The 238,469-nt window shown below is 37.8% G+C and overlaps 25 protein-coding genes, 3 long non-coding RNA genes and 1 other non-coding gene across 39 annotated transcripts in view; 16 read left to right on the top strand and 13 right to left on the bottom strand.

The window, feature by feature from the left end:
* The window catches only part of LOC116305484 (cell adhesion molecule DSCAM), a 5,394-nt gene extending 3,920 nt beyond the window's left edge, over window positions 1-1,474 (bottom strand). The window contains exons 1-2 of the mRNA XM_089024368.1: window positions 1,338-1,474; window positions 109-189 (exon numbers count right to left, since the gene is read on the bottom strand). Coding sequence (XP_088880494.1) covers window positions 109-187 — 79 coding nt within the window. The 5' untranslated portion in view covers window positions 188-189; window positions 1,338-1,474. The remainder of the gene's footprint in view (window positions 1-108; window positions 190-1,337) is intronic.
* The window catches only part of LOC116305491 (uncharacterized), a 27,300-nt gene extending 3,857 nt beyond the window's left edge, over window positions 1-23,443 (top strand). The window contains exons 1-4 of one of the 2 annotated variants that reach the window (XM_031715419.2): window positions 18,648-18,826; window positions 20,085-20,158; window positions 20,289-20,789; window positions 21,168-23,443. In XM_031715419.2, coding sequence (XP_031571279.2) covers window positions 18,784-18,826; window positions 20,085-20,158; window positions 20,289-20,789; window positions 21,168-21,242 — 693 coding nt within the window. In that variant the 5' untranslated portion in view covers window positions 18,648-18,783 and the 3' untranslated portion in view covers window positions 21,243-23,443. Of the gene's footprint in view, window positions 1-18,647; window positions 18,827-20,084; window positions 20,159-20,288; window positions 20,790-21,167 lie in introns of those variants that run through there. The other variant, XM_089024369.1, reaches the window with a different exon arrangement.
* LOC116305488 (E3 ubiquitin-protein ligase TRIM45-like) lies at window positions 1,804-4,722 on the bottom strand. Its single transcript, XM_031715416.2, has one exon. It carries the CDS (start codon window positions 4,500-4,502, stop codon window positions 2,175-2,177), a length of 2,328 nt encoding a protein of 775 aa, XP_031571276.2. The 5' UTR covers window positions 4,503-4,722; the 3' UTR covers window positions 1,804-2,174.
* Window positions 6,460-11,194, top strand: LOC116305489 (E3 ubiquitin-protein ligase TRIM45). The gene is made up of 2 exons (XM_031715417.2): window positions 6,460-8,704; window positions 9,409-11,194. Exons 1-2 carry the CDS (start codon window positions 7,002-7,004, stop codon window positions 10,028-10,030), a joined length of 2,325 nt encoding a protein of 774 aa, XP_031571277.2. The 5' UTR covers window positions 6,460-7,001; the 3' UTR covers window positions 10,031-11,194.
* On the bottom strand, window positions 13,522-17,581 carry LOC116305490 (neurexin-3). The gene is made up of 2 exons (XM_031715418.2): window positions 16,767-17,581; window positions 13,522-14,928 (listed from the first exon to the last, which is right to left on the bottom strand). The coding sequence occupies exons 1-2, from the start codon at window positions 17,506-17,508 to the stop codon at window positions 13,721-13,723; spliced, it is 1,950 nt and encodes a 649-aa protein (XP_031571278.2). The 5' UTR covers window positions 17,509-17,581; the 3' UTR covers window positions 13,522-13,720.
* A 994-nt stretch (window positions 23,444-24,437) lies between the features above and the next one.
* Window positions 24,438-29,391, top strand: LOC116305486 (cholesterol uptake protein 1). Its single transcript, XM_031715415.2, has 2 exons — window positions 24,438-24,809; window positions 26,022-29,391. Exons 1-2 carry the CDS (start codon window positions 24,506-24,508, stop codon window positions 28,232-28,234), a joined length of 2,517 nt encoding a protein of 838 aa, XP_031571275.2. The 5' UTR covers window positions 24,438-24,505; the 3' UTR covers window positions 28,235-29,391.
* Window positions 29,245-32,001, bottom strand: LOC116305487 (uncharacterized). Its single transcript, XR_004198174.2, has 5 exons — window positions 31,938-32,001; window positions 31,027-31,144; window positions 30,533-30,610; window positions 29,822-29,882; window positions 29,245-29,350 (listed from the first exon to the last, which is right to left on the bottom strand). It is a non-coding gene; the product is annotated as an uncharacterized LOC116305487 (long non-coding RNA).
* A 1,948-nt stretch (window positions 32,002-33,949) lies between these two features.
* Window positions 33,950-55,977, top strand: LOC116305485 (ribosome quality control complex subunit NEMF). The gene is made up of 33 exons (XM_089024085.1): window positions 33,950-34,125; window positions 34,524-34,592; window positions 34,950-35,052; window positions 35,316-35,441; window positions 35,988-36,093; window positions 36,213-36,405; window positions 37,327-37,403; window positions 38,089-38,178; window positions 38,673-38,746; window positions 39,564-39,643; window positions 39,965-40,040; window positions 40,253-40,393; window positions 40,620-40,667; window positions 41,748-41,908; window positions 42,488-42,563; window positions 42,759-42,820; window positions 43,100-43,163; window positions 43,343-43,431; window positions 43,983-44,086; window positions 44,657-44,835; window positions 45,390-45,596; window positions 46,150-46,328; window positions 46,672-46,783; window positions 47,432-47,472; window positions 47,614-47,701; window positions 48,462-48,500; window positions 48,581-48,658; window positions 49,243-49,494; window positions 50,058-50,120; window positions 51,740-51,846; window positions 52,372-52,415; window positions 52,693-52,772; window positions 55,771-55,977. Exons 1-33 carry the CDS (start codon window positions 34,067-34,069, stop codon window positions 55,846-55,848), a joined length of 3,345 nt encoding a protein of 1,114 aa, XP_088880211.1. The 5' UTR covers window positions 33,950-34,066; the 3' UTR covers window positions 55,849-55,977.
* Window positions 55,978-68,687: 12,710 nt separating this feature from the next.
* On the top strand, window positions 68,688-77,695 carry LOC116305494 (hapless 2). Its single transcript, XM_031715421.2, has 18 exons — window positions 68,688-68,928; window positions 69,446-69,592; window positions 69,944-70,102; window positions 70,423-70,562; window positions 70,850-71,018; window positions 71,708-71,830; window positions 72,125-72,267; window positions 72,730-72,772; window positions 73,017-73,195; window positions 73,287-73,398; window positions 73,588-73,723; window positions 74,123-74,220; window positions 74,496-74,851; window positions 75,179-75,368; window positions 75,868-75,912; window positions 76,135-76,221; window positions 77,239-77,334; window positions 77,512-77,695. Exons 1-18 carry the CDS (start codon window positions 68,722-68,724, stop codon window positions 77,656-77,658), a joined length of 2,577 nt encoding a protein of 858 aa, XP_031571281.2. The 5' UTR covers window positions 68,688-68,721; the 3' UTR covers window positions 77,659-77,695.
* Window positions 77,696-77,978: 283 nt separating this feature from the next.
* On the bottom strand, window positions 77,979-79,738 carry LOC116305493 (calcium-activated potassium channel subunit beta-4-like). Its single transcript, XM_089024331.1, has 3 exons — window positions 79,650-79,738; window positions 79,173-79,548; window positions 77,979-78,730 (listed from the first exon to the last, which is right to left on the bottom strand). Exons 1-3 carry the CDS (start codon window positions 79,658-79,660, stop codon window positions 78,341-78,343), a joined length of 777 nt encoding a protein of 258 aa, XP_088880457.1. The 5' UTR covers window positions 79,661-79,738; the 3' UTR covers window positions 77,979-78,340.
* A 1,243-nt stretch (window positions 79,739-80,981) lies between these two features.
* Window positions 80,982-86,884, top strand: LOC116305479 (monocarboxylate transporter 8). The gene is made up of 6 exons (XM_031715406.2): window positions 80,982-81,115; window positions 81,335-81,409; window positions 83,652-83,797; window positions 84,466-85,064; window positions 85,565-85,934; window positions 86,388-86,884. The coding sequence occupies exons 1-6, from the start codon at window positions 81,099-81,101 to the stop codon at window positions 86,582-86,584; spliced, it is 1,404 nt and encodes a 467-aa protein (XP_031571266.2). The 5' UTR covers window positions 80,982-81,098; the 3' UTR covers window positions 86,585-86,884.
* Window positions 86,885-87,443: 559 nt separating this feature from the next.
* Window positions 87,444-90,777, top strand: LOC116305482 (uncharacterized). Its single transcript, XM_031715410.2, has one exon. The coding sequence runs from the start codon at window positions 88,490-88,492 to the stop codon at window positions 89,441-89,443; it is 954 nt and encodes a 317-aa protein (XP_031571270.2). The 5' UTR covers window positions 87,444-88,489; the 3' UTR covers window positions 89,444-90,777.
* Window positions 89,434-91,956, bottom strand: LOC116305483 (uncharacterized). Its single transcript, XM_031715411.2, has 3 exons — window positions 91,828-91,956; window positions 91,305-91,398; window positions 89,434-90,337 (listed from the first exon to the last, which is right to left on the bottom strand). Exons 1-3 carry the CDS (start codon window positions 91,942-91,944, stop codon window positions 90,141-90,143), a joined length of 408 nt encoding a protein of 135 aa, XP_031571271.2. The 5' UTR covers window positions 91,945-91,956; the 3' UTR covers window positions 89,434-90,140.
* On the top strand, window positions 91,874-94,724 carry LOC116305480 (uncharacterized). Of its 2 annotated transcripts, XM_031715409.2 has the most exons (6): window positions 91,874-92,006; window positions 92,291-92,455; window positions 92,740-92,995; window positions 93,335-93,509; window positions 93,767-93,877; window positions 94,072-94,724. In XM_031715409.2, the coding sequence occupies exons 2-6, from the start codon at window positions 92,332-92,334 to the stop codon at window positions 94,414-94,416; spliced, it is 1,011 nt and encodes a 336-aa protein (XP_031571269.2). In that variant the 5' UTR covers window positions 91,874-92,006; window positions 92,291-92,331; the 3' UTR covers window positions 94,417-94,724. The 2 variants fall into 2 exon arrangements, with proteins under 2 accessions (XP_031571269.2, XP_031571268.2); XM_031715408.2 differs by lacking the exon at window positions 91,874-92,006 and having other exon boundaries at window positions 92,060-92,455.
* Window positions 94,725-97,832: 3,108 nt separating this feature from the next.
* On the top strand, window positions 97,833-102,397 carry LOC116287692 (uncharacterized). 2 transcript variants are annotated; one of them, XR_016121827.1, is made up of 3 exons: window positions 97,833-99,480; window positions 100,952-101,009; window positions 101,757-102,397. It is a non-coding gene; the product is annotated as an uncharacterized LOC116287692 (long non-coding RNA). The 2 variants fall into 2 exon arrangements; XR_004196097.2 differs by lacking the exon at window positions 97,833-99,480 and having other exon boundaries at window positions 100,742-101,009; window positions 101,757-102,188.
* Window positions 100,648-104,007, bottom strand: LOC116287693 (uncharacterized). 3 transcript variants are annotated; one of them, XR_016121825.1, is made up of 4 exons: window positions 103,970-104,007; window positions 102,183-102,210; window positions 101,742-101,904; window positions 100,648-100,748 (listed from the first exon to the last, which is right to left on the bottom strand). It is a non-coding gene; the product is annotated as an uncharacterized LOC116287693 (long non-coding RNA). The 3 variants fall into 3 exon arrangements; XR_016121826.1 differs by having other exon boundaries at window positions 102,183-102,240; window positions 103,970-104,001; XR_016121824.1 differs by lacking the exon at window positions 103,970-104,007 and adding an exon at window positions 103,481-103,564.
* Window positions 104,008-108,156: 4,149 nt separating this feature from the next.
* On the bottom strand, window positions 108,157-130,275 carry LOC116287711 (tRNA (32-2'-O)-methyltransferase regulator THADA). The gene is made up of 44 exons (XM_089024014.1): window positions 130,263-130,275; window positions 129,780-129,874; window positions 128,747-128,877; window positions 127,794-127,957; window positions 127,571-127,603; window positions 127,172-127,220; window positions 126,265-126,458; window positions 125,391-125,479; window positions 124,853-124,952; window positions 124,449-124,537; window positions 123,950-124,032; window positions 123,579-123,644; window positions 123,359-123,476; window positions 122,903-122,972; window positions 122,169-122,359; window positions 121,378-121,461; window positions 121,179-121,247; window positions 121,023-121,098; window positions 120,556-120,722; window positions 119,909-120,064; window positions 119,733-119,831; window positions 119,198-119,324; window positions 118,700-118,860; window positions 117,822-118,144; window positions 117,137-117,273; window positions 116,514-116,698; window positions 116,104-116,213; window positions 115,531-115,663; window positions 115,234-115,294; window positions 114,935-115,122; window positions 114,770-114,861; window positions 114,179-114,268; window positions 113,896-114,024; window positions 113,306-113,425; window positions 113,168-113,213; window positions 112,866-112,981; window positions 112,661-112,743; window positions 111,709-112,283; window positions 111,181-111,264; window positions 111,063-111,106; window positions 110,848-110,929; window positions 110,409-110,571; window positions 109,801-109,929; window positions 108,157-109,264 (listed from the first exon to the last, which is right to left on the bottom strand). The coding sequence occupies exons 1-44, from the start codon at window positions 130,273-130,275 to the stop codon at window positions 108,540-108,542; spliced, it is 6,039 nt and encodes a 2,012-aa protein (XP_088880140.1). The 3' UTR covers window positions 108,157-108,539.
* Window positions 130,276-130,926: 651 nt separating this feature from the next.
* LOC116287709 (transmembrane protein 229b) lies at window positions 130,927-131,463 on the top strand. The gene has a single exon (XM_031694390.2). It carries the CDS (start codon window positions 130,927-130,929, stop codon window positions 131,461-131,463), a length of 537 nt encoding a protein of 178 aa, XP_031550250.1.
* Window positions 131,464-131,806: 343 nt separating this feature from the next.
* On the bottom strand, window positions 131,807-137,104 carry LOC116287708 (uncharacterized). Its single transcript, XM_031694389.2, has 2 exons — window positions 135,696-137,104; window positions 131,807-134,890 (listed from the first exon to the last, which is right to left on the bottom strand). Exons 1-2 carry the CDS (start codon window positions 136,820-136,822, stop codon window positions 133,903-133,905), a joined length of 2,115 nt encoding a protein of 704 aa, XP_031550249.1. The 5' UTR covers window positions 136,823-137,104; the 3' UTR covers window positions 131,807-133,902.
* A 1,474-nt stretch (window positions 137,105-138,578) lies between these two features.
* LOC116287710 (uncharacterized) lies at window positions 138,579-146,154 on the top strand. The gene is made up of 8 exons (XM_031694392.2): window positions 138,579-138,765; window positions 141,561-141,826; window positions 142,560-142,665; window positions 143,340-143,453; window positions 143,803-143,913; window positions 144,360-144,470; window positions 145,032-145,145; window positions 145,859-146,154. The coding sequence occupies exons 1-8, from the start codon at window positions 138,669-138,671 to the stop codon at window positions 145,993-145,995; spliced, it is 1,056 nt and encodes a 351-aa protein (XP_031550252.1). The 5' UTR covers window positions 138,579-138,668; the 3' UTR covers window positions 145,996-146,154.
* Window positions 146,155-152,920: 6,766 nt separating this feature from the next.
* On the top strand, window positions 152,921-172,020 carry LOC116287698 (meprin A subunit beta). Of its 3 annotated transcripts, none has more exons than XM_031694375.2 (13): window positions 152,921-153,146; window positions 161,884-161,983; window positions 163,967-164,064; window positions 164,187-164,243; window positions 164,476-164,628; window positions 165,624-165,738; window positions 166,292-166,476; window positions 166,825-167,043; window positions 167,364-167,534; window positions 168,069-168,248; window positions 168,935-169,078; window positions 169,636-169,892; window positions 170,687-172,020. In XM_031694375.2, the coding sequence occupies exons 3-13, from the start codon at window positions 163,968-163,970 to the stop codon at window positions 170,798-170,800; spliced, it is 1,692 nt and encodes a 563-aa protein (XP_031550235.1). In that variant the 5' UTR covers window positions 152,921-153,146; window positions 161,884-161,983; window position 163,967; the 3' UTR covers window positions 170,801-172,020. The 3 variants fall into 3 exon arrangements, with proteins under 3 accessions (XP_031550235.1, XP_031550237.1, XP_031550236.1); XM_031694377.2 differs by lacking the exon at window positions 152,921-153,146 and adding an exon at window positions 153,794-153,813; XM_031694376.2 differs by lacking the exon at window positions 152,921-153,146 and adding an exon at window positions 158,492-158,826.
* A 44-nt stretch (window positions 172,021-172,064) lies between these two features.
* Window positions 172,065-181,829, bottom strand: LOC116287697 (uncharacterized). The gene is made up of 14 exons (XM_089024015.1): window positions 181,477-181,829; window positions 180,099-180,539; window positions 179,561-179,689; window positions 178,061-178,305; window positions 177,887-177,980; window positions 177,304-177,492; window positions 176,350-176,691; window positions 176,025-176,072; window positions 175,628-175,769; window positions 175,109-175,365; window positions 174,581-174,857; window positions 174,111-174,151; window positions 173,566-173,662; window positions 172,065-172,736 (listed from the first exon to the last, which is right to left on the bottom strand). Exons 2-14 carry the CDS (start codon window positions 180,187-180,189, stop codon window positions 172,526-172,528), a joined length of 2,163 nt encoding a protein of 720 aa, XP_088880141.1. The 5' UTR covers window positions 180,190-180,539; window positions 181,477-181,829; the 3' UTR covers window positions 172,065-172,525.
* A 935-nt stretch (window positions 181,830-182,764) lies between these two features.
* LOC116287699 (tyrosine kinase receptor Cad96Ca) lies at window positions 182,765-189,417 on the bottom strand. Of its 2 annotated transcripts, XM_089040657.1 has the most exons (13): window positions 188,786-189,417; window positions 188,087-188,143; window positions 187,892-187,948; window positions 187,426-187,552; window positions 186,669-186,916; window positions 186,353-186,537; window positions 185,997-186,077; window positions 185,668-185,781; window positions 185,268-185,482; window positions 184,380-184,420; window positions 184,175-184,271; window positions 183,535-183,682; window positions 182,765-182,891 (listed from the first exon to the last, which is right to left on the bottom strand). In XM_089040657.1, the coding sequence occupies exons 1-13, from the start codon at window positions 189,123-189,125 to the stop codon at window positions 182,862-182,864; spliced, it is 1,740 nt and encodes a 579-aa protein (XP_088896783.1). In that variant the 5' UTR covers window positions 189,126-189,417; the 3' UTR covers window positions 182,765-182,861. The 2 variants fall into 2 exon arrangements, with proteins under 2 accessions (XP_088896783.1, XP_088896782.1); XM_089040656.1 differs by lacking the exon at window positions 182,765-182,891 and having other exon boundaries at window positions 182,916-183,682.
* A 606-nt stretch (window positions 189,418-190,023) lies between these two features.
* LOC116287700 (acetyl-coenzyme A synthetase 2-like, mitochondrial) lies at window positions 190,024-197,997 on the top strand. Its single transcript, XM_031694379.2, has 14 exons — window positions 190,024-190,333; window positions 191,528-191,624; window positions 192,078-192,224; window positions 192,810-192,862; window positions 192,969-193,144; window positions 193,383-193,535; window positions 193,897-194,182; window positions 194,422-194,514; window positions 194,666-194,778; window positions 194,995-195,121; window positions 195,320-195,447; window positions 195,763-195,826; window positions 196,024-196,145; window positions 196,708-197,997. The coding sequence occupies exons 1-14, from the start codon at window positions 190,045-190,047 to the stop codon at window positions 196,891-196,893; spliced, it is 2,034 nt and encodes a 677-aa protein (XP_031550239.1). The 5' UTR covers window positions 190,024-190,044; the 3' UTR covers window positions 196,894-197,997.
* Window positions 197,258-208,163, bottom strand: LOC116287701 (spastin). The gene is made up of 17 exons (XM_031694380.2): window positions 207,752-208,163; window positions 207,287-207,382; window positions 206,970-207,053; window positions 205,852-206,135; window positions 204,928-205,073; window positions 204,396-204,424; window positions 204,027-204,091; window positions 203,364-203,438; window positions 203,120-203,191; window positions 202,943-203,018; window positions 202,263-202,354; window positions 201,688-201,767; window positions 201,164-201,206; window positions 200,486-200,565; window positions 200,122-200,192; window positions 199,768-199,808; window positions 197,258-198,832 (listed from the first exon to the last, which is right to left on the bottom strand). Exons 1-17 carry the CDS (start codon window positions 208,050-208,052, stop codon window positions 198,713-198,715), a joined length of 1,755 nt encoding a protein of 584 aa, XP_031550240.1. The 5' UTR covers window positions 208,053-208,163; the 3' UTR covers window positions 197,258-198,712.
* Window positions 208,164-208,256: 93 nt separating this feature from the next.
* Window positions 208,257-220,043, top strand: LOC116287719 (putative ATP-dependent RNA helicase DHX57). 2 transcript variants are annotated; one of them, XM_031694407.2, is made up of 23 exons: window positions 208,258-209,970; window positions 210,298-210,419; window positions 210,618-210,813; window positions 211,280-211,404; window positions 211,538-211,671; window positions 211,811-211,865; window positions 212,233-212,441; window positions 213,271-213,377; window positions 213,475-213,578; window positions 214,017-214,076; window positions 214,192-214,305; window positions 214,496-214,659; window positions 214,797-214,873; window positions 214,946-215,041; window positions 215,403-215,452; window positions 215,871-215,961; window positions 216,610-216,789; window positions 217,457-217,594; window positions 217,701-217,815; window positions 218,100-218,161; window positions 218,520-218,609; window positions 218,871-219,014; window positions 219,525-220,043. In XM_031694407.2, exons 1-23 carry the CDS (start codon window positions 208,768-208,770, stop codon window positions 219,666-219,668), a joined length of 3,780 nt encoding a protein of 1,259 aa, XP_031550267.1. In that variant the 5' UTR covers window positions 208,258-208,767; the 3' UTR covers window positions 219,669-220,043. The 2 variants fall into 2 exon arrangements, with proteins under 2 accessions (XP_031550266.1, XP_031550267.1); XM_031694406.2 differs by lacking the exon at window positions 219,525-220,043 and having other exon boundaries at window positions 208,257-209,970; window positions 218,871-219,511.
* Window positions 220,044-220,055: 12 nt separating this feature from the next.
* LOC116287705 (GTP cyclohydrolase 1) lies at window positions 220,056-223,654 on the bottom strand. The gene is made up of 6 exons (XM_031694388.2): window positions 223,297-223,654; window positions 223,072-223,181; window positions 222,774-222,829; window positions 222,599-222,630; window positions 222,260-222,344; window positions 220,056-221,640 (listed from the first exon to the last, which is right to left on the bottom strand). Exons 1-6 carry the CDS (start codon window positions 223,565-223,567, stop codon window positions 221,514-221,516), a joined length of 681 nt encoding a protein of 226 aa, XP_031550248.1. The 5' UTR covers window positions 223,568-223,654; the 3' UTR covers window positions 220,056-221,513.
* Window positions 223,655-227,535: 3,881 nt separating this feature from the next.
* Window positions 227,536-236,643, top strand: LOC116287704 (uncharacterized). 2 transcript variants are annotated; one of them, XM_031694386.2, is made up of 2 exons: window positions 227,536-227,856; window positions 233,899-236,643. In XM_031694386.2, exon 2 carries the CDS (start codon window positions 233,908-233,910, stop codon window positions 235,351-235,353), a length of 1,446 nt encoding a protein of 481 aa, XP_031550246.2. In that variant the 5' UTR covers window positions 227,536-227,856; window positions 233,899-233,907; the 3' UTR covers window positions 235,354-236,643. The 2 variants fall into 2 exon arrangements, with proteins under 2 accessions (XP_031550246.2, XP_031550247.2); XM_031694387.2 differs by lacking the exon at window positions 227,536-227,856 and adding an exon at window positions 230,666-230,809.
* Window positions 236,504-236,576, top strand: Trnav-uac (transfer RNA valine (anticodon UAC)). The gene has a single exon. It is a non-coding gene; the product is annotated as a tRNA-Val (tRNA).
* Window positions 236,644-238,469: the final 1,826 nt, after the last annotated feature.

Consider the following 238,469-nt stretch of genomic DNA (forward strand, 5'->3'; position numbering starts at 1 on the left):
AAGCACTCGCTCCCAACCAATCAGAATGCGAGGTTTATAACAGTTATTTCATAAAAGCTTGTATCGTATTGCATTGCTTTCAAGCCTAGTTGTTTTTCGTTAACATACCATTTTCGTTGCTTCTTTGGACTAGAAATGACAAAGCGAAAAACAGAACTCCTCCAAGGAAGCTCAGTGTTCTGTTCATATCTGGAGTAAATAACATGGAATCAGTAACTAAGTAGAATAGTTTGAAAGGATCTTCAGCTGTGCATGCTTCAAAAAATGAAATAACAAAGAAGTAATAACACAAACAGATGATGAGCAAACCAGAAAAAAAAAAAAAAAAAAAAAAAAAAAAAAAGGACAAACAAACCGCGTCATACTCAACTAGAACGAAGATCCAAGGTCTCTACGGGCTAATGATTTGAAGGAATTATTTACTGACATCGATAAGAGGTGTTTGTCCAACGAGTATTTAAAAATTCAGTTCATCTTTCGTTTTAAAACGCGTATAAAATATTCGACCTACAATAATTAACTTTAATCAAGATTTTAAGCTGATTTTTGATGAAGTTTAAGTTTGCTTAACGACTTTTTACTTTTATTTTTACTGGAAATTTTATTGATTCTATTGAAGAACGATATTTTTTTAATAAGTTGTTTTAGTTGTTGTACTGAAAGTCCAAATTCTTGATTCATCTATTTCTATTGCCATCAAACTTTAAATGAAAATAATTTAGTACCTTTTTGAAGGGAATGTTTTTAATGTCGGATGAATCTTAAAACTTATCTAGTTTAGGCAATGTTAGCCATAGGAATTCTTATAAGCATTATCAGTTAACTACCAAAATTGGTCTAGACAACGTCAACTGATATACCGATAATAGTTGAATTTAGTGAAATTTCCGGCAACTATGAGCGCAAAAGAACGTCATGAAAATATTATATTGCTCAAGAAAATGAGAAGAATAAGTCATAAAATAAATATTTCAGAAATTTTTGTAGTTCTGAAGTATCTTGGTTCGGAAAGAGCCATTTTTTTAGTTTTTGCGCACATTAAGTTTTGGTAAACTGAGAAAACTTCTTTGAAATGCCTGTCAACGAACATTTAGTGACGACACTAAGAACGGCTGCCGCGAGGGATGACTAAAAAACATTAAGCTATCAAGAAAAAGCTCTTGAGAATCGTTCTATATTCATCTAACCCAACAAGCAGATGGATTTACTAGCATTATGACTTAGAGCGTCTCACTCAAAAATTTGGGTTTAAGAAATATCGACTTTTTGATAAAAATTACAAAAATTTACTAAATTGATTTTTTTAAACATTCTTAGCGTAGAAAGGTTTTACTTACCGAGCTAGACACAAATGAATTGAATTCACTAATTATCTATCCTTCAATACTTTTTTTATGAGTCCCTTCAGTAGTGACTATAACTTCTTCAACGAATAGCTCAATCTATTTTCCGACTTTAATGAAATTATCTGTTAGCTAATTCAGTCAGCGATATTTATTATTTTGATATGGCTCAATAAGGTTGAAGGACTTTATAATGAAGTCTGTTACACACGATACATCCATGCACGAATCAGCTTATTTTGTCTTGCCATATTCATTACAAAAACCTTTATTTTCAAAATAGATCGTTTTAGATTCTCCTGGTCCCAAATACCTGCGTTTCAGAAATTCCTTTGGTGAGAGACTGAAAGATGACGTTTTGGGGCTATATTTATGTTCAATACATTTGACCCCCCTCTTAGGAAATGCCTGACTCCAAGCATGTTCATTTACTCATAGTTATTAACTATGATTCACTACATACCATCTTGATTATTATTTTATTGGTTTTGAAATTATAAAGAGGCTTAATTGGAACAAGTTTTTCAAGTGCCTATCACACTACTGACAATATTCTCACTATTGATTCTACGTGGGGTAAGCTTTTGAATGACCCCCAAAAAATCATAGTTTGAGTGCGGCTTCTTCGGTTCAATCAAAGGCTTTCCAAGTCATATGCTAATGACTGTGACGTATGAGGAGTCATTAGAGTTTTCTATTTAAAAAAAACCTATTTATTTTGCTTTAAATAGTACAGGATAGCGCAATGACTAGTTTCATCAGTTCTATTTAGTACAAACTATATAGTTGCTTTGTTTCACAGATATCGCGTTTGCACTCTAAGAAAAAAATCTATTGCATATTAACGTTTGAGACCCAAGAGTCGCACAAATAGGCCATTTTCCACTTGGGACCCATTGAAAAGATTTGAATTCGGTCATTTCTCCAATCAGTTACTACTATTTCTTCCTTATTGATGACTGCAACAGCCAGAGGATTATTAAACTGCCCAACATTTGTACCCTTGGAGCCGAACGCATTCAGAGCTCTGCCATTTTGGAGGTTAAAGAACTGCAGTCGGTGATTGTCAAAGTCACATACGATAAGACGGTTTTCATTGTCAACAACCAAACCTCGAGGGCTATACAGCTCGCCTTTCTTGTTTCCTGGCTTTCCAATTATACGAAGGAAATTGCCTTTGTCATCGAAAACTTTCAAGACATTATTTCCTGTATCGGCGACGACAAAGATGTTTTGTGATGGCACGAAAATAGCTTCTCTTGGGTGCTTTAGTTTGTCTGTTATTCCTGTACCAAAGTTGAAGAGAAATTTCCCCTCGGCTGAAAAGACTTGCACTCGATGATTCTGCCAATCTGTCACTATTATCCTGCCATCCTTGTCGACATTCACACCAGTCGGCTTATTAAACTGACCATCTCCTGTCCCCGGTATTCCAAACTTCTTGACGAGTTTCCCAGTTTTGCGATTAAAAATCTGGATTCTGTGATTATCCCTGTCTGCCACAATGATACATTTATTTGCCTTGTCAAAAGCAATCCCAGCTGGGTAGTTTAGCTCTCCTTCATCAATCCCATATTTTCCGATATCCAAGAGCTTTTTTCCATCAGAGTCGAAAATGTGAATGCAATTTTTCTGTGTATCTGTTACCGCGATTTCACCCACTTCGCTCACTGCGATCCCGTGCGGTTGGCTGAAGTGTCCCGTGGCTCCCGCATGTGACCCGAACGCCTTCAGCGGCACCAGAACTGGAGGACGAATGTTCACTTCAAAAGGACTTCCTTTAATATCTTTCTCGCCTACTTGCACCTCGACTTTGTATTTGCCAGGCGTGTATGGCAAGTAGCTTATTTCATACATTCCATTTTCGTTATTACTCATTTTTGGTAAAACCTTTGTCCCGTCCGATGCTGTGATTCTGACACCCAGACTGTCAATACTACTATAACATGTTTCGCCTTTCAAATCACATGTAGTGACAATAAACACCGCTTCTTCTCCTACCGCCCCATCTCTCAACCCTTCACCATCTGCCTTAGAGGAAATGACGTCGGTATTACTCGAGGCGATGTGTCCAAGAACACTTGTCTGGATGTGACGTAACACATCATGATTTGGAACGTAGCCAACACAGGCGCTCTCGATGGGTCGCGAGTCAACGGACATTTGAGCCAGTTGCTGCAGCCTATTGTGGACATGCTCTTTTAGTGTCACGACTTCAGCCGTGACATTTCTTTGCAGCATGACTTGGGTAAAATCAATGGAGCTTTTGACTTGAAGCAAACACATATCGAACGTTTTCAATTGTGATTCAAGATTCTCTTTCTTAACGTCCCTGACGCCATCGATATGCGAAAACATTTCTTTTTCATGTTGCCTAAGTAGGTTTACTATCTTTTCCATGCCAAAATGAACTTGTCGTTTTACTTTTTCTATTTCTTTATCGAGGTCGATAAGACGTTGTTCAATGAGCTTTTTGCCCTCCGTGATCTCCTCGCCACGTTTCGTGACACTTTTGATTTCAGCTTCCAGTATCTTGGAAGCTTCCTCAAACTCGTCGTTCAGAAGAGAAATGTTAGTGTGTTTTTCCTTCGCTGTTGAACTACACACCTGACATATACACTTACTGCAATGTCTGCAATAAAACTGTACGGGACAAGCTCCTCGGTTTTTCTGGTGACCACACGTTAACATTTTCCGAAATATTATGGCCTGTACATCTTTCTCGGTCATGTCGTTGGTCTTGATAATAAGGTGTTTTCCGCCAGTTGATATTGTGTGGTCGTTCGTACATTTGGAACAGAAAAAATCGCCACATTCGAAGCAGAACGCGAACGCCTCACAATTCTGTTCACATCTGCTACAATTTTCTTGGCTGTGTTTATAATTTCTCGAATAAAGATCAAGTAATCGTACTATGTAAACATCAGAGGTAAATGTAGAGAAGCCATTGACTCCAATCAGCAGCGGCTTTTCAATCTCTGCTTGACAAACAGGGCAGTCGATGTGAGAAGAATAAGGATTTTTCTTTCCGATTTCGTTCAGGCATCCAAGACAAATATTATGTAAACACGGAGTCAGTTTTGGATCAATGAAGATGTTCTTACATACAGGGCAAGTCAGCTTCGATTCTATCTTCTTCAGTTCTTCGGCAATGCCCATTTTATCTGCCGACCAAACTGAGTCAGTGCTCGTCAGTTCCTGTAACTCCCAATCTGTTGTGAGACTGGAATCATGGGAAGAGGCTTATACGAAAACATATCTTGAAAAATTATAATATGGTCGATCACGCGGAAATAGCTGAACTTTCATTATATATTAATCATGACCTCGAAATATTCAAATACCCCGACACTAACCATTGGTCTAAAAATATACAGACAATCCTACATCCGCATGATTTTCCTTTTAAAAACCAGAAATTTAATATTTTCAATTCATTTTTTTTACGGAAGCAAAGTCCAAGTTGAGAGCGAAACCTATCACTTTCGTGACAACACGAGGACAAAAATGATCAATCAGGCTCCAATATTTATGCATTTTTTGCTATAATTAAGCCCATATTAGCTGGCTAAAGTTCGTTTTATTTATTTTTTATTTTTTGGAGAGGAGAGGCGGCAGGGGCGGGGGTAGAGAGAATCAATGAAACCAATTTTTACTTAATTTTTTAATATTTTGGTCCGAATTGTTATGTCTACGCAGCAGTATGGAAATCTTTTAATCCCTGATGGACAGGGCGGAAAAGCAACAAGCCCGCTGCTTTCACGATTTTTTTATTTAACTGAGTTTAATACTCCAAATTTTTGTCACTGCTGCTCGAAACTTGTGACGAAATTTCGTCGAATTAGAGTAAAGGCTACTTATTAGTATTCACGAAAATGTCAGTTTTTCTGTTGATTAAAATATCACCTCTCCCAAAGTACGCGGCTTTATATCTCAAATGCGCATTCAATAAATTTTGGTCGCATTTGATATTCTGCTATTTGGCTCCAAAAGAACCTGTTTACAAAATATTGAGCTTAAATACGTAAAGCTGTCCTTATGGCGAAAGGCCAAAAACCGTTTTTCTGCCCTGTCTCCCTCATGCGGCACAACAGACAAACGATTTCTGACTTCTGTAGCTCACAACTAGTTTATTGCTATTCTTTTCTCTTTCTTCCTTTTTCTTTCGAAAAAAGACATCCGTTACGAGAAAATTCCTGTCGAAAACCGCAAAGTTTTCGGTACCACTGTAGTACGTACTGTAGTGGAGGTAGTTGTTATCATGGGAGGATTAGGGGGGGGGGGAGACACTGTTCATTTGCACTTTCCACATCTTGTCGTAATTGTTCCTAATGCTTCTAGTTTATTGTCATTCAAACGATGCTGCTCTCGCCCCGTGGTAACAATGTTTTTTTTTTCTTGAGAAAAAATAAATAATTGATGATCAATTTGTTCATACACGCAAAAGCTTGTACCATTAAATAAAAAAGTGCTAAGTAGCATGTTATTGATGCCCTGAACTTGGGTTCTCATACGCTAGAATATCTCGCAATGCCAAAAGATATGGCACCAAAATGGTTCATATTTGCAACTCAGTACTTGACACAGAACAGTGCAAATTACAAATTTAGTAGCCAACGTAAAAAATTCATCATTTAATATCGTTTTTATCTTTTTTAATTTATGCTTTATGACATTATAGCGTCTCAGTGTAGTAGCATGGATTAGGTGGGTGGACAATGTTTGCAACTTGAGTCAATAGTATGTTGTCATATTTGTTTTCCTAAATCTTCTAATGCATTGCAATTCAGAGAATGCTCCTTCCAACTCTGGGTAACAAAGCTCTTATTTTTTTCGAGTAAAATAAATAATTAATGACCACTTTGTTCATAAACACAAAACCTTGTTCCATTAAACATAGTGTCTCGACTTTCATAGCAAAAGGTGCCAAGAAACATGTACTTTCACACACTAGAATATCAGCTCACAAGTTCACAAGATATGGCACCAAGGATAGTTTATATACTTCTCAATACTTGACGAAAGACAGTACAGAATACAATGCTTTTAACTAGCCTTTAAAACAGTGTGTCAAACCAATTAATTATAAATTTATCAGTCCGCGTGTGTTAGTATAGGACGTTTGACCTCGTCTTCAGCTCCCGACACGCGAGACGAATATGTAGTCCCTCTTGTCTGTATCAAACCGCTTTCCTATGCATCGCTTGTGTGAACGACACGCTGGAACAGATATTCAGATTAGTTGGACAGGTTAAAAAAACAGTCCTCAAGAAACAATAGCAAAAAGCCTAACTCTTTTCCATGCGTGACCATAAGTTTCAACCAACTGAACGTGACACTTAATAGTACTTAGCAAAGACAACATGAAAGTACTTATTTATGAACATTATTACTCGACAAACGATGATTGACACGAGAGAAAAGCAACTCCCCTGTTTTATTGAGTTGCAGAATTTTGAATTTGACTGGTCGTTGTTTGTCAGACGAGAGGTAAAGAAATATCACTTTTGACCCAAAACAAGCCACGTGTAGACATCTGTAACAAAAAACCCCTTCAAACCCACCGTATGCAAATACATATTTTGCTTGAATCAAGCTCTCCTCGCCTCGGTGGATAGGAAGTAATATCCCACGGTTCTCAAGCGTTCTTTTGTAGGCATGGACATCCAGAGCATTTTGGACAACTTGGAGGAACTTCTTACTTGTCGTTTGTGTTCAAACATCTACAAACACCCGAGAATTACACCATGTTTACATTCGTTTTGCTGTGAGTGCTTGAATCAGCTCTCCTTCAGCAGGCCTTACCAAGAATCAATCGACTGCCCGATTTGCAAGTTTGAAATTCGTAAACCTGAAGGAGGTCGCTTTGATTCACTACCACCCAGTTTTTTCTTGAATCGTCTACTAGATGTATATGTTGCCAAGAGAAGAAGCTACTCTGAGGCCAGCTGTGGTAATTGTCATAGAAATCTATTGCTCAATTCCTTTTGTTTTTCGTGCGGTAGTTTTATGTGTGAAGAGTGTCTGAATGCTCATCACATTATCACTCGAAACAGTGGCCACAGGACGGTCACTTTAGGCAAATTGAAGATCAAAGATTACGAGGATCTCCTACGAAGGTCTACGTTCTGTGCCCACAAATTCAACGAGAGAGGAATTGTCGAGTACTTCTGCTACGATTGTGATGCTTGTGTGTGCCATGTCTGCAATGTCGCTATTCAGCATAAACATCGCATTGTCGATATTGATGAAGCGGCCAACGAACAGAAAATAAAACTCCGGGAGGCAAACGCTAAATTGAAGACTAAACTCAAATCTCTGGAGCTCGGAATTAACAACATAGAATTCCGGAGTATTGAGGTGCAAGAACAGATTGATTATACAAAGAAGGACATACGAACGAAAATTGGCAACTTGATTGATATTTTAAAGAAACACGAGGAAGACATGATCCAAGAGGTGGAACGCATTTGTAAAGATAAGCAAGAAAACCTGACATTCCAGCTCAAGATGTACGAAACAATGCACAAACAAACAAAAGGATCAATCGACTTTACTGAAGAGCTCTTGGAACGTGATTTGAGTGAGGAGATATTGACAATCAAAAATCACGTGTATGGAAGGGCGGATTTGATGGATTCCGTCGTGGTAGGGACCAATCCGGCTGAGAATGAACGTGTGGGATACGTAGCTAACACCGAGGCTTTTGAGTCCATTCAGAAGGAGTCTCTGGGCCACATCAGCACCAGCCTTACAGAGCCACTTGCCTCCACAGCTGAAGGGAATGGCTTATCAGATGTGTCTGCTGGTGAAGAAGTGTACTTCACAATCATAACCCGAAACGCACAAGGTGAAATCTATTACAGTGAAATTGACCATGTAGTAGTGGAAGTGAAATCTGACATGTGGGGACTGTTGGACACTTCAATCAAGAACTACCGGGATGGGACATATGAGGTCAGTTACATTCCCCGCGTTCCTGGAGTCCACAGAGTCCAGATAGAAGTAAGTGGTCAGCATATCGAAGGAAGTCCTTTTAGGGTTTTTGTTAAGCAACCAGTCCTGACACCCGTCAAGTCATTTGGGTCACATGCACAAGAACAGACAAGTGGAATGCTGTTACAGCCTCATGGTGTTGCTGGTAATATGTTAGGCCAGATAGTTATGTCCGACAGCTTGAAGCACCACATTCAGGTTTATACCTCTGATGGCACCCAAATGCTTGAGTTTGGTCAAGAAGGAAGTAAGGATGGCCAATTCATGCACCCAATGTCTATTGCATTTGACAAGGCTGAGAGAAACATCTTTGCTACTGACAGCGATAACAACAGAATACAAGTGTTTGATATCAAGACAGGAAGGTGTGTCACTGTATTTTGTATTAAAAGATTTGTTCCATTGTAACCTCTGCAGACCCCCCCCAACACATGAAAACCTTGAGATTAAAATCTCTTGAGTTTACAATCTCCCTACTTCTAAAGGAAGTAAAAGTTTTTCCTTTAACTACACAGCATACCATCCTCACCTTAATCCTTTGGTCTTTACATGGAACTGTAAGACAAGATTCAATTACATTTCCAATCTAGATTTTATCAATGTCATATAGTTTTTGGAAATTAAGTCCAATGCAGGTGATGCTATTTCCTCTTTCCATTGATTTAGATCAAGTTCTAATGGTCCAAAATGTATGACAGTGTTGTTCTTAATTGACTTGTTTGGAGTCACCCTAATAAAATGCATTTGTCATTTTCTAGTATGCTGTAATTATAGGCATAACTGATGCTGTTGACATCTGTATGTACAGTTCTTGTCCTTGTCCTTGTCCTTGTCCTTGTCCTTGTCCTTGTCCTTGTCCTTGTCCTTGTCCTTGTCCTTGTCCTTGTCCTTGTCCTTGTCCTTGTCCTTGTCATTGTTTGTCACCAACATTTGACAGACAGAATCCCATTGTGGGATTCATTTTCCATAATAACGGGAAGTGGACAGTCTGAGAAAAAGGCTTTTGACCTTTCCTTCCAAAGATCTTATGAGAAACAGATGACTAAATGGGACATCCTTTTCTTTTCAGATTTTTGAAAAAATTTGGAACAGAAGGAAATGGACCAGGGCAATTCAATGGACCTTGCGGCATCACAATTGATGGCAATGACCGTGTCATAGTAACTGACTGGAACAACCATAGAATCCAAGTGTTCAACCATGATGGCAAATTTCTCTTCAAATTTGGCGACAGGGGAAGTGAAAGGCTTGTCCACCCAAGAGCTGCCATTTATCATGATTTTGAGAGCTGTTTCATTGTTTCAGACACTGGAAACAATGTCCTCAAAGTATTTGACCAGAATGGAAAGTTCTCTCATGTGATTGGTCAACCAGGTATAAGACGTGGTGAACTGTGTGGCCCTCGAGGGCTTGCAATTGACAAGAATAATAATGTAGTAGTGTGTGACTTTGAGAACCATAGGCTACAGTTCTTTAAAACTGATGGAACAGTCTTAAATTCTTTTGGAACAAGCGGTAAAGGTATTGGTCAGTTTGCCTTTCCCCTGAGTATATCAATTGTTGGAGGTTCAAAGGTCATTGTTAGTGACTGGGGCAACAACAGAGTTCAAATTTTTAAATGCCGAGATGAAACAGAATCTCCTTCCAACTACAGTGCATCAAATTTGAGTAGAAGGGAGAGCTATAAATAGATTTTTATCTTAGATGAATTATACTATATGCCTCAATTGAAAGGGCATATTGATTTCAGACCAGATATTGTTCTCTTGAAAATAAGATTCTTTGTTTGAGGTTCTGAGGTTCCATATTCATGAGTCTTCTCTGTGCAACCATTAAACAAAGAAATGTTACTCTAGGGAATGACACATAGTCTGAAATGGGAAAACATTTTGCCAAAGGTAAAAAAGGTCTTAAAAAAGGCATTCCTTTTCAGCTTGGGTGAATGTTTTTGGTATCAGGGATGTATGCTGCTAATGAATCTTGAGAAACTAACAGATAAACTTATCAATTATTAATATTGATCTGAAATGGAAAAACCTTATGCCCAATTTCTAATTTACTTAAGAGTATATTTAAGGATCCTCAAGTATATGACAAGTGTGGAAATTATTTAGGACAGTTACTAGATAGGTTAGTTTAAAAAATTTGTAAGATTGAATGCAGTCTAGAAATGGGTTCCTTTGTTGCAGCAAGGGGTTCCACTTTCAACTGAACATAGTATAATTTCCACACAATCCTCATTGAGAAGTTTTGCATATTTTACATATATGTATATGATATCAGCATCCAATGGAACTTCTCTGCTTAGATGTTTGGTCTAGTTAAAAACTTAACTAGAACACTAACTGATATAATTTGAAATAGTATTAATGGTAGGTAACTGAAGTGCTAGGTAAGGTTTTTCTTGCCTTTTACTTGGGAGACCTTAGAGAAAGTTAAACTTTGACCTTAATGAGATTTGAGCCTTGAAAACGGATAAACATTAATACTGAACCCCGGGGGGGATACTCCCATATTATATGGACTATACGGGGATGATCCGCTGAACAGGGTATGGTTTTTCAAGCTTCTTGTCATAAACAGGGTATGCAATTTCACTCAAATTCCAAGTTCTTCCTGAGTTTCCTGTCATATTCAGGGTTTCTACTTTCATATTGACCAAAACTGGTTATTATGGTCATCAAAAAAACAATACGTGAGCTGATATGATAATTGAAACAGGAACTCAGTGCAATTAATTATATCTTTTGTCATAAACAGGGTCTACAATTTTGAGTTTTTTTTGTCATAAACAGTGTACCCCTTTCAGAATCCCAGCAGAACACCCCTACCCAAATCCTGGCGGAGTACCCCCCCCCCCCCCCCCGGGTACTGCAAGTAGACAACATTATAGTACTGGGCTTATAACTATTGATATATAGCACAAGTAAAGTATAATTTCTTAAAAGTTCATAAATTAGCTAGTATTAAATTTGCAATATTTTAAACTGCTTTGATATTATCATTCAATATACACACGATTCCAAATGATTAATTAATGGCCACATTTTATAAATCTAAATCATATGCATGCATACTAGCTGGAGCTTTTACATTTTTCTTTTGGAAGTGGCATTTATATATTTATTTGTTTTTAGAGTCTGATTTTTCATTATTCAAAGATTAGAAGTATTGTTATCCATATTATTTCAACATCTCTGGAAAATGGGAAGGAAACTTGTGCTAGCTGATAAAAATCTAAATGACACCTTATGAAGACATTTTTAATATTAAAGCTCAAATCAAACAGAATTTGTCATTAACTAGAGATTTATTTTTTTCCCCTGGAACACTTATTGCACTTATCTTAGCTACTGCACCAGTGTTAGCCAAAGTGAAGAGTTTAAGTGGGCTGTGATGTCATCAGTTTTAACAAATAAACAATGTTTAAATAAATTATTGCTATATGATTTTGAATAATGTTGTTTGGTAGTTGAGGAGACGTCACAGCCCAATAACTCTATGCTTGGGCTACCTGTGACTGGCCTCATTTCGCATGGTCTTTTAGAATTATAGATACAGGGACGGCAGAGCAGTTTTTTGATTGGGGGAGGGGGGGGGCTCAATGGTGACATTGTATGGCAAGGTTGGGGGGGGGGGGGGGCTGAGTTTAGTGAAAATGTATTAAAATTTCACAATTTCACAAATTTCCCCCTCTGTGCCATCCCTGAGATACACAACCTCGGAAGAAAGTTTGAGAGATACACAGTGTGTAAACAGTAAATCTGTAAAGAAGTACCAAGACTAAAGAATTTTGCGAAAGCCTTGTTTTCTATTGTTTATAAAATACAATATATAATTTATTGTATGCACTCCTAGTTAAGAAATTATAGAATTTACCTACAACATTGTATGCAGTATTTGTAATAATTATATAGAGTTGGCAGTTGTGTGAATCATTCAATACCACATACTTATGTCGTTTAAAAAATGACCAAGTTTTAAATAGACTTTACATGTAGCTAGTTAAGTTTATGGGATTTTTATAGTGGTTTTTATAGTTTTTTTACTGATTGATATTTATCATATGCATAGCACTAAAAGAAATCACTATGAGAATGTGAGAAACAAGTCAAAGGACTCACCTTCTATTTATCTTGTCCATAGTGATCAATAGCTTATGAATAACTTGTTCACACATCAAGAAAAATCTTTAAAAAAAGACTGGAAACTCTCTCTAGGAAACCTTTCTGGATTTATCGCCTTTGACCCATAATACTTAGCATAACCACGTGCTTATGCGACAATTTTGTCCCGTCACCTCCCCCAATGTTTTATGATCTTAGATGACTAGATCGCATCGAGAGCCGTCGAGAATTATGGCGCTAAAAATCGTGTAACGTTATAATATTATTTACTCTGACGAAGAACAAGCAACTCAACGTGAGTATTCCTATATTTACCAATTCATCCCCAACTTTTATTCCATAACACAGCGATGATTATTTTTCCTTTTCTTCCAAGCTTTCAGTAAAGCTCATTGTCAAAGTGGTTTTCGTGAGTGAAAGTATCACAAGGAGATCAAACAATCAAAATGTTTAAAAATCTCTCGATTCACTTGAAGATTAATTCTTTAATCTTACTAGTTAGTGAACTCCGTTCTACATCTTGCAGTAGTGTTAGGAACGTGAACAATTTGAAAGTCTCCAACTTAAATTTACCCTAGTGAGTAGAATTGCCCTAACTTTATGTAAACGAAACTCTTAGCTTTACTGTCTGTCTTTAGCCATTTTCTGTTTTACTTTTATCAGCTAATTACTTAGCTTTGACGGGTATTCACAAGGGCAGACAAAGCAGCCTTCCTATTTTTTATGACATTTTCCTCGCTCCTACCTAATAATTTTTCCCTGAGCTATTTCTCCCTCCGCAAACAAACGAATCCTTATGAAATATACTGTATTAATTTAATTGGACGATATGAATGTTTTTCTCTCTTTATACCGCCTCTCTCTTTTTCTTTTATTTTTCCGTTGTTTCTTCCTTCTGCCTGCTTCGTTCCTCTTCGCTCTTCGTGTGAGTATGCGAGATGGGGTCATGTGAATTTGTAGATGTATTTATGCATATACAGAATTTTATTACTTTTAAGTAAATTTACTTATAAGTAAACTCTTTGTGTGTGGAGCAACTACATATAGTCACGAAACAGATTTGAGTTTTTTTAATTAATTTGTTTTCATATCTTTATAAAAAGGTAAATATAAGCTAGAATAAACCCCATTATCAAATCTCATGTCCGTTTGGATAATATGATCAAGAAAATCCCCCTCGTAAAACGTCGACAATAACCAGCGCAAAGGCATTTACACTTTTAACGGTTTCAAAATCAATTCAGTTAAGTTCGTCTAGTTTGTGACTAAAACATCTTGGTGGAAGCCATCGTAGTCTTTTCTCTGTTCTTCTTCATCCCGTACTTCGATTTTTATATTATGAGCTCTACGATGCTTTTGTTCACGATGTTTCGAATACCTGTAGGAAATAAAACCACACAGCAGAAACGATAAAATGGAGCCCACGACCAAGCCAATTGCCGTTGGGATATTTCCGAGTCCACCTTCTTTAGTCGCCTCATTAAGTGCCTGTATCTTCGGGGTGCCTGTAGTAGAAGCATTCCCCGTGGGGTGGTCGGGTGAGGCTGTGTTGTCTGCTCCTTTGGTGCAGTTTTTAAATTTTCGACACGGGTCTGATTTAATAACGGCTTTTTCTGTTGGCTTTTTTGTGCGTGGACTGTTAACATCTGCTTGAGTCTTCATGACACATCGAATATCATTAGGTGAGCAAGTCGAAGGTTTTTGCCTCTTTTTCGTAGAGTGAGTTTCTGTGGTTTTCACTCTAGGTGTTGTAGTTTTAGGAGCTTGAGTATCTAGCTGTATAACGACCGTAGCCTTGTCTTTATTGTTGCTTCCGTTCGACACTCTCTTTCTTCCCTGGCGATTTCTTTTTCTACCTCTGAGTCTAGTAGACCTGGTTACTATGGGAACTGTTGTCACGGGAACTGTTGTCAAGGATAAAGTGGCTGGGACTCTACATGACCAAACTTTGGTGCCTACGACAGAAAATCTGGGATCGTTGGTTTTTAGTTTACTGATGAATTCTACTCCACCGAAGACAACTTTTCGTAGGCAGCCCTCGAACCTGTCCTGTTCTACCACTGTTTGAGAACCACCGACAAAGACCTTACTCTGACCTCCGTTCATGTTGAATGTACTGTGAGAAGGAGGACATATGCTTTCTTTCGTAACAACACCATCCAAGATGGCCTTGACGTTTCTCCTGAACCTTCTGACGTCGATCATATGCCAGAGGTCATCATGGAGGTTGTTTCCTATGAATAGTTCGAGTTTTCCAGACCCTAGGTTCCATTCCACGACTATTCTCCCATTGGACAGTTTGATTGTGACGTAGTCTTGGGAGAAGCTGGTTTGGAGAAGCAGGCCGTTCTTTTTGGATGTCTTGAAGTGAACGTTGATGTGGTCTTGACGTGTGGCCTGGGGACGATCAGACATGTCATAAACGAGGTAATCTGCTGTAGACAAGTGCAAACGAAGCATTTCTGCAAGAAAAAAGATGGTAGTTTAGCAAAGACATTCATGAAAATATAGTCCTCACCATTGGTAAAGAAAGAAGTACTAATACTCAAGGGTATGACATACACAGAAGTCATCAAACAGCAGGAACTTGTAGATAAATTGAATCCCCGTAAAAAGCTTTGTGAAACTGACGTTTCGGACGTCGCTAGTACTCTACTAGTTTAATATCACCAATCATCAAATACGTGCATTTTGGTCCAACTTGGTTATAAACATCTTTTTTTCATCATGCCTCATATGGTGTTGTTTGAACCCAAGCTAGACCACAATGCCTCTTGTTTATTAAACTCTAAGACTGAGGGATGACAAATTTGTGATCTGAAATTGCCAAACATTACGCCCCAGTACTAGGGATTGTTTTAAGTATTATAGTCAAAAATGACATCTTGAAATGTAAAGTAATTCTAAAGAAGGCACCGGCGATTCATGTCGACGACGCACAAAGTCCACACAAAGAGAGAAAACTTTAATATTTAGCTCGACACGATAAACAAACAAACGACTCACTTCGCTTGGCCAGCTTCGCGACAATTTTTCAACTTAAACGAATTCTAAAATCGAATCAAAGCTAAGAGAACTATCTTCGTAGAGAACCTTCATGTGGCGATTCTTCTCTGCTTAATAGATTTCGATTTGACGTATTCGCCTTTTCTAGGCACAGAATAAGACTCTCTAGGTGGCACTTATTCCACATTAAGCCGGATGATTAATCCTTTCTCCTGCCAGGCATATCTGAAGGTTCCAGTGACCTCGGATAGAACGTTTGTTCATCCCGTACGTGCCGATGCAACGTGTAAAGTTTTCCCTTCTTTGCAGCGGCTCTTGCGAAATAGTTACTAAGGACTGAAAAACTATAAAATTTTGATAGTTTAAGAAATGCAGTTTGAGGAACTGTATAAAAAAATTTCGTCAAGGGGGTTCAGTAAACTATAAAAGATAAAACGCGGAATTTCACAATAGTTGATAAATTACGAAGGGAAAAAACTCAAACCATTTCTGAGAATATAGCTAGAGAAAACATTTTATCTGCATCAAAGTTGAGAAATCAAACTAAAATAGTTTTAGGAAAAAATTTCTGAATTCCCGCCGACATAATTTTGGCAACTCAAGTGACACGTCATTAAAACTCAAGCTCAAACCTTCGAGTAGAAACTGGCAATCAATTGTTTTTAACCCAAGGATTCGGTAAGATTAGTTCACGAGTTTTAGACGTATTTTCTTCAAATTTCACAGTTTTACTCTAATTTTAACTTGCTCTTTCCAGCTATGGCAAGTATTCTTCTGTCCTGTGTGCGTTTTGGACCTCATTTTCGAAACGGCAATTTTAAACACGATATTTGTCAATGTTGAAGTGGAAAAGTAGAACTGGACGCTCTCAATTTTGTATTCAGAAATTAACAGAAGATAATTTTAGAAACCCCAATTCTCGAGATAATAGAATCCTTTTCACATTTCGCTGAGTGAGTGTTATTTTAGTGGCTGCTGCCGTCTAACAAACTGTTTATTATGTAAGCTTTATATGACGTTACATATCTCTTGCTGAGACAAAACGTTCCGCAAGTCGGGCTGGTATCCAATTGTTTTTACTGGAAAATACACCTGGACGTGCGCAATGCATAATTCTATCTGCGGGGAGCAAAAAGTTACATGTTTGTGACTTTAAGATTTTTTAGCTTTAAAAACAGAATCAAGAACCTGTAAAACAAGCACAAATCAAAGCTAAAAGTGTAATTCGACTACCCCAGATAAACAATACACTTGAGATAATGGATATTTATGTACAAAATCATTCCAAACCAACCTTTCTCGCATCGTTTGCCCTCATGTCCGGTCCCACTGCAATCGCATTTTGCCTTCGAAAACCTATTCACACATTTTCCATTATTCAAGCAGGGGTTTCTAACTCTGCATTCATTCAAACAACCACTCTTCGTGCCTTTGGACTTGATAAGAACCGCTCTTTCAAATACGTTCTCTGTATTTGTCATCATAATCTTCTTAATGCATCCAACAAATCTCTTCTTGAACGCAACTTGCGGGGAAGACAATAACGACAAGCTTAGAGATCTTGGAAGCCCACCGATGTATAAAATGCCAGTAGAGTTTCCGAGGAGTGCTTCGTTAGGTCTTGGAATTGTAGCTGTCCGAGTTAAGTTTTGATCGAGAGTAAGAATAACTCTGTCGTTGTCTAGTCGAATCACTAATTTATGCCACAGCATGTCAGCCAAATCATGACCAATCTGCACACGCACAGAATTCCCCGATACGCCAAACCTCAATAAAACTTTTGCGCTTAACAGCTCGACGCTTAGATAATCCCTGTTGCCGTCATCTTGGTAGAGTAGAATAGAATCACTTACATGTGTTTTGAAGAAGAACGAGATCTTCCCTTCTATACCTTGGGATGAACTTGGGGGAATCCATTTGTTATATTGCGCGAACGATGTTTTCAGGTCGTCGAACGTTGTCGCTCCCCAGACACTCGTCACACACACAGTACACAAGACAGCAGCCCAAAACGAACGCCAGGTAAGATGGTTCATGTTTGGCGAAGTCGCTTGGCTTCTCTGGCTCCCGAGCAGGGAAACTTTCAGAAGTAGAAGAGAGATAATTGGTCAAGGTCACATGAGAAGTTATTTGAGATGAGATCTTGGTTTCCGGTTTAGATCTATCCTGTAAGTGTTAAAAGACAGGAGGAAAACGCCCTGTTGTTTGATGAGAATCAAATCAGTCCTTTGCTATTGTCTAACGCATATATTTCAGGATTTACAAACTAAATATTTGAAAATAAAGACCTAGTCAAAAACTCATTGTATAAATTAATTCAAGCCTCTAGTCGATATTAAAGAACTTTTATCAGTATCTCATACTCGTTATCGGGCCGGTTTTGACCTTTGATGTGATAAGAAGTGTATACTTTCTCTCCAATAGGGGTCCCATACGGGGATTTATAGGTCGGCCAATCAGGCGGCAGCATTAACAATGCACCATGTCAGTTATGTTCAAACATGTTGACTGCAGAAGCTATCGTCAAAGAATAAACAAATAAGAGTTGTTTCCGATGGCGTTTTCTCACCTTGACTTTATATTTCCTTTACCGGCCATGACTAATTTCCTTTGGAATAATATATTGATAATTTTGCGAGACTTGAATAGATTGTCATATTTAACTACCGGTCGGTTTTTTCGAACCGTAAACACTTCGAGTTTTTTCAGGTTTAATATTATTTCTTAAACTAAAACTACTCTACTGTTTCAATCTTCTAAAATGAAGCACTGAAATCAAATACACCGAGTAATCAAAATAAATGTTATTTTCATTTGATTTCATTTTCATCATGATCTACAGCATGTATCCAAAAAAGTGACAAAAAACAAACTCAAAGTGCATTCGAGACATGTCCCACAGGCAGCCCAATCTCTTGTTCTGTGGTGTTGTGGTATTTGAATGTTAACGGTAATATTTCGTAGCATGTAAAAAAAATTTAAGAATAAAAACGACTTTCCCCGATAGCTTGTTGTATCTTTTGATGTTTTGATGATTTTGAAGCCAATTTGGTGCGTTTTTACGGAGTTATCGTTTTGTTCGTCCTACTACCAAGTAGTGCGTCACATCCGGAATTTTCTTCGTAAATATCATAAATATTCCGGATGTGACGCAGCCTACCTACCAATGAGGCCGAGAGGGGTACGGAACGAGATGCGCAGTAGTGATTGCGCAGTAGTTCAATGCGCGGGTGATTCGAATCAAGATGGCGGAATACAATATTTACGACATTTGGGCATCAATTTGAACAACTTTTACGTTATATACTGGAATGCCACGGAAAAAAGTAAATAGGAAAAAACGAAAAGACCATGGTAAGTCAATTTTCCTTAATTCTGGGTCATTTTTCTAACGAAAACATCGGTTAAAATCCGTCTCAAAACTCTTACGTGAGCAACTGCCAACGCCAACACTTGAAAAAAGCCTGGATTTTTTCTTCTTCTTTGCTCTCAGCTTGAAAAGTTTCTAGCTTATTTATATTACTTTATTCTTGCTTTTAAAAAAGTACTTTTACCAAGGAAGATAAAACTACCAGTACAAAATTGATACAAAAGATGAGTTACGCCATTTGAAAATATAAAAGGTTGTCTTTATTTCTAACAACGTCTTTAACTACAGATTTTGAATCTTAAAAATAATAATAATAGAAACAACAACAACAACAAAAAAACAAGTTAAGGTACAAAATAATTTATTCAAACCAACCCTATACTTTATACACTAAGATACAGTTAAAATCAAATATTTCAATTTGATTGGATTTTTTCTTATTTTTTGTTACGTATATTTATTTGTTCAGTTGTATCAGACAAGGATAAAATTGTATTTCATCCTTAGCATTCTATTCATGGTTATTTCTTTAGGCCAAATGTTGCCCTTACTCATAGTTTTATTTTAACATTTATCTATTTGATTATCTGTACAATTCAGGGTGAAGTAATACAAAGTTGTTGTTGTCTTATACCATGAAAAAACCTTTGAGTAGATATAAGTCAGGGCACAGCTAATTAACTCACAGATTGAACCCTGAAACAGCCATTGGGCTGATCAAAGTTAGTTTGCAGCTGACTTTTAGATCAAATTCACCTTTTCGGCAATAGCTGTGACGTCGTAAACACTTTGTTGGATTGTGTTACGGTCACCAAAAAGTTTGGACATCGTTCTCTGATTCCCATACAAATTCACTGAGTTCATAGAGAAAATTTAGATAGACTTCTTTAGTTAGCTCTCTTAACAGCAGTAAGAAAAGCTTCAATCAAGTTAGAAAAATGATATTGTATTTAGAGAACTAACTAAACAAACCAAGTAAAAAGTTCATTAAAAGTCAGTACAATTGCACGGAAATCTCAGAACAATGTCGGAACTTCTTGGTGACCGTAACACAATCCAACACAATTTATACCACTTGACGGCTAGGGCCGAAAAGGTGAATTGGATTGTAGTGTGTGGGGTTTTGTGGAAGGAGGAATACTAGAGAGCAAAGAGAAAAACCCTCAAATCAAGTGAACTAAATCCTAGATCTGTGTCTGAAAATGTTATGAATTTATTGTCTTTTATCACTGTTTCTCACAGATGACACAGAATCAGAGTCTGGGAAACTTTCTGAAACACAGGAAGTAGCAAAAAGACTTTCCAGGACTCGTTTGGTAAGTTGAAAAGGTCTTAACACTTTCAAAATGATGATTGACTACATTTTGAATTTTGGTTTGAGCTCTCCAAATGGTCATTGAGTGAGTGTTATGTTTGTTAGAAACAAGATGTTATATTTTATTTCAGGAAAAGGAAAATGCTTCCCGGCCTCATCATGTCAACTTGAAGAAAACAAAGAAAGGTCCCCTAGATCCCTATGATGCCGACTCTGAAGTTGAATCAGATATTAACATCCAAACAGACACTGACAGATCACCTATGACTCCCATGATCACTGACAACATCCCTGAAACTTTGCCGTCAAATCCACGTTTAACTGCCTTAAATCCTCAACTGTCATTATTCCACCAAGATCACTCTACACCAAGTACCATAACTCCTGGACGTTCAGATGACTCTCTCTATGGGTTTGGGGCTGTTTTGAATTCTCCACTTCCGTTCTCTCCTGTTAGTGCTACCCCTTCTGGCCTTCCTTCTTCTCCCTCAGGTAGTGTTTTTTCTATGACATCATCAATGTCAACTACCATATCACCTGGGAAACGAAAACTTAATTTGAGGGTTTTTGATATGCCCATTGAGAAGCCTTCCAAGAAGGCAAAGAAGAAGAAAACAAAACTGGGCAAAGAGGTGAGTACATCCTTGCTGTATGAACTGTATGATACTATGAATGTGACAAAACTGGTTTCTCATGCCAGTAAAGCATGTCACCGCACGCCTCCAAATGTCAACAACTCCACATACCAACATCAAACATTGAGTCCACATTTCATTTTCTGATTATTGTTGGGAAGAAAATTATCAAAAGTATTCCGACACATGAAGAAGGGAATTCAGACCAAATGTTTAATTTTTGTGAGCGGAGTCATGGCCATGATATGTTTTTCTGGCGTGAAAAGCCAGTTCAGCAACAGCTAGTACTGAATGTTCCTTTTATACGTTGTTACATTCTCTATCCCATTTTTTTTGTTTCATTCACTTGATTTTTGAATTCTTTCTCTTTTCAAGATACCTCAGAATGAAGTAAGTCAAGTCCTTGGTGATTTTGAAGAGGTAGAAATGTTTGACTTGATCATTGAGTAGATGGGTACATTGTATTCATGTATATATACTATATTTTTTGTATAAAGACCTCGTCTTGTAAATATTTTAGCTCTTTGAAAAATAGAAAAAAATGTGGTACAAATGCCTGCGGTGGGAATCAAAGAAAGGGTTGATTCTTTATTGGGAAATGAGAATTCAACTTGATAGCTATAACTCACTGACCAAAAGACAAACAAACAAATCAATAAACAAACAAACAAAATCAAAAAGGAAGCAAAAACAAAAACAAAATTATGTACAAACAGATTTTGTGCAAAAGCTGTTACACCTATTTTCACAATTACGCGACCTGTGTAGTTGGCACTTGAAAGGTATTTCTTGTGTTTTGGCTGCCGTCGATCAACTTCTGACGATTTGTTTTCATTCAAAAAAAGCCCAAAATGACCTTAAAGTTTCAACTGTTTGAATATTACAGAAGGCAAGTTTGCTTCGTTTCAGCATTTACAAAGCAAGGATTTCACAAGAGCAAGCCGTTTTCATATTTGATTGACGGCAGCCAAAACACAGAAAATGAGACAAGTTGTGAGCAGCGCCGGTCACGTAATTTTGAAAATAGGTGTAAACCCTCTACATAGGGAAGTATTGTTATTTTCTGGAATTGGAAATCCCAGCTATAGAAACCTATCCTTACAAGAGGGATGCATGGATACCTTGCTTGCTGATTAATGGGGGTTAGAAATGAGAAACTCTCTGGCTGTGTTATAAAACACTTGAAGAAGTGTCGAGAATCACTCTGCCATGCTCTGTGCTTCTCTTAACACTTCTCTCGTGTTCTGCCAATCCCATGTGCTGTGTGCAAATATATGCTTTATAATTGCACATAGCATATGCATGTGCATACATTTTCTATCTACTAAATACCACTAATAACTCTCCGTACCCTTTCTTAAAAAAGCAAGGGATGTTTTGAAAATCAATTTGTTGCTATATTTTTTTTGTAAATAATGTGCTGATAAGTAGTTGCGTGTCCAATTATATCCCTAAGCCTTATTTTAACCTGTTCATTCCAACTAAGCTTGGTTAGTCAAATCTAATAACAAATCTAATCAAATCAATAACTAGTCAAATCTATAACTAGTAGTCTATCATCAATGCTGCATTCTGATTGGATGAGATACTACTAGGCTATAAGTTATAGCCTTCTAGTAGCAAAAAGTGCCAGCTTCGAAAACCAAAATATTATATTTAATTCGAGAAGCTGGAAACTCCTACGCTCCTCTCGTGTTCTCTCGACATCCCACGTGTTTTGATCAGAGTACAGTATCTAACACAGAAAACTTTTTTTGATCTGTTAAATTCTAAACTGGTTTGCATCTATTGACTCATAGCCCATTTGGGCTCAAGGACTAATTACTAATTGCTAATTAATAATTAGCTAACTAGTTATTAATTGCTAATTAGTTATTAATTGCTACTAAGTTATTAATTGCTAATTATTTTTTAATTGCTAAAGTAATTATTAATTTCTCTTTCCCACATCCTTCCTTGTTTGGCCACCATTTTTAAATGGATTAAAACTACTTCCCCAAGGTAGTTTAGTTAAACAAGGTTTGAACTTGTTTAGTTAAACTTGAGTGCAATGTGATTGGCCACTAATTTAAATAAACAATTTTTAAACCTGTGTAATAAGGCTATGGTTTGAACAGGGCATATGTGCGCTACACTACTAGGTCAGTAAAAAATATTTAAAGAATATATTTTGAGTATTTATAATCATAATTTCGAGATCCAATGTTTTAAAAGACCCATTGCCACTTACCGTGATGCATCACAATTTGTTTACATTTTGAATCGTATCACAATTGAAAAAACAATTCTAACTTTTTGAATAAACTCTTAAAAGAATGTAAAAGAATCATTATTGTGCCTTAGTGCTATGTCGGAAAAGGATTTAATATGAAGTTATTATTCAATATATATGAATCTTTGAATTTCATGGACCACGAAATTCATCTGCGACCGCGGTACATCACGGTAAGTGGCAATGGGTCTTTAAGCTTAGCTTCTTTTAAACGAAAATTATTAAATGACATGTGTCAGTTCATTACGACCTTCATTTTGATAATGCAAAAGTATTTTATGTATTCAAAAATTAATTACCAAAAATTTAGTGTTAGCATGTGCCCCCTTCCTACTCTAGTGTTATGGCTAGATTTATGTTAATAAAAATGTAAATAATATCTGTATGTGCAAAGATTGGTTTATATATAGTCATCATTTTGCTAGGATCTGTGCCAACTTAAGTACTCAGACATTGCCAATCAATCAAATATTAAAAATCAATAGTTATTGGCTGATTTCAAGCATCTAAAGCAAGAGAGATAACCTTTGTTACAAGCTCTAAGTTTAGACTGTGACGTGTGGCTGGTGGTCAAAACTAAAACCAAAATTTAATTTTACTCCACCCAGCAATACTGTACATTTTCCTGTACACTTTTGCAACAATTAAAAAAAAAAACGATAAAAAATAGATTTTCCGTTTAATCATATCCGTTTTGTACACGTAATCACTACCAAATCCTGCAATCTGATTGGTTCAAAGGAGTGCGATTAATTACCAAATCGCATCCTTAGGAGCTCTTAATCACATCCTTTTGAACTCTTAATCGCATCTTTTTGAAAGAACCAATCACAGAACAGAATTCTTATATTCAGCCAATCAGCTGATGATTTGCTGATAAATCGTTTATTTTATACCAGGAAAAACCTGATTGATTTACTTCTTTTACATTAAATTGATTATTCTGAAATCTCTATTACGTCTTTTTCTTGTGTATGATTACAAAAAGGATATGATTAAGTGGTAATTGAACTTCGTGTCGTGCAATTTTGGACCAAAAAAATTGCACTCCACTCAGTTCAATTACCATCATAATTTGCCTTGGCTGCAGTTTGATATCCCTATGGGTATCATTCGCTAAGTCGGCTTATTTCCTGAGCCTAGTTGTACGAGGGTTGGATAGCGCTATCAGACGGATAAATCCTATCCAGTGAATAAATTTATTGGATAACAGCATCGACTTATCCACTGGATAAGAATAGCGCTATCCACTCTTCGTACAACCGAGCCCCGTGCTCCGCATCACCACCTCTCTCGTGACTCTCTCTAATTTTAGCCTGTGACATACGTATGGCTGGTCAAAAATGAAACTAAATTCAAATCGATCGACTGTCGATCACATGGCATTACGCACAGTTCCGCTTATTTCCTAGAAGAACAAACAGTATGAGGAAGCGTTCGTATGAAAGCATATAAATCTTATAGTAAAGGTATCTTGGTTTCTCTTCAATCAAAAATGTTCATTCTTCCAGCGTTAAGAGTCGCTCTCATAGCGATATTTTTTACCGATGCCGTGAAAAGCTTTCCCGAGGTCGAGTATTGTCTACAACAAAGTCCAAGTCTGTCAGGAGAAAACGGATCTTCAAGCATGTCTTTTACAATTGAAGGCAACCTTTCCAAGGAATTTGGCCATTCTATTGCTTGTCAGATCAAGAATGATGCGAATGCATCGTTCTTATACATCAATGGGTACAAAAACTCGACAGGTAATGATAATCAGGGGAAAATTACTAATTAATTTTCCCCTGTGATAACATATTTAGCTAGCATCAATATTACCAAGTTATTACTGGTTTTGTCACGAGGTCCGGTTTTGTTTTCGTTTTTAAACCAGATGCTTTTCTACTCTAATGTTTCAAAACTCAAACTCTAAGGAAAGAATTTCACTCGAGTACGGTGGTGAAGGATTAAGATAAATAATGCGGAGAGACGATGGAATTCTCAAAGCCGGCTATGAAGTTACAAAAAACGGGGAGGTCTTAGGGAACTCTATGATCTTCGCCCCCTCCTCACCCCCTAAATAAGAGAATTATAGTAAAACATATATCTTTTTTACATTCAAAAGCACGTACCATCCAAAAACAAGTACCATGGAGTATAGATTGCGTGACTGCGTGACATGGTTCAAGGGAAGGTCTCGGTTTCGGCTTAAATATGACATACACATTTGTTAACTAAAACGGAAACTCGAAAGCCTCTCTGAAAGCGTAATCTTGGACCGCTTTTCGAAATTAAAAGTAAAATTGCAGTAATGAATGTAACTTCTGTTTGCAATGTGAGAATAGATACCTTTTGTTTACCCCACGTATCCTCGTCCTGAAGGGCTTGAATGCGAGGTCACGCGGGGGAACTCTAAAGGTCAATAGCTGGGGAGGGGAGGGAAGGGGGGGGGGGGGGGGATAAACTGATAGACGGCAAGATAAATGACAAGCATTTGCTAAAATTTATTTACTTTAAGAGAAAATTATTTTCGTATTCAAGCAGTGAGCGCCAAAAACTGTTTTCTTGAAGAAAGGCTCTTGTACATGGCTAAAATCTTGTTATTCTGAAAGTTTAATTTGTTTGGAAGTGGAGGTGACCGATGAAAGTGAAATCAAAGTGTTAACCCAAAGCAAAAATTTTATTCGAAAATGAGGTTTAGGCCTTTAGACCATTTGCTTATTTCTCATATATTTTCTATAAAAAGCCTGACAAAGCAACATTCTAACACAAATGCGACAAAATATCTTGTACAATTGAAAATACCGCTTCAACAGGCATTTTATCATGGTACATCAGTTTCTAACTGTTTAAAAAAAGTTTTGAGTGTTAATCCAAAACGAAAATTGGGATCAAATCTCATAGTACGAAAGTATAGTTTTGGCGCTTTCTGCCATCATTGCTCATTATTGAAAAAAATTTCCTCTTAATCTATAAAGGATCTCTCCAAGTGACAGTATTCAATTCTGAGATGGCACAGACTATAGCACGTTTGGAAGTGACTAGGGACGACAATAGTAGCCACTCCCTCGTCTGCCTGGACACTACTAGCCAACAAGGCAAAGGAAACAAGTATGTGGTGATTTCAGGCACACCAAAGTTGGAATTCAAAGTGAAAATACAGTTCATAACCAATGAATTGGTGATTAATAAGACCGGGGCAAGCTTTCGAGGGCCAAAAATATTTCAGTTTTGGCCAGGAAAGCAAAAGCAAAGCTCAAGAAGGGAGGCACAACTCGACATAACTGTTCAATCAGATACTCTTACCAAAGGAATCTTGACTGTCTCTCATTACTGTAGCCAAACAGAGAAGCTTGGCAAAAATATAATCGACTACTCAAAGCCGTCAATATTTTTAACGTTTTCCAAAAGAGGCAGAATCACGCTCTCCCGAGTTTCATCGCCAAACTTTAATCGCAAAGTTGAAGAACCATATTTTATAAGTGTCTTACCAACCCCGGATACAAACTTTGCCACATACGACAAGCTTGTTAATATCAAGTTAGAATACTCATTCGACTATGATTACTCGCGACCCATTTGTTTCATTATATTCGTCTCGTTTTTCGGAGGCGTATTTATTTCGTTTTGGGCACTGAAATGTTTTAAGGAGCCCTTGGTGTTGGTAAGTTTGAATACTTCTAAGTCTTCTCTCGGTAACGTAAGCACTAGTGGAAACGGAGCGTCAGTGAGTTTTAAGAGCCGCAAGTTTTTTGATTGCTGCGGCGGAGAGTCTGAAGACAACGAACTAAGGCCTCTCCTACACCCCGAGGCAGATATCCCAAGTACGTACAAGCAGCTCTTAAGAGCAATGCTGACGGTTATGAGATACCATTGGGTGGGGAAGGGAAGAAAGACATTTTCCTACATCACTTGCATCGTTGGGTTCGTTCTCATTGTTGGTGCTTTTCAGTTCGTCTACGTGAACTGGTCCTTGATGGTTGACAGTGGCGACAGAGACAAATGCTTCTATAATGATTGGTGCTACCGTGTTGGTGTCAATGACATTCCATTTAACCTAATGATCAGTAATCTATCCTACATGATTCATGGTATTATCCTTGCTTGGTCGATTTGGGTCATGGAGGCTGAACTTTACATCCAGGCACGAAGGAAAGCACTGGTTGAGTACAGGAAGCCTTCCAAAAAACCAGACGAAGGGGAGCAGTTACCTCGACATACCCTGATATGCTCCAACCTTCACGTCCACCTCCCCGAGTTGTCAGTTCCTGAATTCAACTGTGACGAGGAAAAGACCCTTAAGATTTTTACTCGAGCGTACAAGAAGAAATACAGCTTCTCAATCGGTTACGCGTTCGCTTGGGCCTTGATATTCGAAGGTCTGTTTTCTCTGACCTATCATCTCTGCCCTTCGAGACTAACTTTCCAGTTTGATAGTGCGTTCATGTTTGTCATCGCTGGATTGATTGTCGTTTCGTTGTTCAATGGGTTGTCAGTGAAGGAGTGCCAGAAAGAGGTGGGAAACCCAAGGCCAGTTGAAGACACCACGTTCTTTCTTTTCATCATAGTGCCTCTTTACATTCTGAACTATCTTGGCTCATTATATAACAAGTATGGAAATGGAAAGAACTTGCGCATCTCCGTGTACGTGATCTTTTGTGTCGCCATGGTTCTTTGGTATGTCATGACGTTCCTCTGGTCTTGCAACAAGCTTTTCCACAGCTCCATCAAGAATGGTTTCCACACGTTTGAAAGCAAAGTCAAGGTTGTTTTATTCGTCCTTACAGTTGTCACCAATTGTGTCATCCTTCCGTCTTTCCTAAACCGAGATATTTCTAACCTCTTGCTGTTCAGTACTATTGTTGCTGCTTTGGCTAGTAGCATAGGGAAAGTCACAATCAACGCTTACAAGGCAACAACAGGAACAGTGTATAAGATGTCTTTCAGTACTATCGCTCTAAGGATCTTCCAAGGTTCCTATATCATCGGTGCGATCGTCATTATGTCAGCTGCCATTTATTTGTTCCAGGGTATCCCAACCTCACAGAAAACTGACCCTCCTGACGTCTCAAGAAACCTGAACAAAGAATGTTTGTTGCTGCACTTTTATGATGCTCATGATGTGTGGCACATGTTGTCTTCATTTGGATTGCTTATGGGGGCTTTCCTTGTCATGTACATTAGTGAATAATCTCTGAAGATGAGATGATTTTTTACAAATTTAGGACGTTCAATGGCAAACGATCCCATCGTCATATTTTTTTTAAAATTTCGCACGATGAAAGAACATACTAGAAGTAAAATAAGCAAATAAAAAATGGGGGTCCCGACTTCGTTTAGCCGTCAGGACACATGGAAATTCACCCTTTCACCCCACGCGAACAAAGTAAACATGAAAAGCTGTCAAAAATAAGTCATATTTCATTGAAAAAACAAATTGGTCGTCCCCATTTTACACAAAAGACTAAAAATAACCAAATAACTAGTTAGCATTTAAAATTTGTGTTGAAAATTAGAAATATATAATGTTATTGTGCTGTAAGTGTGGACTTGAAACCTTCAAGTTACGTGAAATTCTATTGCAATCGTACAAAATATATGCAATTTCGATTTGATCCCATTGTCAGGTTTTTAAGGCCTAGGGCAAACGTCGAACTCTCCATGCACCGAACTTAATTACATCAAAGAATGCCGCCTCATTATCACCTGATATCCATTGTTTTTTATGAGTTCGGTGCATGGAAAGTTCGACGTTTGCCCTAGGCCTAAGATTCTTTCTCTAAAGTTCAGTATTGCCGAGTACTTTCAAAAAACAAAATAAAAAATGGGGTGGCCGACTTCGTTTTAGAGCTATAACAGATTAAGGACGTTTTTATAATATTTTGCTTACGCCATCACGATGAGCGCTCGCTCACTAAATTCATGCGCAGAAAGGATGCGCGCGAACAATGACCATGAACGTCCATAAAACTAAACTTGTTTTTGTGAAGTTTGCTTTATGATTTCAAGCTGCCTTGCCAATGCATGTCAATCTTATGTTGCTTTGCTTTAAAATTAAGTTACTGAAAAAAAGGACTCTCCCATGGCGAAGGGAATAATTAGGCTTCTTGGGGGTTGTGTGGAGGAGGGAGAGCAGGGAGGAGAGAAGACCGACAAGACTGTAGTCCGGAGACATATGAAAGTGAACTAAAAAGGCGTCAATTTTTATCACTGGGATTTTATTGGAATTAAGACTTTACAGGTTTTGAGATTTAACAATCTTTTTATTTGGCATGGATTTAAACTAATACTTCAAGGTGTAATATCCCTGTTGGAAAAGATAAAGACATTATATGTTAGAGTTTGAAAGATTGTTGTCGCTCTGGTTACCTAACTTTCATCAGTATTTTCAGCCATTATCATCTCCAGCAGCAGCAGGAGATCATCAACACCGGCAACATCAACAATTATTCACCAGCATTATGGATATCATCGTTGCCATTATTTACCATCATCACTATCATTATCCAATATTATCATCACCATCATCATCTAACATTATCATCATCATCATAATCAACAATGTCATCACCATCATCATCCGATGTGTCATCATCACCAACATCATCTAACATCATCATAATCAACAACACTGATCTAACATCATCATCATCATATTCGATCATCATTATCATAATCATCATCAATATCATCAACATAAAAATTATATTACTATCGTCTATCATAATATGTCATCTGCCATCTTTAACCATTTATTGCAATATCTAATATTTTTTACCTGTGGTCTTGAATGGGCCGGCCAAAAGCCTAGCGAACCGAGTCGGCAATGTCTTCCCAGACTACAATTCATAAAAGCACCTTTTATTCTAGTGGCCAGGGGTGGGGTTAAGAGTTAAAATTAAAACAGAATTCAAGCAGTCGAAATTGGGTGGGGGGGGGGGGGGGGGCGACTAAGATGGGAAAAATATATGACACTATAGTATAGAAGAAAAAAGGAAAAAGTGGGGGGCACCGTCTCCGCGGCCCCTGTGATTACTTAAAAGTACTAGGTTTGAGTCAACTTTTTTAAGAGTGTGAAACCTCTCGCTTTGATCAAGTAACCTATCTAGCGTAGCAAGCTAAGCTTTTTAATTCAATCATTTCAGTAAAATGAAAGAAAGTAGAAAAATCTTCTTTAATGAGTGGGAGAGAAAACCACCCGACCACCCTCCTACGTTTGGTATGTCCCCCCCAGATCATCTTTTAATAATACTCTAGTTCCAAATTACAGCTGCGTTCCTTGATTACAGACTCAGTTACTCATGCTTGGCCTCGAATTGGTGTCTAAATATTCACAAATACCAATGGTATAAAATAACACTTTGAAATTCCACGGACCTTCACTGGAACACATGAATATTCCGCACAACATCGAGGGTAACCCTGAGCAACAGAGAACTCTTCTAAACTGAAGTATTATTGTCATCATAGACCCGTCCAATCAACTTACGCGATTTCATTTTGGTCGGACTACCAGCGCTTGTTTTAGCTGCAGTTGTGGGTGCTGGTCTTCGTCTTCTTCTGCGAACTTATTTAAAGTTAGATAATGATAAACAGATAATTAGCTGAAAATTTCAGTGCTTTTTCTTGGCCTTCCTACTCGTACCGTTCGCCTCCCCCTCCCCTGACAGCATTATCAAAAAACTTCCGCCCAGGACTTATACTTCTGAAGAGCGGCATTTTTCGTGTTCTATGGCTTACATTATATTAGTTTTAATTCCGTTATTATCATTATTCTTTTTAATTCAAAGTAAAAAAAAAAACTTCATAACTTCTGGACTAAGTTATGGATTTTAGGTGAAAAAAGATTACATATTCCTATATATATACTTCATCCTTTCCGTTTTTTTTTTGCTTTCATCACAGTCTGCGGTCCTCATGGCCAGGAGAAACGGTGCTGACCATTAGGCTCAAAAGTACAGATTAAAAAAAAAACATACTTACAAAGAAAGCCATCAACAGAAGACTGACTCAGCATCAACAATGACACCAAAAGGAGCACCAAAATAATACTCTTTTTCATGATGGCGACCAGTTTTGATTCTCGTAGTCGATATTAATTCTAGATTATAAGATGAAAAGTGCAGTTTACGAACAAATCACGTGAAATCAGTAATTTCACCGTTTTTGGTCTTCTTATTAAATTCTAGTTAGTTGTCTTCTATACTCTGACCATATGGTTTAACAAGAAACTAGACGCATATCTGCGTGAACTCGGGCTTCATAGCAGAAAATCGAAAGAATTCTTCGCGAACACTGTCATCCTTCTGACGAAACCTTGAAAAATTTCGCCATTGCTCGACCATGTGCTTATGTGGCGCATACTACGCACGCGCATAAAACTTGCGCATGCGCTTTGAACGCAACTGCGATTTGTGACAGAACGCAAATAAAGCTCAATTTATACCTCGGGCATTTCTTTGAAAGCCCGAGTAAAAACGTTTTATACAAAAAGAAAAAAGAAGAAGAAGCCATTTAATTAAATTCCTGTCCGGCATTTGTAGTCATGAAAAATTGAAATCTAACAAGCAGAAGAGAATCGCTTGAACTGAGTTAAGTTCTGTAAAAAATAGAATACTCCAAATCGTTTACAATTTGTTTTAGTTGAGAAATCGTCGCTAATTAAACTCAAGCTCCTCTAGAACTGAGTCGCAATCGGCTTATCGTTTAACATGCAAGTTTAAAATGGCAATTTTTATGTCGTATTGATGTCGAGCCAGCACCAAACAAGGTCTGCTGACACGAAAACGTATTTCAGTAAAACATAATTAAGCCTAAATCTTCCTCAAATAAGCAAGGATTTTTCCTAAAAATGCAAAAAATATTTAGTTTATTTATGTTTAAACAACGCTTACCTGAGATTTTGGGACAGTTACGTAGATGCGTTTGCAAAATATCATTTCAAAATCACACGTTCTTATATACATGAACGAAAACAAACCCTCTGTATGTGGTCAAAAAATCATTACTTAAAGCAATTATTTGTCTTAAAAACAAATTAAATCACCTTTAAAAGGATATAAAAGATTTTTTAAAGTTTAGATGAGTTACCTTGAAATAATTGAAACTAGTAGTATAATTGGAACAATACGGAATTTGATTTAAAGTGAAATTTGGTCAAATTCTTCTCGCTGTATGAGAGCAGCTATCTGAGTTCTCTTGCTGGGAGTTAAATTATTATTAGTTTTTCAAAACAGTACAGATGATAACTAATGGCTTTTGCTATTCTTTTGCTATTCCGAAAAAACAAATGACTCATTTTGAAGTTTTCACTGGAATTCAAAATTATTATTTTTGTTTAGTTTTAAAAAACCATAATTATATATATTCTTTAATTAATTTTGGTCTTAAAATCACCTGTCGAAAAATGTGTAGAAAACAGTTGAACTAGTTTTTGGTAATGGGTCACCTACAAATTTGTCTTGATATGGCAACGATATTTTGAAATATTATATAAGTATTTCCCCATCAAAATTGCCTGAACTAAAATCACGATATTTTGCAAAGGCTTGAAATAGTTTTAGGGATAATTAAGGGATTAGAGTGCATACCATACAGTATATCCGTTAGAAACTTTGTATGAAACCCCACAATTATATTACTTTTAAGGCCATAATATTAACCAAAATAATGCGGAAATATCATTTAACTGTTAACCACTAATTTAAGGTTATTTGTCAGATTAATTCGTACAATTTTGTTAGTTGTTTTAACGGATTTAAGGTATGCATTCTATATATAACAGGTAACTATATATATACATAACTATTAGGAACTATAAATATAACAGGTATTAAGAAAGGAACCGTTTAGGAACTATATAATGGATCCGATGAATGTCCTCAGAAGGGGAAAAGAGTGAACTGAAAAAGCTAAAAATACCAGGTTGTAGTGTCCTATTCTGAATGTTCGAGAACTGGTTGTGTCCATCTGTTTCTGCCCAGCTGCCCGTCACCTGATCAAGCACCGTACACCTGTCCCTAGTTAGTCAAGAAAAACACTCTTGACCCCAGAGCTTTGCATGTGACGTCATTCTTATATGCATCCAGCTGCATGATCTGATCCTATCGGAATCGAGAAAATTTGCAAAACTGAGGTGTCACTTTTAGTGTCTAAATCACTGTGGATTTCCGGTTTTTTTTTTTTTTTTTTGCTCATGAATGACAACATTTCAAATCTTAAGGGACAGAAATAACATATTGAAAACCTGAATAAATTGATTCCATGAGTCGTTAAGCTTTTGCTCCTCTGTTCCTGGTGGTAACTCAACTAGGGACCCGTGAACGACATAAAAAAAAAAAAAAAAAAATCGACAGAGAACTACGGAAACCCTGGAGGGACATTTCAGACTTCAGACTTTAGGATATTTCAGACTTCGGATTTAGGATATTTCAGACTTGTTCGGACTTCGGGTGGACTTCGCCATAGTACAAACTCATTGACAAAAAGGAGGAAGGGGTAATTTCTTTCTAGACTCAGCTTTTTTGCTAAGTAAAAAAAAAATCTATTAAGCTTTGGCTGCCACATCACAGCGTGGGACAACAGCCGGAGAACTCGAGGATAAACCCTCGAAGCACAGGAGAGAACCAACGCAAACAACTCCACTCACATGCAATACCGTAGCCTGCGTAGTTCGGCTCTAGGGGGGAAAGAGAAGAAAAAGGGAGAGCCCTCCCTCCCTACCATTTCAATTACTTACTCCTTCATCACTCATTTTCCTTACGTATAAATCTTTGACTGCAGTAAAATTTGGCTCTAACAAAGAACAGGAAAAATTAAGAGAGTAAAAAAATCGAGATTTTCTTTTTGCGATGGCACAAAAACCGAGCTTGGGCTTCCTTTATTTCATTGCTTGCAAGGGTTTTTGGGTATTATCCAACATGGCGGACGAAGTGACTGGAATTTTCATGTTTTGAGCCGCACTTTTTTCACAATAGCATTTTATCAACCAAAAAATAACTCTCCAAGAGATATTCCCGTGAAAATGAAGTCTCGCTTTAGCACACTTGATCTTTGTGCATCGGTTACTGAGTTAAATCAAAGGTAAAATTAGAAATAATATTTTGCAAATGTAACACGTATCAAAATTCACAAATTGAGTTTTTAATGTTATTTTTAAACTTAGTTATTGTCATATCATTGTCTAAAGTCTAATATGTTTTATATAACGTCGTTTCTGTTATGAAATACGTTTATAAAATTAAAGCAAATACGCAAAATTAATTTCACTATATTGTTCTTTACTCCATTTTACAGTCGCGTTTAGTGACCACGAATAATAGTTCAAAGTCAAGGCTGGAGTTTCCGCGCATAGCAAAACTATACTTTTTATCACAGGCGGCAACTCCAACCTCAGCTTGGAATTATTATTCTTGGTCACTTAACAGAACAGTAAAATGGAATATTAAGCTTATTATTTTTTTCTTTATCTTTCGTTTAAGACTCGTTGGGATGCGTGTCATTAATATCTATGACATCGACAACAAGACTTATCTTATAAAACTACAAAAGTAAGTAAGGTCAAACGTCGAACCTCACATGAGCCAAACCTAATGACATCAAAGAAGGGCACCTTGTTATCCTCATTGTTTCAATTAGGTTCGGCTCATGTGAAGTTCAATGCTTGACCTAATCCCTAGGAACAATTATTATGGGCAAATATGACAAAACAGGCCTGACATTTTCCCATTTCAAGCCACATGTCATTCCCTAGAGTATCATTTCTTTATTTAATGGTTTTACATGTGTTAGCGCATATTTTTACAGCCCATTGCATTAAAAAAAGATCAGATTCATTTCTGTAGCTGTTTTTAAAATGAGTTGAACAATATTTATTATAATTTTGTTTTAAACATGCATTTTTCCAGGCCAGATGAAAAGGCAATGTTGTTAATAGAGTCAGGGAATAGAATGCACACTACAGAATTTGAATGGCCAAAGAATACATTCCCTTCAGGATTTGCAATAAAAGTAAGGATTGTCAAAAAATACAGCATATTTTTTATTAAATCCTAAGAAAAAAAATTGATACCCATCTAATAATATCATACCCATATACTGTAACAAGAGTTGTCTGGGTTGTTTGCTTCCTGTTTCAATTTTTTTGTCTTGAAGTACAGTGTAAGTGTGTAGCAATAAAAAGAATGTTAATTAAATAATTTACTAAAATAATTTACTTAAATGATCAAGTTAAGAATTTTTTTTGAAAAATAATATGTTTTATTTTTTCCTAGTTGAGGAAACACTTGAAGCAAAAACGTCTTGTAGCTTTTACTCAGTTGGGCATTGACAGAATAGTTGACCTGCAGTTTGGTTCTGAAGATTTTGCTCATCATTTGATTGTTGAGTTCTATGACAGAGTATGTGGTACATGATATATATCATGAACTTGTATAACTTTTACATCGATATGTCTTTCTGTATTTCTTAAATTGATGTATAACGTTTTTGGGTATTTCTTATCTGGCCGTACAATGATGATGATAGATGATGATGATGATGATGATGATGATGATGATGATGATGATAATGATGATGATTGATGATGGTGATGATGATAGATGATAATGATAATGATGATGATAATGATGATGATGATGATGATAATGATGATGATTGATGATGATGATGGTGATGATAATGATGATGGCTGGCATGATGTTGATTATAATGTTGATGATGATGATAATGATGACTGATAATGATGATGATAGATGATGATGGTAATGATAATTGATGATGCTGATGAAGATAATTTATGATTTTGATGATGATGATGATAAATGATGGTGATGATGTCATGATTAAATAATGATGATGATGATGGTATGATTATGTGATGATGACGATGATGATGACGATTATGATAGTGACAATGATAATTTTGATATTTCTGATTATCACAGGGTAACATTGTACTAACGGATGGAAGCTACAAAATTCTAAACCTTTTGCGAAGAAGAATTGAAAAGACTAGTGGAGAAAACAAAACAGAAATCAAAGGAACTGATGGTAATATGACTCAAGTTCCCCTTCAACCATTAATTTTGATTTCTAAAGTTTCTATACATAAGTGTCCCAACTATTCTGACGACACTAGAATATTTTTTATACATGTAATCATAATCCAGAAACATCTAAAGAAGAAAGTCAAGACATGCAACAGAAGCAGGATAGCAATAAAGAAAACAAAAGAAGTAAAGGAGCAGAAGGAAAGAAAGGAAAACCTGATGGTGTAGCCAACGATGATGTGCAATTCTCTGTGGGGCAAATTTACCCTTTGGAACTGGCAAAGAAGAGAGAACCATTAGTCTCGTTAGAAAAGTAGGAGTTTATCAAATGCCGCACTTTACATTACTTATAATGCACTCAACAAAATTACTTGATTCTGATTGGACAAGAGGAGTACAATTAAATCCCAAATTGTACTCTGTAGAGTCCCAATTAATATTGCTTAATTTTGTTGAACGTACTATAAACAAAAAAATTGACAATCTATTTGTACAATTTTGGAATTCATAGATACTTGTGGTCTTTGGAAAGTTCTCAAAATTGGACTCACCTAAACAGGCTCTTCCAATTTTGAAAACTTTCAAAACATCACTCCTATGTATAAATTTTGAATCGCACTCAAGATCATGCGATTTCCTATACAAATTCTTTAAAAAAAAATTGCAAAATTAGTGCCCAAAAATGTTGTAAAAATGTAATGACACATAATTTTGAGCTGCCACTACATATTATTTTGACAGCATTGGAAGAAGGTATATCTTGTATTGCACAATGTCTCTTTGCGACTACAGCCAATATGGATATTCTATTCCAACTAGCCACCATTATGAACCTCTATTGTGTAGTTTCAGAAATTATCCATCACCCCCACCCCCACAGAGGAATTTGGAATTTCTGAGAGGTGGGTGGGTGGGTGGGTGGGTGGGTGGGTGGGTGGGTGGGTGGGTGGGTCAGACAACATAGCACAAAATTAGAGTTCGTATGGAAGAAAATTGGAATTTTGGGGGGCAGCAGGGGGGGGGGGGGGGGGTGGGGGTCTTTAATAAACATTCCTCCATGATTTCTGGAATTACTGGATACACATTGGTGGCTCCAAATCACAATCACACTTTAAAATATAAGTATTGCTTACCAGGTCTTTACCAATACTTCCTTCAGTATTTAACTTGACATCATTTCCTCTCTCATGTGGGATGTTTATGATGTTCAATTATAATATATTTTTTTCAACAGGTTAAAAGAGATTCTAACAGAAATCATGACTATTAAAAAAGGAGAACCATTAAAGAAGGCTTTGAATCCTTATTTTAGTAAGTCTATTACACTTTTTTCAATAAAGTTAGTCAACAAAGACCTAGAAAGCTGTGATCGCTGAGAATCATGGGAAATATTTCATATTCAACAAGTAAAGGTTTTGACACAATGTGCAGTAGTTGAGGATGCTCAGAGGAGGTGAACTTGTAACTGGTAGAAGATCCCAAGTCTATCAACAGTTATCAAGCAGTTAAAACATGTAAAATGTATCTACCCATAATCTTTGTCAGTCTCAGCTTTGTAGCTTTTCAGGTGATAAACTTTATTGAAATAAGTGTATACAGGTACATGTATATACAGACCATACTACACACATCTTCATGTAGACAACGTTTTCTTCCACTCTATAATACTGTTGACAAAGTAGAAGGAGCACAAGTCTCCATAGATATACTTAAACTTATATTTAAAGACATCACTTCTCATAAGGGGCTCTTTTGAGAGGTTTGTTCTGTGAGATTTGTTCTGTGATAAATAACATTAATTGGTAAAAATACACAGGTGATTATTAAAAATCTAGCGTTCTGATTGGTCGAGAAACTCACAATAATCACCTCCAGCGATAATCCAAAATGGCGGCCGGCCGCTTTGTTGCTGTTACTGGAAAAAAATACCTATTATCTTCTTTTTCAAAATAATATTAAATATACCTTTCCTGTAACCATTTTTTTGTTATTTCAGTTTATGGGCATGTGCTGCTGGAGCACTGTCTGAATGCAGTTGGTTTTCCTTCTGCTATCAAAGTTGGCAATGAATTTGGCAGTGAACAAGGTAATTCCGTGGACCAGTCATTCCTTTTTCATCATCAATCAATCAGTCATTGTTTGAGCCAAGAGATATTACTGAGCCCTGGGGGGGGGGACTCCGGGAAAAAAGTACCAGGGATACTTGTCGTATCTCTTAGGGGTAAAAATTCGCGATTTAGTATCTTTTAGGGTGTTAAATGCAAATTTTTGAAAATCAGCATTTTCTGGTATCGCTTAGGGTGTTGAATAAGGAGAGAAGCGCGCATCGATATGGCTTATCCTAGGCGCTTTTTATATAAAATTTAATATTATTTGTTGTGGTATCTCTTAGGGGTTAAAAATTATTCAGCCACACCCATTTTTAAAGACTTCCGGTATCTTTTAGGGGTCTTTTTGAAAATTTTCGGAGTCCTTCCCCCCCGGGTACTGAGCATCTCACATATAACAATGTTTATCGATTCTGCAAAGAATACCTTCCCTACATGTAGTTAAATTCAAATATTCTCTCTATTTTTCCAGAACTTTCTAAAGTAATGGGTGCGCTTGCAATGGCAGACTCATTTATTGATCAAGCACAGGCACAAGTTTGTAAGGTAAATATGACTCAATCAATCATGCTTGTTTAATTAGGCTAACAAACCTGTGGCCCTCGTTGCATGATTGAATGTTAAAGTTGATTTTTATGGAGGCATGAGAACCAGAGAATCAAGAGAAAAACCTCTTGAAGCACAGGAGAGAACTAACAAACAACAAGCAATTATACTTACATATGACACTGGGTTACATTGATGAGAGGCAAGCACCTGCTGCTTGAGAATCAAGAGAAAAACCTCTTGAAGCACAGGAGAGAACCAACAAGCAACAAGCAATTCTACTCACATATGACACTGGGTTACATTGACGACAGGCAAGCACCCCCTGCTTCCCATGCTTTGAGTATTATTTTAATCGACAGCTTAACCATGTGCTACCACTGGTATGGTTTCCAAAGTACATAAATTACCACTTTGTTATACACTGATTGAGACAGAGTCAATGACTGAAAAATTGGCAACAGATTACCATCAATCAAATAAATAATTAGTGTAGGGGTCCCTGTTTTCCTGTTTTCGATTTAAATAAGAAAGAAAATTTATAAAGTGTTTTGTTGGTGATGTGGGCCTTATTCACGCGGCAGCCATGTTGGATTGAACAATAGATTCCACCACACGTAGCCTCAAATTCAAGCGCTTGAGAATTAATTTATTCGTGTGAAACAAAGGTTTTTATTCTCATGAGAATGAACATGGCTGCCGTGCGATAAAGGTCCATAGTAAAATGATGCCGTCAAGCAACTGGCCTATTAGTATGTAAATTTAGCTTTATTAGCATAGTAAACTGGAAGTGGGTTTTGAATTTGGATTATTTAAGGGCTATATTATACAGAAGAAAGAGAAAAAACCTAGTACGATGTTAGTTGGCTCTTCAAGTGAAGTGACTGAAATAATTACGTAAGTCTGACAGTCCATCTTTTTTCCACATCATTCCATACATGGGTACATCCTATCCCATTCTCTTCCATTTTATTCCATCCCATACCATCCCATTCTAACTCATCCTATGTAGTCCAATCCAATCCCATTCCATCCCATCCCATTCTAACTCACCCAATGTCATCCAATCCCATTCCATTCCATCCCATCTATCTATTTGTCCTCTCCCATCCCATCTTACTATCCTTCCCATCCATTCATATAATATTAACACCAATACTTATTTCTATCTATTCTTTCAATTATTCACTATTTTATTTTCAATATTTACCATTCTAGTTTTCAAGAGTTCCATCCATTTCTTCTAAGTCAACATGCATCCGGTTCGTACAGCGAGTTCCCTTCATTTGATAAGGTACGTAAACATATCTGCAGTTAAGAAAATGTTAGTACATTATGTCATCATGGTCATGTTGGTAATACTTGAAACTGGTCTTGATCACTTGCCTTCCTTTCCCTATACATGTAAGTGGGTAAATGTTGGTGACATTTGTTACGTTTATTTTTAATTTAAGATTTTAACTGCCTAATAAATGAATGGATAATTTTGTTTGTCAAATGCTGCAGGCTGTAGATGAGTTTTTCTCCAACATTGAAAGCCAGAAGATTGACGTCAAAGCCTTAAACCAAGAGAAAGTAGCTCTGAAGAAAGTAGAAAATGTCAAACTTGACCATGAAAAGAGGCTCAAAGAGTTGAGATCTGTACAGGTTAGGTTTAGATCAAGAAAAAAGTGGGGAGTGGGGAGGGAGGGGGGCTAATATTAATCTCTTCTTTTCTTCATAGTGGAACTCAAACTAAGAGAAAATAAAGTATCATTCTTGTAAAAGAAGGGGAGGCTAAAGCCCCCCAGCCCTCCCCCTGGCTCTGCCATCCATGTGTAGTCCCTTTTATATGACTGCATTGGAGTTTATGTTGAGGTTTTTACTCTTTTAGGATTATGATGTTAAAAAAGCTGAATTAATTGAAGTAAATTTACCACTTGTAAGTACTGTATGATGGAACTGACAGGTGTCTTTTTGCATCCCTTCCTCTATCCATCCACATACCAACTATAAATGACGAATTATTTTCATTTATCTATCTGTTTGTTTGTTGGATGTTGTCATTCGCTCTTGCTTTTCCATACTTAGAATAAATAAATAAATATCTTTATTTAAGTGTCTAGTCATTCTAGCGCTTTCGCACTACTTGGGGACACTTTTCGCTCACCTGCACTACCACTACATTTAATATTCTATGCACACAACGCTCAATTCACAGGTTGATTTTTACGGAGGGAGGAAACCAGAGAACCCGGAGAAAACCCTTGTAGCATAGGAGAGAACAACACATCAAACAAACTCAATTCACATGTGGCGACCGCAGGGATCAAACCAGCAACCCGACCCATTGGACTCACAGCGGTGAAAGACGATGCATTGGCCACAAACACAACCCATAATACTTTGTTTCATTAAAGTGCTACTACGACGAAAATCGCTCAAACTTGGATTCAGCTGAAACTTCTTAAAGATACTCTTTAAAGGTCTAATAATCACTGTATGAAGTGCTTTCTCGATATTCAGTACGAAAGTATGATATTTTTACGATTATTTGTTGGAGTCTGTGACGTCATACACTCAACATCAAACATTGCTACATATATTTCTTTGTATATAAATCCTTAATTTATTTTATTCCTATGAAGCCCAAAGGGTGGCTAATGTGCTTATTTCACATTACTTGTGACTATAATTTATATTTTGGGGTGTTTGGGTATTTCTTTCTCCCTTTACTACTGATATTTTGATCATAAACTACAAAGAAATGTATGGAGCGATGTTCGATGTTGAGTGTATGACGTCACAGACTCCAAAAAATAATCGTAAATATTTAATATTTTCGTCCTGAATATCGAGAAAACACTTCATACAGTGATTATTGGACCTTTAAAGAGTATTCTTAGGAAGTTTCAGCTGAATCCAAGTTTGAGCGATTTTCGTCGTAGTAGCACTTTAACATATTCCAAGTTTCTATTCTATCATCTTTCTCAAATGTATTATTTTTCTCTTTGCTGCACAGGTTGATCAGGCCATACAAATCGTCAACAGTGCTATTGCTAACCAAATTGACTGGACCGAAATCAAGAATATCGTTAAAGAAGCCCAGATGCAGGAAAATCCTGTGGCGTGTGCCATTAAAGAACTCAAGCTGGAGACAAACCACATCACATTGATGTTGAGGTAGGTCAGGCTAGGTCGATTTTCCATTGACACTAAGGTCAAAATAATCGTTATTTCTTTGGGACCAGTTTTACGGAGGGGGAGGGGTGGGGCTAACGGGTACCCACCACCCATGGATGGAAAGGGAAATCTTGGAATTTGGCGTCAAATATCTTAAAGTCTAAGATTGAAAAACGAATGTGCGCAGCTCAACAGGGTCGAACTGAAACCAATGTGAAGAAATAAATAAATAAATGGGATTTAGCAGTGGCATTTCTACAGAGTAGCTATTCATCCACTGTGATTCCAATTGGAATTTAGGAGTTGATTTTTGCAGGGGGAGGAAAGCTGGAGAACCCGGAAAACCCTCGAAGCACAGGAGAGAATTAACAAACAACTCTACTCACATATGACGCCGAGCCTAGTGGGACTCGAACCCGGGTCGCATTGGTGAGAGGCGAGCGCTCTCACCGCTACGCCACCCGTGCTTCTGCCTCAGGCAGCTGCTATATAATCATTGTATGACCTCAGAGCACAGCTCTGACCAGTTTGAATTAATGTTGGTTAGAGATGAATTTTAGACATTTTATCATTGTATAGAAACCCCTTTGATGAGTCAGATTCTGAAGAGGATGATGAAAGGGAAGAAAATGAAAAAAAGAAGGCAAAGAAAAAGGTGATGATTGATTACACACTTCAACCATGAGTAGCACAAGCCCTTGTAGTGACGTTGAAGCCTAACAAAACCTTTATTGAATGTAGATGCTAAAACCGCTTATGGAGTAAGCGCAAACCCTACATCCCCCTCCCCATCCCCCCCCACACACACACACATCTTGATTGTGTTTATTGTCCATCTTTAATCTTCTAGGGAAGTAAGGGCTGGAAAATCGACATAAATTTGGCTCTTTCAGCTTATGCAAATGCTCAAAGGTAGGAAAAAATGCAAAAAATCTACCACTGAATTTTTTTGAATAGACCTCTATACCTTGGGTGTAATATTTTCCCATTTCAGACCACGTGCCATTCTCTTGAGAATAAGATTCTTTGTTTGACTTGTATCCATATTCATGTGTTTTCTCATGCGTCACCATTAAACAAAGAAATGATACTCTAGAGAATGACACGTGGTCTGAAATGGGAGGTCTATTTAGAGTTAAGGAAGACATATTGCTAATAGTTGTCATTGTTGTGTAAAATGTTTTTCTGCAGTTTTTACAAAAAGAAAAAGCAATCGGCTGTGAAGGAGCAGAGGACTATTGATCAATCACAACAGGCAAGGACAGGGAAAATCCTGGGTGGCCCCTGTTGGGAATAAAGGACGCGCTTTGGGGGAGGGGAAGGTGGTGTTTGAGGCTAGTTGGGAGTCATCCCAAATGAAAAGTGAGTAATGCGGAAAAAAGCAAACATAGGAAGAACTAATGCCCGTAAAAAAATGAAAATTGTTCTTTTTAGGCTTTGAAGTCAGCGCACAAAAAAGCTAAACAGACAATAAAAGAAGTAGCAACAACAACAAGTATTCGTAAAGCCAGGAAAACATATTGGTTAGTCTTACTTTATTTTTTTTATATAAGAGCTGTGGAAAAACGACTTCCGGGTCCAAAACGAAAAGCCGAGTTGTATAAAGATTTTTCTTACTTTTTCTTCATGACTGGATTTTTCGTCTTTCTGAAATTGTTTTAGCCAAGACTTCAAAAGATTTTGTAATCATAGTAAGTTGTTTTTGTTAGGTATAAGTCCCTAACTAGTAATCTTTTATACGTACGCCAAAACGACAAATAAATATTCAGTGGAAACTAGTTTTGTTTTAATTCGTCCAAAGTTCTAATTGTTTTAGGCAATGGTCATCTCGTTAAGACAATTCTCGCTTCATTCAGGTGAATTTTACGATCAGTCGGACCCAAAAGTACGTTACAACTTAAGATTACCTATAATAGAAATGGCGTAGAGCTGAAAGAAGTCGCCACTCAACAATGCGTCTCAGAATTATTCTTGTTTCTTTTCTTTAGTTTTCGTAGTCTTACATAATTCCTAATAACTTGCTATAATTCCAATACCCATGCTTAACAGGAAATCTTTCTTGTTCCAAATGAAGGTTTGAAAAGTTCCGATGGTTTATCAGTTCAGAGAACTACTTGGTTATTGGCGGACGAGACCAGCAACAGAATGAATTGATAGTCAAACGACATCTTACACCAGGTAAGGAATACCTTCATGTAGTGTGAGGTGTCTCGCGCTCAATTCCTGGACTCGTCATTACATTTGAGTAATAACATATCGTATTAGATTGCTGGACTCATGTGAGTAGCAAGCTTTTGGGGAAGGGGGGAGGGGGAAGGGGCTTTCTAACTACTTTGCTTCCCAAGCATCACTGTTAAAGAAAAGAACAATACTCAAGAGAACAACACAGGTTATATTTTTTCAGCGTGAAAAAATTCCCAAAAAGCTAATTATAGAATAGCTGTTATAAATCTCGCACTCTGATTGGTTGGGAGCGCGTGTTTTATGAGAGCACACAGCACGCACGTACACTTTGCATTTTATAAAAGAAATAAAAAAACTTGTTTGCTGTGCTGTGTGGAGTTATAAAGCACTTGGGGATTGGCAGAACACTCGAGAAGTGTCCGCTACGCGTCGTGCTTCTCCTAACACTTCTCTCGTGTTCTGCCAATGCTCGCGTGCTTTATAACTGCACACAGCACACAGCACGCGCGCGCGTTTTCTATTTCTTCAATAGCACAACGACTCTGATCTCTCTTCATTGATCAGGTGATATTTACGTCCATGCTGATCTACACGGAGCAAGCAGTGTTATAGTGAAAAACAAGCCCGATAAACAACCCATCCCACCAAAGACACTCCAGGAAGCAGGCGCCATGGCTGTATGTAACAGCGCGGCTTGGGATAGTAAGTTTGTCACGTCTGCATGGTGGGTCTACCATGAGCAGGTATGGTTGGAAGATGGTGATTTTCGGTTGTACATTTTATCAAACTAGTTTCTTTCGTTATCGTCGTGATTTTGATTGTCTGCTGTTGTTTAATAGTTCCCTGCTAGCAGCTTCTCTCTTCTCTTTCTCTCCCTTCTTTCAGGCGGGGAGGAAGGAGACCCTGCCGATGTAGAGTGTTTCCTTTGATACACCGCCGTCCACGATTCAAAACCGGTTTTTAACCGATTACATGTAGTGCGCATGAGCAAATGTAACACACCGTGGCGCCAAACATTGTTTGACGAGAGCGGCTGTCAAAATCATAACAGCGTTGCTAAGTTACGCCACGCATGCGCGTCATAACTTCCTACATCGGCAGAGTCTATTTTTCTCTCTCAACCAAAACAAAAGGAAAATAGGCTCTACTAGCAGGGAAGTTTAAAAGTGTCTGTTTTTATACTTTTTTAGTTGTCACTGTTAATATGGGTCATTTTCCTCCGGTTTCTCCGGTTTTTCCTCTCTCCCTCCCACAAAAATCAACTCAAATCAACTATTCACGTACCTCTCATCCTCAGGTGTCCAAGACAGCACCCACAGGCGAGTACCTGACGACTGGTAGCTTCATGGTTCGAGGCAAGAAGAACTTCCTTCCCCCGACGCATCTCATCATGGGTTTTGGCTTCCTTCTTCGCCTGGATGAATCGTGTATTGAGAATCACTTGAATGAAAGAAGAGTTCGTGGAGTGGAAGAGGACAGTGAATCTATTGCTGATTCGAACGCTGTATGTAAATGAGGGATCATTTTTTGGATTATTATTTTTATTATTATTTTTGCTTTCTCATTTGTTATTCAGTCTCGTTCTTTCTTTTTTTCTCTTCATTATCTCCCTCCTTCCGCCGCTCCTCTCCTTTTTGCTGTGCTGTGCTGTGCTGTGCTGTGCTGTGCTGTGCTGTGCTGTGCTGTGCTGTGCTGTGCTGCGCTGCACTGCGCTGTGCTGTGCTGTGCTATGCTATGCTGTGCAATGCTGTGCTGTGCTATGCTGCGCCGTGCTGTGCTGTGCTGTGCTGTGCAGTGCAGTCCTGTGCTGCTCTGTGCTGTGCTGTGCTGTGCTATGCTGTGCTGTGCTGTGCTATGCTGTGCTGTGCCGTGCTGTGCTGTGCTGTGCTGTGCTGTGCAGTCCTGTGCTGCTCTGTGCTGTGCTGTGCTGTGCTGTGCTGCGCTGCGCTGCACTGTGCTGTGCTGTGCTGTGCTGTGCTGTGATGTGATGTGCTGTGCTAAATACCTCTTTAAATTGCTGTAATGTGGTAATACAGCCTTGATTCTCATATCTGCAGGATACCGAACTAGACGAAGAACTACCTCTGGATGACATAGACAGCGACACCGAATCTACGAACCAAGAAACCGAAGCCCAAAACAAAGTAGAAACATCAGAGAAAGATATCGACGATGAAGAGGAAGGAGAATCGCTTTATCCCGACACCAGTATTGGACTGAAGATTGTTAGTGGAAAGTAAGCATGACTGTTAGTAGAGTAAGCTCAAAACAGTGGTCCAAAGCAGGGACCCGGGCAAAACTCCAGTTTCGAGTTCTCTGTTGCTCAGGGTTAGCCTAGATTTTGTGTAGAATATTCAATTGTTCCAGTGAAGGTCCGTGGAATTGTTGAAGTTGTGCATTCTTAACTTTACTGTTGGTATTTGTGAATATTTAGACACTGATGCGAGTGTTGAAGGCTGAGTAAATGAGTCTGTAAACAAGGAATAGAGCGGTAATTTGGAACTCGAGTTTTTTATCTACGTGGTTGGTACCAATGACGTAGCTGAGTGGAATATTGATCATTGTTTTCTTGTTTGAAGGATTAAGTTGAATCGAGAAAGGAGCACGTCAAGTAGCGTACAGGAAGATGACGAACAAGAGATCTTTCTTGGTGATGACAGAAAACTGAACCTCCGAGAAAACAAAGAAAAGGTAGGACGACAGATGTTGCACCATGCTTTGTGAATGAGACAATCAATTTCTGGTCGGAACCTTACACTGGATTAACACATTCATCTTAAGGCCTCCTATCCTTTTAGCCATTTCGAGGTTGAGGGGGAAAACTGGGTCGAGTTGGCAGTGTAGTGCATTGTGGGACTGTTTGCGGGGACGAAACATTCTCGTTGTCAACAACCGAAAGCAAGGAATATTGCAACCACGTCCTCACGGCGCATGCTCGAACTATCCTAGACAAGCCAAGACAAGGATGGACAACCCTTTGCCTTTGTGAATGGCGAACAAAAACATCTATTTGTCTTTGATAATCCAATCAAAAAGTAGATCTGTTGTTCTTCGTAAAAGCCAATCAAATTGCGAAAATTTGTAGGCTTTCCCAGAGCCTCTGACGGCGAGGAACGGCAACCGAGGAGGATCTGGGAACGAGAATGGGGACGAAACAGACGCCAATATTTCATCCCCAAAACATACCAACAATGCACTACAATGTCGGCTCGACCCATTTTTTCCTCAACCTTAAAATGGCTGATAGAACTGTCAATTGATAGTAGTTATATTACTTATATCGATTTCATCATTTAATGAGTAATAACAAGTAATAATAAAATCGAATGAAAATTTCAGGCGTCTCTTGTTGCACAGCAACGGATGTCCAAGACCAAATCGTAAGTTTGGCCAATCTACTGTTTAATTTATGTTGTGTGGTAACAACTTTATGGAGCTTGCTTGAATTTCAACTTTTCTAAGAGTACAGAATAGTGTGAGTAGAGGAGTTAATTTGTGGGATATCTGCATGTTTCTCGTAGAGAAGAAAAGGGAAAGACAAAGAAAAAGAAACAACAGCAGCAAGAGAGAGTTGAAGACGAACAGGCAAAACAAATAGCACAGTCTCAGGTATGTACAGCCTATCACCATGGCAACTGTCTTTGAGATCACCATGGTCACAATCTGACTACGCTTTATTTTGGTCTTTGCTTGTCTACTTTCATTCTTTCATTTACTTTCATTCACTTTCATTTACTCATGCACTTGTTTAGCAGGCATTGTTTACATCATCATCATGACAATCATCATTAAGAACATCATCATTACCATCATCACCAGTATGAACTTCATTATCAGCAACATCATCATCGTCATCACCACCAACATCATCACCATCATCATGGTCATCATCACCATCATCATCACCATCATCATCACCATCATCATCCCCATCACCACCACCATCACCATCATCATCACCACCATCATGATCATCACAACCACCATCATCATGATCATGATCATCAATATCTTCAACATATCATCAACATCATCAACATATCACCATCATCATAATCATCATTATTACATATCATGACTAACATCATTATCACCATCGTCATCATTACCAACATCATCAACATCGTCATCAATCATCATTATCTAATCATGATATCATCATCACTATCATCATCGTCACCTAACCATGACGTCATCATCATCATTAGTAACATAATTAGTCATCAGCATCATTCAAGATTGCTTTCTTTGATCATTTCTGAAACTAAAACGATTTCAGATCCCATTACTTTAGATCCCATTTGTTCACTAAGTACGATAACTTGAAAGTGTTTCGTTATAGCTATTCCACGTTACATTTTTTTTACAGAAAAAAGAGCAGCCACAACAGCAAAAGAGAGGACAAAAGGTACCCCCTGTTTCCCATGAGAAGTACTGAAGGATTCAAAATTGAGCACAGGACTTATGAACCTATTTTTTATGTTTTAGGCAAAGCTGAATAAAGTAAAAGAAAAGTATGGCGACCAGGATGAGGATGAAAGAAGAATGAGAATGGAAATCTTGGCTGTGAGTATTACTGCAGTTTTCATAAACCCTGTGTATGCGAGCTGCACGCTGAAATTTGTAGTTTTTTCGCTGCCGTCAATCAAACCTAATCAGTCGGTACCTTTTACATTTGTTTTACGATTAAGTTCACGATTTCGGAGGGTGCATATGTGTTCTCGACGTGGTTTTGCATTCGCATTTTTGAATTTCGCATTCATTCTTAGTACGGGGAGAGGGCCAGAGGAATTAAGGGGAGGGCCATTAATGTTTTGACACAGCCAAGGAAGGCTCATCAGTATTTTCATTTTAATCCAAAGTTCTGTCATCGAAGAAGACTGTCAAACGATGGTTAGGGTCACGATAGTTATTGCTAAGAAAGGGAGAGTTGTTGATTTTTCTATGATATATCATGTAGATTCCTCCTGGCCTCCCCCTCCCCCTCCCCCTCCCCCTCCATCCTTCTATAAAAGAAGAATGTTCCTTGCGAGTGTAGCAGACATCCATTTTGGACCTCAAAGTGGTTTGTTTTCGCATTTCACGCCTAAGAACCGGTGTTTTTTTTTAAAATACATATTTTCGTTACTTTTTTCGTTTTGTTTCCATAGTCTGCTGGTGAGAAGAAGGAAACAAAAGCTGATAAAAGACGACAAAAAAAGCAGAACAAAGCAGACAGAAGCTCACGTCCTGCCACCAGCAATAAGAAGAACCCTAGGCAACCAAACATTACTCCGTTACCATGGGAACAAGACCAGCTTCAAACCGAGGGTGTGGAGGGAACTGGGGCGAGTGGGCAAGACGCTGAAACGAGAAAAGTTGAATCAGAAAGATCTGAGGTGAAAGACAACAAACCAATCGAGGTATGAATTACAGATGTAATAAGTATTTTTAAATAGTAATGGTATTTAAAGCCGGCATATTGGTGAAATTTTGTTTTTGTTTTCCCATTTCAGACCACGTGTCATTCCGTAGAGTATCATTTCTTTGTTTAACGGTTGTGTATGAGAAGACACATGAATATGGATGCAACTCAAACTAACAATCTTGTTCTCAAGAGAATGACACGTGATGTTGATATTTGCTTTAGAATTGTTATTCTGATTTATTTAATTAAATTATTAATTATACAGCTTCTCATTAATCCCATATAGGTAACTGTCCAATTATTCTCTTAATTGGGCAGGCCTTGTTGATATGGGATTAATTAGGCAGCTATATAATTAATAGGTAATGGGATTTCATGCTCCCCAATCAAGAAATAATCAGACTCGAAAAATTCCTCTGACTGCCAAATAGGACTCGGCCTACGGCCTCATCCAATTTCGGAAGTCCTCGGAATTTTCCTCGTCCAATTATTTCTTAATTGAACAGCGTGGAGTCCTATTACATATACTAATAAATATTATTTTGTATTTGCTTACAGGGTGCTGTTGGTGTTGATGACGACGAAGATGAGGATGAGGACATGGAATCGAAGGAATCCAAGGTACTTTATAACTCTACTTTGCATTGTGGTCTAGCTTGGGTACAAACAGGTTTTGTTCTCCACGCCTTATATGGTTATTTGCACCCAATGTGTACCACAATGCATCTTGTTCCACACTGCAACTCAGAATAGGTCTTTTCACTAGTCAAGTTATAAGAATTAAGAAAAATCTTCTGAAGCGATCTATTCGTAGTTCAAATTTTCGTTTTTCTATAACACCTGCAATAACGCTTAAATTCAAACTAGGAAAAATTACACTCAGACTTAAATTAACTTCTTTTTGCTAAGGTAATCTATAATAATGACGCTTACAAAAGTAAAATAGTCAAGTCTTAAAAATATTGCCCATAATTGGTTGTTTCGTGCCAAGATGAAGCTTGGTTTTTGATGATTTATGAAGGGATGATCCGAAATGAATGAGTCATTTTTTCAAGTTGTTCAACCTCTAACAATTAATAACACTTAGTTTGGAGAATAATTTGAACCACTTAAAATAGGCTTATTTTGTCTGAGAGCTGAAGTCGTAAAAGTTTGAAAAATTGTGGCATTTGATCATTTTCGAATTTGTACAATTGATCACAGACTCATTTTTCAGGCTTAGGCTCATGTTAATGTCAGACGAATCACAAATACCAACAGTAAAGTAAAGAATGCACAACTTGAATGTTACAAACACTTTGAAATTCCACGGACCTTAACTGGAAGACATCAGTATATTCTAGACAAAATCGAAGCTACTCTAAGCAAACAAAATTTTAGACTTGTTCATTTCAATGTTATGGCATGTCGTACCGTGTACGTGCTGTATGTCAGTACTGTATGTTTCCCACTCATACGATAACCATTCTTATGGGAAGCCATTTCAATGTTATGGCATGTCGTACCGTGTACGTGCTGTAAGTCAGTACTGTATGTTTCCCACTCGTACGATAACCATTCGTATGGGAAGCCATTTCAGTGTTACGGCATGTCGTACCGTGTACGTACTGTATGTCAGTACTGTATGTTTCCCACTCATACGATAACCATTCTTATGGGAAGCCATTTCAGTGTTATGGCATGTCGTACCGTGTACGTGCTGTAAGTCAGTACCGTATGTTTCCCACTCATACGATAACCATTGTTATGGGAAGCCATTTCAATGTTACGGCATGTCGTACCGTGTACGTGCTGTATGTCAGTACTGTATGTTTCCTACTCATACGATAACCATTCTTATGGGAAGCCATTTCAATGCTATGGCATGTCGTACCGTGTACGTGCTGTAAGTCAGTACTGTATGTTTCCCACTCATACGATAACCATTATGGGAAGCCATTTCAATACTATGGCATGTCGTACCGTGTACGTGCTGTATGTCAGTACCGTATGTTTCCCACTCATACGATAACCATTCTTATGGAAAGTCATTTCAGTGTTACGGCATGTCGTACCGTGTACGTGCTGTAAGTCAGTAACGTATGTTCCCCACTCATACGATAACCATTGTTATGGGAAGCCATTTCAGTGTTACGGCATGTCGTACCGTGTACGTGCTGCAAGTCAGTAATGTATTTTTTCCACTCATATGAAAATCCTTCTGAAATCTGTCAAAACTTGCAAAGTATTTCCTTTTTTAGGAGAGTGTATCTTTAGTTGATACCTTGACTGGGTGCCCTTTACAAGACGATACATTGTTGTTCGCTGTACCCGTGTGTGCGCCGTACTCGGCCATGACTAACTACAAGTATGTTAATCATATCTATGTATATATTAGTATATATAGCAATGCACCTTAGATGGCGACAATGTTGTTAATTATGAGAGTTCTGATGAGGATGATAAGAATGAGGAGGAGGAGGAGGATAGTGATGATGATGGTAATGATGATGATTTCGGTCGATGATGATGGATGGATGGATTATGATGGTTATGATGATGTACATGATGCTGATGATGTTGATGATCGATGGTGATGGTGATGATGATGACGATGATGGATGGATGGATGTTGATGGTTATAATGATGATGCACATGATGTTGATGATGTTGATGATGATAGTGATGGTGATGATGGTCAAGATGATGGTGGCCAGAATAATGGTGGTGATGACGAAGATGGTACCAGTGATGATGAGGATGAGTACTGAGGCTAAATTGTGCTTGATGATTGTAATGATAATGATGATGATGCAGACCAATGTAAAAACCCATGTTTATACTCTTCTTCACACTATTTTTAAGCGTTTCGAATTTTGTTCTTTCCTCTAGATTTAAAGTAAAAATGACACCAGGACAAACGAAAAAAGGAAAAGGTAAAACTGAAAAAGAATAAAAATGAGCAAAGAACTTTACGGAGTTCCTTAAACGAGATGCATTCTGGTTATGCTTGGGTACTAACTACATCATATAAGGCATGTTGAACAAGACTCATATCAAACGTCGAACTTCACATGAGCCGAAACCAATGACATCAAAGACGACCGCCTTGATATCCATTATTTCAATTAGGTTCGGCTCATGTAAAGTTCGACGCTTGACCTGAGCCCTACTGTTGTCTTAATAATATGTGAATATTTCTTTTATCCAAAGCGGCCAAGATAGCCTTGAATGCTTTTATCCAATCAAAAGAGGCCAATCAGCGTGAGAAGGACTTGCTCAAGAGCGTCAAGGTAAGGAACAGCAGTCGTATGATATTCACCGTAAGGAAATATGGGGACCAATTTGAATAACTCTTGTTCTGCATTGACTAGCGACTGACTAGCCTCGTGTTCAAGTGGAAATGTTATGTTGTGGTTTGACCCGGGGGGGGAGGGGGGGTACTCCCATATATGGACTATACGGGAATGATCCGCTGAACAGAGTATGGTTTTTCGAGCTTCTTGTTATAAACAGGGTATGCAATTTCACTCAAGTTCGAAGTTCTTCCTGACTTTCCTGTCATATTCAGGGTTTCTACTTTCGTATTGACGGAAACTGGTTACCATGGTCGTAAAAAAACGATACGCGAGATGACATGATAATTGAAACGGGAACTCAGTGCAATTAATTGTATCTTTTGTCATGAACAGGGTCTACAGATTTGTTTTTTTGTTGTTGTCATAAACAGGGTACCCCTTTCAGAATCCCAGCGGAACACCCCTACCCAAATTCTGGCGGAGTACCCCTCCCCCCCCGGGTGGTTTGAATTTCGACTGGGTTCAAAATCTGCCAACCAGTAAGACTGGTCAGGAATGAAGCCTCGAGTACTTTGGTGTGAGGGTTAGGTTTAGTAATGGAGAAGACTGACTGACTAACTTCGCGTTCACGTGGAAACATAAAAGTATTTTCACATGTATGAGAGGCTAGTCAGTCGCTTGTCAGTGTAGAACAATAGTTATTAAAATAGTTGTTCAAATTCGGTGTATACTAGTAATATTTCTTGTCAGAAACGAGTGTGAATGTTGGACACATACTTATCGCAAAGGGAGCCGGTATAGGTTTTTGGTAGACCGTCACAAAGAAAAGAAAGAAGGAAAAGAAAGAAGGAAAAGGAAAAGAAAGGAGGAAAAAGAAAAGAAAAGAGGAAAAAGGAAAGAAAAAAGAAAAAGGAAAAGAAAAAAAGCTAAACTAACATAAAATGTTCTCTGATATGGTGGGAATAGACATCTAATTTTCAAAAAAAAAAAAAAAAGAAAAAAAAAAATCGATTCAACTTTGCCATACCCCCGAGACATCCGCAGAGCTGAGGCGTCGTATGGACTTCGGACCTGACGGCGATTAAATCCTTCTGCCCTTGGGTGTACGAATTACGCAAGAAAATGTTCTAGCCGAAGCATCAGGGGAGAGACCAGCCGGCCCCCAGACCATATCGGCTAATCCCTTGCATCTCTGCCACGCACGGAATCGGTTGAAAAACTTATGTCAAAAAGTCTAGTCTATCTGGTTCTTTGTTTTCACGGCTATTGTTGTGCTAATTTCTTGAAACCGTGGACTAGTGGGAAAATCTTGGACTTTCAAGTCACTGACGGTCAAGCCCGGTTAAGTGGGGTTAGTTATTGGATGGGTGACTTAAACCTTATACCTACTCAAGCTTTTGTCTCCCTCCCTTTTTTTCAGTTTGAAGCTTGATATTAGAATAGATATAGAATCAGGGGAAAGTTAATTTTCCAATGATAGAACTTTGTTATTTTCATCGGTAAATGTCCCTTTCACAGTTCCCGGCGCCATCTTAAAAGGTAGTAGTGCGTTTGCATCGAAGTTTGCATGATAGAGTCCCTTTTTAACACCTTGGACAATTGCTCACATGTTTCAAAGTAAAGTTCGAGAAACGTGAAAATTGCGAAGAAAAAACGTAAAGTTCAGATAAATTGCGCGTTAAAAAAAATTTAGGATGCAAACATATCATTTGAGAATACGCTAAATGTGAATATCATGTCATGAAAGATGAAAGTTCAGATCAACTCGTGTTTAATTCGTTTCGGGGAAAATGCGTTGTCGTATGGTCAGCTGTAGTACCGAAAGTCGTAACTTACAAGTGAAACGTCTGAATCCACCATGATCAGTATCATTTCATATATATTGTAACATGGGCTGGGCATTTTAGGAATTAAATATCGAACGAATGGACGAATGAATGAATAGATAACTGAGTGAATGAGTGAAGGAATAGATTAAATAAACAAATGGATATCTAATGGACAAATTAAAGAATATATAGTTAAGTGAACGAGTGAATGAGAAAATAAATGGGTTGTATGGATGAACGAACGAACGAACGAACGAACGAACGAACGAACGAACGAACGAACGAACGAACGAACGAACGAACGAACGAACGAACGAACGAACGAACGAACGAACGAACGAACGAACGAACGAGCGAGCGAGCGAGCGAGCGAGCGAACGAACGAACGAACGAACGAACGAACGAACGAACAAACAAACAAACAAACAAACAAACAAAACAAAAAATTGAATGAATGACGGATGGAAATCCGTTGACTAAACTAACAAAAATCCTGTGAAAATTATAAACATAACTCCCTCCAAAAGTTCACCATTTCAGGAAAAGCGGCTTTCTATGTGAATACCTAATAATGGTCCGTATTTACCATTCAGTAATTGCGCTTATTCTTTTTTGAAATGCTTAAAAGATCAATGCAGATACCGCGCAGCAGAGCAGATATTTGACTGGGGAAGGGGTAGGAAGGGGATGGACTAGCTTCTCTTACTTACATGGTAGAAAGAGCTGAAATGCTGTCCCAAAGAGTCATTAAATCTTTTTACCTTGGTCATAATGTTTTCCCATTTCAGACCACGTATCATTCTCTTGAGTATATATTTTTTGTTTAACGGTTGCGTACAAGAAGACACGTGAATATGAATAAATCTCAAACAAAGAATCTTATTCTCATGAGAATGACTAAAATGGAAAAAGATTACGCCCAAAGTAAAGAGATTTATATAAGTATAGTTTTGAAATCTTAAAGGATCTTAAACATCTTAGTGTTAATAATAGGATTCCGATTCAATTACCTCGGTGTCTTTTGTACAAAGTAACAGTATCGCAGCTTGTTTAATTGTTTAACGTGGGTGGAATCCAAACATGTTTTATCTAATAATCTTTTTATCCGTCTCAACTGCGTAAAAAGTAACGATTTGATTGATATGCTTTCTTCTGTGTTCTAGGATGTCGACTTGTCGAAATTTATTCCTGGGAGGGTCAAAGTATCGGCGCCAAATCTCTCGAAACTCAAGAAAAAATAGGTAATTAAAGTAAACCTCTTTCGACCTTGGATGTTTGTCGAAATGATAGGTCATGATCATGAGGAAAATTTATTTGAAGCTTTGGATCAAAAAATGATATTTTAAATAAAATCGAATATTGAATCATTACCTAATCATGTTTTTTCAATGTTCTTTTATTTATACATATATTTTTAATTTTCTTTTATTTATACATTTTTATTTGAAAAATGGTTAGGATTTGTTTTAATTTATTTTCTTCATTCCGTTCCTCCTCCTCCCTCCCCCTGCAACCTCCTACCTTCCGTTCTGGGTTTTCTTTCGTTCTTTCTTTCTTCTTTTTCTGCTTTCTGTTTTTTCTTTGGCTGGCTTTTTGGTGGTCCTTCCTGCCGTCCTTGCCTCTTCCTTCCTCTTCCTTCTTCTCCTTTCTTCCTTCTTCCTTCCTTCACTTCCTTCGCTCCTTCGCTTCCTTCCTTCCTTCTTTCTTTCTTCCTTTCTTCTTTTCTTCCTTCCTTCCTTCCTTCCTTCCTTCCTTTCTTTCTTTCTTTCTTCCTTTCTTTCTACAAATGACACGTCATTGTTACATCATTTTCAACGTATCAAAAGTTTTTAAATTAATTATTTTTTAAATAAGACTTTATAAAAAGTTTTCACTTTCAACAATGCATTGCGCGCCTTAAATCCAAATCACGTGATAATTCCAGATATCAAGATCACGTGACGTCTCCAGATATATATATAAAAAAAATCTCTTGTCGACTTTTTCCATCTCATTAATTATTTCCGTTTTGCAGCATTATTATCAGTTCTTCCCATCTTCCTTATCACAAATTCTGAGTGTTTTAAACCCTAATTTTTTTTACATTTGTGTGTATTCCATCTGTTGTTAATGCGATAATTCCCGGCTGATTTGTCAGTAGCTATTTATTTTTTTTACTTTACGTCTGCCTGTCGAGAGTTAATTTCAAAACCTTATCTCTAATTCTAAATGATTTGCACTACATTGGTCCGGATGTACGTCTGAGTTTTTAATGTACAAATCACCGGTTCTCGAAAGCGCGCGAATTAATCCAAAGCCGTTCAAGCTTACTTCAGACTGGAGTAATAAGATATGCCACGAGAAAATAACCATCAAAGAAAAAACCCTTACACACGAAAAAAGCGAGCAAACAACGAAGAAACAGCCCTCTTTATTGCTACGCTTTTTTTGCGATTTTGTCCATAATAAATAATGGTAAAGAATTTACTTGTATAGTTTTTTTCAGGATACCAAGATTTTCCTAGACGAATGTCTCTTTTGAAGGATGAGACAAAAGATTTTATATTTCCGAAAATTGCCACAAAAATCGCAGCAAAAATCGCTGCAAAAATCGCCAGTGTGAACGGGGCTTAAGAGGCCGCGGAGTAGAGTTTGATTTGGGGATGGGGCAAAGGGGAGTCAACATTCCTTAGCTATGCATCAAGCATTAAATGACAAACCTCATACTTCTGACTCCAGACTTCAAAATACTTTCTTCCGAAGGAATCAGACGAACAAGGAAGCGAAAATGGCGGAATTCGAAAACTTTTAAGGCACTGAGAATCAAAAAGAAGATATGTAGAATTTCATCGATTCGTTGGATTACCATGTCAATTTTGACAAATGAATATAAAAAATTTCTTTCCTCACAGGAATTTATCTATTACTCAAGTCAGTTCCCGAGTATTTATTGCTTACTGCGCATGTTCAACGAACAAACGAGCACTTTCGCTAATATCAAGCTAATTTTTCATCCAAGTTAATCCTTAAAAAATCGTTTAATTCCGGTTGTAAGTAATAATTCATTTTCCCTTGTTACTGTTTTTACTATTAAGCACGTCGATATAAGGCCAATGTTTCATTCACCTCCCACAAAACATTCTTGTTCCATAAATCAGAGCTAAATAAACGTCGGAAAACCGTTTTACTGTTTATTGAATATTTCAAGGTTATTGCTTACGTGAAAAGCGTTACAATTTAGTCCAGTGTAAGATGGTGTGTGGGAGGTAAATACCTAGTAAAACATCCGATTTTAGCACCGAAAGCCTTAGTGTCAAAGATAATGGGACCGAAAAATAATTAACCTCAATATAATACTTCTCGTAATCTAGTTGTTATCTGTGTTTAATTGCCCAACTTATTTTCATCCCTTGATAAGAAAGAAGTGTTTTAACATATCACGTCTGTCTAAACTTGGGAATTACTTTTCTATAAATCACTGAAACAGTCGATTTATTCGTAGCGGTTCTGCCAAAGGGCAATGCAACCCGTCAGTCGATCAAAATGGCGGCCGCCTGACGTGTTCAAGAAAGGGTTTATATACTTGAACTTAAAAGGCACCCTAAAAAAAACTACAGCCAATTATTCACTTAAATGAATAACCTTAAAGTATTTAGCATAAGTTGAAGCGCCGTTTTTATTGTATTATTTTTATCTTATTTTTAGAAAATCGAGTTTGCAAAGCTAACAAGGCAATAACTTGTGAGAGAAATCTGTACTAAAAGATTTATTGCGCTAAAAATAGATCATTGCTAAACGTGAATTTTTTTCCACTGTAATTTGCCTACACAAATGTCTAATTGAAAGCTTATGGTAAAAGAATGATCGTTTTATTTTTGTTTCAGTGGTAGTACAATTCCATACAAAATATTTCCTTTTTTATTAGCTTCATCCTACCCTTACTAGATGTAAATTTACTTAGGCTGCGTTCATAATGTATGGCAGAGGGGTGGGGGGGGGGGGTGGAAAAGTTAAAATTGGAAACAGAATAATTCTCAACATCCCCCCCCCCCGTAAAGTCATGCAAAAAAATACGGCCCCCCCTAAGCAAGGCTTGTAGCCGCTTTTCTTCCAAAACTCGTGCATCCCCCCATTTTTCTGATAAAAATTTGCCCATCCCCCTTTTTCCTACCGAAATTTTCCTGATCCCCCTCAATTACATTATGAACGCAGCCTTAGTAACTAAAATTATAATTTTTTTCTCCTGCCTTCGTTGGTGGACGCCATCTTTGCTGTTCAGTTTTAAGGGCGAGGGAATCTAAATTTTGAACAACAATACATTTCGAACCGGGAATCCAAAGCAGCAGGTTACCACCAGGACATAATACACTAAATATAAAGTTGCTTACGTATGAGACTTCAAACCATTCCTTATATCCCCTTATATGTTATTAAAGTTCTCAACGGCCCGGAATCACTTTGCGAGAACATGACACTTGATATGATAAAACTATTTTGACTCTAGTGACCTTGACAAATTAATCGATTTTTTGAATCCCATTTATTACTTTTCCATTTGGGTTTAAACTTGATATTAGTTATTTTTTTACGTGTTTTTTAAGGATAGCCTGAGAAGTACCTTCGACTAAGGTGTTTTGAAAAAAAATTATAATTAAAATTTCTAGACCTAGTATTTACGGATAAAAAAAAATAAATAAACACCTTATTTACGATGTAAACTCGTTTACTTGACTTTCATTTACACTGTTGTACCACAGCCGTGTCAGTTGCGTTAAAATATTTAAATTAGCCATAGAAATTCGTTCATTTGTTTGGCCAAGATTTGATTGGCAAATACTGTACAAACATTGTCTTATTTATAATATTCCAAAGTTTCAAAGAAAAGAAAACAGAAAATAAAAACAAAAAATTAACGCTAATCGAACTTTATCTACTTTCTACAAAGAGAGAAAAACCGCTTTATTTATAAAACATTGTTGGTTATTTTGATTCAAAATGGCGGACATTCTGTTCGGTAAAACTAATTTTGGCGCCAAGAATCGAAAACATCAGACGCGCGTGCCGAACATTTCGCGCCATTTTAATGCAAACTTAAAACTTGGACAACAATGGGCCGTCATATCCGATGCATAAATACTAAATTAAAAATATATGATTTGATTTTTTTGTGTGTGTAAGGTGTATTTACTTCTTGTACACCGGAAAATGTTTTTATTCAAATAACCAACTTGAGATTGTAGGGGATCAAAATATGTTTTTTCATTGTTTCTTTGTTCTACAGACCGCTACATCAACTTATTTTGACAGAATGGATGAATTTAGAAAATGTTCAAAAGATAGCGTCAGTGACAGCGCTATACGATTAAGAGATATTTTAACTATAAAAATTTTTATTAGTGAAAAATGTATAGCTTAAAGTTGGCTAAAAATGAAAATGAAAGTATTTCAAATAACCTCTTATTCACCTTACTTTTCCTGTCGTAAGATGGCTTAAAAAATAAAAAATCTGTTTTATTTTCTGTAATATCCTCAATCAGTGTAACAACAGCGCTTAATAACGATGAAACGTTCCGTCTTTTTGGATTTATTTGGACGGAAGCTTACTTGAAAACAAACAGTTTTGGTCGACGGAAAGTCTCGCTTGACGGCAAGTTCGAAATCAAATATAATATTTTAAATCTCAGATGAATTTATCTTGCGGAAATTGTAAGAATTAGCGGTCGGAGGTGTACTGCAGAGTTGATTCTGGAATAAACAATCTTTGATTTTACAACATTTTAAAGGCTTTTTTGATAATTTTCTGATCAAGATTTAGAGGGAGTTTTCTTCTTAAAACTGCGAGCAGTTTAGCATTGTCAGGGATAATAACAATACTGATAACATTGGCAAAAGGTTTGCAGATAAACATTAAATCCAGTAGACCATTATTAGGTAATTTTTTATACTGGGATTTGTCAGATGCCTGTGGACCATAGCTCGAGAAATGAAAGAGAAACTTGACTAAAAAATATCTTGAAAATTCCAGTAGTGTGATTGGACGGCGTGCTTTGTTTTTGTGACTTCTAATTCGTTAAGAGCGAAAGTCATTTAAAACGTACATTTTAAAGACTTCTCTTGTTTAAATATATTTTAACTTCTTAATTTCATCTCCTTCGAAACGAAAGAGAAAGGAGAAAAAAGAAAAAGAAAGGAAGGGAAAGATAATTAAGGCTAAAAAAAGAAAGAAAGAGGGGAAAAAAAGGAGGGAAGAAAGAAAGGACTATATGGAACCAAAATTCTATCCCACACTCCCCTCCCTCAGAAAAACATACCTCATTTCTCAAACCTTCACAAATGGTTGAATGATTATCATGCTAGCACATCAGAATTTAAGGAAATAAAAGACAATTTCTAAAGATCTATATTGTCTTGTGGTTTTGATATGAATATCCTTTGGTCTTGTAAGGGGATTTCCTTGGGTCATTTTGAAGCACAAGTAGTGTCATTAAGCAGAATAGAATCTTCTGAACCTATAAAACGTTCATGATAAAGAACATATCTGTATGTATGCCTTGATTACTGATAAGGTATGTCCGTTTTATTGTCTTATAAACTATATACCTCTTTTCTCAAGAAGAAGAAAATCCAAAAAAAAAACTCAAAACAAACAAGAAAAGCAACTGAATCTTCAAAACCTACTTAAAACATGATAACAAAACTTCTTTATGTGCATGGTTTTATTTCTCAACCACAAGGGGAAAAAAATTAATTAAATTAAAAATAAATTAAATAAATAAATAAAATTAATTAATTAATTAAATTACTAATCCGGCGAAGAAAAATAAACAGGTCGAATTCGAAGTGAAATTATGTTTCATAAAAACATGCTTCATTTTAGATCAATAAGGAGTACGAAAAAAAGTCAATCTTAAAAACACCCGAAACCCTATTGATAATTATAGTTTCCAAATGGTGATAATGGTGGCGACAAGGATGATCACTTATATATTTTTTAACAAAGAAAAGAAAAAAGGACGGCCGTGAAAAGAATCTGTTATAAGAAAGAAAGAAAGATAGATAAATAGATAGATAGGAATAGGAAGACGTGAAAAATTCAGTGGGAATATATGAAAGGTGTATGGAATAAACATAAGGTGAATGAATGAATGATTTATAAGGGAGCGATGGAGGTGTTGTATGAATACAGAATGAATGAATACAGAATGAATGAATGAATGAATGAATGAATGAATAAATGAATAAATAGATCAAAACTGATAAAAAATAAAAAATTACCCAAGAAAATAAATAAACAAACACAAAAACTTCTTTCCAACAGTGGCTTTCAAAAAAAACACTTTCTTAAATATCATTTAAGAAATCTTTCTTAAATATCAAAAACTAAACAAATAACAACAACACCTTCGTTAAGGCCAACACTGCGAGAAACTGCGAGAGGTTAATGCATGGAAACTCTTACTAATACCACTTTTAATTATTTCTATAACTAGAAAAGTCTTCATTCCTGTTTAACGATCATTTATTGCTGACGTTGGAAATTACTTTCTCGACTTCTTAGTACAAACACACGTTAAGGATCCAAACCTTTTCTATTTTTAACCCACGCTGATTATACAGCCTTAATTTCGTATTGAAGTCCTCATGCTGACAAACAGTCGCGTTCTGAATTTTATCAATAGATCAGCTTCGGTTGTCTTAAAAAGACATTAAAAGTCTTTAATTGAATGTGCCCGCATATGAAAGCCAGCCCACTGCCTTACCGTCTACAAGTTTAGGCCAATTTTTTTATTTTATCTCATGCATTAAAGAGCACGAAAGTGGGCCATTTTTTCCCCTCTTTTTTTTATGCTTGGAAGTCTGAATACGAAACTAAAAGCCCTCACTAGCACTTCATTACTCGAATTTTATTTATAAGCGCTCAGAGAAGTTTGGTGTCAGGTTTTAGTATAAAAAATACAAATTTTGATTTGTCGAAAGGTGTTTTTTTTTTACAGATTTGTTGAAGTAAACAATATCGAGAAATCGACGATTTTTTCGCTTAATTTGAAAATTTTGAAAAGTTGGATCATTTCTCTGGATTTCAGATTTCAGGATTTTGAAAGGAGGGCTTCGGTTACTAAAATAAACAAAATACCGATTAATGGCCGATGTTTTCCTTAATTCTGAAAATTAATATCTTCTTCGTGTGATGTCAGGATTGTAAAAGGAGTTCGTCGGCAGCAATCAACGTCTTTATTACTACCGGCCCTAGACAAGCAATGCTGTCATTCTCTTCGTAGTTTTCGTCTCTTTAAATACTCTTTTTGATAATTATTACCGGAATCACGACATCCTCGGTCACCGAGGTAACACGGATCTGTTATAAAAACCTAAGCTAGCCAAGTGACTTCTCAAATGATTGGTTAGACGAAAGGCGAGTGCATAAAAACTGGGATAAGCCGCTCACACTAAGTCGCCTGTGGGTGAATTTGAAGAGCGAAATTTAACAATTAGGAGAAATACAAGACAGTTCTCAGTGAATTGATGGGTCGTGCGTAGTAATATGCACTATTTAAAAATCGAGTAATTCAGCGCGATAAACTCGTAGATCACTGAGCCGTAGGGCGATGAACAAACAAAGATAGAGCAACATAGGAAGCCCTAAATTTGCTCACTTTTTGGGTGGTTTGACGGTGTATCGCCGAAGGCTGCCAGTTTGCTCTCATTTTAACGAGCAGATTGAGTCATTAACAAGCTAGCTTGCTGTTGTTCACATACAGATTGGATACTACAAAAAACGCTCCAGAGGTGAACGTTTCTGTATATAATTTACTCCATTCACCATGGACAAACTTATAGTTACAACACGTCAACACTACCACTTCCTATAAAGTAGAAGACGTTTTTCAGTCTTTTTTAAAGAGATTTCACTTCAATTTGAAACACAATAGCGCCTGATTTAATGGATGACAGCAATTCTACTTCGGGAAATCGGCGAGTTATCCTCATTGTTGGCGTGTTTTTCGGAGTTCTGTCCTTGGTTGTTATTTTCTTTTTAATTTGTTGCCTGTGTTGGAGAAGAAAACTTAAAGAAGAAATCAGAGATGCTCGATTTGGGGATTTAGGAAGGGAGATATCTGCCGGTGCTACAGTGTCTAGTCGAGCTGATTTTGGATAAGAATTACCTTGAAAATGTATATATTTAAAAAAATTGCCATCTGGGATCAACTTCCATCAACCTTTGACAATATAACATTATTGACAGGAAAACATTGCCGCCATCGAATGGCTTCTTAAGTAAACAACAAAGATGTTAGCCAAGAATTGCATTTCAACTAATCTTGAAGTTTCATTTCACCGAATTAAAATAATTAATGAAATTTCGAAACTAAATAAGTTTAAGCCTTCTACGAACTGATTTATCACTGACTAATGCTCAAGAAGGCAGGCAGGAGGCTTTAAACTGAACTTGTAGAAAAGTTGTTGACAATTATCAGTGGCAACTTCAACTAAAAAAATAAACTAATAGTTACATGGATATATGTGGAAAATCTCAAACAGATATTCGATATTCGACAAAGTATCTAAACATTCTCGATTATGTTTCTTTTTTTTTTTTAAATTCCAAGGGATTAAAAACGTAAGATTGGCAAATGATTTTCGATCTAAGAAAATAGTTATTTACAAGCGCTACAACATACAACTGATAACTGCCGAGGAAGATTGCAAGCGAGGATAAGTTTAAACTTCATTGTTTTGTAAATAGAAAATTAGAAAAAGAGATGAATAAGGATTAGAAAAAATATGATAAGTAACAATGAATCAAGGTGGATTTTTAATGGATTAGATAATCCCGCAAACCGCTAGGGTGAGATCTCAAATATTCAACACTGCAATGCCAGGCGGCGGAAAGCGGAAAAACAAAATAAACACTTTGTCGCCATATTTCGCTTTTTTTCTTCGTTTCTTCTTTCCTTCTATTGACGTAGCTGATGCTTATTCAGTGTAAACCCAAGCTGTAGAACTTAAACCGCATTTGACGACTAATTGGCAAAATTTAATTTGAATGAATGTCGAGTGAAAATAAAGTCAGTTTGGCAAAGATGAGAAATTCTATAAGCTGTTTTCTCTGCCCTCAAGGAGAATTTCCTTAAGCTTCATCAAAACACTGCAAAAGCACTGGTGACGTATACACCGGTGACGTATTAAGAGAAGAAAACAAAAGGATGAATATGGAGTTAAGTAGTATCACTGTAGTGAAATAAATGTACTCTGCTGCAAAGAGAGTTCGATAGAAATACTTCAAATATTCTTCATTATTAATTTGAGTTTCTCTCACTCTCAGTCGTTGCCTAAGAATTATCCTGTTGTCCAATGGCTCACTTCTAGCACTGTCAAAATGTCTAAATATGTTCTATTAATCAAAACAACAAGCCTTCAAAAATTAATCAATACGGCTACTCAATATTAAAAGCATTTTCCTTTCATTTGCTCTTCTTTTATGTTCTTCAAAATTGGTAACCAATATCTAAATTGCTTTTCTACATTAATAGGCTGCATAATATTTTCTCCGAGCGCCTCAAAAGCCTGCCGCTTATCGTGGGACCCTGAAGCAACACATATATATTCCACCGTTGACTCAAATAAGCGTATGATTTTGAGGTTTACTTGGATAATAGCAAGAAAATCTTTGCTTAAAAAAATAAAAGGAAAATTTTGTCGTAATTTTTTTGACGATGGCATTGTCTAGTTCCCTGTGCTCTCACACACGTCAGTTTTCATTTTACATCAGAAAGCGACACAGATTTTAGATTATTACGTGACAGTTATTTTCTGCCATTTCATACATGGCATTCAGTCCGGTACATCGGAGTGTGCAACCCAAGCTATAAAAGAAAAAAGAAAATGAAATTTTTTCTAAATCATTTTGTTGTTTTTTTAGATTTTTGGACAAAAACAGGAATCGTGAAAGAATAAACTACAAATGATCTCCGTTTTCCGTTTAAACAAATAACATATGTTTCTTTCCTACAAACATTTTAGTGGTTGCGCTAAGATTACATTGCTTTTGGCCATTTAATTCCCTTTTTACCTGAAGTCAGGCGGGAAGACTGAACAAAGCGAAAAGAAATCCCATACCTGCTTATCCTATACCAGTTTTTTTGCTTTTTTTTTTTTTTTTTTTTGTTTTTTTTTTTTTTTTTGTTTTTTTTGTTTTTTTTTTGTTTTTTTTGTTTTTGCTTTGTTTTGTTTTGTTTTGTCTAGTGCCTACTCCTTCGGTGTCTTTTGTTGCTGATGGGTCGAACTAGCGAATTGATGAATGCCAAGAAATGTTTAAATAAAGCGAAAAAAGAATATGAGAGTATATATACAGTACATGTACGATTCGTCTTGTTTAGTTTCTTAAATGAAATTCATAGCGATCGTATAAATATTGATCCATGTCCATATGTATTTGCTCGACAATATGGCTGTAAATACAGTATATATAAAAAAGATGCTTGTCAAAATAAGAAAAGCGATATCATCTTGCTGAACTAAAAGAACCTTTGTAAGTAAAGATAGGGTTGTTATAAACTGGAAGAAGTAAAGTGCAATGGATATAAAAAATTGTACTCAAAAATAAAAGTAAATTTAGAATAGCTCTCGAGAATGTAAGAGTGTTTTTCTTTTTTCTTTTACTTTTCCCCCTTTTATTGTATTTAGAAGAACGTCTAATTCATTATAAACAAATGGTAGCTGCTACTCTTATTTTCTTTCTTTCCTTTGATCATAAGCGACACTTATTGTGTGTTTTGAACTTTTTTTCCCAGAAAATCTGGCAAACTTCTCATTGTCGTTTTCGTCTTGGATATAGTTAATGGTGCTAACAGTGCTAACACTCCATTGTTTTGGCGCTTATTCAATTAAACATATGGATGTAATGGTTAAAAAAACGTTTTCAGAAAATCTTGAAAATTCTCTACGTAGTTTTCGTCTTGGATAGTAAATGGTGTTGACTCTCCTTTGTTTTGGCGCGTATGGAACTAACCCTATTTTATAAATAAAATTTGTAAATTTTCCCCCAAGAAAATCTGGAAATTTCTCTACGTAGTTTTCGTCCGTGATAGTTAAAGGTGCTGGCAATTCTTTTGGCTTTTAGTCATCTAACCATATGTTATGCATTGTTTTTTATTTTTATTTTCCAGAAAATCTAGAAAATTCTCTGTGTAGTTTTCGTCTTTGTTAGTACATACATGAGTTTATTTAGACACTATAAAATCATCAGCAAATATATTTTTGCACTTGTTCAACTAATCATATGTTTTGTTATTTACTTTGTTTAGTCAATTTTAGTTTTCGGTATTTATTCATTTATTTATTTGTTTTCCCACTTTCTTTTTTATTTGTCTATTTATTCATCTATTCATTAATTTTTTTATTCATTTATTTATCCATCCATCCCATCCATTTATCCAATTGTTGATCCATCTATGCATGTCTCCATCCATCCATCCATTTTCTATTTCTTTCATTTTCTTATTTCATTCATTCTTCTCCACTTTCTTTTATAACTCTTCTATTTATTTATCCATTCCTTCATTCATTCATCCCATCCATCCATTTATCCTCTTAATTTTTTAATGTAATATGAAACGCTTACCCACGAAAAAGTTAAAAGCCATAACACATCAGTCAGCGATTTCAAGGGTTTTTTTACTCATATATCGATCGACGTGCCTAGGGTGCTATGTGATCTTCAACACTCGATTGCTTATGTTTTACCTCGAGTGGTGGTCTAGAAAAAAAATCTCCTTCTAACTTCCCCTCAAGCCTTAAAATCAAAAGCCAAGAACCATTTTATCAACTCGAAATAACTTGCCGAGAACATTCTATATTCCATCAACTTGAAATCTTTTCCTAACAACGTGCGTCCATTTGAGGTTTTTCCAGATATATCTATAATTACATTAGAAAGTCTATTTCCTACTTCACTATCAACCTCTAAACGAATTAATCAAAACAATCTAATGGTGAAATAATGAGCCTCTTAGCGTCTATCAATTATGTATAACTACTGGTGAGTGAATTAATCTGACTATGGGGTCTGAGATACCAGGTATATGTTATAGTCCATTCCAGACTATGGACCACGGTCTCCTCGTGCTAATGTATCTCATAATGACACCGTAACAGTTTCCTAGGATTAGGACTCTTGTATTATCACACTTGTCCTGTTGCTCCTTGACGTCAATGTGCAGTGATTTGACGGACATTACAAACGCGTTATCTACCAAATGAACAAGTTACCGGAAAACCGAGATCCGCTCCGATTTCTCGCGAATTTCCTCCTCACATATATCTTTGTTGAAGAGGTTGAGAGCTAGGATGTTAATGGACGCGACGTCCAGCCCCCAATTTGCTGTGATTTGGCGCAAACATTCCCATCAGAGAGATCGTATCAGTCTTGTTTCATTAAAGAACGAATATTTTTCATTTCACTTTCTAAAACTCATAAATATTTAATGAGGAGAAAACAAAGCAAATCACTACTGTGACGGTGGTTTGGAAATGTGTTCTTAATTTGCATTAAATTTCGTAAACTTTTTCTTTGATTTTCTCCAAGAAATATTCATGAGTTTGAGAAGTAATTTGAAACACTTGAAAGAGTTCTTTCTTTGATTTCCAAACACCTCAAAGTCAGTTAAAAAAACTCGGCTGCGCCTCGTTTTTTCAACTCACTCTTTGGTGTTTGGAAATCAAAGGAAGAACTCTCTCGCGTGTTTGAAATATTACTTCAAATTTATGTTTTAAAAGTCATTATTATTCTGTTAACTTCATGTACAAATAAAATGGCTTTATAAATGAAAAATAAAAATAAACTGTTAATTTGGATTTGGATTAATTTTTTCACTTTTTTTTCATTGCAATGATAAATTTGAGTAAAAACATAGATCACATTAGTAAACCTAAAGATTTGCGAGCGCGTGCGCCGATATGAGCATGCAGTTTCAATAACCAGCGGATTTTATGCGCGCGAACTTCAAATACAATGACGCGAGAATTTGCAAAAACGTATAAACCAAATTTTGCTCAAAAAAATCTTCAATTTATTTCCTTTTACGCTTCAAAAACTAAAATATTTGTCACATCAAGCTGTTCTTTATTTATCCAAGATGGGTTTTGATGTAAAATTAGACCAATTTGTTTTGCTTTTTGTAGTTTTTGCTTTAAGTTTTAAGAGTGTCTTGTCAGATGTTATAGCAAAAAGTAGTTTACAAATTTGTGAAAATACTGGCGATAGTGAAGATCTTTTTAACGTGGTGGATCAGAAAGCTTGTGAGAAGAAACTCATTGTGACTTTATCTGTCAGAAGTGGCCAGGTAGGTGAATCTTTACATTATTTTATTATTCTTTCTATAAAAATATAAGCTTATTCTAAAATTCTGAGAAAAGTTTAAGCCCACGCTAAAGTGATTCTTTATAAGCTTATTATGAGTGAGCTTTTATCAAGTGATTTCTAAGGTCTTCAAATCTCCTAAAAACTCAAAGGATTAAAGAATTATTAGCATATAGCTGGAGAGAGCATGTTAAAATTAGAAAACCTGTGTGGATTGAAGGAAGTAACTTCAAAACTCGCCAAGTTTTCCTTACAAAATTCACACTTGAAAAATCATCATGATATCTTAGCACGTTTTTGAACTTTTTGAACCGTTTTAATAATTTTAACTTGCTGTGGCCAGCTGTGGTAATAATTTTTCTCTGAAAACAGTGTTTTCCTGATTTAAAATACCTGATAAGTGCTTATTGAACCTCAAATATGCCAACGTCAGCTTATTAGTAATTTGTTATTTTTCTCCTTCCTTCCTTCCTTCCTTCCTTCCTTTCTTCCTTATGTAGAATGGAACAGAGTTCCTCAAGACAGTAACCAACGTCAGCAAGGTTTATGACCAAACTGAGAATGAGATGGCTAGACTGTACAATCCATTTGTCATTACTCTAGCCAAAACTCCCGTGACTCTAACATATCCATACTATTACCTTGGGGTAAGTAATGAAATAATGATAATCGTCAGTGTATTAATCAATCCAGTAGACTATTACTATTTCAGCTGAGCGGTTGCCGCCGGCTACGGTTTCAGTGAGTTAGCCGTGCCATGACCTTGATCATTCCAGTTGTTTCAGGGTTCGATCTGTGATTTAGCCATGCAGTGACCTTGATCATCCCAGAGGTTGTTTCAGGGTTCGATTTGTGAGTTAGCCATGCCCTGACTTAGATCAGCCCAGAGGTTGTTTCAGGGTTCTATCTGTGAGTTAGCCGTGCCTTGACTTAAGATCAGCCCAGAGGTTGTTTCCGGGTTCGTCAAAAGTTGATATTTCTAATACCAATTTGTTTAGACCGTAAACAATAAACCAAAAGAGGAGGTGGTCATTCCTAAAGATAAAGAATGGCACGCTGCGGGATCCTACCACGCCTGCAGTGATGCCTGGGACGATGACGACGCAGCGTGTGGTTTCGCAAAAGACCAACAAGGCAAACCGATCTGGGATAGTCAGGTTCGTATTTTAAATACGAGAAAGTGGAATGTAGATGGTTTAACCCCTACTCCCCTCCCAAAAAAAAAATATATATATATATATATAAAGTTCATAACAACAAGACACTAAAATTGGTATAGCGCCCCCTCCCACTCGGAGGGCGTGGTTGTACCACTCCTCTCCAAACAATATTTCGCAACAACAAGACACTCAATAATATTGTAACAGCGCTTAGGTTCGCCTCCCTTCCCTCGGGGTACGTGGTCAGCCCTTTACTTCCCGTTGCTTAAAGTGCGTTTCAAAATGGTGATTTTATTTTTATTTTGTCATGTTTTTAGGGTTTTTGCTGCCGATGTACCGAGCAGGAGAAATGGAGAGGATCATTTGATGATAAGAACCCTTATTCTCGTAGTGGTATCGATTGTAAACTCTTTGGTACACAAGCGGGTGCTCACTGCATGAAGTATGACGATCTCTGGTAAGCATTGGTACTTCTCCATCCCTACCTTTTTTCCTTGCCACCCTTTTCATCCCCTTTATCTTTTATTCCATGCCTATTTTCTCCTGCCTGTGTTCGACATTCCACTGCTCTACCTTCCTTCCTTCACTCCTTTTTTCCACTTTCTTCCATTCCCCTTCTTCTCTTCTTTTTCACATTCCATTCATAACTCCTATCCCTTCTTTCCTCCTCCTCTACCACCTTCATCCCTTCCTTCCCTCTAGTAATCCTAATGCCGTGTGATATTCCTACGGCTGCCCGTTCAGGTACACCGTGAACGAGATCGGCTTGTGGCAGATGGATTTCAGTATCCACGTGTACGCGTATGACCAAGTCATCAAAAAAGTAGGCAACAAGACCATTACCGAGTGGGTTGACGGTGGGGAGATCGTCATTGGTCCTAGCGTTAGGACTGGTAGAGGAAAATACGGACGGGTAAGAACACTTTATTAAACTATTGCACAAGAATTTACTCTCCATCCAATCAAATGCCCGAAACACAGCACGGACAAGGCGTGGACACGGTCACGCCAAGGTCCCTGCATTGCCAGACCAATTACATTGCGCGAGCAAAAAATCTCCCAATCAAATTAAATTCTAGAAAACATCACGGTCGCGGCAAGCCACGCATACGGCACCGACTTTTTCACAACTGCTCTATCACAAGTAGAAGTAAGCTTGACGTAGGTGCTTGATTGGTGGGAGTTGTGTTGCTTGGTTGAGTACGTAACCATGGCAGCCCTGTCGAGTCGCACTGAGCATTGAGACACTGACAAGTCAGTGGAATCGGCTTATTGCTGGGTTTCGCTACTTGACGTCATTTCTTGTCTAGTGTGGAATGTTCATCAGCTGAATCACAAGTTTTCAAGTAGAATTCTTTCAGGTTGACAGCACATGGTGGTCAGTGTTTGACCACCATTTGGTGCAGATAATGAGATTAAAAGACTTTTATCAGCATTGAAATCCAGCAATAATATACCATTTATATCAATGATTTCGTTTTCAACCTCTTAGATTTATTAAACAAATAATCTTTCAAATCACTTCCTGATAATGAGTCTTTAGCTTTGATCGTGGTCAAAGTGAAGACAGAAACCTTACCTTTTCCATTTTTCCTGCACTAGATATACGCTTCATTCATTGGTGAATTCCAATCCCATAAACAGTTTCCAGTCCTATCGACAAGATATTTGTTGGTACCATATGCAAGTGATAAGATCGACCCCAAAACTCATCCACAGTTTAGGGTAAGTCGACTTTACGTTGTTTTTTTTTTACTTAAAGTTTTGCACTTGCGTCGAAACCGAATGCTAAAGAAGTCCATTTGCTATTTTCTTGTCTTATAGTCATTTTGATTCTCATCAAGTTTCCTTTTGTTATTGTCTTACCAATGTTGAAGTGATATCGGTTAGTAACGATGAATTGTGGAGAAACGGGACCGCCATTTTGAAGTGGTCATCCGAACCACTTGAAAGTCTAACCATTTGTAGATTGGATTAATATAACGCCTTTAATACAAAGGTCTTTTATGACTGTTACAGAAAGGTGCCCATGACTACATGATCATTGACAAGCACGAGGTGAATTACAAATCGTCAGGACCACATCAATGCGATAAAATTGGCGTGACGTACTCTGCCTTCCGTGCGCAGGCGCCGATGGGGTGTAGCCAGAAGCAACAGTCGTAAGGACTTCATGTTATTGGTTATTCATCAACCATCAAATCGATTTATTCTTGGGGTTCAGCCATATGACTCAAAATTCCTTGAGATATAAATAACAATGAAACAGCCACCATGTTGTTTGATTCAACAAGAGAAGCTATTAAGGAATGCTTTGTTATCGTCAACCAAGATGGCGGCTATGATGTAGCATGCAGCCCAAAAATTGACTATTTTTTATTTTCCTTTTATTTTTACTTTCATTCACTTCCATTTTCTTTCCTTCCCTAAATTTTTCCTTTGCTTTCTTTTCCTCCCCCCCCCCCCCCCCCCTTTCCTTAGTTTTTTCTATCATTCCCTCTTCCTCTTCCTCTTCCATTTCCTTCGCTCCCTTTGTATATATACATCTATCCATCTCGCCTATCAGATAATACTTTCATTCCTTCTTATTCTTTTGTTTTACCTTTATCATTAATCGTACATAGGTGTCTCAACAATCAACCAAAGGACTACTTCGAAGAGGACACAGTAAGTATCACGTCCACCAGTACCCTCTCCTTCCTCTAGTATTTAATTCAACCTCTCTCTGAATTTACTCTAATGTAGTTTCTTTCCCCAAGAGAGTCAAAAGACAAAAACTTGGCGGCCATTGTGGTGCCGTTAACAATGGATGCTAATAAGGAATCTTTTGTTAAATGGCACCAACATGGCCGCGATGACGTAACGTGCAATCGAAGAATTGCCCCCCTCCTTGTAATTTCTTATTTAACAGAAGCGTCGAGAAAAGGGTCAAACACCACATTACTTTCCTGAAAAGTTTGGTAAACTTCTAGGAATTCGCAAGATGTCGAACACCAACAACTATGTGCTGACATACGAGGTGGACGAAGTGATGACGAGCATGGTGACGTTACAGATTAGTGCTGATGACATCATACTTATATATAACAGGTAAGAGCATAACTATCTGGGCCAGGAATAAATAATGATAACGATAATTAATAACTAGCCCCTTAAAAAATAATTTGTCTATATATTCAAGGGCAACTGGTAGAATACTCCGAGCTTATGCGCAGGACTTTCAAGCCTTGTCACGTGATGGTAATCTGTATGTTATTGTTCAAAACACCGGGTTGGTTACAGCCGACTTCTATGTAAGTAGAGTTTTGTATTTCTTCTCTTCTCTTCTCTTCTCTTCTCTTCTCTTCTCTTCTCTTCTCTTCTCTTCTCTTCTCTTCTCTTCTCTTCTCTTCTCTTCTCTTCTCTTCTCTTCTCTTCTCTTCTCTTCTCTTCTCTTTCCTCGTTTCAAACCTGATTTGACTTAATTGTGTTACTCATTTCAGGTAGTAGTCAAAGACTGTTCAGTTGGCATTCTGAATCTCCTCGAGAAAGCTGCCTCCATCAACCCACAGCAAACACACACATTCACTTTCAACGTTAAAGCACAGCAGTGGAAAGGAGGAATCAATTATTGCATCAGTAAGCATTTTATATCGACTTATAAGGCATTGTGCAGCTTACTCTCGGCTAAATGGGTTGGGCGACAAATTCGCTGTTGCTGTTTAGCAAGCTCCCGCGTGACCCTAAAACAAGGTGGATACACGTTTAGTGTGAATTAAATAGTTATTCCGAAAAATATAATATTATATATTTTAACTTTATAAAATGTATTTATTAAAATAGAGAGAGAAGCGCGTTCTCCATGATATGATAATTAATTTTTTCTGGAGTGCTCACTTTTTATTAAAACCGACGCACTTAAAGTAATACAGCATTAAGCACGTGACACACTGGGGATGCTCTGCCTTTAGCCAATCGGAATACAGCATCTCTTAACCACATAGTTAGTAATTATCGTGTGTTTGTTTGTTGACATAGCTCAGCTTTTTGACGCACGACGAAAATTAATCGATTCGTCCAACGTAACATTCAAGACGACAGAACCATGTGTTTGTGCAACGAGTTGTGGCTGTAGTGTAAGTACGAATATCATCAACATTATCATAACACTAGACTTCTTATTGCTGTAAAAAAGTACCGAGTCCGAGGGTGCCGCCACCTTATGATACAGAAACCCTGTATTCTGGGCAGTGACACCTCTCTAATAATACGGCCACTTGTCTTCATGAGCGTGTTCTTAAACACTCATACAAACTCTGGTCCGATACTCAGTTTTTTTTTTCTTAACTAGTATTGCGTGATGTTGTTAGCCAATCAAATTTAATTATTCAGTTACCTTCTCTTTTCCTAGTGCTTCAAGGAAGGGTTCAAGTGCGTAGAGCGTGACATCAAAGGCGCCACAAAAGTCAAACCCGAAGACTCTGGTCTCGACCTAGGCTTCTTTCCCAAACTGTGGAACAATATCAAGAACATTTGGAAGACTGTCGTGTCTGTCTTTGACCTGTTCGCAGGCGCACAGACCTTGATAATCCTTATCATTAGCTTGCTGTCTTTGGGTGGTTTGAAGGCCTTCCTGGGTATGAGGAAGATTGCGGTCTCTCGATTTGGGATGGGAGGGGCTATGGGTAGAAGGAAGAAGCGCAACGCCGCTGGACAGATTGTCGTTGTGGAATATAACGAAAATGGAGATGGAATTGACCCACACACGTGAGTAGACTAGTTGAGTACATTGCGCGCGCAAGTTACCTCCCTTAATTCATTCATTCCGATCTATCCACTCATCCATCCATCCATCTGATTCACACGACTCATCTATCCATCCAATACTATCAATATATCCATCCAATTAATACATCTATTAAGTTTCATCCGTCCATTCGTACGTGGGTTAATCAACCCATCCACCGCTCCATTCACCCATCCGCTTCTCTATCCATCCATCCATCCATTTATTCACCTCATCTACCAAGTCATTCATACATTTATTCATTCATTCAATAATTCATTTCATTGCTTTTTTCTTTGATCCGACAGGAAAGAGGTCGTTGAACCCAGAAACAAGAAAAAAGAAATCCTGTTCAACCTATTTTTCTTTTTCATTCTTCCATTTCTATTAATTCGTTATCTTGTCCAATACGTGCGTACGCGCATGCGTAAACCAACTGACGGTAAAGAGGAAGCTAAGCTTGAAGAGGAAGCCAAACTTGAAGAAGACACTGGCGAGGTATTGCTGTGCATATTAGCCTTTCTGGATTTATAGAAATATGCTGCATATTTGGGTTGTTTTGAGGGAAGCTTCATCAGTCAGTTCAACCCCGTTCCCAGAGCCTTTTCTTCTCGCTTCAATTTCAAGATGGCGGCGCCCGAAACGCTTTGAGCGCCGCCATCTTGAAAAAAAGCGAGAAGAGAAGTTCTCCTGGTACGAGCTGCAGTCAGTTGACATTTTACGAATTTTAATAATTCAACAAAACGAAATAACTTTGAAAATTAACAAGACAATTAAGATTTCCTATCTTTTTTCACTATCAGCATGCGAAAAAGACGCCATATAAGTATTTAAGCGTCCCCTAAAGTAGCCGATATTGCAACGCGTTCTTCAACTTCGTTATGGCTAATTGGAGCTCTTTATGGCGTAACCTATTAATAAATTAAATTTTGAAGATTCCAAATGGCTCTGTAGTGGGACAAGCTATTTTCTTTATCTTCTTTTTTATACTTTGAAGGAATCCGAAGATACCCTGCAACCTTCTGAGGATGTCGATGAGGAGGTATATAAAACACACGATTTGCATGATTTAAAAGATGCCAAAACGCATTTATCAGTATATTAATTGTATGAATGTTCGGAGGAATGAATGAACGAATGGACTAAAAATGGATGGTTGGAGGGATGATTGAAGAAAAATTAGTAATCGATCCCTACCTAACGTTTACACAGTCATGTCTCGTTGTACTTACGCGACCCTCACTTGATGATAATTTGATTTCAGGTTTATGACGTCGAGATGTTTACTGCTCCTAGTACAATCGTCTATCACAACTACTCTCTAGACGACTACGTGTCCCAGTTCTTAATCGTAAGTTGTCACTTAATCTAGCCTTTTGGTTGCTTTTTCCCTCTCCACTATATCATAGGTACCTACCTATCTACCTCCCCACACACCCACTATTAACCTATTACCAACCTTTCCACTTGTCTGTCTATGTATTTCCAGCCTACCTACTACCCCACAACCACCCACCCACCCGGCCTACCTACGTACCTACGTACCTACTTCCTACCCACGCCTATCTATTTCCTCATCCATTTTACCTACCCAGTTAACTAAGACCGACAAACCAACCAACCGACCTACTACCTAACCACCTACCCTACCCACCCAGTTACCAATCTACTTACCCAGCTACCAACTACCGACCGACAACCCGACCAGCCTACTACCTATACACCAACCCTACCTACCCAGTTATCTATCTATGCTACCTACCCAGCTACCTACTGACCGATAAACCGACCTACGACCTACGACCTAAACACCTACCCAGTTACCTATCTACCTACTCAGTTACCTACCGACCGACAAACCGACCGACCGACAACCTAACCACACACTCTACCTACAGTTACCTATCTACCTACCCAGTTACCAACCGACCGACAAACCGACCGACCGACCGACAACCTAACCATCCACTCTACCTACACAGTTACCTATCTACCTACTAAGTTACCTACCGTACGACAAACCGACCGACCGACAACCTAACCACGCACTCTACCTACACAATTACTATCTACCTACCCAGTTACCTACCGACCAACAAACCGACCGACCGACAACCTAACCACCCACTCTACCTACACAGTTACCTATCTACCTACTCAGTTACCTACCTACCGACAAACCGACCGACCGACAACCTAACCATCCACTCTACCTACACAGTTACTATCTACCTACACAGTTACCTACCGACCGACAAACCGACCGACCTACTGCCTGCCTACATGTCTGTAGGCAATCCTGTCTTGTTATACTTTATCTTGATATAGCATCAAAGTCACCTTTATCTATGAATCCCTTTTTCCTTAGGAACCTGGTGATCAATTCTGTTTGGCAGGGAGAGTTACAACTCTCCCTGGTCCGTCACGCAGTCAATACAGGTTTGACTTGCTTCAGGCTACGCAGGTAAGACAGATGGCCTATCTTTGAGCTGCATTCATATGAAACTGAATAACTTTCTGTGGTACGTACTTGTTGAAGGGTTCGTACTGTCCCTGAAATTCTGAAAAACCCTGAAATGTTTATTCCCTCTCAGAAGTATATCCCCTGTTAGTATGACATTTACCGTTTTTCCCCTCACAGATTTTTCAAGTCCGCAATGGAAGACGAAGAAGCCTACGTCCCACGCAGTCTTTGGATCCACAATACTTCTCTGAGATTATGACCCTTGACAGCATGAGAGACGTTTTGACCCTGGAGCCAGCATATCCTTGCTTGAATCTTAAATAATTGTCTTTTAATAGAACATATTGATAATGGTTCTTATCTTTCACTGATAATAGGTCGCAGACATTTGCAGTATAAAGCTTATTACAGCGCAAAATAATGACGGCAAAATTTCCTTGTTGTGTCTTCCAAATGGAGCGAGGGATCAAAGGGGTCTATGACATATTTTAATTTTAAAGAGGGAAGGGAGAGAGAGAAGGAGAGGTAGGAAAGAAAGGAAGGAAGGGGAAAAAAAGGAAGGAAGCCAAAGTAAGAAAGATAGGAAATACAAAACTCAGATAATAACAACGAAGGTAGAAAGAAATTTGATGAAAAGAAAGTACAAAAATTTGAGAATATTTATAATAGAAATAAATAAAAATTTCGTCTGTCAAAGAGAAACCTTTTCAATAGAAGACCTGCTTCTATCTTTTCCTATTACAGATATGTAATTCTATTGCATTTATTGGGTAAAATGTAATTCAATTGAAAAAGAGCCACCCGTCCTTCCGCCCGTGATGTCTCCTTCCGTACCACAATTTGACTCAGTTGCATAGCCAAGTCCTCGTAAGGAAGAGCGCGCGCGTTCTGGCGAAAACATTTCCCGCCAAAAGCACAGGAACTCCATCAGTATAATCCCCCTCGTACCCACTCCCTACGCCACTAGCCTAGTCCCTACAAGACTTGAAAATGTAAAACGTTTTGTTTAACTTCTAGCGTCGTCGTTCCTAAGGATCCATACATCTTCATCCAAATATAGACCGGGTTTTTCCAGTGTCTTGTCATCATCAGAGGGCTTATATTCCCTCCCTTCTTTCAGTAGTATCTCTATTTTATCTTTTTCTTCCTCCATTCGGAGTCTTCTCAGGTATCTCAAGATCAGAATACTCGCAGTTATTCCAACACTTGGCCACACAAAGCTGTTAATGATAATCGATTCGTAACAGTGTCTGTTGAGAATGACTTCTTGGGAGTTGTGCGGGCTGTAGTAGCACAGAAAGTGGTGACCGTGGTCGCGTAATTCCTTTTGTTTAGCTTCTATGGCATCTTTGTTATTTTCTTTGCTATCGCAGCAAGAAGGTGGTTGAAAGAAGCACTGACGAAAAAAAATTACAGTTTTAGGATCTTTTATGTAGTGCAAGGATTCAAGACGGAGAATACAATTAAGTTGGAAGCCCATTACTGGACAATTGCATCTGGATAGGACCTTTCATGATCACAAACTCTTTTTACACTTGGTGAAGAAAGTCACTGTGAATACTAGATTTCATTTTGACCAACTTTTACTTTGACACACTACCACTAGCTTCAGTATTCTATGGCGGTATGCAGCTCTCAACTCACATCGACATTTTTACGGTAGGAGAAGATAAATAGATAATATCAATTTGAGCGGGAGATTGAAATCCCTGCATCTCTACCTAATGCGCATGCTCACTCAGTCGTAATAATTGTTGGACGAATTAAGAAACCTCAGAATTTGATAACGTCATACATAACATGTTTTTATTATTGACTTATCAAAAATTTCTTCTTACCTTTTGACGTAAAAGGTACAAATTCTCGTACAGATATGCTACCTTTCTTCCCTGGAAATCTGTACTTCCGTCGCTTCTAGAGACGTGGAGAAAAACCACCACTCTTAAACAAGGATAGCAAGCAGCCATAGTATACGCTCCACAGTTACAACGAACATATTCTCTGATCTCGGTCTTATTTATTGAACAAGTTGCCTGAATGAAATGTAGGCCCTCGATTGCTGGTTGAACTTCAGTTAAACACAGATACAATAGAAGTGCTGAAAACCCAACTGTGGTGAAAACGGCAAAGCGTTTCCATATTGAACGAGAGATGGTCCCGCTACAACACACTCTGTAGAATTGAGCACAGGCACCTTCCCAACAATACGCTATTCTACCAAACATGGACAAAACAAAACAAAAAACTAGATTGCAAAGCTATTATTTACGATCACATGAGCAAGTTATGAGCCAAAACCACTGACTTTCACTTACAAAAGTACCATTACTAAATTCGAGGATCCTTATCGTTCGTCATTGACTCATGAGTGTTTTCTTTGCTTTGGTTAGAATCGTGCTTCCGCTTCCTTCAAATCGGGCAGTCACAAAAGATTGTAACGTCGATATCATTCGCAAAAAAAAAAAAATGACCTGATCTGTCTGAATTATCTCGCTTTAGAAACCTTTTGAAAATTTCTAGGAAAGCCTAAAAATCTAACTGGGTGAAGACATTGATTGTGGCATGAATTAGGCGATTGATCGGCTTGGGAAATATACTAAATAACGAGTCATAAAATGTGACAGAAGTAGAATGAAGGTCAGGTTCGAACTCGTAAACATGGAAGAGCCCTCTTGGCTTCTAAAACCCTCGCCTACTCGTCTCTTCAATCTTTTGTCGAACTATTATTTGTTGCTACCTGGTTAATTAACGGGGAAAACAAAACTCTTGGTACCTAACATAATTTACATCGAAAGACATAATTTTCTTCTAGACAGTGAACACGATTAATTCCTAATCCGAGAAGCTTTCAACGAACAAGCAGCTCAGGTGGCCTGGACAATAATACATCAATTGGAAATTAGACTATTATTTGTATTGAATGGAAGAAATGAAAGTATTGATGGTTCCTGTCTGAGAAGTGTACTTCAATTTTATTTGATTGCTCAAGACAGCTTCATTATACGACCTGCCAGACTAGAGCATTGTCTTTATGGGCTTCCTGTGGTAGATAGCAGAGGAAGCACGTGACTGAAAAAAGTGTGCACACCAAAAAAAGGAGAGAAAATAAAGGCAAAAAAATAAGTGTGGTATTTTTCGATTTTTTAAATTTCTCGCTTACTTATTTTTCGTTTACTGTAAAAAAAAAAAAAAAAAAAAAATCACTCGATAGATTTTAAACATATTTGCATTAAATCACAGGCGACAGTGCAGTACTTTAATAGTTCCCTTTACAGTTCCCTTCCCCATCTTGAAAGGTAGCCGTGCCTTTGCATCGAAGCGAGACGAACGGTGAGCTTGCAATGATAGAGACCTTTTTTTAACACCTTGAACAATTATTCACGTCTCTATCATTGCAAGGTTACCGTTTGTCTCTCTTCGATGAAAACGCACGGCTACCTTTCAAGATGGCGCAGGGAACTGTGAAGGGGACTATTCTAAAATTCGAAACTTATTGATGGTTTTCACGGCGGCCATGTTGGAGGAACTTAACAAAATAATTGTCAATGAATTCTTTTGTTATATCCTCCAACATGGCCGCCGTGTCTTTTGTTATTCAATTCTCTTGGGAATAGCAATAAAGAAAAATCTATACTAACTAATTATGGTGTCTATATCAGAAAACATAATTACCGTATAAGTTTTAACGTCTTGAAAGCGTTTTTGTTTTTCAATTTCAGATTCTGTGCTCAGGATGAGTGTATGTTTTGTGCCTGTCTGTCTCTATGACAGGTTTTTACAGGTAAGAATGAAAAAACAAATCACTCGCTTGATTTCTAAGTAGTTCTAATTCTTGAAGTTGCTTTCGTGTTGTGGATTACCCTGTTGTGTTTGATGTGCTGGAGATTTTATAATACAACTGCAAAGCCATTACTATTTACTTGTTATTAGTTTTCTTTTGTAATGCTAATTTTGAGGTCGCATGTCATGTTTATATTATTCAAAAACAACCACGTTTCAGTAACCAAGAACGGAAAATCAGCGTCAAAAGCTTAGTAAATCCGCTTGGAAAAATGGCTCTAAAATGTAAAAACAGGTAAGATATTTGAGTAAGATATAGACTAATCTTTAGGCAGTTTATATACGGAAGGGAATTAGCGAAAAATAATTCTAATATCTTTTTATAACGTCTCACAAGAAAAATGTACAATCAATCTTTCAATTCGATTCTTGACAAAGAGAATTCGAAATATTAGTTGTGGACTTGAAATTCTTTGATTGGTGTTCAATTTTTATATACTTTGTGCTTCAAGTAGTTTAATTATTATCGTTGTGAACGAGAAAGTCATTTATAGTTCCAGTGTAGTTGTGGGACGACTTCATAAACTCAGAATGTTACGGTGAAACGTGCATGAGTGGGAAAGTAGCTCGACAATTTTTCTTTAAAATTTCTCGCTCAGAACGTTTTGCATGGATAGCACAATCACACTCATAATAACAGGCTACTGTTGACAAAGAAAAGAGACTGATTTTATATTTCACGCCTCGATACGATTCATAAAACTACTAGACTGAGTTACGAGATGCATCACGTCCGTATTCTGTGATTTGAGTACTGTATCGTAAGCAACATAGAAAGCACGAAGGTTTTATCAGATATCAGTAAAACTGATATGAGAATTTGTTAAATTTTTTCTATTATTTTCTTTTTTCTATTCTTGCTTTCTATTTGCGAAGAAATGTATTGTCGTGTGGCAAGTCTTACCACACGACAATTTTTTGGGTGTAATTTATAGTGTTTTCAAAAACATTTTACTCCAAAAATATTAAACATACTACTCTCAAATTTTAAGTAGTTACTAAATAAGACACTCTCTTTCGATTTCTGGAGTCGGTTTGCTTATAGCTTGAAATTTAAATGCTAATGAGGAAAAAACGTAAATAAAGATTGGCCTATAGTAGAGCAAACAAAGGCAAGTTGACATGTCGAGCGACCACTTGTACAGAGGATCGACTTGTAAAGCAATATCACGCTGGGTAATACGTTCTGTGCTTTGCATGCATCTTTATATATGTTTGAAAACTTTACAAGACCACGGTATCCTATTATATTACACCAGTGTTCTAGGGTCGTGTCGATATCAGTGTGATGGAATGGAATAGAACTTTATTTGTGCCCTCTGATTTGCAGATTAATTGGTACAATTTTGAGAATTATAATAAAAAATTGAGAAACCACTTGTAACCTAAAATAGCAAATTGGACATTTGGTACTGTTATTTGATAATTGTTGCAAGAATAAGCTTAGAAATAGGAAAATCCAAAAACAAATGTAATTGGATTGGAGTAAAAAAAAAAAAAAAAAAAAAAAAGAAAGAAAAGAAAAAGAAAAAGAAATCCATAAAGGAAAAGAAAAAGACACCATGGGCGAAGAGTAAAGTGTTAAGTGATCTATTATTAGTTTTTTAAAACCTCAACGTTTAGTTTTTTTTAAAAATTCATCATCGATCTTGTTCCAAGTATTGGAACATCATACATTTATTTCAATTAATCCCAATCCTTAACCAAGGTTACTAATAGCGTATGTATACTTTCGAGAAATACAAGGGATTTTTATCCCCTCTTAGCAAACACCACTCCCCGCCCCTGCCGACGTAAGTAGAAACATTTTATAGAGTATGGTGAATCGTTCTCAATATTCCCATTTCGAGTTCTCTTTGCTCAGTCTTAGCATTGATTGTGTACAAATGACTTCCTTTCTCTCATTACGGTCCATCGTATTGTAAGGAATATACTTGGGTACTCGGGTTTTAGTTAAATAGCCGACTATTATAGAGCGCATGCAGTAAAACCATGAAATAAAGAATAGACTAGTAGCTATTTAGTGACTAGTAGTTACTATCACTCAACCAGAACTTTCATGACACAAAAGACACAAATGGTCTCTTGTGTATTTGTCTTTTGCGTAGTGAATGTTCTGGTTGAGTGACAGCAACTATTAGTCACTAAATAGCTTCTATTTGTCAGTAGAGTGCACGCACTAAAACCGTGTACATTAAATAGTACTAATTAGTACTATTTCATACAGAATCCTTTGTTTTCTATTGTTTAATTATCACTATTTAGTGCTAAAAACTAGTATTTGTTTCACGGATTTAGTGTAAGCACTCTATCAACTTTGTTTTTATTTCATGGTTTTACTGCATGCGCTCTACGCACAACCAAGATTAAGGCTGAGGCAACTGAACTTGAAACTGGAGTATTAGAAAAACCAACTCACCTACTCACCCTCCCCTTAAATTCTCTGTTTCTGATGGAATTATTTATTATTCGTACAGGGAATATCCAATGGACAGTTTTTGGTCATGGGTTACCTGTATGTCGGGTAGTCTGTGTGTCGCCCTTGCTCTTGGCTTTTCGTACAGTTTTGGTGTATTGTTGCCGGTAATGATGAAGTATTTCAAGTCAAGCACCGGAGAAACAGGTAACTAAATTTGAAACTTAGATTTGGCGGTCTTATGGGAATTTCAGTACAAGGAACCCAAGCAGTCGGGATTGAATGGCGGGTAGGCATATCATTATTATGCAGCTTCCATTTGCTCCACTGCCCGTCATGTGCTATCAATGATGCCGAGTATTCTATTGCTTGATATCATGCAGCTGAATGAATCTCATTACCAGGTTACAATGACAGGCAAACACTGCCCATCATGTGCAATCATCCATGCAGAGTATTCTATTGTTTGGTATCAATCACCTGAATGAATCTCATGAATCTCATTACCAGGTTACAATGACCGGCAAACACTGCCCGTCATGTTCTATCAACCATGCAGAGTATTATATTGGCCGGTGTCAATCAGTTGAATGATTGTCATAACCAGCCTACAATGATAGGCAATGACAATGACAGGCAAACCACTGCCCGTCATGTTCTGTCATCCAGAGAGGAAATGGTTCTTTTGTTAGGCATCAATCAGCTGAAGAATGGAGGCCTTCAGTAAATATGAAACCCTTTAGTTTCCCAGAAAACTTACAATTCCACTCAAAATTCCACTCGAGACCGGAACTGACGTCATCAAAACAAGCACTAGACAGTTTATGGGGTTTATTCTCAACATTAATATTGATTTTAGAATTTTCTTATTTCAGCCTTGCTTGCCTCCCTTACCATGTCTTTCGCCTTCCTTTTTGGTCCAATTTCTGGTTATTTCTGTCATCGATTCAGTTGCACAAAAACACTAATTACCGGAGGTTTCCTCTGCGCTGTGTCGCTTCTTTCGTCTTCATTCGTCGATTTGTTTGCTCTTCTTTTCTTCACGTACTGTTTTCTATTCGGCATTGGGTCAAGTTTTATATTCACTGCTGCAATCGTCGCCGTCCCGTTAAACTTTGAAAAGCACAGTGCTTTAGCAACTGGTTTCATTTCCGCTGGTCAAGGAATTGGAATACTTTGCTTCGCTCCATTCCTGCAATTCCTGCTCGATCGCCTCTCGTGGCATACGACATTCCGAATTTCCAGCGGTATTCTTATTATAATATGCGTGTTGGGGATGTTTACTGGGACTAGTACTAGTAACCATGGAAACGCCCCTCAAGTGGTACGGAAGAATAGTGATAGGCGTGGGCAAGGAGTGATTGTTCGTACAACTCCCGTTGATCAACCTTTTTGGAGGAACGTTTTCTTCGTCATAATGACCGTGGGCTCATCGGTGGAGTTTTTTGCACAGTACATCCCAAATGTTCATATTGTAAGTAGAAATCACAGGAAATGTTTATTATTTATTTTGTCATTTTGTTAAGAAAATTTGAAAAAAAGAGGTATCACTTTTCCTCTTGAAATTACAGTTTTGTCTAGGCCAGCAGATGAAAATCAAACCTTAATTTGTTGCTTATAAGCGTTTGACAATAATCATTGAGTTTTATATTTCGCAATAGGCCGGCAAGTACACATGTCATCTTTTTGTCAGTATTTAAGATCAGCTGGAATTAGGAACCCTTGCTATTCATTTTTAAAAACCCTAAAAAAATCTGAATCTTGTTGGGTTCTCGTGAAATAAATTTTGACTTCCATGATGTGGGAATTCAAAATCACAAACCACATAATATCAAGCTGCACACCGGCCCAAAACTCTTCTTAGGCTTAGCGTTTTTCATTTTGCAGTTGGTTGCCATCATTAGAAGCTTTATATACCTAAATCTTTAGTATTCTTACTCTTAATTGTAAGTTTTACAGTAACATTTGATTTAGGTTCGATATTGTGAAGGCATTGGTATTTCAGGACAAGATGCATCTTCGTTATTCATATTTTACGGTATCACATCTTCGTTCGGCCGCATTGCTGCCGGTTTCCTCAGTAAATTTCAACGAGTCAGCCCAAAACTCTTGTGTCAATTGGCAGGATACGGAACAGCTATGACAATACTAGCACTGCCATTTGCGAGAACGTTACTTTTGTTGCAGACATCTTTTTTCTTTTATGGCTTGTTTGATGGGTTTTTCATAACTACGTCGAACTACACGAGACTTAATTGCCTTTCTCCGAAAGAGCGTGCTGTAGCGTTTGGTCTCTCTGTGGGGTGTACTGCTGTCTTTTCTGCTGGAGGCCCACCCCTTGCGGGTAAGTGTCGGTTCTTATACCCTAGCCTAAATATATTTATTGATTCAGTTCTGCCATCTTGATTGGGAATATCATTTATTACCTTCACCACCAACGGTACCACTGAACGCCACTACTCTCATCATTATCATCATCACCATTATCACCATTATCGTCATCATCATTATCATTATCATCACTATAACATCACAACCATCGTCAACATCAACATTACTAATAATCATTATTACTATCGATATCATCATCTTCGTTATCATCTCCATTAGCATAATTAGCATCAAGTCATCATCGCACTCTCACCATTTATCATTATCACCAACTTTATCATTATGCTTGAATTACTATCATCATCACTGTCCTGTTCCTCATCATCACATCAACATCATCACCAACTAGACTAACGTAACGATCATTATTAATTGACAATTTGTTTCTTTTTCTGAATCAAAATAGGTAAGATGGCAGACACTTTTTCGTCTTACAACCCAGCCTTCTTCATGGCAGCCTCCGTCGTGTTTTTAGGTGCTACAATTCCTTTCTTTCAACAATGCGTTCCTTCTTCTTGGGGCAAATCTGAAGAAAGACTTCTGCAGCAAAATTCAAGCGAGGACAACGACACTCTAGTTGTGGAGTACCTTACTGTTTTGTAGAGATTTTTATTGCAAGAGTTTTATAGAGTTTTATACACAATATTTTCTTCAATCTTTGCATACTCCTATTTCAAAAGAAAATACAAAAAATAAAGGTTTTTTTAGCTTTAAGGTAGCCTGCGTCACATCCGGAATTTTCTTCGTAAATACCGGTATTTACGAAGAAAATTCCGGATGTGACGCAGGCTAGTTTTAAGGATGGTGGGTACAGTTGTCAGCGCGCACTTTTACTGCGCACATTACGTAATCCACAGGAACTCCAATGTTTTCAAAAAATAAAAATAGTTTTGGGTGGTTTCATTTTTGATTTTGTGTATTTGTCCAAAATTGTAATTTCACCTACTTTTGCGCAAAAGCAGACAAAAAATTTACTTTCATCTTTGCAACTTCAAATCTTTTTTTTAATATGAAAAATATTTATTAAGGTTATTTTAGACAAGATTTCGATGTACTTAAGCCAAGCACAAGGGATATGCGATTTTTTGAAGTGCTTCAAAATGCGCTCACGTCATCGGGTCTTAATGACAATTATCTTGCTTGGATGCGTGGGGACCCCCAAATTTTTTCACGTTTTTAGATAGCCCCTTAGGTACTCTAAATAACTGACACAGTTTCATTTTGATGAATGGGTCGCGAACTGTACCCACCATCCTTAAGGTATAGTTTTCAAAAATGCAGGAAATCTGAATAAACAGTCCCAGTACTGACTTGCTTTCAAATCCTCAAATCTTTCTTGTGGGTTCCCTGTGTTTTCCGCAATACTTTGAAAAAAACTTCGGAATGATAGCAATGTTATTATCTTGACGCTTCGATGATTCTAATCAATATTCTAAATTAAAATATGAATTTTTGGATCGCTAACAATGAATTGTATTTCGTTTCTTTAAAAATATCATTTTTTCTAGAAATTTCGCGTAATAATGTTGTCTTGTAAGTTAAGACTCTTACGTACTCGGACATTTTAATTATGAACTTAAGAACTCTTGATAACAGGTTAATAAGTTACGTGTTCGTGCATGAAGTCGTCGCATTTATTGTCAGGGAGGAAGCATTGCACTCGAAGCCAACGAATCAAGACAATTTAAGCCAACACATCTTAAAAAAACAAGTTCTTGGATTATTATATACTTCACGTTGGTCAAGGAATTGTCTGTCACAATTGGACCGGATTCTTATATTTGATTTATACTCATAACATTTATCTTACGGACTCGTTTGATTATTTCTCGCCGCTTGGATGAACGTACAAACTACTCGATAAGTTTATATTTAATTCCCTGGCTACGACGGTTCTTTTAATCTATTACTTGGATACGCATTGCAAAGAAGCGAGAAAACACCTCTTCAATATTGGTACGAACTCAACCAAGTAATTTGGAGTTTAATTGCAGTTAATTAAAAAAGACTGGAATTTATATAGAAGGCGACACAGAGCTTCGAGGAGAATCTATTCTGGTAACCGATTTTGTAGGAATTACGTAAACTATTTTCCTGAGCTTGGAGGGATAATAACAACGAAGCCGAGTTAACTTTCAGAATAACAGAAGCTAGAATTCGTCCAAACTCGTTAATACCATAGTTAACTATGTCACGATTGACCTAAAATTCATCGAGGTTAAGAATTCCGTGTATGAAGTGGCAAGAGGTCTAAGATTTCCTGATAATTTTTCAGGATAATTCACTTCGAAAGTTTTAATTTGTTTCCCGGATGACAGATGTCAACGTCTGTGCAAATAGAGGACTGCAAGAACCAAAGTGAATGAGATAGCCAATCTACATAAAGATACAGATAAAAAACACTTAAAACGTACGTGAATATATTCACGTCACCTAATACATCTATATTTCCATTCAATACGTATTGGCAAGAATCCAAAAGGACACACGACATAACATTTACAAGCGATGAAAGTGAAAATGTTTTCGTTAATTCTTCGAGCAGTTTTATCGCTGTTTAATCTCCTGGCTTTCGGATTCTTCATCTGTTTATTATATTTTATCGACGAAGAAAACAAGTATTTTTTCAAATGGTTTTTGGGAAACCAAACTAGTCGGTTGGTTTATGATCGCTACAGGGTATCAATCTTTCCTGCATGGTGGATAAAGTACCTAGTCTATACTCTCTTCGCTTGGCAAGGGCTTTGGATGGTCTTTGCTGTTGCAATACTCTTCAAAAAGAAATTCCCTGACGCCTTAAACTTTCTATTCTACGTACTATTCATCTCTTCCAGCGGTCTGGAAATCGCTTTTATAATCTTTGTCAGCCGGAATATGATACTTCCAGCATGTGTAGCGAGTTTTTCTGCGGTGTCCCTCAAGGTCTTCGCCTTGGTCCTTTCGTACGTAAAGTTTGAATATGAATACGAACATGAGGAGCACAGCCTTGGCGATTTCTGGGGATTTCAGCTTCAAATATTGAATGGACTAGCCGGGTATGTAGTAGTCTTATGGTTCAACAGCTTAATGTGGTTATCAATCGTACTAAACTACAGAAATGGCGTCCCAGAACTAACCACGACCACAGTTTCTCTAACTTTGGCCATCACATCGGCAATAATATGGTTTATTCTTGAAAATCTCGTTTTCCTGTGGATAACTCGGTTTACGTTTAGCATTTATCCCGTCTCGATAGTTACTCTAACAGCCAGCTTACTGGAAAACTGGAACCCTTCGTCCAGAAACTCTATAATCCTGGCTGTTCTTTTGGGGATCGTGTGCCTGTTCTTTGTACTTCATGTCATTCGCGTAACGTTCAGACTAGTACGGGCGAGACGGTCGTACGCTACGCGCAACGCTAAGCGCAAAGCTAAGAACCAAAAATTTCTTAATAGCATTGAATTCATGACCACTAGATTTTAAATGTTTTTATTTTAGCAGTTGAGTTTTACATTTATTTTATTTTGGGCATGATGATTTCACGATTACTCTTTCCCTTGAGAATATTCTTTTATATATTTAGAGTCCAATTTAGCCAGACGTAATCAGGTTTTTTTAAAGCAATAACATGAAAAAATCATTATACTTTGGGCTTTCTCTAATGTTTTATTTCTTCCTTTAAGATTTGTAACCTTGATATTATTTTTGATAAGATTCGACCAAGAGATAGTGGAAATGAAAGCATTACTCTCAAAGATTTTTCTTTACAAAAAGAAAAAATCTCTTGGCCTTTTAATGCACTGATGACGTTGTAGTCATGGAGAAAAATCCTTGCCCATGTTTCCGAAAATACGTAACAATTTTATTAAGATTCTGTAAAGCATAGGAAATATCCAGGGGGGATTCAGTTTTAAATCTAGGGGGAGGGGAGGGGTTAGCTTACCCATTTTATTAATCATGAATAATAGAAAGTTCCTTATTTTGGAACCACAACTTTGAGAATTTAACTACAACATTTTATAAAATTTTATTGTATTCACTCCTATATTGGGGAATATGAATTTTGGACTTCTCTATGAACCAATATTTTTAATAATTTAATTTTTAAAATTTTGATTAAAAACCTTTTGGGTTGTTGATAGAGTACCAAAATTATTGTGCATCATGTTATTAACTTTAGTTAAGAATATTTAGGAGGGCTGTGCCCATCATGGAACATTTCTTCACATGGCACCCACCAGTTGCCTCCCTTCCCTCCCTCTGATGGGGGAGGTCCTGTCCAATCAAACGACTCCTGGCAAGGCTCGCACTCCTTCCACCAGTCTATGGTAACGGGATCTGCTGCAATGGCTGCCATATCAGCTTCAAAGTTATCACCTATGAACATTTATAACAGTGTATTTTAATAGCTACAGTATACAATGACAAATAGCAGATATCAGAGTTACACTATTGTCTTCAAACAATTGTTACATTTGGGTCAGTTTTTATTGTTCATTCATTTTTCATTTTATGGACCCAAATGCCTTGATGCGAAACAATTGTTTCTAATGCAATAGAGTGTACCTTTGATATCTCCTATATGCCTTTTCATAGTTTAAGAATCGATTCCACTGCACATGCGATTTTATCCCGAATTTCTCACCTTCTTTTGTTTAATTAAGAACAAAAGAAGGTTTAGACAAAAGAAGGTAGAAATTCGGGATAAAATCGCATGCACAGTGGAATCGATTCTTAAACTATGAAAAGGCTTATTGATATGATATCATAAATATTCAGATGTTTTTATGCAAAATAAATGTGAAATGTCGACAGTATGTCCTATTGTTTGTGATATTTTATTTCTTAGTGGCATAGTGGTGAGATAGTGGTGTCACAAGAGACCAGGTTAGGGAGGGTTCATAACTTATGGGGTGGGGGGCTATGGGGATTGGAGTGGGGCTATCAAAAATATTTTTCATATTTATGACACTTTAGTGTCTACTGAGAGTCTGCATATAGTTTGAGCAGAAGGGAGTGTCATTGAAGCTATTTATGATATTTGGGTGGATAGCCTCACCTCATAGTTTTCAGTAGGTTACATTGCTATTGCAGAAGAGCATAATCCCCAACAAAATACACAGACAAATAAATGTAATTAGCTACTGTTACTACTCCGACTCTTTTACTCCGACGAAAGACTAGCGTCCAAAATGTCAGTAAGTTTTTTCATCTTTTCACAGTGTAAAATCTACCCTTTTATCATTACTGTTTCATTTGAAACACTGACGCAGCTTACACTAGTTTTTAGCTAGTTATCTCTACTGTTACTACTAATGACTATCATCATTTCGGCCCAACTCACCAATGTATTCAAAATGGGAAAACAAGACTTGAGTATTTTTGTCATGGTATATGGTGTAGTTTCTTATATTGCTCTTGTAAATCCTTTCAAGAACCTGTTCAGGTAGGTATAATGTACTGATCAGTGGATTATCAAATTCAAAGGTTTACAAATCCCCCTCCATGGTGGAGCTATGGATATTTTCTACAAGATAAACTATCCCCAGACCCTCCCTACCCGCCTGGGAATAGCAATCCCCGTCCGTAAGCAAGGCATGGATATTTTTTGAAACTACACAATATACCTTCCTCAGTCCCTCCCCACCCCTTGGAAATTCCATTCCCCCTCCATGGGTGAGGTATGGACATTTTCTGGAACTACACAATATACCCTCCTCAGACCCTCCCAACCAATTGGAAATTCCAATCTCCCAACATGGGGGAGGTATGGATATTTTGTGGTACTACAAAATGGAGCAATGAAAGTAAAAAATGCATCATTTTCCAGCGTTTACAGAAGCCTTTTAGTTCTTCTTTGGACTAACCTTAGGCCAGACTGCAGCATGCAGCTCTTTATACCGTTCATACATTCCTGGCTTCAGTTTTATAACTGATCCGTATCTCTTTGGAGTCTTTTTGTCTTTACAGTCAGCTTCCGCCATTTTTCTACAAGATCTAAGAAGATAGCTTAACACACCGCTGACCGAAGCTTGCTCTACCACAGGTTGACCAACTATTTATTCGTTCCTTTAGTTTTCTATAAATTTGTCACTACAGATTTAAATAAGATAAAATTAGAAATAGGTATTAAACTCACAAGGACTGTTTATTTTGTTATTTTGTATTTTTGCTTAAGTGAAAATTGTTTTGTCCTTTTAAAAACGCAAATATTTTTAAGGAATCTGGGTTCCCTGTGGTACTACGGGCTCATGTATTTCATTCAATCCAAGATGGCGGGGACGATAGCAGACTTGTTGACCTTATTGTCTGTTTTAATCATCGTTTTAGGGTTTCTTTCTTTAGGCCTCTTCGTCTCGAGACTCGGGGTAATGGAAGCAAGGGCATTTGTTGGCCCTGTCGTACGTAGCGCGATGGATGTTCCCGCTAAATTTTTGGTAGAAGTTCGAAACCCTTTCTCTGTGAAGATGATCGAGGATCGTCCTTTCCAAAGAGGTAGATGTGGTGGCACGGGAGAGGGGGAGGTGGCTGGCTTTGGTGTCATCCGGGTTGGGGGGGATGGGTACTCCTGACACCTGGATCATGTAAGGATGCTGAAGGGAAAAAAAGAAAAAAATGGATAAAAATGGAAATAGGAATTTTCTTGTCTTTTTAATAGAAGAAAAAAAGTGGGAAAATTAAAAAGTAATTAGCTAGTAGCTGACAAACCAGTGCCTATGATTCTTTTATTGGAAAATTATTGACAATTTGAAGCCCTGAAATAAACTTTTTTTTTTCAGGAAAATTATCATTTCTTTTCAACAGTACAGTACCTTGCTATGTGACAACATACTGGGGTGTCTCTGTCTTGAGTATTGAAAATGAAGTAGCCAAAGAACAAAGTACTACTCAGAATTCTGACAGGGGTGATGATGATGATGACGATTATGATGATGATGAAAATAACCTTGATGCAGATGAAGAGGAATTCACCCAAATAATTCCATTCGAAAGAATCTTATCAGGATCATATGAAAGCAAAGGTCCAATGGAATAGTATCCTTGTTTATCTTGTTCGAAAATGGAAGCATAGGTTGGTTGATGGTGTCATTTAACTATACCACTACTAGAATGCTTCACATTTTACTTTATTACTTTATTTGCTTATTATTTTCTTTCGTATACAAATTTTAATCCCTCAGGGTGAAGGGTGCCTAGTTTTACAGCAAGCTTGTTAGAGAGGAAACAGAAATCATTGGACAAATATACATGTTTTTTTCCAAAACATTTTCAAAGCATACATGTTGTAGACAATTTAGAAGCAGGTGTTTTTGCAAATTTACTTAACTGCGTTTTTTCTACTTGAAGCTGTTTTTTCCCTTGATATAATATAAGCTATAACCCAGGAAAAGAATACGTAGCAGACGTACAAATACCGTCAGAGTTTGAATCACAGTTAGTGACATCATCCACCCAACGAGGAAACCAAACTTTTCCACTGGTATTCGTTATTGAGAGGTCAAGAAATTTGAGTCATGAGGAAAAGAAGAAAGTGAAATCTTGCGACATTGTAAGTCAAAAGCAAGTGTTAATGTTTCATAGTTTTTGTTTCATCAGGGCTCCAAATGCTGAGAAGGTGATGAAAGCACAAGGCCATAGTAATATTTCAACATTATGTATAATGACTTCTTTAAAAAAGTACACATAAAAGCTTCAAAAGTTTGTTCTTATCAGTATATTGAGTCATGATGTAATGGTAAGGAAAGAGTGTAAAGATTTTTAGATTGATTTTTAATTTTGCTGTTTGTCATCAAATTCTTCTTCCAGGTTGCACTCATAACCACGTTATGCTGCTCCAAATCAAGTCCAGATAATAAAACATTTAGTATTGCTTTACAGTACATACAAACAGCTAATGGAAACATCTTTCCTTTGAAGGTAAGTTACATGTTAAAGCAATATACCATTAAAATAATTTTCAGCTTCGACCTAAGATGAATACAACTCAAAGAATCTTATTCCCAAGAGAATGAAACTTGTTCTAAAATGGGAAAACATTACACCCCTTTACCAAATCTCCAGGGAGAAACAAAATAAATTGACATCTAACTCACTATTTTTTCTTTCATCAGAAACTCTTTGTCTCAGACAGCCAGTCAAGTCAGAGTGATGCAACGTCCTCCAATAACGGAATGGATTCTTCACTAGCATCTGATACATCACTCACCAGCGCTACTTGTGTTATCTGTCATAGCATGGCCGTCAGTAGGGTGTTACTACCCTGTCGACATGCCTGTGTTTGTGGATTATGCTTTAGTAAACTTGAGGCCAAGTGTCCAATGTGTCGTCAATGGATACAATCATATTTTGTTACATTAGAGGAGCCTGAATTGACAAGTACTGAGCTTGCAACTAGCAGAGAGCTCAATCAAATGTCGACAAGAGAGATACTGGGGGGAATATTCAGAGCTAGTTAGCATCTAACTGGAACAATAGTATAATATAATAGTTTTGGAATAAACCATATTCTTTTTAACCATATTGAAAATTATATATTTTTTCAAATGACAACACAAAATTCCATAAGCTGGAATTTCCTTAAGATATTTGTCAGACATTGAGCATCTCTCAAATTATTTATTAATAAATAGTTCTAATATTACATCATTCAATCTCGATTGTTACAAACCTCTGGACTTGCATCCTTTCAAAAGGTGCAGCAAAACCATAGGTAAGCCCATGCTTTTTGCCCCAAATTGGCCAAAAATGACCTATTTTGCATCCTTCATTAATAATGCATATTTTTTCAAAAAGGTGTGAAAATGGTCCAAAGCCATGGGCCATAGTCCATGCTTTTTGCCCCAAAATGGCCAAAAATGACCTATTTTGTCTTTCCGAAAAATAATGCATATGTTTTGAAAAGGTGTGAAAATGGGCCAAAAACGATCAATACCATGGGCTATAGTCCATGCTTTTTGCCCAAAAATGACCAAAAATGACCTATTTTGTCTTTGACATAAATAATGCATATTTTTTGAAAAGGTGTGAAAATGGCCCAAAATCGATTGAAATCATGGGCTATAGTCCATGCTTTTTGCCCTAAATTGGCCAAAAATGACCTATTTTGCATCCTTCATAAATAATGCATATTTTTTCAAAAGGTGGGAAAATGGTCCAAAATCGGTCAAAACCATGTTTTTTGCCCGAAAATGATCAAAAATGACCTATTTTGTCTTCGACATAAATAATGCATGTTTTTTCAAAAGGTGTGAAAATGGTCCAAAATCGGTCAAAATCATGGGCTATAGTCTATGCTTTTTGCCCGAGAATGGCCAAAAATCACCTATTTTGCATCGTTCATTAATAATGCATATTTTTTCAAAAGGTGTGAAAATGGTACAAAATCTATCAAAACCATTTTCATGGGGGCAAAACAAAGATGAAGGAAAATATATATTTTCGTGTATTTGTCTTTATTTTATGGGTAAAGGTTATCAATGTGTGTCAAGCTCCTTTCGTTTGAAAACGCATACTCTTGATCGCTTTTTTTCTTTTTTGAGATGAGTTCAAAACCGGGGGTGGGGGGTTAGAAGTGTTAGGAAAAGCACGTCTTATTTTTGGGCTTCCTGGGGTCATGTCGGGCTTCCTGCGGTCGTGTCGGGCTTCCTGTGTGATTCAAAATGGCGTCGCAAAAGTTTATTTCTTTAGCAAGAAATGAAGTTTAAAGACTACTGGGACGTAAATGGAACGTAAATAAGAGGTAAGAAGTATGTTTAAAATGTTGACAATTACGTAAAGGTACGGTATCATATTGGGTATCATATGTATTTAAAATGATACTGTATTTCATATTTTTGGGTTTCCTTGGTTTGCTCAAAAACACAAAGAAACAAAAACAAATCAAAAACAAACACCAACATTAGAAAAAACCACATTTTTTTGTCCAGGAAGTATTAGTTCTAGGCTCATAGATTATATATATCTTGCTATACTAGATTTATAAACGTGCTTGCCCATAGTATAGCTTATAAACTTATATCTGTTATTTAAGTTATGCACCAGTCATATGACATCCCCCGCACTCCCCCCCCCCCCCCCCCCCCCCCCCCATCCTCCCCTGAGGCATACACGGGGGCATAGCGGGGATTTCACCCCATTTTCACATATATTTGGTTCCCTGCTGGTCGGGGAAAGCGCTTCAATTCACAGCCAGGGACTGACCGGGGACTGCACTTTTCCATTTTGAGGACTAGGATAGAGTGAGCACCTTGTGTGAGTTTACGTAGTCATAATGGATCAGATGAGGATGGTAAGATCTTGGGTCGTCCTTCACGAATTTGCAAGATGTGATCCTATTGGAGGGCGCACATGTGTAGAACAATAGAAAACTATGTCCTTTCCCCAACCGCGCCCCTAAACCTAACCAATCACAGGGGACGTTACAAATTCGTAAAGCCCAACCTAAGATTTTCATCACATTTAATGATTATGTTTTTCTAAGCCATCGATCGGAAAATGGCTTTTCATTCTATTCTATGATAGAGAAAAAGACAGAAAAAGAAAAAGACAAACCAAAAGGGAAGCAAATAAGCTGGTACTACATGGAATAAATATTGAACACTTAAATCTATTTCTTTGTCGGCAAACACATTTCTGCTGCAAAAGATATGGAATATCCAATTGACATAAACTGCTCAAAGATGACGCAGGGACTTCACTTTTATTTTCTTCCCCGTGGGGTGGGGCTTTCATTACCTTTCACTTAGGGAAAAAGTGAAGTCCCCGGGTATGCCTCAGGGGGGGGGGGTTGGTGCGGAGATATCAAATGACTGGTGCATTACATATGTATATTATGAAACATATTCATTTTTTTTCTTATTCATGCATGATTTGTTCTTAATCATGTGAATAAAGAAAACTATTATTATCATTATTATTATATAGTTAGTTACGAACAATTATTTAAAACGAAAACATTTAACAACTTAAATCTAGACAAGGGTTCTCATTAACAACAACAAAAAAAAATTTTTTTTAATCTGTTTTGCCCAGTTCTAAGAAATTAATTGTAAGACTGACCGCAAGTGATTTGTTTTCAAAATCTACTGGAACCCTTCACTAGTTTGAATAACTCTCCTATATCTAATACTATTATCATTTATTATTTGTACATCAGAAAAATGGCTCACACTTGGAGGGACCATTCATTTCTTATCAGGGAGGGGGACCTAGGCCGGTAGAAATCTGGGGGGGGGGGGGGGGGGGGGGGGCATGTAAAAAAATCTGGCTTATAGAGGGGCCATGTACAGAAGAATGAATCAATGTCAAAAGGGGGGGGGGGGGCAGCAGATGCCAACAGCAAAATAGAGGGGGGCTAGATTTTCTTGTATTCTCTACTTTCACATCCCCATAATACTTTGCGTCTTTAGGGGGTAACCAGAGGGTAAAAACCCACTTATTTTGCTGAAGGCTGATCAGACAATGTTGACAATACCTTGTTTTGTATCCAAAAATAAAATATAGAAGTAAAAAACAGAAAAAGATAGAAGCTTGAAGACGTTTAAGGTAAATTTCAAACATTTTTTCGTAACTCTATACCTTTGCTGTAAGACCAAAGCTCTTGATGATCTGTACACGCAAAAATAACTTGGAATAAACTGATAATCAGTATTGTACAGATCAAAGCAGGTATAGTTTAAATTCAATTAAGAAACCTTTCAATTCGGGCAGTTTTTCGATTGGTTACCCCCCAAAGACGCAAGGCGTTATGGGGATGTCAAAGTAGAGAATGGGCTCTTGCTGGAATTCCACTGCCCCACCCCCATCCCTGATAAAAAATGAATGGTCCCTGATACCACCCATGAGGTCCTTAACCCCTGTCTCGATCGGGATCACCACCTTATCGTGGTGAGGCAGTTTGCGTGTCCCAATGACCCCTAGAGCTATGCCGGCGGGAGTCATGTACTCCTGTTAGGGTCACCCATGCCGGACAGGTCGAAGGGTAGGGGCCAGACGAAGAGTGATCCCACAAGGCCCTATCAGTGCTAACCGAAGTTGCCCTACCAAGCTAGGTATCATCGTCAGACAGTGCAAAAAATTACCGATTAACCTGACAGAGTCTAACCTTGTTGCCATTTATCGGTTGGCTGTTCTCTTGCTGAAGGTTGTGTGTAAGTATACTGGGTGATGGCTCTTTGCAGATTTTATGGGAGTGCGCTGATGACATAAATGACAGTCACTGTGAAGGTTAGTGTGAGTAGGAGTATAAATAATCATACCTCACTATTCATGGGTGTGTACAACAGTGATAAGTTTACGGTTTAAGTACAGCAGCAAAAGAAAAAACAAATGGAAAATGTTTAATACCAGGAGTTCAGCATTGGGGGGCATAGCCAGGAATTTAGGGGACCCAAATTTCAAATAATTTCATTAATACTTAATTGCATAAATGACAGACCCAGTCCCTCAGCAGACTCTGAATACATTAATACTTAATCAATAAATGACAGACCCAGTCCCTCAGCAGACTCTGGATACATTAATACTTAATCGATAGATTACAGACCCAGTCCCTCGGCAGACTCTGAATATATTAATACTTAATCAATCAATGACAGACCCAGTCCCTCAGCAGACTGGATACATTAATACTTAATCGATAGATTACAGACCCAGTCCCTTAGCAGACTCTGAATACATTAATACTTAATCGATAGATTACAGACCCAGTCCCTCGGCAGACTCTGAATATATTAATACTTAATTGCATAAATGACAGACCCAGTCCCTCAGCAGACTCTGAATATATTAATACTTAATTGCATAAATGACAGACCCAGTCCCTCAGCAGACTCTGAATATATTAATACTTAATTGCATAAATGACAGACCCAGTCCCTCAGCAGACTCTGAATATATTAATACTTAATCAATAAATTACAGACCCAGTCCCTCAGCAGACTCTGGATACATTAATACTTAATTGCATAAATGACAGACCCAGTCCCTCAGCAGACTCTGAATATATTAATACTTAATTGCATAAATGACAGACCCAGTCCCTCAGCAGACTCTGAATATATTAATACTTAATTGAATACATTATAGACCCAGTCCCTCAGCAGACTCTGAATACATTAATTGAGTACATTATGGATCACGTCACTCCGATATATAAATCACTGTTGTGCAGTAAAACCTATGGGTAGTGGGGTGTGGTTATTTAGTAATTCTCCTACTTGCAATAATCCTCACAGTACAAAGGCTGCCTTGTCACCAAGGTACTCTCATGGGTCTGTAGGGAGTTCAGAGTCTGATATTCTTATCACCAGTGTTCGACATTAGAGGAGTTAGTTGGTATGGTTTCATAAGCTGGCTGTTGTCAGGACAGTAATTTACTGCTGTGGTCCTGGTCAGCTGGGGGTAGCAACAATCTGTGCTGGTGGGACCTCGAGGAGGTATTGGAGCTGGTGAGACCTCGAGGAGGTATTGGTGCTGGCCAGACCTCAAGGAGGTATTGGTGCTGGTGAGACCTCGAGTAGGTATTGATAATGGAGGGACCTCAGGGGGGTATTTGCCAAAAAGGGCATGGAGAGGGTAAAGATGGAATTAATTAAAAAAGATAGGAAACAACAAGTCCAAAGTAAAACTTTATTTTTCAAACACAACATACTTTACAAGAATACTTTTACAAGTCCAGAATATTCAAAATATCCATAAGTACCCAATACAAGTACCCCTACCCCCTACATATATATTATCCCCGCCTCACCCTATTGAGGTATATTTCTACCTCTAAATATTGACGTTTATTCACACCTCACCCTATTGAGGTTTATATTGAGGTTTATCCCCACCTCACCCTATAGAGGTTTATCCCCACCTCACCCTATTGAGGTTTATCCCCACCTCACCCTGTTGAGGTTTATCCACACCTCACCCTATTGAGGTTTATCCACACCTCACACTATAGAGGTTTATCCCCACCTCACCCTATTGAGGTTTATCCCCACCTCACCCTATAGAGGTTTATTCACACCTCACCCTATTGAGGTTTATCCCCACCTCACCCTATTGAGGTTTATCCCCACCTCACCCTATAGAGGTTTATTCACACCTCACCCTATTGAGGTTTATCCCCACCTCACCCTATTGAGGTTTATCCCCACCTCACCCTATTGAGGTTTATCCCCACCTCACCCTATTGAGGTTTATCCACACCTCACCCTATTGAGGTTTATCCCCACCTCACCCTATTGAGGTTTATCCACACCTCACCCTATTGAGGTTCATCCTACCTCACTCCCTATTGAGGTTTATCTCCACCTCGCCCTATTGAGGTTTATCTCCACCTCACCCTATTGAGGTTTATCCACACCTCACCCTATTGAGGTTTATCCTACCTCACCCCCTATTGAGGTTTATCTCCACCTCGCCCTATTGAGGTTTATCCCCACCTCACCCTATTCCTATTGAGGTTTATCCCCACCTCTCCCTATTGAGGTTTATCCCACCTCACCCTATTGAGGTTTATCCCCACCTCACCCTATTGAGGTTTATCCCCACCTCACCCTATTGAGGTATATTCACACCTCACCCTATTGAGGTTTATCCCCACCTCACCCTATTGAGGTATATTCACACCTCACCCTATTGAGGTTTATCCCCACCTCACCCTAATGCTATTGAGGTTTATCCCACCTCACCCTATTGAGGTTGATCCCCACCCCTCTCACCTTCCACCAAAGTCCATCGCTTGTCCTTCCGTTAGACCTCGGTCATAATTTAAAAGTAGAGTGCAACCATATATCTGTGAAATAGTAATAGTTAAATAAAATAAGTAGAGTGACCACTGTCAGTAAATCTGTGAAACTTTAGTAATACTAAATAGCACAATTTCATGCAAATTCCATTGTTTAAAATAATAGATTGTTTTGATGTGACGTCATAGTGTTATAGGGCATTTATAATTCAATCTTTACTTTAAAAAAATTCATTTTGGTCCTTTTTCAGTTCAATACGTAGAGAAATTTTACTTCAAGAAATATCTCTCAGCCAAAGGAAGGCTTTTGTGAGTCGTGTGTTACTGTCATGTTAGCATGATGGAAAATATAACATGAATACCAAAACAGCCCAGACAAATTCATTGAAGTCAAATCACTCTCCTTTTGGTCAATTACAACTGGGTTGAACTTTATTTCTCAAGTGTGTTGTGTTGATGTAGTGTTTTATTGATCACTTGTTTGAAGCATGCTCTCAAAGAATGACTAAGTAACTCTATAGCTGTAGGCTAAGACGCTATCCCATTTTCACAATTTTTTGGACTTGGAAGATCAATTCTATTAGATAATTTGAAACATTAAAGTTATAATCAATGAAATCCTTCAGCAACAATACATCATAAAAAGAATGCAGTGGTTTGAAATCACCATTAATTTATTTCCATTCTTGTTTATATGAGTATTCAAACAAAAACAAAATGAAACGACGCAACAGACAACACAAAGAAACTAAAACAAAAACACAAAGAAACAAACAAAAAATAAATACAAACAAAAATAAAACACAAACAATGAAAAACAAAAACAAAGAATCAAATAAATACAAGGAAAAACAAAGGAAAATAAATACAAGGAAAAACAAATCAACACAAACAAGTAAATATACAAACACAAACAAACAGAAATACCAAAATGACAAGCAATTAAAGACAAACAACAACACAAAGAAAAGAAAAACAAATAATTAAAATCTAACTACAAAAAAGTGGGGAAAGCATAAACCAAAAACTAAAAAAACTAACCTTGTTACATCACAGGTCAAATGCGAAGAACGTGACATCAAGCAACACCACATGGACAAGATCAACACTTTGACCAAGCAGCTACACCCAGCCATTGAAGAAACTAAATTATTTCTCGTGTAAATCAGATCAAACCAGATTCTGAGTCCCAATAGCAATGGTTCTGGGAAACAAAACAATGGATTTTTTTTTTGCATAAGAAAAGACAGCCTACTGTTTTGTCCCCCAAAACAATTCCTCTAGGAAAGCCTTCTAGGGTTTTTTTTTTCAGAGAGAGTGAGCATATTAGAGGCTGACAGCGTAATAAATTTTGCTGATTTTTGGGGAGGGGCCGGTCTGAAAAACATTCCACGGTGAGGGAAAGAGGAGTATGGATAATTTCTGGAACTACACAATCCCACAATTTCATTCCATCATTTTATATTATTAAAGCAGACTTACCCAGAATCGTCACATTGTGCTGCATAAACTAAGAAAAGAAGAAAGGACAATTTAGAACCTGGAAAAGAAAGTTTATTTTATTTTATATAATAGATTTTCATGAACGCATGCTCTGATTAGCTGAAAAGCTATGTTTTATCAGAGTATAGAAACATAGAGATGACGTCAAAACCATGTTTTCTATACAAAATTAAACAGAAATGACCTCACAGGAATTCGGTTTTTCAATTTAAAGCATTTTGACATTTTAAATTTAAAATATTTATTTATTTTTATTAAAAAATATGTCTTTCCTCTAAAAAAGGAAAATACGTCGTTTTGAAGCACATTTGATTGGTACTACATTTCGACAAGTAAAGCTTTCTTTCGTTTGTGCTGCGACTATTACCATGACCTTATTTCGCTAAACTAGAAGCTTTTTGCTTGACCGTGACGGCGTTAGAGAAGTCAAAAAATAATTTTAAACCTTTTTCATAGTCTAAAAAGAATGAACAAATCTATCGTATTGTCACTTTTTTACGCTTAGTTACAGTAATTTTGTTTTACCGTATTTGTTTTCCAATAGTCCAAAACTACGAGTACAAAATACTACTACAAGTGAGCAGAAAGTTTTCACATATAGTTAAGGGTCAACTAAAAAACCAGTTTTCCAAGTATACTGCACTGCTAGCCTTTTTCCAGTTTCAAAGATCAAGGTCTTTTTTAGTCTCTCGGCTCCTTGTGCATTCAAAGTGTTCAAGCTGGTTTTCTGGAGTGTTTGTACAGGTAATGTCCATTAAACGATCTGAACTTTGAAAACGTTTTTCAAACTCTTTAGTATTTGAATTTCTTCTAGCAGTTAAATGCTTGTTTTCTTTGGCTTTTTTGCTAAAATGAACGCCTACACTCGTGATTTCTATAACTTTTTCCTGTCCTACAGCTCCAGTCGTGTTTTATCAGAGAACAGAACATAGCTAAGCTTGATTTGTTAAACAATAAACTCAACAAAATTAATCGATTATGGTTGGACGAGAGGAGTACAATTAAATCGCAAATTGTACTCTGTAGAGTCCCAATTATAAAGTTGCTCAATTTTGTTGACTGTATTAAATTAACAAAAAATCGCACAATGTACATTCGGAATTTATAGATACTTGTGATGTTTTGAAAGCTCTTATATTAAAACTTTTTACATGTATGTGCATGTATGCATAAAGTATAGATTTTATTATAGTGTAATTCATTATTAATAGCAGTAGTATAGTAGAAGTAGTAGTAGAGGGTGTGCTGAAAACCTAATGGCCCTATCTATGGCCTACCTTTGTTTCCCTTAATTTCATCGAAATATCTTTTTCTCAGTATTCATTTCCAGAAGCCCTCTGAATGAATCTTAGCTGACAATAGGCAGCCCGGCAGCTTTTTTTAGGACCACAGGAAGCCCAAAATTCTATTACAACTATGCATATTTTAGTAGCACCCATTCTTGACTGTTTGTGATTTATTTTATTATGTATAAACGTATTTATGGATTTCATGTTAAAAATAGAGTGTTTGGGTTGTGTGGATGATGCATCTCCGTAAAATGTTAAAAGAAGTAATTTGATAGAAAAGTAGTGTTGTATCTGATATTTCTAAACCTCCCCTTTAGCACCAAGCAAACTATCAGATACTCAATTTTTACTTTCAAAATGCACCCATAAACAGTTTGACCTGAGAACCTAACATATGAAAAACATATCACCCTACTTTAATTGCAGTTTAACCCAAAAGAGAAGTGAAAACAATGAAATATAAACATATGAACTCACCTCTTGCTGACTCCCTCCTGCTCCAAAAGTCAAGAAACTAATCTGCTGACTTATCAAAACAACTGGCTCAAATAAATGCACAGGAAGCCCAATATTAGTTACAATAGAAGTTTGTGTTATTGCCGTGCTAACAAGATATTCAGAGGGCACTAGCAATAAATACACCTACTTTGCATCCTTCATAAATAATGCCTTTCTTTCAAAAAGTGTGAAAATGGTCCAAAATCGGTCAAAACCATGTGCTATAGTCCATGCTTGTTGCCCCAAAATGGCCAAAAATGACCTATTTTGCGTCCTTCATAAATAATGCATATTTTTTCAAAAGGTGTGAAAATGGTCCAAAATGGGTCAAAACCATGGGCTATAGGCCATGCTTTTTGACCAAAAATGACCTATTTCGCATCCTTCATAAATAATGCATATGTTTTCAAAAGGTGTGAAAATGGTCCAAAATGGGTCAAAACCATGGGCTATAGCCCATGCTTTTTGACCGAAAATGGCCAAAAATGATCTATTTTGCATCCTTCATAAACAATGCATATTTTTTCAAAAGGTGTGAAAATGGTCCAAAATCGGTCAAAACCATGGGCTATAGCCCATGCTTTTTGCCCTAGAATGGCCAAAAATGACCTACTTTGCATCCTTCATAAATAATGCTTTTTTTTTTCAAAAGGTGTGAAAATGGTCCAAAATCGGTCAAAACCATGGGCTATAGCCCATGCTTTTTGCCCTAAAATGGCCAAAAATGATCTATTTTGCATCCTTCATAAACAATGCATATTTTTTCAAAAGGTGTGAAAATGGTCCAAAATGGGTCAAAACCATGGGCTATAGCCCATGCCTTTTGCCCTAGAATGGCCAAAAATGACCTACTTTGCATCCATTCATAAATAATGCTTTTTTTTTTTACAAAAGGTGTGAAAATGGTCCAAAATCGGTCAAAACCATGGGCTATAGCCCATGCTTTTTGCCCGAAAATGGCCAAAAATCACCTATTTTGCATCGTTCATTAATAATGGATATTTTTTCAAAAGGTGTGAAAATGGTCCAAAATCAGTCAAAACCATGGGAAGGAAGGAAGGAAGGAAGGAAGCTTCTTTATTTTGCCACGGTAAAAACATCAGTCGATTGCCTAAAAATATTTAAAAGTAAAGATTTACGATTAAAAAGCTAGTTACTGTTTTACATGTTTGCCGTGGAGCCCTTAGTTACAACTTTTCTTACTGTACAAACTATCAATTTCCGTTTTAAATTTTCGTACTGACTTGACCTCTTTTATATTTAACGGTAGGTCATTCCACAATTTTGCCCCACTATAGCTGAATGATCGTTTTAGATATTCAGTGTGTGGCTTAGGTATTGACAGTTTATGATCATGATTTCGAAGGTTGTATTTAGTATGGTAGTCGGAGAAAAGGTTTTGTAAGTAAACTGGTGTACGTCCCTGCATCGTCTTAAACATTAGTAGGGCTTTTTGTTTTTTACGACGAACTGCAAGTGTATCCCAGTTTAATTGGTCAAGGAGATGGCTAGATCTTATGTCATAGTTAGATCTTGTGATATAGTTAGATCTTGGGCTATAGTCCATGCTTTTTGCCCAAAAATGGCCAAAAATGACGTATTTTGCATCCTTCATAAATAATGCATATTTTTACAAAAGGTGTGAAAATGGTCCAAAATCGGCCAAAACCATGGGCTATAGCCCATGCTTTTTGCACATAATTGGACAAAAATGACGTATTTTGCATCCTTCATAAATAATGCTTTTTTTTCAAAAGGTGTGAAAATGGTCCAAAATCGGTCAAAACCATGGGCTATAGTCCATGCTTTTTGCCCAAAAATGGCCAAAAATGAATTTATTTTGCATCCTTCATAAATAATGCATATTTTTACAAAAGGTGTGAAAATGGTCCAAAATCAGTCAAAACCATGGGCTATAGTCCATGCTTTTTGCCCAAAAATGACCTATTTTGCATCCTTCATAAATAATGCATATTTTTACAAAAGGTGTGAAAATTGTCCAAGATCAGTCAAAACCATGGGCTATAGTCCATGCTTTTTGCCCAAAAATGACGTATTTTGCATCCTTCATAAATAATGCATATTTTTACAAAAGGTGTGAAAATCGTCCAAGATCAGTCAAAACCATGGGCTATAGCCCATGCTTTTTGCACATAATTGGACAAAAATGACGTATTTTGCATCCTTCATAAATAATGCTTTTTTTTTCAAAAGGTGTGAAAATGGTCCAAAATCGGTCAAAACCATGGGCTATAGCCCATGCTTTTTGACCGAAAATGTCCAAAAATGACCTATTTTGCATCGTTCATAAATAATGCATATTTTTTCAAAAGGTGTGAAAATGGTCCAAAATCGGTCAAAGCCATGGGCTATAGCCCATGCTTTTTGACCGAAAATTACCAAAAATGAACTATTTTGCATCCTTCATAAATAATGGATATTTTTACAAAAGGTGTGAAAATGGTCCAAAATCGGCCAAAACCATGGGCTATAGCCCATGCTTTTTGCCCTAAAATGGCCAAAAATGACCTATTTTGCATCCTTCATAAATAATGCATATTTTTACAAAAGGTGTGAAAATGGTCCAAGATCAGTCAAAACCATGGGCTATAGTCCATGCTTTTTGCCCAAAAATGACGTATTTTGCATCCTTCATAAATAATGCATATTTTTACAAAAGGTGTGAAAATTGTCCAAGATCAGTCAAAACCATGGGCTATAGCCCATGCTTTTTGCACATAATTGGACAAAAATGACGTATTTTGCATCCTTCATAAATAATGCTTTTTTTTTCAAAAGGTGTGAAAATGGTCCAAAATCGGTCAAAACCATGGGCTATAGCCCATGCTTTTTGACCGAAAATGTCCAAAAATGACCTATTTTGCATCGTTCATAAATAATGCATATTTTTTCAAAAGGTGTGAAAATGGTCCAAAATCGGTCAAAGCCATGGGCTATAGCCCATGCTTTTTGACCGAAAATGACCAAAAATGAACTATTTTGCATCCTTCATAAATAATGCATATTTTTACAAAAGGTGTGAAAATGGTCCAAAATCGGCCAAAACCATGGGCTATAGCCCATGCTTTTTGCCCGAAAATGGCCAAAAATGACGTATTTTGCATCCTTCATAAATAATGCATATTTTTTCAAAAGGTGTGAAAATGGTCCAAAATCGGCCAAAACCATGGGCTATAGTTCATGCTTTTTGCACATAATTGGCCAAAAATGACGTATTTTGCGTCCTTCATAAATAATGCATATTTTTTCAAAAGGTGTGAAAATGGTCCAAAATGGGTCAAAACCATGGGCTACAGCCCATGCTTTTTGCCCGAAAATGGCCTATTTTGCATCCATTCATAAATAATGCATATTTTTTCAAAAGGTGTGAAAATGGTCCAAAATCGGTCAAAACCATGGGCTATAGCCCATGCTTTTTGCCCGAAAATGGCCAAAAATGGCCTATTTTGCATCCATTCATAAATAATGCATATTTTTTCAAAAGGTGTGAAAATGGTCCAAAATCGGTCAAAACCATGGGCTATAGTCCATGCTTTTTGCCCAAAAATGGCCAAAAATATGACCTATTTTGCACCCTTCATAAATAATGCATCTTTGTAATTACATCTGCAAATGGTTAGACCTTCAGTCTTCTTGGACAAGAACTTAAAACCATTGGCCCTGTCTCCCAACCCTTCCTAACCTACAGTAAATGGGGGACATAAAAGAACCTGTTGAATTATTCGTGTAAGAGTAGGGGATTGTCTCCCGGTTCAACAGCCTATCCCAATTTGGAGGCATAACACTAATGTACTAGCAAATCACTCATGATTGTAAGTTGCACGGCTGCTAATAGCGCCTCAATATGCAGCCCGTAAAGTCCTCCACTGATCATGATTGTGAAGAGCATTGAGATACTTGAAATGTGCTTTATAAGAAACTTCCATTATTATTATTATCATCATCATCATTATTATCATTATCATCATCATCATCATTTTTATTATTATCATCATCATCATCATTATTATCATCATTATTATTATCATCATCATCATTATTATCATCATCATCATCATCATTATTATTATCATCATTATTATTATCATCATCATCATTATTATTATTATTACTTATCACAGCGGAATGTAAAAAGATACTATGAGAACGGTCAAAATCTTAAAGTTTATTGTACAATTTTTAAAAACAATCTAAAAATATTGTTTGGCTTGGGTATTTACTATCATAAATTAAAATGCTATTGATTTGTGTTGTTAATGAAAATAATTGTTCCTGTCATACACTTATTTCAATAAAGTTAGTCACCAAAAACCGAAAGCTGTGGATCATGGGAAAATGTTTTATACTGATCCAACAAGTAAAGCTTTTGATACAAACTGCAGCAGTTGAGGATGCTCAGAGAAGGTGAACTTGTAACTGGTAGAAGATCTCAAGTCCATCAACAGTTATCAAGCGGTTAAAACATGTAAAATGTATCTACCCATAATCCTTGTCGGCCTCAGCTTTGTAGCTTTTCTGGTGACTAATTTTATTGAAATAAGTGTATATCAATATTAGAAAGAAATGAAAGTTCCCGTAAAGCTTTTCGTAATTTAGGTTGGTCCATTGCATTTTCTAGCTCCTTTTTCATATGTATCCTTGAACAAAGTGTTTCCATAATAGTTTTCAATTTCTCGACTGTTTCTGTAATCTGTCGAGACGGGATATTCGACCTGGTTGGACAAGGACTGCAGGAATTTGGATTGTGAATAACTTCAGATTCTGCAACTCCAATTTTATTTTCTGATAATTGGATTATAGACGAAGCTGTTGCTATAACTTCAGCTGCAGTTAGTCCCAACACACTTAGATAAATCCTTGAAAATGAACCAGAAAAATTTGAACTACTTTCATGAGTTATTTTCTCGAGCACTTCAATGGCTTCCTTATTGACGTCATCTACTATGTCACTTCCGGGTTCAGATATCTCTCTCTGGTGATTCTTTAAGGTTTTGAGTGCAGCCTCAGCGATGATTTCCTTCTCCTGGTAAGAATTCAAAGAATTTTTCTCGAAAAGAAGATCGATTTTTGAAGCATGCTCAGAGGGTGCTTCTGGACATGCTCCAATGGGTGTACCCGCAGTTCTAGAAGCTCGCTTTGCCGTGATCCATTCCAATATCCAGTGTAATGTTGCATCTGACTCTCTGATGTAGAACTCACTCCACACACGGTCCAGAACTACCTCAATGGCAAGTGTAGGCAAACTTGAAGATTCTAAAAAAGGGGAGAAATGCAAATTGTATTTGTAATATATCCCCAAAGAGTACTCATTATCACGTTGCAGTAGTTAACTTCTGGGTGAAATCCGTTGCTGCTGTGATATGAAGTAAGCAGCTAGGAAAAGGAGCAAGAACATTACTGCCACCAGGGAAGGGGTGTGGGGTAAAATTTGTCTTCCAAGAGTCCAAAGTAGAATTAATTTATACTGCTCCGTGCTAATTAACTAGAAGAGTGAAATACTAAAATGGGAAGAGTGACAGGTAGGAGTCGAGTTGAAGCGTTGGCTTCCTTACCAATGCAACGCAGGTTAGATCACCGAACTTGATCTCAGTGAAACTAGTTCTTTCTTGTTCTTCTCTGGGTTTTTCTCTGCCCAAAAGTCAGAAATGAGAACGAGGAAGAAAGAAAAGGAGCACGAGCCCTCCTCTTTGATGGTTTTGCAGTTCGTTGCATAACGGAGTCTATACCTCGGCACTTTCTTATCGCTCCTCTCTCTCACTGACATCCTCAAAATTGTTAGTTAACTTTACCTGGTTTGTTGTGGACATCAAGAGTTGAAGGCTGTACTGACAACACACTAGTCATGCAATCTCTGACAGAACTATCATCATCATGAAGAAGACGAATAACAACACTCCACAGGTCTAGAGGAAAGTACCCTGGAAAATGAACACAACCAATTTGTTATAAAATTCTGGTCATCTTCCACAAATTAATCCAAATTTCAGCCACCCCTCTCTCCTGAAACGATGGGTACCCCCTTTTTCAACACCCCACCGAACTTATTATTTTTCATATGGCTTCCAATGGATAAGGAAAAAGAATTAATTTTCTCTGCTACAGTAGCTGTGGTTTCAAGGGGGTTGTGGGATCAGTCCCTTGACTCGGGCATCACGTGAATAGAGTTTCTTTGACGTGTTTTTTCTCTTCTGTGCTTCGGGAGGTTTTCTTCGGTTTTATTCAGGATTTCCTTCCGCCGCAAAAATCGACATGTGGGCTGAGAGTTGTGTGGAGTAAATTTTAAGAAAGTGGGGAGGGATAAGGACACGAAAGAGTCCTTTCTGAGGTCTAAAATGCGGTCATTGGAAAGCGCTTAGTTGAAATTTCAAATTTCACATATACAGCTAAGAAAACCAACCTAGTTGCCTTGAAGGATCCCACATTAGAGAGCTCAGAGAACCGTTCGATAGTATATCAGCTGTTTTATATCTAACATCAATACTCTGGTGCTCCTCACTTGTGGACTTTAATAACTCGTTTAGTGACAGGACAGCATCTAGGGTCTTAGTTTTAATATCGTCCTGAAAGAAAAATGCAATATCTCAATAAATCTTATTTCCAGAGTCTTGGTTTCAATTCCTGGACTTGGCATCTCATATGAGTAGAGTGTGTTATGTATCACCCTTGCTTCAAGGGTTTTCTTCGGGTTTTCCGTGTTATTCCACAAAACCCAAGATGTTTTATCCCAATTCTATCAGTAAGTTGGCAGTACGTTGACTTTGATAAGCCAGAGGTATCGATAAAATCTTGTTCCTCTTAATCCTTAAATATGTTAGAAAAATGAATTGATAACTCACGTCATTAGCATTGATGAGCTTTTGATACACTTTTTCAGCCATGGACGAGAGGAAATGAAGAAGAGCACACCTCACACTATCCCTGTATCAAAAAAAAGTAAATTTGATGAAGAAAAATACAATTGAAAAAAAAAAAAAAAAAAAAAAAAGTCATAATTGCTCATTTACAAAAATATTTTTGTCTGATTTATCATGATCATTATGCTGGAGCTTACCTCTGACCAGATCTTTGTGCTTGCTGCAAGACGTGCTGCCAACACTGGAAAGAAAATTCAAAATAAATAAAATATTTTTGCGGCGTTCTAGTTTAGGAAGAGTCACAATTAAACTTACCTCGACCAGAGAGACTGTTCTGCTTGTTGAAAAGGTGATTGGAAAACACAGGTAACCCACCACAAGGGACAACACCTCATAGACCTTAGGGGGTGGAGAAAAAGTTGTTAATTGACATGTGTCACATTCTTGGGAATGCTTTAATGCAGGATAACAAAGTGTGGGAAAAAATAATGGATGGATGGATGGATGGACGAAATGGATGGATGGATGGATGGAAGGAATGGATGGATGGAGGAATGGATGGATAGATAGAAGGGATGGATGGATGGATGGAAGGAATGGATGGATGGATGGAAGGAATGGATGGATGGATGGAAGGAAGGAATGGATAGATAGAAGGAATGGATGGATGGATGGATGGAAGGAATGGATGGATGGATGGATGGATGGATGGATGGATGGATGGATGGATGGCAGTTTCTAATGACACAAGGGAAAAACGTCTCTGCATTTTGTAAGTCTGGCTGCAAATTATTCCACGCCAATGCATACGTTTTGTACGCATGCGTTGATGAAAAGTGTTACCTGTCCCAAGCAGTCCAGATGCTGTTCTCTCTCCATCGCCATCTCCAGTACATCAACTGCTATGTCTTCCAAATGACTCTCTGCTAAAACAACTCCCTCCAAAGCCTCCGTCAGACCATCTAGGATCTCCCCATTATCATGGTTACCATGGTAACTGGCTATATCTACATTACGTGACAGTGAGTGATTGCGTGACAGGTAGGTATTCAAGTGTTCTAGCGTGACAAGGCGTACTTCGTAATCTTGTGAATTTAGGAGGCATTTTATCACTTGATGGTGATTTGGTGTTTGAAATGACATTCTTTTAACCATATTTTCTTGTGTACAGTTCATAGTTTCTCGTACGTGTTCTTGATCGGATCCCGAATCTGCCCCACTATTCATACCACACGCGCTGACAGCTTTCAAGCAGATTCGTGCACAAATTTCCTTGACGAGAACTTCGCCGACAGATACGGTCATGCGAGGTCTGGGTCTTACTATTGTAAATTCACGTAGAGCAGTATGGGTAATGTATCTGCGCATGTGCAATACGTTGTCCGTGGTATGTGTACTCAAGTGTTTACATTTTAGGCCTGAAAAAAAACGTACAAGTCCTTAAGATTCATTTTATTTTCACAGTTATTAAAACAGTTATTAAAACAGTTATTAACAGTTATTAACAGCTAAACAGTTATTCTTTCTCACCAGAGATAATTTAAAACCACTTCAGAGTTTTTAACTCCCATCCAAGTCTTGTAATGTCGAGGACAGTTTTGATTTGGTTGCGCAGCCTTGTTTCATTCTCATTTATTATTTCTTTCTTCCATTTTACTACTACTACCAGAATCCCTTGCACGCTTTCTTTTTTTAAGTGAATTATCAGCAATTAATATCTTACTATCTTCGAACAAATTACTGACACTACCCCTCACGCTTCCCTTCACCTCGTAACTAGAATTTTATGACATACCTGTTGTCTGCCAGTCCAGACAAATGAACAGTTTGAAGGTAATGTCCAGGAAAACTGCACAAGTCATGGCACAAGGATTTGAACTAAAAAATAAAGAATGAGTAAGATAATAAGGGATGTTGCTGACATTTATTCTCTACCATTCAAGAACAACTGTACTATGGATGTTTTTTGTGTATAAGGTTATTAATACACCCTTACATACCTGTCCGCGATCCAGCTTAACTTATCAAAAAGCTGTAGCACCTTACTTGTTACCAGACTCTTGATGTTTTCTGACGGAGTTGCCTCGACAAGATGCTCGTGCACAAGATGTTGGATCTGAATTATATGGGAATGAAAATAGAGTTGGTAATGGATATTAAATAAAAGTGAGAAGCAACAAGGCACCATAGAAGTAATATTAGAAGAGAAGAGAAGAGAAGAGAAGAGAAGAGAAGAGAAGAGAAGAGAAGAGAAGAGAAGAGAAGAGAAGAGAAGAGAAGAGAAGAGTTATTTTAATTGTACCTGTAGTAAAGTACCATGCATCTTGTTTTGTTCAACACTGACTAATCTGTAAACAAGTAGTTTATAACAACATGAACTCATAACCTGCATAAAGCTACGCAGACTATAACTTGACAAACATTGTTATCCCATACCTACCTGACAGGGAGTGAGTTCATGAGGTCTTGCAACACTTGTACTAAACACTCTCCAGCAACTAACGGTACGATAGCACGGGCAGCCATGGCACGTGTCTTGAGCACTGAACTACCACCACACCTGAAACAAATAAACAAAAAATACTAATGTGACCAAGTGGATGTTGAACGGCAAGAATGATGAAACTCATTGCAGGTCTTTTCCAAGATAGGTTGCAGGAAAATAAGTGAAACTAAAACTAAAACTTGAACTAAACAAAAACACAACTAAACAGCACAAAATCTGGAGCAGAACTGATTTATTCTTCAAATTACGAATACTGTTGCGTGATCACTTACATCATTCCAAATATGGCTAGTACATACGTAACGCAACAAACTCGAATGAATCTTCAACCAGTATGATTTCAACCAGTTTGTTTTTAATCAGTTTGTTTTCAAACAGTTTTCAACTTCGTTATACTAAGGAAAGCCTTCATTAGGCCATCTGTGGTCTTAGTTAAGCTGTGCACCACATTTTTGGGTTGCCTGTGTCTTTTTGGTCAGGTGACGTGCATATGGCTGAGTGTGGAGGGTGGTTTAAGGAATTACCTTATGACATAAGGAATAAAGGCAGACATGTTAAGGGTGGAGTCAACCCCATCCATGGAAGACGGGTACAACCTTGACAGCAGGACAAGGACTGGATAAAGACTTGGATGAAGGTCGAGAGCCAAAGATCTAAGAAACAGAGGAATATAAAGAGCAATATTATATAATATTTAATTATTAATATTATACCTATAAGTTATTATTTCTAATAACTCCCGAAGGAGTGAAACAACACAGAACATAACTGCCCAGTTGTATACTAAGATCCTGTTTGGATACTCACTTTTCAATGGCTTCTGTTGCTTTCTTCATTTCTTCCAAGAGAAAGGAATGCAATTCAGGAAACCTTGTGAAAAATTCTCGACCAGTCATGCTGAAAAAATCGACAATTTTGAAAACGAGAATGAAAAAACGAATGAATGGAGGAGTCGAATGAATAGATGAATTTGAATCAATGAATGATTAAATGGATGAAGAATGAAAGAAAGAAAGAAAGAAAGAAAGAAAGAAAGAAAGAAAGAAAGAAAGGAAGAAAGAAAGAAAGAAAAAAAGAAAGGAAGGAAGGAAGGAAGATGGAAAAGAATGGATGGATGGATGGATGGATGAATGGATGGGTGGGTGGATGAATGGATGGGTGGGTGGATGGGTGGGTGGGTAGATGGATGGGTGGGTGGATGGATGGGTGGGTGGATGGATGGGTGGGTTGGTCAGGTGGGTGGGTGGGTGGGTTGGTCAGGTGGGTGGGTGGGTGGATGGAAGGGTGGGTAGGTTGGTCAGGTGGGTGGGTGGGTTGGTCAGGTGGGTGGGTGGGTGGATGGATGGGTGGATGGATGGATGGATGGATGGATAGTTGAATGACTAAAACAATTCTCACCAGTTTCTCCTGGAATGCTCATCTTTTGACTTCTTCACACCAAAAATTCTTGTCATCAAAGCGCTAAACAGTAGAGTTGAAGAATTCCGTATCTGTTGAAACAAAAATCCTAACAGCTTTAGTCTGGTTCATTTGAATGCTTTTAAAATTAATCAATTTGCTTACCGCCCAACTGTCAGATAGAAAACCTCTGACCGCTATCATGAGTCCACTGGCAACAAAAGGAAAGACATCTTCACCAAGGCGCGTGTCACGATACAGAGCTCGAAGGATGTTTCTGGCATGGACTTGTGGTATAGTTGAATCTTTTGGTACATTCTTATCAATTGGTTGCTCGGCTATCACAATAAGATCTGCAATAAATAAAAATGACCTCTAGCTTGGGATTCACGATAGGTTACAAGGCCAATTTGATCATCACATGTCCTGACATGTGACACATTGTTACATGTATACTGACATACCTGTCATTAAACGTTTGAAACTTGCTTTGCCTGCAGTCATAGGTTCTGTTGTTACAATTGCCTAAGAGAAAAAAATATGTGGCCTAATTTTAAAAAAATATTATTTTTAAATGAAATGGTACAGGGAAATAGAAAGTTCAAATGATGAGAAGAAGAAAATACCAAAATGGAATCATCAATGGAGTGGGACAATTTTATGGCCAATTAGTTAGACATGAACAAAGATCTAGAGCCATCAAGTTAAGGTTGCCAAATTCTTTTACCCATTATTTTTTGTGGTCGAGACATGTTACTTACCTGGACAAAGAATGGAACCCCGGCACTACGTCTGGTACCACAGAAGATCTCAGATGGTACACTAGCTGTGATGTCTGACATTAGTGAGGACAGCCATTGATGTGGCAACTGACGAAGAGAGGCATCTTCACAGCTAATAGAAAAAAAAAACATTTTTTTAGTGTAGTGTAGTGTATTGTGGTGTGGTGTGGTGTGGGTCTGGTGTGGTGTAGTGTAGTGTATTGTGGTGTGGTGTTTTGTGTGGTGTGGTGTGGGTCTGGTGTGATGTGGTGTGGTGTAGTGAAATGTGGTGTAGAGCGGTAAGATGTGGTGTACTGTAGTGAAGTCTGATGTGGTGTGCTGTGGTGTACTGTGGCATAGTGTATTGCGGTGTGGTGTAATGTAATGTAAAGTGGTGTATTGTGGTGTGGCGTACTGGAGTGTGGTGTAGGGTGGTGTGATGTCGTGTAGTGTAGTGTGGTGTGGTGTGGTGTGGTGTGGTGTGGTGTAACGTAGTGTAACCAGTCAGAATTCATGAAAAATGACAATCAGCTAGTGTCACTGCTAGTATCTAACAGACAAAAATCCACTTACATCCACAAGGTGCTACACAGCTTAACAAAACCAGTGTAAGCTAGTTCAAATGCTCCACGATGTTTTGAGGTGAGGAGAACTGTGGTAAAGAAGTCACCAATCTGATGAACCTGATGGGAAAAACAGTGCAATATTATTTTGCATCATGAATATTGCTCTCCCTTTCCTCTCAAAGGACTATAATAACCTTTCGGCTGATCAAGTCAGGGCATGGCTAACTCACAGATTGAATCGGAAGTTAGGAAAATGGGAGAACCTAGAGAAATACCATAGAATCAAGGGAGAGACCTAACAAATTCCACTCTCATGTAATACCAAGTACACGAATTCAACCTGAGACCCCAGAGGTGAGAGGCAAGCTTACTACCACTACGCCGCCACCCATGATTCTCTAGTTGCACCATATTTACCTGTTTTGGGGTCAATAACCCAGATTCTTCTGCCTTGATCGGAGCATTTTGTACTATGTCACCCAGAATCAAAGCAACTTCTTTCATCGTTCTCCAACAACAGACCAACAACACTTGAGATGAATTGTTAAACACCTCAGAACTAGTTGGGTCATCTTCTGGGACAGATGTCAAATCTGTGTCATCTGATCACATAGTAAGATCGAGGCCACGAATGGAAGACAACACAATCAATGGATAAAGAGGATAACAAAACTTAGTATTACAACTTCTGGGCCCGGTTGTACAAAGGGTAGACAGCGCTATCCAACAGATAAATCTTTTCCAGTGAATAAATTTATTGGATAACAGCATCGACTTATCCACTGGATAAGGATTTATTCGTCTTACAGCTCTATCCACCCTTCGTACAACCACGCAGGCTCTGGGCTTTAATCAGCTGATAAATGATGATGATGATGATAATAGTAATAATAATAATAATAACCTTTATTTACCGTGGTCAATGGGCTAATTAGCTAAAAGCTACTTTACAGCCATGCCACAAAAACAAATAAAAATAAAAGTCTTTGAATCTCATTATCTGCTCCAAAAGGTGGTCAAACACTGATTGTATTACTCACCATCGTATTCTTCATCGATCAAGTGACCTTCTGGAGAACTGCAAGTGACTACTGGTGATACAAGATCTGAGACATGGAAACACTCGTCCAGGAGACTGGATACTAACTGCTGCCAGGATGTATCGCTGGAGAAATGACTAGTAGAAAAAAACAATAGACTACAGTGATGACACTCAAGAGAACAGAGAAAGTGTCTGTAACAAGAAGACTACTTGAATGTTACAGAGTTTTGTCTGCTGATCAAATAAATCGATCTTCATTCAATTTTCTAAAAATCAACTCCTAAATTCCAATTCGATCACGGAATGAGGGCCACAGGTTTGTTAGCCACTGGCTATTAAGTGCTACCCTCGTGAAAAAAGGATGCGTTTTTTTAAGCGCAAATGGAACGCAGGTTAAACCAAAACTCAGCAGTTTAAATACTCTTAAAACTGGGCAAAGATGGAAGGATGGAATCAAGTGCACACTGTTATCATCCTGCAATAGTGCATGACCATGATGGTCCAACTGCGTTAGAGTAGATCTCGTAGGACTGTGAAACGTCATGGCATAGGGCACCGTCACGGTACAGAGTGACAACATCCTTTGAACCAATCACAGCGAATGAGAGTTTTGTTCATCCAATCACATCTCTTGGTCTCTGCACTGTCATGGTCACAGGTTAATATTAGTCCAATTTCCCTACCTTAACTTGATATGCCCAAGTACCTCACGTAAACAGTAAACCAGGCCGTGCATTGGGGCTTGGTAAGAGGCCTGATGAAGACTTGTCTCGGCAACCAAGCTTTGTTTCCTTAAACTTGAGAGAAGGTAACAGATGACTCGACAGGCTTGAGAATCTATGTCTCCAGAATTTCTTAGACTTGTGGAGGATTCTGGGTAGAGCGGCAACAAGCATCTGTCAATCAAAATCTTCAAAGTAATACTGGCAGTGGATGCGTCTACAGCTCTGGGACTGGACACTAGACGACTTATTTTCTGTTGCAATAGCTGAAGGACCTCTGGAGTCTGGAATGAAAATGGGTTTGTAAGTTGATGAGCGGCTGGGAAGGGGTGGGGGGGGGGGGGGTGGAGGGGGTGGGGAAAGGAAGGGAGAAACAAATAAAAATAGAGCTAACAATAGAATAATAGATTATTTTCCTCTTCAAATTGATGAACATGTGCAGATCTGGTGTGGTAAGGTGTGTGGTATGGTGTTGGGTTGTGTGGGGTGGGGTGGGGTACGGTGGGGATGGTGTGATATGGTGTCAGGTTGTGTGGGGTGGGGTGGGGATGGTGTGGTATGGTGTATGGTTGTGTGGGGTTGGGTGGGGATGGTGTGATATGGTGTCAGGTTGTGTTGCGTGGTAAGGTGTGTGTAATGGTGTCAGGTTGTGTGGGGTGGGGTGGGGATGGTGTGATATGGTGTCAGGTTGTGTGGTGTGGGGGTGCAAATGTTGTTGTTACTTTGTGTTTTCACGTCCTTTGTGCTTTGTAATTCGGTTGGCTCCCATACATTTCCACAAACTGTATCTTAAAGTAATGAATAAGAAGAAGAAAGAAGCAACAGGAAAAGACTCATACCTGGAAAGGCAATGACTTTGGGGAACCATTTGTAAGTAATTCATAAGCCAAGGTCTTGTTAACTTCGTAGGTATCGTTAAAACATTCTAATAACACTGCGATGTTATCATCAGTCATCACATCATCAAACACAAACAGCTCAGCTGATATCTTTCCCTTAACTAAGAAATATTCAGTCAACAATGATGATCAAATAAAGCATGTGTATAGCCTCTTACAAAGCACAGCTATGTGCTCCAACTACAAAAAAATTGTTTACGAAATTACAATGCAGTACATTTTCCAAAAATTTAAGCATGTTTTGAAATTAAACGATAAACTAATCTTTTTCCAGTTTTCCATTTCCCAATTTCTTGTTTTGCAATATCCATGATTTCGAGACAGCAAATTCTGTTTTGTGAATCTGCACGTGATATTGAAAACAACCGTGATTTCCTTTTCTATCTATTTCCCAAAAGATACTACGGTTTTATTATGATTGTAGAGCTGTATTTTTACCTGTCTTATCATTGTTGAATATTGTACTCAAGAGCTTAAGGTAATGGAGTGATGTGACGCGACGAGTGAATGATGCTCCTGGGAACAGTGAAGCGAAGAGGATATCAGAGAACCAGTGAAGAAATTCCTGGCATAAAAAATGAGAATATTAGAGCACTAGATCTTAGTAATACTGTACCTCTTTTCTTTTAAATCTCTATTGTTTCAATCAATAACGAATGAATCATTCATTCATTCATTCATTCCTTCATTCATCCATTCATTCATTTATCCATCCATTCATTCATTCATTCATCCATCCATCCATTCATTTATCCATCCATTCATTCATCCATCCATCCATTTATTCATCCATTCATTCATTTATTCATCCATCCATTCATTTATTCATCCATCCATTCATTTATTTATCCATCCATTCATTTATTCATCCATCCATTCATTTATTTATCGATTCACCCACTCACTTCATCTTTAATTCCCTCTAGCATCAATTTATTCATCCATTTATTCGTTCATTCATTTTTAAAAATACCTTATAAGATTCCAAGCGTTGGCTTTCCTCTAGCGATTCTCTTGTTTTCTCTAATTTTTTCACTTCTATACGAATACACTCCTTCATCCTAGTCAATAACTACAAAAACAAGAACGAAATAAAAAATATAATATTTATGCAACAGTCTGTCAAGTGTAGATTTTTTTGTAACTTACCTTCTTCAGATGTGTGACGCACTGCTGTCTAAACGACGGTGATTGGTTGTTCATATTTAGCGGCAGAAATACTTTGAGTAACGCAAGATCTATCAGGCTGATGGGTTCAGTGGTACGTGGCGAGTCACACAACAGACCCAAGGCATCTAAACGTGTCTGGAAAAAAAACCAATTAATTAGAGACCATTCTCGTTCCCAGATCCTTCTCAGTTGTCGTTCCTTCCCGTCAGAGGCTCTGGGAACCCTACAACCGGAAGTAATGAATATTGCGACCGCGTCCTCACGGCACATGCTTGAACTCTTTCCAAGAAAAGCCAGGACAAGCATGGACAAGCCTTTGGCTTTGTGAAATCTACAAATGGCAAACAAAAATATCTATTTGTCCTTGATTATCCAATCAAAAAGTAGATCTATTGTTCTTCTTAAAAGCCAATCAAATTGCGAGAATTTGTAGGGTTTCCCAGAGCCTCTGACGGGGAGGAACGACAACCGAGGAGGATCTGGGAACGAGAATGATTAGAGACAAGCGTCCTTGTTCCCAGGTCCTTATCTGGTTGGAAAGCCTCTCATGCATAAAGCCCAGGGACTAAAGCCCTGGCAACGAGGATAAACCGGAAATACGTCATAATTTTACTGATGAAGTCTACCTGGTTCTCAACATGACATAAAGCCTTCTTTAGCCAATCTACTGGAACTACTCCTCCCCAGACGTCCTCGGCCTGTATGTCTGTTTTATTTGTATTGTTGTTGACTTTGATTATTCCCAGTCTTCGGGCTGTCTTCAGGCAGGTCATCAAGATTTCAACATGTTTGTCTATGAAAATGAAAATGTATAACTAAGTAAGCATTGATGAATGAATGGATGAATGAATGAATGGATGGATGAATGGTTGAATGGGTGGGATGGATGGATGGATTGATGGATGGATGGATGGATTGAGGGAGGGATGGTGATAGGGAAGGATTGATGGATGGATGGATTGAGGGAGGGAGGGATGGTGAGAGGGATGGATGGATGGATGGATGGATGGATGGATGGATGTAGGGATGGTGAGAGGGATGGATGGATGGTAGGAGGGATAGATGAGTCGATAGATGAATGAATAATGAGTACCTTGCTTGCAACTTAGACTACCAACTATAAACTGCAGACTTTCTGGATAACACTTAAACAGCTTCGAGAGGCTGTGCTACAAGCAACAGAAAAAATATCATGAAACTGAGTAATAAACAACTGAATATTGAAGTGAAAAATTTCTAATCCAGTTACCTCCATCAGTACTCCCTCCTCTTGACTCCCCTCAGTGCGCAGTATGTTAACAAGCGGTACAACCCAAGTCTGGTTTAAAAGTAATAAATGAGGATTGGCAGGTAATACTACAGCTACTAGCGTACAGCTGTACCTTAGAGAGAAGAGAGCACATACAAAACCAATACATTTTCAGAAGTGTTTTAATGACACAACGTACCTTTAACCACCCGTCCATATCATCTCCTTGAGATATGATTTCTTGTTTATGAGCCTTAGTAATAACATCCAAGAAATCTATGACCTGCAGGAAAAGTATGATACAAGGTTACGAAATAATCTGGTATAAAAAGGTCTTATAAAATGGTTGAAATCAAAAACAAATGAGTAAATAAATAAATAAATAAATAAATAAATAAATAAATAAAATAAATAAAATAAATAAAAATAAAATAAAATAAAAAATAAATAAATAAATAAATAAATAAATAATAAATAAATAAATAAACAAATAAATAAATAAAATAAATAAAATAAATAAATAAACAAATAAATAAATAAAATAAATAAAATAAAATAATAAATAAATAAATAAATAATAAATAAATAAATAAATAAAATAAAATGGTCAGATGGGAGTATCTAAATTACTTAATAATGAAAAAATTACAGAATTTTCATTTTGTTAATTTGTGTGGTTGTTATATTATAAAAGAGACAAAACAGTTTTATCTAAACACTTGGGGTGCATGGAGAATACTTGAAAACTAAGGTTGTTTCCTATGCTTTTCTAGTATTTCTGAGCATCTTGATGCTTAGATCAGAATATATATCAAAAACCCGAATATTTTTATTCTATTTCTTGATTAATTTTGGCCCTCTTTTAGCATTCATTATAGTGAACAAGCTTTCTTGTATTATCTTCAAACCATTATTCCACTATTCCATGATTTTATTTACTTTAATCAAACCCCCTTTAAATAAAACTATAAGCCAAAACATTTTGCATACATGAGGAGCAATTATCCTGTCTTTTAGCACGTTTATCACTTGGACAGGAATACATGGATACCATCCCAGCATGGTCTTTGCACCAACAGCTGAAGTCAAACAGCACAGTGGTCCGTAAATGCCTCTACTGTGCCAGCCCACTTCAATGAGTTTCCCAGTTAGGTTCTTCAAGAAATCATCAGCTGAAGGCTCTGAAAAAATGATATAGCAAAATTTAATTCCATAACTTGACATTGTAATAAAGGTTAAATTCTGTTACCAATTGATGGTTTTCACAGCCACCAAGTTGGATGAATTTACAGTGCAAATCAAAAACCGTGGGCATCTAAAAGTATTCAAGAATGTTTCTTAACCAATCAGAAGGCTATTGTTACCTATTGTGTCCATGGTTTTTTGATTCTCACTGTAACAAAAGATTCATCATTAGTCTCTTTTGTTATATCCTCCAACATGGCCACCGTGTCTTTTGTTATTTAATTCTCTTGGGAATGATGAAAAACCAGCAATACCAAAAAAGCAATTTCAAAAAAAAGGTTGCTGGAGCTAATGTTGCATGCTGCACATTGAATACTGTACAAAGCTTGAAATCTATTTTGAAACATGTGGAAACAATGTCAGCACAGAAGAAAGTATTGCATTTGCATCGCCCATTTTGGACTTGGTATGCAACATGCACCAAGACTTTTGCCAGTTTTCTGAAATAGCTGTATTATTTTGGATTTAAAGATGATTACCTTTGTCTGATAGAACCATGTGTGTCCTGATGACATGTTCAAATATTGCCTTGGTCTGATGTCTGACAACCTTGAAATGAAATGACAGAAGCAATAAAATAAGATACAATTAAGTGAATGGACGGATAAATAGATGGAATGCATGAATGGAATAAATAAATAAATAAATAAATAAATAAACAAATAAACAAATAAATAAATAAATAAATAGAAAAAGAATGAATTGGAAGAATGCTAAATGAATGAATGAATGAATGGGATGAATGAATGAATGAATGAATAAATAAATGAAAAGAATGAATAAATGAATGAATGGGATGAATGAATGAATGAATAAATAAATAAATAAATGAAAGAATGAATAAATGAATGAATGGCTCAAAGGAATATATAAATGAAATGATGAACAAACATGATGAACGAACAATACCACACTTCAATCATAAAACATCTTACTTCAACAGGATGGTCCCAGTAATCCCACACAAATGACAGTAACTTCTGAGGAATTACTGCTGACCCTGTTAACAGAGATTTCAGAAGATATGGCACGAGATGAAGCTCTGCTGCTCTTCTGAGAAAGAAAAAAGCACTTCAAACGACATGATCATATTTTGATTGCTAACTAGAGTCTAGCAATAGAAAATCTATAGAGGTACATGCAGGACAGACTCACCTTGCTTGCTCTGCCCACAATGTTATAACCTTGAAGGCTGATAGACATGAAAATGAGTCTTTCAAACTGAAAGGAGAGGTGAAAAAAAGTCAAAATGAACTAAAGGATAATGACTGAACCTTTATCCCTCTTCCTTCTTTTTTTCCTTCCTTCAATAATTGTTCCTCCATTTTTTACTTCCTCCCTCCCTATCTCTTTCATCTTCAATTCTTTACCCTTCTTTGCTCTCTCCTTCCCTATCTTCCTTTCTCACTATCTCCCTGTAGGATAAATTTATTACCAGCCTGTCTTTGTTAGTACTTAAACATTCCAGTACAGTTTCTCAGTGTAGCCAAACCTTCAATCAATAGTTTTATGATGACTGTTAGTACCTTTCTAACAACTGGCACAGATCAGGGAAGACCATATCAAACATCAACGTTTGCTTTTCCTGTAAATTAATGTCCTTGGAATCCTGGGAAATTAGAATTAAAATTTGCATTCAAAAACCACATACATGATGACCGATTCCAATTCAGAAGACCAGGGGAGGATCCAGGGAAGGGGCGCAGGGGGTGCGCACCCCTCCCTGGTTCCACTTTGTGCCCCTACTTCGAAGAAAACCATATTCTATTTGAATCTAAGGGGTGTACCCCTCCCTGGGTTAAATTTGTGCGCAGCAAACCTCCCTGAACAAAATCCTGGATCCGCCACTGGGAGAAGTACATCTTTTCAAATGAGAAGGGGTGGTCGTACAGTGCAATGTTTATGTCACTGAATACACATCCATTCATCTGGTCTAAGAATTCCAAATATGCCCGGAAGTGGTGTCTATTGAAAGCAAGCAATTGCCAGTCATAAAGCAAGGGTTTTCTAAAGTTTCTCATGTACCTTATGAGATATTGGACTGAGAAGATCTTCCAGAGGGATCATAGTCAACACGCCATGGCATAAACAAAGCTGATTATAACTGATGGGAACTGCAAAAAATGATTTAAAAAAAACATAAATAAATAAATAAATAAATAATTAATTAATTAAATAAATAAATAAATAAATAAAACAAAAACCATTAGATTCCAAAGTAAATCAGTAACTGCAGTTTGATTGATATTCTGAGAACTCAGATATTCCAACGGCTTGTTGTGAAATTGGTTTTTCACTGCCGCCAGTCAAGAACATAAAGGGTACTGACTGATTATTTTTGATTGACGAAAGCAAAAAACATTTGTTCAATATTACTAACAATATTAATGTAATAATGTAACATTGAAACATCCTACATCAGATTTTACCTTCCCATGTTTTAGCTTGAAATACTTTGGTTATCCAATCTGGAGTAGTTGTTTGCTGTTTGTTCTGTTCAGCGTGGTGGGGAAAAACAGTCTCTAACACCTACCCCAAAAAATTAGAATTGATTTACAATACAGCGTGATCCGCATATCCGACCATATCATTATCATTAACAATTTTCTTATGATTATGTAGTTATGGTTGTGATGGTACCAGGTCTGGACATTTTCATTGGCTGAGCAATGCATGATCTCAGCAGATTTTGTTTCAAAGGATGTCTGCAATGTTGTAATGTGTCATAACCATTATGGTATGTGTATCTGCGCAATAACCATGGACTGTGGGTGCTGTGGCATGCTAGGACCATGTCTGAGCATGACATTGATTAGGTAATAAATCTTGCAGAGCTGTGATTAAAAGTATATCTTCTATTCTGTAATATGGCCTTGCTGTGTGCCATAATGTTTCACAGTCAAACAAAATCTGCTCTATAACAATACAATATTGTTAATTATAATACTATTAAATTTCTGTTCTTACCGCTTCAGCAACTGATCCTCGTCTACTAAACAAATAAACAATTAGACAAAGGGTCATTCCGCTTGCTGTTTGGCAGTCTGGCAAGAATTCTGTAAAAAAACAGAAAGAAAATTTAAAGTGTATACAGTACGTACAAGCACCCTATGCATTATTGGTGGTGTGCATCCCTGCTGCTGTGAATAAGAAAACACAAATCAAAGGTGTTGGTTATAATGTAATACCAAAAACCAAGATCCAATCCTCTTTCAAAGTCAACAAATAGTAACAATTTGTGATGTCACATGCAGCACAAGAATAGCAAGTATCTAAAATGGCATGCTACAGTAAGATATATACATGTAGATATGAAAGGGGAAAAACTTTTATTTCATTTTTCAAACACAAAAGGAAAATGTAATTTATTTTACTACAAAACCTTGGGGAGTGGTTACCCAATTGAGCCTTTTTAAATAGGTTCAATATTGGTACAGTTCTATTTTAGTGCAGGAGCAGGCGTAGCTCAGTTGGTTAGTACACAGCCTTCAGATCTAGAGGTCCATATATAGTTCGATCATCATGAACCTGTTTCTCTCTATTCTGTGTAGCTTTAATTAGCTTTAAATACCCCTAAAAAGGAGCACTGATAGTAAGAAGAGGTAGAGGGCGCACCTTCAAGCGCATTAAACATGTGCCCCTGGCATGGGAGATTTGGGCAACCACTCCCCACATTATCGAAGTAAAATAAATTACCTTTACCTTTTTAGGGCCTTAAGATACTGTACTTGCCTATTTCCCCGCTAACTAAAAGACTGTGACCCTTTCTCCCAAAAATTTAAAACCCATTTGAACAAAACGTTCATTAAATTAATAATTTATATTTTATGATAATGATTACCTTGGTTTAAGACTTGCATAAGTTGTTCCATGATTCCTTTCACATGATCGACCCAAAGATGCAAGTTGCTTCCATTAGACTGGGCTTCTTTTATTATCTTGTTGCTGTTCTTTTGCAGGACAGCAATGACCGTTTTGATTGTTGCTAAACAGTCCATCATTCTTGTGGTCTGGTCAACTGGGTTTTCAGCAACACTAGAAATTCAACATAACAGTTCACAGAAAAATAATACATTATATGTATTGGACCGTAATATTTCATTGGTAATGTTTTTGGCCTGTAAAGAGACTGTTTTGGAAGAAGATAGGAAGGCTAGTAGGTGTTTGCCCCTGATAATTTCACATACTTGTAACTTGTACAAACACACCTAGATTGTAATTCCCTTGGTCCAAGAAAGAATTCCTCCTGAGGGGAGGGGGTCCCTAATGCTCGATGGATCGATGAAAAATAAAGTGACTACGAAAAAATAAGGACTGTTTGTAGTCTTAAGACACGACTGCCCCAGGATGCCAAACAACTTGCAATGGACTATTTTGATGATATGGAGGCCATCTTGTCAGGAGGCAAAACAAAATGAGGATGACAGAAAATATATTAGTGTTTTGTGTGTTTGTCTTTCTCTTATGGGTTAAGGTGATTGATGTGCCGTCTTAATTTATATTTTGTTGTTCTCTTTTGGCGAGCTGTTAATAACAACCAACCTCATTACTGTATTGAAGCTTTTTGCCCTCCCATGCCCAATAATGCATTGTGAGCCAAGATGACTGGCATATCACTGAAGTAGTCCATTCTTGAGCTTGTGCTGGTGAGGTGAAGGTATGCATTTGTTTTTACTGGAGGCCCCCCAAAAAATCAAGTATTATTAAATATTAATAAATATTTTATGTGCACATATAATCATATATACCTTGCCCGAGATACTAGATGCTGAAGGCAAGTGGCCAAGAAATTCAATACTGTAAACCAAAGAAAACCGTCAGTAACACTCTCTTTTAACCCTTAGGGACAGTAAGTGATAAGGGATGTGACTATATGCAGCATAAGGATTATCGATACTAATAATCATTCAGTAGAAATGTCAGAATTGGAGGTTTTATCTCAATCAATCTTTCTTTTCCACTCAACTTTAGCTTTACAGCTGAACTTTTCAAAATGCTGATAGATTTAAGAGAAAAAGAGGGTTGGATAGGCAAGGAAAATTTACGTTGTAGGATTTTTGAGAGAAAGTAGATTTTTTGAAGACTTTGGTGGTATTTTAGAGAATTAAAAGTCTTGACTGAAAGTACAACTTGAAAACCTTACTAACCTGGTTCACCATTCAGTTTGATAATATCATTTCCTAAAGTATATCAAAAAGAAAAAATGTTGCTTACATTATAAAAATTTCATCCTGCAGATTGAACCAAGCTAGTTGCTTGTGCATATTATTATAAATACAATTCCTCTTTTACTCCGACGAAGGACTAGCGTCCGAAACGTCCAAAACATTTTGACATTAGTGTTATATTATAATAGTTATAGCTGCTTACCAAGATTAAAGTTTTCCATGAGGGAAGACACCATATCAATAGCTGGCCTCAAATCTACATCTGCAGTTACTTTATTTTCATAGTCTTGTAGCTTTTTGATCACTGATGAAGATAAGCTTCTTGATGCAGTGTTATAGAATGACTCTGGAAGGCTGTCAAATAAGCTATAATAGATTGTAGCAAAAAGAATGTTAAAAAATCCTGTACAGTGTATATTATAACTTATTTATTGTTATCCTATAATTCTTGGGGTTTATTGATAAATGGTATCAATTGAAAATGAGCAGTTACTTTTTAGTAGACCATTTCCAAATTCCCCCAAGAAACAGTCACCATGAAACTATAGTTCCAACTCAATTTTGGACTTCTATTACAAAAAAATTAATGTTTCAATTAAGCTTCAACCAGAGTTTAAATTTAACGAGCATGATGATTATTTTAAGGTTATTTATTTCTTTTGTATAGAGGTTTTGCACCACCATATGACATCATGCAGCCATGTTAGATGGCAGATTTTACTCCCGGGGGGTACTCTTGCTTGTTTAGAGCAGGGATGTGCCGCTGAGCCCACTGAACCCTGACCCTGTTCCAGAGTAAAATCGCTGAAATTCATACCCCGTTCCAGAGCAAGATCGCTGAAAATCATAACCTGTTCCGGTATTGCGAAAATGGATACCCTGTTCCAGAGAGGAGAGAGCGTTATTTCATATACCCTATTTAAGAGCGAGCATGATTTTATATACCCTTTTCCAGAGTAGAATTGCTGAAAACCATACCCTGTTTGGCAGCACGTACCCATATAACGAATATAGGGGAGTACCCCCCTGGGATTTTACTATTCTGAAATCTAACCATATGCAGCCCAAGCATGTGAAAGTGCAAAACCTCTATTCCCTTTAATCTAACTTCAAAGGAATTATACAGATAAACTACTAATATTTTGATGTTATCACCTTGCCAGTGCTCTTCTTGTTGGGTTTTTGAAGTCAAGGACAACAAATATTTCAGTGAGGACCTCAAGGCAGACATTAGCATCAGGTGTAATATCCTCTTCGAGTGTCACTTCATTAAATGCACTCCCTATCTGTGATAATATGTATGTATACATCAATGCATAAAGCAGGAAAAAAATACCATGCACTATTTCCCCACTGCATATGATTAATTAAGTGATATCCTTGTAAATATTAACTATGTGTATATGAGTATTTATAATTTACATGATCAGCAACCTAGCTAGCAGTAAAAGTCTCCCCCTCCTCTCTCAATTCCCCCATCATCCCCCCTCCCCTTGGTTATCTTGCCATTCCCATAAATTTCCTGGATAAGCTATTAATCATGCACACTTAAAGGAGCAGAGAAAATCAGGCATTTCAAATTTTCTCCGTTCCTATTCATTTGGCATTATTTCCCTTCCTCCTCCCTAATTTATCCAGCTTTTACTTAAACAAAAATTAACTTTGTTTATAGAGGATAACACTTGACAGTATTTCAACTGATAAACTCGTGGTCCTCTGTTAACATCTCTAGTTAATTAGGGATGGGACCACCATTAACATGATCATCCGAGCCAGGTGAAGGTCTAACCATTTGCAGATGTAATTACAAAGGCAGCACCTTCTCTTCAGTTATTTTAAGACCCTGAGTGTTAGTCCGGCCGATGCTTGAACAACGACCTCCCGCACAACAGACCGACGCTCCTCCCAACTGAGCTAGCTGGGTGGCGGTTATAAACAAAAATGTTGGCTTCTTCCTTCTCCCTATATTCTCGTTGTTGTTTCTCCCTTGTCCCTGTCTTTTTTTTGAAACCACTTTTCACTTTTCCCGCGAGAACCCAACTGAGGCAGATTTTTTAATCTGCTTATACAATCGATGTAGCATACACTTAACATATAGATCTTTACCGAGGGACAAAAACACATTTCATAAATTCACTTTTCTCTCCTTTATGATGATTCTTTTCCCCTCTTAGAAAGCATTTCTCACCTTCTTTAATAGTGCTGTCTGTTTTATGCTGTCGATCTCATTCAAACATTTCAAGAGCAGATCAATAAAGGAAATAGAAGATTTATGTTGCAAATCTATGGCAGCAATGGAAAACGTTTATATTAAGATAGAACAAATTAAGTACAATCTGACTACCCCCCTGGGAATTAGATTTGTATATACGTTGAACGTTCTAAAGTGCTAAGCTGAATTTCCTTCCCTTCTCCTCTTTTGCAAAAAATCATTCCTGAAGTTACAAACATTTTATAGCATGATTATACATGTTGGGGGAAAAAACGCACACAGTAAAAGTATCGCAAACGATGGCAAACTACAAAAAAGAACGCAAAAATAAAGATTGCAATTCTTGCCTTTCAACTTTATGACATAGCAATCATCAATATTAATCCTCTGGTGGTAGATTTGCTTTGGTTTCTTCATATTTTATGATAGAAAAAAATTTTTAGAATCAAAACACACTACTTTGGTCCGCCATTTTGAAATTCTCTCACGTGGTAAGCCCGCGATGTCTTGGGACAGTGGTTGTGGTTTAAAAATAACACAGGAAACCCAGACAAATAAAAGTAAATGAATTTAATGAAAAGACAGAAAAAAGTTTTATTCTTTGTCTGCGGCTTAAAAAAACATAAGAGCTTACTTAAAGGAAAGGTAAGCAACAGGAAAATATAAATATATTCAATAACTTTGACACGCAAAATGATCTTGAAATATCACATGGAATTTCATTAATTTAAAATTAATTTGTATTGTGGGATTTGAATTTTCATTCTGTTTTCTTTTTTTCTTTAATTTAATTCAATGTTATTTTATGACACTTTTATTTTTCTGATAAATTTTACATGTAAACAAACTGGTATATTTGCACCATGTGGTACCCGAAGCAGAAAATATTTCAGTGTGAAAAGGCTGCTGGGATTTGTTGATACCACCGCGTACCGGTTTGAGGAAGCCAGGTCATATCATACCGCTTGAGTACCCATTTTCTTGATTTTTTTCTAGTATCCGACAAATTTAGAAGCCCTTCCTTTCATCAATCAGGAATTTAAAGATCTATAAAACATCAAAGAGAGACAAAGACAAGGAATTTGATCTACAAGACGCTTTAGAAACGAGTAACAATTTCGACATGGCGAGCAATGGCGAAGAAAAATCGGCCGAGGATTACCCTCAATCGAAATCCACAAGTGGCTTAAAATTCAACCCAAAATGCCTCCCAATTGCTTTCAAACTTGTTCTTTATGGACTGACAGGGTTATTTGCCGAAGTAATGTTCACAGCGACCTGGTATTTTGTGGATTCAGTTCGATACCGTCATGGATGGAAACTCCATGGTTGTACGTCTGTCTGGTCCTTCCCCATTTATTCTATCTCCTCCTATGTGATCGAGTTAATGTTCCTGGCGTTAAATGGAAAAGTCAACCTCTTCGTCCGAGGTATAATCTACCTTGTTTGGACATATTTCTGGGAGTTTACCACTGGATTGATTCTACGACAGTTCAATGCATGTCCATGGGACTACAGTGGCTACACCTACTACAACATCATGGGGCTTATAACCTTTGATTACGCACCTCTTTGGTACTTTGGCTCACTTCTGTTAGAAATTGTTGTCATCCAAAGCGCTTTACAACTCCAATACCATCCTCATTCAAAGACTGAATGAGAATTTCTCAGATGTAAATATATTTCGTAATTCAAAATTTGGCTTTAAAAATATTTTCAAAGTTGAATATATATTGTTGCATCAATTAATAATTTGGTTTAGTTTTTGCATTGATTGGGTTGAATTTCTCAAGTTTTATTGTATACTCGTATTTAAACATAAGCGTATTTAAAGAAATATTATATATATCGTATAAGGCACGAAAGCTTCCTATATTTCTTTCTTCATAATTTGTATTACAATTAACATTCTACATGCTTTTCAAAACTATCATTGTATTTATAATTTCTTTGCATTTTTGGTGTCGTGGGGAAAATTAATAAATTAAAACAACAAACAAGTGTAAGTTTGAGATTTATGAGGTGAAAAATGTAAAGAAATACCATGATCAAACGAATTAAAATTTAAATAGATTGGAAATGTGCAACCTAATGAATTATTTAAATGCTACTATTTGATAAATAATTATGTATCATTTGGTTTGCCAATAAAAATTATCGCCATATAACTGTTATCGTTTATATCAAAAATAAATATTCTTGGATTTTAGTTAATTTATTTAACTTTTTATTAATTTATATCTGTCCCATGTTGGGTTTTTCTTTGATCATGAAATGTTAAAACTCTGAACTATGCTTGATTTTGACAGAGCAGAAAAACGACAAGGCTGCTACTTTCACATTTTTTTTCTTTATCTCTCATTCATGCTAAAAAACGTTTAGTGTTTCATTCGTGTCTCTTGTGCTTTAAACTTTTCACAAAATTCTGCTAACCTTGAGCAATTCTACTTCGAGGTATTAGGAAAATGTTAGTTTTGTGCTGATTAAAATATCATCTCTCCCAACGTTTAGGGCGTTATATCTCAAATACGCATTCCTTAAATTTCCCCAAATTTTGGTATACATTGTTAATAAGCCCTAAAAGAGCCTGTTTATGAAATATAAAGCTTATTAACGCATAAACGTCGAAAGTAGAACCTGTTTTTCTGCCTTGTCCTTGATTTTACTATCATTTTATGAAAATTTCAATACCATATATATGTATCAAATATGTTACCACGAAACTAAAATAATATCTTATGTGAGAAAGGAACAATTCAACCAACTGCTATCCATATCTAAGCAGTCTGAATAAATGGGACTGGGGTGCACTGTCATCTTTTTCTCTCTCACACAATAAGACCATGAGTCATCCTCTTGAATATTACTTCTTTGTCAGACCAAAACGTTGCAAAATCCTATTCCGTACAAAACACTGATGATTTTAAAAAACTGGAAGGAACTGAAAAGGAGAGGACTAGAATAATTTCTGATTTAGTCCTTCACATGCTTGGGGGGGAATGTCTTAATTCTGGTGTGCAACTGGTTTGCAGACTCAGAATAATAATTATAAACTTTGCATTAATTTTGACCTCTATTTTTAATAAATTGAATTGGAATTAAATCCCATCCCCATTTTGTTTCCCATTTTTAAATTTTGCTCAAGAGAATGAGACATGGTCCAAAATGGGAAAAGAGTAAAAAGATCTTTGCAAAAGTAGTAAAAGCTATTTGTGGACACACTAACGGGGACCACTGACCAATCAAATAACAGCAAACTAGACAAAAATTGAACTGATAGCAGTGTTAGCCAATCAGATTATTACTATCTCACACTCTTATTTACATCAAATGGGTTATCTGATTGACTGGTTGAACTAAATTAAACTATGTAATATTGAACTAAATGTTGCAATATGATTGGTTAATGATACTAGTTTATCGAAGTGATCTTATTGAAGCAAGGGCGGATCCAGGGGGAGGGTCGGGGGGGTCGCGACTCCCCGGTCATTCCTGAGGTCAAATGGGCTTCCTGTGGCAAAAATGCGACTGGGATTCCTTTGCCCACAAAATTTACCCCTGAGATCCCCCCTTCAAAAAATTCTGGATCCGCCCTTGTGAAGCATCCACACAGTAATGTGGGCAACAAAATCAAATAATTTGTCGCGCAACGTTGTGCTGGAATTTGCAGAGCAAATGATGCTTGTATTGCCACATACTAGGCATGAAACAAATTTGCATTGTTTTGTGAAGTACACTTGAACCTGTCTACTTTTTGCAATGACGAAAATTTGTTGCGCATGGAGTGGCAACCAGCATTTGCTATGCAGTTTGCAATGCAATAACTTTGCACTACAATATGCACCACTTTGTTGTCGTATTAATTACCGCACCTTTAATCAAGCGATTTTATTGCCTCTGCCCTATACGGCACAGATAGCCAAACAGTGCATGCAACATATCTAAAGATTATACATATAAATCCAAATAATAGGAGAGCCATTTCTTTGTCATTTCTTATCCTCTCAGGTCAAGACAATCAAATTTTTCATTTTTTTCCTTTTAAAATTTCCACTTTTTCATCATTTCTAAATATTAATAATCTAAAAACAAAAAAATGTCAAACCCATACTGCAAATTGCTTCACAATATTTGAGGCTCTGTTCCTTGCTAAATGATCTAAGTTTGTTTGTACTTGGTCAGCTTCACCACCTTCTCCTTCTTCTTGCTCTTTTTCTTCTTCTTCGTTTTCTTTTTCCTCCTCATCTTCAACTTCTTCACAGAGTTCTTCTTTTGGTATCGCTTTTTTTGTGTACCACTTCGTTTGAGGTCGCTTGAATTTTGGATGTAGGAACTTATAATAGACAACCATCATTAACAAGCCAAGTGTGTAGGATATGAAAATGACTGACAAGCCAGCCAGTTCTAATTTTAATGAAATCTCTCGGTATGCATTTGTAAACCACAGAGAACAAAAAATAATTGCTTCAATGGCAGTCAAGCTATAATAAATGATCGCCCATTTTATTGTTTTTGCTGCATCGAGAACGAAAAAGCAAAATGTGTGAATGTATGCAATGACGACTCGGATAAAGAACTGCATTGGTTTTTGTCCTGGAAAAAACCCGACTTTCTGGGACTTCATTAAAGCAAAAACAATAACAAAGTGCAGGAATAGGACTAGAAAGAACCAAATATGAAATTCCGAGGCGAAAAACACGAGAACCAAGATACGAGAGATAAACATCAAGGACCTCCACAATAGCATAGAAATATATCCATACCACCTCAAGACACCTTTGTGTTTTTTGGAGTTTCTTAAACATGAGATATAGTTAACAGTGGCACGTGAATAAGAGATAAATGAGAAGAATATCGATGCTATGGTCCACAGGTCTTGTATTCGTGAAGTCTGAAGTGTTTCTACAAGATGCCTTCGAATGAGAACATATAACTGAAGAACCAGTTGAGGAGCATCTTCTGTAAATGCAAGAATCATTTGTAACATGGCTACATCAAGGTTCATCGCAATGTATAGCTCATAATGGAGTGTTTCTCGTAGTTTCTTGAATTTGATTTGGTATCCTTTTACTAAGATTTGCCAATACCTAAACAGGAAAGGTCATTCAGCTTCAATTTGATCGCTAATAATTTTTTTGAGTAAGGGAAGAGGAGTGTTAGAGTATGTGGACAAGAAGGAGAAGATCTTCATATTTTTGGGGGATATTCTAATTTGAAATTATTACGAAAAAGTTAGGCCAATGAAAAAGCCACTATCGTCCTTACTACCTAGGGCTCGAAATAGCGGCCTGCCAATGGCCAATAAAATGACATGCAAAATTTACTGGAACTGGAATTTCCTTTTACCATGCTCCTTTAATATGGCATGCTAAAAAAGTTTTCTATTTCAAGCCCTGCTACCCCTCCCCATCTCAAGCTTAATTGACTTTGGATAGGGTAGTCATCATCAGTGTGACAATGTACACCACTAAAATTATCCCACCTCTAAAAACCACCCCTATTTCAGTGTTAAAATATTTACAAATACCAAAATGGTAAAGTAAAGAATGCACAAGCTTAACACTTTGAAATTCCATGGCTCTTCACTGGAACAGATGAATATTAGACACAAAATCAAGACCAACCCTGAGCAACAGATCGAGTATTCAAACTGCATATGTAAATTCTACTCCTCCCCCTTGCCCACACCCTCCCCCTCGCCCACACCCTCCCCCTCGCCCACACCCTCCCCCTCGCCCACACAGTTCTAATTCCCTTTTCCACATTTATATTGTTCACTCATTTTTGGTTGCAGTTTTAAAATGTTGAGTTGGGGTGCAGTGATTTTGAAGCTTAACTTGCCTCTTTCTTTTCTATAATACATATGTATTTTTTACTTAAATTGACATTTACCTTTCTACCAAACCAACTTGACAAATGTGTGTGATTTTCACAGCTTTCCATCCACTTTCTGGAACCCTACCATGACCTTCATCCTCTTTGTAAAAGAAATAAGATACAAGGTTGACAAGGATTGCAGGAAATATTACAAGTATAAGAGTAAAAGTCCCCCACCAGGGGTCCCCTGTGGTGAAATGGTCGCTTGCCACCTTGATGTCTGTTCCAGTGTCAGCAAAGAATGCTCCAAAACCAATGATGGTAAAAATCAAATCCAACCATCCAGCTTTCCCTCGTTTTTCCCAGAGTCGAGTATAAAATTCTCGTTTTTTCCTTTTTTCTTCTTCTTTTCTTCGCGCTAAAGCTCTTCGTGTTAATTCTTGAAATCTTTCTCTTGGTGGAAGGCGTGACAGGTCGGTGTATCCAACGTGACCATTTCTTGCGTTACTAATGTTTGGATCTGAGAGCAGGGAGATTCGAGAGTCGCAAAATTCGGGATTATTTATACCAAAACTTGGTCCTACACCGTTTGAAGGATGTCCAGATGTTTCATTCTTGAGTTCCTCATTAGCCATTTCGATACCAATGTCATCCAATTTTACACCCTCCGACGTCACTTGAGATTGAACTTTAACTAGAATCTGCCTCTCATAACTTGTGCTCGAGCATGGCTTTCTTTGTACTATTTTTTGGTGGACTTCTCTAATGATAGCTTTTGTTTCTTCGCTAACGTAAAATCTACCAGGGCTTATAAAACGACTTGTATGCGAAGAGCTAAGTTCATAGTAAGATGTATCATAACTTTCACTCGAAGAAAACCAGCGATAGATTTTACTGCCATCTACTCTGTCTGCTTTCGTGTCTTTCTCTAGAATTTCACTCTCCTGGACATATCCAAAAGCTCTGAGAACGTTTTTCATCATAAAAGCTTCTTCTTGAGTGATAGTTTCTTTTACAATTGGCGCTTCTCGATCATAAACTTCAGGAATTTCAGTTTCGAGTTCATCAAGTCCATCTTCGGTTCGGATACTAAGAATCGAATGGCGTGAAAGTTGCCGGTTAAACTTCTCTACTGTTTTGATTTCTTTATCTGTTAGTTCTTCCATCGTAAGTTCTTCATCAAGAACAGTTTGGTTCTTCATATTTGCAGAGCTAAAACTGTATTCAATGCACGTACAGTATCGTCAGCCATAGGATTCGATAGGATCGATCGTTTTATCATCCTTCTTTTCTTTCAAAACAGGAAAATCTTGCAATCTTAATAATGGACTTATTAATTTGAACTCTACTCACGATATTCGACGACAGATTTGTCCAAACAGGATTTTTAAACACATGAGCTTTTTTCAAACGGGAAGAATATTAGATCTCGGTTGCCATCTTGACTGCTCAGGTAGGTGCTCATGGGAATCGCGACTCATTGATGTGTGACTTGTCATGACCAAAAATGTATTGTTTTAAAAGCGGTAGTAGTGATATGATATTGGACTTCTTATTGTAGTTAGTTGCAGTAATATTGGCTTCAAAGATGAACTTTCAAGAAAAATTCTTTTCCAAAAGTTTGTGTAAAATTTCACGCCAATTCCACAGGGATCCCATCAAGATATGCAAAATGCATTTTAAAAACAATCTTTTAGGCAGTGCTTCAATGAAATAAACACGAGATATACCAGAGGTGGGCTTAGCAGACTAGCTAGTGGGCTTATTGTTGGGATTTTACGCGAGTATCTCGACATGCCATAAAACAAAATTGAGAGATATATATGAGTCGAATATAAGTATCAGCAGTGTGAAATATTGTATGTTAGTTTGTTTCACTTCCTTCCATTTTGTTCTGTTTGGTTAGTTTTTCTGATCGTTTTTTTCTGCTCTGTTAGGGGCGGATCCAGGGGAGGTGAAGGTGGTGGCTAGACACCCCCGGCCTTTTGCGCTCAAATGTTCTCAGCATTATCCTTAGTAAGCCACACCCCTTTTCCTTGCAAGCCTTTCTACATTTTTTCCAAGGTCAGAGTGAGTTGCCAAACGAGATATGGACAAACAATAGGCATTATTTATAGACTTATTATCAGAATAGACGTCAAACAAACAAAGAACTAAATTAACTTAAAAGACTGATAATTAATAACTCTCTCGATCACTGTTACTCATTCTTTTTTATACGGCAAGGACCGCGTACCATGGCACGCAGATGTACTTTATTTCTTTCCGCTGTCTTTCTTTCTTTCTCTCATTCTTTTTTTCTTTCCTTCCTTCCTTCCTTCGTTCCCTCCTTCCTTCCTTCATTTTCTTTTTTTCTTCTTTCTTTCTTTCCTTCCTTCCTTCCTTCCCTTTCTAATTCGCGAATTGCAAGTTCTATTTCGTCAGTTGCATTGAAAATAACTACGGCTATTCTAAGTTACGTTTCATAATAGAAATAAAAGACTTGCTTGCTGGTGTGTGTGCAGCTATAAAAGCACAGTGGGACAACACTCTCATGCGCTACGCGTCATGCTAAAATAAAAAACATTGCATGTCGACAATAAAAACATATAGCGAGATATCAAAACAACGACGTTATTTTTACTAAAGTCGTTCATTTTTACTGAGGTCGTTCTCTCGGTGGTAAAAACCGTTTGTCACGGTCTGACACACAGGAGTTTTCAAAACTTCAAATTAGCCGGGCTTACACTCTAATTATTTAATCAGAAAAAACTCGAAGTTATTCGAACGAACGATTAATTGAAATAACTAATCTTAATTATTGTTTTCAAAACATTTTATAAATATAATGAAGTCATCAAAATACCTAATAACGGTTATAGAAATTTGTTAAAGGACCCTATAGTCGAATCATAGAATAAGCTAATTTGAACAGATGAACTCCCACAAGATCCTCCCACAATGTATTGTTTTTGAAGCTCGCAGGTTCACTCGAATATTCCTAGTATACTAATTCATTCACCTGCTTGGAATCTGATCACCATTACAGCCTACGCCTTGTAGGGATCAATGTGCATGGATGTCTTGTTGAGAGAGGTCATGATTTCATCAACTCTTTTTTATCTTTTCTTGGCTACTCTACAAGCAAAGACAGCAATTTTTTCAGGTAAATACTCTACCATTAATGGCTTATTTTATCGTAGTCTGATTTTTCTGTATTCGTTGAATAGATTTTTAACTTATGACTGTCGTTTTATGGGAGCCGAAAATCAGTTCAGACTCTCGCACTGACTTTTTTTTAAACGTATCTGCGTACAGCAATTTTTTCAGGTAAATACTCTACCATTAATGGCTTATTTTATCGTACTCTAATTTTTCTATTCGTTGATTAGATTTTAACTTTTGATTGTCGTTTTATGGGAGCCGAAAACGAGTTAAGATACTCGCACCGACAACGCTTTTTTCACTTTTTTAAAAAACGTATGCTGTAAATATAATCATCCCTTGGTGGAAATAATATTCATTTCTTAATCACTCGGTGTGTTTGAAGTCAATGAATGCTTCATAGAGGGTTTGAAACATTACAAAGATCCGAAGTGTATACGGTGTGTATGTCCTCACGGTAAATGAATTCCAGATTTTTCGGTATTTTAATTTCGGTTAAGTAAGTAAGTCTATTTAATAATCAAATTGTAGATGGTAAAAGACGGGTCAAAAACTAAAAAAGCTTGATTTCACACATCATACAAAGTTGAATAATACTGAATGATGTGGAAAAAAGATTCAGTTTAAGTTTATATGACTGACTTAAAATGATATAAATACAACCGCTATGTCAGGCTGACTACAGTCATCCCATTTTTTTTCTTTAACTAATCATTTCATATGCTCATTATGAATGACAACTTTGAAATAATGCTCCAAATTGGCGGACATTGTACTGAATTATTTGCCGTCGAGTGGAAAAGGGGTTGTTTAAGCATGAAGGAAAGAAAGAGCTGAAGGTGACGCCTAAAAATCAAATCATTTCAAAATTTGAGGGAAATTTGACAATTCGATAATTTTAAGCTAAGTATTATTCAAAAATAATAATTACAGTTTCACTGAAAGTGAATTATCGTTGCAAATTAATTAAATTTTTCAAAAATGTATGCCTCTGTGTCAACTATTTACGATAATTACTATACATTATCGGTTAATTTTGACCTTAAAAATAATGGCAAGATACTCCTGATTTATATTTGCATATCCAATTTTTCTTTCTTGATTTTCGCTTCTTTTTTTCGGAAACTCACACGGCTCAAGAACATCATTATTATCATAATGTATCACTTTTTTTTATAACTAAACAGGTTTGGAAAACTATCTACGAACACTGCACAATATTTGGTGAAATAATGCATGTAAACCATCCTTTGTCTTGCTCTGACAATATTTTAGAAAGTTTCATTATATTGTAGGTTTCTAGTTTCTCAATTTTTTTTCTAATGAAAACATGGTTTAACTAAACACGTTTAGGTGTGAATGGGGTATTAGACTTACTTAGGCATTCAAAAAAAGTTAATGAAAAAACCTCTTGTTGGTAAATTTTGATGCCTGTTTTTAGCTAGAGTTGTGATATTTTCATGAGTTTCTTCTTGGTCATCTTCTCTTCTTGGAGACGGTTTTCCTCACTTCATACGCAAAAATTATTAAACTTCAAAAAATAAAATTAACTTCAAATTCAATTGGAATCCGGTGGAAAAAGAGCGACTCTGTGAAACCCCAGTTGATTCCTAATTATTTATTTAGGTTTTCCAAAAAAAGCTGCGAAACTAGCGTATATACCATGGTAGGCCGAGCCAAAAAACCAATTCGACTTTTCCTAGTACAGATTTAACAAACTCTGCAGTTTGTATGGTTTGTTTGTACCGCGATTTTTTTCGCTTTTTTATAAAACGATCGTAATTACGTGATAATTTCTGGAAGCTAGGGGAGTTTTCACACTGTCATGATCAACATAAAGATCAATAATTAATAACGGTTAACCTAACAAGGTCAAGTTTTTGAAAACATGAAAAGCACCCAAAGCGAGGCAGCAAGAATGGCTTGTTTCTGCATAAAATAATTCTCTCCACACAAGTACGATACCAACACCGATTTTAATTTGGAGGTCGCTACCAGTATGTGTGTGTGTGTGTGTGTGTGTGTGTGTGTGTGTGTGTGTGTGTGTGTGTGTCTGTCTGTCTAAAAAACTAATTCTCTACTTTTACATCCCCATAATGCCTTGCGTCTTTGGGGGGTAACCAATCAAAAAACTGTCCCAAATTGAAAGGTTTCTTAATTGAATTTACACTATACCTGCTTTTATCTGTACAATACTGATTATCAGTTTATTCCAAGTTATTTTTGCGTGTACAGATCATCAAGAGTTTTGGTCTTACAGAAAATGTATTGACTTACAAAAAAATGCTTAAAATTTACCTGAGGTCTTCAAGCTTTTATCTTTTTCTGTTTTTTACTTCTTCTTTTTGTTTTCTTGGATACCAAACAAGGTATCGTCAGCATTGTCTGATGAGCCTTCAGCAAAATAAGTGGGTTTTTACTAAATTATTATGGGGATGTGAAAGTAGAGAATTGAGTAGTATTTTTAGATGTTAAGTATTTTCATCTTATTCGTTATATCTATATACATGTTATATTTATCTTATAATACATTTGACCTTTCTTTAATGTATATTGATACGGCTTTCTTGAAAAACAATTTAAGTCGAATGTAACCACCGTACTAAGATAAAGGAGTCACACACTCTGTCTGTCTGTCTGTCTTTCCGTCTGTCTGTCTGATTGTCCGTCTGTCCACGTGTCTGTCTGTCTGTCTGTCGCTCTGTCTATCTATCTGCTTCCTGTTTTCTAGAGGTAGAATCTTTGTTGCCCCTCTGACGTAACCTAACATTATTTATTGTCGTATCTGGATTTTAGTATTGGCCGCAAGTGGATGCAAGGAAATGGATTTCAAAGTGACGATGAAAGACAACACGCTGGCCAATCACGTCTTCAAAACCGTACGAGCCACGAACGATGCGCACTGCGAATCCCAGTGTTTCTTGGATGATCGCTGTATCTCCTACAGCTTTGGCACAAGTGCGAGTGGAGAGAAATACATGTGTGAGCTGAGTGACTCGGATCACTTTATGCATCCTGAAGATCTGGTGAGAAGACCTGGTGTCATCTACAGAAGTGCTCAGGTAAAGATGTGGCGTTGCATAAGCTGCGCATTAGCGGCGGACGCGAGCATCCTTGTTTCCTAAGACACCATCATCATACCTCAGGGCTATAAAGTAAAGCCTGGCGTAGTCTACACAAGTGGTTAGATAAAGAGGTAGCGATGCGCCGTTAATGTATACCCTTTATTTCTAAGATCATCGTCTTTCCCCTGGTGGACCACAGGTATTCTCGGGGTGCTCGTGTCTGGAGAACCATGTCTAGCAGTCGCGCTAAGTTTGATTTCGACATCATCGTGCGTCTGATCCGTTGCGCGTCTAGTCCAAGCAGATTCTCAAATCTTGTCCACATCACTATACTATATTTACTGCAATGTCAAACAGCGTCTGCTTCAGCAGTTCATCATTACTCATTGTGCAAATGTACGCGATATATTTAGGTCTTTATTCATGACAGAATATCGTGATATAGGAGGGTCTTCGTTATCTCACGCAGACGAGCGTTTGTTATTTTAAAGCTCCAGTCTATAGCTCTACCATAGCTTCTGGGTTCTTTGGTTGACCAGCGCGTATTTTTTCCCCAGATAAGACTTTCATGCATAGAAGCTTAAGGATTACAGCTGGGGCTACCAACGTTAAGTGATCGAAATTAAGACTTCTATGCATACCATGGCCTCATTTGCGTTTTAGCGCCACGTATTTAGCTTTAACTGTACTAAGCAAAAAATAAACATACTGACACCTTTTTGCTTTTCAGAACACATGCCCCTGCAGGGGGAGACAGACTTGTCGATATGACTTCATCCAGAAAACTGCAAAGTGCGTTTGTCCCACTGGCTTCACTGGACAAAACTGTGAAACAAGTAAGGAGTGTCTATCATAATAACTTGTGCTGGTCGAGTGCGATTAGAATCTTTTTGAAGTAAAAATATAACAGAGCGCAGGACTGGTTGGCGTAGCGGTAAGAGTGGTCGCCTCTCACCAATGCGAGTGTAGTTGTTGGTTTGTTCTCTTCTATCGGCTTCGAACTCACAGATCAGTAAACCCTGAAACAATCTCTGGGCTGATCAAAGGTTGGAATTTAGCGTGTTAGGTTTTAGGAATGAAAACTGTCAAGAGGGTCAAGAGGTTGCATGCATATCACATGTGATGCTGCCCTATATTCGCTATACGGGTACGTGCCGCCAAACAGGGTATGGTTTTCAGCAATTCTACTCTGGAACAGGGTATGTAAAATCGCGCTCGCTCTGGGACAGGGTATATGACATCTCTCCTCTATGAAACAGGGTATCCATTTCCGCAATACCGGAACAGGGTATGATTTTCAGCGATCTTGCTCTAGAACAGGGTATGAATTTCAGCGATTTTACTCTGGAACAGGGTCAGGGTTAAGAAGGCTCAGCGGCACATGCCTACCCTAAACGGGCAAGAGTACCCCCCCCCCCCCTTCCCGGGCGAGTTAGGAATCAAATTAACCTGAGACCCCTACTTTGCGGCCACCTTTTACACACTAACATGTAGTATTATTACCTTCAAGATATCGATGATTGTTTCGACAACGCTTGTTACAATGGCGGCAGTTGCGTAGATCAAGTCAATGGCTACACATGTCAGTGTGTTCCTGGAAGAACTGGACAGAGATGTGAAATTGGTAAGTGTGTTTTATACACTAATGCAATTTTAACAACAGGGAACCCGAGTGCGCAGCGTGATACAAAGTAACAGTGTTTGATTCTGAGACAGGTTTTCTGTAACTGTAGTCGGTATAACTACCCTGGATTTCAAAGGCTCTGTCGTTTCAGTGCTTTTCAGTCTTAGGATTTAAGCTATTGATTCTCGCGGTTAGTGATAAATGACCTATCTTTCTACGAGATTTTATTAGTTTTAAAAAGCATTTTCTTAGATTTTAGTAATTCTAATTTAGTCAAAACATCGTACGGCGCTTTTGGGCTTCCTAAGAAAAAGCGCTTATAATTCTTATTTTTCACGTCTTTCTTTAGATATCGATGATTGTCAATCCAGTCCGTGTGTTAACGGAACGTGCTCAGACAGACTCAATGACTTTTGGTGTACCTGTGTGCCAGGCTATAGCGGGAAAACGTGCGATATTGGTGAGTACGTATTAGTAGCATGTTAAAGGAGAAAAACTCCTCGAATCAAAGGAGATACCCAACAACGTCTACTCACATGTGATGCATACGCAGCTCGTCCAGGAAAACCTGATATCTCAGAGGTGAAAGTAGCAGATTGTACCACCCAAGACTACCGCTATACACGACTTTCATGATTCAGTTTTTTCTGATAGAGAAAATGAGGCCTTTTTACCAAAAACTACCAATGCTCAGTGAGAACGTAAATTATGCTAATCGAAGTAAAACACTTGAGAAGCTGGAAACCACTCCGCTACGCGTCGTGGTTTCCTTTGCTCCTCTCGTGTTCTTTCAACATCCCGCGTGTTTTGATCAGAGTATCAAACACGGAAAACTGTTTTTGATCTTTTAAGTCTGTACTCCTTTAGCTAAGGTAACTACATCATGTTTTTTTATAATTTACTTAGACATTAACGAGTGCCAGAGTAATCCCTGTCTAAACGGCGGCACCTGTCACGACAAGGTGAATGGTTTTGAGTGCAGCTGCACGAATAAGTTCTATGGGTCAAGATGTGAAAGTAAGTTGATGCTACTGATTAGTAGTGTAGTAGTAAGAAGAGATAGCTAGCTAAATACTAGTGTGAGCTGCGTTGGTGTTTCTAATGAAACAGTAATGGTAAAAGGGTAAATTATACACCGTGAAAAGATGAAAAAACTGACCGAGTTTCGGACACTGGTCGTCGGAGTTAAAGAGTAGTGTAGTAGTAGTGGTCGCAGTCGCAGTCGCAGTCGCAGTCGCAGTCGCAGTCGCAGTCGCAGTCGCAGTCGCAGTCGCAGTCGCAGTCGCAGTCGCAGTCGCAGTCGCAGTCGCAGTCATAGTAGTCGTAGTTCGGTTTTCGCTTGATATTTCAAATTATCAAGACCTTAACTATTTTATCCGCCTTGGTCTACGGCTTCGGCAGATAACACGTCAGCCTTGGTCTTGATAATTTACGAATATCATGCTCAACCTCATCCAATAATAATTGTTTAGAAGATATAGTAATAGTGGTAGTATAGAGAAGCAGTAGCATTAGCAGCAGAAATTTTCATAAATTTTCACTCGCCTTATGTATATCATCACTTGATTTTCTTTTCAGATCTTGATAATTGCGTGGCACATCCATGTCAGAATGGAGGCACCTGCATCAATAAGTCAATATATCGGGGTGGATGTACCTGTCCGGCCAACTACTTTGCATTCAGATGCCACCGTGAGATATTTCATGTTAAAGAATATTTTTGATTTTATGATCAGTTTTACCTAAAACAACAACCGACAAACAAAACGAAACAAAATCGATGCGATTGTGTTTTTATCAGCGAGCAGAGACTTTATCAAACATTGTACCACCACTACACTGATATCACAATATTGAGTAAAATACAAAGAGGATTTAGTTAGAAATAGCTTTTTTGATTTTGATTCTAAAGTCCCATTGAATTGATGCGAATATCTGTTTTAGTATATACCAACAAGGTAATATCAAAAATATCAGTTTATACCTTCAAAACAGTGAAATAAAAACGCATTTTTTTGCTTGAAAAACTATTACGAGTACTTCAAATTTTCATATTTATGTGACAACATTCTTACAATTAGCGCATGTCTCTCTACTGTGATATAATCACGCTGGCAGTTGTAGAGCACGAGAAGCAAGCATAGGCCCAACGTCAACACGAGGCGGAGCTGAGTGTTTTCTCTAGCTTTTTGAGTGCCCTACAGAGTGTTTATATCACAGTACAGAGACATAAGCTGCCGTTTTACATTGCTTTTATAAAATATGTTTGAACGATTTTGCACAAGCATGTCTTCTTCCTCTGCTATAAACACGGTAGCCAGCCAATCAGCACGCGCGTAATCATCTTAAATATTTTATAATTTACATTATAGGACACACAGTTAACTAACACCTTTTTCTTTTAGATTTTGATCCATGCGGAGCAAACCCAGGCGTCTGCAAAGATGGATCAACTTGCCGTAATGCCCTTTTGTCACATGGAGGCTATTATTGCGTGTGTCCTGATAGAAAACGTTATTATTACGATAAATGTTATGACTAATAATTGTTATTACTAGTACGGCGGATAGGGTAGATAAGAGAAACCAGGTTTTCAGACTTTACAAGTCAGACTCGGGACTGGCATATTGACCCAACGTTTAATTTTTGGTACCAATTCTTTTAATATTCTTGATATCGTATGTAATTGCATGAAGTCTAGTAAGGGACTGGTTATAAAGTAAAGTGGGGGGGGGGGGGGGGGGGGTAAAACTGGATGCAAAGGAGCTTTTTTCTTTTGCAGGCGCAGTATGAAACGGGGACCAAAAAATGATGACTGATTCCGCGGTCAATTTTTAGCCTTCCCGCCATGTTCTCATGACAAATATGACGTCATCGTATTCGAAAAATTTCGGATACGAAATGTTCTCCGTCCACACTAATACGGCTAGCCGGCGTTTTCAAATTGTTCCACTCTGGAGACCGTATTCGAAAAAATTCGTTTTCGGTGAAGAATTGTTCCGGATTCGCCCGGACTAGTGTGGACGGTAGGCCTAGCCGAACAAATAAAAATTCGGATTCAAATTTATCCGGCATAGTGTGGACGGGGCCTCACAAAACAAGACGGCATTTGAACTTTTGATCATCTGTCAATCAAAAGTCAAGGGCTGTTTCGTATTTTACTTCACTTATCAAGTTTACGTCATGCACGGCTTTATCGAGAACTAATTATTCGACTTTTGAAAGGTCGCAATTAAACAGGCTAAGGCGTGCATACTGTTCAACGGTTGCTCGCAAGGTTGTACGCAAATAATGCATTTACACGGTATACACACCTCAGTAACTTGAACCGCGTAAAAACAAACCAGAGGAATCCAACAGAAAAATAAAAGCGATAAATAATAAAAACTACCTCTGCAACGTTATGCGCACTGAATAAGTTTCATTACGCCGTGAACACATTTGCAGCATTGCTGGCAATGACGTAATCTTACCAGCCAATGAAATGCGTCTTTTCTCTCATAGTCTTTTAAGTCGGAATTGGAAATTTCATAACGATCCATCGGAAAAAAATACCAGTGCGGCATACCTCAAAAACTCTGATGCTGTCAACGGTTGCGCTGTATGTCTAGTTATAGTTGCAGTAGAATTAAGTACATTTTTACACGTCTCACGATCCTACTCTCACGATTGGTTAATTCGTTTTGTTCGGAAACTATTCGGAGCGGATGTGAGCCTTCGTTTTAAACTCAGCGGTACATAGCACATGCGCCTTAGAGGTATATAGACGATTTGTGACGGCACGAACCACGAGAAAAAGTTTTTCAATGGTATCTGGTATCATAATATTTCTTTAATAATAATCTAATACTTTCATTGCGCATGTTTCATAGGAAGATGCGCATGCGCATATAGGACGAAAATGTCTCTTTAATTTCTTGAACAACAGTATAAAATTCACGCATGCGCATAGGTTCTTCTCTGGTGACTATTTCACTTTATAAACTTTCATTCGATCTAATTTTGATATCGTATTATTTATGCATGCAATAATAGTTTATGGCTAATCTCGATAGCCTTTACTGATTGGATATCTCCAAATGAATATGAAAATATCTTATATATTAGTTAATACTAGACCTCTTTACCTTGGGTGTAGTATTTTCTCATTTCAGAGCACTGCACACGTGTCTCATATGATTATTCTCTCATTTGATATTCTCAGTAATATTTGAATAGTAAAATACTTCTTGATTTGATTGTAGTATTTCTAATATGTTGGTGGATGTGACGTCATTTACAGTGCGGATACTCTAACCATGAACACACTTCGAGGTTTTTTTGACATTTTTTCAACATTTTTCAAACTTTATTTAATGCGTTATCCAATCACGACAATCGTTAGGAGTTCTATTTTTAGCTTTCTCATGGGAACTACTGCAAAACTAAATCACATCAATTATATCGTGTGTTCTGATTGGATGATGCCTAAAAGTTGTTTCATTCCTTTTAAGAAGGAGATCGCTGATTGGATAGTTTTGAAAATGTTGAAAAAATGTCAAAAAAACCTCGAAGTGTTCATGGTTAGAGTGTCCGCACTGTAAGGCTTCATTAAGGATACAAATTGAACCAGATTCGCACAACAGTTTTTTAAAAAGCATCATTATTTTACCCATGGTTTACATGAAGGCTATTGTAAAATTGTTTTCTCATAATGACAAGTGTTTAGTATTGATAAAAAGGTAAATTATACACCGTGAAAAGATGAAAAGACTTACTTAGTACATGTATTGCTAGTTACAACGAATACACTCAAATACCTTCAATGACGTCACAGTCATTATAACACTGAAATAGCCTAATAACTTAAAGTCAAGACTTATTTTACCATTCAACTATTCACTTCATTTATAATAAATAATGAGAATATTAATTCAGGGTATATATATACTTTGTAAGTTTGTTTACCTAATTCATAAATTTTCTTTTATGGAGTTTCACTTCAAAGCTAAGCGAAGTTACACACCATGAGATTCATTGTTGTTTATCAGCCATCTCACATTGTTCTAACAAAAGCCATTGCTTGAGTTAATTAAGAACTAAACTCATTATGTAAGCCACAGACAGTACGCAATAAAAACCAAGCACTCAACGTTCAGTACTAACGTAGCTCTGATGCATTTTCACTAAATGATACCCAAGGTTCAAGAAAAAGTAAGTTTATTTATGTGTGAAATAATGGGGAATTTGCAAGTGTAGCGTGATATTTAATTCAAGACCAAAAAAATATCATTACTTGAAATGAGCAAGTCCAGTTTAGTAAAAGTGGAGCGTTTGAAATAAAATACTCCAACAGAACCCGAGTAAGCGATGACCAAAGATGACAATAAGAATGTTGCCATCCATGACATGTGCGAAGCTTTGGACATTTATAACTTTTATGGCATGCATTTGCCGAGTTTCTTTCAAACCTTTCTCTGACTCTAACTAACTTTGACATGGTCTTTCAAACAAATCATGATATTTTTGTTGGTCTTAGATGAATATTTAAAATGTCACGCTGGATCTCGAATAGAAGCTGGTTAGCTTTCCAAAGGGTTAGCTTTCCATAGTTATAGCAAGCGAACACAGTTCAATTTTTAAAAGTTCTGTAGTAACAAAAACGCTGATAAAAGCTGAGTAAATCTTTAAAGTTTTAAAACGAAGACAACTAGCAAATACGTTTAACTAACAACTTTAATGGAAGACGAAAGAATATATTTTTTTTAGGTTTCTTATCAGCTTTTGCTTTTTTATTTATAAGTTATACAAACTATAACTATAACTATAGAAACTCGAATATGTCTGATGTGATGAGGAGTTCCTATTTCAACTATAATTATCTTAATGACCTATCCATAAGCTATGAACAGCGTCTGATTTTAAGTCAGTAATCATGAATCACGAGCCCTAAAGCTAAAATGTTCAGTCTTAACCGTTTTTTTTTCAAGCCCTGCTTACTTTACTACAACATACTACACGCAAATACCTCCAGTGGCTCTTAACCGCAAAAAAATATTTGAAATGTTGCCATTACAAACTGTTTGGCACTGAGTTGGCTCCGTGTGATAAGAGATAAGGGGTCCTTCAAAGTCGCCATGCGAGAAAAAGTTTATCATGACCTTGACCAAGCAACCACGAAAGTGAAAAGTAGGAAACGGAAATTGTCAGGAAAACTTCAAGCCTTCTTCTAAGGTGTTTACATATAAATTTCCTGATTATTCGAGAGTGTTAGGATAAGATAATCTTGAGGAAATGAAAACCAAAGTTTCTATTGTCGTGGTCTACAAACAATCGAAGCCATGGTCAGAGTTCTCGACATTAATAGCTGCTGGTTCCTTTGCCTCGCGTTAGACAAATATACTTGAAGGAAGATCATATTGTTGTGGCATTTACACATAAGTCGAGGAAGAATTCTCCAAACATGTGGTGTTATTCTTTACTGTGTTGCACAGAATCTTCGTCGCGACAGGTTTTAATAGATATTAATCGAAGTATTCAGTAATTTCCATTGACGGCCGCCAAACTTTGTCGCAAGGTCAGTTAGCCATTTTTCCTTCATTGATCGGAAAAAACGATGACGGACAAAAATGTTTATAGAAATTAAGCTTGAAGTATTTTAATACATTTATTTACTTATTGAAATAAGTATTTCTTCCCTTCCTCTCCTTCTCTCCTCTCTCTTCCTTTTCTATCATCCCTACCTTCTTCCTCCGCCTTTGGCGTTACTCTCGTCAGTTCTTAAAGTACCTATCACCCTTCTGACAATATTCACAGTATTGATTCTACATGGGGTAAGATGTTGAATAACCAGAAAATATTTCAGAGTTCGAGTGCGGCTTCTTGAAGTATAAAGGTTTTTCCATGGCATATGCTAATGCTATGACGTATGAGGAGTAATCCCATTGCTCTTGTAGAAATTATTGCAAATTGGTTTTCACATAGAAGCCGGAGTTTCGAATTACAAGGAACAACAAAAATCCATAAATGCCTCTTCATACGTCACAGCATTAGCATATGACATGGAAAAACCTTTATAACTTCAAGAAGACGCTCTCAAGGCGGTTTGAATTTTTTGGGGGTTATTCAACATCTTACCCCATGTAGAATCAATACTGTGAACATTGCGAGGAATCGTACAGAGAAGAAGTTTTGTTGAACGTCAACTAAGGCGTTTCCATGATATTCCATTGGCACGTGCCATTGAAAATTTTTTTTCAACAATAATATGGAACGAATTAGCCGACTAGTTTTGTTTCCCATGACGATCATCCCGTGTGTGTGTGTGCTGGGAACAACGATGGCGGAACCAGTGACTAACGCAATTGGGGTCCCGATATAAATCTTATGTAAGTTTCATATCTGTTTAATGATAGAAAAGTCTAGAAAGGTATTCTAACTCTATGTCACGTATCTGGAAAGATGCATCATTCGGACGTCGAGAGTCGTTTGGTTCTTGTCTCAACAGGGGTAAAATTTGCTTGAACTGAAGAAGTCATGACTTGGCTGTCAGGAATGAAGCGAGCTACGTGACTTCCTTTATGCAGTTTTTTACCGTCAACATTTTCGTCTCCTTTGCTTTTATTAAAGATAAAAAAAAGATTAAACACTTAGTCTACGTGACATATCGTTTTAAAATGACCGATAAATCTTTCAAAACCCCTTCGAAAGGGGTCATTCCAAATGGACTCAAGATATCCAAATGACCTTGTAGTACGGATTTACAGTTGGTGTGCCCGTTTTGTCGTCATTACCTTTCCTCCAACCTTCCGCGTCGAGAGAACGGATCCACAGGCTCAGGAAACAGATCTAATTAGAGTATTCCTGTGGTAAACTGTTGATATATAAATGGTGTTAATCCCTTGAGTTCAGACTTGAAGTCTCAGGCTGCCTAGGTAGTGTTGTCCTGTGACTTCAAAGACAGTGATATTGGGGTTTTTTTTTTACAAATTTTACAAATTTCTTCTTTAAAAAAATTAAATAGCTTCAATAACAACTCCTAGCGAATGATTCACTGGGAGTTGATATTAAAGCTATTTATGCCGTAAATTCGCTTTTTTTAAAAGATTTTTCTCCCCCGTACTGTAGTTAAAACTGATTTCACGACTACGCGGGAAGAGACCAATGTTCGAAAAAACCGGAAGTATGACATAAATAGCTTTAATATCAACTCCCAGTGGATACATAAAGGTTCGTAAACATTTATCAAGCTCTTAAAGCTAAAATAACCGTAAATTTAAAAATGAAAAATATCATTGTCTTTTCAGCCACAGCCCAGGATAAGGGCAACCTGTCGGCTCAGTATGTAGTGTTCTTCCGTTTTGATGAAGTTGAGCCTTTTCTTAGTAAAAGAAAACGTAGCAAAGTATACAGAAACACTAGGAAACCAATATAAAAATGAAGTTATAACACTAGATATGCCTTGAGATACTTCCAGCAAATGCATCGTAACGCTTTCAGGTCGACCTTCCACCATGAGAGATTGCTTCTTTATACCTTATTTGGTTGGAATCAGTTTCGCGCCGAAATCATGCTACGCTCGGCTGCCAAAATAAGCTATTCTGCCCCACCGGCCTCGAACTGTTTACGCACTCTGGAGCAACTGACCTCGCTTGCATGTTTATTAACACCAGTGTCTCACGGTCTTTTAGATATGTGAATAGAGTTTATAAACCAAACAATAATTTTATCGAACCCGGCTGAAACAACCTCAGGGTTGATCCAAGTCAGAGCACGGCAAATGCATAAATCAAAGTTAGCGTGTTGGGTTTTCTGGAGTTAAGAAAACCAGAGAACCCGGAGTAAGACTCTCAAAGAAGACCCCTACTCTTACTCGCATATGATACGTATCCGGGTCCGTGTGAAACTGAGATCTTATCCAATAAAAGGGCCGGGGTCAATTTTGGTTTACCTTGAAAACTTTCAGTGAACAGTCATCTCAAAGAATAGTAACTACTTCTGTACCATAGAATTTTTGAAAGGAAAAAAAAAGCGCTTAGTGAAAGATGACCTCCCGATAAAATGTGAACGGCTTAGTTTGACGCAGGGCTGATGTTTGGATTCTCTTGTTTCAAAGTTGGCAAAAATTCAGTATTCTTTTGCTAACACTATCAGGAATGTTTTCGTAACATTCCATCGTTGTTGTAAGTTAGTAATAGACATCTATTCGCTAGGAAAAAGAAAGTCTTCGATACTAAGTTTAGTGGCTGTGGAAGTTTCTTTTGAATGGCAGCCGGTGTACCTAGAGATTGTACACTGATTGACAGGTCAATATGTCATTTCTGCGTCAGTCCCTTTTGATTCTCTTTGGCTACTAAGTCTAATGGGCTATCGTAGTGCATACCGGGAATCGCGCTTGCCCTGACTCCAGGATATCAACGAGCTTGTCAATCACACTAATCAACTCAACACTTGCACATCATTTATTTGGCGTGTGGAGAAGTTCCGTTCTACTTCACTCAGTTATATCCAGCCTTCGTTCCGATCTAATCTACAAATTCATTGCTGGTCTGATACGAACCTATTTACTGGCTGCTACCGTGTACGACTACTCTTTGCCAGTCCAAGGCCACAGCTAGAAGACCATCTCTTGTATCTCGCGTCTTTATAGGATATTTCTGCGGTTTTGGACTCCGATCTCTTGGACTCGTGCGCCGGTTACCATCGCTTCACAAGGTAACTCTACTCATTACGTTCAAAAATAACAACACTTCAACAATTCAAAAATACTATTTAGATATTAGCAAGTAATAATTATTATCTTTAAGCTTTCATAGTTTTTCGTAGCAAAAATTGTTACTATTAGAAGTAGGAAATGTTTGGTCATAGTTTATAGCCAATTAGGATGACCATGGTTTGGTTAAGAAGCTAATTGATCGAACAATGCCTTGGTTGACACAACTCCGCCTGAGTTCGCTAGCGAAAAAGTAAGCTGGACGGTTTATATGTGTTAAGAGCAGATTATTATATTTGACAATTAGAATGTCTGAAGGTTTTAAACATCTTCTCTCACATGGATTTGTTGACATTATATTCTTAGTGGTTGTGACGCAAAATGACCTTGACATATACCACAACAATAACATAGTTGAACTGCGATCACAGGGATGCAATTCAAAGCTTTGGATCGAAAATAATAGTACCATGTTGAACACATTTGTCATGTTGTTTGATTGACGGGCTTAATGTTGTCATAATGGCATGTTTTACGTACATCTTGTCTGTCAACGAAAATCACTGAATTGATGGAAAGTTCGCTTCTATTTGAACGATTTGGAGTTCTGTTTTTGTCGAGCGTCGAGCGTCGAGGGTCGAGAGTCTACGTCAACTCAACGATTTGTAGGTATATTTCCAGATTTCCTTTGTCAGCATCAATTCCGAATACTTTCATTTTCAATGTTCCTATCCCTTCTAATGCTATCTTCTAAAAATAGAATAAGCTTAGCACTAATCCGGGGATTTGCTTGCCGTCAAGCTGGACATTTTCTTCGCAGCAAATGTTTGATCCCAGAAATTTCTGAGTTTGCTCTATGTTGTACGAGTCTTCGAAATTTTAAGGCGTGGAAAGAAAACCACAAATGAATAATGTTTTTTGACTATGCGCCAAGAACACGAATTTTCTATTCATTCCAATGACGATTTTCATTTCCGTTTATTTTGCTTCCGGTTTGATCAAAAATACATACGCGGCTGTCAAAGATCAAATCAAAAAAGTGTTATAAAAAAAGATGTACCGAATCTGTCTTTGCAGCTAGTCTTCACGGGTGTTAAACATAGACTACACTTTTCAAATCTAATAAGTTCAATTTTAGACAAGCAATCTAACCTGGGGGGCATTTGCCTAGATCTATGTTTAAAAGCTTTTGTGCGTCTAAAATAAACAAACGAATAGTTTTTTAACGCAGCGACTTGAAGGCCAACAAAAACAAATCCGCCTACAGTGTGAGGGGAGAGGTTAAGGTACCCGCCGATGGGATCAGCGCACGGGTTGTGCTGTTCTAAACTAGGCCAGTGTTAATTCTAGATTACGTTTTACACCCCGTGAAGCTCACCTAACAGTTCATCAAACGTAGACGGAGAGCGATTGCATTGGCGACGCTACGGTTTGCTGCGCCTATAAGATTACGTTTTATAGAAATGGCTTAGGATACTGAAGCTCTGTTTTTCAAGAGCTGAGTCGATTCGTGCAGGTAATATTAGGAAATCGGACTCACCCGACGCAATTTAGTTTGGCGGTCAGCCATCGTGTGTGAGCAGAATCTCTTGTACAGCTTACCCTTCTGGGCATCTAGGGGTTTTCCCTACTGTTTTCCGCCCTCTGCAGAGATCATGAACACTTTTCTTCAAGTACGCAGTAATAGACCTTTTTACGACTACGTGTCATTCTCTTCAGTATCATTTCTTTTTGCATTTTATAACTGTGTTGATTCTTATTGTAATCTTATTCTAAGTTGGAAGACTCGTGGTCTGAGATGGGAAAATATATCAAACACTTTCGTTCAAGTCCACTCTAGACCTCTTTACGACCACGTGTCATTCTCTTGAGTATTATTAATTTTCCTTTTAGAAGAAGAAGCATGATAGATGTGATTCTCACGAAGAATCTTATTCTAAATTGGACGACTCTTGGTCTGAGATGGGAAAATATTATACCCAATCTAAATAGGTATTTTGCTCATCACGCCATTAGGTCATTATATCATTACTCTTGTAAACTGAGGAGCATTAATTTAGGATCAGCTATGCCGAAGATATACCTCCTGTTCGAAACACAAAAATGTGGACTTCATTTTAAAAAGTCGTCGAAAGACTATTTATATTGACACAGGAAATGGTGATTCATTTGCTGTACCGTTGCCAAATGGTTTTTTTTCTTTGACTTTCATTCATTCTTCGATAATGTCAATAGAAGCGGTACGTCGGACAAAAAGGGCGGGAAAAATAACATTAAATGATAGCAATACGGTGAACATACTATTTAGACCCATTTGGAATGTTCACTCCAGCTGCGCCGTTCCAGGGATTGTTTCTAGGTTCCGGTGTGTGCTGGCTGCGAGCCTTCGTTATCAAGAGGTAAGCGGCAATGAGCATGCGCCCTAGACACCATTTAACGGTTTGTGTTGGACAGTAGAAAATGGAAAAAAATCTCATATATCGGGATGCATTGCAAAGGAAACTTGATCGATAAATGCGAGTGTGTTATTTGGTCTTCGAACTCCCGGTATCGCCAACCGGACAAAATCCATGACCAACGAAAAAGCACTGGGGCGAGAAGATCTACTCCTCCCCATCGACATCTGCAAGGATTTAAAGAAATCCAAAGAAAATAATACTTGACAACGTTTTTCCATGGTCATTTTTTGGAGAATCAAAAATTATCCAATTTTCGATGGAATACGGACAGCGGCAGGCATCATTACTGTTGTCAGCGGTTTGCCATTCATTGAGGAAGATTTCACCTTAGAAATATATTTTCACTGCAGGCTCAAGGCATTCATAGCCAATCTCACGAAACTGCCTACCATCTACCATAGAAAAAGGAATATGCCTTAAGGGCGAAGGCGACCATCGGTCAAACACATTAATTCAAACTTTACGTCTGCAATTAACCTACCGAAGAGCTCGCGCACGACGAGACTGGTGCTCTCAGGTACGAGTTTGGCTCAAAACGTCACGCCAAATCCAGACGTACTCCATCAGCATATCCTATGTTAAAAACTTACTACGCAGGTTTCTAAGGGACATCATTCGATGACGGTATATACACCTCAGAGCCGTGGTTCCAATGTACAATATTATGATCACAGAGTACTATAGTTATATGTTGTGTTAATCAGTTTTATTTTCCCCCGATGTTTGCGCTTGCTGTACATCTTTCGGCATCGTCTAAAGAGGTTGACCTCTAGTTTCTGCCGATACTTTTCATACGTGCTGGCATGTGCTCTAAGAACAATGATGCTTAATTGTGCTTTATCTAATAATATTTTGATTTTGTTAGTTATTGTAATCTTCGCTTATGCACCCACAGGTAGCCCAGGCTTGGTTTCTGTGGTGTCATATTATAAGGAAATGTATGGGGATTCTTCAAAACGTTCAATAAAATCATTTAAACGTGAAATAAAGCCTCGAAATTTTACCCGATCATTGAGAAATAACACTTCTTTCGCTCTGCGTGGTTATTTTTTTTGAATTTACTTTTAAAAGAATCGATGACTTAGGTAACGACGTCACGTACGAAGACCTCACTGAATTCCTCGCATCCGGCTTATACTGTCCTCTGACGAGAAAAAATTATGCGAGCCACTAAAACTGATAACTTTGTTTACGTTTATCAATGGCAGCAAATACCCGCGGTATGGAGTGGACTTTAAATGATTTTCCGTCTCTGGAATTTTCTTATAAGAATCTTATAATCTGAAGTAGAGTTCTAAACGTATTGACCTTTGACTCTGTTTACGTACTTCAAGCCAAACAGAACAGTCTTCGACAAAGCTACCTCTCACGTAGCAACTACGAACTCTCTGACGTGGAGAGAAAAAGCTTAGACATATTTGCAGTCTTGCCTTGACCTCTATTTATGGTCAAATAATCAGTATAGCGTTCTTCCATATTACTGTAAGTGATACCCATTGTAAAGATCATTATCCGTGAATAAACCTTTCATCTTTATACAAGATGTCGGAATGACTTGATTCTTCTTCTCACGCAAAAAATTAACCTCGTTAATCACTAAATTAGATGTCAATACTTCAGTTCCAGCTCGAGTTTCCACAACATTGAGCTAGTAACATTCTTTTTGGCTGAGCCATTAAGTTATTTTGAAGGAATTGATAAGCAACTACAGGATTATTTCATTAGTGAAAGAAGGGAGTGGTAGAACTCTTTTTGTAAAGACTAGGAGAAACAAAAAGGATGCATCCTATTCACTCTTATTTATCAATGTTTGGATTAGTTTTGGCGTGATAATTCGTAAATCGTAAGACGCAAGTTTCTCGCTTCGTGAATGACAGCATAATCCAGATTGGTGGTAGCATAACGATTTAATCCATCTTGACCTATGAACTTGGTCATGTTCCAAAAACCCAATTCCGTCCAATTTTGCTAAGTAACTTGTTAGGAAACAAGTAAGCTCTAAAATCAAGAGCATTAGGGATTATGGACATAGCTATTGAAAAACCTAAGATTTGCTATGCTTAAAAAATCCTTTAGAGTCCTAGATCCCTATATTTGATTTCCGGGCATTTTTCCATGTTTTTCTTCGTCTTGACAAGCTGAAAATAGCTAAGATACTTCACAGCAAAGAACTCCTGAATGTAAAGGCAAAACATGGCGAAACTAGAGTCGCTAATACTTGTGTTCAGCGGTGTTGCCAGACAACCGTTTGACGACGAATTCCAACGTGCAACATACTCGCCTTTGCCGTAAGAATGTGGCTGAGTTGCCGTTGCGAGTCCTTGGCCAAAAGCAGAACTCATTCAGTTCTAAGCTTTGGCACTAAAACACTTTAGCACGTGGAACTCTTTGTGAAATAAAGTTTCAGCACGTAACTGATAAAAATATCGTTAGTCAAGAAGTCAATATTTTCTCAAACTGAGAAGCCTAGAAATTGCTCTTTTCATTGTACGAGTCTGAAGTCATCAAACTAACAAACTAATTACTGTTTACCAAATCTCGAATGTTCGAGATTTACCTTATTATTATTATTTTCTTTCTGCACCGTGACCATCGTTTCCTTTGTTAGTTTATAGCTATTTTGAATCATACGTTTATGTCGAGGCAGGAAAAGTGAAAACAAAAATATCAATCCATTTTCGTGGTCAGTTCGATCTGCTTTAAGATTTTCTGCTCAGTTCAGAATTAGCACACAAGTTCAAGGTCAACAATCTCTTGAACGATCAATTCCGCGTTTTATACTTGAGCCACATGAACTTAATGACGTCAGAGGTCAATAAAAACGCACTAACAAAAGAATACGTCACAGAATATAATGTTTTGACTCATTCATTCTTAGTGCTATTCTTGGATTCCTGGCTCGTTTGTTTGTTTATTTGTGGTCTAGAAGCTATCCTTCCTTTTGTTTTCTCTCACGGTGTCATTTTTTAGCAACGAGCAGAATGCCAGGCGAAATAAAAGAGCGGAAAAGCGATTGTCAACCGTACGCCCTCTTGAACCGCAATAAACATGTGTGCCTACTTCCGACAAAATGCGTGAATATTAAGAGAACTATTTTGATCCGTTGTTTACTACGCTATATGGTGACAGTGCTATACCAACGTTCGTGTAAGAAAAGTGGATTCTTATTTTTTTCCTTTCAAAGAAATTTTAATACGATACAGAAAAGTTGGAGTTTACTGAGGTAAGGAAAGATTTCTGCCTAAGTTATGAAATATGCAAAGTTCCTCAAACTTTAAGTAATTTAGTTCAAAATATGTGTAATATAAAGTAGTATTTTATATATCAATCGTATTTTCAGTCGCCAATCCATATATTCTGCTAAATATCAAGTTTTAGGGTCGGGGGTTAAGTATTAAACATTAAGCTCAAACTACTGCAAATGAACTGTTGATGTACGAGCATAAAACTTACAATTCAGTTTATTTCTAAAAATAAAATGAACAAAAGTTTATTTATGTATAAAAATATTTCATTAAAAATATTGATTATAAAATAATTATTTTCTGATGACACAGAAAAGAAGATGCCACACTTGAGATATTTTATCATTGTTTTGAAATAAAACTGTTTTTAGGAATAACTTCACAGAGTTGATTGTTACATTCCTCGTGGTTGCTTGAGCACGGAAGATGACGTTTTTTTAAAGTAAAAATTTGTTAACATTTTAACGTGAAAAAATTCTAGAAAAAAACTATGGCCAAAAGTTAAAAAAATGCCTGTTTTTTTGTGTGATTATTGTTTTAGATGCTAGATGTTTTTATCGACCGTTTGGTGCCCTAATGTATTCGTTAGTATGAAAGCCACCGTATAACGCCATTCAAAAAGTTTCACAAAAAAGCCGAATTGAAACAGAAGTTTTTAAGCGTAGATAAGTAATAAGCGGTTCTTTTATGACACTTGGGAAGAAAACGAAGTCTTGTTTGTATTAGTTACTATTTTTCTGCTTTTCTAAGAAAAATGTCAAAATTTGTGTTCAATTTCGTAGTTCGCAACGAAGCTAATTATGGCAACGGTTCGCATTTTCTAGTGGCAGAAGTGTGCTGTTAACCCCTAATTTTGTTCAAGTTTCTCAGTTTTTTAAGAAACTTGTTAAAAGTTGTTAAAAAAGCTAAAACTTGTTAAAAGCGGACTTTTAAAATAGCGTTATCGTAGACGTATTTCACAAAGAAAAAGACAAAAAATCTGCAGTGTTTTTAAATGAATTATTTCAACTGACTTCTGAACAAAAACGTTCTTCCCGGAGTTTGAGATTACGCTGTACCTGCTGCGCTGAAAGAATATAAAAAAAGACGTTGCCCAACACGCTTCATATTTGACATATTTTTGAGTATTTTATAAACGTATTTTGTGCAACGTCTTTTTTTATATTCTTTCAGCGCAGCAGGTAGAGCCCTAGGGTACGAGAACGATCCCACAGGCATGACTTACACGTTCACTTATCTCCCAGATAGGTTGCCTGTTGCGTCAGTTACCTCCATTGCGCGAGTCGCCCGCGTGCGGCTTCTCGCTATAGTTTTGCATCACAGTTCCTTGCGTGACACTCGGAAAACTAAGCCTTGCATGACACTGGGAGAAATACTAAAATTTTCGTGTTCTCTGTTGCTCATGCTAGCTTCAATTTTGTATAGAATATCGATGTGATCCAGTGTAGGTCCGTGGAATTTCAAAGTGTTTGTATTGTTGAAGTTGTGCATTGTTTACTGGAGGCTTGAATCTCGCGTGACATTCGAAAAATAATTGCATGACAGAACCTTGCGTGATACACAGAAATCATTGTGTTTACATCAAAGCAATCATATTCTATTATCTTTTTCTAAAAAATTGTTATTACTAACCTTTTAAATACTAGACTGATAGATATAGTTTGAGTGTAAGCGAAATCACTAGATGCGCATACTTTACCATTGCAGTTACGTAATACTTCAACCTTGGTCCCAACTATGGTCCCAAGTACGTTGACTTCAGTAAAAATAGCATCAATTAAACATCCGTTCAGAAAACCTAGGGGAAAAACTTCGAATGTGCACACCAATGCATTTGTCGTATCAAGATAATGATTTCCCTCTTAAGTCCTGAGTACACGAAGAAGCGAGCGACCCTGGCCGAGATTCTCGCTGTCATCGATCGTTAACAGTTTACCAACCGGATGCACGGAAAAACTCACAAATCTCTTAGAAAAAGCCTTCCTACGAGTATTAAAAACAATTAGTACAGTTTCGAAAGCTTTAGACAAATATTTAGTATAAGCGGCACAAAGTATATCAAAAAATCAACTTCTTCGGTAGCCTTATCAAGTGGGTTGCAAAACGTGTTAGGCTTTTCCTCCAGCATGGAGTTGTAAATCCGATTAGAAACAGACGAGTAGTTTGGTCGATACAGTATTCACCGTTACGTGAGTTCTAGGTATTTTAATGTACATTTAAGATCATATCCTGTAGAACTGTATTTACATTTTTGTTATTCTTGTGCTCACTTACAGGGGACGACCCAGATGATGTGTCTACATAGATATGTCATTACTGATAATACACTCAGTAAACCCATTGCATTACATTGCGCTTCTTTGGAAAGAAAGTAATCGTTGGGAATGGATTTCTGAATATTTTCCAAATATTGTTTTCATAAAACTGAATTATATTCCTTGAGATGGGATGAGACAGCTTGAATTTTGAAAACTTTTCCGACCTCTTATTTGAAATATTTTTTAAAAACTAAGTAGCCTCTTTCGCTCAAGGTGAACGACTCTAAATTTCGCCTAAAGGAAATGAAAACTATGGTTCCATAAGCCAGCTTTTAAGATATTTCTTATATATGATTGGGCTGCCTGTGGCTACGTTTTGGTTTATGGGTCTTCGTAGGACAAAGCATCAGCATGCAGTACAAGATATTTATACCAAAGCTAAGCTTACTATTTTTAGCTTAAAAGTTTATTTCGATATATGTTTTTGGATTTCGTGCAGTTTTTTTACTCTGTTGATTCACTGTACGGAAGAATGATAAACGCGGATATGGATTAACATTATAGTCCATCCATATCAGTCACAGGCGGTCTAGCGTCTTTTGTTAATGTTATTATCCGATGTATCTTTTCCTTGTCATAAACCGACAAAAGGAAGGGGTTTCCCCACTGTGATGGCTGGAACAATGCTGCTTTAGTTGGTACTCAGTGGGATACCCCGCTAAAGGTAGCTCTTCTCAACATGCAATCTCTTTAACTGCCTTGTCTTTTGCTTCACAGTGTTCAGTCGACTCAATATAACAAGAGCTCTGTTTGAAAGCGAAGTTGGTTTTACTGAGAGGAAAGGCTACTGAGGTAGAAACGAAAACGTGGCTACAAGGTAAGAGTAGTTCTGTTGAAGTCAATAAATTTTAATCCTGTTGGAGTCAATTCACTAGTGCCGAACTTAAAGAAACATTCTGATCAGCTCCGGATCCAAGCGATATATTCCAAAAAACTTTTCCTGTGGGCTTCCTTGTGGTATTCTGAAAGCAGTATGTTTTCAGGCAGAAATTTATATTACGGCATAAGCATCACTATTTATCACTAGTAATATCATATTTGAGAACATTTTGAAATAGCTTTTTTAAGACGATGATCAATCACTACTGATATAACAACATGCTCATGTTGACATGCACCAAAGATCTTGGCTTATTTCGGTCATACCTTTACTTATGAAAATATTACGTAGCACTGCAATAAGCTGATAAACGAAAGCAACCAAGGGTATATCGCTAAAAACAAAATATTTACTATACTTTGATGTAAAAGTGTTACTTCTGAACAAGAAACGCGTCGTCGAATTTTGCACTACTGCGCGCGGCGTTTCCATGAATATTGTTTTGTCAGGCCAAATTCAGTTTATAAATCGCGTTTTTGAGCTGCGACGCTATAGTAGTGAACTGGTTTCCGAAGTAAGATTCTTTCGTGACAGTGTGTAAATACTTTTAAGTCATTTAAGTACGATTATTCGAACCACAAGTTGTCGCAAAGCTTTCTGTGGAGTTTCGTTGGAATACATGCAAGGTGTTTTCTAGCTGTCGGATTTTTTAGGATAGTATTATAAGTTCAGCAGTGAATAACCAGAATAACTAATATGAAACTCGTAAAACTCGACGTGGTTAAGGCAGTTTTTGCGATGCAGTTGCATTTGAACATCTGTTGAACATTCTTGGAACAAAAGAACAATGGAAACAGACCGCACTTTGGAGGAGTCTTATGGTAACCACAGAAGTGGTGACTTTATGGTGAGAAACCTGAGACTAATCCAACTAACTGACAGCTTTGTAGCTTTCGTTCAAAATTCAATAACAGCAACTATCAAAATAATGGCAGCAAGAACGACAGAAACAACGCAGCAGCAACAACAAAGCAGCAGCAACAACAAAGCAGCAGCAACAACAAAGCAGCAGCAGCAACTACAACAGCAGCAGCAACAACAACGACAGCAACAACAGCAGCAACAAAGCAGCAGCAACAACAGCTACAGCAGCAACAAAGCAGTAGCAACAACAGCAACAACAGCAATAGCAGCATCAAAGCAGCAGCAAAGCAGCAGCAACAACAGCAGCAACAACAGCAGCAGCAGCAACAACAGCAGCAACAACAACAGCGGCAACAACAACAGCAACAGCAGGAACAACAGTTGCAATAAAACAAAACAAAACAAAAAAAAAGCACAGCTTGCAAAAGCAAAATTATAGCAATAACAGGAACTTAACTACAACAACGGACAACAGTGAGGAAGAATGAAGAATGCTTATAAAGGGATTTAAAACCATACGTACAAATTTAGTGCAGACCATCACAGCCTACTTTCGAGAGGCAGATCCTCATGATTTTTACGTTTTATCATTTACATTGTTACGTCGACTCGCTCTCATTAACATTAATAATGACAACATACTTATAATTCGATAATTACATGACGTCACAATGTAATTAGACTTCTTGGATCGAAAATCGGCAGAAACATCGTTGCCTGCAGAATCGATATACACGCTTGATTTGAAACAGGTTTTTTTCGTTCGATGCCAAAAAAAGTATCGCATTGTGATGACTATTGCTTGGGTCGAGTTTAGTTCCGAATTCAGGCGTGTCTTCCCCTTGCTTTGCGATTGGTTAAACATGGGAAAGCCATACAAGTGTCAACATTTTTCATTGTAACATTCCTCCTATCTTTCAGAATGGTTTATTAGTTTAGGTCAGTCTTTCTCGACTTCAATACAGAATCCCAAACATTATGATTGGTTGCTCATAATCGGAACGTCATACAAGTGTCATTTCTTATTGGTTTATTGATTGCACCCTTATCTTTCAGGATGGGTCAGTTAAGTGCAGTCCTAATCGGCTTCCTAGTTCTTCTAGTTTTCAACATCGTCAATTTACAAGGCTCCGTGATTCGTAAATCCTTTTATGGTACGTCTCAAACAGCTAAACTTTTCTATATCGTGTTATATAACACGTTGTAAACACACTGTATCCTCCGTTTGCAAACTATCTGTAGTTATGGATTTATCCTTTTGCTTCTGTCTGCACAGATAGCGTGTTGGAAGGCGATGATACGATTATGGATCAAATCAGCAAAGTCAACGAAAGTAAATATCGTCATTATATAGTTAAAAATACTTTACATTTAACTTTAAAATTAGATTTAGAGAGAGAGAGAGAGAGAGAGAGATAGAGAGAGAGAGAGAGAGAGAGAGAGAGAGAGAGAGAGAGGGAGGTTTACGACAAAAAATGAAATCATGAAAGTAAAAAAGTAGGATAGGCATCAGGAATTTAACTGGAACTAGCATTTTACTGATTAACGGATCTGTTTTACTACAGTGACGAATCACGTGGCATATGAAGCTGACATTGTATTAACCGAGCGAGACGAGTCGACTGTACATGAGAGAAGAAAAAGAAGAAACGCTGTTAGAGAGAGAAAGAAGTTATGGCCGAAAAGAGTGGTTCCATATGAAATATCACCAGGAATGGGTAAGATAAAATACGGCAAAGGCAACTGCGACCACGAGAGGAAGGAGGAAGTACGCACTTTTCCACGCGCGCCATAGCCCAAGCCATAGCCGGAGGATTTGTCAAGTGCCGTTTTTGTGTGGTTTTTACATCGTGATGAAGATGGCGCGCAAAGATAAATAAACGTTAACCCGATCTTTCGTCGTGAACGATGCGTTATAAGACAAATATTCAATTCGTGTATACTCTGATTGGCTAATGATTGAAGAAATCGAAAAACTAATAAAATACGTCGACAATAATTTAATGACGTCATAAAAGACAATAATGACGTCAACAAATAGTGTTGATGACGAAAGCAAGCGTGCGCATTTTTTTGTTTGTTTTGTTTCCATTACGAAATGTTGTGAACATTTTCGAAACGTTTCAAAATTTACCTTTCGAGTTGCGTATCTGGAAGCAAGTGTCATCGTCGTCAAGATTCCATTCCATTCCTGCTGCGGAAAAGATAGATTGTTCGTTGATCGACGCTCAAGACTTTCTTTGATTAACTTCTGTAGTCTCTGATTTGCCAGTGCTTCTATAACAGCTGCTGAGTTTGTCGTCTTGTTTTTTATCCTTGAAGAGTGAAATACAGAAGTGGAGCTGCCCTTTGACTTGGGACGCAAAAAAAAGAAAAAAAGAAGAAAAAAAAAAAGAAAATTTAGAAGCACCTTTTCTAGCTTGAGCGTATTGTTCCCCCGATTCAAATCACGTGTCATTTCCTAGAGTATCAATGCTGTGTTTAAAAGTTGCACATTTATGTAGATACAACTTCAACAAATAATCTTTTTCTCAAGAGAATGACACGTAGTCTGAAATAAGAAAACATTAAACCCAAGCAGAGAGGGTCTATAGAGTCTTACATGAAAACACGAAAGAAATCACACTTTTCTTGGTGGAATTTGTAGCATTTCTTTTGTATTTCCATGTTATTCTTTGCATTATTATTCAAGATCATTTCTTTCTTACCATAGAGGCGTATGTAGACAACATCTTGGCGGCCATCAAGGAATTCCAGAAGCATACATGCTTAACTTTCGTGCAGAAGACAAAAGAACGAAACTGGATTAAATTCACTAAAGATCGAGGGTAAGAAAATGAAGGCAAAATACTTTTATCATTCAAGACTTTTGCACTGGTTAATGTACTCAGCATCACTGACATGTTAGCAATTACTGTACCAAACGTTTTCAAAATGTAATTGTCGTTCCCATAAACTGCATATTCATATTTCATGAGATTACCTTATTTAGAATAAACTTAGTTGTCTTTTTGGTGATTTTCCTGCCCTTTAAAGCTTTAAAATGTCGAATATGAAGCGAAACCTAGAGATATCATAGCGAAGAACCACCATCTTAAATTTGGCTTACGGACCTGGCCTTTGACTAAGGAAGCCAAAACGTAAAAAACACAGGGATCCTACGCGAACGAAAATATCGCTAGAGTTCGTTATATCTATCCCTTTATTCGACGGTTTTTCTTCAGGTTCTCACCCTCCTCAAAATCTTACAAGCTAAATTCAAATTCGATCTGTGAATTATCTGCTCAGTGGTCATAATAAGACTCAATATAACTAGGATCAATATCAAGGAGACTATCCATAGAGAGTTTCGCCTATAGTTTTTCTTTGTTGCTTTCGCAGATGTTGGTCGTACATCGGTAGGATCTACTGGCGCAAGGGGGAACAAAACTTATCATTAGGCACGCGTTGTAATACCAAGGGCATCATTATGCACGAGATGATGCACGCAGTGGGCTTCTGGCACGAGCAGAGCAGACCGGACAGGAACCAGTTTGTGGAAATCCTTTGGGAAAATATACAAAAGGGTAAGTTCACATATATAGACCCCTTGCATGTGATTTCAAAGCGGCTCAATTTGGAGGACAAATCAAAAAAATAATATCAATTTCCTGAGAGTTGGAGTTTATGTTCTCCAAATTGAGCTGCGATCCGACTTGCTGCAAGGGATCTATTGTCAAAGAAATTTCAGATTTCAGATCACTAACCCCCCAAAAAACGCTATTCTAACGTTGTACTTTCTTTACTTTACCGTTGGTTGTGAAGATTCTGACGCTGTAATGTGGTTAACCCTGAGTAAACGAGTCTGTAATCAAGAAATACAGCGGTAATGTACGAATTCAAAAACCGTCTATTGACAATTCTTTTTTTCTTAGGAATGGAAAGTCAGTTTAACAAGTACAAGCATAACAAAGTAGATAACCTTGGTTTTACCTACGACTACCAGAGCATCATGCACTACGGGAAGAAGACGTTCTCCAGAAATGGCCTACCCACGATACGATCCCTGGACAATCCCAGCATGCGCCTGGGGAGTAAAGACGGCTTCAGTCCCATGGATATTGAAAAGATGAATGCTCTTTATGAATGCTCACGTGAGTTATAAACGCTGTATTGTATTTGAAATAGACCCATCGGAATGATTTCAAATCTGGAGGTCAAAAAAAGAACTTCGTGCTTTTTAAAGGCGCGATTACACGGAGCAATTTTCATTGCTACTTAATTATCTCGCAATTGTCATCAGACGATGCTTAAATTTTGAATTTTGAAATTTTGATTTTTAAATCTTGACGACGAATATTAAAAAATACGCTTTGCAGACGCGAGAAATATCACTGCATTGGTTGAAATTCCCTCTCTACAAGATAGTATTTTAGGACAAAGAAATCTCAAGGTTCTGTATTTTTCCCCATAGAACAAGAATCAAATGGCTGGAGTGACTGGAGTATCTTCACGCCGTGCAACAACAGATGTATTAAGACAAGGCAACGAGTTTGTTTCTCTTCGGACCTCGAAGACTGTCCGGGTGCTTCGTCTAACAGAGTTAAAACTCAAAGACTGAAGTGTCCTCCGAAGGAATGCTACAGTGAGTAAATGCTGATTCTTGGAATTAATTAGACACACCACGCAATAGCATATCTTTCACACCAACTGTTATTTCCAAAGCTGACATTCTCATCAGAGCGAACGTTCTTATCAGGTCGCGAATAACAGAGCTACAATACTGTATTTTACCATATCCGTAACTATATGTACGCGTTGCAATAACCTGATTAACGGGAAAAAATGGGAAGTCATTTCAGTGTTTATGTCGTAACAAGTGTGCGCGCGGCTGTAAGCCAGGACGCTACGTTTCACGTAGACCGCTCGAACGTTCTGATGAAGTTGTTGATTTATTTGTCTTGTCTATGAACAAAAGAACGAACGAACTATCTAATGAATGCAGGATGGCTAAATGAATGGAGGAAAAAGGAAGGAAGGAGGGAAGGAAGGAAGGAATAAATGTATGATAAAATGAACAAATGAACGAACGAATAGAGGAAACAACGAATGAACAAATGAAAGAACGAACAAATAAATGAACAAATAAACGAAAAAATGAACAATAATTGTTTTCTAGCTCCTGTTGATGGTCAGTGGGGTCGATGGAGCGAGTGGGGAGCATGTGACAAGACCTGCGGTTATGGAGTACAAAAAAGAAAGCGATCGTGCAACGAACCAAAACCAAAACATGGCGGCAAAGAATGCCGTGGTGCTGACACTCAGAAGCGCATGTGCAACATGCGGCCATGCTCTGATGGTAAGAAGACTTTTTTCTTTATGTAAAATACTCTTGTGTTTCAAGAGTATTTAGACTGGTTTACTCAGGGTTAACCTCATTTCAGCGTCAAGGTATTCACAAATACCAATGGTGAAAAGAAGAATGCACAGCTCAACTGTACAAACACGTGAATATTTTACTCAAAGTCAATGCTAACCCTGAGCAATAGAGAACTCGAAACTGGCCATGGAATAATAATCCATGCTCCTACTATGAGTGCTATACGACACGTTAAATCCCAACTCATTCTGTGAGTTAGCCGATTCAGTTGATTCAGGGTGTGATTAACTGTGAGTTACAGCCATGCCCTGACTAAGATCATCCTTCTAGAGGTCGTTTCAAAGCTCAATCTGTGAGTTAGCCATGCCCTGCCTAAATAAGCCTAGAGGTTGTTTCAGGGTTCTATCTGTGAGTTATCCATGCCCTGACTTAGATCAGCCCAGAGGTTATTTCAGGGTTCTATCTGTGAGTTAGCCATGCCCTGACTTTGATCAGCCGAGAAGTTGTTTCAGGGTTCAATCTGTGAGTTAGCCGTGCCCTGACTTTGATCAGCCCAGAGGTTGTTTCAGGGTTCTATCTGTGAGTTAGCCGTGCCCTGACTTTGATCAGCCCAGAAGTTGTTTCAGGGTTCAATAACATTGAAAATGGATATCATTTCTACCCAGGTAATGACAAATGCAACTTTGAAAAGGATTTCTGTCACTGGGAGAACATCTGGAGTACAACGTCAACGTTTCACTGGAGAAGGCAACGTGGACCAACACCGAGCCGAAACACGGGACCGATGGCTGATCACACTACAGGCAAAGGTAATTAAATAACCTAAAGATGTTATGAGTACTACTTTTGGTTTTAAATAGGAAAAGAAAACTTTAGTAAAATCCTGATGAAAACAAATTAGTCCAAAGACAAAGGCACGCAGGAGTAAAAAATGGTATATTTTGCGCTTGCAAAGTTTGCTCGTGCGCGCGCGTTTAGTGTCGGCGTCCTTATTATGACGTAAATAAGCAAAAGGTGTCGTCCAGATAATACACGCAGCACACGCAACGATTTTTCCTCAACTGTAGCACGCAACATGCCAACTAGCTAAGTTTTAACAGCTATTTAAAGTCGTAAGACATGCAGTTTTACAATCGATTGACACGAAGCAATTCGTGTCGTCAGCATGTTCGCGCTGTAGTTGTGAAGAAACATTATAACGTGTAATTCGGCCTTCAGATGAAGGTGCCGTGTCAATAACAAAAACAAAAACAAAAAAGCCATTGTGCCGCTATCCTCAAGCTGCATTGTCACAATCTCTCTATTCTAGAACATCAACGCATTTCTCTGTTGCCCATCCTCATTGTTACCATTAAATCCCTTACAGGCTACTACGTTTATCTTGAAACAAGCTGGCCAGCGAGACTTGGTTACACATCAACCCTGTCTAGTAAATGGCTAGAAGGTTCAGAGGCTCGTTGCCTATCCTTCTGGTATTCGATGCACGGCCAATCAGTAGGGTCTATAAGAGTCTATATTACAGATGATTTAGATGTTAGGAAGCTATTATGGTTGAGGTCTGGTCCACAAGGATGGTCGTGGAGAAAAGCATCTATACAAATCAATTCGCATTCTAGATATAAAGTGAGTAATGAAGCAAGCTTCCTTAGTCGTTTGTTTAACTGTTTGTATGTATATATGTCTGTTTGTTTCTTTATTTGATTGCTCGTTCGCTCGTTCGCTCGTTCGCTCGTTCGCGACACCGATGAAAAACGCACTGCGCATGCGTTGGGAGAAAAAACAAAATGGCGGACAATAACAATTGATCACATCTAAAGGTAGGTTTTATTTTAACCGACAGGGCTATTTTTTAAATAGTCGGTTTGGAATTTTACACATATTTTTGGATTTCTTTACATAGGATCCGACCATGTGATTATCTGCAAATCGTCGGGCCGCGAGTGGCGGCATTTTCAAAGATTATTTTTGCTTTGTATAAACAAAAGTTTTTTTGTATAAATCAGCAGTGTATCACTATCGAAATTATCTTGCTATTGCGAAAAGGACAACCTTAAGTTTTCAGCATTTTTCTTAAGTTTTGCGATTTTGTAAAACAATCAAAACACCGGCATCAAAAACACAAGTTGCCCTTAGTTACGCTATGCCATCTCCGAGCGTGCGCAGTGCGTTTTTCACCAGTGTCCTCGTTCGCTCGTTCGCTCGTTCGCTCGTTCGCTCGTTCGCTCGTTCGCTCGTTCGCTCGTTCGCTCGTTCGCTCGTTCGCTCGCTCGTTCGCTCGTTCGCTCGTTCGCTCGCTCGTTCGCTCGTTGGTTCGTTTGCTCGTTCGCTCGTTCGCTTACCTTAGCACACCTTTCGGTCTCAGCTTGTTTTGAACCCAACAATGATTTAGCAATTGAGTGTATCTATTTTACTTGCAGATAATCTTCGAAGGAGTCCGCGGTAACGGCTACACAGGAGACGTAGCACTAGATGACATTGCATTTGTCAATGAAAATTGTGAGCGACCAGACGCTCTCTACACACACATCTAGCTACTAGAACAACAACTATGACATCATACCTTGTGCGTGTTTTCTCTTTTGCTTTGGATTCCATCCCTTGGTTGAGATTCGATCTTGGTCTTTCAAATGGCCAAACTTCGCCTGCCTTCGGTTAGTGCTCGTCTTTGATCGACAAGTGCTCCGCTGCGATCGACCATTCCTCGTCTGGGATCGATCAGTGCTCGGCTGGGATCGTTCAGTGCTCGCCTGGGATCGTTCAGTGCTCGGCTGGGATCGTCAGTCTTCGACGATAATTTGTCAATAGCGACTTTGATTTTTCAATTGCGAAATAACAGGCGCATGCGCAATCAATCATTTAGCCTTCACGTGATAAGTAATAGTCGAACCACGTGACGTGAAGTAACTGGTCAGCATTGAAGTCAATTACATGTACATAAAAATCAACTCAGTTTAAAAAATCATGCAACTGCATTTTGAATCACTGTTAAAATCTTCGGATTTGCAAAGTATACTGAAATTACAGTTTTATAAGTTTTGGTAACATACCATTCCATTGAGAATGAACATATGAAAGAGCTAAATTACATTTGTTACGTTCTTTTGTCCTTCGCAATACCTCCGGCTTGAGCTCGGCGCATGTTCGGTAGAAGTTCGGCTACTTGAAATTTTTGTTTGTTCTTAGATGGAGGCTAGAAATGCAAATAATTCTAATTTTTGTGCATTTTTGCACTTCGTTTTGAGAATTCCGCTTTTCATTACGTGATAATTCGCACCTAGTTACAGTTTCTTACAAATGTTTAAACCAAAATTAATGCGTACATAGTTGATTAATACTCTGCAAATGCAGTGTGAAAATTTCTAGAAAATTTCTAAAACTTCTCACAGCAACAAAAGTGACGTCATCAACTGATTGTGTTGCCCCTAGCAACGTTAAAATTTACCGTGCGAGTAGGAAGTATACTGTAATTAAACTCTCTTGTTAGTCTGCAGGTTCATTTTCATTACCGCTGTAGCACGTCATTGGCTTTCCAATGGTATGCATTTTTATCCAATCACTGCACGAAACAACGTCATTATACAATATTTTCCCGCTCAAACGAAATTTTGTCGCGCGCCCCAAAGTATTTTTTATCTAGAACAGAAATTATTTTTGTAATCTATCACAGATGATATATTCTAAGTTTTTATGTTATTTTTCTATTCTATTGAGTAATATACAAATATTCCTTTTTCTTTTACTACCAAATTTGAATTCCCTTTATATCGTTATTTCCAAAATATATACATTTATAAATATTTTTCGTAAATATTTATTCGAGTTATGTATAAATTATTTATATATCTAATAAAAACAAGCCTAATATAATAATAGTGTTACCGTTCATTGATGTCTTGGGATTGTGTAGTGCATTTGTCGCCAATGAAATTTGGTGTTACTCGAACGAGCAGGCCTGGGGAGAGTCAGCGGTGTTCATATAATCGCGGGCGTACATTTTCTTTAAAATGACTTTGAATTCCCAACTTTATGGGTTAAGCTCATTTTTTTAAGGACAGACAAAGTTTTCTATTCGTAAAGGACTTTTTTGGTATTTGCCCTTAAACTTTTTATGGCCGCCATGTTAGTTTTCGTGAGTGATCTGACACATGCGCATATATGTATCTAATTCCCTAATTTTGGCCGCCATTACTGAATATAAAAATATAAAACGAAAAACGCTGTCCCAAGCACCTGTGACCTCCTCTATTTCACTCGTCTTATGTAACTTGTATAATGCAAGTGGCAGAGTTTTCATCTTCAGCGCTGTTGTAGGAAGGTACCATGTAATAGTCTTTGTTACTGTCCAGATTACTGAAGTCCAGGTACGGATTGTCTGCTAATAATAGTTCCTCAAATCGTTGCCGAAGTTCTTTGAATGATGGTCGATTGGTTGGGACATCTTGCCAACACTGGATCATAACTTGATAACTGGATAAATAAAGCACAAGTTCACGTGAGTGGGTACGAAGAGCAGTTTAAAAACCATTAATAATTCATGAAGGAAACACGATAGAAATCATGACCGTGAAGGAGGTTTTATATCTGATAGAGATTCGTCTTCATTTGCATAACTTGAACTTGGATTTTCTCTATCAAACATGGTTCATTTCGTAAAGAATTCAGTACACTATGAGAACATATACCATCAGTTTTTTAAGCCGTTCAATAAACTCGCAGATCGTGTTTTATCAGCTAGGTCTATAATGTTTTTAAATCCTGATAAAACACAGTTTTATTAAACGAGTTTATTAAACAGATCTTTTAGTATTTGACTGGGAAACGGTGCCGTACCGTACTGTGTCTTATATTGGACACAACTGCAGCGTGCAACATCACTGCTAATCAATAAGCCTCGAATACTATACACTGCAGTTAGGGTTACGTCAGATCATTCAAAATATTTTAATTATTTTAAACTCTACTAAGTTTTCTTTGACATCGAATCAATTGCAAGTAAATGGCAAATATATGAAAGATTGAAGAAGCAAGAGAGAGAGAGAGAGAGAAAGAGAAAGAGAGAGAGAGAGAGAGAGAGAGAGAGAGAGAGAGAGAGAGAGAGAGAGAGAGAGAGTAAGACAAAAGGGTATAGACTTCTTTTAGCTTGGGCAACATGTTTTGCCCATTTCAGACCTTCATTCACTACAGTATTACATGAATATTGATATACGACTTCAAATAAGTAATCGCATTTTCAAGCGAATGTCCTGAAATGGGAAAAAATTACGCCCAAGGTAAAGAGGTTGATTGCAACACTCACACTTCATCTGAACACATATCAGGTTTTTCCATTCTGTAACCATTGCGCAACTGTTTCGTGAGGTCACGTGTAAACATGGACGGATATGGAGCACCACCTAAACAAACTCAAATAAATGAATAGGATGACAGGGCAGAAAAACGGTTTTTGGCCTTTCGTCATAAGGACAGCTTTACACATTTAAGCTCAATATTTTGTAAACACGCTCTTTTGGAGTCAAATAGCAAAATATCAAATGCGACCAAAATTTATTGAACGTGTATTTGAGATATAAAGCCGTGTACTTTGGGAGATGTGATATTTTGATCAGCAGAAAAACTGACATTTTCGTGAATACTAATAAGTAGATTTACTCTAATTCGACAAAATTTTGTCACAACTTCCGAGCAGCAGTGACACAAATGAAACGCTTAAAAATTTGGAGTATTAAACTCAGTTAAATAAAAAAAATCGTGAAAGTAGCGGGCTTGTCGTTTTTCTGCCCTGTCGAATAGGATATAAAAGTGGCAACTCGTAGTGTTTTGGCCAATGATTAAATTACATACCTAATGTTGATATCTCCCATAACACTACTCCGTAAGCCCAGCTAAGAAGAAAAGAAAAATAGGAATGCTATAAAATTAAATTCTAAGTAATAAAAGTACAAATAAGAGTAGCCATTATTTTGGAAACATAAAAATAAACTTGCGCAAAATAAATACCTGTTATAAATCTCGCGTTCTGATTGGATGGGAGCGCGTGCATTATGAAAGCTTATAGCACGCAAGCGCACTTTCTATTTTGTCATGCGTATCCAAAATAACGCTTACTCTAATTTGTATTTTATGAAAAATAAAATAAAATAAAAAGCTGCTTGCTGTGCTGTGTAGTTATAAAGCACTTGGAGAAAGCGGAACACTCGACTAAACTGTCGAGAACCACTTCTCTCATGTTCTCCCAATCCCCGCGTGCTTCATAACTACACCAATAGCACACGTGGTCGTTTTCCATTTCCAAATTTATATATCTTACTTACACGTCACTCTCAGTGGTAAACACCTGATCATAGATCGCTTCTGGTGACATCCATTTGATGGGTAGTCTCCGCTGTACACGAGCATGATAGGCGCTCTCCTCGTACAGGTCACGTGTTAGTCCAAAGTCAGACACTTTGACTTGTTTGTTGTCAGCCACTAGGACATTACGAGCGGCGAGATCACGATGAACGAATCCTTTGCTGGACAGATATTCCTGGAAAATATGATACAAATTACCGTCTGAAAAAGTCTTCAATCTGAGAATGAGAATGTTGTCTAACAAATACATAGTTTCATTACAGAAAAAATGCCTTTGAAAATGGAAGTACGTTTATCATCATCGTATCACCATCGTAGCGCAATCATATCACGATTCCCGCCATGCAAATTTACGGTAACTCCATCAGAAATAGAGAGAATAATTTACTTGCACAGGACGTTTCTTCGCTGAAGTTTCCCCTCTCAATCCACACTATTGAGATACCATATCTAGAATATTTTGAACCATTTAATACTCGTGAACTCACCATGCAATGTTTTAACAGCTACCATCTTCTTTGGTCTGTTGTTCTTGATTAATTCTGGCGTTCCCATCAGCTTTGCCATGATAATTTGTTCTTCTTTAGGGGGTGGTTCTTGGTAGATGGCCTTGAACACCTTACCAAATGCTCCTTGTCCCAGTTCTTCCATGAATGTGATATATTTTGGATTCACCTCCCAAGGGTCACTTGGCTTGTCTTCTTGATCTTCTGTTTCCGCTTCCATATCTTTAGAAAATACAACTCTAGGAAAACAAGAGACATAAGAATTAATGAACGAGTGACACCTTCATTACACAGGGTAACCCCTTTCAGTTACAAGAAAGATTTAAAAAAAACTTGATTGCTGTACTTTTCGCAGTTGTAAAACACTTGGAGATTGGCTAAACCATCCGCTACGCGTTGTAGCACTCGCACAGGTTTTCTACTTCTTCGTACGAGTGCAGATTGTTAGAGCGGGACTGAGAAGCAATCGAGGGAGGGGGGTATTAATTCTTGTATACTTACACATGCTGTGGGTTTTCTCCATCTTTTGATTTTCTTCTTTTCTTTCTTCTTATGCAGCACACCACGACAAGTACGATGATGAGGACAAGAACAAGGGAACCAACACCAGTAGCTATTTTTGCTGAGAGGGGGAACGCCACCTCTGTAGGGTGGAAAAAAGTAATTGATATATAACATATCACACCACCACCACCGCCACCACAACCACCGCAACAAAACGACAACAGTGGCTGCCCTTGCTGAAAAGAGGACACGCGCTGTTTAGGATGGACAAAAATTAACATCATCAGCACCCACACCATCTCCAAGATCTAATCCTACCCTTGAGTATTGTTTCTTTCTAGCATTTGATTTACTGTGATAATTCATTTACCGTAATCACAAAAAACAAACTTACTCTTTGTGCTTTCAGTCGTGGCTGGAACACTTGCAATTGGAGGGGAAGCTGCGGTTGAACCATCAGAATTATTTAATAGTCGAATTGTATGTTTAGCAGGCAAGCAGGCAAGCAGGCAAGCAGGCAAGCAGGCAAGCAGGCAAGGCAAGCAGGCAAGCAGGCAAGCAGGCAAGCAGGCAAGCAGGCAAGCAGGCAAGCAGGCAAGCAGGCAAGCAGGCAAGCAGGCAAGCAGGCAAGCAGGCAAGCAGGCAAGCAGGCAAGCAGGCAGCAAGCAGGCAAGCAGGCAAGCAGGCAAGCAGGCAAGCTATAAACCAATCATACGTACTTTGATTTCTACACTCGATAGCAACATCTTGAGAATGCCCTTCAACATCGCAATTATGTATACCAAATCCATTATGTCGACAGTCCTCTAGAGGATTTTGGGCTCCTTTATCACAAACAACATTATCAAGCCATATTGGTAAATTTCCGGTTGGCGATTTAAGAGTTGAAACATCAATGTAAGTCGCAATTGGCTTCTTGTACCCTAGAGTTCGACACACGAGTTCAGAATTCACTTGCGTCCATTTGTCTCTGCAAATAGAGCCCCACGTGTCACCCACTTGTATCTCAACCCGACCAGCATTCGGCCTTTCAGGTCCGAGTCCTGCCAATCGAAGTTTAACTGTAAAATCATGATAGATAAGAGAAACTCAGTGACCAAAGTAACGATGCGATGGGAATCAGGAATGGCATTGCGGTAGTGCACTCGCATCTCATGTTTTGAATATCAGGTTCTATTCCTGGACACGGCGTTACATGTGAGCAGAATTATGGTAGGTATCTCCCTTGTTTCAAGGGTTTTTCTATGGTAGATGAGGCTGTAAGCCGTGTGGGATGGACTCGAAAATCGTATGAGAACATGCGTAATAGGTAAATTACGAGCCTTATATGAAACGACTGAAGATGAGGGCCAATGGACCTTTCACAACTTCAAGTTGCGTAAAATGAGCAAGCTCAAATAGAAAGTGTGGACAGCTGTTTCGGCCTGTATTGGGCCTCGTCAGCACGGTGTATCTAGCGAGCTGTAAGAATACCTCGAAAAAGTAGTACATGGTTTTCCTATGGGTTACCGGTTTTCCTCCCTCAAAGCACAGAAGAAACTATCAATTAAGCAGATCTACTCGCTTGTAATGGTGGGTAGGAGAGTTAAACCCACAAAAACAGTGGTGACAGGCTTCGTATTAGTAACGCACACCACCTGTCATTGAAAAAGGATACTTAACAACATCCTTACTTGGGTTATTCAGGCACAATGGTGGTTTGTCATTCCATGTTCCAAAAGGTAAACACCTCAACCTTTCTGGACCAACTAGTTGGAAACCCTCGTTACATTCAAACTTGCAAATTTCGTCTGGGTTTTTAAATGGTGATGCGCAGGTCGAAGAGCCTTGGAACGGTGAAGGTATAGGTGGACACTTGGCTTCTAAACATGAACAAAAAACAACGGTTAGTTGACCGACTGACCGACTGAACCATTAAAGGAAGGAAGGAAGGAAGCAAGGAAGGAAGCAAGGAAGGAAGCAAGGAAGGAAGCAAGGAAGGAAGCAAGGAAGGAAGCAAGGAAGGAAGCAATGAAGCAAGCAAGGAAGGAAGCAAGCAAGCAATGAAGCAAGCAAGCAATGAAGCAAGCAAGCAATGAAGCAAGCAAGCAATGAAGCAAGCAAGCAAGCAAGCAAGCAAGCAAGCAAGCAAGCAAGCAAGCAAGCAAGCAAGCAAGCAAGCAAGCAAGCACACACTGAATGACAACGAAATAAAAAAAGCAACAACAACAACAACAACAAAACAACAACAACAACAACAAAATTAGAATCACTTACCATTTTTTCCACAGTTGGCATCAGACAAGAATTCAATTTCGTCAATGGCTATGTCACCTTTTGGACCTATACCGACAACACCATGTATTGTGATCTGGAATGCAATCAAGACTTATTGAGTAAACGAATTAATAGACAAATAAATGATATAACTTCTACTGCAGTTATAATAACCTTGGTTTGTGCAGCCGGAAAGAGCCTTCCTGTTGCTTTCATCCACCGATTACCCTGAGGTCCGCTCAAAGTGAATATAGGTCTGTTCTCTTGGAACACCATCAAGGTCTCAATATCCCTTCCAAACATGAAGTACTTAAAACTAAAGCATTTTGGCCCTCCGGCTATAGTGTTTAGTCCCTCCAGCTTCAGGACAGCTTTCTTGCCAAGGTTCTTATCCGATGACTCAATAAATAGATAATTTCCTAGAAAACAACGAAAAAATTCCTTATAAGTGATAAATGACTTTCCGGGAAAATAACAAAGCCATAAAGATTCATCGTGTATCATATTTGAGTAGTTGAGGAGTAGTAAACATGCGGTAATTACTTATAGCACGCACACAGTACAATATGCCGTTACGTTGAAATGGCTTTCCATAAGAATGGTTATCGTATATGAGTGGGAAACATACTGTACTGACTTACAGCACGTACACGGTACGACATGCCGTAACATCGTAATGGCTTCCCATAAGAATGGTTATCGCATGAGTGGGAAACATACTGTACTGACTTACAGCATGTACACAGTACGACATGCCGTAACATCGTAATGGCTTCCCATAAGAATGGTTATCGCATGAGTGGGAAACATACTGTACTGACTTACAGCACGTACACGGTACGACATGCCGTAACCTTGAAATGGCTTGCCATAAGAATATGGTTATCGTATATGAGTGGGAAACATGCGGTACTGACTTCAGCACATACACGCTACGACATGCCGTAACATTGAAATGGCTTGCCATAAGAATATGGTTATCGTATATGAGTGGGAAACATGCGGTACTGACTTACAGCACATACGCGGTTCGACATACACCAGTAACACTAAAATGGCTTCCCATTGTCTTCTAGTAATTCACCCAGCCACAAGGCCTAGTTACGGCTACAGTAAGATACGTTACGAGGGCTAGAGTACGAATATACAAATTTGTATTTTTTTCCACTCATCACGAAAACTGCTAGAGTAACTTTCATAATCAATACTTGATATCGCTATTGTATATTATCTTTTAACTTGCGACTCCCAAAGGAGTTAAACCATATTTATATAAGAAAGAATTCCAAGAGGATTCTGGCGATAAATAGTGGTAAATATCGAGACGTAATAAGCCAGATGAACAAAATAAATTTCTTTTGAAAAACAACAACAACAACAACACCAACAAAAAAAAAGAAACAAAAAAAAAACAAAACAACAAAACAACAACAAAAGACAAAAAAAAAAAAGAAAAGAAAAAGAAAAAGAAAAAAAAAAAAAAAAAGAAAAAAAGAAAAAGAAAAAGAAAAAGAAAAAGAAAAAGAAAAAGAAAAAACAACTCGTCATTGCTAATCACCACTGCAAGTACAACAGTGGCGCAGCTCAACAGAGTCGAAAGCTCCGAGTCGAAAAACGGGTTTGTAAACTCCGGGGTATCAGTACGTTATTGTAGCTAGGTGTATATTGGTTTACCTCCATCACTTCCTGCGTTTGGACCAGTGTCTCGATCAGGAGTGGGACCTCCCCGAACTAACCAATCAAAATCGTCCAGCCTTTCCTGTTTCCATGCGCAGAGAGTACCAGAGTTAAAATCACAGTCACCTTGTTGCAAAAGAGCAAGAGTGTTAGTTTTGGTACCTTTCTATTGACTTCCTTTCAATTGCTTTCTTATTTCTTCTGTATTTGCATATTAGTGGGTTACCTGTGTCCATACCTGGCCGAGAAAAACTAAACATCGTCAACAGGGGGCCCAAAATTAACCAACGAAAATACAGAAAGAGAAATGTTTGCGGAAAAGGGGAAAGTTATGGCACATTCAGCCAAAGATGAGCACCAAGTTTACCAAAAAGGGTTTCATATGAGACATATAACGCAATGAGCAGCGGGCACACACTATAATGGCCATTAAATACGGCCATTTTTGATTATTAGAGTAAACAGTCCGATTATCTTAGCTTTTTAAATAAAAGATCACACCACGCAGTTAAAATCGTGTCCCTAGTATACTTACCATTGAGGGAAGCAGGTTCACCGAGTTTCATTGATATCGCAACAAATAGCACGAGTAGAGTTGCTCCTTGGGGGGTTAATCGTGTAGTCATATCAACAGGGCAATCTTGTACCTAAAATTCAAGGTACAGCGATTTTCTTTAATCCGTGAAACAACGATGACTATTAGTCAGCACTAGTTCACCAAAGGGGTTCTATTGGGGAAATGAAAAGAAATTCGATTCTTTGCAACTGTCGGGCGAATTCTCGATTTTTACAGACAGTCGCTCTTAATAAATACGAGCTCACTCAGAGTTAGTTCAGTTGAAGTGTTATGTAGCAGTCGTCATTGTTCATTCAGAAGAGTGGTCGCCAGTTCAGTCCAGTCCAGTCCAGTCCAGTCCAGTCCAGTCCAATCTGGTCAGTTCAAAGTCCAACATCATGCAACATACTTGTAACCAAGCTGAAGTGAATAAATCCGTATCAAGAAGAAAGTTAAGTCTCTGTTCTTGAACAAGATCTGTGTCCGTAGGGAAAGTAACACTCCCCCAAGCATAGCCGGGTTCGGTCTTTAAGATAAACAAGCCTGTTGAGCGTAGAGCGTAGCCAACCCACACATTAACCATTAGACATTTTACGTAATACTGTAATGACGCACACAGGGGAAGAGAAAGTATTCGATGACGACACGATGACACGATAGATAATTGGATGTTGAAGGAATACAAAATAAACTATTCAAAGGCCTTTGGCCTAAAATCATCTATTAATGATCAATAAAGAATAGGATAAAGTTAAAATTACTTAACAAATTAGGAAAAAATTGAGAAATAAAAAAAATCTGATGAATTATTGTGATAAAATAATTTATCATAAATTGTACACATTACATTTGTCTGACTTTTTAAATAGGAAATTGAAAATCTTGTGCAATAGATATTAAATCAGTTGTATTGCTATTCCTTAGTGTTTGGAGATAAGATCTACTGTTACATAATTGTCGTAATTATTTTAGAATAATATTACAAAATGTATTGATTATTGAATCGTAACTACCCACCGTCTTGCATGAGCCGTGAACTATTTCAGTATATGCGTTTTTTTAGTTGGTGTTATTCCTAATGTTAACCGTTAAGTCTTGATAGCTAAAGATCACAGCACTGGCACTAGGTTAAAAAGAAGGATTTTTAACTGAAGTAGAGAGAAAACGAGCGATTTTGAGAATACTTCAAGCCATTAAAATGCATCAGCGTCGCCAAACACTTAGCTAAACTTCGGTGAACATTACGAAAAACAAAACAAAAACAAAAGACAAGCAATGAATAAAGGGGAAAAAATCAAATAAAAATTGTATATTCTTTACTAAGTATTAAAGTATTTAGTATTTATAATTCACTTACCTAAAAATGTTAAAACTTCGCTTGTAGCTTGTCGTCACTGCAATGTTTTATCCAACTCTCGAAGCTGTAAGTCTTTGAAACTAAGTCTGCCAGTGTACCAGTGTTTGTTAGTTATAAAAATCAAACAAAAATGGTGTATTTAAGTCAAAAAAATCAGCTCTATTGTATTTTAAATAAAGGTTTCTTCGTGTTAAAATTGAACCTTGATGAAACTTGGACGAAAGGCGGTTTTATCTATTCTAATTTTTGCCTCTTATAAACAGTGATGTCACAATAAGGACTGTTTACACTGTTCATGAGAACTAACCCATGACGAACATGCATTGATAATTTAAAGCTCAGTGGTTCATACGAATTCTTTCTATGAAAAACTATGAACGTCACTCAATCTTATTGTCTAGGTTATTATGTATAACCTTGACCTTTTTAAAACGGAATAATTTGGTGATATAATGATAAGAAAACGACCAGAATCGCACCGTTTTGTGTTGTAATGGCAATGCATGCAGCTGTTTATCTTCTACGGTTGAAATACGCCGAAAAAAACACCGACTTTTGAAAGTTCATTAGAAGTAAAAACTTATTTTAACACCTCTCTCTTTTTTAAATCTGAATTATAAAAATGAAAGAGACAAAGACAGAGGAACTTTTCTTGGGATGAAGTACATTGTTTTGAAAATCCCATTGGTTGCAGTCAGGATTCAATGATTATGTTACTTTACTTACTTTACTTTGATAGTTTTCAGTCAAAAATCAATACAGTTACAACTAAGGAAAACCTGTAAACAGGAAGATAGTTCCCTTAAAAGACGAGGCTCCCTTAAAAATGTATTGTCTCTGAATTGAGTGTCTGAATTAAGATAAAATTATAAGACGTTTCGGCTAATTTTTAATTCTGTACCTGCTTTTGTTGCTTCGTTTCTTCCTTGCCACTTTTGTTTTTTCTCTTATAAAAAATACGTAAGTATCGCTTTGTATTTGGGAGAATTATATTTAGTCCCTTGAGCAGCTAGACTAGGCTAGACTATGTAGACGAACGAACGCATATTGTATATTTAAGGTTTCACATCCGAGTTGAAATGGTGCGTGATCCAAGTACAACTGATATTCATAAAAAATAGTTTTGAAATAAGAGAAAATATTTTAATTAGAGGCTCAAGTGAACTGATTATTATTTCCCCAGGAAACTTGTCAATGCTCACTAAAATGAAAATGGCCGATGGATATCGAAATATTGCCTCCAATGAAGAGACACTTATAGGAATTAATATTTTCACCCAATCAGCTTTCAAGGTTTTGATATCGATCTCAGTTTAACGAGATTGCTTCCAAGATATTTTGTAGACATTTCAAAAATGTCTTCCGGACTCTGTCGCCCAAGTAGATCATATCCTGTACTTGGTTTTGATAACGATCTAAAACATTCATCGATAATCACATTCGCTAAAGGGTTTATTCTTGTTAATGGGGTTATAAACGTACAACATCATTGCCATGAATAACCACGATAATACCAAACATGCACCTGCGTATGGGCAGTAGAAGCAATAGTAGCATCAGCAATGATATCAATAGCATCAATGAACATGAAATAACAGAATTAACAACGTGACATCGTCGTTGTTGTCGAAAACTATGATACACTGCAACAACAACAACATTAGAGTTGCAAAAGTACAGCAGCAGCAGCAGCAGCAGCAGCAGCAACATTTGAATTGAAACAACTATGGTGGCATCATCGTATTTCCTCAACAAATCATTACACAACGACAAAGCAGATGCAACAGCAGCAGTAGAAGCAAGAACGGTTGCATCATTGCACACTGTAGCAGTTAATTGGATGTAAGAATCTGCTAGGAGCGTGCAGCACACAAGCATTTTTTCGTACTAAACTCCCTTGAATTTTTCGAAAATATACTTAAATACACGCATGCGCAAACATTATATATTTTTATCACGTGACTTGGCCGCTGACCAAGCATAAATGTTTGATTAAACATCTGGAAGCGAAGATGGCGAGCTGTCTTCATCTGAGACCGCGCTGTTAAATGAAGGTACCAGGTAATAGTCTTTGTCGTTGTCCAGATTACTGAAGTCCAGGTATGGATTATCTTCCTGGAGAAGGTCTTCAAATTGTTGACGAAGGTCAGTGAACTTTGGACGCTCACTTGGGTTTTCTTGCCAACATTGTAACATTATTTGGTAACTTTGAACGAAAAAAAAAGGGAAAAAGTCAGAATGGCATGGCGGTAAACTAACGTTTGCCTCTCACTTCCAAAAGGAAAAGAAAAAGAGAAAGAAATAAGCTTCACAGATTTACTTGGCTTCCTTCCTTCCCGGACACATATAAATTAATCTGTTTTTCGTGATTGTCTGTTATGAGGCCGGTTTAGACGGTACGATTTTCGCCTACAACTATCGTATACAACACGCTCGCGCCATACTACAACTCGAGACGTAGCGTGTAAATCAAGCCTACAATTCGCCTACGACAGACGCGAGCATGTTCTATACGATAGTTGTAGGCGAAAATCGTACCGTCTAAACCGGCCTATAGGGGTTTTAATACTATCAAGATGCATGGCCTAAAAATGAGGTTCGCATTTCTCATTTAAGTTGTTCAGGCCCAGACCCCCCAAACCACCCCTAGATCCGCCCTTTACCTCTGCGTTTATAAATAATTAATTATAATACTTACATTTCATCTGAGCACATGTCAGGCTTTTCCATTCTATAGCCACTACGTAATTCTCTAAAGAGATCTTTATTAGACATGGAAGGATATGGTGCTCCTCCTTAGATCAAAATATGTGGTAAAAAATTCAATCCAAGTTTATAATAGTATGGAGAAAAATAACCGTACTGTATACACCAAAAGAACGAAAATGTTAGGGATGACTTACCTAACGTGGATATTTCCCACAACGTTATGCCGTACGACCATCTGAAAATTTAAACCGACTTTAGAAAATTTGCTACCATGGAACTACTATCCAAATGATCGAATCGCCATCGAGGAACAATGAATAAGAAACGTTAAGGAAATAAAGTGTTGAGACCTTTCTTCTGTCGCCTCGATCATCGATAGAAAACCAAAAGGTATCTTGGATTTTTGAGAAATAATTAAATGAGAAATCTCCCTTTTTAACTAATTTGTAGTACTTTATGATTTTTTTTTAAAAATGAGAAAAAAAGAACTGCGCACAGTGCCAAATCGACGAAAACACGATGCATTATTGAACGCAATATCTATTCCTGTGCAGATTGTACTATTGCTGAAGTAGGATCGTTTTCTACTTTAGCAACATTGCGTGTAACGAATCGCGTCATGTGTCATGGCTCGCAACATCAATTGACTGCAACATTGCGCGCAATGATCAGTACCCCGTGTGACTCTCCGTTGCCTATAAAGAACATTTCGCTCTGCAACTTGCAACGCACGTTATGCTGCGCGACAAACTGCACGATTCTGTCACTCATTGTTTTGCTGGCGTTTCATTTTCAGGTTGCAAAAAGCATAAGATTGGAAACAAATGTGAATTTTGGCACTTCGTGTCCTGACAGTTTTGTGGTATTCCGATACGAGGGTTGCACTTGCTTTCAATTCTCTAGCCATGTTTAATTTAGTTTGTAAAGGCTCAAAATAAACCAAACCGAAAGTGTCTCTCAAGAAGAAATTTATCTGATTGCTTATTTTAGATTATCAATGTAAATACGAACGTCATAGGAAAAAACAAGGATATCCCTGAAACCAAAATGTATAGCAAATGTCTTGAACATCACACACTTACACGTCACTCTCCGTTGTAAACACCTGATCATAAAGCGCTTCTGGTGACATCCATTTGATGGGTAGTCTCCGCTGTACACGAGCATGGTAGACGCTTTCCTCGTACAGGTCACGTGTTAATCCAAAGTCAGACACTTTGACTTGTTTGTTGTCAGCCACTAGGACATTACGTGCGGCGAGATCACGATGAACAAATCCTTTGCTGGAAAGATATTCCTGGAAATTCGTATAAGATGGTTGTGATTTAAACTTATATGGAATGGTGTACCAAACATCCATCCGTGCATCCGTGCATCCGTGCATCCGTGCATCCGTGCATCCGTGCATCCGTGCATCCGTGCATCCGTGCATCCGTGCATCCGTGCATCCGTGCATCCATCCATTATTTATATTTATCTCACCATGCCTGCTGCTATCTGGTAGGCAAAGGACAGCAGGTCTTTTGGCAGCAGACCATCGACTTCCTTCTTCACGTCCTCTGTCATTCTTGGAGCGTTTACATAGCGAGACTGCATCTATTGAAAGTAACAATAAATTCCTAAGAAAATACAAAATAACAAGATTATGCGTCCAGAGTTTCTCTCGGGGTCTTCCACTTTTCCACCTTTCCCGAAAAGAAACAAAAAAAAAAAAACAAAAAAAAAAAACGAAAAAAAAAAAATCAACTTTTAAATTTCAATTGAATTCGGTGGAACCGCTGTTAATCCCATTATTTTTTAACTTTTTTTACCTCTGTTTCAGGAGCAGCATTCAGGACAGCTTTCACGTGTAAATACGCAGGCGCAGTTGCTTTGCCCTCAAAACCGCTGACCTGTTAAACAGCAGATGGAAAACATTTTAAATATACCTCTTTACCCTGGGCGTAATGTTTTCCCATTTTAGACCACGTGTCTTTCTCTCGAGAATAAGATTCTTAGTTTGAGCTGTATCCATTTTCATGTGTCTTTTCATGTACAACCGTTAAACGAAAAAATGATACTCTACGGAATGACACGTGGTCTGAAATGGGCCCAAGGTAAAAGAGGCTTATTAATTTCGCCACATTTTGAGGATAGTTGCTTGTGATATATAACTAAAACCACTTACCCTATGTCTGTTAGTTCTCAAGTACTTTAGCAAATCTCCCTTCGGCAAGAACTCCACTACAAGAAAGTTTGGTTCACTCGTGGTACAGCAGAACAGAAAGTTGACGATATTCCGATGAGAACCAAGTTTCTTCATGAGGTTGATTTCTTTCAGGAGCTCTTGCTTTTCACCTGAATCTGCCGTATCTAAGGAAAGAAGAAATAAATGTGGAAAAATACTAGTACTAAAAAAAGCAATTCAGATCTACCCATGTAGCGGAGATTAGACACAGCGGAGTTCATTGTCTCATTACGCAATACAAAAACGACATACGCACCGTGCAACGTCTTGGCCGCGACTATAAGTTCATTCGTTCTTTCCCTAATTGGCTTGAAATATATCGTTTTTAGCTTTGCTTTTACTCTCTCCTCGTCTTCCGGTATCTTTAAGATTGCCTTGTACACTTTACCAAATGCTCCTTTTCCGAGTTCTTCCAGGAATATCACGTGCTTAGAATCCACTTCCCATTCATCTTTCATCTCGATGACTGGCTTTGGTTCGTCATCTTTCATCCTTTTTGGTCTGCTGTGAAATAGACCCCCTTCGCTCGGGCGTAATGTTTTCCCATTCGAGACCATTAAGAATAAAGGCGCGATTACACGGAGCAATTTTCTATGCAACTTGTGTCCTCGCAACAGCGTTGCGACACAAGTTGCATGAGTGTTTACACAATGCAACGGAGACGCAAACAATTGCTGCAGCTTGTCTCGCAATTTGATTTAGATTCTTTGTTCTTAAGTAACTTCAAGGAGAGCTTTTAATAAGATTATCCACCCCCCCCCCCACCCCTTGTAAAATACTGGGTCCATCCCTGAATACTGCTAGCTAAATAAAATAGAATACGCCTCTTCAGCTTCAGCGTGATGTTTTCTCATGCAAGACCCCGTGTCATTCTCTTGAGAACAAGATTCTTTGTTTGAGTTGCATCCATATTCAATGATACTCAAGAAAATGACACGAGGTCTGAAAGGAGAAATTGTTACACCCAAGGTAAAGGTGTTTCTTCACCAGAGTTTCGTGCTATGTGTACTTACTTTCTTCTCATATCTTCTGGATTACGATTCCTTCTTTTATATGGACTTAGAGCAAAAACCACCACGACACAGAAAACAAGAATGAAGATTCCAACACCAAGACCAGCTTTCGCGGCAGCATCGAGCTCTAAGAGAGGTAAATAATTTAAAGATTAACATCTCGAGCCTCGCTCTTTAACTAGTGTCCTACTTCGAACAGATTTGATATGATTTTGAAAAACGGACTTGCTGTGCCGTGCCGTGCCGTGCCGTGCCGTGCCGTGCCGTGCCGGTAACAAGCATTTTGATTAGATAAACAATGATCTTGCGCGTTGTGATTGTTTTAAAGTATGTCTTCAACGCTGCAGGCGTGAGCTGTTTGAATGTTCTGCTCAGGAATTGCTACTGTGTTCGGAAATGCTCAAGGGAGAACCAAACTTTGCATGACTGCGCAACAACATTAAAAGAGCGGGAGACCTGTACTTACTTTTAGATTGGTCTTTGTCTGTGTTGGTTGTGTTGGGTGCGACGGTAGTTGAATTGACTTCAAATGTCGAAAACAAAAACAAACAAACAAAACCAGTAATATTAAGGAAAAAAAAACTTATTTACTCTGGAATAACTAGATCTCTAGCTTTTCTGATAAAAAGAGAAATACGTATAGCAGGAGCCCTGTACTTACTTTTAGATTGATCTTTGCTTGTGTTAGTTTTGTTGGGTCTGACGGTAGTTGAATTGACTTCAAATGTCGAAAACAAAACAAATAAACAAAAAAAGTAACATTAAAAGAAAAAAAAAAAAAAAAAACACAACAAGATCTGTAGCTTTTCTGATAAACAAAGAAATACGTATACTGCTCAATTATTAGAGGGTTATCAGTCGGCTTTAAGAATCTGATACGGCTGTGTATTTTTACGAATCACGGAGTATTTTGGCGAACCTTTAGGCGATCATCATCAGTACCATCATGTATCAGTCATAAAAAAACCATTATCATCATGTATCAACATCATTATTATGTATCTTTATCATCACCATCATGCATGTATTCTTATCCGCATAAGAATCATCCTCATCTATAATTTTCATCTTCATCATGATGTTCATGCATCAATGGAATCATTAGTACTATTATGTATTACCATCAACATATACAATTATCTTCGTCATCATATTCTTGGGGTGTATGTTACATCATAGCCGCCATCTTGGTTGTCGATAACAAAGCATTCCTCATTAGCTTCTCTTGTTAGATCAACCAACGTGGCGGCTGTTTCTTTTCTATCTACACTTCAATGGAATTTGAGTCATGTGGTGCTTTATTCCAAGAATTGTATCAGTATCACCATGCATAATGATCATCATTATAATCACAACTCACCGTTCTCCTGACAACAAGCACCAGCATAACCAGGATAGCAGATGCAATACCCAACCGCGGGTAATCCTCTTGCACCACAAACATGTACGTTACAGCTTTTAGTTTCGCTAAATCTATATTGACAGTATCCCCCACACTTTTCTTTGACTACTCTATATCTTGTACGGTAGGTTATTCCTGCATATCCACAGCTAGTTGAACACTTAGTCCATGGGGACCACAGGCTTACTCGACAGTACCGAAGGATGCAACCGCTACCGCCACCGCTACCCTGAAACCCGGCGCTCCTCGTTGATGTGATAGTGAAGACCATTAGAAACATCACGATGTTGTCTAGCATGGTACACCTTCAATACAAAAATCCTTCTTGCTGATTCTGCTTATTTCCACGGTTTTTTCCCGATACACACCTCATTCTATAAATCTTACCTCTCAGTACTTCCAAACTTAGTCAACCTTTCAATTTTTGGTTATTTCGACTTAGCTCTTGAATCAGCAATTGCTAGCACAGCTGAATTCATGGACTTAGACGTGCATTCGTTGGTAGAAAAGAGAGATGAGTTGGATTGAACTGTCTAAGCCAATTTGATTTTGAAAACTTAATATATTCAAAAACTAGCGGGAGCTCTCATAATGGCTACAAATAATCCAATCAGAGGCTGTAAATAACAAAGGAATGAAATAAGAACCTGATAAAGTGTGAACCCAAAAGAGAATGTAGTATTTGTCTCAAGCTCCCAGTAGACTGCATTTTTAGAACGTGGTCTACACCAATTTGCGCATGCTGTATATATATCAAGAAGTTCAGTGACGAAGCAAAAAATCTTTTGATGCAAAAAAAAAAAAAAAAAAAAAAAAAAAATCCAGGGAAGCCATGGATTTTAAAAGGACTAGTCCATTTAAGATCCACGGGGAAAAAAAATGAAAAAGTTTTCAACAAAATCGATGTTATATTTTTTTAGCGGAAAAGCATAGCAAGCTTCTGGAAAAAAAGCTTGCAAATCCAAATTGTCATATTTGCGCGACTCGCCAACCAGACCGCAATTTTGTTCAAGCATCCTAAATATGTTTTTCAAGTTTTTTTACTCCTCCATTTCGCCCATGATCTGCACGTTAAGAATAATAATGAGTAATTATTATTCCAACATTTCTTTCAAATCGATTCGGCTTCTGCCCCAGCCTACCCCCCTTGGTCTCGTCTTGTCTGTTGTCGTTCCATATACATAGGGTCACGTGCTCATGTGCTGGGTCGTAACACCATGGCGTGTTGTATTCTGTCCCGTAGCTTGATCACTCGTCGTTTGATTCCATCTTTAAGCAGGAATGCTTCTTCGTTTTTCAAAGACGACTACACTCCTCCTAAGCTAAGCTTCGTATCTCCAGAAAACAGTGTTCAGTATGATCATAGTATTACGAATCCGGATACCTTCTGGGGGCAACTTGGCGCTACCCACTTGCATTGGAAGAAGCCATTTGATACAGTCAGCGACTGTAATATGTACGAAGGACAGCATCGCTGGTTTTTGGGAGGGAAAATTAACGTTGCAGGTAAAAAAAATGCAGTTATTTTGACTTCTAGTACATATTTTGAGTCTGTTATTCCTAAGAATTCACACTTGAAAAACGTGTACGTACTTGGTGTATTGTATTACAGGTCACGCACATGTGTAAAGGCAAAGGTGGCTGTGCTTTTTTCGTCATTTAGGGAAGCTATACAGTATTATATACTTCGATTAATACATATTTAAGGTCTTTTCTCTGTATATTAACGCCCTGTTGTTTATATTTATTAATTGATGCCTTTTGAATTCCATTTCGAGTCGATTTCGAAAGGTAAACAAACGAGTGGCGAATGTACAAATTTCATTAATCAGGGAGGGGTAGTTAAGGTGCCTATAACGCCTAACTCAATATTTTCAGTATTGAATCTGCATGAAGTGAAAAGTTAAATGGTAAAATTTTCATATGATTTGAGTGATGCATCTTGAAGATATCAAGGTTTATACATCCAATATGCTAATGATGTGATGTCATTATAGAAATTTGGGTTTATTTGTCATCATTTGTAAATTGAAACACTGATTATTACGAGAAAACAAATTTGCAATAAACTTTCTTTAAACCATGAGTAAGACATTTATGGTTTATACAGGACGTTTTACTGCCCCAGAAAATGGTTGTACATTTAATCATGCCTATAATGACATCACACTCATTAACATATTGGAAATAGTCAAAGACATTTTAAAAAAATCATCTATTGTAACTTGATATCTCTACTACCAGAATCCTCTTCAATTTCTTTTTGTTATTCAAATGTTTTAACTCCTTTGGGAGGTGCAAGATAATGGTGTCAGTTATAATTAGGCAAATATAAGGATTATTATGAAAAGGATTCTGGACAGTGTAGCATTTAACCATGCAGTCTGGAAAGTCTTGCAAATGGCAAGAAAAGAAAAGAGGGGCAAACTTTGACTTCCAACAAATGGTACACACGTCTACTGGAAGAACCAAAACCAATAGAAAACTTAATTTAATTGATTTTCCTGGAACTTTTCCAAATTTTCTTTCTCTTATATATTAGATATCAGAGTAACTGTTTTTTGGGATGCCAGTTGTGAGCATGCATGAATCTCATAAAGCAAGCATGCATTCTGACCCAAACCAATCAGAAAGCAAGATTTATAACTGTTATATTGTAATGGGCTGCAGCTTTATATATTTATGTTTTAATTGTTATAGAGAACTGTGTTGACCAACACATGAGATCCATTCCAAACCAAAGTGCTTTAATCTGGGAAAAAGACGAACCTGGTGATGTAGAACATGTTTCATATATGTGAGTTTATTAATTTTCAATAACAATCTTTTTTATTCAAATTTATATATTTTGTATGTTGTCTCTTAATTTAGCTTTTTATGCTGTGTTGCTGAGACATGAACTTGTGTTGAGAGTTTGATAAAAATCCCCCGAGCTCAAATTTTATCGATATGCGCGTATGCTAAAAAATGTCTGGGCTGCTGATCAAATTCAAGGAATGTCTGAATTCACAAATTGAATTCAGCATATTATGATTTGCATGTGTCAACTACCACTACAACACCCTTGATGCCTCTAGTTCAAAGGCGCTATATCGATATTGGCAATTCCTGATGACTTGAGTATCAATTGTCTGTTGTTTCAGTTCACAATCCTGTAAACTACGCTCTTAGCTAATGATTAGTTCAAAATAAAGCCACTTTATCTATTTTTAAACCAAAAAGAAATTAACTTGTGTTTTGTCCATTCCAGACAACTGTATGAGATGGTCAATCGCCTGGCCAACATGTTGAAGAGTCATGGTGTCAAGAAGGGAGATATTGTTTGTATCTATATGCCCGTTTCCCCTCTTGCTGTTGCCGCAATGCTGGCTTGTGCAAGGATTGGTGCTCCTCATAGGTATATTTTGTAATATTTGTCTGTTATAATGTTTCTATCTTTTATATATTACCCAATGCATTTGTTATGATAATTTATAATGAGACCAAATAACGAAGCTCTTGTGCGGTTTAAAAAGTAAAAAAGTAAAGTACCTATATTTAACGTCGGTAGTTCCTTCAGTTGAAATTCAATTGCTATCAATGGAAGCCAACGGTGCGCACTATACCCCCTCTCACCATCAATGCTCTGTTATAAGAGTATTTAAAGCTGAAGCTACATGGATTAGAGATCGTCGAAACAGACGTGGAAATCCTAAGGATCGAACCATGGACCTCAAGCTCCAAAGTTCGTGCACTAACCAACTGAACTACGCCTCTTGACTTCTATCAATCAAAATTTTCCAATAGCTTTGCTTTAGTTACATCTTAACATTGCAGGGCCATAGCCAGACCCCAATTGTTTACTGAGGCAAACGAACAGCAAAAGGGGCACAGGAACATGTGACCTGAAAAATTTAGCTCATAGTGATTATATGAAACCTCATTCATGCATTCAAGTGTATCCTGAACTTCAAGTGATTTGTCATACAAATCTTTGTTTCAGTGTGGTGTTTGCAGGCTTCAGCGCAGATGCATTATCAAGTAGAATTAATGATGGTGGGTTTTGCCGATCTATGCGGATCAATGGCTTTCTTTCAATCAATAACAATCTTAGTTGGATTTCTAAATACTAAGAAATTTTGTTTAATTATGTCACATGTAGCTCAAGCTTCTACAGTTATAACAGCTGACCAGATCGTACGTGGAGGAAGAATCAGTGAACTAAAAAGAGTCGTAGATGATGCTGTGTCAAAAAGTCCTTGTGTTGAGAGAGTGTTTGTCATGAAACGCACAGGTGGAGATGTACCGATGGGGAAGAAAGACATTCCTCTTGAAGAGGTAAGTCAGCTTAATAACAGCAACAATGATTAATAGCAGCAGCAACAACAGCTAGCAGTAGCAACAGCAGCAGCAACAGCTACTGTAGCAGCAATAGCAGCAGCAGCAGCAGCATCAACAACAGCAGCAGCTGCAGTAGCGACAACAACAACACGAACAAAAGCAATAACACATTTAGCGGTATTTTATAAGTGAAGTGCCACAGCTTGTTTTCAGTATTGTAATGGTTGTTTTCCAGGCCATGGCTGAACATGATGTTGAGTGTGAGGCTGAGTCTATGGACAGTGAAGACCCTTTGTTTCTTCTCTACACGTCGGGTAGTACAGGACAACCCAAGGGAATCCTGCACACACAAGCTGGGTATCTACTATATGCTAAAATGACCATGAAGGTTAGTAATACTCCTCTTTATCTTGGGCATAATTTAACAATTCCAGACCATGTGTCTTTCTCTTGAGAACTATAACATTCTTTGTTTGAGTTGTATCCATATTCATGTTTCTTCTTATGCGCAATTGTTAAACAAAGAAATGTTACTCTAGGGAATGACACATGGTCTGACATGGGTAAACATTAGACCCAAGCTAAATAGGTATATTATAACTCTTTTAAGGTATTTTTGTTGCAAGTCAAAGTCTGGCCTTTGCGGTTTGCAAACGATGCCGAATAGTGTGGTCCATGCGACACCTATTAATGCATGCTCACTCGTTAGTATGTAGTATTTTGTCTATGATTTTCTTTTTACTTTGTAGCATTGCTTTGATTACAAACCCGGGGACATATTCGGCTGCGTAGCAGACATTGGTTGGATCACTGGCCACTCCTATGTCGTCTATGGTCCCTTAGCTAATGGGGCTACTTCTGTACTGTTTGAGAGCACCCCGACATATCCAGACCCGGGACGTTATTGGGACATGGTCCAACGACTAAAAATTAACCAGTTTTATGGATCACCAACAGCTATCAGGCTGTTGTTGAAATCAGGAGATTCTTATGTGACAAAGTATGATAGATCGTCTTTACGAGTGCTGGGAACAGGTATGATATAGATAATAGAGTGCAAACCATATATAATGAAATTGCACCAAAACTAAATAGCACTAAACACATCTATTTCTTTTGTTTTTCGATTGTTTCATTGGGCTATTTTGTACTAATTAGTTAGTACTATTTCATCGATCTATCCCACAATCCAAAAACAGCCAAGTTCAAATAAATTCTTCAGAAACGTTAGAATCAAATATAAACGAGACCTATTTTAATTTTTTTCCCATCAGTTGGTGAGCCGATTAATGACGAGGCTTGGCACTGGTATAATGACGTAGTGGGAGAGAAGAGATGTACCATAGTGGACACATGGTGGCAGACTGGTAAGCTGAATATCACCCTGATCATGACTGGCTTAGGGACCCACCACATTATCCTGACCACGCATACTTTTGTCCACCTTAGATCCGACCATTGCTATCAATACAGTAACTCCCACTTTTGAGTCTTTGATCGACTTTCTTTTTTTAATAGAAACTGGAGGAATTCTCATCTCCCCGCGACCATCTCCCAGTGAACATCCAATAAAACCTGAGTTTCCAATGCGACCCTTCTTTGGAGTTGACCCAGTGTTGGTAGATGAGAAGGTGGGTGTTGGAATTACAATTATATCTTGGAATCTCTTATAGTAGGCTGTAAAATTGTGGCTTATTACATTGAAGTGGCTTTCTGGACACTGAAGTGGCTTTCTGGGCGCTGAAGTGGCTTTCTGGGCACTGAATTGGCTTTCTGGGCATTGAAGTGGCTTCTCTTTCACATTATATCCAATAACTTTTGATTCTTGTTTTTTTTTTTATATCAAGGGAAAGGAAATCAAAGGTAATAATGTAAGCGGTGCCTTGTGCTTCCGTTCATCCACTCCTGGCATGTGCAGAAACATCTATGGTCACCATGACAGATACCTCGATACATACTACCGTCCCTACCCCGGTAAGTCAATTTTAAAATCCTTCTCGGAAAATAGGGTCATTGAACGTTACATTGAAACGGGAGAAGTTTGGAGTAATAGGGCAGGGCGGGGGGGGGGGGGGGGGGGCACCATTGTAGTTGAGTAGCAAGCTCTCACCCCCTATCCCACTCCGTCCCACCGTTCAAGTCTCATGTACTGTGTATTTATATTTTCCAAAGGTTACTACTTCACTGGAGATGGCGCACTTCGCGATAAAGACGGCCACTATAGGATCACGGGAAGGATGGATGACGTCATTAATGTCAGTGGGAAAAGACTGGGAACTGCAGAAGTCGAGGACGCGATGGTAAGACTTGATGTTTGAGAATTTCAATCTCTTGCTGGTTGGTGGTAGTTTGTTTTTCCTTTTCAAAGCACAAGTTCGCTTTTCCCTGAAAAAAAGTTAGTAAGACAGGACTTTGTTCTCCGTCCATACATTGATGTTTAAAGGAAAGGAAAAGTAGCCTTTCTAGATCTCATTTTCTTTTACATTTCCACCTTATTTCTCTACCAATCCCTCACCCTGACCCTTGGAACCCCTAATATCCGAGCGCCAACAAGAACTTTACCATAAAAACTTTGCGTCCCTCGATTAATCTTAGTGGTTTGTGCTATTCATTAGGACAATCACGAAGCAGTTGCCGAGACAGCCGTGGTCGGATTCCCACACCCCATTAAAGGAGAAGGTAACTTGTTACTCTGGTTCCAGAGTCCTTGTCAGTAATTTTGGTTCTCGCGAGGCAGCAACTAGTTACAGCTACGCTCAAAATTACGTTGTACTAAGAGCCTCTGGAACAAGGATATGTTGTATATATTAATACCAAGCCCCCATAATCTTTAGTACAGTTTTTTTAAATATTTATGAAAAAATTTTCCCCCTAAGGTATCTACGCCTACGCGACTTTAAAGGACAACGCTGAAATCGAACCCGAACAATTCCGCAAGGAGCTCAAGTCGTTGGTCAGGGCTAAGATCGGGGCCTTCGCAGTTCCTGAAATCATCCAGGTCAGTAACAGTTTTTTTAAAATACTTGCGTGAAATTAGATAGTTGTCCAATAGCCAGGATACACGGTGTAACTATTGCGCGCATCGTTGCGCAATCACGGAATATTATACCCTCTCTTTACCTCTGGAAGGGTTGCGCACTTGTAACAAGGAAGTAGAATTTGATTCTACTTCAAAAACGTATAAATAACTGAATAAATGAACGAATAAATAAATGAATGAGTGAATGAATAAATAAAAAGACAAATAAATTAAATTAAATTGATAAATATCCTTGTTTTTACGAGGGTAGAAAATATTAACCAGTGACTAACAAACCTGTGGTCCTCATTCAATGTTCGAATTAAAATTTAGATGATTTTTGTGGTGGGAAGAAAATCGGAGAAAACGTTTTCGTGGTGAGTTCAGTGATCAAAGACATGACCACAGCAGTGCATTAACAGTGCGCACGACTCGTGGTTGGGGATAAATATGGAAAAAATACTAAAGTATGATAGTCAAATGGCACAATCATATAAACGTCTTATCGCTCACTTCTGATAAAAGACTGTTTATATTATAGGTAGTTCCAGGTCTCCCGAAGACACGTTCAGGCAAAATCATGCGTCGTATTCTACGTAAGGTGGCTCAGGACAAGCCCGACGAACTGGGAGACGTATCTACCCTGGCCGATCCCTCTGTGGTAGAGGTTATTGTACGACAGCATAGTGAAGTGATGGAACGGGTTAGGAAGAACCAACCAAAGTAGATAGTCTACCCTCCCCTCCCTTGATGTAGTTTTGTCTAACGCCTGATTAATAGCTATTCCCAGGTTTGGGTAAAAACTGGGTCGTGTTGGCATTGAAGTGCAATAGGGGTCTGTTTAGGGAACATATTTACAAGATGGTCCAACCCACAATTAATGCCAACTCGACCTGGAAATGGCTAGTATAGAAACTGTGTGTATGTGTCAGTGTGTGTTGCTAATGGACTATGCTTACCGCATGGAGTTGCGACTAAACTAAAGGCTGGAATATAATACTGAAAAAAAAAACCCTTAAAGAATGTCTTATTGCCCCTGTTAACAACAGCCCACATCAAGTCATGGAAAAGATTCACGAAAGAGATATATATGGCAGCGTCAAATGGGAATTATTTTTTACTCTACTTTTCTCCTAACTTTTTTTATCAGCCTGGGCTATTCCAGGTATCATTTGAAATATCACGGATAGGGTCTTCGTCTACTCGATTTATATGATGATTTCTACAAAACTGAAATACTGAATATCTGTACAGAAAATACATTTATAAATGGGAACGGGGTTGGGACTCGTGGCCAAGCACTGCAATACTTTTTTCAATCCATCTGAATAGTCCCTTTCACAGGTACTTGCGCAATCTCTAAAAATAACCTTACTTGTGCATAGAAACGAGAATGTTGGTGACCTTGCAATGGTAGAGACGTAAATAATTGCCCAAGCTGTTAGAAAAGTCTATATCATTTCAAGGTCACATACACTCATGTAGTCCAAACAATTATTATCATGATCGTTGATGTAGAACTTAAAAGAGCTCCCGCCTGGAGCTCGGAGTTTTTCCCCGAGAATAATTAGCTTGAAGAAACATAATTCAAATCTTTAGAAGTATAGTGTTTAGATTGTACGAACTATCATATAAATACAAACATATAACTAAAACATAACGTGCCAAGCACGAAAATACTTATCATATCACTGACTCAGCGCACTCGGCACCGGCTCAGCGCACTAGAATGATTGATTACGAATTAGCTAATTCTATTTTATGTACTTGTTTATTTTCACACGATCAAAAAAGGAATTGGTATTACTAATAAATAAAAAATCATATTTGATGGGTTTGTATACTATATTTGTATGAGTTTTTTCGACTACACGAATTACAATTCATAACTGCTTTGGGTTTCCTGTGTTGAGATTTGAAACAAGACGCTGATACGTTGAAATTCCGGTAATCGTACTACCAGTAAATTAATGGGAGGGCGTGTGTTACACCGATACGTTACGCTAATCTGCTATCAAGTTACTGGTAATACGATTACCAGAAATTCAACGTATCAGCGTCTAATTTCAAATCTCAACACAGGAAACCCAAAGCACTTTATTGATTGATTTATTCATGTACAAATTCCAAAGCCAGGCTCCCTGTGCTTCAATTAGCATTAGTGGTTTTCTTATGACTGTGAAAAGCTCACGGCACGAACACGGTCGTGGCACGGCAAGGGATACGCCAGACCAATCACACTGCACGAGAATTTTCTTTCCATCCAATCAAATACCCGGAACACGAAAGGAATTTTGTATTTTATATTTTTGTTGTTTTTTTTTAGAAATTTTGTATTGTTTGTCGTGCCCACCTTACCATTCTAGATCAGTAACATACTGTCAGAGATTCTAGTAGAGTGATTTGTACTTGGCTCGTGGAAAAATACTAATTATCTAAATTTGTTTCACGGGACAAGCATAGTCACTCTACTAAAAATGCGCCCAGCTATATGTAATATCTAAGCATATTGCAGGTAGGGAAAGTTCACCTTTTGGTGTAGAGAATCATGCGTTACACCCGTAGGTAGCGTTCCATTGTTCGTAACTTCTAATAGATTCTGGGGACACGCTTACTCGTATAGTACGAAGAGAATGCTGGAAATCTTGGAATGTTATGTTCCTGACCTGAGTAGAAAGAATAGTGAATGGTTAAATGGGATTGGATAAGAGTCAGGTGTACTGTATCTGCCTCTCCTCTTTGGGGTCTTGGGTTTGATTCCTGGACTTGGTATCACATGTGAGTAGAGCTTGTTAGTTCTCTTCCTTAATTGTCCTATTTCATAATGACGTCACATCAAAACAAACTATAGTTTTAACGCTAGGGATCACGGTCGCTGTAGGGGGGATGGAATGACAACAACACATCTTAAATCACAATAAAATTTGGTTTACGAGCTGGTGAAGGCAAGAACAACTAAATATTACGCTAAATATCTCGAAAGAAGAGAATTAAGCTTAAATTTAACCTACATTTCTATCATTTTAGCCGATGTAAACAAACCGTGACGTCATTGTGAAATAGCGCAATTTGAGGGTTCTTTCTTCTGGTTCACCTTGTCCCTCAAAAAACCTAACGAGCTAAATTCCAATTGCCCTATTTCACTACGACGTCACTGCTTGTTTATGTGGGGGATAGAATCGCCAAATCCAATAGAAAATTCGACAAAATTTGCTCCTAGCGAAACAGTTTAATCTAAAATGGTCTGGTTTTCAGATATAATGTGTTAATATGCACTAAAAAATATTCTGAGCGTTTGCTGGCTATTCTACTTCTCTTCGTGGATTCATACGGGTTTTAGAACAATTTTCGGTGCATTTGCGTTGATTTGACCCCGTCCGACGACCATGATCCTTTGGGTTTAAACAATAGATTGTTGAAGATTGTTTTGATGTGGCGTCATAGTGAATTAGGGCAATTCGATCTTTGATTTGGCTGTGCCTTTGATTTGGCTGTGCCTTTATCAGCATGGAAATTGTTGATAAAATTTGAAGGATTTATAAATTGAAGATACAGGGACATCATACTGGATACGTGGATATAATGTTGTTTTGTAACTTACTTCACGTACATCCATAGACGACAGATCGTCTGGCTTTAAACCTATGAAGCAAATATCATCAGGAATATCGACAAAGTAGTGCAACATAGTGAAATAGCTAGATAACAAATATTCAAGGATATAAGCAAGCAGTCGATTTCGAGAGAAAGGGTTAGTTCCAATCGAAAGCGTGCCATATGCAAAGCTTTCTGGCCCCCTACCTCACGCGACACAGCGTGTACAGTACCTCTTGACACGCATGCACTCGCATTGATGACATACCTTACTTTCTGTCTTACTGTCTCATTTCCTCCCCCAACGCCCGCCCCCCTGTTTAGAGTATGGAAAAGCAATTAGGAGAACGACGAATGTTACCTCGAATGGGCTCGAGAGCTGCTTCCTTAGCAAGGGCAGTCAAGTCACTCCCAGAATACCCCTCGGTCATTCTATCAGAAAAAGAAAAATACATTAACGCTAACGTGTTTTTTTCTTATTCTCGGGGTGCAACCACATGACTCAAAATCCCTTGAGATATAAATAACGATGAAACAGCCGCCATGTTGGTTAATCTAACAAGAGAAGCTAATGAGGAATGCTTTGTTATCGTCAACCAACATGGCGGCTATGACGTAACATACACCCCAAGAATAGACCTATGTCTTCGCATTCTAGACCACGTGTCATTCCCTTGAGTATCATTTCTTTGTGTATCTTAAAGTTCAGTACTTGTCTCACTTACGCCGCAAGTCTGTCCAGTTCGTAGGAACTGAGTGGGTTTTGATGCTTAGCGAGAAGTTTTGACAGCAGAATTTTTCTCGTCTGAAAAATAGATGGACACAAAAGAGTTAAAGTATACCAACCAGACGATGTGGCTTGGCTCAGAACTGATACCGCATCCACATTAAAGCTTTTCTGTTTGAATTTCGTTTCGATGCGTTTTGGTCTTGCGCAACCTTAAAACGATTGAAAACGCTGATGACATTTAAAAACGCTCTCCAGAAACGAGACATTTGAAAACGGAGGCTTATCGTAATAGTGTGGACAGGCTAAAACGGAGGCTTTTGAAGCTGACTTCATTCACACCGCCACATTTGTTTATTGAATGAGCGCATGATAAGTTTGCATTATTCCCGATCGTATCATCTGCGTTTTTGAAAACGCCTATGAAAACGCTAGTGTGGACGCGAAGCTTTCGATGCGTTTTCGGTGAGACGAAAGCGGAGCGTTTTGAAAATGTATTAATGTGAACGAGGCCTAAGAAGCTAGAGTCTTCCGCAGAAGCCACTAGCTTCGGTCCAAGATCCTCACGCGCCCTCTCCACTGGGACGGAACTAATGACGGCTGTGGATGAGACTACTATGAAGCTGTATCTTTTGCGCATGCGCGAGTTCAAGACTTTGAAAATCAGTCAATTTACCTCTCGATCAGGAAGAGGAACATACACTCGCTTGACAAGTCGTCTGTAATAAAAGCAAACACAGATGTAAACTACTTCAGAAATAATGCGTGCTTGAAACAAATTTAAAAGATTTTTCGCCAGATACTTGAAGGTAAATCGTAGCTTAGACTAGATTTTGTCGTGTTTGTGAAGAGGTAGGACACACGCCGCCATGGTCACGGTACAGGATTGATGATATCAAGCGAACCAATCAAAGCCTATCAAATTCTTGAGAACGGCACGTCTGTACGGCATGGCACGGTATGGAATAGAGCAGCATGAACACGGGGTGGACACGGTCACGTCAAGGTCACGCGCAATATCTCTGATCATCCAATCAAAAATGCTGGAGCACGGCACGGCACGGCACGGCACGGCACGGCACGGCACGATACCGTGATTTTTTTAACGTATACATTAAGTACTAATCCACTTTATTTACAGATGGAAACCGGGGACATTACAGTTTTTTAATTCATTCATCTTTATTTCAGTACATGTACCTTAAAGCTGCGTCGTCTAGTTCTTGAGGACGATTTGTGGCTCCCATGACTAAAATACGTTCATCTGGATCACCTATCACCTAGCCAAGACGACAGAAATAATTATTGAGAATATGTAAATATTTAAGAATTATTATTTGCTGAATCGTTTTCGAATCGTTTTCACCGTCCACACGTATCCGGAAATTTCTTGATCCGCCCTGATGCACGCTAGTTCCTAGTCCCTTTGACGGATAGTTTTTCTCATTGAGCATGCGCAAAATCGTGTTTACGTCATCGTATTCGAAAATTTGCGGATACGACCGTCCACACGTATCCGTATTCGGAGCGTATTCGAAAATTTCCACTCTGGAGACCGTTTTCGAAAATTTCCGGATACGGATACAAAAATTTCCGGACACGTGTGGACGCAACCCGTATCCGCAAAATAAAATTTGCGGATACGTGTGGACGGGGCCTTAGTCTTCGACGCAGTCGCTATTAGTGTCGTCACGCACAACTTCCCTATTACTTAGAGGAGAAAGCGTTGCGTGACGACACTAATAGAAGCTACGTAGGCCTTGTACAAAACTCACCCCATCAAAGGAAACAAGCAATTCAGTTTTAAGTCTTCTACTGTGTTCTTGTTCCCCTTCTCTTCGTTCAGTCAAAAGTGAGTCGATTTCATCTGGTGATCAAAGTTAAATTTCCATAAGTTTTATATTTTCGGTAAACCCATGAATGGAATTTAGAAGTTGATTTTTGCGTAGGGAGGAAAACCAGAGAACCTGGAGAAAAACCCTATGAAAGAAATAGAAAAAGCGAGCGCGTTTACACTAACACTTTTCTCGTGTTCTGCCAATCTCCAAGAGCTTTGTAACTGCACACAGTACAGCTAGCAAGTTTTTTTATTGAAGAAATAGAAAACGCGCGCGCGTGCTGTGTGCAGTCACAAAGCACGCAAGGTTGGCAAAACACGAGAGAAGTGTTAGGAGAAGCACGACGCGTAGTGGTTCAGTAATAAAGCACTTAGGAATTAGCGCCGAAAGCACTCACGAAGTGTGCTTCTTTTGTTCTAACGTCACTAAGCACAGAAAAAGCTGTTTTATTTGTTAAATAATATACAACTTACAATAACCGTTTTTAAAAAATGTGAATTAAGAAAAAGTACGCGCGCATGCTGTGACATTAAAAAAGAATAAAAGCAGGAACAAAAAATGGGAAAACCTTTACAATATTTATATTCCTTTGATTATAGTTTAATTATCATTCATACCAATAAATATAATGCTTGGTTGTAATTCTCTTGCGACAGCAAATAAAGCTCGCACTAGTTTCTCTCCTTCACCAACCTACGATACAACGAATGTGTCATTTCACCATTCATTTGTTTTCTTATGTAAATTACTAATTTAAGGATAAGATAAAAAATAATGTTATTTATTGAGCATACCCATTTAGATGTAAGAGTTGCAGCACTGATGTTAAAAAATGTGGCTTGTGCTTCACTTGCAACAGCTTTTGCCTATGGATAAAGTTACCCAATATAAAAAATATATAAACCAGTTTTCTCCTTCAGACACTCTGATCTAAACATGCAGGATGCTGACTAGAGAAAACAGTGGACGAAATCAGGATGCAAAGCTTCTCAAGTGCTCTCTCAGAATGTTCACTAGACTGTGTCATGGATTACCTACCAGCATTGTCTTTCCATTTCCTGGGGGACCAAAAAGTAAGAGACCCCTTGCTGGAGCCCTCAAACCAGTAAAAAGCTGAAGAATAGATAATTAATATAATCAGAATAATAATAATAGACAATGGACAATAATTTATTAATTAATAAACATCATTGAGGAGCTGACACTCGGTAAAACATGAATATGAAACATTATACATTCAATCTACAATCACAGCATTGCATTGCTTTGCATCTAAGCAAAATTTATAAGGATTGAACATTCCTTGATTCAAGGGTTCTTTTGTCCCTTTGCAAGACCCAACACTCTAAGCTCCAAATCAATCTGTGAGTTTAAAAAAAAATTGTCCTTTTTTTCATGAGGGTAGCACTTAATAGCCAGTGGCTAACAAACCTGTGGCCCTCATTCCGTGATTGAATTGGAATTTAGGAGTTGATTTTTGCGGAGGGAGGAAAACCGGAGAACCCGGAAAACCCTCGAAGCACAGGAGAGAACCAACAAACAACTCTACTCATATACAACACCAAATCCGGCGCGACTCGAACTCAGGTTGCAGTGATGAGATGCGAGCGCTCTCTGTCACCTGTGTTAGAGGTGTTCTGATATTGGTTTCATAAAAATCTTTAATTCTGCACCACTAATCATTTGATAGGAGTATCTTACCTCTGGTCTGAGAGATGGCAAGATGACAATTTCTCTTAGAGCTTTCTTAGCAACATCAACACCAGCTGAAAGTAAAAGTAACAACCTCATATCTCATGGTTTCCTAAAATGTCCATTAAACTTGCCATGGCTCAATTAAAATAATGGCTGGACATCGGGTAATGTCCGGCCAGAATTGGAACTTGTCTGGTCAAAGTTTTGCCTTGTCAGTCATTTTCAGTGACGTTAAGCCAGAAATAAGGTACAGGTACAGGTACAGGTATGACAGAGCTAAAACTTATTTTAAGCCAGGCTGCCAACATGTCATAGTTATGAAAGAGGTTCATTTACAAGCTGTGTTAATTGATAATGTACTGTAAGTCTACGTACCAATATCATCAAAGCGTACTGTAGGACCACTAAAAATGATCAAAGATAGTCATAATGAACAAGATTTTCTTCATTAATATTTCAGTTAATAGATAATAGTTAATAGTAAAGAATAATGGTGGTGGTAAGATGTCGGCGAAAAAGTACATGTACAGCATACCAACAGACACCCTACTGACAACTTCCTGGTAATGTTTCCACATCCTACCATTATTAACGCTAACCAACACAGTGTGTTGGTCCTTGTGGTGTAGTGGTTAACACATGGGACTAGAATACTGAAGACTTGGGTTCGATTCCAGCCAAGGGTGTTTGATATTTTTCTCTTATTCTCTCCATTATTAACACTGTCTACCACAAAAGATCAATTAATTGCAGATCTCAAAAGTGGAGTCAGTAGGGTTCGCCAAGGAAAACACTCCAACACCCTACTGGCATGTACCTTTTTGACGTCCAACCACACCCTACTAACACCAGCTACTAAACAAGATCAATCAATTATATGTTATTAATGGTTATTATGACTGTGTACCTTTCAAGAATTTCATCCATAATAATGTTGGCTAGTTTTGACTCAATTCCTTTCAAATATGATATCTTTTTCTTCTGTTCAGTGATTCTACTTTGCTTGGTGTGATCAGCAGCACTTCTTGCTCTTGCTCTTGGTGCACGATATGGCTGCACAATTAAATAAATATTCCAACATGAAAACAATAAACAACGTTAAAGCATCTGAGTATCAATTAATATTAATATTTATCTTGGGCATATTATACATGTAATGCCCATCGATTTCAGACCATGTGTCATTTATGTGCACAGAACTTTCTGTAAAAGGCGGTTACTGGCAGTTTATTGCCGGATACTTCACCTTAAACTGCAGGCTATTTTGACAAAAAATTAATTTACTGCCAAATAAAGACTAATATACAAATAATATACAAACACCAGTGGATTCAGCCCCCAACTTTTTAGGACTAACGGCCTACTACAAATATTTTTGAAAGCTTTTTGAACGCATGCAATTCATTAAACTCATGCACATAAATATGGATAAATACAAACAAATAATCTTATTCTCATGAGAATGACACATTGGTCTGAAATGTTGAAACTTTACACCCACCTAGGTCTAGTACTGTACAGTATATTTAAAAAACTCATTAATAATTCATGAAGGAAACACAATAGAAATCATGACCATGAAGGAGGTTTTATATCTGATATAGATTCGTCTTCATTTGCATAAACTTTAACTTGGATTTTCTTTATCAAACTTGGTTTATTTCGTAAAGAATTCGGTACAGTATGAGAACATACATCAGGAGTTTTTTAAGCCATTTAATAAACTCGCAGATCGTGTTTTATTGGGTCTAAAACCACTCGGCTACGCCTCGTGTTTTATACCCGATAAAACACTCCTGCTCGTTTATTAAACAGTACTATATATCCTCACCTGGGAGTTGTACTTTCTTTGTGCTGCTGGCCCACCTGCAGTAGTTCTAATTCTTGCATTTGAAGTTGAAGATAACTCAGAACTGTTAGAAGAAGATGATGTTATTGAAGTCCCCGAAGATGAGCTTCTTGCATTGGAATTATCATTGTTACTGTTAGGATTCACTGCCTTGTTTCTTCTTGTTTTCTTAATAACTGTGGTTTTCACACTGGAAGGTGCAGTTTGTGGTCTTCTAGTTGATGGGCTTGGGTCATCCATCATGTCTGCCGAGAGCAAGTGTGCCACTAGACAAAGAAAAAAATACAGTACTTTAAGAAAAACCATTCATTAAGTTAAAATCAACCATTGAACCCTGAAATAACCTTTGGGCTGATCAAAGTCAGAAAACCACGGCTAATTAACTCACAGAATCAGGGTGGCATACAGTAGCTGGGGTTTTGTCTTAGTTTGAGTTCTAGCCTCTTCCCCCACAATTTTATTTCATCTCCCCCACCCCACCCCCAACTAAAATGTGCTCTGCCACCCCTGATAATAAATTATAAAATAATTGGGATGCTAAGCGCGCTATGATTGGTCGAAAACCATGTTTGATGAGAGTATCAAAACACACTATCGTCATTCTTAATCTATCGCGCGCGCTCATTGGTCAGTTTGAATGAGACGGCACGTAGGGAGAATTTACTTAGACTTTGCTTTTTTTCGATCTTTTCGCGCGTTTGTTATTTTATAAAACAAATCAAAAACAGTTTTCTGTGTTTGATACTCTGATCAAAACACTTGGGATGTTAGGGGAACACTCGAGAAGTTGGAAACCACTCCGCTACGTGTCGTGGTTTCCTACGCTCCTCTCGTGTTCTCCCAACATCCCGCGTGTTTTGATCAGAGTATCAAACACGGAAAACTGTTTTTGATCTGTTAATTAAACGTCCGGTTTAGCAATGCTAGATTTTTAGGAGAGAGGAAAAACAGAGAACCTGGAGAAATCTTCAACAAACTTTACTCAAATATTACTGTAGGTGGAGTCCAGGAATCAAACACATTAGACCTTGATTTTGCAGAATAGTAAAATAATTTTATTAACATTGTACATGTTATATAATTACAATTGTGTAACTTACCTAATTCATCCATTCTATCACGCGCACTTTCATGTGTAGTCTCCATCTTGTCCTGTAGCCTTCTAGCTTTATCCCAATCCTCTCCTAAATTAAAACATTATTGAAACTAAACGTCAAAAAATATATGATAGATACTTACAGTAGGTTGTGGAGTTTATAATGTCTACATCTGAAGGTGCACTTATTTTCATTCAACATTCTGCATGGGCTGCTAAAAGGTTGGGGCAGTGGGGCTATAACTCCCCCACTTTTTCCCATGCTAGTCTCAATCTTAGCCCCCCCCACCCCACTTTTTAAGTTGTTCCACATCAAGTTACCTTTCCCAGTTAAGTCAATGGCAAGTGCATCTTCAAGTTCCTTTATTCCTCTTCTATATAAATCCACAACTCTCTTTTTGGTCTGTAGCGTAGAGCCTGTAAAGAATGCAGTTCAATTTGAATTTAGGGAATGTTTCAGAGGGTATAGTTGAAAGGCATATAAAATATCCTGTAGCAAGCACAGGGGTCCACGGAAGGGGTAGGGTAGGGTGGGCTACAGCCCCCCACGTTTTCCCATACTACATGTAGTCTCATATTTTTCAATCTTAGCCCCCCACCACTTGTTAGGAGGCTCGTCGACCCCTGAAGCACCAATTTAATTTTCACTCATACAATGGCTTATCAATCTTATTAATCTGCAAAGACAGAACCTTGTAGCCCAATATTAATAGGATTAACATTTAAAAAGACTAGAATAAGCACATCTTCAAATTCTGCTGATGTGGCAATACATTTAAGACTTACCTTTATTTTCATCAACTTCCAATGCCTTAGCAATACAAGCATACGCATTGTTATGATGAACCCTAACATCTCTAACAGGTGATGGAAGATTCTGGAGACTTTCATCCGCCTTTGCTGGCGTCTTAGAAGAAGCTTTACTCGCCATTTCACGATTTGGACGTTGTCTAAGTCGTCTACCAGAAAACTTATGCCAGACGAAAGTACCAAACACTAAGAATAAACCACAATACAGCCAACTAACACATCCCAATAACCACTTATACACGGCTAAAAATACTCCCCCAAGATCATGCTCACTCATCTATGGATCTTAGAGGCCCGGGATCCTTTCATTTGTGGAGTAATTTCCCTTTCTTTCTTGCAGTTTTTTCCTTCACTTTTTTAGTTTGATTTTGTCAGTTTCTATTTTGGACTTCCTGACCAGCGGTTGATGGTATTAACGCATGAGCAGCCATGTCGAGGAACGCCTGCTGATTTTCGTATTTTACGAGAGACACGTCCGATATAAATTTACTCGGCCATAAAACTCTTTGAATATCATATATTTGCAATCAACTCTGCTAAAACGATAGGAAATTCTTAAAGACGTCATTTGTATCTTTGGCATCGATTTTCATGATGATTTATTTTTTGAACATTTATGATAATCATTTATGATTTTGAATGAAGGTACTAACATACATGTATCTACATGTACTGTATGATTGAGACTTGAGGAAATCTCTACTGGCCAGTGGCTTATGTTACATGTGAAGTTTTTGATCCTGAAGTTTCGGAAATTTCAGTGGCCCCAGTTAGTGGAAATATCTTTAGATTGTAGACCTAGAAGCAAAAGAGGACTTCGACAAGAAGACCGGACTGACCAGAAGCTATGATATATATCTACCAATTACAGCAGAAGAGCAAGACATACATGTACAGTATACTGTAGTTAAAAAGGAACTAGCTTATAGTTCATACAAAGTCCATAAAAAGCAAGCCAATTAATTAATATTTGGATTTACTAAGTGTAAACAATGGCATATTCATCGAGAAAAAAGGAGGTTTTACCATCTGGAAAAATGAGATCCAAAGCACCTATTCAGAACCTCCATATGACTGATGAAAATAAAGAAATGGTTCAAGAAATGCTACAAGATCTTCAAGTAGAATCAAGTGCTGATCATTTTGAGTTTGAAGATATACGAAGAGATGAAAGATACTGGGGTAAGATTGTTGACAAGAGACTTCAGATACAAGACGTCATAGCATTTACAGAAAAGGATGATGATAAAGATGTTAGTGGTGATGAAGTAAACCCTTTTGCATTGAAAAAGTTAATTCAGTGTGGCTTTGAGAAAAACAGATGTTTGAATTATCTGGCAAAATTTAAACATGATTTAGGGGTAGCACTTGAAAATCTACTTCGTTCTTGCTGTGAAATTGAAAATATAGGCTTAAATAATCCAGAGTATGATCCTCAAACTTTTGAAGAAGCTAAACAACAGCGTAGTGAAGAAGTCATAGCTTTAAAATCAATATATGAAGAAATATTTTCTGAGGCAATTCCTGATAGACTGTGGACTTTAAAAATCCCTGATATGCAATTTTTGGAGAAAGAATTTGAACCTTCAAAAGAAGTTCCAAGAAGAGAACAGAAGAAACCAAAGAAGAATAAAACTTCACCCAAGAATGTCTGTAAATTTTTCCTCAAAGGAAATTGTAGATTTGGCCTAAAATGTAAAATGAGGCATGTTGATATAGAATCTGAAGAATTACCTGAAGACAAGCATTTGATAGTACAAGAAAAAGAAGTATTATTTTACCTTGAAGTTAGGTTTCCAGAAGGATCCCTTTATCCCTTTGAACCACCTTTAGTAGCATTTTACAATACCAGTGAGGTCATACCTCCTCATGTTTCACTCAATATAACACTAAGACTGAGTGCTGAAGCAAAGACGCTAAGTGAGTCCACAGTTCCTATTGTGTTTTCTCTATTGAGCATCCTTGAGGACAGGGAAGAGATGTTACAGTGTGTCAAGATGCCTCTCCCTGAGTTCAGTAAGCCGGAAAGAAATAAAGCTACAGTAGAAAGTAATATTCTAGAAGATGTAGTCATGGACTTAGATGATAAAGAACCAGTACAGGAGTTTAAGAAAAAAGATTCTAAGAAAGAAATTGAAGGGAAAGAAAAGGAGAATTTGAATAGGAAGCTCAAGCATCAGTTTGAAAAACAACAGGTAAAGTTATGCTGAAGTTGATAAGCTCTATAAAAGGGCTTCATATCAGCCATGTCATAGAGAAAGCAGCAGATATATTGATAAGCAGTTTTCTGGTTTTCCTCCCTCAAATCTTATGGCTACCATTGAACCCCTATGTCAACTTATAAGTATCAGGACCTTTAAGCTTACAGTATCTATTTTCATTCAGTATGTACTTGAACTCTGTTGAAAAATCTTGGGCCTGCCATAAAGTGTTAAAGTTAAATATTTTAATATTTGCCTCCTCATGCAGTTTATTACTGTGTCCTGTGGCCCATTTTAACTGAGTTTTCCATGTTGTTTCAGAGTTCATCTGCTTATAAAACAATGCTTGAAAATCGTATGAAGCTGCCTGCCTGGAATTCCAAAGAAGACATCATCAAGAGTTTACAAAATCACCAAGTATTGGTAATCAGTGGAATGACAGGGTATGTCATACATGAAAGAACAGTCAAGCTTTGATGTACTGTATAAAAAGTGGTTTTATGACAGACATGTTGAGGGGCATGGTTGTTTCCTTGTTTGGAAAATGAAACCCCTTGTCATGCAATCACATTGCATTGTTTCTGTCCATGAACTTTACTATCATAAAGCCACTCTATTGACCCTCTATTTTTTCCTCTAAGGTGTGGCAAGACCACACAGATTCCTCAGTTCATACTTGACGTACACCTCAAGTCAGGTCGAGGTTCAGACTGCAATATCATCTGCACACAACCCCGACGAATTTCTGCTTTGTCTGTAGCAGAGAGAGTAGCAACGGAAAGAGCAGATAAGCTGGGTGATATGGTTGGATACAAGATAAGACTTGAGAGTAAACAGGTATTGATAGATATCAGTTCCCAATAATGTGAGAGGAACAATCCCTTCAAAAGATTCCTCTTCACCTACAACAAAAAATAAATAATGAGTTCTGCCATCGGGCATATATTTTCAGCGTTTTCAATTCAGAAAAAAAAATTGCGCATTGCATCCTAAATAAAGCAAAAATATAGTTATAATGAGCTTTGAGAGAAAAATGCGCCAAGGGACAGATCTAGATCAGGGACACCCCTGACCACAAGTGCTGATGGAGTTTATGAAAAATGAAAGTATCTGAAGGCGCCTTTGGCTCTACAGTCCACGCATGACCCCTGAGTACAGCTCTAACCAGTTTAATTAGTTAGGGTTGATTTGAGAGAAGGGAGGAAAAACCGGAGGGCCGGTAAAACCCTCGGAATGTGAGTACTGTACATTTTGATAAAATTATCTGTTTTGACTAACTCAATTTGCTGGTGTTGTGTTTCAGTCTTCTTCCACGAGACTGTTGTACTGTACTACAGGAATCTTGTTGCGGTATCTTGAAAATGACTCCACCTTGAAAGGAATCAGTCACGTGATAGTAGACGAAGTACACGAGCGAACAGAGGAGAGGTATAAGTTTAAAGTGCTTCTCAACCACACGCGCGAAATCGTACAATTTGTACAATTTGAAGTGTTAGCACACCTCCTTTGCTGAATTGAAACTTTAATTGATAATATCTTTATATATATTGTTTGCCTTCAGTGACTTCTTAATGATGGTGTTGCGTGACCTACTCATGGACAGGCGTGACCTCCGTGTTGTTCTCATGAGTGCTACACTCAACTCCAAGCTCTTCTCCGCGTATTTCTACGACGCCCCCGTTATTCACATTCCAGGTACAGTGTCTATACACATTCAAACAAATTTTGTCTGCCTTCCATTTCATACCCAGCTTTCCCATACCAATATTCCAAAATTTATTTTATGGGTGTAGTGTCTCGTTATATTTTTCTTCTTTTTTTTTTCCTGTTTAAGGACGGACATTTCCTGTTCAAGAATATTATATGGAAGATGCTTTGGAGAAAACAGGGTAAATATCTCAGATAAAAATATGGGAAGGGTTAACGAACCGTAGATTGCTTGTCTGTGTATTAGGGCATTGTGATAGTATTACTGTGGTTTTCCATATTCTGTGAACTCAGACATATTAATAACTTGTTGTGAAATTGTTTTATCACTGCCGCCAGTCAAGAATGTAAAAGTTACTGACTGATTATTTTTGATTGACGGCAACGAAAAATCTAATTTCAGCGCGCAGCTGGCAAATACCTAGCCTCCTTTGCAGCCGTTCTTAGGGAGGGAAACGTTGAAAGGGAAACGTTGCGTGACGACCGCAGCATTCATAAAGGTTAGGAAGTTTATGTTTCGAAGATTTCAAACGTTTCTTATTTTGTCAGATTTCTTCTTGATCCGAGCTCACCATACGCTCGACCAATGAAACGATCCAAAACAGTTTCCAAGGCAACCGATGAGAGCTTCAAAGGAGCAGGCAGCTCTCAAGAACTCACTAAAATGGCTGCGGAGATGGCAGTCACGTGTAGAATGCCAGGAGTAAACGTCTTAGACGATAAGTTGAACGAAAGACAAATCGAGATGAGATACCAAGGTATTTTGTTATTTGACCAACAATGCACCAAAAGCGTCTTGGTGTTGTTCAGTCACTTTGGTCTTCAGAATAAGCCTTTTTCGAATCTGCAAAATACTACTGTGTTACTTACTTACAGACTTATGTTCTCGGGGTTTTCCTAATTTCAGTGATAGAATATTTACAAATACATAAAGTAAAGTAAAGCATGCACAACTTCAACAAAACAAACACTTTAAAATTCACTGAAAGCCATGAATATTCTACACTCAAAATCGAGGCTAACATTCAGCAACAGAGATTTCGAAACTGGAGTTGGGTTATCCAAGCAAAATTCATCAAAGTCACGCGACGTTGGGTTATCCAATCAAAATTCATCAAAGTCACGCGACGTTGGGTTATCCAATCAAAATTCATCTAAGACACGCGGTGAAGTTGGGTTATCCAATCAAAATTCATCAAAGTCACGTGAAGTTGGGTTATCCAATCAAAATTCATCAAAGTCACGCGACGTTGGGTTATCCAATCAAAATTCATCAAAGACACGCGGTGAAGTTGGGTTATCCAATCAAAATTCATCAAAGTCACGTGAAGTTGGGTTATCCAATCAAAATTCATCAAAGTCACGTGAAGTTGGGTTATCCAATCAAAATTCATCAAAGTCACGCGGTGAAGTTGGGTTATCCAATCAAAATTCATCAAAGTCACGTGAAGTTGGGTTATCCAATCAAAATTCATCAAAGTCACGCGGTGAAGTTGGGTTATCCAATCAAAATTCATCAAAGTCACGTGAAGTTGGGTTATCCAATCAAAATTCATCAAAGTCACGTGATACAAATGTTTTTTAAAGGTTATAGTAAAACTACGATATCATCTTTGTACAACATGGATCACGAGAAGACCAACTATGACATCATTGTCTCGATACTTGAATGGATTGTCAGAGGAAAACGCGAAGTATGTTATATTATCCTTATTTTACTTTTTCCCCCTCTTTTTCCCGTTTCTTCCGTATCTTAGAGTAAAAACCAACATTCTCTTTTGATTTTTTAAGCACCCCAATAGTGGGGCCATCCTGGTGTTTTTGTCTGGAATGGCTGAAATTACGACATTGCTAGAACAGCTGAATACCAATATACTCTTTAAAGATAAGGGCAAGTGAGTGATTATTAACTAGATGAATATTACTTTTGTCACTCGATGTTGTCTTGTTGTCAGACCAAACATAGATTTTAGCGGAACCCTTTTGGCTGATCAAAAGAAGGGCGTGCATATAGCTAACTCACAGATCGAAATAAAATTTAGGGTTTTACGTTTTGCGGAGACGGGAAGGAAAACAGGTAAACTTGGAGAAAAAACACCTTGAATCAAGAGAGAGACTTAACAAAAGTCTACTCACATGCGATGCTGAGTCCAGGAACCAGACCCGAGACCCCAGAAGTCAAAGGCGATCGAGCCTAGCTCTACCGCTACGTCACCCTTGTTGTTGCTGATATTTTCCTTGTAAAATAGATGCCATGTTGTTTGCTAACTCAGTTTTATATTCATACGACGATTATATTTTTGTTCGCTCTCAATTTTTTAATGTTTTACCAGGTTTCTTATCCTTCCTCTGCATTCAACGCTGTCCAGCGAAGAACAAGGACTCATCTTTAAGTAAGTCTAACAAGTGACCAATCAACACACGTGATTTTTCCCGCCTTATTGAACACCAAAATGTAAAAGTTTAGATAGGTTTTTAACTAACCATTTCGAATTAACCGACTTGCAGGAGGCCAAAGGAAGGAGTCACGAAAATAGTTTTATCGACAAATATCGCAGAGACGTCTGTTACCATTGACGACATTGTCTACGTCATTGATTGTGGGAAAATGAAGGAAAACAGGTCAGTCTTGTTTTAACACTTTAGAAACTTTCTACATAGAGAAAATGAAATCTCTTGTCATGTCATAGAAAAAGCTCAAAGCAAGCCACTTTACTTGTTGTTTTTTTTTTGTTTTTTGTTTTGTTTTTTTTTTGTACGAAATTCCTCAGAATTTCCAGAAAATTAATTACCTCGTGTTATTCTGACACAGATATGATTCCAGTAAAGGAATGGAGAGTCTCGAGGAGACCTGGGTTTCCCGCGCAAATGCACGTCAGCGTCGCGGACGAGCCGGGAGAGTTACATCCGGGGTTTGTTTTCATTTATTCACGAGTCATCGCTACGAACACGTGATGGCTGAGCACCAGATACCTGGTTAGTAAAACCTGTTTAAAACTGGTTATGGATCATGTTTAAGCACTTATTGGTTTTCACTCGTTTATATCTATTTTCTGTGTTTTTTTTCCTGTTAACTATTTGTACGATTTTTTTTTGGTTTTGCTCTTTGACAGAAATAATGCGAATACCTTTAGAAAAACTTTGTTTGCGTATCAAGATTATGACTTTGTTCTTTGGACGTGACGTAAAGGTAAACAAAAACATTTTCAATATTTTCAGATTTTTTTGATTCCTTACCTGATAATGTGTTTTTATTTTACAGCAAATCCTGAACAAACTTTTGGAGCCCCCCGAAGATAAATCTATCACAGATGCGTTGGCTAGGTTACACAGCCTTGGTGCTCTTGACACTCAAGAGGTTGGTCATGAGATCTCAAAGAAATATTATGCATTATTCACACTTGCTTACACAGGCTTTTGAATAGGATATATGTGCTGCTTGTCAGCCTGTGGTAACTTAGTCCAGAGCTGGACCCATTCTTATCGATGCGCGCGCGGCGGAGATGAACCGAGTAGCGGAAAATAGACTGGTAAGAATTGTTTTCTTTGCGCGTGCGCGGTATCAATTTTTATTTTTGAGATATGAATTAATCAGTTAGTGAGAAAAGTGGCTCCTGTTCTTGACTAGTGCCGGGTTAAGTTACGCTGCCTGTCATGTTCTTTCATCAAGGTGTGAGTTCATTCTTTAAAGCAATTAGCAAATCCTTTTTGATCAATAGAATCTGACGTCATTGGGGTATCACCTGGCAGCTTTACCTGTGGACGTAAGGTATGCATATTTTCCTTACTTGAACGATTTATTTTTTAAACTCAGCTTGCTAAACCGTCATCGTACTGATGAAATTAGACAAATCGAAAATGTTTGATCCTGCTGAATGTGATTGCACTCTTGCTTGTGCTTGCTGTGAGCCTGTTGACTCTTGCGCTTGTGTTTGTGTCACTGCAGTAGGGAAAACAAGAAAAAGTGGCGGTGCGGGAGGGATTGGGAGAGGAAGGAAGGAATAGAGAGGGAGGAAGGGAGAGGGAGGAAGGGAGAGGGAGGAAGGGAGAGGGAGGGAGGGAAGAGGGAGGAGGGAGGGAGGGAGGGAGGGAGGGAGGGAGGTAAGGAATGAGGGGGACAGAAAAATGTCAGCTGGTTATCACAGCCATACAACTGTAAATTTTGTCTTTTGTGGTTTTTGAACCAGAATTGGCAAGCTGATGTTACTTGGAGCCATATTTTGCTGTGTTGATCCAGTACTAACCATCGCAGCTTCTCTCAGTTATAAATCTCCATTTGTAAGTAAAAATTCTGTACGACGCTGTTCATCTTTCAAATTATCTTTTTGCTTGGATTTTCTTTGTTATTGATCGAGGCTCATCTAAATGAGAAGAGTTGTTCTGTGAGACAATCGGCGTTGCGCTGCAAATGCGTGGCATCTCACCGCTTTGATCGTAAGTTCGCGGACATGCCATCAAAAAGTTACTCTTTGTTTTCTCCTGTGCTTCAAGGGATTTCCTCCGGGTTTTCCGGCTTCTCCGATTTTCCCAACACCAAACAATCATGGAACGAGAGCTGCAGTTTGTCATATATAGACCTCTCCGAGCTTGCGCGTTTTATTCTTAATAAGCCTTTTCATAGTTTAAGAATCGATTCCACTGCGCATGCGATTTTATCCCGAATTTCTCACCTTCTTTTGTCTAAACCTTCTTTTGTTCTTAATTAAACAAAAGAAGGTGAAAAATTCGGGATCAAATCGCATGCGCAGTGGAATCGATTCTTAAACTATGAAAAGGCTTATTCTAATTTACTTGGACATGAGCTTAATAGATCACATTACCTCATATTAATACACCTCATCAAATTATACTCAACCAATGACTCATCACCAGACATCGGAGAACATTTTGCACAAACTTAGACACCGTTTTGAAAAATCCATACAGGTCGCACCATTTGATAAGCGTGATGAAGCAGACAAAAAGAAGAAAGAGTTCAGTACTGGCTACAGTGATCATCTTACACTTTTAAAAGCTTACAAGAAGTGGCTTGAAGAGATGGCTAGAGGCGCGAAGTTTGGTTATCGCTTTTGTCAAGACAATTTTCTTTCCATGAAGACGTTACAGGTTAGCTTTCAGGACAGTAAGAAGCGATTTTCGATATCAAAATTCACCCGAAAGGACACTTTTCAAAATTGTCATGAATGCAAGGATAACATGGAAGTACGAAAGAAATGCCACAAATGCCATCGAGAAAAAGTGGGATTCCTTTCGTATTTTCGTGTTAGCTTCGCGTCCACGATAATTTTGAGAAGGGTCCATTTAATGTCACAAAGGTTTTCACCATGGAACGAAATCGTCAAGCGTCTTTCTTTTAATTTCGGAAAGGCTTGAAACGTGAAAGGAGAGGTCGATTAATGGATAAGTTTGACAGTAAAGTCCAAACTATATAGTATATACCATATATGCGTGAAAAAGCTAACTAACAAAATTGTAGAAATTAGTGCAAAGTTTTGTAGGTTTACGGTCTACTGAGGTCTACCGAACTTACTAATTGAGTAAAATTGTGCAATATCTTACAAATTATTTCACGGATATAAGAGATGCACTCTATCATTCGGTAATTTGTGGACCGTTTTTTTTTTTTGTCCTTTGTGATTGGTTTATTTGATAAACAAAAATAATGTTGAAGGGGATGGCGTGCTTTCTGTAATGGAAAAACATTGCTACGATAATAAAAACGATAATACTCAAGGGAATGGCATGTGGTTACTAATTCTGTTTTTGTCTTCAGATGATAGCCAGTCTCAAGTGTCAGTTTGCCGAATTACTTGCAGACATTGGTTTTCTACAGACTAAAATGACTTCAAGGCAATTGGAAAGACTCTCGCCACGAACAGGAGATGGAGTACTAAATGGAACAGGTCCCGTGGTAAAGAAAATGAATTTTTTTTTGTCATTTTTCGCTGAACACGAATTTTGCACACTACGCATACAGGTATCCCAACTCTGTTTCTTTTTTTATATTTGTTATCCAGGTTAATTCCAATGCTGACAACTTGAAACTGTTGTTGGGAGTCCTGTGTGGTGCTCTGTATCCTAATGTAGTACATATAGTGAAACCTGCTACGAAGTATAAAGCTTCCAGTGGAGGTAAGACAGTAGCGTTTGTACGAGTGGGCTTCCTGTGTGGTGCTCACAAAACCTGCCAACTATAGAGGATTTGTTGGGGTTCCTTTGTAAAACCTTGTAAGACAATGTTATACGCTAAACACTCTTCCTAAACATATGATAACTAGTGCCAAGAGGTTGAGCCCTTTTTGGTTTCTATGTATCTTTCGATACCAGATTCCTCTCTACTTCACGACCACAGGAAACCTGGCGCTGAAGAAACTGAGAATTTTAGTTTACTCAGCTTTCTTTGTTAATTTTTTCAGGTGCTATTCCGTTAGAGCCAAAGGCAAATGAAATAAAGTTCTGGACTAAAAACGAAGGCCAGGTGAGTCATTCATTCCAAAGCTCTGGCCACTGTTTCTCTTAAACCTGCATCAGCCTTGCGCGACAGACCAATCTAAAGTATTTACCCTAAAAACCAATTTTCCTTTGAAACTTTGTCAATTTAGAACTTATATATGAAAGGAGTTATTGTTGTTTGTTATTTTCTTTATTCGTAAAGTGGCGAGGGTTTGAGGAAGTAGGCGCTTTGGTTGATGATTCATTCATTCATCCATCCATCTGTCTATGCATCCATCCATTTACCATTCGTTCGTTCATTCGTTCATTCATTGATTCATTGAATGATCGATAGATTTTAACATATCCCCAAATTCACCTGGTATTTTTCTTGCTACTCGCAGGTCTTTATACACCCCAAGTCTGTCAATTTTGATGTCAACTATTTTGAAAGTCCTTATCTGATTTACCACGAGAAAGTCAAGACTTCAAAGGTTTGTATACTCTTCAAAATAACCAATCTAAAAAAATGGTTCACGTGCTTAGCGTACATCACCGAGTTATGGGTGTGAGGGGAAGTGTAAAGCTCTGGTCAAACGTCGAACTTCACATGAGCCGAACCTAATTGAAACAATGAATAACAAGGCTGTCTTCTTTGTTGTCACTTTGTTCGACTCATGTGAAGTTCCACGTTTGACCTAAGCCTTGGAGTTGCACGAGGCGTTTTTCTTAATGAAAATCTGTTTTATTTCCAGGTGTTTATCCGTGATACAAGTATGGTTTCTGTGTACGCCCTGTTACTATTTTGCGGAGATTCGTTGAGTCTAGACCTGGAGAAAGGTGCGTTGGTCATCTCCATCGATGATGGATGGGTGCGCTTTACAGCATCGTCACAGAAGGTAAGGCAATGCTTTTCATCATGTTCACCTCTCGGGTCCTTCAGTCAAACATGGGAGTTAAAGTGCACCCAAGATAACCAACAGACAGATTGTAATAGTTTTTGGAACCTTCTCCCTTTCCTTCCTCATTTTATATTGCCATCCTACCATCCCTTTCCCATCCATCTCATCCTCCCATTCGGTCCCTTCTCCCACTCTCTTTGGATGAAGTATAACCAGACTTACTTACTCAACAATGACAGTCTAGCTTATTAGGCGGGACGTCAAGTGTATGGAAAAACGACTTCCGGGTCAAAACGAAGAGCCGAGTTCTATAAAGATGTTTCTTTGTCTTCTTTCTTCACCACAGGATTTTTCGTCCAAAGTTCTAATTGTCTTAGGTGGAGGATAAATAAGTGAGAACATTTATCGCATTATTTTGGCGGTTTTTGTGAGCAGTTTGACAAGGAAGTCTAAGAGGGACCAAAAAAAAAAAATCAGTTTATAACTTTTTTCTCCTTTTTTTTCCAGATCGCGACGTTGGTTCGTGATTTGCGTGGCGAGCTAGACCGTCTATTAGCTGAAAAAATCGAATCACCGAGTTTAGACCTTATCACTTGCCCACGTGGTAGCCGTATTATCGATACTATTGGTCGTTTGATAGCCAACCAGTAGAAAGATCGTATCCTAAGTAAAGACATTTTGCCATCCACACTAAAACTATGAAAAAAACCCCAGATACGATCGAAATTGCAATATCGTCATCTGCGCATGCGAAAGACAGACATATACCCCATTCACACCAAGGCTTAAACATGCTTTAAAGTGGTTTAACTAAACAGGTTTGGAAAACTATCTACGAACACTGCACAATATTTGGTGAAATAATGCATGTAAGCTATCCTTTGCTTGCTCTGACAATATTTTAGAAAGTTTCATTATATTGTAGGTTCGTCCAGTTTCTCAATTTTTTTCCTAATTAAAACATAGTTTAACTAAACACGTTTAGGTGTGAATGGGGTAATAGAATACTAGAATAGAATGAAATAAAATAAAATGAAATGGAATATTAATACAATTTTATTAAAACCTAGTTAGCAGCATCAGGTGAATTATGTGTAACTTTACACACAAATGCACACAAATACATAGCTTTGAATTATATAAAAAGTGTTTTTCCTGACATATTAGCATACCTAAATACACTGAGCTGTTTTAAAGAGAGTTAGTAAAGATTTTGTTGCATCTTGCTCGTTGCTATGGGCGATGCGAATCAGTGAAAGGTCACAATATGAAATTTTCCCAAACTTTTTCAGCTGCACATTTTTCCGACATAGCTTCTTCTAATATGATACATTCAAGCTTAGTAAGCAGCAGCATTCCACAAAACCTTCACCAATCTTTTCTGAAACAACTGTATAAGATTGAATTATTTCTCATTGTAATTCTTCTTAGTAAAAATACACAGGTGATTATTGAAAATCTCGCGTGCTGATCTTGGTCGAGAAACTCACACTATCACACGATAATCACCTCCAGCGATGATAATAATAATAATAATAAACTCTATATTTACCGAGGGTAACACTAAATAGCAATATGCTAACAAACCTGTGACCCTCTAATATATTAAACTATAAAGATATGTGTAGAAAATTATAAAATTATAACTACAAGATAAAAACCCCTACACGAAAAAAAAACCAAACTAATAGTTAATAATTATTATTGAATGAAAAAAAAAAAAGATAGTAAATATAAAATAATATCTAAAAATAGCTATAAAAAAACAACAAAACAATAATAATAGAATGAACTAAATCATACTATGAAATGATTTAAAGTTTTTTGATTGTCTAAGAAATAATTAATAATTTTTTAAAGAGCTTTTAAAGGTAGTCAAAGAATCCAAAATCCAAAATGGCGGCCAGCCACTTTGTTGCTGTTACCGGAGAGCAATTAGAAATAATGAAAGAAAATGCTGTCCCAAAAGGACTAAAGAGGCTGACAAATTTGCACTAACTTCGTTCAAAGGTAAAAAAGGACAAAAACAATCAAATAAACTCAAACAAACTGTTTTGATTCGCAAAGTCGGAGTTCGCCTGTGTTGTAATTGAAAGCCGCGTTTGTCACTTCAATTAAAATTTTTCCTAATTTCAAATGTTTTTATCTTATTATTAAATCTTTTTTCTTATATTTTTCTTTTTTTTGAAAGAATCACCTGTGTATTTATACTAAGACAATTATTTGCCTCAGCCTCAGTGAATATCGGAGAATATTTACCTCGCCGCTCGAAGACTCATGTCTCGGCAAACATTCCCCAATATTTGCAAACATCTGTTATTGTCTTTTCGTCTCTGGACTTTCTGTGGAAGATTTCAGAAGAGGGAGACTGAGAACAGGGGAACGTTTGTTTCTCTCCCTGCCAAATCAAAGACACAGGTAGCCCAACAATAGAAAAATACAGAACAGAGATTCCTGCAAAGGAGGCTGGCTACATTGAATAATAATAGCAACATTCTATTTCTTAATGAGTGTCAGAAATTCTTCACGGGATTTGGGGTCTTCGCGTAATACACCTAACATACAACTAGTGAGTGTCTTGCTGTCGGTCTTCTGGACTCCCCTCATTACCATGCACATATGCCTGAAAAACATTCATGTGTCAAATTCATTCCTTTGGGGGAGGGGGTTGGGTGGGAGTACCTGTGATAAACAAGCATCAATGCACCTTCATCATCCGGCAGCCATGTTGACTGGAACAATGTGTGCCTCGCATTCATGGCTTCAGGATAAGGTTATGCATGTTAAAATAAATGTTTTTTTTCATTCACATGGGTACATGGTGTTGTGTGATAAAGGTCCAATGTTTCATACTTAGGGATACTTTTATGATAGAGGGAATTTTATTGCCAATTTCTCGGCTAGAGAAATTGTTAGATAAATGTTTTCGCCAGCTAAATTCAAATTATAGACCAAATTACCTTAGGTATGAAATTTTTTATTTAATAATATTTTTAAATGAGCAGGCTATGTGAACATGCAAGTCTCCTTTGGTCTGATACATCTTGTACAATAAATAATACTTTATTGTGGTACTATTAACATAATGAGACATGTATCGCCTCAGGGTCTGCATGGCTTTTAGAAATGAAGAATTTTATTCAAAATTTAAGACAGACTAGAAAAGAAAGATAATGGGCATAGGGCAGTATTAACGCCATCCATATCTATCACCTTTTATGAGAGTATTTTCCAGTACTTACGTGGCCTCTATGACAACCCCGACTCCTGCAGGATTAACAGCATTGACTACAGCACAAGCAATCTCTTTAGTGAGTCGTTCCTGCACTAAAGAATTCAAAGCACTAAATTTCAAAAAACTCATGAATTAATTCAAAAAAAGAAGGGGAAAAATCAAAATTATTAATAAATGAATTTTCATCTAAATTTGCGTGAAAAAAAAAAATTTGGGTTTCTAATAAACAACTTTGGAACACGTTTGAAATAAAAACCGTGCATGAATGCATGCTGTGTGCAATGATAAACCAAGGGGGTGTTGGCAGAACAGAGAAGTGTTATTAGAGCTGAATATTACATAATACCTTGAAGTCTTCTACTGAACATTTCCACAACTCTAGAGTAGAAATATTCAAATTTTAAATTTTAGTCAAAGACTCACTGCTCGGGAAATATTCACTGATAAACACAAAAATCAAAATGAAAAATGTTCAAGGTTGGATTTTGATATTTATAATGAGATTATGCCTTTCACATTACCTTCCTAATTTACTCAGACCAACAATTTTTTTGTTTGGTATATATCCTATATGTACCTAGGAATATAAAAGGCATCAATAATAGGTATAAATTAAAGCAGGGGAGGGTTTATAGACTTAAAGTAATGATTTATGTTAATGGTCCCTAATAAGTTAGCACACAGTGACAAAGGTCAGCCAAAACATACAGGCTGCCGACACAAGCTTGATTAAGCATAAAATTATAGATTGAGTATGTTGTGCGTAGGCATCATAGCTATCATATATTAGTTATATAATTGTTTAAGTATTCAACCAACCTTTCCCATAAAAGGGACAAGATGATGCTCACACAGAGAATAGAAATCAATGTCTTTAACAACAACTAGTTCGTCATGATCTTCATCAAATATAGCATCATTGAGAACCTCTGAAAACCAAGTTAGAAATCAAGATTAATGGGGAATATTTGCCCTAAATTTTGCAGGTCTTAACAATAATGATTTCAAAAACAAACAAACAAACAAACAAAAATAATAGCGAACCTGTTAGATTCTGGGTGTATCCATTAGTAAAAAATAACATGGCTTTTGCTGCTCTACTTGGTGTTTTCAAAAGGCCTTGTCTTTTATATTGCTTGCCTTCAACGCCTTCAAGAATCGTTTCGAAGGCTGCTTCCATCGTGTTCAGTCGGCGTTCCTCTGACGCAAAATCTATTGGACGTTTATCAACAACAGGTACATCGGACATGTTCAACCCTATCTCTCTTACTGGTTTATCCTCTTGCTGCTCTAGGTTTTTATCACTATTATCCATATTTATAAAAGGTTATACGTAGTAAACGTGTTGCAATCTTGAGAAGCTAAATGTGCCGTATAAGGCAAGGAGCAGTAGACATTCCCCGCAAGTCATCAGGCGCGCATGGCATTGTGAATAATAAGCACTGGCCAGGAGTCAAAAAAACTCTTAAGGAAGCACTTAAGAAACGGGTCCATATCATGTTCTTTATCATGATATGTGTGGAAAAAGGAACCAATTATCGGTTCCCTATATCATGAGCCTTTTACTCATAAAAATATGAATTCATTGCATTTTAGAGTATGTTAAATTATTGACCAGTATCATTTAGGTGATTTATATATCGAATATGCGGATAACATCGAAGTTTTTGCAAATTATCGTAAAATTTTCAGTATGATACAAAATGCGCACATTTTCTTGTATACATATACCTGTATTTCCATTTCTAAAAACTATTAATGCGTATATAATGGCGTTTACGCTCAACCATATTCTAAGTCAGTCAGTTAGTCAGCATCGTTAAAAATCATATCTAGCGACCTTTATTAGCGATACACAGGAGCCTGATACAAATTCAAGGTCATAAATAAATTCAAACTAGCAGTGGATAATTTAAACCATATCTTAGTGAAATGATACGAAAGAATTCGTGCTTTCATGATGGAAATTAATACATAAATAATTTTATAATCTCTATATACCTTTTGTGCAAGACACTACTGAATAAGTACATCGTTTCGAATACATCTGACAAACACGAGTGTGGGCATGAAATATCTCTGAGTTGAACGGTAAGTAGATGTTAGTCAGCTAAGTATCTCAAACGTTTATCACAGGCTGTTTGCTCTTATTTTTGAATGTTTGAAAAATGATTCAGTACATCATTTTAATTATAAATCAAAATTCGATAACCTAAAAAAATTATAATTTCCGTGGATCAAATATTTATCGAAGTATCTAGATACCAGGCACCCGTGAGTTTTTGATTTTTGAAAAAAAAAAAAAAAAAATCAAATAAACAGATCGGTAAGAGCATGATACCAAATGCACTCATTTCTTGACCCTCTTGTATCACACTCCCAAGATTCACTTCTCCATTCCCATAACGATGATGAATGCATTCAGGACCTACCACTCTCTTGTACTCCATCGCCAGCTATATTCTAATCCCATGCGTTGGTTGAATATCGTCCGTAAGAGCATGATACCAAATGCACTCATTTCTTGACCCTCTTGTGTCACACTCTCAAGATTCATTCTCTATTCCCATAACGGTGATGAATGCATTCAGGACCTACCACTCTCTTGTACTCCATCGCCAGCTATATTCTAATCCCATGCGTTGGTTGAATATCGTCCGTAAGAGCATGATACCAAATGCACTCATTTCTTGACCCTCTTGTGTCACACTCTCAAGATTCATTCTCTATTCCCATAACGGTGATGAATGCATTCAGGACCTACCACTCTCTTGTACTCCATCGCCAGCTATATTCCAATCCCATACATTGGTTGCGGAATATCGCCCGTAAGAGCATGATACCAAATGCACTCATTTCTTGACCCTCTTGTGTCACACTCTCAAGATTCATTCTCTATTCCCATAACGGTGATGAATGCATTCAGGACCTACCACTCTCTTGTACTCCATCGCCAGCTATATTCCAATCCCATACATTGGTTGAATGTCGTCGGTAAGAGCATGATACCAAATGCACTCATTTCTTGACCTTCTTGTATCACACTCAGCTACACTCTCAAGATTCATTCCCCCTTCCCATAACAGTAATGACCAACCACTCATGACCAACCACTCTCTTGTACTCGATCGTCAGCTGTATTCCAATCCTACGAGCGCGGCTACCTCTGGAAGTGGTGGTAGGGAGCGCAAGTTTGGAAAATATAAGAGACTAGGAGAAAAAGTGGGAGAAGGATTGGATCGGAAAATATGAGATACTAGTAACTCACCCATATGTCATATATATCACATGTGAGTAGCGTCTATTCGATTATTAGTCTTGCCCATTATTCTAAATTCCAGTACATTACAATTAAATCTATAAGTTAGTTTATAGATACACTTGATTGCAGAAACGTTGAAGTATACATTTATACAAATATCTAATGAGATGCATAATGCAAAATAACCATTTTCAACGCTTAAAACCAACTGATTTATAATCATTAGACATGAAAAAATATTTTGACAGTCATTGAATGAAACAAACAATAAATAAAGCGATTTTTCTGTTTTGCATATCATTAAATATACTGAATAAATTAGATATTTGAATAAATGTATACTGCAACGTTTCTGTAATCGAGTGTAAATTTGTATCTCCGCACGCCCTTGTAATATCCTCTATTTACATATATATAATTACATGACAATCTTCTTAGACTACATTCACGAATCCTTAGCCGGTAGAGCAGAGCATTGGTTGTGCTGTTTTTGCTTACAACGTCAGGACAAATACTTTTTCCAGCACTCTTTTTTTACAATGTCTTTTCAGAGACTTTTATGCATAGAATAACTTCAAAACGCTTTACATGATAGACTCTAGCTTACCACAGAATCAAGCATGTGTGTTTGAAGGCCACCTTATAATAATAGCTCTTTATTAATTAAGAAGACGAACGTCCTTAATGACAAATTGACTAACTAAACTAATTATATATGTAAAAATTATGATAAAATATAATTAATGATAGAGTGCTCACACTAAATCCATGAAACAAATACTAATTTTTAGCACTAAATAGAAATATTAAACAATAGGAAACAAAGGATTCTGTATGAAATAGTACTAATTAGTACTATTTATTGTTCACGGTTTTAGTGCATGCACTCTACAGCAAAAATAAATTATTAAATACTTATCTAAAACTGGGCATTTATTTAAGACAACTTTCTTAAAACGCTCAGTTTTTGATGGGAGGATAAAACTGTGTACTCTATCTCTTAAAGTGCTTATAAACCTTTACACGATATTTTCAGAATTGATTCTTTAAATAGTGAATAGTTGATTGTGAAAATAATTCGTCATTTGAATGTTGGGTCTTTGAGATACAAAGGTTAATATTCCCAATATGTTAATGACCATGACGTAACATAGAAGAGTCGAAAGCCGAAAGCCGAAAAGTTTGTTTCGTGTGCCTTTTACGAGGCCTTGAAAGTAAACTACTTCTAGAAAGAGGTAAACTGCTTCTATCTAAGTTCTAATTTCTATAAAGTTCTTATACAAGACACAAGTATCCAGGTATCCAGGACAACGGCTTCGACGTATAACAGCTGACAGTAAATAATGAAGGCTCATGATATAGGGACCCGATAATTGGTCCCTTTTTCCGCACATATCATGAGAAAGAACATGATATGGACCACTTTTATACCTCTAAGGGGACGAGGCTAGTTGAAAAACGGCTTGATTTTCTCGGTGAGTACAATAACGCCATCGTACAAACGGCCTATTCTAAAACTTCTAACTTGTCATACTTATATCAGTAAAGATGTGAATCAAACAAGAAATTTTGAAATTTGCCCGACTTTATGCATTTCTTTGTAAACTTGTAAAGTTCAAAAATGCGTACACCTAATTGCAAAAACGTTGTCATACGAAAATAGAACATTAGTGATTTAGTGGGATAGGAATTATATTAAAAAACGAAAGAAGATCACTGAAGCTGATTTTCTTGTTGTTTTGTTTTTGTTTTTTGTTGTCTTTTAATGCATTCCTTTCTCACTAAATTACTAATGTTCTATTGTGTATGACAACCTTCTTGCAAGTAGGTGTACATTCTCTGGATTATGAACAATATTCATCAAACTCTACAATTGTTTTCTAATTTGATATTCAAACGTGAATACATGCAAACTTTTCATTCTGATAAAACGAAACAAAACAAAACAAAAGTTTCTACAGCACGACGTCACCGTGAAAACCCTCAATATAATACAACTATAAAGAATTTTTCACCTTCCAACAAAGAATGACGTGTAGTCTGGCGCGGGGAGCCTAATAAGTGGTGATAGTAGTATTTTTAAGCACCTTCTCACTTACGGTCAAAGATACAAATAAATAGCGTCTTCCGTTTCACTGGCTCCATGACCTTCCTTGACCAAGCAGTGAAAAACACAAGATCTTCTATGTCCATAGGGTTGTCAGTCAATCTCACTGACTAACTGGTTTTCTAGATTTTCTGCGTGGCTGTAACTAATGGTTGACCAAAGAGTTTCGCTCGAAACGTGAAAACAACAGCGTCGGAATTTCTTAGCCTGCAAAATAAAACCAAAGACGAACCGGGTAAGTAAGACAAGTATACGATACGATAGTCTATGAATGAAGTGCGAAAGAGCAATGATCTTCAGTAGCTAGTGTTTGGTAAATACGACACAGACTACTATAGAACGCGCTAAAAGCTGCGCGCTTTCGATCAATATATGAATAATCACTATTTCTGGTGAAAAATATTTACAATAAGTCCCTCAATAGTGTCTTTTTTGATAGGAAATTTGGCAATCTCTTACTGCGAGCAAACTAGCGCGTGCCATTTTCTTTTTCGACAAGCGCACTCAGGAATTCCTAAAACCTTCAACTCTTACTCAAAATCTTTATTGTTTAATGTAATTCCTATGATTTTGTATTTTAGAAACTACATTGGCCGATATCATTGGCTATATTTTTATGTCGAGTAGTGATTCTAATTGTAGTTTGAGATGGTTGTGTTGAAATATGATCTGATTTTAATATCATAATAGACTGGAACTCGTAGGTATAGGGTCATTTATTAGACAGACAAAGAACTAATCGTCTCGAGAACGAACTCGTGCTGAGTTTGCCAGACACTGGCTCTTTAATGAAAAAACTATTTTCTGTTAAGATACGTTTGACACTCTAAACTATACTCTCTATGAACCTATTCTCGTACATCTGAAGTACCGTCGTAGCTCTAGGAACTTTCAAAGCCATAACCTTCAGATTTTCAGTGTATGAAACCACTCCACGCTTTGCTCTATCTCACTCGACTCTCTTCACTTTGACGCAAAAAAAAAAAGGCGTATGTTTGTAATCAGTTCATCATATTTGACTACAACAGTGCATGCAATCACGAAACGAGACCGCAGATGGTTGCCCCAAGCACTTTTTGAGCATAATTTGTTGTCAATTGACCCAGCGTTCTCTATTGAAGCGTAATTATGAAGCACTTTGGTGGTGGAAGTTTCCTGTTTATAATTGCGAATGCCTTTTAAAATGTTTTTATAATAGGATTATGTATTTAATGCTAAGCGTATAACTTGTGGATGAGCTGGAAATATTTGATGCTGCTGCGTCACGTTACAATATTTCAGTACATTTTCCAGTCAAGCATCGTGCAATCGTTATTTAATAGATAATTACTGAGGCACGCAGCATTCGTAGGTATAATGCAGGCAGCTTCGGCTTCAGCTACGAATGCTGCGTGCCGAAGTGATTATCTAGTATAATTATTGTTCTTATCAAAATCCAATTGTTTTCTTTCTAGCTTGTTTATCATAGAAACAAAGCCAATAATGAATGAACTAAATATGTCTGATTTTCCTCTATGCATTCGTTGGGATAATGCAGACTGAAAACAATGGATTTTGATAAGATCAGTAATTATTGGCATCGATCTTCTCGTGCTGAGCATTCCTGGTTTTAATCATGACACCCATTTTGATAATTACAAGGAGAAAAGATTCCACATTTGCAAACAATATTTTAAAAAGCTAATTTGGGAAATGCCAAAAAAGTATTTGAAATTCAAATTGCAAAACGTTATGCCTTAAGTGGATTGCGGACCTTGTAAGCAATTGGAAATAAACGTTACTTAGTTAAACTATTTTCTTATAAGGCGCACTGTGAGCGTTGCGATGTGCACTATTGAATATCATTGAACGTTGAGCAATCTTGAGACCATCCTTTTTGAAATGGTTGTATGTATAGCTTAACCATGAAGGCATACTTAATCCAAACGTAAACAGAAATATTGTGATGATGGCGATGATGGTGCCAGGATGATGATACGATGATGATGCTGATGGTATAACGATGGTGATGATGATGATGATAATAATGATACTGATGGTGGCGGTGGTGATGATGATGATGCTGACGATGGTGGTGGTGGTGACGATGATGATGCTGCTGATGGTGGGGATGATGATGATGATGCTGCTGCTAATGATGGTGATGGTAATGGGGATGATGGTGATGGTGATGATGGTGTTGGTGACGAATCAAATCTCCACGCTCTTACAAGGATTCAGTTACGTGTTCTCCCGCGTTGAAAGTGCCGAAAGAATTACCTGATATTTAATAACTATTACTATCACAGGTCGTCTAAGTTCACCTTTGTCTGAATCGTACTACGTATGTCAGTTTATACTGAATTACAAACCAGGGTCATAACACACGTATACATCACCATCGAAAGAGCGATCAATCAATGATCCACAGCTGTAGAGTTTGAGTAATTTTAAGGCGATAATTCATTGCAAGAATAAGGAGAATAAATGCTTGTATTATAAACGATATAGAAGAATGATGCGCATTTGGATCTGTCAGCACAGCTCTCAACCAGTCTATATTTAAAACTAAATGGCTTGTTTGGGTGAAAGATGAAAGATACCGGGATAATTAATTAAGCATGAACTCAGAGAAGACAACTCTGCAAGGATCCACATAGTTAGAGTAGACCTCGATTCAACTCCTAAATTCCGATTCGATATGGCGTGGAGTGGTTTAATTATGAGATTCTACCGCTGGGTAGACTGCCAGAGAAATCACTCCCTGAATGTTCGATGTAAATAATTACTTTTGTGTTTTATGTTACGACTGCCAAACTCCAAAACTTGCTAGTTGTCACAGTACGAAATTTCACCACATTTTTTGAAGTAACTGCAGTGCGCAAAGTCACTGTTTATCTAATCTTAATGGCACTGCAAGTTCACGTCATGGCACTGCACGTCCACTGTCCTCAAAAACATACGTGATAAGGGTATATAAAACTTTGTATAAATGTCACAATCAATTCAGAGAGATTCGAGATTGTTTATCATCTGTGGCTGTTGAATTCAGTGCTGATCCTGAAGAACCCCGAAACGTTTTAAGAATAGCTGCCATGGAAACGCCTTGATTGACGTCCATAATAACCTACAATGTCGCGCGACGTCAAGTTATAGATTTCTGCGCGCGTAAAGAAGCCAAGAAAGTGAGCAGAAGGCAGGAAAAACCTGTACGTATTGCGTATCATTAGAGAAAAATATGTGGCGCTAATGAGAACTGCTCGCACAGTCCTTTCATTTGCCTGAACCAATCGAAAAACGTTTTAACGAAGCTCGCTATGCAGTATCCAATCAACTTTCAGTTATTTAGCCGCAAGGTAACTTGACTCTCAACTGGCTTTCTCCTTGATTGACCTACCAAGCAGCTCTCCTAAGCGCCCTTTTAAATTTACTCCAGTCTCAATCATTTTACATTTAATCGATCATTGGTGATACTTCTGTGCCCCTTGTACCTTATCGTTAATCATGAGATTCAGACGCTCTTCAACCTCCTTTATCAATCCACGCATATTGTGTATAGATAGTTTAATCCAGTTCTGTGAGGATAGGTAGGTTCATAAGCTCCATTCGTACTACGATTACGCATAGCGCAATTTATGATCAGTAGTATAATGGTCCTTATAGGAAGTACTAGAGGGCAATAATCGATTTAAATGCTCCTAGAAATATACTCAAGTAAGTCGTTTACGCTGATACTTAAAATTATCTATTTTTAAATCGAAAAATATCTGCGCACAGGGTTTTCTAAATTCAATTGGATTGCGCGCGCACCGATTTTCAGCTATCTTGTTGCGACAACTGGATTTCTTTGTTGAGCTAGCCAAGTTTTACTCGTAGTTAGTCTTGTTTTAGCTTGTTTTCTCTTCATCTTACAACAGCACAAAATTTAATGCGCAAGACTATATAGACTTCTCTCTTCACTGAACCTTTTCTCGGCTTAGCTAGCCAGCCTTTTTTCGAATTTAGTTTTGCTTTAGCGTGTCGTTTCCATTTAGAAGTAGATCAGGGAGTTCTCTTCATTCTATAGCAGCAACGAATTAAATGCGTAAGACTATATAGACTTCACTGATCCTTTCTTCGTTTAGCTTGCCAATTTAGACTTGTTTTATGCATGTCATTTCCATATGGAATCAAGTCTTTCATCACACTCACTATGACAGTTGCTGCAGGCAAAATGCCTTATCATTAAATACCAGCCCTGCATGAAGGCGAGTCCGAAGTAACAAGGTTCCTTTCTTCTATAAAAAGTTATTTTTAAATCTCTACGGTACTTTTGAGAGTCACAAATTCCTTCACATCACGAAATCTCTCATAACGTAACGATCTTCCTAGATTGTTTTTGAAGTTAGGCATTTTTGTCCTCCTGGGAGGGTGCTCCCAAATATGGGAGGACGTCGATGCTCGTCGGAAATTTATAACAATGACCCGACCCTAGATGGTACATGGGTCTTGTCCAGTTGGGTGTGGCAACTAATGATGTTTACCCCTAAGAGGTACCAATTACGAATTGAAAATAAATACCATGAATCAGAAATGCTATTCTGACAATTATTTTAGTATAATCTGCCCTTTTCTAATCGGAGTACCTCCTTCCCCCGGGGGTCCTGGCTGGCTGTCCTTATGATGCGTCATCTTTTCATACACTGTGCTAGTTGCCAAGTCTTGCGGATGAAGCTGGAAAGGTGCTAAATATGGGTCATTAAATTGATATCAATCCAAGGTGTATTGTTTATGTAAGGATGTTTGTGTCTGCCATTAGCAACAGATATGAGACCGAGCAAACCTCTAGTTGGTTTTCGGTCCTTGACTTGGCGAGTAATTAAGGTAACCTTGTGCACTATATTGGTGATGACTATCATATTATGGCTACAATTAATATCTGGAATCAAGCCAGCGTCAAACTAGAAACTCATGTATTTCATTTAGTGATTGAGTGCGATGCTCCAGAATATTCACATTTTTGTCGATGAATTTCTTCTCCGTAAATCAGATTCTCTTGCTTTAAAAACTCTCGAAACTAAACTTAAAGACGGATATTCCAAACTTTCCATAGAAATATTTAGTAAAGTTCTTCAAAAAGCCATTAACTCAGTAAGAAATTTGACGTGTGACGGAAGCTACCATCTTGAATCAAGAAGCTTAAAATTCCAAATATGGTATCTAAACTCTAATTTGCATATCGGAATATTCCAGAACATGGTTATAGTATCATATACTCAACCCTCTTATGAGCTTCTGGTCAGACTTAATACGTTTTTATTTAAACAAGAGGTGCGGTTTTAATAAAGTCGTCTTTAAACGATAACATCTGGCGGAAAAGAAGAAAGTTTTATTTTTTATCAAGCTCCTGAATTACCTGCAAAGGTTATAATGTCATCAGCGCAGAAAAAAAAACTTGATCAAAACAGGCGGAGGTTCGGCTAGACGAGTTTTAGCTTTGCGATACTTTTTGGCAGTTTTCCCTCGATTCATAACTTTCAACCATCGTCATGCATGTAGAACATGATACGAGAGAACTATTGTTCATGATTCTTCGGTTCTATGTCTACCCGGTGTCGTGTAACGCATTACAATCTTCTATCCCCTGGTGAAACCCTTAGTCGGAGCTAGTATAGTAACGCTTGAACACTAGATATGCGAAGCGCATATATTCCTGTGGTCTTTTTAAATCGGACTAGGGTGATTCATGGTAATATACCAAGACCTAAGTGTACATTACGGTTAATAGCCAGTATCAACGCCATGCAGCCAGCCAGTGTAACGCATTACAATCTTCTATCCCCTGGTGAAACCCTTAGTCGGAGCTAGTATAGTAACGCTTGAACACTAGATATGCAAAGCGTATATATTCCTGTGGTCTTTTTAAATCGGACTAGGGTGATTCATGGTAATATACCAAGACCTAAGCGTACATTACGGTTAATAGCCAGTACCAAAAACAGCCCTGTCTCTATCCAACGCTAGGCTTGCCGAAAAACACTCAGTGAGGACGAACGTGGAAAAAATTCTTGGGAAACCAACGAGGGAAAGAAGGTGCGCGATGCTGGCCGCTTCTTCGGTTCAGCTTGCGCATTTTGGCTCAACTCCATACATCCTGGAGCGCTAGATTACTCGTGCACTTCAAGGCTAATAGACAACGAAGAGCTAAGCGCAACATGCATGAATGTTTGATGAAAGGTTTTTGGCAGTGTAATACGTGATATCAAATCGCGCTGCAACAAAACCTTAACTTACGTAGATGTTTTTCTTTCTATTCCAGATATCCGCCATGGCATTTTCGTTTTCTTATATTTCGCTAATGTCAATAGCAACTGTACTTGTGGCGCAGACAGTACGAGAACCGACTCACTGCAACATGATAACGGGATCAGTGTGCCGACAGTACCGTACACTCGGTACCTACCGGGTTACATGTGATAAAACGAAGTACAACGCTTGCGGACAAATATGTAACAGCGCAAAATGCTACTTACAATGTAACGCTGATATCTGTAATCAAACCTGCGTTGCTGGTCGTTGCGTGACAGCTGTTTGTACGTCACGCAGCTGTAAACAAGAATGCGTGCGTTCGGGATGTAAGATGGAATGTCGGAGTGATGTATGCTCCCAAAGTTGTGAAGCTGCCGGATGCGAAATCAAATGTCCTGCAGGAGTCAAGGATTGCACACAGATATGCAATTCGGGGAAATGTAAAATGAAGTGTGATGCTGGAGTGCAGAATTGCAATCAAACATGTCACGGAGGAAAGTGCGCAATGATTTGCAATGCTAAAAATTGCATCTATTCTTGTAAAGATGGAGACTGTTCTTACGAAGAAAGGAAAGAAATATTACTCAACAACAATTTGAGACCCCTAAGAGACTGTAGTAAGCCAGAGAACGAAGAAACCTGCTATCAAAACTGCACCGAAGGTCGTTGCAGGATTGCTAGTTTATACGGCCGTACTGAGCGATCTTTGCAGATATGCCATGGCGGTAACTGCTCGTTTGTCTGCAAAGCTCCATTAGTTTGCAACCAGATCTGTACAGGAGGCAACTGCATGCGTTATTCGTGTAGTTCCGAGTACTGTGTTCAGGAATGCGTCGCAGGATCATGTGAGATGGAATGCGCATCGAAAACATGTTACCAGATCTCACGAGGAGGATGGACTACAATGCGCTGTCTCTCCAATGTCGACAAATGCCATCAGTTTTGTGCTGGTGGTGACTGCAAACTGTTTTGCCAAGCCAAGCTTTGTTACCCTGAATGCAAAGCCGGTGGGTGTTTGACGTCGAATGTGAAGCCCCGAATAAGAGCGTTGCCCACAAGGGTCCGGTGTTTGGTATCTACCGGGGAATGCCAACAAAACTGTCACACAAAGAGAAGCTGTATTTGTAGAAGGTACTACGCGTTATTCCACTCGTGTGATCAGCTCTGCTACGAAGGAAATTGCCGCAGCGTTAAGTGCTACACGTTGAATAAATGCAACCAGGTGTGTGAGGATGGCCAGTGCAAATCCATGATGTGCAAGTCCAACACCTGTGTGCAGGATTGCAGGGGTGCGGATTGCGAAATGGAATGCCAAGCTAAGAACTGCACACAACTGTGCCCTGGTGGCGGATGCCGAATGCGGTGCACGTCACGCGTCGAGAATTGCATCCAAGCGTGTGACCCTAATAAAGGAGAATGCACATTTGATTGTCACGCAAAGAAGTGTTCTGTCACGATGCTTTGACGCGTGACATCGTGACATCTAATTTATGCCCACCTGTGCATCATCTTAATTATTATCAACTCCATTGGGAAGTAATTGAATGTTAAATCAAGTCATATAAATGCGTCATAAAATGATATACGACCTACCTGTGGTGAGAGTCGAAGATTCAGTTTCAGTATCGTGGGCTACCTGTATCAGACAACATTCTTTATATTATATTCAGTGCACATACAGATCAGCTTACTCAAGTTAACCGCCGACAAAGAAAGACTGGACATCAGAGATGACAGTTAAAAAAACAAAAATACTGGGCTGCCTGTAGTGTAAGTCCAAAATAGCAACCATATAAAGTGTCCACAAAAGGGCAAAAAACAACAACAACAACAGAAACAACAACAGCAAGAACAACAACAGAAACAACAACAGCAACAACAACAACAGCAACAACAACAGCAGCAACAACAACAGCAACAATGACTGAGGTTGAAGCACGTAGCCTGCGTAGGGACCTTCAATAATCGTGGGGCAAGAGCTCGGACGCCAGGGACTGGGAAGAAAATTTTTAACACTACGGTTATTGAGGGCCGCCGGCTACGCTGGCTAAAGAGTAAGGTTGAAATAATGCGACCCGATCGTATTGATCTCAAGTAGTAAATACCGATAAATACCCCCTCTACTACTCCATTTCACCTGCTCAATCGATCTCAATAGAGGCTTTGCAGCATCACATGATGACAACCATAACGGAAATCAGGAAAAATTGAATCTTGTCTAATTTGATTTACACGAAAAAACATTCAGTTTCCCAGTGGAGAAAAACTCTATTCTTGTGCCTCCTGTCTTGGCTGCCATCACGTGATGATGCAAAGCCTCTATACAAGTTTTTTTATATGTTATGATTCGTGACCATTTCTATACACAAATGGGCTGTTTAATTAGCAGACATGCCAACAGACAATGCATTCTTTTCTGCTGTTTGACTTTTAATTGTTTTTGGTCAAAATCCAGGATTCCACTTCCAGAGTTCGTGGATTTCTGTGCAAGCGAATAACTCCTTGAAACTTTTTAAATTCTAGAGCAATTACGGAATGGAATTACTATCACAGTGTACAATAAAAATAAAAGAAATCAATAAAACGATAAGCAAGAATGTATTTAATCAGTCACTGGTTCCTTAGTGTAGTGGTTATCACGTCTGCTTTACACGCAGAAGGTCCTGGGTTCGAGCCCCAGAGGAACCAGTAATACTTTTGCAGAATCACTACACTTAGATTATCTAATAAATAAAACCAGCCTCTTAAAATCTTATTTTGATGATATTTTTGTGCGTTACGATCAATTATATAGAAAATGCAGACAGGCAAAGCTCACCATAAACAACACATATTTTCAACAAAAAACAAACAAACAAACAAACAAAAAAACATATTTTCAAAACGGATTTCCAAACGTAAGTGAATATTTTTTTAAATTGGATCGGACGGCAGTAAACTTCAAAGGGCTGTCAACGCATGGCACTATATACGTCCAGGGTTCCATCACTGGGCCCGGTTGTACGAAGCCTGGATAGCGCTACCTGACGGATAAATCTTATCCAGTGGATAAATTTATTGCATAACAGCATCGACTTATCCACTGGATAAGGATTTATCCACCGGATAGCGCTATCCAGGCTTTGTACAACCTGGCCCTAGCTGCATGGCCTACAATTGTAACATTGTCTTGGCTTCGCGTGGCAGAGGAGACGGTTCTTTGGCCATCGCGGTTTTTCATTTCATGTGGATGATTGAGTCTCGTTTTTATTTCAAACTCTATTTTCCGGGAAACTGTCGTTCTCTGGTCGATAAATAGTGGTTGGCCGCTTAAGCTGGTACATATTTTCTAGCAAAACCCTCTTCTAGACTTTGAAAACTGGTCGCTGAATAAAGGTTGCATTTGGTCGCACAATAAAGGGAAGGTTGTTTTAAGTGACAGTCCACAGTCCACAGTCCATAGTCCACAGTCCACAGTCCACAGACCTTACTTACTCCAATCTAGTGATTTAATTACATTTCAAGCCTGATTTTTTCTTTAATTAAATAAACATGTAGGTCACATTAACCTCACTTGAAAACAAATTTTAGGTTGTCGATCGATGTGTTAGAAAATTCCACTCAACATATCGTGCGTCCATTGCAGTTCATAAATGTTGTGGTCTATCTTTCGATCAACAGTACAAAACCCTCTGCACAACAAGCAAATGTTTAAGCGATCACTGATAAAACCACTGGAATTCGCTCAATTCACTGATACGGGACGGAAGTCGACAAATAACATAAGCTGATTTGATTGATAGTTACAAACCTGTCCCTACCTAGGTCGGCGTGGCTTCCTGACCTTGGGAACTTTCACATAGATGTATCTATTCGAGTTGTTATCTTCTCTGATTTATGCTGATAAACGAAGTAAGATGAAACTGTTCGTTCGGAAAGTTTATGCCGGTTGATTTTTTGGGTAGAGTCCCAGAATGGGAACGATAACATTCTTAAAATTATTTTCCTCATTATTTTGACCAAGAAAAAAAGATAGAAGAGGACTGCTGGAAAATCAAAAGAGAGAAGTCATTGGCGGAAGGAGGTAGAAAAGAAAGGACAAATCGAAGCTAAAGGGGGGGGGGGAAGGCTAGAATGATTTTGAGAAGGCGCCGAATTCGAACTGAGCAAAAATGCAAAGAATGCGCGAACAGATGAAGAAAAAGAAAGAGGGAAAACGCACACAAGCAAAAGAAATATATATATATATACACATAAAAGGAAGGAAAGTAGAAAAGAACCGATAGTTCCTTACATTTAAGTCAGTGTTTTCCAATGTCACATAGTATTCCTCATAATTAATTAATTTTTCGTTTTTAGCTAAGGAATATATTGCTATAAATGAAGACCCCTTGCACCTAATCTGAGCCAACCTGGGGGTCAAAATAATGAGCATTATATCAAACAACATTAAAAAAGACTTCAATCCTCAAGGGAATTCTTTTCAGGGTTTTGGTCTTCAGGTTGGGAATCACTACAAGGGGTTTATACCCAAGCAACTTTTTCCCAACGGATTTGAAATGAAATTGAAATATTTACACTCAAAATAAAAGGGTTTATAAT

This window comes from Actinia tenebrosa, unplaced genomic scaffold (assembly GCF_029948245.1).
Source record: "Actinia tenebrosa isolate PJP-AT-01 unplaced genomic scaffold, QUT_ActTen_1.0 PGA_scaffold8__29_contigs__length_14323225, whole genome shotgun sequence".
NCBI lineage: Eukaryota > Metazoa > Cnidaria > Anthozoa > Actiniaria > Actiniidae > Actinia > Actinia tenebrosa.

Bases quoted from the DNA above. Each gene is read 5' to 3' on its own strand.
- LOC116305488 (XM_031715416.2), bottom strand. From the start codon at position 4,502: ATGGGCATTGCCGAAGAACTGAAGAAGATAGAATCGAAGCTGACTTGC.
- LOC116305489 (XM_031715417.2), top strand. From the start codon at position 7,002: ATGGACATCCAGAGCATTTTGGACAACTTGGAGGAACTTCTTACTTGT. The intron at 8,705-9,408 runs GTGTGTCACTGT...TTTTCTTTTCAG, and splicing joins TTTGATATCAAGACAGGAAG to ATTTTTGAAAAAATTTGGAA.
- LOC116305490 (XM_031715418.2), bottom strand. From the start codon at position 17,508: ATGAACCATCTTACCTGGCGTTCGTTTTGGGCTGCTGTCTTGTGTACT. The intron at 14,929-16,766 runs GTTGGTTTGGAA...TTTTTCTTGCAG, and splicing joins GGGCAAACGATGCGAGAAAG to AAATGCTTCGTTTGCACTTG.
- LOC116305486 (XM_031715415.2), top strand. From the start codon at position 24,506: ATGAAAGCATATAAATCTTATAGTAAAGGTATCTTGGTTTCTCTTCAA. The intron at 24,810-26,021 runs GTAATGATAATC...TAATCTATAAAG, and splicing joins TGGGTACAAAAACTCGACAG to GATCTCTCCAAGTGACAGTA.
- LOC116305485 (XM_089024085.1), top strand. From the start codon at position 34,067: ATGAAGTCTCGCTTTAGCACACTTGATCTTTGTGCATCGGTTACTGAG. The intron at 37,404-38,088 runs GTAAGTCTATTA...TTGTTATTTCAG, and splicing joins GGCTTTGAATCCTTATTTTA to TTTATGGGCATGTGCTGCTG. The intron at 49,495-50,057 runs GTATGAATTACA...ATTTGCTTACAG, and splicing joins AAGACAACAAACCAATCGAG to GGTGCTGTTGGTGTTGATGA.
- LOC116305494 (XM_031715421.2), top strand. From the start codon at position 68,722: ATGGGTTTTGATGTAAAATTAGACCAATTTGTTTTGCTTTTTGTAGTT. The intron at 71,831-72,124 runs GTAAGTCGACTT...TGACTGTTACAG, and splicing joins AAACTCATCCACAGTTTAGG to AAAGGTGCCCATGACTACAT. The intron at 73,724-74,122 runs GTAAGCATTTTA...TTGTTGACATAG, and splicing joins AGGAATCAATTATTGCATCA to CTCAGCTTTTTGACGCACGA.
- LOC116305493 (XM_089024331.1), bottom strand. The intron at 78,731-79,172 runs GTAAGAAGAAAT...TTTTTTCGTCAG, and splicing joins TGTACCTTTTACGTCAAAAG to TGCTTCTTTCAACCACCTTC.
- LOC116305479 (XM_031715406.2), top strand. The intron at 83,798-84,465 runs GTAACTAAATTT...TTCTTATTTCAG, and splicing joins GTCAAGCACCGGAGAAACAG to CCTTGCTTGCCTCCCTTACC. The intron at 85,935-86,387 runs GTAAGTGTCGGT...GAATCAAAATAG, and splicing joins TGGAGGCCCACCCCTTGCGG to GTAAGATGGCAGACACTTTT.
- LOC116305482 (XM_031715410.2), top strand. From the start codon at position 88,490: ATGAAAGTGAAAATGTTTTCGTTAATTCTTCGAGCAGTTTTATCGCTG.
- LOC116305483 (XM_031715411.2), bottom strand. From the start codon at position 91,944: ATGGCGGAAGCTGACTGTAAAGACAAAAAGACTCCAAAGAGATACGGA. The intron at 91,399-91,827 runs GTTAGTCCAAAG...CTACCTGAACAG, and splicing joins ATGCTGCAGTCTGGCCTAAG to GTTCTTGAAAGGATTTACAA. The intron at 90,338-91,304 runs GTGAGTTGGGCC...AAATGTTCATAG, and splicing joins TTCCCATTTTGAATACATTG to GTGATAACTTTGAAGCTGAT.
- LOC116305480 (XM_031715408.2), top strand. From the start codon at position 92,212: ATGTATTTCATTCAATCCAAGATGGCGGGGACGATAGCAGACTTGTTG. The intron at 92,456-92,739 runs GTAGATGTGGTG...TTTTTTTTTCAG, and splicing joins GGATCGTCCTTTCCAAAGAG to GAAAATTATCATTTCTTTTC. The intron at 92,996-93,334 runs GTATCCTTGTTT...ATATAATATAAG, and splicing joins AGCAAAGGTCCAATGGAATA to CTATAACCCAGGAAAAGAAT.
- LOC116287711 (XM_089024014.1), bottom strand. The intron at 122,360-122,902 runs GTAATCATCTTT...TCATTTTTTCAG, and splicing joins CATGGTTCTATCAGACAAAG to AGCCTTCAGCTGATGATTTC. The intron at 115,123-115,233 runs GTATGTCAGTAT...TATTTATTGCAG, and splicing joins TTTCAAACGTTTAATGACAG to ATCTTATTGTGATAGCCGAG.
- LOC116287709 (XM_031694390.2), top strand. From the start codon at position 130,927: ATGGCGAGCAATGGCGAAGAAAAATCGGCCGAGGATTACCCTCAATCG.
- LOC116287708 (XM_031694389.2), bottom strand. From the start codon at position 136,822: ATGAAGAACCAAACTGTTCTTGATGAAGAACTTACGATGGAAGAACTA. The intron at 134,891-135,695 runs GTAAATGTCAAT...TTTCCTGTTTAG, and splicing joins CAAGTTGGTTTGGTAGAAAG to GTATTGGCAAATCTTAGTAA.
- LOC116287710 (XM_031694392.2), top strand. From the start codon at position 138,669: ATGTGCATGGATGTCTTGTTGAGAGAGGTCATGATTTCATCAACTCTT. The intron at 138,766-141,560 runs GTAAATACTCTA...TCTGGATTTTAG, and splicing joins AAAGACAGCAATTTTTTCAG to TATTGGCCGCAAGTGGATGC. The intron at 143,914-144,359 runs GTGAGTACGTAT...TAATTTACTTAG, and splicing joins CGGGAAAACGTGCGATATTG to ACATTAACGAGTGCCAGAGT.
- LOC116287698 (XM_031694375.2), top strand. From the start codon at position 163,968: ATGGGTCAGTTAAGTGCAGTCCTAATCGGCTTCCTAGTTCTTCTAGTT. The intron at 164,065-164,186 runs GTACGTCTCAAA...CTGTCTGCACAG, and splicing joins GATTCGTAAATCCTTTTATG to ATAGCGTGTTGGAAGGCGAT. The intron at 169,079-169,635 runs GTAATTAAATAA...AATCCCTTACAG, and splicing joins TGATCACACTACAGGCAAAG to GCTACTACGTTTATCTTGAA.
- LOC116287697 (XM_089024015.1), bottom strand. From the start codon at position 180,189: ATGACTACACGATTAACCCCCCAAGGAGCAACTCTACTCGTGCTATTT. The intron at 177,493-177,886 runs GTAAGTGATTCT...GTTCATGTTTAG, and splicing joins TGCCAACTGTGGAAAAAATG to AAGCCAAGTGTCCACCTATA. The intron at 176,692-177,303 runs GTAAGGATGTTG...ATGATTTTACAG, and splicing joins ATTGTGCCTGAATAACCCAA to TTAAACTTCGATTGGCAGGA.
- LOC116287699 (XM_089040656.1), bottom strand. From the start codon at position 189,125: ATGCTAGACAACATCGTGATGTTTCTAATGGTCTTCACTATCACATCA. The intron at 188,144-188,785 runs GTGAGTTGTGAT...CGACATTTGAAG, and splicing joins TGCTTGTTGTCAGGAGAACG to TCAATTCAACTACCGTCAGA. The intron at 185,483-185,667 runs GTGAGATAAATA...ACGAATTTCCAG, and splicing joins ACCAGATAGCAGCAGGCATG to GAATATCTTTCCAGCAAAGG.
- LOC116287700 (XM_031694379.2), top strand. From the start codon at position 190,045: ATGGCGTGTTGTATTCTGTCCCGTAGCTTGATCACTCGTCGTTTGATT. The intron at 193,145-193,382 runs GTAAGTCAGCTT...GTTGTTTTCCAG, and splicing joins AAGACATTCCTCTTGAAGAG to GCCATGGCTGAACATGATGT. The intron at 194,183-194,421 runs GTATGATATAGA...TTTTCCCATCAG, and splicing joins TTTACGAGTGCTGGGAACAG to TTGGTGAGCCGATTAATGAC.
- LOC116287701 (XM_031694380.2), bottom strand. From the start codon at position 208,052: ATGAGTGAGCATGATCTTGGGGGAGTATTTTTAGCCGTGTATAAGTGG. The intron at 204,092-204,395 runs GTACGTAGACTT...TTTTACTTTCAG, and splicing joins AGTACGCTTTGATGATATTG to CTGGTGTTGATGTTGCTAAG. The intron at 200,566-201,163 runs GTAAATTGACTG...TCTATTTTTCAG, and splicing joins TTCCTCTTCCTGATCGAGAG to ACGAGAAAAATTCTGCTGTC.
- LOC116287719 (XM_031694406.2), top strand. From the start codon at position 208,768: ATGGCATATTCATCGAGAAAAAAGGAGGTTTTACCATCTGGAAAAATG. The intron at 212,442-213,270 runs GTATTTTGTTAT...TGTTTTTTAAAG, and splicing joins AATCGAGATGAGATACCAAG to GTTATAGTAAAACTACGATA. The intron at 215,453-215,870 runs GTATGCATATTT...TTTTTGAACCAG, and splicing joins GCTTTACCTGTGGACGTAAG to AATTGGCAAGCTGATGTTAC.
- LOC116287705 (XM_031694388.2), bottom strand. From the start codon at position 223,567: ATGGATAATAGTGATAAAAACCTAGAGCAGCAAGAGGATAAACCAGTA. The intron at 222,345-222,598 runs GTATTATGTAAT...TGAATTCTTTAG, and splicing joins GTTCAGTAGAAGACTTCAAG to TGCAGGAACGACTCACTAAA. The intron at 221,641-222,259 runs GTAAGTACTGGA...AATGTTTTTCAG, and splicing joins GGGGTTGTCATAGAGGCCAC to GCATATGTGCATGGTAATGA.
- LOC116287704 (XM_031694386.2), top strand. From the start codon at position 233,908: ATGGCATTTTCGTTTTCTTATATTTCGCTAATGTCAATAGCAACTGTA.